At 40.5% G+C, this 288,358-nt stretch overlaps 1 long non-coding RNA gene across 2 annotated transcripts; it reads left to right on the top strand.

Annotated features, from left to right (window-relative positions):
• The first annotated feature begins 12,232 nt into the window (after window positions 1–12,232).
• On the top strand, window positions 12,233–137,880 carry LOC105713992 (uncharacterized). 2 transcript variants are annotated; one of them, XR_001106707.3, is made up of 4 exons: window positions 12,233–12,700; window positions 122,024–122,117; window positions 134,788–135,079; window positions 136,617–137,880. It is a non-coding gene; the product is annotated as an uncharacterized LOC105713992 (long non-coding RNA). The 2 variants fall into 2 exon arrangements; XR_001106706.3 differs by lacking the exon at window positions 134,788–135,079.
• The last annotated feature ends 150,478 nt before the right edge of the window (window positions 137,881–288,358 follow it).

Here is a 288,358-nt window from a genome sequence, read left to right on the forward strand (position 1 = left end):
TGCTCACCATGTGAAAGGTGCCCAAAGCTGCTTCAACCTCAGGAGACTTGTGTGGGGGCTCTTCAGCCTTTTAAGGGTCAGAGTGCATGGTATGTGGTTTAAGAGATGCCCACGGGGTGACATTAGGGATTGTGTGATTGGGAGAGAGTAGCCATGAGAATACAAACTGGACTGAGTCACAGAAGAAACATTTACTCTTCCTGCTAACATCCTCCAAGACATGCTTGGGAAAACGACTGGCCATTTTTCTGGGTTTGCCCATTTCCCCACATGAAAATGATGGGCTCACAATGATTGCCACCCACCTGGTGAGGTGGGCGCGGGGTAAATGTGAGAATTTCTGCAGGGAGCTTAGGAATCCCTGGCTTCCAGTTTAGCATCTCTATAAAGCACTAAGCGCCAGTAAAACACACTTGTAAGTGTGAGCCAGATGCTATGGGGGAAGCAGGTACATTTTGCGTGCAGTGAGCCACCAGCTCAAAATCTGCCTTCTACTCATTTGTAGAGAGGAAAACACAGTTGTTAAAAGTTACTTTGTGATGACAGAATGTGCTGAAAAGAAACTGCCAAGAAAACCCCTTTGCCCAGCCCTAGCCCTGGTATCCCGTGGCTAGCTGGGATTATCTAAAGTGGGTGTCCTTAGAGAGGGCAGGCATTCTCTTCCACCACAGACTGTTGAAACCTCCCCATTCGACTGTTTTAAAAGCTGCAGAGAATTAAAAATAGAAGCTTTTCGGAGGGAGGAGAGGGCCCTTTGGGGGCACTTTATTTGCTTTGGTTTCTATCTCCCTCCCTGGAATGCAGTAAAAACCTGGAGAAGTCAGCACGCAGAGTAGCCTTGCAGAGAAACGAAACCCCCTCATGCCAAAGTGAAGGCTGAGGGGCTCTTTCTGGGTTCTGGTTTTATAATCATTTCTGTTTATAGTAGGAAAGAAATATCCCCCTTCTTGAATTCAGCACATGGAGCCTTTTCTTCACTGCCCCTCTCCTTATACAAACATCATAGGGCCTACTCCTTCAATGGGTTATTATTGAGCAGCTAATGTTAAATACAGGCAGACACAGCCCGTTGAATAGGATGCCTGTGTCACTCAGGTGGTGAAAGTACCATTCATGCAGAGGAGGTGGTGATTGCACATGGTGGCCACCAGAGTCAAAATAGTTGGCTAAATGGGTAGGGAACAGAATGACTTCCATGCTGTTTTGAAAGTTCACTAGAGGGTGTGAGGGTAGGGGAGGAGAGAACCCAAAGGCAATCTGGAGGCCACTGGTCCCTGGAGCACTGAGTTTAGCTGAGGTCCTGAGGAAATGAGAAGGGACGATATGACTTGGGTCTGAAGCAGGCCTTTGGCTATTTCTCTCTCCTCTCTGTTGTCTCTCTTTCTCTTTCTGTCTCTTTCTCTCTCACACACACGGCCTTATGTTCTCCTAGTTGAGATTATATAAAACACCAGAACCACACCAAGAAAGGAAGAATTCCAAGTGTTACTGTATTACTTTGTGAAACAATTTATTGGGGATCCCAGCGGGCTGTCTGACCCTGGGACTTGAATCCCTTTCTTGGAAATCCCTGTGGGAAGAAGGCACAATAAAGAGGAGTAAATGAATACAGAGATGATGTATGTGCTGTCTTAGGGAGGAAGTGTTCCCAGAGCAATCCCAGACCTGGCTCACCAGGTAAGCTGGGCTTCCTCCCACCACCTTCCTCCTCAGCACCTGCCTGGCACTGATGACGTGGTGCGGTGGCATTGCAGGATGTCGTGGGGCTGTACCCTGGGGAAGGGGGCTCTCTACCTTCAGAAGTGGAGCTTTGAGCTGGATCTGCTGGTGACTAGTTAAGGCCTTTGTGGCATTTTAGACACTGAGATGGATATGCCTTAGCTACTTCCTTGTTAGGAAGCAAAATGTCTCTTCTCATGCTGCAGTGGAAAAGGGCTTATGAGAAGCATTCCACTTCTCTTTACCCAACAAGAGTGATTTGAAAATGAAAAAGTTAATGTTTTTGATGGGCGCTGTCACACTCAGGTGACAAGCACAGCAATGCTACCTTTATTATTATGGTTATTGCCATGTCCCTGTGTGTTCATTATTCCCCCTGACATCACAGGGTTTCCCTGGGAAAAGACACCAGTACAGACTACTAATGAGGACATCCACGGGGCCGCACCAGACAGCCATTTTCAGCTGCAGGCATCCTCGTTCTATGGCGCTCCACTTCATTGTACTTTGCAGATACTGCATTTTTCACAAATTGAAGATTTGTGGCAACCCTGTGTCTAGCAAGTCTGTTGATGCCATTTTTCTAACAGCATATGCTCACTAGTGTCTGTGTGTCACATTTTGGTAACTCTCACAATATTTCAAACTATTACACGATTATTATATGTTTTGGTGATCTGTGATCTTTGATGTTATTATTGTCATTGCTTTGGAGCACCATGAATCATGCCCATATAAGATGGTGAACTTCATTAATAAATTGTTTTCTGACTACCCCATTGCCAGCCATTCTGACCAGCCCTTCCTGACTCTCTCTCTCCTCAGGCCTCCTTCTGTTCCCCAAGACACAAAAATATTGAAATTAGGCTAATGAATAACCCTACATTGGCCTCTAAGTGTTCAAGCGAAAGGAAGAGTCACATGTCTCTCCATCAAAAGCTAGAAATGATTAGGCATAGTGAGGAAGGCATGCTTAAAGCTGAGACAGGCTGAAAGCTTGGGCTCTCACACCACTCAGCCAAGTTGTGAATGTGAAGGAACAGCTCTTGAAGGAAATTAAAAGTGCTACTCCAGTGAATGCATGAATGAAAGGAAAGTGAAACAGACTTATTGCTGACAGGGAGAACGTTTGAGTGGTCTGGATAGAAGATTGAACCAGCCACCACATTCTCTTAAACCAAAACCTAATCCAGAGCAAGGCTGTCACTCTTCAATTCTATGAAGGCCAAGAGAGGTAAGGAAACTACAAAAACAAAGTCTGAAGCTAGCAGAGACTGGTTCATGAGGTTTAAGATGAGAAGGTACCTGCATTACATAAAAGTACAAAATGAGCCAGCAAATGCTGATGGAGAAGCTGTAGTAAGTTGCCCAGATCTAGCTAAGATCATTGAAGAGGGTGGCTACACTAAACACATTTACAATGTAGATAAAACAGTTTTCCCTTGAAAAAAGATGCCACCCAGCACTTTTAAAGCTAGAAAGATGAAGCCAATACCTGGCTTCAAAGCTTCAAGGGACAAGCTGACTTTCTTGTTAGGGGCTAATGCAGTTGGTGACTTGAAGTTGAAACCAATACTCATTTACCATTCTGAAAGTCCCAAGGTCCTTAAGAATTATACTAAATCTAGTCTGCCTGGGCTCTATAAATAAAACAACAAAGCCTGGATGACAGTGCCTCTGTCTACAGCATTGTTTACTGAATATTTTAAGTCCACTGTTGAAAACTACTGCTCAGGAAAAAAAGATGCCTTTCAAAATATTACTGTTCATTGACAATGCACCTGGTCACCCAAGAGCTCTGATAGAGATGTACAAGATTAATGTTGTTTTCATCCCTGCTAGTACCACATCCATTCTGATCAAGTATTTTCATCTTTCAAGCCTTATCTAAGAAAAATATTTCATAAGGCTATAACTGCCATAGAAAGCGATTCCTCTGGTGGACCTGGGCAAAGCAAATTAAAAACCTTATGGAAAGAATTCACCATTCAGATGCCATTAAGAGCATTCATCAGTCATGGGAGGAGGTCAAAATATCAATATTAATGGGGGTTTGGAAGAAATTGATTCTAACTTTCATAGATGACTTTGAAGAGTTCAATACTTCAGTGGAGGAAGTCACTGGATGTGGTAGAAATAGCAAGAGAACTAGAATAGGAAGTGTACCCTGAAGATGTGACTGACTTGTTGCAAACTCGAATTGATGAGGAGTTGCTTCTTATGGACAAGCAAAGAAAGTGGTTTCTACTCCTAGTGACGATGTTGTGAATTGTTGAAATGACAACAAAGAATTTAGAATATTACATAAGCTTGGTTGAAAAATCAGTGGCAGGGTTTGAGAGGATTGACTCCAATTTTGAAAGAAGTTCTACTGTGGGCAAACTGCTATCAAACAGCATCATATGCTACAGAGAAATCGCTTGTGACAGGAAGAGTTCATTGATGTGGCAAACTTCAATGCTGTCTTATTTTAAGAAATTGTCATAGCCACTCCAGCCTTCAGCAACCACCACCCTAATCACAGTCATCAACACTGAGGCAAGACCCTCTACCAGCAAAAGATTATGCCTCACTGCAGGCTCCGGTGATCATTAGCATTTTTTTTAATCAATAAGTTGTTTTTAATGAAGGTATGTACATTCTTTTTTAGACATATTATCCATTTAATAAACTAGAGTATAGTGTATACATAACTTCTGTATGCTGTGGGAAACCAAAACGTTTTTGTGTGACACACTTTATTTTAGTAACTGGAACTGAATCTCTGAAATATGCCAGTGTATTTTCCAAGATATGCCTCTGAGATATGCCTGTATAATTTCCTCGGGCACTGATCATGCTTCATTCCAGAGGGAGGATATCTGAGAACCTGGTCATCTTGAAAATAAGATAGGGACAAACCTAAAATGTTTTAACTAATATTCCAAATCCTGCAAAGCTTAGCTAGCTCACCAATGTTTGATTTCTGTAGACTTCTGCTGTCCAGTAGCCACTGGCCACATATGGCCAGTAAAGCATATGAAATGTGGCTAGTCTAAATTAAGATGTGCTGTACGTGTAAAACATACACAGGCTTTTGAAGACACAGAATTAAAAAAAGGTAAAATATCTGATATTTTTTCTTATTGATTATATATTGAGATAATATTTTGCATTTAGTTATTTACATATTTTATTAAGCTTAATTGGAACCATTTCTATTACTATTTTTAAAATGCTGCTACTAGAAAATGTAAAATTATCTATATGGCTGCATTTGTAGCTTGCATTATATTTCTACTGGACAGCACTGGTGTTATAGCCTTTATTAATAGACAGTGGGGGTATTGCTATCTGGAATTCAGTATTTCCTCCCCAGTTTACAACATCAAGGATGTGATTGGCCTTCATAGACTCTATTGTTGTATACATTGCCAGGGAAAGTTATGAAGCACTTTGACATAGATAAAAGTGTCTTCTCTAACTAGACTGGGGTATAGTTGGGGTTACCTCCACGTTTTATTGTTCTTGAGCTTTTTCATAGTTTTGCAAGTTGTAGAAAACTGATAATGAAGAAAATAATTTTTATCAATAGAATTCAAATATATTATGCCTGGTGGAATGTAATCGATTATGGCCTACAGATAGATCCTTTTGCATCTTGTTGTAAATTATTTCTGGCATTCCTTATTGACCATATATGTGTGGTTTGTTGAATTCTTCTTTGATCTGATGGTAGCATCTTATTCACTCCTTATTAGTTAATGAGCTAAATGAAATCTTGGAAACAAGGTCATTTTATCTTTTTACGAGTTGTAACAGTTTTATCTTTTTCACATGAGATTGGGTGTGTTCAGGGTGGTATGGTTGTGGACAATATTACCATTCCAAACAACATTACAGAATGTAGGAATTTATGGTGGTCAAGATTAGCTGACCTGTTCTTCCTTCCTCCCTCCAACTGCTAGCCACTCCTGACTTGTTATTGAGCTACTTCTGGCACCCTGAGATGGAATATAGAGTGCATTTTTCTATAGAAAGTATTTTATCTGATGGTTATTTGCTGCTTAAACATTATTCATATATAAGGCAAGTTAAATTGTGGGTTTTGTTGTAAGTAAAACTTCAGTGCTGCATGGTTATGCAAATCTCCACGAGGCATAACTAAACATACATCAAAGCAACAACTTGAGGTGAGCCAGATCTAATCACATAAGATGGGAAGTAGCTAAAAGAAAGAAAAGAAAAAAAAGGAGAAAAGATAGACTAAGCTTTCCTTAGTTTTAACTTGGTAGTGTCTGATCCTGGAACAATAGCCTAGGATTCTAACGGTGATGGCACTTTCTCGACTCAGGTGTGATGTGTCCATCTCTTTGCTGCTGTACGAATGGCAGTCTTGGTGGCTAGCAGCACAAGGTAGGGTGATCTCCAGGCTGGCAGTGGTGTACCGGAAACTTCAGGGTGGCACCTGCGCTAAAAAAACCTTTAGTTCTGAGAGAAGGGAAAGTGGAAGATAAACCAAGTATATAAACTGACTTTGTTTCAAATATAGGGAGATCAGTAGCAGAATATCTTTTTGGGGAGCAGTTCAAACTTTTAACAGGGTAATAGGCCTTCCTACTTTCCCTTATAAAGGTGGGTGCCAGGGAGTACCATATTTCCATGTTATATCCAGTACCTGGGATCATTTCCCAATGACGTGCGCAGTAAAATGAGTCCTATTATCTGAATTCATAAATACTTTAGATGACCAATTGGAGGCACCTTTGTGTAATTAATCTGGATACTGTGGAATGACCTTAAGCCTGGATTCCTTCCCCCAAGGGGTAAATTTTTTATAGTTTATTAGCTTTCTTATATACTGAGCAACTGTCTGTAACCCCTTCGGCCAGGGTATAAATTCCTATGCACTCAAACTCTGAAGACTGTGTCACACATGGCTTGGGACCCCCAGTGTGTCCCTAGATACAGTTGGAAGCAGATTCCCCACATAAGGGGTTTGGATAACGTTTCTCTCGTCTGGCAATATCCATTTTCCTTCCGAATTCTCTTTAGCACCTATTTTTGTTAGTTTTTAGACCAAGGAAAGCCAAACACCATTTTATATTTGACGATGCTTCCTGTATGATTTTATACCATGTAAGCTAAGCTTCATCTTTGTATTAGTGTGCTATTAATGTTAAACTCAATTTTAAGGAAACTTCTTTGTAGATATATTTATCCAAATTTAATGTCTGACCATAAGGTAAGATTTTTATGACCCTTTGTAACCCTGCATAATTTCTGCTAAAGAGTAGGTTAGTGCCCTTTTTTAAAAAAAAAAAATACGAAAAAACTGTTGTGCTTTTACTGTCCAGTTCACACAAAAACGTTTAACATTAGCCATTACACACAGAATTTCCTTCATAATTAACATTTTAAAACTTGCTTAAACCTTCAAAAATTTTACTTTTTTAAAATGTAGGTAGAAATCTACATTCTTATACCTCCTAATAATCCTTTCACCAAAAGTATATTTTAATTTTTCCTTACACACCTTGCACATAAATGTTTCTTCAGTAGTTTCACATTCAGGAGGACTAATTACTTTTAAATTATACATTTCTTGCACAAATTTCCTTTTATATTTTTCATGACTTTCACAATCTTCAACTTTGACTTGTAAACATCCCCTTCCTTAAACAGCCAGTTATTTTATTTCAGCACAAGAATTTGCCAAAAGATTCTTGTTAAATTCTTTTTTTTAAACAAAAACTGTTCTTTTCCAAAGCAAACTTCTTTCATGTCTGTAGACTAGACTGCCTAAGGCCACAAGATTAGAAGTCAGGATAATAGGCGTTACACTGTTAAGTTTTCGCAAACTGAATAAGTGTTGTCCTGTAGTGCATTTGGGCCTTCTGCCGGTTACTAAGGTTAAGGATTTTTGATAGGAAGGCTACCACTACTCGTCAGTGGCCTCTGTGCCTTTGGGCAAGTATTTTTAAGGCTACGCCCTTGTTTACACTGACAAAAAGATGGAATGGCTGCTTAAGGAGGTAATTTTTCCACGTGCTGGATTTCTGATAATTGCCAAATAAGACGGTTTAGCCTCTCTTGCCAGAGATTTTTGTATAAGGGCTTTATTTTTAGAGCATAAGAGTCTATCCTTAGACAGAGACTCCACAAACCCCTGGGGTAACACTGTCTATTGGTATTGCTATTTTCGACCTGAGTGAGGGTCTTCTCAATCAAAGGCAAATAGGTCCTGGCTGTCTTCTGCCAAAGGACAAGCCCAGAGGCATGTTTTAAACCTATTACTGTAAACTACTGGTGATTGGAATAGTGTAAGGATTGGGAACAACAGGTTTTAAGAAGCCCATCATGGAGAAGACCTTCAATTATCAATTATAGGTTTTCAATTGACCCTGGTTTTTAAAAGAATAGGGCACATTGCTTTCTTTACTACTTCTATCTTCCTTTCTCTTCTCTCTGACTTCCTTTGTTCCCTCTGTCAGTCTTTCTCCTTTCTGACTCTCTCTCTTCAAAGTTCTTTTCAACTTTCCCTTAAGGTACTTGTTGACTTTGTCTCATGCCGTTATTTAGCCTTAGCTGGAGTTTACCACCGCTTTGGGCTGCATTCCCAAGCAACCTGACTTCGGGAAGACCTGGCCTGGTGTGCCAGGTGCTGCTACCAGCCTCATGCCATCCATGGGCTGGATCTGAACCAGAAGGACTTGAGCCCCCCACAAGTGGCACCTGGGCTCCCTGGGCCCCAGGATTTGGCCTGTGCTGCTGCTGGGAGGCTGCAACATTCAGGGGATGAGCCACCTTCCCTTCTGGGGAAGGGGTCACAGTGGAAATGCACCCAGGCTGTGGCCAGCCGGACCCCACCCCATCATGGGCCGGAGCCGGCCCACTCAGAGGAGGAGGGGTGGTGGGGGAGGGAGGATGGGTGGAGGGGTCCTCAGGAATTGGGGTTGGGAAAGATCCGCCAGGCCACCAGCACGGCCTGACATCCCTCGGGGAGGTTGAATCCTCCGGGTGGACTGCGAGGAGCCCACCCCTTTGCCTCAATGGTTTCATGCCCTTTTGAACTAACTCTCTCTTTTAGAAGGTTTTTTATAGGTTTATCTTTCTAGTTGTCTTTTTTTTTGTAATTTCTTGTTAACATTTGGCCAATTGTTAGTGACAAAATTAAGTTTCAACATTTCCTGTCCAAGAGGATCCTGAAGACCTAGACCAGCATATTTTCCTGCATGTTTTCTTGGTGGGCTGCTTATTGTCTCACCTTGGGTCTTGGGTGGGAAATTTTTGATCCGCTGTCGGTCAGTTTTGGCTGCGGGGGAGGTTGTTCATGTTCCTAGGCTCCCATAGCAGCTCTACGGATTATACCTTTTTCTTCCCCGAGAAGAGGGGAAAGAGAAGTTCTGAATATCTTTTTTACATTGCTCTAGCTCACGTTTTTCCCACTTATGGGGCAAGGCTCAACTTCCCTGACTGGAAATATCTTGCCTTTCAGAGTAAGGCTGTTTCCCTGACTGGAAATATCCCACCTTTTGGAGTGAGGCTCAAGTTCCCTGACTGGAAATATGTTGCCTTTTAAGGTAAGGTTTAATTTCTGACTGGAAATTTCTCGCCTTTTGGAGTGATGCTCAAGTTCCCTGACTGGAAATATCTCGCCTTTTGGAGTGAGGCTCAATTTCCCTGACTGGAAATATCTTGCCTTTTGGGGTGAGGCTCAATTTCCCTTACTAGAAATTTCTTGTCTTTTGAGGTGAGGCTCAGACAGAGTAATGGCGGCCGCAAACTTGGACAAGCGTGGAGAGATATTTATGCCTGATGGAGGGAAAGCGGGGGTTGTTCCTACTGCTGTGTCTTTCCCCTGTTGGCTAGGGTTAGACTACACAAACTAGGCTAATCCTGATTGGCTATTTTAAAGAGAGCAGGGATCCGAGCTGGAGTGGCAGGGTGGGTGTTCTGGCAGGAAGGACGGTTATGGGCGGGTCAGAACAGGTACTGGAGCAGGTGATAGGGATGAGTCAGGATTTCTCAGAGCTTTTTGTTTAAGGGCTTTAGAGCATAAGAATTTATCCTCAGACAGACTCCACAAACCCCTGGGGTAACACTGTCTATTGGTATTGCTATTTTTGACCTGAGTGAGGGTCTTCTCAAAGGCAAATAGGTCCTGGCTGTCTTCTGCCAAAAGACAAGCCCAGAAGGCATGCTTTAAACCTATTACTGTAAGCTACTGGTGATTGGAATAGTATAAGGATTGGGAACAACAGGTTTTAAGAAGCCCATCAAGACGACCTATAATTATCAATTATAGGTTTTCAATTGACCCTGGCTTTTAAAAGAATAGGGCACATTGCTTTCTCTTTACTACTTCTCTCTTCCTTTCTCTTCTGACTTCTTTTGTTCCCTCTGTCAGTCTTTCTCCTCTAGGCTTTCTTTTTTCTGTCTGTCTCTCTTCAAAGTTCTTTTCAGCTTTCCCTTAAGGTACTTGTTGACTTTCAGTCTCCTGTCAGTATTTAGCCTTAGATGGAGGTTTACCACCCACTTTGGGCTGCATTCCGACTTCGGGAAGACTTGGCCTGGTGTGCTGGGTGCCACTACCAGCCTCAAGCCATCCACTGGCTGGACCAGAACCAAAAGGAATTGAGCACCCCCACAAGTGGCACCTGGGCTCCCTGGGCCCCAGGATTTGGCCTGTGCTGCTGCTGGGGGGCTGCAACATTCAGGGGATGAGCCACCTTCCCCGTCATCTGGGAGGGGTCGCAGTGGAAATACACCCAGGCTGTGGCCAGCCAGACCCCACCCCCTCATGGGCCAGAGCCTGCCCACTCCGAGGAGGAGGACGGGCGGTGGCGGGAGAGGGAGGATGGGTGCAGGGGTCCTCAGGTATTGGGGTTGGGAAAGATCCGCCAGGCCACCAGCACGGCCTGACCAGCCTCGGGGAGGTTGAATCCTCTGGGTGGACTGCGAGGAGCCCACCCCTTTGCCTCAATGGTTTCATGCCCTTTTGAACAACTATCTCTCCTTTAGAAGCTTTTTTTTTATATAGGTTTATCTTTCTAGTTCTCTATTTTTTTGTAATTTCTTGTTAATATTTGGCCAATTGTTAGTAACAAAATTAAGTTTCAACATTTCCTGTCCAAGAGGATCCTGAAGACCTAGACCAGCATATTTTCCTGCATGTTTTCTTGGTGGGCTGCTTATTGTCTCACCTCGGGTCTTGGGGGTGAAATTTTTGATCTGCTGTAGGTCAGTTTTGGTTTGGGGGGAAGGTTGTTCACGTTCCTAGGCTCCCATAGCAGCTCTACGGATTATACCTTTTTTTTTCCTGAGAAGAGGGGAAAGAGAAGTTCTGAATCTTTTTTTTCCCTCATTGCTCTAGCTCACGTTTTTCCCACTTTGGGGGCAAGGCTCAATTTCCCTCACTGGAAATATCTTGCCTTTCGGAGTGAGGCTGTTTCCTGACTGGAAATAGCTTGCCTTTTGGAGGGAGGCTCAAGTTCCCTAACTGGAAATATCTCGCCTTTTGAGGTGAGGCTTAATTTCCCTGACTGGAAATATCTCGCCTTATGGAGTGACACTCAAGTTCCCTGACTGGAAATACCTTGCTTTTTGAGGTGAGGCTCACAGACAGAGCAATGGCGGCTGCAAGCTTGGACAAGCGTGGAGAGGTATTTATGCCTGACGGTGGGGTGGAAGGGGGGGTTGTTCCTACTGCTGTGTCGTTCCCCTATTGGCTAGGGTTAGACTACACAAACTAGACTAATCCTGATTGGCTATTTTAAAGAGCAGGGATCTGAGCTGTAGTGGCAGGGTGGGTGTTTTGGCAGGAAGGACAGTTATGGGCGGGTCAGAGCAGGTACTGGAGTAGGTGATAGGGATGAGTCAGGATTTCTCAGAGCTTTTTAAGGGCTTTATTTTTAGAGTTTAAGAGTCTATCCTCAGACAGAGACTCCACAAACCCCTGGGGGTAACACTGTCTATTGGTATTGCTATTTTGACCTGAGTAAGTCTCTTCTCACTCAAAAGCAAATAGGTCCTGGCTGCCTTCTGCCAAAGGACAAGCCCAGAAGGCATGTTTTAAACCTATTACTGTAAACTACTGGTGATTGGAATAGTGTAAGGATTGGGAACAACAGGTTTTAAGAAGCCCATCAAGGAGAAGACCTTCAATTATCAATTATAGGTTTTCAATTGACCCTGGCTTTTAAAAGAATAGGGCACATTGCTTTCTCTTTACTACTTCTATCTCTTCCCTCTCTGACTTCCTTTGTTTCCTCTGTCAGTCTTTCTCCTCTAGGCTTTCTTTTTTCTGTCTCTCTCTCTTCAAAGTTCTTTTCAGCTTTCCCTTAAGGTACTTGTTGACTTTCAGTCTCCTGTCGGTATTTAGCCTTAGATGGAGTTTACCATCCACTTTGGGCTGCATTCCCAAGCAACCTGACTTCGGGAAGACCTGGCCTGGTGTACCGGGTGCCGCTACCAGCCTCAAGCCGTCCACGGGCTAGACCTGAACCAGAAGGACTTGAGCCCCCTCCCCCAAGTTCCCTGACTGGAAATAGCTTGCCTTTTGGAGTGACGCTCAAGTTCCCTGACTGGAAATATTCGCCTTTTGGAGTGACGCTCAAGTTCCCTGACTGGAAATATTCGCCTTTTGGAGTGACGCTCAAGTTCCCTGACTGGAAATAGCTCGCCTTTTGGAGTGACGCTCAAGTTCCCTGACTGGAAATAGCTCGCCTTTTGGAGTGACGCTCAAGTTCCCTGACTGGAAATATTCGCCTTTTGGAGTGACGCTCAAGTTCCCTGACTGGAAATTTTCGCCTTTTGGAGTGACGCTCAAGTTCCCTGACTGGAAATATTCGCCTTTTGGAGTGACGCTCAAGTTCCCTGACTGGAAATTTCTCGCCTTTTGGAGTGAGAATCAATTTCCCTGACTGGAAATTTCTTGCCTTACGAGGTACGGCTCATAGAGAGAGCAATGGCGGTCGCGAGCTTGGACAAGCGTGGAGAGGTATTTATGCCTGACGGAGGGAAGGGGGGGGTCGTTCCTACTGCTGTGTCGTTCCCCTATTGGCTAGGGTTAGACTGTACAAGCTAGACTAATCCTGATTGGCTATTTTAAAGAGAGCAGGGCTCGGAGCTGGAGTGGCAGGGTGGGTGTTTTGGCGGGAAGGACGGTTATGGGCGGGTCAGAGCAGGTACTGGAACAGGTGATTGGGATGAGTCAGGATGGAGCCTGGGGCGAGGTAAACAGGTGTGAGCTACTGATTAGAACTGGTGGAGAAGATTGTTTGCTCGAATTACAAGGAAGTTAAGTTTTAAAATGGAGAATTAAAGAATAGGATTGCTGAACATACTGACATACTGATTCTTTGAAAAGAAACTTGGGGTTCAGTATAATATTTTGAATTTTGTTTGTCAACCAGAGAATCCTCCTATCCAGTGGAATATTTGAGTCTAAGAAAAAAATGTTCTTCGTTCCAAATAACTAAAGAGAAACTTAGCACACTACTCATTTGTAAGGCATGGCACCATGGATATTGCTCAGGCACCCACTTGCATAAAGTCCCCAGAGTTTAATGGTAACACGTGTTTAAAAGAGAGTTGTTCCTGCTTTTTGTTCTTGTGGGGTTGTTTTGTTTCATAAACTTTTTTTTGAAAAAAGTCCCATTCTTATTTTACCTTGTTGCCTTTTTCCCATAAGACCTGGTTTCCTTCAAAGCAAAGTAAGGCAAGATAAGCCAGTCACATCAGTATACATTTAACAATTCTATTCATTCCCAAATAGAATGATTTCAGCAAACATGAGCATATTAAAAATATGGAAATAGAATTTCACATACTGTACTTTTTAAAAAATTTGGAAATATTACACTTAGGATGTATATGTTTGATTTTTTTCTCATTAAAAAAATAAGTTGGCTTTTTAGCAGAAATATCATTACATTTTGTGAGTATTGGCCTCCAGCATTTAAGTTTTTACAGAGCATGAGGACGTTTACTGGTCTTTCATAAGCAGGGAAGTATGATTTTTTTATACATCTGTAATTCTGAAAATGAAACATTCACTCTACTAATGCAGAAGAGTCCACTTATAAATTATGTTTTATGGACTTTTTTTTTACATAAAGCAACCACCTTGGCAACTCCATTTAAAGTTTACTTACACAATATTCTCACCATATAATCTGCTTATATATAATTATTTTCTTTCTTGTTTCTTTGAGAAGTAACATGAAGCTTTATGGTATGAGTAAAACCCTTGACTGAGGTATTTTTAATACCATAATTTACCTGGGGATACAATCAAGAGAACCAAAATACATGCTTTTTATAGTTTTCAGTTGTTTGAAGTCAATTTTTGAAGTTTAACTTGACTATACCTGCTTTTGATATTTTTATACTAAGAAATGTTTTTTAAATTGTTAACAAAGGAGAATATGAATTTATGCAACTATTTATTTCAGAAGAAAATATCTTTTTAATAAGTCAACTTAATTAAATGAAAACCTTTGGTAAAAATTGAAAGATCTTGATGTGCTGTTGATGTATTCTTATTTTGAAAAGAATTGGTGGTTCATAATTCTCGATAAAACGAGGAAAAAAAACTGGCATATTGAGTCTTCTGCTATTATTCAAAAATAATAGAGTACTGTATTTAAAAAAGAAAACCGAGTTTTTACTTCCATAGAAAATTTATTTCTTATAAAAGCGCTTTACTCCTGGCCCATTTTCTACAAAAAGAAATTACTGTATTATTTCACTCTTTCTTTATCTAGAATTTCTTTATTTAGGATTTTCCTCTCACATTGGTTTTACTTGTTTTATCACTAAGAAAGTGTTCATTGCAGTGATGACTGATAGTTAAATTAATAGGTAGTTACAGAGATGTAGATTCTTTCTGGAAAGCAAAGAATTGGGGAAATCTTTTCCAGAAAATAGTTTTATTTTTTATTAACCTTATAGCTTTTAAAAATTAATAAAAGGATGATGTTTTGTCCTCTGCCGACCATTAAGGGCTAAAAAGATTTAGAAAAAAAGTTACTATTTATTACATATGACTATACTACTTATCAATACTTTTGACCACATAAATCATATCACATACTATTTATAACATATGGCTTCATATGTAAGGAGAGTGTTAATTGTTAACATGCCCATTATTCATGTGAAAAACAGTTAAGGGGTACATTCAGGAGGCACAGAATACTTCAGCTATTTTTAATATGGGGGTCAGGCAATTCATAAAATGCCTCAATTGGTAGGCAATGTTTTATATTTGCTTTTTGCTTGGAAGAGGAATCTTCATCAGAGTTTCAAAAGTATCCTTGCCCATGTTCCTTAGAAAAAGTTCAGAATGACTTAGTAGGATTGCTACAGCTTCCTGCTTGTCTCTTTAACATATAGATGAAATTGAACATTTTAAAGAACGTCTGAGTATTTTGTTCATATGATGGCCAGTGCAATCCAAAGACTATACCTTCCATAAAGACTTCTGGCAGTGTAGATAAACCGAAGAAGGCATAGTGCTTTTGTGTGCCGGCTCAGGCCCTCTTTTCTCAAAATCTAAGGCCCCCTTTATTTTGAGCACCATGCTGTCTTGCCTGCTGGCCTCCAGTCTTTTCACCCTCCTCCTGAGTTAGCTAAAGAAAATCCATGCCACTTCTGCCTTCTAGAGGATTGGATAATTCCAACTCCATTGATAGAAATGCAGTAATGTGATCCATTTAAGAATGCAATCCATATACATTCATATAATGAGTCTGTGTTTGGAATAAATTATTAAAGGAATATTGTGCTGTTGATAAGGGGTTTTATTAATTTACAAACTCAGAACTCCAGTATTTCTATCAGTAACATGAATAAGAAAGTGATGAATCATTTACAATCAACCCTGATAGAGACAATATTATCAAAGTCTATATTTGCTATTCAAAAAGTTTATCCACACTTGACTTTAATTTCTGTTCTTAAAAGCTTTTCCTATATCCTAAAATAAAGGCATGGCTTTATTTGCAGGTGAACAGAAATTACAGGAAATTGCAAAGCAACCTCTGAATAATGAACATCTTGGCAAGAAAATGTATCTGATCTCTAAGGAAGGGTGTTGGAAGAGATAGGAGATGGCAGTAGAATTGTCTCAAAAACAAGTTTGAGTTCTTTTGACAACAATGTCTCCCAGTTTATGAAATATAGAGAATTCTGCTCAAGAAATAAGGAAGTTTTGGAGATATAATCAGAAAGAGAGAAATGCAGACAAATGAGTTGTTCAGACTAGCTCACTTCTCATTATGCTCTTTTCAGAATTTTTCTCTACATCTCACACTAAAAACAACCCTGTACAAAAGACAAACCTTTTCCAGATGTTTTGATGAATTCAATTTTTTTCTCCATGGACAATAATAACCAGTTTTTGTTTAAGGCTTTACAATTTAAAAAGCATGTACCTTTAATATTTACAATAATAACATTTAATGTTTATAAAAATTCCTTAAAATTGCTATTATTTTCATGCTGACTTTTTCAAATAAGACAACTGAAATTCAGCCTCTTTTTAACCATCTAAGTAGTAAGTAGTGGAAGAGGCACTTTAAAATTCAAATTATTAAACTCCAAATTCTCTGCCTTTCTTCCTCCTTTTGGATGACAATAGGGTAAAATGAGACAAGCATGTTTTAATAAATAAATTTTATTTGCTTTCTGAGTAAGAACTTGGAGAAATCTAATATGTCATTTGGTGTATTCTCAAAAATCCTTTGCTTGAAGAATCTAATGACTTTTATGCCTTCGGATTTATATATTATTTGCACCATTCTGAAATATTTAGGAAAGGAGAGAATATAATTATTTGCCACGAAAATAACGCCATCAGGCCAGGAGTTGATGCCAACCAAAGCATCCTATTGCCCCATACACTGTTGCTGGCATTGATAACAGTTGAGGATTCAAAGAAGTGCAATCAGCCAGGGTCATATAGATTTCAGCTGGAATCTGTGCTGTTCCTTCAGGGTGCACCAGGGGCCTTTCTCCTCCCCTCACTTTCTTCCATTCCCCACTCAGTAGCTTCAGAGGTTGATAAGAATTCAGCACGGGCAAGCAAATGTTTGTTTGTAACATGAACACTGACCATTTCTATCTTACAATTGAGAGAGGGGAAGCAAAGAGAGGTTGCCAGACATCTACAGCAAATAAAAAGAGGATGTCGGGATTATTCGATGATGCCGAGTGCTTGCTACTGATGGTTTTTTCTCCTAAAGTAACTTTTAGCTAAATTTACAGATATTCAGAGGAAAGAACATCTGTACCAATGTTTTCCCCCAAAGATCAGGCTCCCTTTCCACCTCAGAATGGCTTCTCACTAATAGCAGTTTTCCAACAACAGATGGGTCTGTAAGTGGAAAGAGACCTTATCATTGGTCCAGTGGCATGAGGACTTCTTCAAATGCACATGTGGTTCTGACAGTCATGGAGGGACCACATGACCTTAATGCAATTCCTCTTTAATGAGCCAACTCTTCATCAACCCTAATGTTCAGGAGCCCATATTTAAGATGCAGGCCTCCAGCAAAACCAGCATTATTGCCACAGAGCTTTGTGGAGACTCGCCAACATTACAGGCCAGCATTTGGGAGAGTATAGTGATTATGTGATTTCAATTTCATACCATCTGTCCCCAGATTTCTTTCACTACCAGGCTGGCCACTGGCTTTGGAAGACAGTCAAAATCTAGGGTTCTGGAATTCACTGTTTGGAGTTCAAAGGAGCAGGCATCCCCAACTTCTTCATGGCTGGATGTTGCCATAGAGAAGTGAACCAAAATGGCTGGCTTCCAGCAAGATATGTACTTGAAAGTCCTCATGAAAGCATGTTAAGCCTTCAGAAGCTGGCTCTATGTGTGAGAGGCTGGCCAAGAGATGTTAGATCTCTCCAAGAGTGAGCGAGAACATAAGCAACCGAGGAAAAGGGAGGAAGAGACATGCTGATGTTCTTCTCAATAGGAGCATTCTTTCTTCTTGGGAGACCATCAGCTTCATTATTTGTTACCAGACTGTGACCACCCTTCATCCCCTTTCTCCAGCCGGAGCTCATCATTCCAATAAGAACCTAAGCCATAAAGCGAAAACAAGAAAAATATGGCTTTTTGTTTTTGGCTAGAGGGTCAGAGGTGTTTTTCTTTTTCTTTTTTAATGCTGGCTTATTTTATATAGGCTCTTGAATGATTATTTTCTTTGCTTCTAGGCAATCTGGATTAATTGATACAGTAAAGATCTGGAAGCCCTAAAATGTTAGGTCAATTCCCAACTCCAACACAAAGAAGCTAAATAACCTGCAAGACAATATGTAGAAAAATCAACCACAATTTTCCTATCTACAAAATAGAGTAGGGGTGCCACTGGGAAGCTGTGTGACATTTTAGGAACCTTGTGTTCTTTGCGCTAATTACTCACCAGTTGGCGTTCTAGATCATGCCTCTTCACATCAGTAGCTTGATTGCCAACACAATGATGATACTGGTTTCACTTTTAAATATGGGTTTCAAAAGTATAAGTTTTCATAGTCGTCAGAGAAACAATATTGGATGTTGGGGGGGAAAAAAAACCTCTGGCAGAAATCCAGATGTCAATCTCCCTCATTTCACAATGAGGAAGCTGAGGCCCAGAGGGGTGAGTGACCTGCCCAAGGCCACAGTCAGAGTTAGAACTGTGCCAGGTCCAGGATGTGAAGCTTTCCTTTTGATCAACATCACATTTCATAAGCCAGCTTGCCTTTTATATGCCTGCTTTCCACAGTGATTTCTGGGGAAAGGATTTCTCATGACACGGATTTTTCATGGCTCTTGATGGGTGATTTGGGGCAATGTAGAAGGGTGCCTTTTGATCTGGCTGCTTCCGCATCAAGTACAACACTGCTTCCTCAATGGCAGAATAGCTGGCCTCTCTATCAGTCGCTGAAGTCTTAGAAGACATGGAAATAAACAAAGCCTGACAACTCTGTTCCCCGTGTTATGACCTGTTCACCTCTCCTGCCACTTCCAACTTTGCTTCTCCCTGAGTAGCCCCCATGTTATTTAAGTCAGCAGGGCTTTCAGAAGTCAGGCAGTGCTGAGGCTGCCAGAAGGAACAATTGTGTGGTAGGCTCATGTAGGTCTGAGTTCTTTAAACTCTGGGTCATGACTGGCATAGCAGGGGCTCCTGCTGCTCTTCAAATTGCTCTTGGTCTCGAAACTTCCTTCCAGTGGTTCCCTCCCTTATGCTTAAATACTTCATGCCCTGGAATCACTGAGGGCCTCACTCTGATAAATATTATTTTTTGAAGCACTCAGTAGTCTACTTTATTCTGAAATGTTCCAGTAGGCAGCTTTAACAAGAAAATGGGTAACTTCTTGAAAAAAGTGTAAGCCCTGGACAGGTGCGGTGGCTCACGCCTGTAATCCCAGCACTTTGGGAGGCTGAGGCAAGTGGATCACAAGGTCAGGAGATAGAGACTATCCTGGCCAACACGATGAAACACTGTCTCTACTAAAAATACAAAAATTAGCTGGATGTGGTGATGTACACCTGTAGTCCCAGCTACTTAGGAGCCTGAGGCAGGAGAATTGCTTGAACCCAGGAGGTGGAGGCTGCAGTGAGGTGAGACCATGCCACTGCACTCCAGCCTGGGCAACAGAGCAAGACTCTGTCTCAAAAAAAAAAAAAGAAGAGTAAGCCCAACTTAAAGTTGACTGAATGACAATAGCAATCTGATCTCCAATTCATTAAAAAATACCCATGTGTACACAGAAGGTTTTTTCATAATAGCGGCAAAGTTAAAGTGACCCAAATGAATGCCTATCAGTGGATGCCTGGGTGAACAAAATATGGTATATCTATACGATGGAATATTACTTGCAATGAAAAAAAGGATTGCTACATGAACACATCTCAAAGTTATGCAATGTACAAAAGGTCAGACCACATACTGTATGATTCCATGTATATAAAATGTCCAGAAAAAGCAAATCTATAGAGACAGAAAAATTAGTGATTGCCATGGGCCAGAGGTGGGAACAGGGAGGGACTGCAAATGGGCACGAAGTTTATTTTTGGGATGATGGAATTGCTCTCTAATTAGATTGTAGTGATGGTTGCACAACTCTGAATATTTATGAAAAAAATCATTGAGTTATAGACTTCAAAATAGTGAGTTTTATGGTATGTAACTAGTACCTCCATAAAACTGTGTAAATGAACAACGATGTAGCAGACACGCCAGCTCCTAGCAAGAAGGACATCTTTGGAGTAGAGGGATGTCTGGTGTGGTTGGGCCACCAGACAAATTCAGCCATACATTTCCCCTCACCCTGACTGCTCCTCATGAAGGGTGACCTTCAAGTCTGGCAGGAGCCCTTGACATGATGCAACAATTTATTAAATAGACAGGCTGCCCTTACAAGGTGAAGTCTGACAAAGCCTCGGTTCAGGGATATCTGCATTCAAAGTGAAAAAGCAATGGCAGCCGCAATGATTTAGATCTGCAATTAAGACATTTAAAGTGTTTGGGGCTGACAAGGAGGTAAAGTAAATGTTGATTCAGTTGTAAAGTCTTCAAAGATTTAGGCTTGCAAAAGGGCCTTGCACAACTGTAGGATTTTATTTATTTATGGATTGTTACTGACTTTAAAATACTCTTTTTTCTCCCCCCAGCAGAACTTTTCCAATCAACAGTGGGACCCTTAGCAGGGGAGACTGGAAACATGTTTGAATAATGCATTCAGGATAATTTTCAAAAAAATCACGATTTAATGAGTACCATATTCCCTCCAATTGTCCCTTATACATGATTCACCATTTTGAAGATACTGATGTATAAAGAATGCAGTGAATGTGGCAAAAGTTGAAGATAGCCCCTGTGGATAAACCCTAATGGACACCATACTGAAATAATACATACAGCTCAACCCCCAGACATGTGTCTTCAATTTAAAATAATTCAGCAATCATGTTCAACCAGAACCTGATTACACAAAATGGGACTTTTTAACTCCCAGACTTGGATCAAATTTTGGAGGCTACAAAAAAGCAAGGGGCGGTGGGGGCGGGAGTGGTGGCAAAGATAATATGTGCCATGTTTATATATTCCAGATATAGTGATTAAATGATAGACACACTTGCCTGGCGCAGTGGCTCACACCTGTAATCCCAGCACTTTGGGAGTTTGAGGCAGGCAGATCACCTGAGGTAGGGAGTTCCAGACCAGCCTGACCAACATGGAGAAACCCCATCTCTACTAAAAATACAAAATTAGCCCAGCGTGGTGGTGCATGCCTGTAATCTCAGCTACTTGGAAGGCTGAGGGAGGAGAATCGCTTGATCCTGGAAGACTGAGGTTACAGTCAGCTGAGATCATGCCATTGCACTCCAGCCTGGGCAATAAAAGCAAAACTCCATCTCAAAAAAAAAAAATTCCACATACAAGTTTAACTGTTTCTTTGAGCTTATCAAGGCACCTAGTATCCTTTTTCCACCTGTTAAGTATTTACCTTCCTTTAAGAGAACTTGCATGAAAGTCCTGACTCTGATTGGGATGCAAAAGAAAAAGTCCTGAACATAAGTTGAGCCTCTGTTAGAATATTATGGCTTTCAAGCCACTGAACTCTATAGTCTTATTCTCTACTTTTTCAGAGGTTCAGGACAGAAGGGGACTGAACAGAGTTAGCTTTCTTGGGTGGCACAGAGGACCTAGTACAGGACCCAGAAAATGGTATCCACTGTAGTTCTTGGAAGTGCTTGGCTTTCCTTTCATCTTTTATTTTGTTGCTGGCTGTCTTCTCTTCTCACCTATGATAATGTGCGTCCCCTTGTGATCAGAAGTAGTTTTTGGTGAATCTCAAGCAATGGTCTCTAGGGATAAGATTCCACATAAAATACAAAACACCCAGTTCAATTTGAGTTTCAGATAAACTGCAAACATTGACTGCATCACTAGAAGAAGAATGATGAGTCAGGTCATTTTACTCAACCAATGTTATTAAAGCTTGCTTCCCAAGATGGGAGGTTCTAAAAATTAGGCACCATAAACCTGGATATACTGGAAATAAAGCTTTGTGTTTTTAAATAAATGAACATATTTAGAATGGATGGTTTTCTTTTCATGTTGATAATGTTTCTGCTTTTCTTTTTGTTCTGCTTGTTTACAGATCCTTTATGCATTGAAATAAGAAAGTAGAACCGTTTCTGGGTCCCAGCTGCAGGAAGAGCTCCTGTTGCTGTAGATTCTGACTTCTGGGTCTTGGGCAGGGGATGGCCAGTAAGCTAAGCTGTCCTGAGGGTGTGCCGGGCCAGGGGCTGAATCGGTGTTGGAGCATCCACAGACTGGTTTATCTCAAGAAGCATGTTACTAAATATGAAATACCAAATCTGCAAGTGGGTTTACTTTCCCCCCATAGATTAGAATGGATTCAATATTATCTCTTTATTAGCTTCACTTTTAATCACTTGCATAGCAAGTATGACAGAAAGGTGGCTTGAAAGTCGATAATTTGAGAAATCCAGATAAACTGACTTTGCCCACAACCATCTGTTGTTATTCATGTGAATATCAACTGTCATGTATGCTGGGGCAAAAAAGATTAAGATTCACTGTTCTCAGATACTTCCAGGAGAGGAAACCCAGGGTTGAACCTTTTTAGCCTTCTATGGTAAAATTTCCTGATCTGTGGGTGTTCCGAAGCTTTTTTCAGTTTCCTAAACTCCCGTATTCGAGAAGCCATTTTCTCTTCTTTCTTGTCCTTCCTTGACAAAGTAAAATGTATTCTCATTGTCTACTCTGTGTCATCCAGGCTTGGTTCCTGTCCTCACAGAGCCTATAGTTCAAATAAAGGAGAGGGAGCATTTTATGAGGGAATTAAAGGTGCAAGTTTCTGAAAGCCAATTAAAAGAGTTGGGGGTGGTCAGGAGAACAGGGGAGCACCTGAGTACTGGGTAGAAACCACCACAGTAGTAACGCCAATCAGTGGGTACAAACCAATGACAGCAGGTATATGAGGCATGGAAAACTTGGTGCATTGTAAAGTTTTCAAAATATGAGGTCCTTTCTGTCTGTTAGGGGATGGGAGTTGTCTCTGTATATCAACCATGGAAGAGCTGTTTTGAGACATTATTCTTCGGTCTACGTGGGTAGACCTGATACAGCCGTGTTTCCAAGGAAAGGAAAGGACAGGTTTTTTGTTGTTATGTTTAATAGTAGATGTAGTGCCATGGAATGATGCAGATTTCATGCAGATATTCTTAGATCTTGGTCCCAGGACTCATTCTTCCTTATATGAGCATTGATTGTTACAGGTTTTACCCTTCCTTTAACTGTAAGTCCTTTGAAGGCAAAAACTGTATCCAATTTGCCACCGTCTTCTAACAGTACTTATCAGTGTCTGATGCATCAAAGGGAGTTTGTAAATGTTTGGATGAATAAAGGGAAAACAAAGAACCCTTTCTTTTGCTTTAATAAAAATATTTTCACTAGTTTTCACTGGCATGTTGTAGACATATTCTAAGAAACAGTCTCCTCAAATTATGGCTTCAATAACGATGAAAAATCAATTTCCTAATGAATTATTTTCTAGAAAGCACCACACACACACACACACACACACACACACACACACAACATCAATAAAAAAGTAATTTGTGAGTTTAAGAACTATAGGATAATAATACGTGATCCATATGAAGTTATGACAGCTTGTAAGGCCAGGGAGGGCATGAGGAAACAAAACACACAGATCATCTTCAAACCACAGAAGCTCAGACTTCTCTTGGTCTAAAAGTTGATGATCAGTGAAAAGCCTGCTGATAGTTGAGTTTTACCTCCTCTTATTCTGTATAATCCCTTTTCTGGTGAAAGCAGAGATGTCATGGACAATGTAGTATTTCATCAAATCTGAGAGGCCATTGATTGTAAGACAGCATTGTTTTAGGTACCATTAAGAAAGAAAGAAAAAAAAAACCTTGCCAAGTAAACTCATATTCAGAGACATTCAAATGTTGAAAAATAAATGTTTCAGAATCTGTGAAATGCAGACAATTCTCCCTAATGCTTGGCCCAGGGCTCCGCATACCACAGGAGGTTGATAAGCATTTGTTGAATGAGTGAGTGAATAATGTTGCCAAGCAGAAATGTCTGGTTTATAACGCCTAGAGCCCATTTCTGAGAACAGCGGGCTGGATCCCTTCTCGATGTTTTAAGTAATCACTGACAGACTAGGTGAGCGATTGCTCTTCTGATTGCTGAGAACAAAACAAAACACAAAACTAACAAAAAACAGAGTTGCAGAACTGCATCCTGTTGACATAGCCCTGGAGGAGTCAGGCTTAGCGTACTGTTCAGTAAGAAATAGTGATTTTTGCATCCCACTGTTCTAGTTACACAGGGACTTTTCTCTGAATAATCAATGAAGGGATTATTTTGTCTAAGAATGGACAAATGAGTGTGTGAATGTGTGTAGGCTAAGGAAGGCAGGTAGATAGAAATACATAAAAGAGTAAAAAATTCCTTAAATAAAGCTTGCTGGGTTTAACACATGCATCATTCATACATCAGAAAACAGTATACACTTGTGACTCTGTACCCACAGACCTCTGAATTGCAGCTTGCAGCTCCATGTCTCCTCACAGTGATAAATATGAGCAATATTAATGTCATCGTCTAAGCCCCCAAAAATATAGCTGACTCTGTTCAACAGAGCTGGTCAGACTGCTGCAGATAAATCATATTCAGATCAGAACTCCATGTACACATGATCTTTGGGGCATCTGCAAAGTCTAGGGGCACGCAGTGACAGATCTGGATTATTGATATCACTTCATAGCCTGTTCTACTTAAGTTTTTTTTTTCTCTTCTACCAGTAATAAGGATAGAATCTCTGATATTAACCTTATAAATTGGCTTCTAGTTTATCTTTTCAGAGGTGCCACCAGAGAACCAAGAAGCAATTTCAATTAAGAGTAGAATTATAATTTTGGAACATACCTTTTGAAATGTCATTTTTTATTTTTTACTTATTTTCAAAATAGTTGTACAAGACTCTCTTAAGACCATTTCAGTTTTCAGGAGGTGACTGCAAGAGTCTCACTAAGCTTATCTGACTGCATCAAACAAGGTCAGGGCTTAAGAATTCATCCACTGCCAGGCTCTTTAACAGGAGGATCTGTACCTAATTCCAGTGGGTATTTCCCTAGGACCTGGCACAGGTTTTTGAGACTAGTATCTGCTCAACTGAAATTTATCAAGTAAATGAATGATGAATAAATGATGCTAAGAAGCACAATCCTTTTGGTACCAATGCAGCAATTAAAGACTTTTAGAGTATATAAATTTTTCTTCCTAAAATGCATTCTGAGGAGAGTAGATAGGTACTAATGCAAGAAAACAAACTCGAGTCCAAAAAAATTGTTGAGCATCAGTGGATTCAGCAAGGATTCTTAATCTCTTTTTCTTAGATTCCCTTGAAAGAATTTTGCAACTAGGGACTCTGTTACACTTTTAAGTTAGCATTGAAATTTTTAAATCACAAGTTTTAACAGTTACAAAGGACGCAATTTCTGGCATGTTTGACAGTTACAAAGGTCACAATTTCTGGTGCATTTCTACTGTTACATTACTTTTTTATTTTTTGAGATGGAGTCTTGCTCTGTCACCCAGGCTGGAGTGCAGGGGCGTGATCTCGGCTTACTGCAACCTCTGCCTCCCGGGTTCAAGCAATTCTCCTGCTTCAGCCTCCTGAGTATCTGGGATTACGGGCGTGCACAACCATGCCCAGCTAAATCTCTTGTATTTTTAGCAGAGACGGTTTCACTATGTTGGCCAGGCTGGTCTCAAACTCCTGGCCATAATGATCCTCTGCCCACCTCGGCCTCCCAAAGTGCTGGGATTACAGGCATGAGCCACCGTGCCTGGCCTATATTACTCTTTTAAATGTATCCACAGAATCTAAGTATCATAACAATTTGATGCCTATCTCATTATTTTTAAAAAAGTATAGAAACAAGCTCTTGAAACTTTACATTTCTTTATCTCTGTAAATGCATTCTTTATATGCTACTTCTCCCTTATGATTTTATCTTACTGAAATGTATTTTCATGCTTAAAAGACTTTTCTTGAGCACTTTGCTTTACTTCTCTGCAACAAAAATATGTATCTAATTTGAAATTAATATTTTTATTCATTGTGCTCATGTTTTATATTTTAAAAATTCTACCACTGATATTTGACAAATGACAATATATTATAAACTTTGATAAAACTATTAAACTTGAAAAGTAAAAGTACTGAATATTTACCTCTTAATGAGACGGAAGAGGCTGTTTGTTAAAATCAGAATTCAAACAAGGTTCATACATGGCAATTGGTTGGCATGTTTCTTAAGTCTCCTAGCCTTTCTCAGCCTTTAAATATCTTTCCTACACTTTTCTTCTCAATTTATTAAAAATATAAGCTCCCTTTTCCCTGTATTTCCCAGTAAATTATTAGTTAAACCTAGAAGCATGATCAGACTCAGGTTCAACTTCCTGGTAAAATTCTTTTAGGCAATAATGCTTTCTTTGCATACCTTTCTCAACCTTTCAAATTTAAGTTTGTATCTGCCTTTCAATCCAAGCTCCATCCTCCCTTGACTAATAATCTCTGGCAATGGAAAACTGAGGCAACACAGTAAGGCCAAGGCTATCAATCACTCAGATTGTCCCAGATTGAACGTTTGTTCATCCCATCAGATGAGAGCCTACCAGGCTGAGTTACTGGCAGTGGGTAGAGACAACATAGAAAGGGTGGGGAGAAGGCAGCTGTGATGACCAGGTTGGGCTTCCTGACCAATTACAGAAGTAATCAGTAATTACTTCTGTAATTACAGGATCCTAGGCTCTACTTCTCTTTGTGTATTTCCCCAAGTCTGAGAAGTACATATGCAGAGGGGACCTTCGGCAGTGTCAGAAGTGGTGGCCATTGCCATCTCAGATCTCATAGAAGGGCAATACTGTTTGGGGAGTGGAGGGAGGCATATAAAACATACCTAGGGTGGCCATGGGCTTGTCTACTTGAGTCTCCTCTGCAGTTGGAGTTACAGGCATGTCTGTTGCCCTGAAACACAGACACATCTCCTGAAATAAGCAATAAGTCTCTCAACAGGACTACCCAAACTCTTTAAGAAGAGCAGAGACATTTCCTGTGCTGTAGTTGGATAGATATGCCTAATCTCCATGAATTCCATGTCATGTTGCTTGGTTCTTTCCTCTATATCCCTCTCTCCAAATATTCTTCCTCCTCTTTGGGCCTTTGATGGACGTTCCCTTAGTTTTTGAGAGAAAAAACTGAAGATTACTATATGAATAAGGCTTGGTTATGTTCTTAGCTGAGAGTCCTTGATCTCATTTCCTTCTCTCAGAGAGAAGGAAAAGGGCTTGTTCTTTCTTATAAAGTTTGGAAATCCATTCTCCAAATTGCACAAGAGATTGTATCCATGTGTAGCTATCTGTACCAAATTAAATGTATGCTTCAAGTATTTGAAGAAAGTGTTTTGTGACAAGAGGAAGATAAAAAATAAATAGTGGGAAGAAAGAAAGGGTCAAAAGGGGAGTGAGAAACAAAAGGAAACAGAAGAAGTTTGTGGCACAACCAGCAGATAATTACTATTCCTTAGCTCCACTTCCCTACAGATATTGAAATGATTTCTTATTTTTGACCTCATGGGAAAGACTGTTTTCTGGGGCATCCCTAGACTGCTGCTCTGGCTTTTCCAGCAATCTCTTTAGGTTGAGGACAGACATTCAGGAGAGCCAGTTGAGGGTTCTAATTTAAAGTGCTCAACACTAGCTTTCCAGTGCTGTCTGCAATTATTCACCCTACTTGACCTCACTACTTGAAATTTCATGATAGGAAATTACCCTCTGAAGTAATAAGGGTAATATTTCATACTCATTTCATGATAAGAAATCACTCTTTGGAGTAATATGCATCCTGTTTAATAATGCAAGCACCTTGAGAAAAGTATTGAATTAAAGTATCATAGCTGTCCATGCCTTTCCTCCTAGTAGAAGGTGAGGACAGGTACCAGAGGAGTGAAGAGGTAGAGGGTATAGAGAGGGACAATTTGGAGTATGGGCCACTTCTACAGAGGCCGTGTCAGGATTGGGCTCATCGTGGGTTGTATCAGAGCATGAGAGCCCTTGCTGGAGTAATTTTATGAGCTAATGAAATAAAATCAATATGCCAGAAACCCTGCTAGCCATGGGGAATATGAAGATGTATCAGCTCCCTTAAAGAATTCATAATTTGGGAAAACGAGTATGTAAGATGAATAATGTAACACTGTCTGATAGGGGATGAGCAACTTAGCATAAAGAGAGGAGAGGGAAGATGATCAGGGAAAGCTTCATTCATTTATTCGACAATACTTGTTGGGTGCCTATTGCTATCCCAGGACCTATTCAAGGCACTGGGGATACAGCACTGAGAATAAGGCAGATTAGGTTTGTTTGTTTATTTGTTTGTTCTCTTTCACTGTAGAGAAGGGAGACAGGCAAAATACAACAAGATGCTTTACTTGCATCTTCTTATTGGCATTTCAGCTTGAGAAAAGAGGAAATTCAAAGAGGAGAGAGCTTGAGGCAGCAGGGCCAGGTGGAGAGACTAAGAACTTGGTGAAGCTTAGTAATCATTTGAGAGTTTTCATTTCAAGTACAGAACCTAAATCAAACTGGCTTAAGCAAAAAGGAAACGTCTGGCTCATGGAATTTAGTAATCTCTAGAGTAGTTGGCTTTGGGCTCAGCTTGAGCTAACAGCTAAGAGAGTTTTAAAGAGACCCTGTGTCTCTCCACCTCTCCATCTCAGCTCTAATCTGGCCCATAGTGTCCTCATTCTTGGGATGACTGTGGATAACTCCCACCTCATGTCCTTAGCTCTGGGAGCTCTGGTGAAGAAGACAGAATTTTACTTCTCTCTTGACAGTAAAAGCAAGTCTCTTTCCAGCTCATGGCTCTGAGGGGAGCACATGCCCAGCTCATACATGGAATGGGATGCTCTAATGGGCCAGTCCTGAGTCACATGGCTTCTCCTGGAGCCAAGGGTATCTCTCCAGGACAAAATCTGTGCTGTACCCAAAGAAGAGTGAATGCATGTGAATAGCCAAAAAGTCATCCCCAGAATAACAGCTTCAGTAAACAGTTCCCTGGGTGTCAGGCTGTGCGGCAGAATAGAATACAATGGGTACAGCCAAGGTGAAAAGGCAAATGAGTGCCACCTGAGGAAGAGACCAGTGCATGATTAGAGACTGCTAGCCAAGCACACATCCTCAGTTCTGTATTCGATTCTCCTACAGCAAGAGGGTAGAGAGAGTGTGCATGAGATCCAGCTGGCAGTGCATTGCCCCTAGGTCCACCTATCCACCCTGCAGCAAAAGCAGGTGATGTGGCTACATGCACCCCACTTTGTGGAGAATAGAAGGACCACTCCCTCTTCCCTATGGGGGGTCTGAATTGCAGAAAAGGGGTGGAGAGGCAGATGAGGGGGCATACCTGAGGGCCATCGATGCTTGAGCCTGAGCAGTCTGGGTGCATTCATTAAGTTTGAAATAGAGGAAGATTCCTGCGCAAGGTGACGGGCCCAGCACAGGCTGTGAGGGCCCCTACCTCTTGGTAAGGAAGAGCTCTAGGCCCAAGGCCCATTCTTATATGGGCAAGCAGGAGTTACAAGACTGCCCACACTAGACTGCCTTTCCCAATGCCAGGCTGCTTTTCTGGGAGTAGAGGTTTTATGTTGCAAAATAAGAAATTTGGGCATTATTCTATGGGGAATGGGGCAGCTCAGTGAGGTTGGAGAACAGAGTGGTTAAATCAGGGAGTGTTATACCAGGCTACCTGGGGTTGAATCCCAACTCTGCTACTTAGTGCAGTGTGACTTTAGGCAAGTTATTTTCCTTCTCTGTGTCCCAGTCTTCTCATCTATGAAATGAAGGTGATAGCAAAAAGTCCCAGTGAATGGGTATTTTAGGAGGATTAAATGAGATAATATATGTGAAGTGCTTAGAGTAGTGACTGATCCCTTTAATGTTGCTGTTTTATTGGAGAGAATTTAAGGGCCAAATAAAATGATAGACCACAGAACTAGCTGGTGGCAGTTCTGTGACCTTGGTGAACCCTCATTGCCTGTTTCTGAGCCTCAGTCTCTTCCTCGACAAAACGTGGAGATCAAATTACACATGGTCTGAGATATCCTTGCTGTGATGTTCTTCAGCTGTAGTTGCAATGTGGCAATGGGCTTGTGTCTGAACTTTAAAATGAGCCTTGGTCCCTTGCCCTGCCCTTTCAAAAGAAGGGTACTGACAGCCCAAATGGAACCAAAGCTCTTTAAGCAAAAGAGCTTACCTGACTGTCCAGGGTAATCCTGAGAACCCTCATGAAAAGCCATCTTCCAACGCTAGGAGCGAATGCCCACTTTTTTCTAAGAAACAGATGAGAGCAAAGCTGTCTGATGGTTTTTGAGTTTACATAAACCAGGTCCCCCCCACCTTCCAATTCTTCATTATCTTTTGAACATTTCAAGCCAAATGAATTCTTGATATCAGCAAAATTTTACGTATGTTATGCAAAAGCCATCACCAGAAAGAGAAAAAGACATAAAGAATGCAAATTGAGCATCTGTCTTAGCCCTGGCCAGATGAAGTGGGAGTGGGGGCTGTAATTAGCAAGTCGGGGACCAACAATGGTCATTGCTGCATAATCGATAGGAGGAATCTTGTTAGACCTGCACGTTTGCAAAGCAGAAATACTGTGTTTAATGAAAGGGAAGGACAAATAAAAATTCTGAGGGACTATGAGACAAGGTAGGAGGAGAGATAAACAGAGACGCAGAGAACGGGCCAGAAAGAGGATGCACTTACAAAAGATGGGAGACAATGGAAGTGCTGCCCTTGAAATCCTTGCCATGGCATCTTGATCAAGCTGTTGATTCTGTTTGAGCCTAAATTACAAAGGACTGTGAATTATACATGGAAAATTGTCTGGGTGCATCCCTTAGCAGATGGGAAAACTGTGGTGGCAAATGAAATTAGCAGGCTGCTTCATGGAACGAGCTCCTGCGCCTGTTCAGAGTCTGCATGGGGTACAAATGCCGGATCATCAGGAACAAAATAGCCATTAAAAAAAAAAACACCGTTTTTCTTTTCTCAAGATGTGAGAGATGGATTCTTTTTTTCCAAGAAATTGCCAGCTGGTTTTAATTCTTGGAGACTTGACGAGGAGTAGGCATGAGAGGAGGCCGGGAGACTTCTCCTCTACCTCACTGCCCACCCTGGCCACCCTGAATTTCATGATCATTTCCAGGGATTTCAGCACTGGGCACAGAAGCAACAGCAGAAAGGGACAGAAAGTCCGCTGTCGCGGGAGTGAAGCCTGCTCCTCTCCTTCAGGGGGCAATACTGGCCAAAATTCTTGGTTTCTGCTGAAATCACAGTGTGAAACTACGCTTCCTTAGAGAGATCCAGTTGGGGAACAGACAAGGAGCTCAGGGAGCTCCCAGCAGCCAGCACAGTAAAAATCTAAGGAGAATGATACTCACCAAACAGCATGGGGAGGCAGATGGGGAACTCTTAACAATTGCCGTACTCTGATCAGTAGCCTTCTGCTCTGCCAACGAGTGTTTCCACAAAGGCTAGACTTTTTTGGACACAGTTTCACTAGATGTATATCCTAAAGGGAATTAAAACCCAGCAGACAGAAACTCAATATCATCATAAGCATTAAAATAAACTAGTGTTGTGATCATCAATACGCAAACATAATGAGAGCTAATACTTTAATACTTTTTTAATGCTTACTATGTGCCCAACACTATGTTAGGTACTTTATATGTGTTTTCTTATTTAATTCTCAAGACTTTGAGGTGGATACCTTTATTAGTTCCATATGAAAAGTGATTAAACTGTGGTGCAAAGAAGAGAAACGTCTTTCAAATATCACCGTGGTAGATTGATTGCAAAGTGGTTATAATTCTTCATTATTCCTGGCATCCACACTCTACAATGTGACTTCACAGCTTTTGACTGTTCTTATGGCTTCTGTTTGGACAATAGAACCAGGCTTTGCTGACAGCGTCCTAGTTCTGAGCCTAGGTCTCAAGAGACTTCCTACTCTTCTGCTTTTTCTCTTGGAAACTGCTGGGCTGCCAGATGTACAAGCCTGGACTAGCCTGTTGGGGGATGAGAGGCCACGTGGAGCCAATAAGCCATTCTAGCAGAGATTGTCCTAGACCAGGCAGCCTTCTGAAGACATAGGAGAGAATCCAGATGAACTCAGATGAGCCTGGCCCAGATTGGAAGAATCACCAAACTGATTGCTGAACAGTGAGCAATAATAGATAGTTGTTTTAAGCTACCAAAGTTTGGGTGCTTGTTGTACAGCAATAAATAACTGCAACAATGGCCAGGTAATACTATTACTCTAAATTAGGTTTCCTTACCCCAAAGCCCTTTGCCTTTAACCTCTAGTCACTAGTGACACACTCTCATGCACTCCACCTTGTTCACCAACATCATCTGCTTTAATTCGGCCTTTCTCTTTCCAGTAGGTTCTGGTAGCATCAATTACTGATTGCCCATGACATTCATTTGCTAGCAGATCCCCATGACACTTGGAGAGAGATTCCTATTCCAACACTAAGGGCGAATCTTGATTTTAAAAGCCAGCAATGGTCGCTGCAATCCCTTCATGTGCCATTAATTAGGGGTAAACATGTGACCCCTTTCTGACTATGAGATAGACCAGCACACCAACTGGGAACATCTGGGAAAGGTTTCCTCTTTCTAAGGACAGAAACACCAGAAAAATACAGCTCTTTAGATTTTGTATACTGCCCACCATCTTGCAACAATAAGGGGCACTGACTGAGGCTGAAGTTAAGCTGAGAGGGGCAAAGTGCAGACATGGGAGAAACATGGAACCCTGTTGAGGTCACCGGGACACAGGTTGAATCAAGCCTGGGATCCGCACTACTCTTCTTTTGAATTTTCCCTTCTGTTAAGTCATTTGAATCTTTCTGTTTTTTAACTTGCAGACAAAAGCATCCTAAGGGTTAGAGTTTCCATCATCAGTTAAAAGGAACCCAGCCTCTTGCTTGTCCTTTATTTTCTACAAAAACCAAAACCAAAGTGCACACAGAAGCTTATTCCCTGGAGGCAGGCCCCAACTTCTGGGAGCCCCATGCTTGAGACACATCTTGTCACCTTTTGATTGACTTCAGCAGTAAGCAGCTGCCTTGAGCCTCAGAGCAGGATGGGAGAAAAGGGAGAGGAGTTTTGAGAAGTGCTGGGACCATAATTGAAGTGTGGTCAGAGATCCAAGGAAGCAAAACTGTTCCACCAGTATGTGTTCTCGGAGGCAGTTTCCCCTTTGGTTGGTCCCAACTTTTTCTCCCCCTTCCTGGACTCCCAGGAAGCCTGTGGTATGTGTCTTTATTCAGGGGTGACACTTTAGTATTTAACTACTGTTCTGGCGCAGATGTGGACCCATCAAAACAGAGGGCTACTGTGGTTCTGGGGAGGGATTTAGAAGATTCAGTTTTTGGGTCATGGGCAAGTGGGTGCATAGTTGGAGGAGAGTGATCTTGGAGAAAGGGTCAGGGCAGGAAGGGTAGAAGATGGATCCGGGGGCAGGTGGATGGATGGATCATGGGCAGGCAGGATGGCATTTACCAGAAAATAAGACTGGACTTATTTTCCAAAATGTAACACAAATCTTAACAACTTATTCAGCTATGTTGAGGCATACCAGTCAGGGATCTATTAGAAGATGTGCCATAATCTCTATCTGCTTGTCTGTTCTGCCAGCCTGTGTACCCAGGTTGGGGGCACTGTGATGCTGACATATTAATGCATCCCTGGTACCTAGCCCTATCTGCAGCACACAAGCCACGCTGGCACAGCTGCATGAATTGAATAGAATTGACAATATAATCATTGAGACCCATTCATGTTGTCTAGTCCAGATTCTGAAATAGAGGATTCTGACTGGTCACTCTATTTGCCTTTGAAACAATTATTTCTTTGGAGCAGGATTATGGAGAGTTAAGGTGACCTCTGAGGTCCCAATGCTTTCACCCTGAGATATTACAAGATTAAACTGTCTCGTTGGGAAAAGCAGATGGTGGAGGGAAGTGGGGGAGAGCAGCCCCCCGCCAGCCTTCATTACCCTCAGTGATCCAACGCTTCTCATTTGACTGAGAAAAGAGCACAAAACCTTGCCCCTCACAACTCTTGCCCTGGGAAACTCCTAAAAACAAGCCAGGTGGTCCCAGGATGTAGACACTGTGGAGATCTTGAAAGTACTTCTGTGTCCCATTCATCTTCCTTTCTCTGAACACCAAGTAGTGTCTGACCTGGGGCAGGGGCTCTAGGACCATCTGCTGAGAGCTCAAGTGGTTTTGGTATAGAGAACATGAAATAGACTTTGGAGTCGTATTAATTTGGGTTCAAATCCAGGTTTTGTCATTTAATGGCTATTGACTTTGGGTAAACTCTTCAACTTCTGTAAATGTGTTTCTTATATGCATGGTTATCCTTCTAGCCAGCTCAAGAGGACCCTACAATTGAAGGCGGAGACATAATAAAATCAATGTCAAGGGCTCGCAATGCCTGTAAAGTGCTTAGTATAACACCTCTGAATGCTCAATAAATCGTAACTACTTCTCTCTTCTATCTTCATTTTCTTTATTTCATCTTTTGGGTTTTAACATTATTAGTGGTAGTAGTATTAAACTCACTACTCAGAGATATTCTTTGCATGTGTTAGAAAAGCCTAGATTGAGTTTCTTCACTTAAATGATGTCCTGATAAGTCATTTTATAAATGGTGTTTTTGAACAAAGTCTTTGTTGTTCATTTATAGCCACTGAACGTGCATAAGCTAAAGGAAAAGACACACTTGAAACAAGCCTTGTAAAGAGTGTCGTGTTTAAATGCAATGGGCACCTCCCTTCACTTATCTCCTCCCTCATAATTTTTATTGGGCCCTTACAGTGTGCCAGGCCCAGTGCAAAACTCTTTATGATCCTGTGTTTTTCCTAATCTCTACGACAGCCAGGAAGGTCGATACTGAGGTGATCTTGTTTTACTAATGAGAAAACTGAGGTTTAGAGATGTTAAAAGATTGGCTAAGAGAATACAAACAGCAGAGCCCGTATCATGAATGTTATATTTGTTTCCCCAGTATCCATTTCTTCTTCCCCAGGTGCACTTCTGGTTTGGTGTGATTAGCTCCATCCTCAACTCCATCGAGTGACTGTAATTGATTTAAAACAATCATGGTAATCCTATTTCTTTTGGTTTCATTGGATAGCTCAGATAAACCAGACCTCCGCTAATCAGTGCAGGACATTCCCCTGGTCAATCCGACTGGCAGTGTGACAACTGGTGGAGAGCAGTTGTCCGTCTCTTTATCCGGCTGGCCCTTAATGAGTAAGCAGTTAGCCTTACTTGTTGCTGGAGCCCTGAGGGGAATTGGGAAATCAGTCTGAGGATGGAGTTGAAACAGCTGAGTGGACAGTAAAGCAGCCACTGGCTATTGGAACAACCAACCTGGAAGCGTGCTCCTCCTCTGCTCCAATATCAGCCACTAAGTTTTGGTGTTAAACCTGTTTCACTTGTTTTGCTGTTACTTGCAATCAAAAGCATTCTAAATGACACAGCAAGATTCAAACCCAAGTTTGACCCCAAGGGGAAGCCTCATGTCCCACTGCTTTCCAATTTCCTTGCTGATGGTCTTAAAACTCACACCTTTATCAGCAGGCAGTGGCACTGCTGTGTGTCAGCCAGTCTGCAGCATTTTGGGGGCAGTTTGTTCTCTGGCTGCAAGAATGAAGTTCCAGAAGTAACTGCTGGACATTTAAGGGCACTCTTCAAATTGGTGACTGGAGATCATTAGAATAAGCTGAAGGCTATTTCTAGATATAAAGTAATGAAAACCTCTTATTGGGATGACTCCAGCCAAGGCAGGCTGTGGAGCAGGGCAGATTTCAGTGAGGACCAGAGAAGTAAGCAGACAGCTGCGACAGCTGCTTATCAGGTCTTGATGTATTGAACATGTAAAAATGCTGAACTCCTCCGACTGCAATCTAATTTGTACAAGTGCTTAGAAAGAACACTGAATTTATCAGAGCTTGAAGTGCAAAATATTAAAAAATAAATCGCTGCTAGTAAAACTGTAGAGCTATCAGGAGATCCATTAGGAAAGACAGTTAGGAAAGTCAATTTGAAGCACATTCATCGAGCTTTAAAATCAGAGAAGGCCTCATTCACATGGCTATCCTTCTAGTCAGCTCAAGAGGACCCTACAATTGATGGTGGAGAACAGTTGAATCCTCATAATTAGGAATCGGATCATTGGGAATTTTAATAAAACTGTTTAAAGATATAAAAGAAAATGCCAGCCCAAGTAGCTGAGATCAAGAGATAATTTCTAACCCTCCCTTTTCCTGAGCCTTGCCTTACCAGGTGTGCTATGGCCAGGGCTGCTTTTGGTCTCCATCTGCAGGCGCAGTCATGCTCAAGACCAGGCTGTAAGTCAGTTTCCCAGACCTCAGGTTTAGATAACTTGTGGCAATTGAGAATCTTCTGTATTGGATTTCAAGCCACCTTGACTGCCTGTAATTAAGGGATATATGTTGACCTCACTGGGAAGCATCCAACCTTCTTGGTTACTCAGTTCAGTCCTCAAGCAGGAATGGGCATCCTAATTCTGACTGGTCAATTTCTCTGTTCAGACCTGCCCCCAGAATGATGTGTAGTATTACATTTGGGGCCAGTCTTTTCAACCCTGTCCATTTCCCCTGGGCCTCCTGAGGAAGTGGGTGCCAGGCCAAGATCTGGCCCATTCCTCTTCCTACCTGTCCCACACAATATGAGAAAAAAAGAACCTGACTCATTTGTGTGTTTGCCATTTATTTGTTTGTTTTTTTAAATAATGAGGCAATATAGCACGATGGTTTAGGAAGCAGTGCTTCTCACACTATGCATGGTGAATGACCAGTGTTTTCTGTTTTCAATCTGCCATAGAATGAAATGTGGGCTCCAGCAGCACCTTGCCCCACATATGCCTCATGATCCAGATGTGACAGCTCTGAACTCATCTATCCCCTATTTAATGATGTGTGTCCACTGATCATGCACTAACAAGCCATAAAAGTGTCAAATTATAAAACATTCCAAATGTATACTTTCAGTTTCCATGCTTACCTTGTTGCAGATCAGTAACAATTAGTTCATATCTGCACATGGCCCTTGGAGTGACATTTCTTTAGATCAATGGTTCTCAAAGTGTGGTCCCTAGACCAGCAGCATCACTTGGAAACTTGTTAGAAATGCAGACTCTCAGGTCCCAGCGAAGACCTAAGAAATCAGGAACTCAGGAGATGAGCCCCAGCCATGGTGCCTTTCACCAGTCCTCCAGGTGATAGCGAGGGTGCGCACCAGGTTGGAGAACCTCTGTTCCTGCAGCTGAGCAGGACAAAGGCCTGATGATAACAGAGATATTAGGAGATTTATTAAGTGCTAGAGCCTTAAATGCCAGTCAAAGGAAATAATCATATCTGTCTTACTGACCTACTGAATTCAGTTTTTTAATCTTTAAGTTGTATTTTCCTTAAAGCCAATGAGTACTGCATTCCACAGAAATTTACCTAAGTACTCATTTTAACAAAGCCCACAATTCCAGTGTTCAAAGTTAATATTTAAGAAATTTAAGACCAGGTGTGGTGATTCAAACCTGTAATACCAGCAATTTGGGAGGCCAGGGTGGTCAGATCACCTGAGGCCAGGAGTTCGAGGCCAGCCTGGCCAACATGGTGAAACCCTGTCTCTACTAAAAATACAAAAATTAGCTGGGCATGGTGGCTCATGCCTGTAGTTCAAGCTACTTGGGAGGCTGAGGCAGGAGAATCACTTGAACCTGAAAGAGGGAGGCTACAGAGAGCTGAGATTGTGCCACTGCACTCCAGCCTGGGTGACAGAGTGATACCTTCTCTCAAAAATAAAAAAAAAGTAAGAGTGAATGACCATGTTATAACTTCTCCTTAACTCACTCCTGTCTTTTGCATTATTTTTAAGCAATAGCACATGAACAGAGACACTCTGAAGGAAGGAATACCAAGGAAGGGAAGATGAGGCTCCTCGAAGGCAAAGATACCAGCACCCTGACATGCTTTGGGTCTGTGCCCCTGCCAAAATCTCACGTCAAATTGTAAGCCTCTGTGTTGGAGGAGGGGCCTGATGGAAGGTGATTAGATCAAGAGGGCAGATTTCCCCCTTGCTGTTCTTGTGATAGTGAGTTCCCATGAGATCTAGTTCTTTAAAACATCTGGTTCTCTTCCGGTTTTTTAAAAGATCTAGTTCACTTCTTCCTCCTGCCCTGGCCATGTAAGATGTGCCTACTTCCCCTTCGCCTTCCACCATGATTGTAAGTTTCCTGACGCTTTCCAAGCCATGCCTCCTGTACAGACTGTGGAACCATGAACCAAGTAAACCTCTTTTCTTTACAAATTACCTAGTCTCAGGCATTTCTTTATAGCAATGTGAGAACAGATTAATGCACACCTCATCTCTGTGTCCCTAATAATTGGTTGATCATGATGCTCAGTACATCTTAATAGAATGAATGAATGAATCAATGAATAAATAGAAGCCTGGAATTGGATGAGTTAGAATGCTTTGTGTAAGAACTTTCTGGTTCATTGAACTTTCTGGTTCTTTGGCAAATACTTTTTGCTCTGGTTTCTATTTTTAAAACACTTTCTTGGTAAAGTACATTTTGTTTCTTATCTAGTTTCTATTAATTGCAACCCAGTGGTCACTCAATTAAAAGATAGCCCTTGTTCAAGTATGAGGCATTCAGCCACATCTGTCCTAAAGGAGATTGTCCAAGTTTCCCAAGTGACAACACAGCATAACCGAGAATATCATTTTGAGAATTTTATTATTGAAAATGAATTTATTGGAAACCACATGCAAAGAAACACAAATAAAAAATTATAGCCTATGAAGCATGACAGGTATATGCTGTTATTATTTTAGAGCAAATGTAATTATTTTTATTGTTAATACTTAAATTAAGGCACACCGTGTTTGACATTACCATGAGAGTAATTGGTGAAATAGTTTAATATCAAGCTTAGACTTGTTCAGGTAGAATTTGCCAAAAAATACAAGGAAAATAATGTATTTTTTTTTTTAATGGGAGAAAAGTAAAAAACATCTACCAACTGGTTTGCATACTAGGGCCAAGCAGCTGGAATGAAAGATTCACAGAAGTCGACTGACTCTGGCTAAAACTTCATCGGCACAATGCCAAGACAACTCATGATTGTTCTGCTCAATCCCAAATTGATTGAATTGATTAGTCAGTTGGAGTACCTTGGAAATCTGTCTGTAACATGTTTGTCTTGAATATGAAGGCTCGTGTCTTTTAGGAATATCTTCAGCCACACAGCATCCCTGCTTAATGGGGAACAAAAGTACTGTGGCTAAGTAAATACAAAGATATCTAGGGTTACCAACAAGAAGTTCTAATATCTAGCTCAGAATCTCCTTTATGATTCAGGTCAGCTCATGCTTATAGAGCGTCTGACATTCCTGGGTTCTTAGGAAAGAGGGAGGTGGATCTTATGTGAAAGACTGAGAGAGAGAAAAGAGAGAGGAGAAACTTATGATCTTATTAAAACAAAGTTTTAAGGTGTAAACTCAGGAAGACCTGAGTTCAAATGCTAACTTACCTCTTTGGTCATAGGATCATTTTCTGTAAAACAGGGATAATAATAAATCTACTCCCTAGGCATTTTTTAAGGATTAAATAAGATTGTGCATATTAAGCACTTACTATTATGCCTAGTGTTTAATCAATATTAGCTATTTTTGTTAGTTACTTTTCATCAAGCATAAAGCTTTCCTTGAATCATCCAATAATGTCTCCTTGGTGTTAGATATTTGAGTTAATATCCAAAGATAGAGAGTGGATGCCTAGTGGCAAACTCTTCACTCCAGGGCTGAGTTTATATCACACTTTATAAGCTGGTTGTGAAGGGAATAATGATTTTCCCACCCAAAATATATCATCCTTGGAAATATTCCAGTTGATGGCCATGTAGCCAAAAAGCAATAGTAATGAGAGTGTCAGACTCTGCTAAAAAGGACAAAGTAAAGAAGATTCCAAACCCATGCCTGCCAAGTTTTCCCTTATTTGGAAGTAGCCCATTTGAAATTCTGGAACTCTGTACAGGTTATTCTCAGTCTGCCCATTGACTTTCCTGTTTTCTGTCTTCTTGTCTACCTACGTCAACCTTTCTTAATATTTAACCACTTTTCAGGAAATTCAGTTTTAAAATGGCAGCAAAACAGCTTTGAATTGGCAAAAGCTTCACATTTCAGAGGTGATACTAATCTAAAGAAACACACTATTATCTTTGTAATTTCCAATTGTTCCTGGAAGCATTTTGCTGCAGAGGCCGTTGCCAGCTATTAAGTAGAGGAGACTTGCTTTGGTTGCCAGAATTAGCTGAAATTAAGATCCTTTGACATCTTCTTACAGAAAAAAGTCAGTTTCACTACAAACAATCCAGAATTTAATACATTGTGTCAGGTTATAAAATTCTATGCATTTGAAAGAAAAGCTTTGCTGGTGGAATAATGTGTTTCTAATTTACACATAATAGGCCCATGAAGCTATGACTAGAAGGACATTAAAGTAATGAGGAAATTCCAGTTATAGACACCTTCTGTGGAGATCTTAAAGATTATGATTAGGGCAGTCATTTTCCCAAGTGCCTTATATAGCTAAAGCCAAAATGAAGGTGTCCAAACAAAGAAAGGAAGACGAGAAGGGCAGTGGGCTTCAGCTTCAAGGGCAAGGAAAGCATTTTTGAGATAGGTGCTCAAGCCAGATGTGGAGGATTTTATTAAACTTAATAAATGCTGTGTTTACTGAAGACCCACCAAGGGTCAACACTGGGTGCTTTTCCATGAATGAAGAAGGATCACCAATGCCATGAACAATAAGCAAGGCAGTATCATGTTTGTGGCTAAAACCTTTCCCCAACACAAAAGAAGAAACATTCTATTTTGCCTTCTTTGTCCCCACAATTGTTATCTTCTCCATCCTCCCCATCATTAACACAATGCACAATTGTTTCTTTCAGTGCTTTCAGCATTTAGAAAAGTCTCAGTGCTACTGTGTCATTTAAAATGTATACTAGACGGCAAAGAAAATTGAGAGTGTGTTATCTGATACGACTTTGGGTAGCATTCTCAAACCACAAATTGATATAGAGATAGGGGAAGTGGCTGGTGCAGAACAGCAGAGAACATGCTCATAATGAAAGGCATATGATTGACTGTTTTGCCAATATGTAGTTTCTTGTCCTCTTTTGAGATCAATTCCCAAGAGTTAGTTCATAAAAACAAACCTGCTTTATGACTAAAAAGTGATTGGAATATCATTCTGTTATTGCTTATATTTTGGGTACCATATTAAATATAGGTAATCAATACATCTTGGGTGCCATATTAAACATATTAGAGGTGGTCAATACATCTCCACTTAGGTGTAAGAAGATCTGCCAATTTTGTTCTTTTTGTTTTTTTTTTAAAGTTTATCCAGTAAGAGTTTCATGGCAGTCCTCTTCTTTCTCCCTCTTTGCCCTTCAAAAAATGTTTTTGAGCACGCTCTACATGCCAGGAATTTCCTAGGCACTGGAGAATGAGGTCCTTGTGTTCACATGTACCATGATTGGACTCTGATCCTCTTTGGCTTGTTGAAGTTCTCTTCTATCAAACGGCATTTTCTGAGCCTTGATCTTACCTGAGTGTGTGTATATATACACATATGTATGCATATACATATGTATATATATGTATATGTATATGTATATGCATGATGGGTTGCAAAGGACGTTGGTAGAAGTCACCTTCCAACTAGAACCCTGCCACTGGGCCAGTCTGAAAAGATGATGAGTTTACAGTCTAAAGGTCACCATATTGTTACTGAAGAGTAGAAAGGGTCCAAAGAAAACAAAAAAATGCTGTACCAGCAGCTTGGCATCCCTGAAGCCCATCTCTTTCTGACTTTCCAAGTGGCATGGGGTTTAGTTACCACATGGGATTTCCTTCCTCACCTTCCCTAATGAAGGGTGTCCTGGTGACACTTGACAGCTGGGCAATCAGTTCAATTCAGCCAGAGGAAACAAACCCAGCTAGCAACTTGTTTGCCAATATGTAGTTTCTTTTCCTTTTTTGAGATCAATTCTCAACAGTTAGTTGATAGAAATGAATAGAAAGACAATCTTTTTCTCTTTAAAATCTTTTTGCCAGTTTGTTATCTGGGGGCGTTCTGGAATCTACTTATCTACAACTGAAATTTCCTTCGAGAATAAATATGATAGGATTCTTTCTCATCCCTCTGTGGTCGTCATCCCTTAATCAATAATAAAACTTTCAGAAATAGCATCAAAGGCCATGGCAACCTCATTCATTCGGAATGCACCATGTTTTTTCATTGCACCCAGAGGAGGTTCCTACTACAATAGCATGAGAATACCCTTGTTAGATGAGGGCTGGAATCTGGGTTTGTGCTGTTCTCAGAATCCTGAGGACTTAAAAGCTTCAACTCTGCTCAAAGTGAAATCACAATCTTCTGAAAGAATTTTGGACATAAACTAGGGTAAACTTGGATAACAAGAATCAGCCCTTGTTTGTGGTTGAAACAGAGATATGCTATGGTCACTGCTTGGGCTTCTAGAAAACTAAATTCTTGATAGATTGAAATCTGGCCCCCAGCTTGGTCTGTGATTTCTTTCGGAGCAGTCTCATGCAGCAGACAATCTTGTTCATTTTCTTGCAAAACCTCCCATTTGAAATTTCAAAGTTGGAAAGAATCTTAAAGGTCATTTATTCTTATCTTTACCCCTCCCAAATCCAACACAGATCACGAGGTCAAGAGTTCAAGATCAGCCTGGCCAACATGGTGAAAGCCCGTCTCTACTAAAAATTAAAAAAAAAATTAGGGGTGTGGTGGCGGGTGCCTGTAATCCAAGCTACTCGGGAGGCTGAGGCAGGAGAATTGCTTAAACTCAGGAGGCAGAGGTAAGAGTGAGCCGAGATTGTGCCACTGCCCTCCGGCTTGGGCGACAGAGCGAGACTCCGTCTCAAAAAAAAAAAAAAAAGATATTTTGAGAGAGAGAAAGAGACCACATGTATGTAATTTTTATTATACTATATTGTTATAACTGTTCTCTTTTATTATGTTACCGTTATTATTGTGCCTAATTTATAAATTTAACTTTACCATAGGTATGTATAGGAAAAAGCATAGCAGACATAGGGTTCGGCACTACCCCAGGCATCCACTGGGGGTCTTGAAACGTATCCCCCTCGGATAAGAAGGGACTATTGTAATACGATTGATGACCTCAATAGCGAGAACACTCACCGTTTGTTACAAGCTTGCCGCTCGTCCGTCACCATGCTAACCGCCAGGGGTCGGTAGCGAGGCGGAGCTGGACTTTCTGAATGCAACAATACCAGCAGCAGCAGCAAAAGCAGAGACCTGGACGAAGGACTATACACTTGGAAGTATTTGCGTTGGGGTGGGAGGCAGGGGACGGGAACCATCAGGTGTTAAACTTCTAGGAAATAGACGAAAAGGCAGCAAGGCAATTTGGAGTCAAGTTCAGGAGCATCTTAAATGGGAAGGAAAAACTTTATACCTAGTTCCGTGAGAAAACTTGGTGATACCGTTAACACTCTGAAGCGCTCTGTGGTGTGTGCTGTTCCAGTGTCTAACACGCACTGATTCACTGTGAGATGCACCAATATAGCCACGTGAGGTTTCACCACGGGGAAATGTTCTGAGATGTGCACGTTAGGCGATTTCAACGCTCTGTGAACATCATAGAGTGTATTTGCGCACACCTAGACGACAGAGCCCACCACACCCCTGGGGGGTGCTGCATAGACTATCGCTCCTAGGCTGCAAACCTGGACAGCGTGATACTGCACTGAATACTGCTGGCAGTTATAGCACAATGGTATTTGTGTATCTAAATATAGAAAAAGCACAGTAAAATACAGTATACAAGATTCAAAACAAATCTCAGTTTAAATTGTGTGCCATTCTGAGTAGCGTGATGAACTCTCTTGCCATCCTGCTCCATCCCTTCTTCATCACATAAAGAAAAAGGGTGAGTACAGCACAGTAAGATATTTTGAGCCAGGCACGGTGGCTCACGCCTGTAATCCTAGCACTTTGGGAGACCGGGGAGGGGAGATCACTTGAGGTTAGGAGTTCAAGACCAGCCTGGCCAACGTGGTGAAACCCTGTCTCTACTAAAAATACAAAAAAATTAACCAAGCATGGTGGCGGACACCTGTAATCCAAGCTACTCTGGAGGCTGAGGCAGAAGAATTGCTTAAACCCAGGAAGCAGAGGTTGCAGTAAACCGAGATCGTGCCACTGCACTGGTAAGTGTATGGGGCACTTAGCATGAATGAAACCTGCGGGCCTGGAAGTTCTCTGGGTCAGTGAATGAGTGAGTGGTGGGTGAATGTGAAGGCCTGGGACATGATGGCACATTATTGTAGACTTTAGAAACACTGGACACTCAGGTTACACTAAGGTTATAAAATAGCTTTTTCTTTGTTCAATCATAAATTAACCTTAGCTTATGGTAACTTTTTTGCTTCATAAACTTTTTAATTTTTAACAATGTTTGGACACATTTATAACAACACTTAGCTTAAAACACAAATACATTGTATAACTATACAAAAATATTTTTTTCCTTCTATTCTTATCCTATAAGCTTTTTTCTATTTTTAACTTTGTTTGTTTATTTATTTCCTTTTTATCACTGTCTTCCACTCCCACATCTGGAAGGTCTTCAGGGGCTAGAACACCCATGGAGCTGTCATCTCTCATGATAACAGTGTCTTCCTCTAGAATGCCTCCTAGAGGACCTGCCTGAGCCTGTTTACAGGATAATACACTCTGAAATAACAGTAAAATGGATAGTCTAGTAAATGCATAAACTAATAACATAGTCCTGATTATCATCAGCACATATTATGTACTGCACATAACTGTATGCACTACACTTTTCCATGACCGGCAGTGCAGTGGGTTTGTTTACAGGAGCGTCACCACAAACATGTGAGTAATGCCTTGTGCTACAGCGGTATGACAGCTATGATGTCACAAGGTGAGAGGAATTTTTCAGCTTCGTTATAATCTTGTAAGACCGCCATTATATATGCAGTCCATCATTGACCAAAACATCGTTATTATCTTTATTATCCTCATTTTACAGATGAGGAAACTGAGACATAGAGAGTGTAGGAAGTTTCCCAATGTTACATAGTGTGGCCAAGCCCGGATTTCAACTCCAGTATTTCTGGCTCCAAAATCTACCTCTTAATCACTCATAAAGGCTACACCATTTGGAACCAGAGACCTGGATTCTCATCCTAGGCTCTGCACTCACTCACGGGGAGACTTGAAGTCCTTCTCTGAGTCTCTGGTACCCTCTGCTTCCTCCTCTATGAAAATGGGTCATACTCTGCCTGTCTTAAGGTGTCACTATGTAGAGGGAATGACACTGGGCACAGAATGAACGAATTACACTGCCTGACACAGAGCAGATGATGCCCATAAAAGCTGGCTCCCCCTCCCTCCAAAATGCCATAGGGAGTCATTTTGGGCCTTTAAGTGGGGCAGTGAGATGATTGGACTTATACTTTTGTATGTGTGTTGGAAATATTCATCTTCCCTGATTAATCTGCGGAGATTGATTGGAGCTGGGAGAGATGTGTTAGAAAGATATTAGAAGAGTCCAGAGAAGGGGCAGTGAAGGTCTTTGCAGAGACAGAGGCAGGGAGAAAGCAATAGTATTATTGAATCTAGGATTTTAGAGTGAAACAGACACTATGGGCCATATAGTACAAACTATACTCATTTTATAGAACAAAGGGGCCCCTACCCAGACTTAAATGACTTGTCCAAGGAGAGGTTGTGAGACTAGTCCAGGGCTTCTAATTTCCTGATTCACTGATTTTTTCCTCAACTCAGCCAGTGCTGATGTCTCAGCACTAGAATTTTCAACTCTTAATAAAAATAACAAAGTATCTCTGTTTTGTGTAAATCACATACTTTCTACTCTTCAGTAGTTTCCATGGACATTAATCCCATTTGATCTTGCCAATAACAACTCCCCTCCACCACCAAAGGAAAGTAGCACACTGGAGTTAGAATTATTCCCACTCTACAGATAGGTAAACTGAGGCATGGAAGATGATTTTCATTTCTGGCTCACGTTCTCTCATCTTTATTTATACATTAATTTTTTAACTTTGTTTTTTAAAATGTTACCACAACATTGTCGCAGGCATGGTATTCACAAAATTTTGTCCTGAAACAAATAAGCTTTTTAATTTTTAACAACGTTTGGACACATTTTTAATAACTCCCTAGCTTAAAACACAAGTACATTGTATAACTGTACAATAATATTTTTTACCTATATTCTTATTATTAGGGGCAGAGAGGCTTAAAAAATGTACCTTCATGTAGATCTTAAAGGTTAATGGCTGGGTTTACTTGAAACTATGTCCAAAGAAAGACTTTGATCACAGGATACTGTGATCAATGGAAAATTGTATGTTTGTAGTTGTTCTGCTTTAATTATGATGAATGAAAATACGTTTTGCTTAGAAAGTTTGCTGAGATGCTATCTCTTTCTTTCTTCCAGAGGAAAGAAATCAAATCATGTTTATAGAATTTGTTTTCCCTTCTGTGGCCGATTGCTAAATCCTACCACACGAGGGCGCAGGAAATGTTAGACGCTTTTCAGAAAATGGACACTAGGTGGCGCCGCTCTGCTAGTTTTCTTCATGTTTGCTTTTAATTTCGTTTTTTATTCCTTTGTTTAGTAGTAATTGTAATGGTTAGCTTTAGCGATGTAAAATGTATATTTTCCTATGATTTTCTTAATATGTCTGGGTCTGTCATTTTGCCTTTATAAAAGTATGCTAAGAGGTAGAACTAGTTATTCTTGTTAATATTTTCTTTACATATTAACATGAATATTAGTTATATTTTACTTTCACAGTATTTTTCAGGAAATCAAATATGAGTCTACACTGAGTTTTCCTTTTTGGTCTGTCATTGTCTCTTCTTTAGAGTTTTATTGTAAATTATATATTAGTTTGATTTTAAAAGAGGAGACATAATTCTGAGTCATATCAGAACAGCAAAATTCTAACATAACTTGAAAGTGGAAGAGAAAAATAGGCATCAATAGAGGAGCTGGGAATGGATTCTCCTATTTAAATTTGCATAAGGAGAAGTTTCTCCTGGCCTTATTAATTATTTAGCGACTTAGTTGTGTGTCTGTGAGTTATGCCCCTCTCTGGAGTTTGGATTCCTAATTATAAAAATGAGGCAGTTCTTCTAAATGTCCTCAAAGATCTCTTCACAATCTGAAAAACAGTGAGATTATCAGTATATTAACAAAATTATGCCTCCTGCCTGCTCCAAACACAATTCTCGAACATATATGCATAAACTATGACTTTTCAAAAACTCTAGATAATTGTCAGTAGCACAGAATATGCAGTTATGAGCATCAGCCAGCTTTCCAATCCATGCTACTTGACTGGTGTTCTTGTGAGCATGAAGTCTGAACACGGAGGAATAAGTTTCCTGCCCTGGCAGAATCACTCCCCTGAAGCAGAACTTGCTGGCTCTGCCCAGGGAGAGACTTCGAATCCAACTCTGGCTCCATCCCTGACCAGCTGGGAGATGCTGACCCGTCAATAAGCAACAGGCAGTGAGCTCCACAGTAGACCCCATGAGGAAGATGTGAAGAAGAAAAAGGCCAGGCCCTGTATCTCAAAATCTACGGGGGGTACAAGTTGTCCTGACTTGGGAGGTTAACAATACTGGGGAATAAGTGCCAAGTGATATCAGATCTGTGTCCCTGTCCTAACCCCTTCTCAATCCATTGTCCGCCGCTATGCTCCTGAGAAGTGATGCTAAGCCACCACTGGCGACTGGCTGGGTCTGGGTGGAAATCATTGAATTAGGGCAGAGAAGAGTGGATGAAGGCTGGAGAGAGATATTCATACATTGCTCAACATACTTTGCCAACTGATAGCAAATGTTAGACATTATGATCAAAGGTGTTATATTTTCTATCGAACTAAAGAAAGTGGCAAAGCTGTAAATATATCAGGTTCACATAGATGTTCACTAGCCTGGAAGCTAATCATATGAAGTCTGCAAGGCAGTAAAAGTCCTCAAGACCCGCTGTCCTTGATGAAGTCCGTTGGAGCTGGTAAAACCTGGAGTGTGAGCTCATCAAACCAAACGGTACATATGGAACCCTTTTAAATGCCTGTATTGGTGACACAGGGCTCTTCTAACCTCTTATAAAATAGACAGAAACAGTTGCACATTTGAGTGCCTGGTTTGTTAACTGATCACCAAGACTAAATGAGTTGCTGAAAACTGTGAAGCCTGTTAATGTTACAGAAACAGTTTACGCTTGGAATAATTTTGTCCCTAATGTCATATGGGCTGAACCTGGTGATAATGTGGTGGGCCTCTCTGAGTCCCAGTGCACTTCCCGGTGATGTGGCCAGCAGAGCCCCCGCTCTTCTGGGCTAGGGATGTGCGTGGGCCGTGGGGAAGCAGGAGATTGGAAGTGAGTGGGATAGAATCTGAGTTCAGAAGCTGAGGCACTGAAATGAGGGACAGGGTGGGGGATGCAGCAGCTGCCCCTGAGGTGCAAAAGCTCATGAACCCAATCTTTGTAAATCAAGACAGCTCATGTAGATTCAAGATGGTGGCAGCAGTGGCGGTGGACAAAGATGCGAGATTCCTTCTTCCAAACTGATCTTAAACCAGTGATTCCCAAAGGGTGTTCCTGGGCACTCTGGCACCAAGGGATGTTAACAGATGAGGAGAATGAATGTGTTTTCATCAGATTCATTTGAAAAATGCTGGATTTAAAAAAGTCAACCACATTTCTTTGCTTCCTGGAAACTTTAATGTGTTATCACATATCATAACTTTTTTAAAGGAGTATTTATTGTGTAACGTTTCCTAAACTTTCTGACTTTGGAAACCTAAACCAAAATCATTTATTATCTTGTGACAGGTGTTCTGAGAAATACCTCTTGGAAAACAATATCCTAATGCATCCTAATTTATTTTGGATTAATTCTATTTTAGCATTTTCAGTGTAAAATTTTCCAGATAAAATAATTGACAAAAAAGTTAAGGATTTATCAAACCAACTTATTTGGTGACATGCAAGCAAAGCCAGAAGGATTATTTGATTCATTTGTTTTAATCAGTTGTGAGCATAGACACACTCTTAAAAGAGGCACTGGGCCCGTGTTTAGGTTATTTTTCTCTCACTCAGCTACACTAAGGTGCCTCTACACTCCACACGACTGGGCCTGGCCTAACTGGTGCCACTGCCTTGGAACCTGGTGTCGGTTTGGCTGTCAGTCGAAGCAGATCTTCTGCTACGATGAGAATAAGAAGAATAAATACAGTTTCCGATTTCCAAGTCAAAGACAGTGCAAATTGATATTACACCGTAAAATGCAATGAGATTAAATCAATAACATCTGCAATAAGGCATAATGAAGGTAAAATTATATCTCTGGCTTCCTGAACAGCTGTGAATCTATTTTTAATGATCCTCATTTTTGGCAGTCAGCTAACAACTTCTAAAACGTCCTAGAAATTGGATTGTTAAGCAGATGAGCACGGCAGTGGCTCAGAATGTCATTAATTTCAGCCGCCTTATCCATCTGCATGGGTGAGATAGAGGCATGGAGGACTCACCCCTCACCCATCCACCAAGCACCCCACTCTCAGTCTTGGGTGGCCCCCCAACAAATGCTGAAGACAGGCAAGGCAGGGGAGCTGCGGGCAGAGGAGTTCTCCCTGGAGAACCACAGGCTGTTGAATTAAGGACAGAAAGGGAAAGTTCTCGTCTTTGTAATGCCAATTACAGTACATAATGGGCTTGCATGTCTCCATTGCACTATAGAACCTCGTAACCAATGCAGAGAACAGGATGCTCTAATGATCCCTCAGCTTATCAGCAGGGCACTGAGGGGCCTTGAGATTGCTCTGCCCTGGACTTGGTTAAGGTCACACTGCCAGCAAGTGCAGGAGCCAGGACCCAGTGCAACTCTTATTCCAAAGCCAGGACCATTTCCATGGCCCTGCAGGTCTTCTGCTTGTTTGAATAGTAGCCATGGGAAAGGCACCATGAAAAATTTGATACTGAGGAAATGTGAACACTCAGGATCGGCCATGTTCTTCTTAGCTGCCTGGCTAAGTACCTTTGTACTTGGCTGCAGCTTTTACTGCAAGCTGTGCCTGGGAAGCAGACATTGATCTCTTTGGATGATCATTTTGAGCTTGCTTTCCTTCCCTGGGTTGGCAGGGACAGGGGAGCAGGAGGTGGTGCTCTGTGCTCTGCATATTCTCTGTATCCCACAGACAAATTCTTAGCTCCCAAGTCAAGCTTATGGGCTCAGGGGCTCAGGAAGCTCCGGGCTAAATGATGTTCCAGAAGACTTCACCAAAGGGTAGAAATTCACCTTCAGATCCCCTCCCTGCCTGTGTGAAAGCTGAGAGAGAGAAATTAATTCCTTATGCTCTTCCCTGTGCTGGGAAGCAGTGGTGTTGAGAGAGATCTTTGTGCAGAAGATGGAGCTGCAGCTAAGATGACCGGCATAGTTGATGGGCTTGTTCCACCGCCTGGCTTGCTTTTGGCAGTGGAGCTGATCTTTTGCTGTCTGAAATATGCAACAATCAAGGATTTGGTGGTGCAGAGGGTGAGGCTGTGGCATGTGTTTGGACTGGGGAAGAGTCTGGTTCCAGGAGAATTACCCTATGACAACAGGACCTGAACTGTTGAGTAAAACAATATAAATGGATACATCCGTCAAAAAGAGATGCCTTCCGGTGGCCTTCCTGCTGTGATGGCAGGAATGCTGCTAAGAGAGGTGGAAACAGCAGAGGGAAGTGGGAGGTCTGTTAAAATGGAACAATATAACAAAATGCTAATGGGTAAAACAATGCCTGATGTGCTCAAAAACTAAGACTGGTATCTGAAGACGTGAGGGAAATTGGAGGAATTAAGGTCCACGTGAAGGTGAACAAATCATGCTCAGAAAGAGAAGGCAGGAAGTGTCCAGGGAGAAGAGGGAGAGCAGACTGCCAGGCCCAGGAGGACTCGGTGGGCTGACTGCAGGGGCCAGGGGGCCAGTACAGTGAATGAGAGGTGTTATCTCCCAACGGGCAGGGAACAGACACATTCCTTCTGGCTCCTCTTTCCCCAGTGGTTCCCTAGCACCAGCTATTCCTACATATATAAGCAAACGTGTTGTTGTGCTTTTAGAGAAGCTGTTGCCCAGCAGCATTTAACGTACATGCGGAAGGCCACAGGCTGGTCTTAATGAATTAGCTGGGGGTGGGGACAGCCTTTCACTGTGGGAGGAGCTAGTTGTCTGTCAGTGATGGAAAACCTTATTTCTTCACTGTTCGTTGACAAAGGCTTAATTCAGGGTTGGCAAATAGGTTTTGTTTCATGTGTTGACTTTATTGATTCACTGTGTTCAGAAGGATTCTGAGGCTAGGTCCAGGTTCATTCAGGTAGTGAGGTCCACCGTGGATGAGAGCTAGAGAAGGTAAGAAGTCACAGTGGAGCTGATCTTTTGCTGGACCCAATGAGGTGTTTGCACTTTAAGTGGAGCTGGCTGAAGCCTCAAAAACCAAGGGAACGTCACAGTCTTAAGTGGGAGAGGAGAGAGGAGGAGTGCTTCCTGCTCCAAAGTGCAAAATACATGATTATTTCAGGCTTTGGAAGCATCAGAAATCAAATTCACTGCTAATGAGGCTGTTTGGAAGAATCAAGACTTTGCAGAATGGTTAAGTAGAAGCCGGAGGGCCAAGCTAAGTTGTCCAGTAACCTGACTTACAGTTAAGTGTTGGAAAATTGGGCTACTACCCACCAGACAGGAGGAGCAAGCTGGGTCCTCTGCTCCTACCTATTTTGAATAGTGAAGCAAGAGCAAGTCCAAAGAAACAAGTGGGATGAAGTTATGTATGTATACACACATATATGTGGCACATACTTATGTGTGTGTGTGTGTGTGTGTGCATAGATATACACAGGTGCAGATCATATGTGTCTCACGTGGGTAGAGATACACGCACGTGCAGATCATATGCGTCTCACTTGAGTACAGACACACACGTGCAGATTATATGCATCTCGCTTGAGTACAGATGCACACAGGTGCAGATCATATGCGTCTCACGTGGGTACAGATACATGCACGTGCAGATCATATGAGTCTCACTTGAGTACAGACACACACGTGCAGATTATATGCATCTCGCTTGAGTGTAGACATACACGTGCAGATCATATGTGTCTCACGTGGGTACAGACACGCACGTGCAGATCATATGCATCTCGCTTGAGTATAGACACACACACGTGCAGATCATATGCGTCTCATGTGGGTACAGACACACACACGTGCAGATCATATGCATCTCGCTTGAGTACAAACGGACACACGTGCAGATCATATGCGTCTCACGTGGGTACAGATACATGCACGTGCAGATCATATGCGTCACACTTGAATATGGATATATACATATGCAAATCATATACATTACACTTGCTTCATCTATATTACATATGGAGGAGAACAACTTAACAAATGAAGAGCCAGAAGCCCTATTCCCTTGCTGGTCCACATCAGATAGTCGTCTTTTCTAACTAATTAGAAGCAAATGACAAAAGGCAGCCAACTAAAACCCAAGATTAGAGGGCAGCCACCTGTGGGCTAGATATCTGAAAACTGACCTCATGATCAGCTGCAACTCCCTGGGACTGTGGAGTATGAACCGCAGAGCTGGAGAAGCAATTTGCCCTGTGGTTCTGAACAGATCAAAACCCACGATGGTGGTGGTGTCTGGAAACCTTCACTGTGAGCTCTGATTAGTTCTGGGAGGACCTGCAGGGCTTGAGTAAATTAAAAAGCAGAGCTTAATAGTATTTTAAACAAGACAGTATCAGCATTCAGAGGTAATTCTACATGTTACTATCTCTCTCCATACTAGCTTCCTGATAAACTGCATTTTACTGGTAGCGTGTGGGATGCTAATACACAATGGGATTTTGTTTTCGAAAGGAAAAGTAACAGCAAATGTCTGCACTGGATTATTTACCTTAGATGAACATCACACGACTGATGTAGAATTTACTCACCTAGTAGAGAAGCACATACATATATTATGTCACAATTTGGTTTTATAAAAATATTTTAATAACTCCATTTTAATAAAATTGATTTTCTTTTTAATCTCATGTATGTTATTTTATACATTAAAAACATGGGTCTGAGAAGAAGCTCTCTGAGTAGAAAGAGCCCCCTTTCATATGAGGAGGCCTAGGGTATAGTACTTGCTAAAAACTTTGATCAATTCTCCTCTTAATGTATTTCTTTTGGGCAATTTAGAAAATTGTGATAAAATTCACATAAAGTAAAATTTACCATCTTAACGTGTACGGTCACTGGATTTTAGCATATAAACAAGATTTTATAACCATCACTCCTATCTAATTCCTAAACACTTCATTACCCAAAGAGAAACCCCATCCCTGTTAGCTTCTCTCCCCAGTCCCCCTGCCCTAGCCCTTGGCAATAACTAATTTTCTTCCTGTCTATATGGATTTGCCTTTTCTAGACAGTTCTTATCACTGGAACCATATAGTATATGGCCTTTTCTGTTTGGCTGCTTTATCCTAGAACGATATCTGCAGGGTCCACTTCTGTCAGAACTTCATTCCTTTTTATGGCAGAATAACATTCCATTGTATGGATGTACTACATGTGGTTTTTTGTTGACCTATTCAGGCCAAGTTCTTTTTCAGTCTTAGGTTCTACACTTGCAAGATGAAGAGATTAGGAAAGATGATGGCTAAGGATTCTTCCAGCTTTCAAACCGTGCCATGCAGCCTCCTTTTAGCCACTGCTGCCTTGCTTTGTATAAACCTCTGCTTTGACTCAGTTCTCACTGACCTGTTTTCAAAGATTAACCTATCCAATTCCTCAGCACATGTTTTTCAGTTCTATCCTTTTATATGTACCCACAAAATTAAAAAACCTGTTTGGAGATCTTACTTAATTTAGGCCTTTTGGGTAGATGTCTTTAAGAAAATATCTCCCTTCTTTAATTATCTTTACAACATTGCAGCAACCATGCAAACTATAATGAGCTGGGCCCATGCGTAGGAGGCTGAATTTTTTTCAAGTACAACCAACAGAAACCTTCTTTTTAAATATCTGTGGCATTTTGGATGCCCTCGGGAACAATTCAAGGTCTATTCCAACATTCTCATTCTGCCATTCTCAATGCTGAATTCCGAAAAAGAATTTTCATCTGTCACTTTAAAATTTCAGCAGATCCCAACAGCTTATTTCCACTAAGCCTGTAAAGGATCAGAAAGATAAAGGAGGAAAGGGCCCATGGCGATAAGGAACTAGCAATAAATCCTCCAATGGTGTGAGTACAAAGCCTTGTTCACAGAGTTCACTTGAGGATCCGCGCCCGCTTCTTAACTCATTGCCTTCACTCTTGTCTTTATTAGATTGTGGAATAGCACATAGGAACAACAGTCAGAAATAACACAAGGCTTCTTAGGCAGTACAACAAATAGATACTTAATGTGAGAAAAGAAGTTGTAAATTACGTACAACGTTATTGGATTTTATGCTCTCTCTCACCCCCCATGCATACATTTAAAAAGGAATAGCCCGTTTCATCCCCTCACCTTTCTCTGACATCAAGTAAGCCCTGTTCTGCTTTCAGCCTGTTCCTTTGTTACATAACCACACTCTCAATCCATTCTTTCATTTCCTTCCAAGTGCTTTCCATCACACAGTGGCCTCTGAACCTCATGTTCAAGACACCTCATTACATCCACCAGATCGTGGTGCTGAAGCATTTACTGTGCTCAGCCCAGGACGTTCTCTGCTTGCAAATGCTTTAGGTTCTTTGGGAGATAAACCAAGAAATCTGCAAATTCATACCTAATCTGTCATAGCCCTGTCACCCAATTCAATCCTCTCTAAACAAAATCCTTTTGGTGAAAGGAAGACAATACCCTCGTTTCATAAATAATTTTTTCCACCAACCTTAATCTGCTGTCTATGAATATTAATGAGTCTCATCGATTCATGTCTCCATTTTATGTCCTATATTAGACACCTTCCCAGAAAGCTAGCTGTCAAGGTTGCAAAGGAACCTATTTCACTTTCACATTAAATTAGCAAAATGAAAAAGGGCGACTTCTTTGGCTTATAGGTTTCAAGAGATACCCCCTCTGATCCTACACTATGGTTTTTTTTACATTGTTCTTAAATTACAGACTGATCTTTGCAGGAAAGAGACATAGGTCACTTTTTTTTGTTTGTTCCAGGCAAGAGTTGACTGGTAATTAGTGACCTGACACCATGGAAAATTTTCAGAGACATACAAAATATGTTTCTGGGTTTTTCTTTTACCACTAATTGTGACTTCTTTGCTTGTTTTTTTTTTTTCTTTTTCTTTTTTGGTGCCTTCCTTGTTGGGTTTATGTCTGAATTCCTATGAGATTCTGCTTCTTTTGGCTATTCCTGCCTTTAAATATTTTTCCAGAGGACAGCAGATTAAGTAGGATTGGTTCCAGGACTGCTGCTGGCTTATAGGGAATCTTTGTGAAAATTAGAAGAGTGGTCTTCTGACGACTAATTAGAAAATGACGTTATGACCTTTCCTCTAGAGGGACAGATTAGGAAAAGGAGCCCCTCTCTGGGTGAACATAGCTATGTTCCAGGATCCAGGTTCTGTGGGGGGCTCAGGCTGGATTTTAACACCCACTCCCTCTCCACAGGGCACCCTGGTTCATTTCTCTCATTAAATTTCTCACACGTCTCTCTTAACTTATTTCTTGGACCCAAGGTATTTGGGGGACACCAGAGGCCTACCCTTTATGCTTAGTTCTCTTCCAATTGCAATTCACTTTTTCTTTCTTTCCTCTTTTTTACAGCATTCATATTTACCTCCTTGTTTATCTGCGAGGTTTTCCTGAAGCACCTTCACCTTTACAGCAATGTGAATAGGAATTCCAAAAGCATTCTTGGATTCTTTCGTTACTTGGTTGCTTGAAAGTTTTTTAGTAGATGCTTGCATATGTTCAAAGACTTGTTTGCCCATAGTATTCTGTGTTGCTTAAATGATAAACATGGCTAGTTGCCAGAGGGCCATGGTATTTGATGGGACCCTGGAAGCCTCCTTTGTATATATCCTCCTCCCTTGCTTGCCACACATGCCTGATTTTCCATCTTAAAGTCATATTCTTTTTGATTAAGTAAATGTAATACAACACACTTAGAAATAACAAAGTACACTCTATCAGTCATTAACACTTTAGTGAGAACTAGCTTATAAAAATCCTATTCCGGGGACAGCTATGAGAAAGAACAAAGGGTTTTGGGCATATAGGGCACTCAGCCTCTGGAGGGTAGGCCTGGCTAGGCAGGCATGATACAATTTGAGCACATTGGGCATTTGGGGGATCTCTCAAGGAACCAGGAACATGGAAGGCAAACTTGCCTCTGCCAACTTTTTATCTACAGTAATCCCAGAGTAGGGCTTGGTATCAACTGTTCAACAGGATTGGTATTTTCCAAAGCGACTAAGGGTGGAACTTTTTTAACTCATTGGGGCAGCTGAGAATTGGAATTTCTGCTTTGGAACGAAGCCAATCACTCCCTGTTTTGTCCTGTCTGGTACAGACATTCAACTTTCTCAAAGGCCCAGGACTGATGTTAGCAGGACAAGATATACACATCAAGGAATTAATTTCTCACATGGACATGGACACCTGTGGAAAGATATTTGGGTCATAGATCATGAATGCAAAGAATATTGAAGAAATCAGGTCCTTAAAGATCATCATTACTCCAGTCTAAACGTGGGCTGCACACACATTTAAGAGCACAAAGCCATGCGTTACATGCAAATAAACATGAAACATCTTCCTGAAGTATCAATTTTACTAGACAATAACAAACTTAAAATGTTAGTATTAAATTAAAACAAGCATGACTATACTATGGAATAGACGGCAGCAGTCACAAGAAATTGAATAAGCACCAAGGGAAATGAATACATGATTACAGAAGACAAAGCTTAAAGTGATTTGTTTTTCTTTGAGATGGAGTCTTGCTCTCATTGCCCAGGCTGGAGTGCAATAGCATGATCTCAGCTCACTGCAACTTCTGCCTCCTTGTTCAAGCAATTCTCCTGTCTCAGCCTCCCAAGTAGCTGGGATTATAGGAGTGCGTCACCACGCCTGGCTAATTTTTGTATTTTTAGTAGAGACAGGATTTCGCCATGTTGGCCAGGCTGGTCTCAAACATCCGACCTCGTGATCCGCCAGCCTGGGCCTCCCAAAGTGCTGGGATTACAGGTGTGAGTTTAAAGAGATCTTAGAAAACATCTAGGCCTGCACATTGAGACCTGATCATGCATCAGAATCACCTGCAGAATTTCAAACAAAACTCCAAAACAATTATTAAAGCCAGGTTCCTGTCCAAATGGGTTCTGGTATGTTGATATTTCTCCAAAGATTTGCAGGTGATGTGAAGGTATAGTCAGGGCTGAGAACCACCAAATTCTTGCCCAGCTGAGGCTCAGAGAGATAAACTGGCCCCAAATCATACAACTAATTTGTATTTGGAGTTCTTATTGCTCTATCTATGATATTCTTCTTAATGGGATTGACTGTATAATTTGTGGGGCCCAGTGCAAAAGGAAGACGCAGAACCCTTGTATGTGTATCACTATGAATCTTAGGATGGCAACAGCAAAACATTAAGCTCAGAGCCTTTATATGTATGGAGCCCAGCATGAAGTGGATCTTGCCCCTCTAACAGCCTGAACAGTGTGTTCAGTGCAGCAGCCACTGTGAGACCACAGCCAGATCACGTCCCCAGGGTGGAGAGGAACCTGCCTTCCTCCCCATGTCTTCGTTTATGGGACCAGTTAACATGCTCACGTGCACACAAACACACATGAACACACGCACACACACACACCTGGACCGGTAGTTCCAAGATTCCTCTGGCAGAAGTGTTCAGCAGAATGAAATCAGTTTTTTTTAAATATGAAAGCATATTTCCTTGTGTATCTAAGTCAAGAAAGAAACTGTCATTTTTTTTAGTATAACCTATGTTCAATGGATTTAAAATTTTAATTTATACTTACAAAATTCTAGTTCATACTTTCTCCCCAAACCACAACCCAACTCCCCATCCCTGCATAATCTCCCATACTTCTAAATCCTTATCTGGAATTATAGACTCAGAAGACCGAAAAGCATTTTTGTCATATTTTGACCCAAACTGCCCTCTCTGAAATAAATATCTGTGATGTTGGGGGGTGGCCAGAACTACAGGAGTGTGTGTGTAGTACACACACACACACACACACACACACACACAGAGAGAGAACGGAAACCCAGCAGAGCCTATCAGGACTCCAGATCTGAGAATAAGCCTCACCTAAGGAGGCTCTTCTTTCCATAGAAGGAGGATGTGCACTTCTGGGCCTCGATAAAGACCTCTGTGAGGGCCGGGAGGGAAGGCACAGGGTGGGCCTGGGGTCAGTGCAGGGAGGTGGAGGATGGTGGCCAGTGTGTTGGAGGAAGGGGAGATATTCATTGTGTTCTCTTGAGATTCAGCAGAGAGCAAGATACTGAGAGCTAATGAGTCAAGGGGACATCAGGGAATTCAGAGTGAGAGAATGAAATTCTCATTACATCACCACTGGATTAACATGTAAGCCTTCCTCTCTCCCAGGATCTCTTCTTGGCTCTGGCTGCTATAAAATATTTGGGGCCAGAGATGCAGGGAAGCCCTAGAGGAAAGAAGGTGATTCCTGCTCCTGGGAATTTGCATCCAGCCCTGTAGACACAGCAGCCAGTGGCCGTTGCCTGCAGGACTGCAGACACTTTCTCAAAATCCTGGAAATCATGAGGCATCCAGTTCTGAAGATGAGGCCAGTCTGCTCAGATGCAGAGAGATCCAGTATGGCCCGTTGTATGAGGCCCGATGCTTACCTGGCCAGCCATCCTGTTGCCAGGCCCTTGTCTGTACTAGTGTTCCTTTGGCTGGCCCCTAACAATATCTAAGTCTGCCTCTCAACCCAGAGCTTCATAAAAACAACAAAGGATTCATTGAGATTCAGAAAAGGCACATGCTGGAAAACAGTATAAACAGTTTTCTAAATAAATAACTGTAGACCATGCACATGGATAGGTAGGTGATTATGCAAAGCAAATGACAGATCCTACAGGAGGCTCTTTGTACAGGGATCAAGACAGACTTTCAGGTCAGACAGACAAGAGTTCTGTTCCCACCTATGTGTGACCTTGGACAAAAAACTTAGCCTCTCTTAGACTTTTTTTTTTCACTAAAAAGAATACCTATTTCACTAAAGAATACCTTGAATACCTATTTCATAAACTTGCCTTGTGGGTTAAATGAAATGGTGTAAGTGAAGATCTTAGCATGAATGTTGTATGTTGTAGGTATTCAGTAATAATCACTATTAGCCACAAATCCTTTTCTTTTTCTTTCTTTTTTTTTTTTTTTTGAGGCAGAGTTTCATTCTTGTCACCTAGACTGGAGTGCAATGGCATAATCTCGGCTCACTGCAACCTGTGCCTCCCAGGTTCAAGTGATTCTCTTTCCTCGGCCTCCCATGTAGCTGGGATTACAGGTGCCTGCCACCATGCCCAGCTAACTTTTGTATTTTTAGTACAGATGGGGTTTCACCATGTTAGCCAGGCTAGTCTCAAACTCCTGACCTCAGGTGATCCACCCACCTCAGCCTCCTGAAGTGCTGGGATTACAGGTGTGAGCCACCGTGCCTAGCCTTCCTTTCCTTCTTTCTGCCACCACTCTGGGGATGAGTAAAAACCTTAGCCAAGAGGATGTCCCTGGCTGGGTCCTGTTCCAAACATTTAGCACTTTTTGTCCTAATTCTGTGGAATTGACTGGTCTCTGTGCCACACAGGTGCTCTTTCACAAAAAGCCTAACAGGCTGGGCATCTCTCCATAACAGGGCCTATATATTAATTGAAAGACAAACTTCTTCGCCTCTGACTCTTTCTGTTATCAAATGTCACACTTTGAACATGAGTCAAGATGAATAGTCCTAATTTGCTTCCCTATCAATTTGGGCAGTGGTGGAAGATGAGACCATTCTTTCCATTTCTTCCAATGTGTCTCTAGAGAAATGACCCCAGGATTGTGTCTCTCTCTGGGCTGCCTTCTAGCAGCCAGAAGGAGGGCTCACCCAGACCAGAACTTCTCAGGGGACCAAAACCCTTCGAGAACATGTCTTTGAGCATTCTCTTGCAAAATAAGAAAAGTAAGGACAATGAAGCGAGATTTTGTTCAATAAAGCTTTTAATGGAAAGGACTATCCTTTATCCTCTTTGCTGAGATTGTGGCTTGCTTATATTTTTGGTATAAAGTTATGCTGTTTTGGTGTAAGACAATGGAAAGAGTAGATAGGAGTGGTTATTTATTTATTTTTTTTTTTGAGACAGAGTTTCGCTCTTGTTACCCAGGCTGGAGTGCAATGGCGTGATCTCGGCTCACCGCAACCTCCGCCTCCTGGGTTCAGGCAATTCTCCTGCCTCAGCCTCCTGAGTAGCTGGGATTACAGGCACACGCCACCTTGTCCAGCTAATTTTTTGTATTTTTAGTAGAGACGGGGTTTCACCATGTTGACCAGGATGGTCTCGATCTCTTGACCTCGTGATCCACCTGCCTCGGCCTCCTGAAGTGCTGGGATTACAGGCGTGAGCCACTGCTCCCGGCCAGGAGTGGTTATTTTTAATGCCCTGGCTCGGCAAAATAAAAGGTAGGCAAAATCATGTTACTCCCCTCACCATTACCAACTACCATCTAATTACAACTTAAAAAAAAAAGAAATCTGGCCAGATGCAGTTGCTCATGCCCGTAATCCCAGCACTTTGTGAGACTGAGGCGGGTGGATAACTTGAGGTTAGGAGTTTGAGACCAGCCTGGTCAACATAGTGAAACCCCATTTCTACCTAAAAATATAATAATTAACCAGGCATGGTGATGTGTCCCTGTAATCCCAGCTACCCGGGAGGCTGAGGTGGGAGAACCACTTGAACCTGGGAGGTGGAGGTTGCAGTGAGCTGAGATCATGCCACAGTACTCCAGCCTGGGTGACAGAGTCAGATGCTGTCTCAAGAAATTTTTTTTGGTTTAACTGTCTCATGAAATAAAAATTTAAAAAGCCTGGAAACCACTGATACTGACCACCCAGTCTGTTTGAGAAAGAAAATCACTTCCAGATTAGCAGTTACCTGGAACATTTCCCCCTAGTCTGTAGACCCTGGGCTTTTGCTGCATACATTATTTCATGTCTCATATGTGGCTAACGTGGCTAATGAAGATGTGAGGAGCTTTATGAGAGTTTATAGGTTCTCTCATAATCGAAGCATGTCCTAATAAGGATGGATGCAAAATCGAATGAGCTGCCATCATTCCTGCCATGGATACAAACCCTGCCTTTGTGTAATAGGTCTGAGAACGTTTGCTGCTGCTGCTGATTCAGTGCTTCCAAAATGTTATGTTTATTTTCTTATACAAATTCTTATGTTAGAGTGTTAACTTTAACCAGTTTTTTGTGGGGGTTTGAAAAGACCACATTTTGGGGGGTAGGCGGTGAGTCTAATACTGTAAAATTACTTCTTTCATCATTATAAGTCCCAAACTTCACTAGCAATGAGTGGACGTTTCTAATCATGCATCCAGAATGACTTGCTGTTCTGTCATCCTCTTGTGTTTGCTGGGGTTGCCTCGGCAAGTGTTTCTGGAGCTCCCTGGGAAGGGCCGCTGTGGTCCTCCAAAGGTTTTCCTGATGCCGCCAACAGCCTTTGGGCTTCAGACTGCTGCTCTTTATACCATTCTATCATCTCAGGACATTTCACTGTTCCAGACACTCCCCGCTGGCCTTGGTCTCCCTCATCCTCTCTTCCTCTGCAAGACTTTGTGATTAATTTCTGCTTTCCCCTCCTGGAATGACAACTTGCTCAAGTTCTGCCCCCTCCTCCAGGGTTCAGTTCTAACCACATTTCCTCTAGGAACTCTAAGATCCCTAGGATGTAAATATCTCTCCTTCTTATTCTCCTGCTGTACGTTGTACCCCAATAAGCCAAGATGCATGTGATGAATGCCAAAATGGTTATTTACATGTTTTTCTTCCTACTACCTCCAGCAACCATGTGGATATAAGGAATAGATCAAATTAATTTTTTGAAACTTGCCCAAACACTGGCATGATATATGGTACCTAGTAAGTCTGGCAAATGTGGGTTAAAACTGAGTTGCCTTAAATTCTCACTAGACTGTAAATGACTGATAGTCATACCTCTGCACAATTTACAAGAAAAACTGTCTCTATGGTAGGAATTTTTGTTCTAATCACTCTGCAGAAAGAAAAGGCAATTCTTGAACTATCCAGGAAATCACCCAGGCTGAGAAGTCTATACAATATTCAGGTAGGTAAAGTGCCAAAGGAGTTTTTCAGTTCATGACGAGAATCCTGCGGTGTCTCCTACAATCTTTCCAAGCGACAACACTAGCAGATTTCACACAGTATTAGCCTCATTTAACCAGCCATCATTTCCCTTAAAAAATATGAGGGGAAGAATTAAGAGCAAGTAAAAAAAAATGCCATTGAATTAAAACCTTTGCTTTTCTTTGAACATCCAGATGATTAAATGAGATCCAGACGAAAGCCTGCAATTTCCAAAAAATGAAGCCCAGCCGGGGGTATCTGCATTCCCTCATGTTTCTGCTGGTAACCCCATGGTAAAGTAAAGCAATGATTGATTTGGAGAGAATTATGGCTATTATAAACTGTAATCAGTGGTGGATGAGAATAATTACACAGAGAAAGGGGGAAAAGCTGAAACATGGCTGAGCAGTGCTCTGATGGATGGGGAAGTCATTTCCTAGCTGTTAATGACTGATTTTTCAACAGTCAGCACACAAGCTTTAATCCCAGAGGGGAGAAGCAGAAAGGAACGGCCACGTTATTAAGGATGCTACTGACTTAACCTTACCCATTTTCCTCTGGACATAGCTGGGGCCTGTCTCCCGTCTGTTCCTGCTGTAAACCTGCAGGGTTGAGGTTAGGACCTGGCCTTTATCCGAGAGACACTAGAAAGAGTTACGGTTGCAGAAAACTACCATAGATCATGGTGGTGGGATACAGCATTAGGGTGTCATAGCATCGTAGGATGTGTTAGGACTAGAAGGGCCACAGAAATCACCTGATCTAATCTGCTCATTTTATAGATGAGTCCAGAGACGTGAAGTGATATGTCCACGTCACATAGCTGAGGGGCTTATACATAAGGGGAAATTGCTCCCATAGGACCCAGGAGACTGGCCTTATAAAAGAGGCATGATCAGGTCTCTGAGGGAGACAGCTTTGCTAAAGCCAATTCAAAACTGGCATCAGCTTGGTGTCTTACCCTCAGAGATAGGCTCTGGAGTTCAATATTCTCTCTGCATTAGTTGTTACTGGGTGAGGTTACACAAGGTCAGAAAGGGCATGGGTCTGTGGAATGATCAGTTTTGGTTTACAGACCAGTCATGAATCCTCTAAACTGTGACACACACACACACACACACACACACACAGAGAGAGAGAGAGAGAGAGAGAGAGAGAGAGAGAGGAGGGGACCCAATTTACCTTATCATTTGCAGCCATAAAACAGAATAACTGATAGAAGTAGATTAAAAGTCATAAAACTGTGTAAAACAGGACAGCTAAGATTTGGTTGCCATCCCCCTTCAGAGTCCTTGAAGAGCCTTTTGGACTTTTGCAAAGTGCTGGATTCCCCTCTGGCCTCCCGTGCAGAGGCCCCACAGAAAGAGGCTGCACAATGGTGCTGGGCTGTGACAGATTCCAACCACGTCTCCCCTCCCCAACCCGAGGACAAAGCCCAGCAGAAAGAAAGGCAGGATCATCTTCTAAGAAAATACCATTGCCTTTGAGGCTGAATCATGTCAAGATATAAGATCAGGAATGTCCAGATGCTGTTTATCCAATCTTAATTAAATTTGGACTTCTTAAGAGAATAAAACATGTCTCAGTTCCAGGAAAAGCTGTTTTGATCCCAAGGCTGTTTGGGCTCTTTTTATGAAAGCAAACATTTTAATCGAGATATACAATGTTCCTGGATTTTCACCGTGAAGGTGTTTTCTGGAGCAAAATCTCTTGAGCCACCTTATGTTCTTAATAATATTTGATTTGACAGTATTAAATATCTCAGCCTTTTTTCCATTTTCATTTTTAGTTTTCTGAAATTATTTTCAACAGGATCAATTACTTTTTAGGTACATTTTACAATGATTTGTTGAGAATTTATTTTTCTGTGTGGTGTTTTTCCCCCTTTCTTCAGGTAAGTATACTTACTTTTCCTTGGGAGGAACCATGCTTTCCCCATATCATGGGATCTTCCTCTAACTACAAGTCCCAGAGCAGCCCTCTTACCCCAGGTACCCTACCTGGCCTGAGATGCATAAGGGGGTATGCAATTCTAGCAGGCCAGCCCAAGTCCTTTATCCCCAAGCCAGGGTGATTGGCTTTAAGAGCCACCACTTATGTGGGGCCAATCACTGTCTTTCTCAAGATTTACTGTATGGATGCTAATAGAGGCTGTGTGTGCTCTTCAATTTGGAACAATAGCTGCAAGGATATGAATTTTTAGCTGCCTGCACTATCTTTTCAGTGTAAGGGATAAACAGAGAGAGAAGGTGTGTGTGAGTGTGTGAGAGAGTGAGAGAGAGATTATGATGTCACCTCTGATGCCAGGAAGACATGACTCTTTTGTTTATTTTATAACCCAAGACTTCCCAGTTACGGGAACAAATGGACTCCCTCCTTTGCCTTAAGAATTAGATACAAACCAAGGAGTCCTGGCTAAGAAAAAGACTTTTCATTGGGTCTGCTCTGATTTCTTTTAAATTTTGACTACTGAATGTAATACTTATTTTTGACCTTGAAACATTTATATTGGATTACTATGTCAGTAACAAAGGGCTACAATAGTAGCCCTTTGAGCAGAAGGTGAAGAAACCTTTTGATTATAACTTTCAGGCCCAGTATGCATCTCATTCTAACCAGTCTTTGGAGCCTGTTTTGAAAGAATAAATGAATTATTGGACAGACAGATGTGCTAAAGTCTCCCAGATCTCACCAAGCACCAACTGTAATCCTCTATTCTGTCAATTGGTTCTTCGAATGAATGATTCTTTTTCTTAACCATGCATGCACACACACTCACTCACATCATCCTACAAGGATCAACAAGAAGAAAACAAAATTCTCTAGAGGAAACACTTGAAGTAATTGTTTAACATGCAGTTTAAGGAAGTGTGTCATTCCCCTATAGGTAGTGCTAACAGGGGGATCAAATTATGAAAACTCCAAAGGGATGCAGGAATTCTAGAGCAGAAATTCAGCCATCTGACTCAGCCATTGCTTTCCATTTAACTTTTCTTCATCTGGGACCTAACCTTCTATACCTTTGAGGATTAAGTTATACATAACAAAGTACTTTATTTCTTGTAGGCTCTGCCCTGCTCTGCACAGAGCAGGAAGAGTGCAGGGAGAGTGCATGAGATGCCAATTGTGATAACTTTCAGATGCGGAGGGTTGAGTGCCTGAGACCCTGGAGGCAGTCCAAAAGCTCCTTCTCTTAGAAAAGTCCTCGGCGGGGGCCACAGAGTACCGGGGCACCTGTTAGAAAGAGCACTGGTTGGTGACAGCAGGAGAGGCTGGTGGAGCAGTCATGTCAGAATGGCACACAGAAAATCATGTGGCTCCAGAATTCAATGCCAGCACTGAACCCACACTGCCCCAAGACAAAGCATCCTACCCTGAGCTGTTCTATTGTGTGACATGCAGTTTCTCAACTGGGAGGAGGAAGAAGAGAGAGAAGCTGCCCCTGGGCACAGATATCAATTAAGATCATTGTCACCAAGGTGGCACACAGCTTCTGCTCCAGGCAGGACCTTTCTCATTTTATTCTGTCAAGATGGCCATCTTCACAAAGAGCAAATGGATTATTTTGTAACAGTCACTTAAACCCAGGAAATGAAGACAAATCATGTCACAGAAAATGGGTCTCTCTTTGTCTTATTTGTTGTTGACCTGCTGGGTGTGATATATTTCTGTGGGTTTACTAGTAGGTCAATTTTCTGTACTGATGAGTCTTTGAAGTTAATTATGATACGATACATATGTCTGCATGTATGATACATATGCAGTTATAGACACACATGAACATAAATATTTTCATTCATTCAGAAATACATATGTGTGGTGTACAAATGTGTGTTTATACATGCATATGAACGCACCAGTCTTATCCATAATTGTGACTCTGGAAAGAGGTGTTGAGTGCATTTTTGAACATATAGCTTAGTGACTTTTTCTGTTGATAAAGTAAGAATACTTATGGTAGAAAAATCAGAAGCAGAAATTTGTAAATACCATAAATACCATAAATACCACCTCTGATTTCACTAAACAGAGAAAACTCTGCTTTATTCATTCCCTTCCCTTTCATTAATATTTTGTGGGTAAACCTTTTCCACTGCACAGATCATGGTACGTATAGTGAAGCACACTGCTGTTTTCCACTCACCCCTCTTTCTCCTATGCCTGTGAAACAAATGTTAAGCCTCCCTTATGCATTTCTTTTTTTTTTTTTTTTGAGAAGGAGTCTGGTTCTGTCACCAGGCTGGACTGCAGTGGTGCAATCTCGGCTCACTGCAACCTCTGCCTCTTGGGTTCAAGCAATTCTCCTGCCTCAGGCTCCTCAGTAGCTGGGATTACAGACACCCACCACCATGCCCGGCTAATTTTTGAATTTTTTTTAGTAGAGACAGGGTTTCATGCTGGTCAGGATGGTCTCGATCTCCTGACCTTGTGATCTACCCACATCGGTGGTCTCCAGCAAGTATGAGTGTGTGATGGCTGCATGGCCCTGACACCAGAACTGGGAAATCCCAGTTCTGCATCCCCATAGCTCCCTCTTTTACATTGATGGGTCTACTTGAAGGAGCAGCAGGTGAGACCAGACATTGCCCGCTGGCACTACCTTATCCCCCAACCCCCAAACCCCTCTTCCCCTACACTTCTCTAACCCCTCCTCCTTGCCCTGGCACAGTGATGGAACCACAACTTGCTGAAACCCAGAGGAGGACTCTTGTTTAGCTCTGCAAGGGGCAGATGACCTTCCCTAGGATGAAGGAGGGTAGCCCTGGCTCCGAACTGTGACCAGCACTTTGCCATGCAGAGAATGCACCTGTGAGGCTGGGTTTTGGGTGGTGTCTGCAGACTTAGACTGGATCTTGAGTATGCATTTCCCTCCAGCCTCTAGAAGGTGTCTGCATCCTCAGTAGCTGAACACAGTGGGAAAAGTGCACGGCGCTATGTGTATTAGTGGTGGCTCTGTGTGTGGTGTGTGTTATTCAGAGAGGGCAGGAGAATGAGGGGCTGGGGGAAAGAGTCTTGGCCATCACTAGGCAAGTATGGACCTTAGCAAGGGGCACAGCCCTCAGCTGCCGATGGCTGGGCTGTCCCCACCCCATCACCACTCCAGCCTTGATCAGATCTGCTTCCAGTTAGTTGGGCCCAGAGGCACTGAATGCAGCAAAGAGAGGAAAAGACACAGGATAGAAAGCCAACATTGTAAAGAAGGCTGTTACAGAAAGATTTAGGCACAAAGACATTTTTCCATTTTTTTTAAAGCACCAATAAATCCTTATAAAAATGACAGGAAACCAATTTGGAATAAAGAAGAAAAACTTACAGAGAGAATCATCAAAGATCCTTGAAACCAACTGAATACAAAAGGAATGAGACTGTAACTGGAGGTGTTGAGGGAGGTAAGAGGCTTGGTTGGCCTTTGCTGCCTGGCCAGAGCTCAGGGGCTTGCGCGAAAGCTCTCCCCATGCCTGGCTCCACGTGCCCACTTCAGACTGCGCCGGGTGAAGGAAAGAGAGGGCCAAGGTGTGCTGGGTAGTCCAGCATCAACATAGCTCTGGAAGATCTGCCCCGTGAGGCGTCAACTGCGATGTACCCTTCCCCCTCCAGGTCCGAGCAGGTGCCTGCAGCCAATAGGAGGACCTTCCAGGAGCAGCAGGGCCTAGATAGGGCCTCCCTGCTTTGTTTTGTGTTCTGTGATGTGCCTCCCTGTTTGGGGATGTCCAGGACCATGCAGTCGTTAACTAGTCCCTCTGTCTGTTAGTTCACAACGAACATGATACTCCCCTTTCTAGAACAATGAGACATCAGTGTTTTTAAAAAATATGTACTTTCCACTTCCCAAATCTTACCTAAGTCTTAACTTTGGCAAAATCATTTTAAGGTAAATGTAATCTTTTTTTTTTTATTATAGAAGCAATGTATTTTTATTGTATGCATTTAGGAAAATTGAATAAAGCACACAATATTTACTCACATTATACTATTACAATAGAAACATGTATTTGGAGATTGTGTGTTCTTCCTATTTTTCTTCTTTTCTTCCTTCCTAGCTGACCTGGGATTATAAATACTACATTCTTGGAGCTTTCCTTGAATTGGGGCATTTTGAAAAGTCCCAGGAAATCTAAAAAGCACAGGACATTATGGTTAAAAATGCTGGGCAAATCCTGCCCACCCCTCTCGGAGACATTGAGAGACGTCTGCTGTAAATATCACTGTGGGACCTCGTTTACAACATCTTGTGATTCTATTTCACACAACACACATTGCCATCCTGTGGAATGACTGAATGCACAGTTTCAAAACTGCTGTTAAATCATGAGAAATCTGAGCAGCCTCTGCCTTTTCTTGTGAAATCAGCTTGTATGCTATCAACAGCAGCTGGTTGGCCTCCCCAAGCCCTTAAATGATGATGCTAATTTAGGGGCTGGCCTTTGAAATACCATTGATCGAGATTCTGGTTTGATACACTGGATACTTTTATTATTGAACCTCCCCTAACGGTTCTGTTAAAAACACTTTGGTGTCTTGTTTCATAGTGATTATCATCATCATGATCATTAGTGACATTTATTGACCATTTACTGCTTTTCAGGCACTGTGTTGAGCCCTTTACATGCATTATCCTATTTAACCTCACACCAGCTTCAGCAAGGAGACAGTATTATTCTTCTCACTTATTAGAAGAGGAAACTGAGGCTCAAATTGGTTAAGTAACATGCTGAGGGTCAGTTGGCTTTCAGGAGGATCAGCTGGGATTCAAATCCATGAGGTCTGTCTATACTCAACCAATATAAACTATTCACTTCAAATGTCTCTGCTGTGAGGTTTGCAAACATTCACAGAGATTTAATGCGCACATCTTAAGACCTTCTCTACTTTTTCCCCGCAACATATTTATAGCCTTAATCTATCTAATTACCAAGCTGGGTTTTCTCTTTCCTCTGTCTCTTTCACTTGCAAGGATTTATTAAATTTCTGCTAGATGTTAAACCCTGAGTTAAGTGTGAAAATGAAAATGAAATATTAAGGCAGGGGCCCTTCCCTTAAGGAGCTAACAGTCAATGTAAAATTCTGAGAAGTAAATCTGTGTCCAAAACGTGGTCCGAGTTCCTTTGGGAACCCAGAAGAGCAGCATCTAAAGAGAACCACCCAGAGGAGGTGGCCAGAGAACTGGCTTTTAAAGGGTAGGTGCCTGATAATGGACCAAGAAAGGGAGGGACAGACACTCCAAGAAGACAGGTGGGCATTCCTACTCAGGAGACGGCCGAGGAGTGTGGGGACCCATGCATGCTGGAGTTGGGTTGGGCAGTGCATCCTTGCAGGAGGAAGTCAGAAGGACAGAGTCGGGTCTTGTTGGATTGGGTGGGGCATGGCTGTGTGCTCAGCCAAGGAATGTTAGATGTATGCAGAATGAGATGATTCAGTTTGTGTTTTAGCAAAACCACTCCAGCAACACCAGAAGGCTGCCTGAAGTGGAGGGATTAGAAAAAGAGACAAGAATTAGAAAGCAGGCATCTAGAAGAAAAATAAGAAAGGCCTGCCCTAAGGCAATGATGGTGTGGGTGGACCAGAAGAGGCAGATACTGTAAGAAGAAAAATTTAGAGTATCTGATTGACTTTTAGTTGTGGAAGTGAGCAAGAAGTAAAAATGACAGCTGGGTGTCTGATTGTAGTGATGATGCCAGTGGGACTAGACAGTGCTGGTGAGGAGGGGACAGAATGGGAGACACAGGGGAGGGGCAAGGAGCCTGTGTGTCTGGCTTGGGTAACTCAGTGGGTAACGGTGCCATTGACACAATTTGAGCCTTCATCTCAAGAACCCTCCCCTGCCATTTGACTTGTCCTCCTAAAACTGTGAAGCACTGACTTAAAAAACCAAAACAAAAGCCAGAAAATATACTTTCATTTTCTATTCTCAAATCTTAACAAAATCTTAAAATTTGACAAAAAGTATTTTAAGATAAATGTTAGGGTTTTTTTTTTAATTACAGAAGTAACATATCTTTATTTTATATATTTTGGAAAATTAAGAAAAGTAAAAATATTCACCCACACTATTATTACCTTAGGGAGATGTATTTGGGAGTTGTGTTTCTTTTTCTCTTCCTTACTTTACTCTCCTCCATCTTCTCTTTCTTTTATATGTATTGACTTTATTTAGTTATTTATCACCCATTCATCTATTTATTCTACTGTTATTATTTGAACATCATCTAGTATACTAGGTACTGAGAATACAGCAATAAATAAAATAGTTCTTCAAGGAGTGTAAATTCTGATGGAAGGGATTTTGACAATAAGTGAACAAATAAATGTATGTTGGGTGGTAAAAATTCTATTGGTGAATATCAAATATAAATAAGCAAATAATTGTATGTAGAGTGATGGTACGTGCTATGGAGAAAAAGAAATTAAAATGAGAAAGGGAGCTCTGGAATACTGGGTGGAAACTGGGCACTTCATGTAGAGTGGTCTAGAAAGACCTCTGGTCACTTGAGGCATACATTAGAGACATGAAAGAACGAGGGAACAGCTGTGGAGCCTATCTGGGGAAAGAGCGTTCTGGGCAGAGGGAGCATCCAGTGTCAAGGCCCTGGGGTGAGAGAATGCTTAGCATGTGTGAGGAACGGATCATGGCTGGAACTGAATGAGCGAGGTGGGGAAATGGGGAGATGAAGTCGTGGAGGTAGCTGGGAGCCAGATCAGACTGAATAAAGAACACATTCTTGGAAAAAAGCATGGAGACCAGTTCGGAGGCTATGTAAGTATTCCACACAAGGGTTGATAGTGGCTCGTGCTGGTAGTGTGGTGGGGTGGGGAGGGGAATTGAGAAGCAATTGGATCGGGATGTATTTTGAAAGAAGATTAGAGGGATGTGATGTGTGAGGCAGGGGTCAAAGACAATGTCAAGGTTTTTGACCAAGGCTTTGACCTGGAAGAATGGAGCTTTTTTGTTCACAGAAATGAATATTTGTTTATTAATATACTTGCACATATTTGACAAGGTTGAAACATAACTGTACCCTGTCTGTATCTTTTCCTTTTTCCATGAATTCTTTCCCTTAAAAGCAGGAAATTAAAGGAAGCCAAATAGAAGACATACTTCTTGTTTTACTTTTTCTAGCCTTATCCCTACATTTCTCCTTTTTCTTGTTAGGGAAACAGAATGTCCATGAATTAAGCCATGCATTCTGAATTTTGCTTGTGAGGGGACTCAGCTAGAGGCTGCACTTTATTTGAACTTTGTGGCCAGTAGCCAAGGGAAATAAAGCTTAATTAATGCTAATTTTTCTAACCCCTTTCTTTGCCTTTTCAGCAAAACAAAACCACCTTTGGGAGAACTGGCAGAAAAGTTAAAACAGACACCACACTACTAAATCTCACCATTGAGATACCAAAAATATTTTCCTACATGGTTGTGTTTGGTCACAAAAGGATAAAATATTTTGTCTTGCTCCTCCTCCTCTCTGCCTCCTTTTTTTTTTTTTTTAATGTTTGAACAAGTCAGCTGATTTGTCTTTATTTCTTCAGAAGATTCAAACAGTCTGTGAGCTTGTTTGCACTGGGCTGTGTTCTGAGCACCAGGGCTTGGTTGGCAACGGTTACAGCTGCTACATTTCAGAGGGAGCAAATAGCTGGCAGGGGAAGTTGCCTGCTGGTTCACTCAGGATCCAATTTGTTGGCCTTTCTGTCCTGTGAGACTGTTAGACCAGCCACCTGGGAACAAGCTATGAGGAGGTAATCGTCACCCACTTCTGCAGGTAATGGTTGTTGTTAAACTTAGAACCAAGGCATCCCTTCTTGACCTCCTGGTGAAGACCTTTAGCTGTGTAGTTTAAGGAGATTCTTGGCTTTGGCCTATTTACTAAGCCCTTTTTAGGTTATGTTTATAAAATAGTTAACTTGTAGATTAGAAATGTAGTGATCTGTGGGAGCGACAGCATTTCCATAAGAAAATGCTATAACATGAAGTCTTAGAATGTTATGGCTCCATCATCATTTGAGATGATCTAATGTGGTCCCATCCTCTCCCCATCTCCCCATGTCTAGACCAAAAACCAAAGCAAAAACAAAACAAAAACACCACAAGCAAATAAAAATAAACAAAATCATCTACTCCTTCCTCACCACTATCACCTCCACCCTATTTTAAAAATGAGGAGGCAGAGGCCAAGGACATGAAGGGGCCTGCCCAGGGCTGCCCAGCAAGTGAGAAGCTGAGGGTGGGGCTTGGCTTATGAGGTTGCTGCAAAGAACCTGAGAGCTTCTGTGAAGAATCAAAACCATTTGCTGTTTAGTTGCTCTTTGACCATGTCATTAGATAAGGCCATGATGTAGGGCAGTGACATATCTCACCTGGACCTCTATAGTAGTCTCCAAAGTAAGATCTCTTTATTTTTGTGTATTTATTTATTTATTTTTGAGTCAGGGTCTTGCTATGTTGCCCAGGCTGGAGTGCAGTGGTCTCATTATGGTTCGCTGCAGCCTGTATCTCCCAGGCTCAAGTGGGAGCCTCAGCCTCCTGAGCAGCTGGGACTACAGATGCACACCACTACATGTGGCTATTTTTTTTTTTTTTTTGTAGAGATAGGGTCTTGCTATATTGCCCAGGGCCTCAAACTCTTGGCCTCAAGTAACCCTCCTGCCCAGCTCTCCCAAAGCACTGGAACTATAGGCAAGATCTCTTTAGATGGTCTTTTTCCTCCTCCAGTTCTTACTGGAAAAATATGGGAGTTTAAGAGTCACGGGAGGTTGAGGCAAAGGAACAGAACTCACAGCATCATGGAGATGAGAGCAGGGCAATGACCAAAGTTGTCGAGTGGGGGCGCCTCCCATTGAGAACCTTAGATACTTACAAGGCTCCATTCCTGCAGATGGCAGAGAATGCTCAGTCTTCCCAATATCAAGTTATGAACATCTCCTCTGAGTAAAATAACTTCTGCTGGGTAATTACTTTCCCTCCTCTCAAGGGCATTCCCCACCTCCTCCCTCACAAAGAAGCATCATGGACAGTTGCAAAGGAAGCCCGTGTATCCTCCAGATATTGTGATGTTCTCTTGGTCCCTGGACTGCATCTGTCACTGAGTAGCTGAGGCTGGTGTGTCCATCTGTGATCAGGTGCCCATGGACCGGTGGTTCCTCCTCATCCTTCTGATCCCCTGAGGCCTGCCTGTGGCTGCTGCTGAGAATCTGGCTGGCAGAGTCAGCTATGGAGCTGAGTCTAGAGGGTAACCATCTTCCCCAGGAGAGCGTGGAAGCCAGCGTCATCAGTCATTATCTGTATTCCCTCTGGAGCACTTGGGAATTTCCATGTCCCATAAATACTAGGCCAGGGATGTAGCAACCTTTGAGCCAGTCTCAGGTGATTATGATGTGATCAATTCTTTTGTTACAGTTGAGGCAAGTGGTGGCTTGGGGCAACTGGGAATTAGGAATTATCAGAAGCTACAAACATTGGTTTAGTATTTTGGAAATATTATTCTCACCATATATTTTGGGACGTTTTTAGATGGCCTAGGTTAGCATAGTTTATTCAAGAACATACAGTACTATAGCTTGAAATATAATAAAAATTGTCACTCACAATACCAACCAGTTTCTCTACTGAAACCTGTTGCTTGTTCCAATTTCTCTGTTCATCATGTGTCATTTGCCATAGAACCTAAGTGAAGCAACATAACTCTGCTAGTTATCTATTGCTGTGTAAGAAATTACCCCGAAATTTCGTGGCTTTATCATACAATAAACATTTATTATACACACAGTTTTCATGGGTCAGGAATTTGGTAGCAAATTTTCTGGTAGGGTTTGGATTGGAGTCTGTTATGAGACTGCAGTCAGATCTTAGCTGCAGCTACAGTCATCTGAAGGCTTGACTGGGGCTTCAGGAGGATCTGCTTCCTAGATGGTTCACAGACACAGCTGACAAGTTGGTGCTGGATATTGGTGGGGTGGGGCCTCAGTTCCCTTCCTCATGAGCCTCTCCACAGAACTGCTTGAGTGTCCATGGCAGATGGCTTCCAACTGACCAAGGAGAAAACTGCAAAGCCTTTTATTAATTAGCCTTGGAACTCACATATCCTAACTTCTGCTATATTCTGTTGGTCACAAAAGCAAACCCTAATTAATTGTGGGAGGAACCTTTACAGGTGTGAATAAAAGGAGGGAAGGATCATAGGGGAACATCTTGGAGGTTGACTTCCACAGCAATGAGCTGTGAGCACTCTAAGGTGGTAGGAACAGGTAATCCAGCAGACACTTTACACCAATCCATGCACTATCATCAAACCCACTGCTCTGTCAGAGGAAGTTGCTATCATACATACATTGTTGGGAGGTCTTAAGATCAGGAGGAGCTCAGATGTTTCTCAGATGAAGGTAGTCACAGTCTCTTCACCTTTTCTTGGTAGTGGAATTGCACAGCATTTTCTGCCATTTTGTCATGTGATATGGTTTGAATGTTTGTCCCCTCTGAAACACATTTTGAACCTTGAGCCCAAATGTAACAGTATTAAGATGTGGGGCCCTTAAGATGTGATTGGGTCACAAGGGCTCTGCTCTCATGAATAGATGAATTCATTCATGAATTAACGAACTAATAGATGAATGGGTTAGTGGATCAGTATGATATTACAGGACTGGGTTAGTTGTCATGAGCATGGATCTGTCACAAAAGCCAGTTGGCTCTATCTCGTGTGCCCCTCTCATTTTGATATCCTCCATCATGTATGACACAACACGAGGCTCTCACAGGTGCTGACCAGATGCAGCTGCTCAATTTTTGACTTCCCAGCCTCCAAATCCATACTAAATAAATCTCTTTTCTTTATAAATTACCCATTGTCAAGTATTCTGTTATAGCAACAGCAAATGGACTAAGACATCATGTCACATGTAAATATGTAGAAATCCACTCTTGGCAAGCACCTGAGAGGGAAATGTGTCTTCATCATCACTTAGCATTACTAGCTGGGCCGAAGCAGCCTCTAGATGACAACTTGTTATTTCTGTGTATTTGGTAGGTGGTTTTTTATTGTGACTTAAAGGAGGTGAAAAGAAGTATCCAGGAAGAGCCAGAATGCCCCATCCAAAGCCTTTCTTGTAGATAAAGCCAGTCTCTCTCATTTTTGTGAACAAAAACTATACAGTGTGGTACATGTTCATGGCATCTTACCATGTTAGTACTGGAACAGACCTTAGAAACCACATGTTCCAGCACCATTCTCTACTGGGGAGGTAGCTGATGCCCAATAAATGAGGGGGTTTGTCCATTATCAGGCAACTTACTATTAATAGAAGCAAGTCTAGTGGAATGCAAACTCTTGGTTTCTGGCCCATTATGTTTCTGTTATTCCAAGGTGTTTCTAAGTCTTCATTTCAGAAGTTTTCTGATGTAAAATATTCTACTTGTGTGACAAGTTTTCTGATGTAGATCATTTTCTTTTCTTAGGAAGTTTATAATGCTTTTGGACTCATGGTCCATTCTGAAAATGCAATAAAAGTTACGTGCTCACCTGCAGAAATATGCAATACTCATCTACAGATGATATTTGGTGTGCAGATTCAGGGAGTTGTGGACCACCTAAATGGCATCCTACAGGAGAGTGAAAGTCAGGTCAAAAAACTGTCTAAAAGTTTACTTATACATGTTTCTTTAAATATTAATGTCTTCTGCACTTCCAAAATTATACTGTAAAAATATTCTTGATGAGCCTTGTTACACAACATTTGAACATTATTCTGGTTTAGATTATGTTTCTGACTTCGGAAGCTGAATTATCTTTTGACATCTCAACTTGCAATGTTTTTTCCTTAAGTCCTTGGAATATTTTTTAATGCATCTTTGAACAGTTCCAGTTTCAGGTCTATCCTTGTCAGGAAGACTATCTTTGTTTTATTTCATTGAGAATATTTTGGTTTTATAGGGTATTTAATATTTGGAAGACCATGAGGTTAAATCCATCACCTATAGACTTTCCACCACTGTGCAGCAGGCATTATTTAATCACCACATGACAGTTCCAATCAGAATTCAAAACTTGCACTGACAGCTAGAGTCTGTGGGATCAACTTTAAGTTTATCACTTTACAATACTGAAATAAGCATCTTTGGATTGTTCTTCTAGGGTGTTCTTTCTGTCATTCAACTAGAGGATTATTTCATATCCTTTTCTTCCTCCTTGAATTCCAGTACCTCTTTTCCTGTTCTCATCACTGCTGAATACTTTATTTTCTACTTCACTAATAAAACTAAAGAAACTGGAAGAGAATTTTTATAGGCTCCTTTCACTATATCCTCCCAGCTTCCTGCACCTATACTATGGGTACTTCATGCCCCCTGGTTAGGATGAGTGAAATCCAAGGTCAATACCTCACTTGTGCACTAGACTTTACCCTTTCTCTCCTACTCAAAGACAATTGTTCAACAATTGCCTCCTTTTTTAACTCAAAAATCAGTATTTTCTCTCTTCTGGATCATTCCCTTTAGCATACAAACCTATAATCCTTCCTATTGTAAAACAAAACGGAACCCTCTCTTGATCTCACATCACTTTGTGGCTATGGTCAGGTTTATCTGCCCCAATTACAGCAAAACTCCTTTAAAAAGTTGTCTCTACTCTCAATCTCCATTTCAGCTCTTCTTGTTCTCTTTTGAATCCACTCCAACCAGGGTTTGATCCCTCCTACTCTGTGGAAACTGCTCTGGTCAAGGTCACCAGTAAATACCATATTCTTTACAACTAGTTGCCCAGCCTCAGATGTGCTGTCTACTGTCCCACTCATATCTGTTCCTTAACTGCACATCTGAAAGACACTCAAGCTATCACAAGGAGAAAGAAAGAATGTTTACTCAACTGATTCCCAAATTTGATAAACCTGCATGTCCAGCCCTATTTTATACAATATAATTTTATGAGAAAATTAAGCCCATACAATTAAAAATGGAAACTCTTCTAGGTCTTTACATACGAAATGGGGCATCAGCAATTATTCAATAAATTTGGGCCATTTAGACAAAGAGGTAGAATAATGGAGATGCCTGCTCCTCGCCCCAGCCACCATTTCTTTTGCCACAATTGGCACTATTTTGTCTTCAAGGATGTGAGCACTTGTCTCTTTGCTTGTTTTCCCTTTTGGGGACGGGAGGAGAGGAGTCCATGGTATTACTGTTGAAGGTCTAGAATGTTACATATTTTACTTTAAAGGAAAATGTGCCGCATGAGAATGAAGTCTTAGGAATGAAGCAAGCTGCCCGCCGTCCTAACAGTCTGCAACCAAAATGGTCTCTCTCCATGGACCCAGGGGGAGATGACTCTGCATCAGACTCCTCAGAGGAGGTTCTGAACAGGCAAGGCAGCAGTGGTGGGCTCTAGAGGGAGGAGTTGGGAGGGAAGCCATTCCTAATAGATCTACATTAGAAAGAACTGCTTTATAAGTGACTCACGATTTATTGCAGTGGGATATGTATGTCTACCTCAGCAACCAGGAGGAGAGAAAGGGATCTCAATCCATCTTTTAAGAACTCAGACTATTTCTTCTTTGTCTCCTTATAGGGCATTCTCCATTCTATCTCCTTCCAGAGCGAAAGGTTCATTTATTTTCCTAGGTAAGGTCTGAATAAGGGCAAGATATAATTTAAATGCAGTCAGGCTTAAGATAAATCAGTCATAAGGAGGCAATTATTTTATATTAAATCTGTGTCCTTTCTAAAAGGGAATTTGTATTTATCAATTAACTCATTTCCACCATTTAATTTTTCTAAAGATTTTGAACTTAAAAGATATTCATTGTGAGGTTTTTTTTTTAATTTGCAGAAAGATTTAAATGGTTGAGGGGGCTCATATTACATTTAAAGACATTTTATTCATCAACATTTTAAAAAATATTAAAAATACTGTATATCTCATTATTTTGTTTTAAGGACTCAAAAGCTGATGTAACATTTTTGTCATACATTCCAGATTATTAGATTAGTAATAGGAATGTCTAGCCAGCAACTGAGCACAGTAAATATCAAATGTCATTTGCAATCAGACTTGCATTTGAATTTCAGACTTACCACTGCATGATCTGAAGCTTGCTACTTAATCTTGCTAAGTTTCAATTTTCCTCAATCAGAAAATGGGGATATAAATGGCATTTGATTGTAGCAAATATCTACTGGCTTTGCCTGTCCATCATGCATTTCCTCTTATGGCCCAGGACATTTCCTTTTCTCTCAGGAACCACCCCTCCCCTATTCTCAGCCCATAGTGTTCTGGTAGAGCTAATCTGCCTTCTGGTTTGGGATTGCACACATGACTCAGAGCTGCCCATCGGAGAACCTCATGTCTTTGGTGCTAAGGGCTGAATGTTTGTGTTACCCTAAAATTCATATATTGATATCTAATTCTCAAAGCAATGTTATTATGGGGTCTTTGAGAAGTAGAACAGGTTGCAAGGGCAGAACCCTCATGAATGGGAGGAGTGTCCTTTGTAAAACGGCTCAAGGGAGCTTGTTTGCCCCTTCCATCTATAAGGACACAGCTTTGAGGCAAAGAGCAAGCCCTAACCAGACACCAGATCTGTCACTGCTTTGACCTTGAACTGCCTGGCCTTCAATACTGTGAACAATATATTTCTGTTGCTTATAAATTACTCACCTAAGGAATGTTGTTGTAGCAGCTTGAATGGACTAAGACACTTGGCCACAGTGGTAGGTGATGTGTATTATCCTAAGTGAAGCCAGTGACTTCTGCTAGTACTACTGGAAAATCAGTGTATGCTCTCCATAAGGATTGCTAAACCGATAGAATGTAAGCCTGAAACTGCCAATGGCTATTTTGTTATCCCATATGGGATCCTTCTGGAGAATGATGGCAACATATGAAAAAGCAAAGCCAGAAAATATGGAGAAAGATAGTGTCCTGGGAATATTTGAGCTGTTGTCTCCAGCTATGCCCAAAGCACAATGCAATCCTGGATTTCTTAATCATATATACAAAGTAATTCCCTATATTCAAAAGCCAGAATAATTCTGAATAATGTCGACATTGATACCCAGAGACTGGGAATTGCAGGGAACAACCCTAAACTATGGAATTAGTTGTCAGGGTAGGAGATGGAGTGGAGAGGCTTCCCACTCTCCTGAGTAGAAAGTTGGTTACCTTATAATGTGGGTTACCCTTTCAAAGCTTACTGTTGTAAGCATTAGTAGCTCACCCAATATTTGCCACTCTCTGCCTTCCAGGCATATGTTAGAATTGAATTTTATGGCCCCTATCATTAGGTGGGGCCATGTCACCTACTTGTTCTGGCCAACAAATTTTGAACAAAATTAAGCACTTAATTGGTGGTGCAAGATTCTCCAGAGCACCCACGGCCTTCACTCTGTTCAAGATGCTGGCTGCTACATCAGCTTGGAGTCCTGAGTAAAGGTCATGAGCAGAGCTGCCCTGCTGACCAGCAATGGACATGATGCGTGAAGAAGAAATAAACCTTTGTAGTTTTCAGCCACTGAGATTTTGGAGATGTTGGTTACAGTAGTATAACCTAGTCTTTCATGGCTCATGTACCTTGTGTATCTTGGGATTTCGATCATATTCCTATCAAAGCTTAAGCCTTAAAAGACTTGATAGGAACTGTCAGGATTACATCCTGCAGCCTTCAGTTTGGCCCTATAAGAAAGACAATAAGCTACAAATGGACTCATCTGAAAGCATGGTGGGGTGGGGAGCGGGTGTGGGTAACTCATCTGAGAGCATAGTGGGGTGGCGGGTGACTTTCTTAGGAGAGGGCCTGTGACGAACAGTGCTAAGTGGCTGCAAGTCAGAGATTCCTGAGGTTTGAAGGCTTGGCCAAGTCAAACCCTCTTCCCCAAGTCACAGTTAATGCAAGCAAAGGCAGAAAAGCTGGAAACTCACAGGGAGATAAGATCGGGATTTGGGGAAAGACTGATCTTCAGTTAGCTGAGGGCTCCCAGCCAACAAAGCAGGTGATTATCAAATCACATTACTTAGAGCCACCCATTGAACCACCCTCTGGGAACAAGGGGCAGACTGGCTGCTCCTCCCCACCCAGCTATGGTTTAATATTGCCCAAGGGCAGAGGCCAAAATGGAAACACAAAGACATGTTGCCAAGGGACGGATGCTTTGAGGCCTCTGGTTAACCGCACAGCTCTAAAAAGCCTGGAGGCGGTTTGGCTGAGTTCAATCCAAACTTCACTAGCGTGTGGCTTTGGGCAAGCTACTTAACCTCCTTATTCCTCTATCTCTTTCCAAGAAAAGAGGAATAATAAAAGTATCTACTTAATGTTGCTATCTTGAAGATTTAGTTAAGATAATGTATGTAAAGCTCTTAGAAGAGTGCCTGCAGGTAGAAAGCACTTAATACCCATGTTAGTTACTACAACTACTACTATTATTAGCCACGATAACGGATGGATAGCTTGAAACAACTGGAACTTCCAGAGAAACCCAAAGCTTGGCATACAAATGCCTGTGATTGCCTGACCCCTGAAAGGAGCAGGCCCCAAACCTCCACTAACAGAAAGTGGGCTGCTACAGGAATGAAGGCAGCCCTGGAAGTGAACCTCTTTCCTATGACAGCTCACATTGGGCCATGATGGATGTGTGCAGGAAAGAGCCTTCCAGAAAGCAGAAATGGGGACTCCCTGGTTGGCTGATCACATAACTCACTCCACTGCCAGGGCAGCCAATAAAAGCTACCTTCTCCAGCGTGAGATCTCACCAGTTACAAGACGGTAGCCCCTATGCATTGTCTTATTATTTTCTTTTCCTAAATAACACATCTTTTTTCCAAATATCCTATTTTGCTTCCACCGTTAAACATTGGATGTGACAGGGAGTTAGAGTTACTATCTAGCTACGGAATTCTGTAAAGCTATGTGAAAGTACATCTGGATTGACCAAGGGGAATTCCTATCCATCAGAGTCTCTGGACTCAGAACTGGATGCATTAAGTAAACAAGATTTCATGTTGCCTCCTTTTGGGGCTGCACTGGGTGTATTTTTGTTGCATATGGGACAGTTGCATTGTCAGGCAAGGGCATATTCAAAGCTGTATATACGTGAAGAAGCGTGTGCCTAGATGCAGGACAGCGGGGTGAGATGAAACGAACCAGGACATTTCCATTTTGCAGAGGCAGCCTCGAGTTCTGTTTCTGCCACTTGCAACAAAGTGTTCTGACTGAAAGGATAAAATAAGAGACAGTGTGTATAAATCACTAAATACAAAGTCCAGCACGTAGTAAGGGTTTAGTATACACGAGACACTATCATTGTTTTGAAGAATATTGTAAGACCTAAGTGGAATAAGAGGTTAGGAAAATAAGGCTGAGCAGGTAGATGGCACTTGTCCAAGGTGACACAGCTACAAGTTACAGAGCCTGTATGATACTGAGGGAATAAAACCTTTTGGGTCAATGGGGAACCTTTTGAAAATCCTAGCATGGGAAAAGGTCAACATGGGTACTTCAACCATATCAGGATGCTGTGTTCAAAGTATCAGTCAGATGTTCAACTACATTCCGACACTGCTTGGAAGTTCAATAGAAACTAGGAAACAACCACTAGAAGGAGAGATTAGGTAACTCGTGGTTACAAGCTGTCTCCCCACACAGGACTAGGGGACAAACACTCAGCAACTAAGAATTACTTGGAGATATAAGCCCAGACAGCCCCGACCATCAGCAGCAACCCTCTCGGGCCCCCTTCCACCCTTCCATACTGTGGAAGCTTTTACTTTTGCTTGCTCAATAAACTGCAATGCTACTCACTCTCTCGGTCCGTGAAAGCTTGTTTGCAACTGGAACACTCACCGTTGGGGTAAGGATCTCCGCTCAATTCTTCAAGCAAGGGAAGCCAAGAACCTGAGCCCAGAGCCCAAGCTGCAAATCCAGTTACAATACCAAAGTCCCTTGATAAGGTTTCGAGCTGTGTCCTCACCGAAATCTCACATTGAAATGTAATCCTTAGTTTTGAAAGTGGGGCCTGGTGATTGGATCATGGGGGCAGCTCCTTCGTGAATGGTTTAACACCATCCCCTCAGTGTTCTTGTGATGGTGAGTGAGTTCTCAGGAGATCTGGTTGTGTAAAAGAGTGACGCCTCCCCCCTTGTTCTTTCTCAGTCCTGCTCCCACTTTGCCTTCTGCCATGAGGAAAAGTTCCCCAAGGTCTCCCCAGATGCAGATGCCACCATGCTTCCTATACAGCCTGCAGAACCATGAGCCAATGAAACCTCTATATAAATTACCCAGTCCCAAGTATTTCTTTACAGCAATGCAAGAACTGACTAATACAGCCCTATTCTTTGCATGGAGGCAACAGGTTAGCCCCTGTAGGCCCAGAGAGTACAGAGAATCCATGCAATCTCTGAGCATTAGAGCCAAAGGGACCTAAGAGATCACCACATCCAGGCTTATTATTTTACAGATGAAAAATCAGGGCTTTCAGAGGTATGAAGTTATTTTACCATGGAGAGAGAAAAAATTCAAAAAGCCCAATATTAGCATTTACCCATTATGTCACCAAAGCATGAGGTCAAGAAGACCCAGGATGTAGTCATTGCTCCATATCCTGACTGTAGGTTATGGGACCAAACATTTTCCTCTTCTAAGAAGGGAGGAAAATGAATATTGTTTATAACTACAACATTGTTTAATGAGGCTGGATCCCATTAAGGCATAAACCTTTTTGTGGATTTGGGTTTGCCAGAGCTGAATTTGGTGATTAAGAGTAGAGAGAGGCCAGGTATGGTGGCTCATGCCTGTAATCCCAGAACATTGGGAGGACATGGGAGAATCGCTTGAACCCAGGAGTTTGAGACCAGCTTGGGCAACATAGTGAGACCCCCATCTCTACAAAAAATTAAAACAAATGAACAGAGTCAGAGAGAATGAAGCTGCTGTGATTAATAGAAAGACAGAAAACCCTTGGGGGTGGAAAGGCACTAGAGGCCTATGAGATCATATGAGGCTGAAGGTGGTATATGGAATTATGAAGCCCTTAAAAAAATATCTGGGGGTGGATGGAAGACAAGGGTCAAGAGAAAGAGTGAAAGAGTGAGAAAATAGGCTGTCTAACATTTAATTGAAAATGGTTTACCATTTTGGCACCACCATGGCAGTGAAGTGAACTACATGGTCAGCCAACATGGCTGTCCCCAGTTCTGCTCTCTGCTCTTATTGCAATAAAACCCCTTCTGCTTCCTCAAGATCTTCAGTGTGTCTGCTGCCTGTGAAACCCCCATGCAAGCAGATTTTTGTGTCGACTAAGGAAGGAGTCAGTTCTACATCTGCGTCACCATGGTTGCACATGTGGAGTGGTGCAGTGATCCCTAAACTGCACCAGTTAGGTAGAGAAGCCCTCGAAGCCAAAGTAATTATTCCCCAACTCTTTAGAATTCATAAAGACTAAGAGGAAGCTCTGGGATGGCCTCAGAACATAGCATAGACTTTTCAGTCCATGTTATCTAAATATTCACAGCCAGGGAGGCTTCATATGACAATAGGGTTAACATTTTGTCAGGTGTTGAAAGCCTTGAGATGGGAATGAACATTTCCAGGACATACTCCTTTTTCAAAGTGAAAAACCATGAAATCAGAAATAAATTGCTCTTATGTTTGCATAGCACCCCCAAAACTGACAAATCTCCCTCAGCACTCTTCTGATTTCCTGGAGATGGCATTACTCCTGTCTGGTTTGGGTTAGCAACTGTAGCCTGGGATCATCTTCTTGTCTTTTCTTATTTCTAGCATTTCTATTTGTCTTCAGGTATAAAAACAATTGAAAGATCATTTCCATAGAGTTGATGAGATCTCGGGTTTAAAGGTGAATGGTCCTCTAGTTATGTGGCCTGAGCTGACAGTCCTCTCAGCATGTGTAATACAGTAGTTGTCTCAGCCCATCTGACTGCTGAACCACCATGGGCAAGATGAGGAGTATAATGTATCAAGGCAAACCAAAGCTGACACTCTGTCTCCAGTGCCGTCTGCAGGATCTCCACTGGCTGACAGAGGACATGCCGCTCCTATTTGGATTGACTTTCGCTACCCTCAGAGGGGTGTAGGAAATCCATCTCTTACCCAGTTATTGGAACCACTGGGAGATCTGGCATGCAGATTGAGAACCATTGCCAGGAGTCTTGTTCAGGAAGAAACCCAAGGCTACCTTCATCCCTCACATTTGCAGAGCTCTTTACACATTTAAAAAGCATTTTCATATACACTTGAAACTCTCTTAACCAACTTCTACTTCATCAGCTTGCCAGGCCAACTAATCCTTTCCATCCCCTCTGTAAAATGTGATGGCTGAGGACCACATCAAATAGCATACTCTTGACTCTAAAGTTACTCTCTAGTAACACTTGGCAAACTGCACATTGAGATCCATGAGTGGATCATGAAAATAATTTAGAAGATTGCACCAGAATTTTTAAAAATGTAAAATAGAAGAAAATCATCCATCACGTTGTAAGGGTAAGCTCTGTTCTCAAAAAATTATGTTTGAGTGGCGTAGGTGTGTTTTCATTTGTATGAATATGCATGCTTGTGTGTGCGTATTTGTGTGCATATATTAGGCTGCAATAAGAAATGCCTTTCTGTGAATCTGCAGTCAAATCATTTGAAAGATATTGCTCTAATATCCCTGGGTGCCTTTGTTCCCACCAGTTGTGTAGTGTACTTGTCAAGAGTCAGTTGTAGTTATTCTTTTTTTTTTTTTCTTTTTTCTTTTTGAGACGGAGTTTCGCTCTTGTTACCCAGGCTGGAGTGCAATGGCGCGATCTCGGCTCACCGCAACCTCCGCCTCCTGGGTTCAGGCAATTCTCCTGCCTCAGCCTCCTGAGTAGCTGGGATTACAGGCACGCGCCACCGTGCCCAGCTAATTTTTTTGTATTTTTAGTAGAGATGGGGTTTCACCATGTTGACCAGGATGGTCTCGATCTCTTGACCTCGTGATCCACCCACCTCGGCCTCCCAAAGTGCTGGGATTACAGGTGTGAGCCACCGTGCCCAGCCCAGTTGTAGTTATTCTTAAATTTATTTATAGCAGTTGTACTTGGTTAATTTACATTAATATTAATCCTTATAATAATTTTTTTAAGACTGATGAGCTGTGAGCATGAAGAGGCAGAGAGTTGTTTCCATAAAAATAGAGTTGAATGATTTGGGAAGATTTGATAAAGTGAGTTGCTAAAAAAAAGTGCTGCAAAAATAAATTTGGACAAGATTACGGTAACATATTGAGGGGAAATGTTAAAAATTCAAGAATCTTAATTCATATGAAGTTGTAATTTCTTTCAAAAAATGGATTTGTGCAAGAAAGACCAGGAGGAACCCCACCAGCAAATCTATTGCTTATCAACTACATGTGTAAACAATTTGGATTCAGTGGTAAATGGGACCCGCTGGAAAGACGACAAGGAACAAGACTCTCAGTCTGCCTGCATGGAGCTACAATCCAGCAGGAAAGACAGGCTTGAAGTAAATCATTACACAAGTAAATAACAATGACTATGCTACAGCCATGAAGAGGAAGGTCTGGACTGGGGAGTGTTCAGAATTCCGGGGGTTAGAAGTCACTTTCCTAACCCCATCTTTACAAAAAATGCAAAGATCAGCTGAGTGTCGTAACATGTACCTGTGGTCCCAGCTACTCAGGAGGCTGAGGTGGGAGGATCACTTGAGCCCAAGAGGTAGAGGCTGCAGTGAGCTGAGATTATGCCATGGCACTCCAGCCTGGGTGAAAAGCCTGTTCCCCACCTCAGCCTATCCCCCAAAAAGTCACCTTCCTGAGGTCATCTTTAGTTTGTTTCCTCATTCATCAAATGGAGATGGACATACTTCCCTTCCTATTGTCTCTTAAGGACTTTCATATGAAACACGAAATTGAATTAGAAGGAAAGTGCCCTCCAAATGTAGAAATATTATTAGAAATAGTTTCTGGCACATGCCATGGTCCAATAGCACTTAATAAATATGGAAGCATGGAAAGAAGTGATTGAGTGAGAAATAGTATTTTTATGGAAGATTAAATCAGTTATTGGAGGAAATATATCATATGCTTGAATAGCTAGAAGATTTAGAAACATACTTTTCCTATATTTGCTTTTGATGGGATCTAACACTGGTTAGGTATTTCCCAAATCTGCTAAGAACTGTTTTTCCCCCTCGCACCTAAGTCCTGAGCACCTAAGTCCTGAGCAGAGAAAACCTGCTTCTACACCCAGCCAGGCTTGGGTTTTATCCTTAATTTCCCAACACTACCCAGGATAATTCCAGACATCCATACTGAGAACCTGCTCCCTGCATAGCTAGTTCTAAGAGCCTGTAGGATGTGACAGAAGCCACCCTAGTCCTCTCCCCTTTCCCTCCAGCGCCAGTTCTTTCCTTCCTAAAAAAGTGTGACTGCCCTACCACATTGCTCCTGAGAACTATAAGGCCACATGGACTGCAGGTGTTCCTTTCATCTCAAAAGAGCAACTCCTGTGCCCCCTTCTATCAACCTGTCTCAGAAGTACCTTGTTTCCCCTCCAGGACTAACCCCAAAGCTAACTGCCCATTCCTTCTTGACTCCAGCCTTTGTAGCCCCAAACTCTTCCTTCCTAACATGCACAGCAGGTCTCCTCTGTCTTGTAAAAAGAACAGCTCTTGGCACCAGTGTATCCTCAGACTGCTATGTTATTTCTCTCCTGTTGTTGCCACATTTTGGTGAGTTCTCCATGCTTCCCACCTCACCATCTGCTCACTTGAAGTCTGGTTCCTGCCTCTCCTGCTCCTGCCATTGCCCTCCAGAAAGGCACCATGACTTTCTTTGTTTCTTTTTTTGAGATGGAGTCTTGCTCTGTCTCCCAGGCTGGAGTGCAGTGGCACAATCTCGGCTCACTGCAACCTCCGACTCCCAGGTTCAAGCAATTCTCCTGCCTCAGTCTCCTGGGTAGCTGGGACTACGGACGTATGCCACCAAGCCCAGCAAATTTTCTGTATTTTTAGTAGAGACGAGGTTTCACCACGTTAGCCATGATGGTCTCGATCTTCTGACCTTGTCATCTGCCTGCCTCGGCCTCCCAAAGTGCAGGGATTACAGGCTTGAGCCACTGCGCCCAGCGGTACCATGACTTTCTAACAGCAAACCCAGTGGTGTTTTCTCAGTCCCCCACCTCCATGAGAAAAGCAAAGTTACATGAAGGAGGAACCAAGGACTCAAGCCATGCAAAGGATCAAGAGGGCTGCAGAGGATTGAATCAAGAGCATGGGCTTGTTCATGGCCCCATGTTCTTTATCTTCCTCTCTTTCTCGGAATCTTCATCACTGGTCACTTCTGAGCATGATCTACGGTCTTCCTCTTCGGCCTTGACCTTTCCTTAATCCTGGGGACCATTAGAGCTCTGGTGTTAGAGATTACAATGTACTTTTCAAATAGCCTGAACAACTTGCACGTTTTCCTAATGTTCTATTACATCATCTAAACTTTGGGACTCGATTAGAACATAACCACCCGAGGCTTGTGAGGCTCCACATCCTATTAAATCCTATCACTGCTTGCCACTGGATGGACCAATTGCTGCCTCCCAAAGGTAAAGTGCTTTACTTAGGCACTGTGTGGAAAGGAATTGAACCTGACTGCATGGAGTAAGTGCTTACTGTAGAGAGCTGTGATTAGCATAAATGAGTGCTCAGATTAGTGGAGAGACTTCCCCCTGACAACTTCCTTAACCAATCTGCCGGTTTCCTCCGTTTTCCAGTAAGCAGAGAAAAAAGTAGTTAGTAGTAACTATCGTCGAGAGAATACATTAAAATAGCAGATTACTCTCTCATCTCATAGGCCAGTGATAAGAAACCCCTTGCTCTGCCTGGCTTCTATGTGGACATCATGTGATCAGTTTCTTTTTCGGGACCATCATAAAAACAATGTAAGAAGAATGACTATGTGGCCCCCACCCCACCCTCAAATCAGCCTAAATCACTGAATCAACTATTTCTTAGACCAATCATTTTATCATTATGGACATGATCTGAGCCTTAAAATGTGGGCTTTGTAAATTGTGTGAACTAAATATTTTGTATATGAAGAAACATAGAAAGATTTTTATATTCAGTTTCTATGTTTTCAGCATGCAGAAACCATTCAAACTTCATACATCTCAGTGTAGTTACAAATCTTTGTCTAGTTATAAAACGCCTTAATTTTCCTTTTGATCAATTCCAGATTCTAACTCACTTTTCAGTCAGCAAGAGAATCTTCCAAGGACTCAGTATTAGGAATAGTTGTGCTTCTAAATGACATCTTTCTTTTTATCTTCTGAAACTGTGCCATGGAGCTGTCTATATTTCCCTCTTTGTGATGGCCATGAGGAAGCTCATGTTTAGATTTGCAGCCTTGCTGGTAGCAAAATGTATGGAGTAATGTAAGACCTGCACTTTATGTCTAAGCTTACCCTTGGTATTGCTTTGTTTTTCTACCTTTATCCTAATCTTCCGTACCCACTCTTTATACTTACCTAATTTCATTTTTACCCTTTATATCATTTGTCATTATGTAAGCTACCACAAACTGTACTAAGAATAAAATCCTAACTCTTTAGTATGGCCAAAGAAGCAACCCCTCTCTCATTTGCCCTTGGTTGCCTCTTTCAATGCATATTTCATAATTCTTCTTCTTCACACCCTCCTCCTTGCTGTTCCTTGCCCTCACCAAGCACTTTTCCATCCCAGGGTCTTTGTACATGCCGTTCCCTCGCTGCAATGCTCTTCTCCAGCAAGCCTTCCTCGTTCCCTTCACTCAGGCCTCTGATTCAACGCCAGCCCTTCACAGAGGCCTTTTCCGTCCACCCTGTCTAAAGCAGTATTCTCTGTCTCTACTACCACCCCCGCTACCTCCATGCCACTGCTTCTCTTATCTTGGAATATTTCTTATGACCTGATTAGAAAAACAAATCAGCTTTCCTTTATACTCTCACAACATGCTTCAGACACCAGATGTGTGGGGAATTCTCCCCACCAGCAAGCAAGCAATTAATTATGCAGAGTCTACAGTGAACACTAGCTGGGTATCCTTCAATCCAATTCAATTCTGACACCATCTACCTGGAGATAATGTCAGATAACACAATTTGGGGCTCAGTCCCATAAGATTGCCCCCAGCTTCAGATGCCAATCGCAAGCCTCAGGTTTTGTTTTGCCTGTGCTTCTGCCAGACTGGCTATAAATCAGGAATCAGATGACCCCCTGCTCAGGTTTGATTAACTTGCTCTAGCAGCTCACAGAACTCAGGGAAACATGTTTACTGATTTATTATGAAGGATATTACAAAGGACACAGATGAAGAGATGCGTAAGGTGAGGTATGGAGGAGTAGTCACAGAGCTTTCAGGTGCTTTCTGGGATCCCCACTCTCCAGGAACCTCTAGATGTTCAGCTACCTGGAAGCTCATCTGAACTCTTGTCCTCTTGTGCTTTTATGGATGACTTCATGTAGGAAGTCATGGTTGATTAACTCATTGGCCATTGATGATGGGGGCTGAAAGTTCCAACCTTCTAGTCATGCCTTGGTCTTTCTGGTGACCAGCCCCCATCCTGAGAGTACTTAGGGGCTGCTGGCCACCAGTCAACTCGTTAGCATAAACACGAAAAGGACACGTTTGAAGATTTAAGGATGCCAGTAAACTGGACAAAGATGAATATATCTTTTGCAATATCATGCCTCATTTAAAAACAGTTTATCTCAGGCAGACTGGGGAGTGGTTATGAGCACAGACTCAGAAATCAGAATGGGTTCATCTTCCTGCTTTACCGCTTACGGAGTGTGTGACCTTGGGCAAATTATTTTACCTCTCTGTTTTTCAGTTTCTTCATCTGTAAGTGAAAGACATAGAAAAGGATGCCTGTCACATAGTGAACACTATCTAAGTATTTCATTTTTTAAGGAATAAATAATTAATGTTTATTTTCTGACTCCTTACTTGGCCCGTCTTACACATCACTGTCTCCTTAGCTCTGTGAACAGCCCCTGACGTATTAGGTAGGCCTTTAAGTACCTGTTGAATAAATTCCTTTGGAATAAGTAAAGGCATTAAAAAACAAACATTTTTAAAACCTGAAGTTAAAGAGTAAAGACACTGGACTAAGTCTTGGAAGACTGAAGTTTTGGTTCTTGCTCTGCCACCTAGGAGCCAGTTGATTTTAGGTAAATCAGGTAAAATGAGCCCAAGTCAAAATTGAAATGATGCTTTGCTCCAGAGATGAAGGGAAAGTAAAGTGAGGATTTTACAAACCTGCCCTTACTCCACAAAGAAAAGTTATAGTGTTCCCCGAGGAGAACATGGACCCATGTTGATTAAGCACTTCTATGTGCCCAGCTCTGCCTTAAGCCCTGGAAATGTGGAGACTAAAGACTTGGCTCTTGCCCTAAAGGAACTGACTAAAAGCACAAGGAAGACAGAAAGTAAACAAATGCAGTGGAGGGATGAGTGCATTGGTGGAGGTAAGTTTGGAAGCAGAGTGGGGAGCCACCTATAGGGGCAACCATCAACCTGAACTGGGAAGGGAGTTGTCTGGGTGGGGAGAGGCATTCTCAGCACAAGGAGTGAGTGTGAAAAGATGTGGAGCCCTTTTCACCATATATTTCAGGAAATGAGGGTACCTCAGTATGCCAGGGAGTGAGTGTGTGTGAGGGGAAATGGCAAATGATGGCACAGGGTAGGTAAGCAGGGCCCTGATCTTACAGGGTGATGCTAAGATTCTCCTCTGTGCCCTCCTACTCTTCTGGCAAAGTGGCCTCAGTACCTGCTAGAGGCTGAGACATTCCTGCTTGCCTTAGGAGTCCTCCTGATTTGCTGGTCTCAAAGCTGCCTACTCAGATGTGTGCACAATGCCTCAGAGAAGCCAACAGCTCTCCTCAGAGAGAAGCAGGAGGCTCTCCAGTCATCAGATCAGATCAATTTTTTTTTTGCTAGACAAATAGTATTAAACCTTCCTACGTTTGAGGAAGAGAGGGCTGAAGAGCCTGTTCCTCCTTCCCCCCAAATTATTTCTCCCACTGCTTTCTCCCCTAATGGCCAATGCATTATGATGCTCCCAATTCTCCGCCCATCTCTGTATTCCTGCCCTTTGCCATGGGACTTTGTGATATCCAGGGGTGGAGTCTGTTTCCTCATCTTTTGAATCTGGCTTGACCAATAGTATGTGGGGGAGGTGCTGTCATGTGGGTTTCAGCCTAGCCCTAGGCTCCACTCTCCCCCTAAAATCCTGCCTCTGCCAAGAGGACAAGTTTGTGCTAGCCTGCCAGAAGATGAGATGCCAAGGGGAGGTTGCTGAGTCATCCCAGGTGAGACCATGCTAGATAGTGAGGCCCCCAACCAGCTCCGCAGATGACTGCAGAAGCATGAGCAGGCCCAGCTGAGATCTGCCAAGCCAGTACCACCAACAGAACCACTTGCCCCACCCTTAGGCTTGGGAGAGAGAACAAATGGCCATTGAGTAAACTGACAACATTTTAGAAGGTTTGTTACACAGAATAGCTAACTAATATATTTCTCAATGATTTTTATTTTCCCTTTTGTCCCTCCTTCCCCAAAAAGAGTTAAGGAGGCAAGATCTTGGTGACTGAATTAGGGAGAGGGCGTGAGTTGCCATTTCGGGGCCTATTTAGTCTTTCATCCTATAATGTAAGCTCTCTATTTAGATGAGTACTAACTGCCCCAAAGAGATACCATTTGTGCAGCGAGATGTATTTTCCATTCTGATAAACCATTTTCCCCTTACCCACAGCATGACCCTCTGAATTCCTAAGGCTGAAGGTCATGGCTAATTGACATGTCTGCTCAAATCTTCTCTGGGTATTGCCTTCTGGAAATCTTGCAAAGTGGAGGACCCAGTGGGAGAACAGCAAGATTCTGATTATGGGCTGAAGATAATTTCACTGGCTCACCACGGGCCTTGTTTGCTGGTGATAAAATAAAGGACAGGAGTTCAGCAACCAAATTGGCTCCAGAGTTGGTGTGTGGTGGAATGGCTTTGATGAGGAAGCTGGGAGTTGTAAAGCAGGCTCGTCCTTTAATGGGCACTTTGTGCTTGTTTGGCTCCTTGTCTAGAGATTGGGAAAAATCTATTAGTGAGATCCATGCCACTCACTCCTCATACCAGAGCCGTCTGGGAGAAGACTTACCATTTCTTTTCTGATCCCCTAATTGGAACTGCTGACTGACTCTTATGTACCTGAGTGGCTTAAAATGGGGATGCTGAGAGCTCTGGTACCGAAGCATTTTAAAGGGCAACGGGAGACGTCATTCACATTGTCTGCAGATCTGTTTGGATGGATGTGGACATCTGCCAGGAGCAGCCGGCTTGGAAGGGGCCCGTGCAAAGATTGCTGATTTGCAGTGACCTCCGACTGCACTTAAGCAGCTAAATTCTGCAGACTCCAGTGAGCGGAGATTGAGTGTGTTTGAAGTCAGCTGGTGAAGAGTTGAGCTTGTTTTCTGATCCTTCCTTCATCATCTTGGGGAAATACAGACAGGAAGTCTCCTGAAAGAAACCTTCTGGCTATAATTTTCAATGGCAGGAAGTGGGAGCTACCTTCAAATTTGACATGAAAAACAATTCAGACACGGTTGATTGGTTCCAATTAATCACTCTCATGGGTCTACAGATGACTGAAAAGGTTATGAACCATCTTTTTGGTTAATAGTTTGGTAACTGAAGTCTGCACTCTCAAAGCTTACTCTTTTAGTCATCTACTGGAAAGGCCAAGCCTTGCTATTTCCAAGTTACTAGGCTGCTAAGTCTCTATGGGAGACCTTATGAGTGTGAGTGGAGGTGGGGAGTTCACTTGAGAGAAAGCTAGGTTTCCTCCCACACTGCACTTTCTTTGCATTTCACAGAGCAGATCCCTTCTAAAGAAAGCGTGCAATTTAATGCATCAAGCTTTTCTTGGGCACTTACTGTGCGCCGGGAACTGTTAGGGATGGGAAAACAACAATGAATACTGAGTGGCTTCCACTCTCGTGTTGCTCAGGAGGCACCAGGCTCTTCTTTGGGATGCCCTGCTCTCCCTCTTTTCCCTGTACCAATGCTTACCTTAGAATAGAGAAAGGTCTCAATTCAATAATTAAAGTTTCTACCTCAAGAACAATACTCAAGTAGAAGCTTCAATTATTGAATTGAGAACTTTTTCTATCCTAAGATAAGCAGGACGTGCTTTTAATGTTACTTGAATGTTACTTCCTGGGTTAATGTACCTATTATTATCTTTAGAAAAATTATTTTTCATCTGTAACTATTTTATTCCATATAAACACTACCGTCTCCTGGTAATCTCTAGTCACTTTGTGTCTTTATGAATCCGACTACTCCAGGTGCCTCACATGAATGGAATCATACAATATTTGTCCTTTGCGTCTGGTTTCTTTCACTTAATGTCTTCAAGATGCATCCATGTTGTAGCATGTATCATGTTCCTTACTTTTTAAGGGTGAATAACATCCTATTGTTGTGTATAAAATTGTGTTTATTCATTCATTCATTGATGGACATTTAGGTCATTTCTACCTTTTGTGTATTGTGAATAATACTGCTATGAACGTGGATGAACAAATATATGTTTGAGTACTTGCTTTCAATTCTTTAGATTTTTACCTAGAAATGGAATTGTATGTACTTTTATAAGTTATAGTCAGTAGCTGTCCAAGCATGACTGGTCTTCACTGGATCGAAGTACAAGAAGAGGAGAGAATGAAGTGACTTCCATTTTACTCATCTCATCTAAACGGTCAACTGAATAGTTGACAATTTCAGTGTTAACTGGAGACCTCAGAAGCTACTATTAACCTAAAATAGAAGCCTAGAGGGCATAGATGTGTGCTACCCTTATGGAAAGCATGTAAAACTGATTCTAGCCCTGTTTTTGCCGTTAAGAGGCTGCATGATCTTAAACTTGTCACTACGTCACTCCAGGGCTTGGTCTAGCCCACCCCTAAGGTTCCTTAAGCTCTATTATTCATAAAATATTATGCAAAGAGCTCAGGAAAACACCATTGATGTAACCAGATAATAGCTGGAATGTGTGAGCAGAAAAGTCAGTAAGTAGATTCTTGGGTTCCTTATTCTCTCAGCATCCTGTAGAGAGGTAGGCTGGATGTACTCTGGGGCTCTGCTCCAGAAAAGGAACTTCTTCCTCTGTTTTTTTTTTTTGTTTTTTGTTTTTTTCATTTAACAGACCGAATACGAGAATGCCTTTGCTCAGAAAATTTTAGGCTCAGGTGCTAGTTTGTGGTTGGATACCAGCTGTTTAGAGGAGTGCTGGGCAATACTTGGAGGTGTTAGTTCCTCTTTTTCCTTGGACACTAAATGGGATGTGCAGCTTCTCCAGCAGGAGGGAAGGGGGCTTCCAGCTGACTGGTTACCATTGCAACCCAGAGAAATTCCTAGGGTTATTTTTAGGATAACCCTCTTGTTTCTGTTTTTGCACTTTAGAGCTTCTTGAAATTAAAGCCTTCATTCTCAGGCAAACCCAAAATAATGGGTCCATCAGGCAACAGGGTGTGTCATAGTAAAAAACATGGACCAAAGGATCTTGCACTGATCCTCATGTCATGATGCAGAAATGACTATTACAATATGCCATGGGGGGCTGCCTGTGGCCATTCCTCTCCTGGATGAGAAGCATTCCCATAATATTGATGACACAGAAGATTCCTGGGAACTTGCTCCCAGAAGAGCCTCATCACTGTGGCCTGAGGGCTTTTTTATCACTTTTAATCCCTCTCCCCATCTGTATGTAATCTTTATCCCTTCTTATCTTCCCCAGATAAAGGAATCATATGAGTAAATATACTCCCACTGGATTTGTCACATAGCTGGTTAATGTGTTGGGTCAGTCACGAATTCTTGCAGTCTTATTTACTATTGGGTGCTGAGAAAATCAATTTCTTAGTTATTAAAATTAATTTCTTAGCAACTAGATGAGGCTGCATTATCTGTAACACAACTGTGCCCAGGCATTTCAAAAAATCTACAAAGTGATGATAACGTGTCTACTCATTACAGGTTAATAAACTGATAGTATAGGACATTTATTCATTTTCATATAAATGTAGGGACTACCGTTATCATGATTTATTCCCCAAATTGTCTTGTGTGCTTAAATTGAGAAGTTACAATGTAAAAGGTTTATCTTTATAGCTGTCAATGGTGTCATATTTATATACATGCTACCTCACCAACACTTTAACAACCAAGTAGCAATATAAATTGAATAACTTTAAAGACTATCTATGTTTCTCTCTAGCACAAGTGTACATTCCTTTATATTATAACTTCCTTTCCATGAAAGATTGGCTGCAGTAGAATTGAATTCAAATGGATTCAACCTTTGCTCTCCCCCGACTTCCCTTCTTACTTGAAGCTTGTGAAATATCACTTTAGTTTCCTTTCTTATTACTGTAAAAATAACTGTAATATTAAATAGTAGGGAGTGACTGATGAAAGTATGTGCACAATTACTTGTTAGTTGGAGAGTTAACTTCTTACTTACATTTGTTGAGTTACTGTTTACATTTTAATAGTTCTCTACACTTTTTGAAGAGTAAAGCCCTGCATCCTATAATATAATTATTGCTAGTGAATGCTTCAAAAAGAAATGGACTTGGATTTGAAGGAACCGAATGGTCTCCTGACAGCCATGTAATTTTCTAAGCCTCAGTTTCTTCATCTAATAAGGGAGATATCTTGCTCATGCATAGGTTGTAAGCATAAATAAAATAGTGTATGTAAAACATTAGCATTTAGAGTACCTGACAATACGTATTTAACAAATGGCAATTAGTATTATAATTGTTTTTATTATTTTTGAAGTTGAGCAAAAAGATACTAAGTCAAACTGTTCACATTTCCCCATAAAGCCATTTTATAAAAGAAATTTAGAGTAGACTGAGCAGTTAGTTTTGATCTTTTCCTAACATTCAGATCAACTAAAATAAGGAGTTTGAAGTTCCCAGAAGTTATTTCCATGTGATAACTCCAGTCCATGTGCAAATGAAAACATTAAGGAAGTTAGAGGTGGGAAGGTCTGTAATAGCACTTTAGGTCACCATGTTTTTGCTTTGTTTTGTTTTGTTTTTTGAGACAGAGTCTTGCTCCGTCGCCAGGTGCCAGGCTGGAGTGCAATGTCGCGATCTCAGCTCACTGCAACCTCTGCCTCCCGAGTTCAAGCAATTCTCCTGCCTCAGCCTCCTGAGTAGCTGGGACTACAGGTGTGCGCCACCATGCCGAGCTAATTTTTGTATTTTTAGTAGAGAAGGGGTTTCACCATGTTGGCTGGGATGATCTCGATCTCTTGACCTCATGATCCACTCACCCCGGCCTCCCAAAGTGCTGGGATTACAGGCGTGAGCCACCATGCCCGGCCTCACCATGTTTTATATATAAGAAAATGAAAGCAAAAAACCCTTAGATTTCTTGTCCAAGATTACAGACTAAAAGGCAGAGTTGAAACGAGTTGAGGTCCCTGGACTCCCAGGTCAATATCTTTCAGTATCGATTTCCCAAAGATTATAGGATTAAGCTCTTAGTGCTCAATGAATGGGAACCCTGCTGTTTTTCTTACTTTGGGGTTTACATAAAATATTAAGATTTGTGTTCATGAATAGAAAATTTTCCTTGAAATTGCAGATTTAGTCTTGCTATGTTATACGTGTTAATACATGCTTTGTATCATTAACACTCGACAGCTGGATTTGTATACTGCATAACATATCTTTTTCAACTTCCAGTAACAATTAAAAATTTTATTTTCTTTTTCTTTAATTTTTAATTTTTATTGGTACATAGTAGGGGTATATATTTCTTGGGTACCTGAGATATTTTGATTCAGGCACGCAATGCGTAATAATCACATCAGGGTCAATGGGGTCTCTATCACCTCAAGCATTCATCCTTTTTTTGTGTTACAAATGGTCTAACAACTATACTCTTTTATTATAGTTTTAAATGTATAATAAATTATTGTTGACTCTAGTCATTCTGTTATGCTAGCAAATACTAGATCTTATTCATTCTATCTAACTATATTTTTGTATTCATTAACTATCCTCACTCAATCCACCCACCACCCTTCCCAATCTCTGGTAACCAACATTCTACTCTCTATTGCCGTAAGTTCAACTGTTTTAATTTTTAGCTCTGACAAATAAGTGAGAACATACGAGGTTTTTCTTTCTGTGTCTGGTTTATTTCATTTAACATAATGACCTCTAGTTCCATCCATGTTGTTGCAAATGACAGAATCTCATTCATTTTTGTGGCTGAGTGGTACTCCATTGTTTATATATACCACATTTTCTTTATTGATTCGTTCATTGGTGGACACTTAGGTTACTTCCAAATCTTGGCTATTGTGAATAATATGGGAGTGCAGACATCACTTTGATATACTAATTTCCTTTCTTTTGGGAATACACCTAGTAGCAGGATTCCTGGATCATATTGTAGTTTTATTGTTAGCTTTTTGAGGAACCTCCAAACTGTTGTTCATAGTGCTTGTACCAATTTACATTCCCACCAACAGTGTATGAGGGTTCCCACTTCTCCATATCCTCACCTTCATTCATTATTGCCTATCTTTTGGATAAAAGCCATTTTAACTGGGGTGAGATGACATCTCATTGTACTTTTGATTTGCATTTCTCCAATGATCAATGATGTTGAACACCTTTTCTAGATCTGTTTGCTTTTTATATGTCCTTTTTCGAGAAATGTTTATTCAGATCTTTTGCCCATTATAAACATTAGATTATTAGATTTTTTCCTATTGAGTTGTTTGAGCTCCTTATATATTCTGGTTACTAATCCCTTGTCAGATGCATAGTTGGCAAGTATTTTCCTCCCATTCTGTGGGTTGTCTCTTCACGTTGTTGATTATTTCCTTTGTAATGCATGATTATTTCCTTTTTAACTTGATGTGATCCCATTTGTCCATTTTTGCTTTTGTTGCCTATGCTTGTGGGGTATTACTCAAGAAATATTTGTCCAGACTAATGTTCTCGAGAGTTTCCCCAATGTTTTCTTTAAGTAGTTTCATAGTTTGCGGTCTTATATGTAAGCCTTTAATCCATTTTGATTTGATATTTGGATATGGTGAGTGATAGGGGTCTAGTTTCATTCTTTTGCATATGGATATCTAGATTTCCCAGCACCATTTATTGAAGAGACTCTTTTTTTCCAACATATGTTTTTGGCATCTTTGTCAAACATAAGCTTACTGTAGATGTATGGATTTATTTCTGGGTTCTCTATTCTGTTCCATTGGTCTATGTGTCTGTTTTTATGCCAGAACCATACTGTTCTGATTGCTAACACTCTATACTACAATCTGAAGTCAGGTGATGTGGTTCCTCCAGTTTTGTTCTTTTTGCTCAGATGGCTTTGGCTACTTTGAGTCTTTTGTGATTGCATATAAAATTTAGGATTACTTTTTCTATTTCTGTGAAGCATGCCACCACTGGTATTTTGATAGAGATTGAAATGAATCTATAGATTACTTTGGGTAGTACGGACATTTTAGCAACATTGATTCTTCCAATCCAAGAACATGGAGTCTCTCTCCCTTTTATGGTGTCCTCTTCAATTGCTTTTACTAACATTTTATAGTCTTCATTACAGAAATCTTTCACTTATTTGATTAAGTTAATCCCTAGGTATTTCATTTTATTTGTAGCTATTGTAAATGGGATTACTTTTTTATTTCTTTTTCAGATTACTTGGTGTTGGTATACAGAGATGCTACTGATTTTTTGTATGTTGTATATCCTGTAACTTTACTGAATTTGTTTATCAATCCTAATAGTTTTTGGTGGAGTCTTTAGGTTTTTCCAAATATAAGACCCTATCATCTCCAAACAATGATAATTTGACTTCTTCCTTTCTAATTTTGATGCCCTTTATTTCTTTCTCTTGTCTAATTGCTCTAGCTAGGACTTTTAGTACTATGTTGAATAACAGTGGTGAAAGTGAGCATCTTTGTAGTATTCCATATCTTAGAGAAGAGATTTTCAGTTTTTCCTCATTCGGTATGATACTAGATGTGAGCCTGTCATTTATATTTTTATTGTATGTTTATTATATGAGGTATGTTTCTTCTATTTCCAGTTTTTTTGAGGATTTTTCTCCTGAAGAGGTGTTGAATTTTATCACATGCTTTTTCGGCATCAATTGAAATGATCGTATGGTTTTTGTCCTTCATTTTGTTGATATGCCTGTGTTGAACCACCCTTGTATTCTTGAGATAAATCCCATCTGGTCATGAAGAATGATCTTTTTAATGTGTCACTGAATTCAGCTCACTAATATTTTGTTGAGGATTTTTTCCTTAGTGATCATCAGGGATATTGGCCTGCAGTTTTTTATTATTGAGATATCTTTGTCTAGTTTTGGTGTCAGAGTAATACTGGCCTTATAGAATGAGTTTGGAAGTATTCTGTCATCTATTTTTAGGAGTAGGTTGAGTAAGATTGGCACTAGTTCTTCTTTAAATGTTTTGTAAAATTCAGCAGTGAAGCCATTGGGTCCCTGGATTTTCTTTATTGGGATATTTTTTATTACAGCTTCAGTCTTGTTACTTGTTATTCGTCTGTGCAGGTTTTGGATTTCTTCAAAGTTCAATTTTGGTAGGTTGTAGTTATCTAGGAATTTAACCCATTTCTTATAGATTTTCCAATTTTTTGGCATATAGTTGCTCATAATAGCCATTAACGATCTTTGAATGACTGCAGTATCAGTTGTAATGTCTTCTTTTTCACCTCTGATTTTATTTATTTGGATCTTTTATCTTTTTTTCTCAGTTAGTCTGGCTAAAGATTTGTCAATTTTTTTAATCTTTTGAAAAAAACAATCTTTTGTTTCATTGATCTTTTGTATTGTTTTATTTGCTTCAATGTCATTTATTTCTGTTCTGATATTTATTATTTCTTTTCTTCTACTAATTTGGTGTCTGGTTTTCTCTTGCTTTTCTAGTTCTTTAACATGCATTTTTAGGCTGTTTATTTGAAGTTTTTCTACTTTTTTGATGTAGGCACTTATAGCTATAAACTTTCTGCTTCCTATTACTTTTGCTGTATCCCACAGGTTTTGGTATATACTTTTATTATCATTTGTTTCAAAAAAGTTTTCAATTTCCTTCTCAATTTTTTCATTGCCTCACCAGTCACTCAGGAGCATATTATTTGATTTTTATATGTTTGAATAGTTTCCAAAATTCTTCTTTTTATTGATTCTAGTTTTAATCCATTGTGGTCAGAGAAAATACTTGACAGGATTTTAAATTTTTTTGAATATTTTAAAACTTGTTTTGTGGCCTAACATATGATCTATACTTGAGAATGATCCATGTGCTGAGGAGAAGGATGTATATTCTGCAGCCATTGGATGAAATGCTCTATAAATAGCTATTAGTTCTATAGTGCAGATTAAGTCTGATGTTTTTTTGACTTTCTGTCTGGATTATCTGACCAGTGCTAAAAGTGGGTGTTGAGGTCTCCAGCTATTATTGTATTGGACTCTATCTCTCTCTTTAGCTCTAATATTTGCTTTATATATCTAAGTGCTCTCTCTGTCTCTGTCTCTGTCTCTCTCTCTCTCTGTCTCTCTCTCTCTCTCTCTCTCCTGAGCTGCATGGAGCCAGGGAAGAGGTGACACAAGCACCCCTGTGGCTACCACCACTTGGACTGTGCTAGGTCAGACCAGCACAGCACTGGGTCTCGCCCAAGGCCCGTGATAACCACTGCCTGGCTATTGTCTATATTTGCTCAAGGCTGTGGGGCTCACAGTCAGTAGGTGCCAAAGTTATCCAGGCTAGTTTCCTTCTCTTCAGGGCAGCAAGTTGCCCAGGTCCTGAGCAGGTCCAAAGATACCATCCAGGATCCAGAGCCTGGAGTTGAAAACCTTAGAAGTCTACCTGATGCTCTGTTCTACTGTGGCTGAGCACAAAGTCCTTTCCACTTTTCCCTCTTTTTTTCACAAGCAGAAGTAAGTGTCTCTCCAGATAGCAGCCACCACCCCAGGCCTGCAGTAAGTACTGCCTGACTATCCCTAATGATTATTCAAAGTCCAAGGGCTCTTCTGTCAGCTTGTGTTGAATGTTGCAAGGCCTGGGACTCTCCCTTCAATGCAGTGGGCTCCCCAGTTTGCACAGAGAAGATCCAGAAATGCCTTCCAATAGCCAAGGAATCTGGAATCCTACAAGCCTGCTTGGTGCTGTAACCCAGTGTGGCTGAGCTGGTGCCTAAGTTACAAGACAAAATCCTCTTTACTCTTCCTCTCCTCTCCTCAAGCGCACGGAAGGAATCTCTTCTAGAGCTGTGAGCCTCACTGCCTGGGGTAGGGGGGAGGGTAGGGCAAGTACTCCCTTAGCCACTCCAGCTGGTGTCTCACTAGGTTGCATGCCCCCTCAAGTCCCCTGGCTCCGAGTCCAGCACAGCACCATGACTTTCCAAGAAATTGTAGTCCTTGTGGCCTGGACTGCTTTCTGAGTTTACTTAGAATTCCAGAGCACTTTAGCTTATGGTACCAGAGCTTGTAGCAACTCAGGTTGTGACTGCTAGAAGAGACGATTCCCCTCTGCCTACATTTGGCCCAAATGCTTCCTCCATGCCTGGTGTACTGAGTTTCAATGTAAAGTCTCACAATCATTGTGCTCTCCTTCCCTCAAATGCACAGATTCTTTCTCCTAGGCATGAGCCTGCTGCTGGAGAAAGAGACAGGGGTGGTGTTGGCAATTCATGACTGTCTTTTCTACCCTCTCCAGTGCTCCTTCAGTGATATGAAGTTAAAACCAGGTACTGGCCGGGCGCGGTGGCTCAAGCCTGTAATCCCAGCACTTTGGGAGGCCGAGGCGGGTGGATCATGAGGTCAAGAGATTGAGGCCATCCTGGTCAACATAGTGAAGCCCCATCTCTACTAAAAATAAAATTAGCTGGGCATGGTGGCGCGTGCCTGTAATCCCAGCTACTCAGGAGGCTGAGGCAGGAGAATTGCCTGAACCCAGGAGGCGGAGGTTGTGGTGAGCCGAGATCGCGCCATTGCACTCTAGCCTGGGTAACAAGAGCGAAACTCCGTCTCCAAAAAATCAAACAAACAAACAAACAAAAAACAGGTACTGTGATTACTCACCTAATTTCTGGTTCTTATAAAAGTACTTTTTTGTGTGGATAGTTGTGCAATTTGGTGTTCCTGCAGGGAGAATGATTGCTGGAGTTTTCTATTCAGCCATCTTGCTCTGCCTCCTCTCAAAATATTATATTTTCTGATAATGCTAAGTGCTAAGACCCTCCTACTCTTCGTTATTGCCAAAGGAGGAACACATACACACATGAAGAAATAAAATGGGGGATGCATTCTGATTCTTCATTTTATCCAGTGGAATTCAGATAAAAGTAGTTGATGATTTCTAATAAATTAAATATTTTGTCCTTTTATTTTCAAATAGTTTTTAACTCCTCCAGTTGACACTGAATTTCTTTTTCAAGGTAATTTATTGCCATATGTGTAGCCAGGCTACTTGGGAGAACAAAAATGGAAAACTCTGTGAAGTGTACTTGAAGTACCAAGTGATGTGTGACCAGTTCACATGGAGTTAAGGATGTGTTCTTGATACCTTAGTGCTTTTCAGCATTATATACCTTCTTTGTTTCCTGCAGCTGGTAAAAGTCTGGAAAGTGTTCTTGAGACGTTATTTACATTAGACTAGCTTTCCTATTGGATAGAACAACAGGGATTTCTAAGAAAAGGCTGAGGAAAAAGAAAGGATTCTGAGGAAGAAAGACCTCCCAACCCTTGAATGTAGGTGCTACCTATATGCAGATCCAACATCGGGCCTACACAGTATGATGAAGTCTCAAGCAGCATAAACAGCACATTAAATGCACCTGGAGATTTGGACAAACCATGTCCCTTCCCTTGTCTTTAATTTCTGCATCTAGAAAATGTAACTGACAATATCTATTCTACCTCTTGCGATTGAAATCTGATAATTTATTCCAAGTAGCTGGTGCATAGAAGGAAGCAATTATTATCAGTTGTACTATTAATAATGATAGTAATATACTAAAAATCAGTATCTAAGGGAAAGCTGCCAATGCAGGGGAAGAAACGGGATTCTCAGAGACCATCCAAGATAAAGGATTGACTGTGCTCAAGATACTGTGAAGAGTGGAAGGGGAAATAGAATAAGAGGTCTGGGTGCTGTTGGCAGGTCTTTGTCAGCCCAAGCACATCATTGTCAGGCAAACTTTGCAAAGCTCTTGTTGAGAGAAACATCTGCATTCTCTCTGTAATGCTAGAATATAACAGGGAAACATGCCACATATTCTTCCAACAAAAATGGGCATTCACGTGTATCATTGGACTCCCTTTGCATTCATTCAGTAATATGGTGATTGTTATGCAATATATGGCCATTAGGTAGCTATATGGCCATTGTGCCTCAATGTCTGCCTATGCCTTGAGGGTCTCAGCCTTAAAGTGCCTTATTTCAATGCAAACTCAGAAAGCCCATCTGAAAGAGGCAGGGTTCCCTTCATTCAGCAAGGAAATGAAGACTCCCACATGAACAATTGTAAAAAAGAGAAGAAAGTTTGGTAACTCCAGAGAAGGGGAGGAGAAACTTTTCAGAATGATCTATAAGAGCTCCCTATTTTTAAAAAATAGCTTCTGTTAGACTTCTCTTATCACAACACTAATACTATAAGCAAAGATGTTATATCAACAAATCCTTAGACATAGAAGGACAACCTTAAGTAAGGTTTACACTTTTAGCTCACAGGCAAATTTTTTTTCAAGAAGCATCCTGTGTTTTGAATGCTTCCTATGCACACACACTTTTATTCAACATTTGACAAAAACATATTTATGATATGCCAGGTAACATGCATCTCCTCTTCCCTAGACCCTCAAATCTACCAGGGCCATGTCCTGGGTAGTAATATCCACAAGTGAGGAGAGGTGAGAGAAAATGCTGGTGAATGGGCACCCTGCCTGGCACAGACCAGGAAGCTCGAGCTTGGCAGACACAGGGCCCTTGAAAAGAGATCTGAGGCTATCTTGTGGATTTTATGTTATAGACTCAGACCTCCACATAGAGGAAAGTTTAGACTGTGAGACTCTCCCCATTCCCCCAACTCTGAGCAATGTCATGCAACAATATAAATGAATTCATCAGAGCCAGGATGGAAAGAGATTCCCTCAGAATTTTCCAAACAGCTTTTCAAAGATCTGTGGTTTGGCAAATCTAAAAATGTCTCTCTTTAACTCCAGATGTTTCTCTCTTCATATTTTTTAAATTGTGGTAAAATATACATAACATAAAAATTACCACTTTAACCATTTAAACTGTATGATTCAATGGCATTAAGTGCATTCACGTTGTTGTGCAACCATCATCACCATCGATCTCTAGAACATTTTCAGCATCCCACACTGAAACTCTATACCCATTAAACAAAAACCCCCCATCTCCCTTTATTTTTGAATCATTAATATTAGAAATAAATTTAATATTAGATATGACTTTGATTCCCAATTGCTCCCTTGAAAATATATTATTTTCAAAAAAATATTTGTATGTCCTTGCAAGCTGCTACACAAGATGCTGAAGAAGGTTTTTGGAAGTCTTTTATCACAGAACTGAACAGTCTTTTACCACAGAACAGCTGCATTAAAACGGAACTTCAGTGGCTAGACACAATAGTTCACATCTGTAATCCCAGTGCTTTGGGAGGCTAAGGCAGGAGGATCACTTGAAGAACAGCAGTTTAAGACTAGCCTGGGCAATTAGCAGGACCCTGTATCTACAACAACTACAACAACAACACCTAGCTAAGCATGGTGGTGCACCTGTAGTTTTAGCTACTTAGGAGGCTGAGGAGGGAGCGTTTCTTGAACCAAGGAATTTGAGCTGTAATGAGCTGTGATCATGCCACTGCATGGCAGAACCAGACCCGTTTCTAAAAAACACAAAAAGTGAACTTGAATGGGTGACAGCACTACTATTTTGTTTCCCATTCCTCCTAAACCGTTTCTAAAAAAGGTAAGAGTGAGAGAAACATTGCTAGTGACTCCTCCATGATGCATCACAACATATGACTCTCCTGGTCAGCAATGGGGTGAGGATCTCAGAGGAATGTACTGGAAATTTCTAGGGTCACTCCTACTCTGGTCAGCCTTATTTCTCCAGCCTTTATTTTTCCAAAATTCTGACATGCTGACAACCCTATTTCCCTAAGACCTGTTCCCTCACAGTTCATGCCTTATGAGATTTTCTGTTTTAACAGAGTTATTTTCACAGAGCCCAGCATTCAAAACGTCTGCCTTCTACATTCTCACAGTGCATCAAATTAACCACACCTTGATTCCCTTACAAAGCTTTAAAATAAAGATTATAACCAACTAGATGTATAATTTGGGTCAGTATAACTTTAGAAACAGTCTTATTTACAACAAGTTTTTCCATTTTAATTCACATGTAGCTTCTCATGTCTTCCCTAGTTCCCTCATTAATTCCTACAAATATTGTTTGAACATCATCGTGTGCCTCGTAGCAGTGCTAGGAACTGGGACTCAAAGATGCATGAGTCCAGTGGTAAGACACAGAAACATCCAGTCAGAACACAGCACAGCCCAGTGGAAGATGTGCTATGGGAAACACAAAATACAGTGGGAACCAGCAGAAGGAGCAATAAGCCTTCATCCCCACAGAGCAGATGGCTTTGAACCTGAATACAGAAGAAAGTTACTTGAGAGAGAAGGGAAGGTACTCCCTACAGAAGACTGGCATGCGCACAGTTGTGGAGTCTTTTTGGTGATCATGTAGTACCTGATGCATGCAGAAGAGATGCTAAATTTGGAGGAGATTATGAAGTAGAATCATCAGTATTTGGTGACTGGTTGATTAAATGTGGAGGCTGGAAGGTAGAAGAGGGGAGAAATTAAGAATGAATGAACCTGCTAGTTTGAGAGAATAGGTAGATGGTGACTGTGTTCATTATTCCTTTAGTTCAAATAACATCTTTAGTTTTAATGGTGGCTTAGTCTACCATCTTGAAAAAAATGCTGCTGGAGTTTTGAGGGAGACCTATCTTCTTGTCATTTTTATAAATCTCAATGAAAAATTGCCATGAGTGCAGGTTACAGAGATATATAACTGTAACAAGTGATATTTTCTCTTTCCAGAACCACTAATTTATGACTTCTTCTCTCTTTATTTTGAAAAATGTCAAATTTACAGAAAATTGGAAAGAACAATTAATACCTATATAATGTTTGTCTAGATTCAACAACTGTCAACATTTTGCACCCCCCATCAGTTAACTATTTGACAATGAGTGGTGCTTATTATGACACTTAAACCTCAAGCGCATATTCTTAGACAAAGGAATTTTTCCTATGTAATTATAGTATTATTATTGCTGAATTTTTCATTTTTTTGTTTGTTTCTTCATGGTCATATTTTGGTTAAACAACATTTTTGGTAGGAATTCTAAACAAGGGATGTTATAAACTTCCCCATTATATCAAAAGGCACAAAATGACAGTTTGTTTTATTATTAATGATGTCTGTTTAGATCACTTAGTTAAGTGGTATCTGGTAATTCTCTCCACTGTAATTAATAAGCAATCTGTATAATGATAACTTGAACCATGTAATGTATTCTTCAATGGTTTAGGCTTTTGCTGATGACACTTGTCTAAGTCAATGATTACATTGGTATGCCTTAAATTTAATTTAACTGTTCTTTAATAATAATTACCTTGTTCCAGCATTCCAGTTCAGAGAGAACTTTTTGCTGTTGCTTGTTGTCTAAAATGTTTAAACTAGAAGCCATCATCTAATACGCTGAAAATATTTCTCATGAAATGAAGCACGTTAGGAAAATAGCCAAAAATATATGCAACTCCATTTTAGAAATCAACATATATGTTGTAAGATAGATAACTCTTTCCTAAGATTTAATATTGTCTACGATGTTTAGCTTTTGTAGTTTGTGGGGGGAAAAAACACTGTAATATGTCATTTAACATCATAAAGGAATCTTAACGTCTGTCCACGGATAACTCACTAGCAATACACCACAGTCATTAAGAGGCAGCTCACAAAACAGAAAGGAAGAAAAAAATCCATAGGACAACCATCTGACTTTAATTAGGAAAGAGAATAGTCCTCAAATGTACAAGGATATGGTCTTTTGAAGGTCAGGACATTATAGTGCAACTAGAAAAAAGGTACTACAAGGACCTTGTATGTGAAGGTTAGCACATGCTTAAAGAATTTGGAGGCACTCTCCTGACCATTTCCTAAAGATGAATTATCCCTTGCTATAGCTACAGTCAACACTTATCAAGGCACACACACAAAATACATGCTTTCTAATTACTGAAGTCTCTCTAGACCAGGGCATAGATATCTTTGACTGAGATGGGGTAGAGAAGATTCTGTAGATGAAGAAGATCAAGATTTCAGTTTAGGGTGTGATATATTGGAGATCTCCATCAGGCATTCAGGTAGAGATACAGAATTGACAGTTAGTTGGATAAGCTGATGTTCAGAGCAGTGGCCATGGCTGGAAGCATACATTTGGTAATCGTTTGCAGATGGATGCCGTTTAAACCATGACACTGAAAGAGAATTGCCAAGGTGGTGAGTATGGAGTGAACAGAAAAGATGAAGAGATCTGTGGATTGAGTTCTGGGTCACTTCGATACTAGAAGGTTAAGGGGCAAGACTGGGAAGCAGCATCCAGTGGGGTTAAAGGAAAATGAAGTGTGTAGTGTCTTAGAAAACAAGAAATCATTTCCATGAGAAGGGAGTGATTAATTTGACAAGGTGTTACTGAGGGTCAAGTTCAATGGGACAAGAAATGGATTTAGAAAGATGGAAGTCATTGATGATATTGACAAGCAGAGGTCTGGTGAGGTGGTGGAGTCCCAGTTTTGACAGAAGTAGGTTTAAGTGAGAAGAGGAGAGGAAATGGAAGCAGTGAAATTGAGGCAGCTATCAAAGAGTTTTGCTGTAAAGTGGTGGAGGTAGAAAAGGGATAGTGTCAGAAGGAGAAGTGAACTCAATTTTGTTAGTTTCCATTTCTAAGATGAGAAAGACAGTACTGTTTTGTGCTGGTGGAAATGACCTAGTAGACAGAGGAAGCTGATGATACAGGAGAAAAAGAGGGAGCACTACTGGAGCAAAGCCTGCGAGCAAGCAAGGGGATTGGGATCTAAGGCACATGCAAAGGCTCGTCTTGGACAAGAGCGAGGTTAATTCCTTCATGGGAGCTGGGTGTGGAAGGTCCAGATCCTGGTAGGTAGGAAGATGTTGTGGGAGCTATGGAATTTATTTTCTGAATAGTCCCATTTGGTTTTCCCGTGGTGGGAAATAAGCTTCTCACCTAAAAATGAAGATGGAGGAGAGTTGTTAGTGATTTCAGGAGCCACACATTAGTGAAATAGTTATCTATGAGAGAAGAAAATCTCAATACATTCCAAAAATTAGAACAAGTACAAACAATAGTCTCTAGTCACAAGGCAATACAATTGGGACTTAATAAAAACAAAAAGTTCTTACTGCCTAGATATTAAAAGCCTGTCATTAAATAACTTTTGGGTAAAAGAGAAAAGCCAAACTGAAACTGTTAAATATGTTGAAAATAAAAATCATGGAAAAAGTACCTAAAAGTCTCTGCCACAATGAGCAAGTGGGCTTTATTGCCAAACTGCAAAGAGAATTCAATTTTAGAATATCTATTAATTTATTCACCATATGAATAGATTCCAGGAAGAAATTCATATGATCAGTCTCATAAATATTAAAAAGGCATTTGATAATATTTAATATTCATACAAATTTTATTCTTGATACATTCAATATAAGGATTTCAATTTCACTACTATTATGTAAGATTTTTCTGGAGCTGACCACATAATTACACAAGAGAAATAAACTGGACATACAAATGCTGAAAAGAAAATAAAACTATCATTATTTGTTCGTGCCTGTAAAACCTCAATGTATTTATTTAAACCCTTTACAAACAATAACAGATGACTCGGTACATAACTAGTATACAGAAACTTTAAAAATTTATTGAAACAATCAACAGGTGCTAAAAGATAAAAAGTCCCATCTACAGGAGATCCAACAAATAGAACATACTTAGAAATAAACTTTAAATGCTACTTATAATGAGAACTTTCAAATATTCCTGAGACAAAAGATTTCAACAAACAAAAAGGCAAAGGAAGACTCCACGTCATCAATATGTTAATTTTTCTCAAGTCGATTTATAAATTTAATAAATCACAATATAATATTAATAGCAATTTTTGACAACACAGGCTAATTCTAAACCTCAAGTGAAAAGCAAACAATATCTTAAAAATTCTGAAAAAAAATTTGAATAAGGATAGCAATGTATTAGAATCAGCCCTATCAGATGTTAAAGCATATTATAAAACTACAATAATTAAAAGAGCATAATGTTAACATATGAATAAATAGCAAATCAATGTAACAAAATAGGAAGCCTAACATAGGCCAAAATACATATGAATTTAGAATATAGACATAAAGAATGCAAGTATACCTAAGGATTTTAGGATATGATTGTGGTGGCATTTCACATCATTGGGGAGCAGATAGATTATACAATAAATGATGTTTGAATAACTGGGTAGTATTCTGGAAAGAGGTTAAGGTGGATTTATGCCTCACTTCTCAGACCAGAATATATACCAAATGGAAATCAGAGACTTAAATGCCAAAAAAGATTAAGCCATTAAAATCCTAAACATTTGCTTGTGTATGCATTGAAAATATCTGGAAAGATACTTAAGAAACTGATAATACTAGTTATCTCTGGATAGGGGCACTAGATGATTGGACGAGTATAGGAGGGAGTTTTGAACCACATGAATGGTGACAAATTAAAAAATAATTCAAATAATAAGCACAGATTACTATATGAATATTTTTGTATTGCTGAGATTATTGCACAGAGTAGACAGACATTCAATAAATATAAGTCCTTGAGGATGCTGAAGAACAAAAATCTTAATTCTGGCAAACCATCGTTCTCCCTTGCCTGAGCTCCTGGAAGAAGCAGGGAGTGGCAAGTGGATGAAGGGAGGATTGGGGAATGGAGGGAATGGGAGGGTGGGACTCAGATATCCTGTTATGTACCTTTTGACATTCCCCACAGTACTTAGCACAGCATCAGCATCTAATAAGAGTGCGTTCCATATTTATTGAACTAGAATAAATTAATTTTTTTCCAGACTAAAGGTGTTATTATCAAGAATCCCAGCTTCCACAGAACAGCCTCAGGAAATCTCCAAATCCAAAGCCACTGTGCAGTTTCAGCCCTAATAGAGGATGGCTATTCTCTGCACTCGGGAAACTGGAAAGGCATACATGGCCTCCCAGGCCCTGTTCTGGACACAGAATAGACATGCTTGTACTCCTTCCAATTTATTTCTGTCTTGATTTTCTCTTGTCTCTTCTATGGACTAAAGCTTTTCCTTCCCCATTAAATGCAGACTGAGCACCCACAACACGTCAGGTTCTGCGCGTAGAATCCATGCAAATGCTCGAGGGAGAGGGCTTGCAGAATGCATTCAAAGTTGATAACCCTGCATGGGAGGGACGAGGGCCCTGGGTACCCAGACCTGGCTCCTGGCTGGCTCTTGCACATATTGGCTGGATGACTTTAAGTATCTTGTATTTCTCATCTACACACAGAGGACCAGCATAAAAGGCAGGAAAACAAATTGTCCTGTGAATGTCAGTTACTGATGCATGGTGTACGGCAAAAAACATTTTTTTCTCCCTGTTTTTCTTTGTCTTTTAGTTTCTGTTTCTCTAACCTTCACGCCTTTACTTTTTCAATGGAACTTTGCTATTTCCTACTCAGACCTTCCTCTTCTTTTCTCAAATGTGGAAGGGAGCAGCTTGCTACTGTTGAATCTGGGGAGAAGATGGGTCTCAAGAGACTATTTCCTGCTAATTTGGCCACCTCTCCAGAAGCAGCTTCAGCTGGTTGGTCTTGGGCCTTTTAAGGGGTAATGGGTTGTGCAAGTCGTTCCTGGTTGCCTGGTTTGATCAGAGGCAGAAAATGCAGATTTGTGGCTCACAAAAGGAAAAAGATCCACGTATGGCAACCAAGCCCTCAGGCAGCCTTTCAGAATTTGGGAATTGGGGCCCAAATACGCCTTGAACCAGCGATGCCTCAGTCCTGGCAGATTTTTAAACGTCTTTAAGTTTCACCCTGAAAAGAAATAAACTTTGCAGCCATGGGACCCACAACAATAATTTCCAGTCTTTGGAAAATTATTCTCTAGTATTTGATAGCTGATATGGTAGAAGTGATATTATACCTACCCACAAATTTTAATACTCAGATTATAGGAGAGCAATCTATTTTATATTTATGCTTTCCTTTACGGGCCTGATTGAAATAAAATGCTGGCTGGAGTTGCATTAGAGTTCTCTGAACAGTCTCAACAGAATTGAAAAGAATATAAACTGACTGTTGCGAGCAGAGATTCGAAGTATAACCATTTGGTTTGTTCTTCCAGAGATACTTTTTTTTTGTGGTTTGTTTTTGGTTCTCTTCCAATTTGCATGTTTACCAAAATCCCAAGGAAAGAAAAAAACCATTACGATTTTTTTTCTATAATCCATTTAAGTCAAAAATGGAGAAGAGAGAGAAAAATTTGTACCTTTCAAACACCATTAGTTTGCTAATGATAGCTTTCATCCTATGACAGTTCTCAGACTGATAAGATGCTCCAAACATCCAGCACGAAGGAAGAGGGCCATTTATAGGCCCCCGCTCTGTCTCTGCGGCTTGCACATGTTTTCAAACATAATTTCATGCCTGCTTTCTGACAGCTCATTAAACAAAGGCCTCTCGGTGCCTATATTGCCCGTCTCCCTGCTGAGAGTGTAGCATATTTACGGCCTTTGCAGACTGCTGGCTGCTGGCGCCTTCTCTTGCCTGTGGCCTGCCTGCCAACTGCTTATCAGTCTCCCCCAAAGGTGACATCCTCCTCATTTGTTTAGGTAGCGATGGTCCCGGGTTTGACCCTTGGAGGCAAGCAGCAGTGTGATTAGGAGCAGCTCCTGCACTGGCCAGATAAAAGCAATCACATGGCGAAGACAGTGCGGGCTGCTCAGGGGAGCCTCGCCAGGCTGAGTGCTCCCATTCAAGATCACGTTGGCAGTTTGTTAGCTCGACAGCTGGCAACATGCAGACCTTGTGGGATTTCTGCCTCGGAGAAAGCAAACAAGGTTTCAGGAGTGTTGAGGAGCTATCTGTGGCTGTGTACAAGGGTGATCAGACCCGCTTGTTCCTAATTACCTGCCTCTTGACTGCCATTAAACCATCATTACTTATCCAGACCCATAAAAGCCCCTATGAATGCAGAACCTTATAGTTAATTTTTATCCCTTCCTCCTGCTTCTGCCAAAAATGTTTTGCTGGGGTCCTAGAAGGACAGATGAAGACATCTTGGATGCAGTGAGAAGCTGCAGGCTGCGGCCATCTGCCATTTTGGGATTTGACAAACTGGTAACAGGTTTCTGCCACTGTGTTCTTCTGGGGTGGTGTATCTTTTCTCTCTAAGAGAGAAAAGGGAAAAAAGGCAAAGAAGAAGGGCATGTCCTTTTTTTTCCTGCTGAGAAAAATGGGTCTTAGTTAATTCAGCCCTTAGTTATTGTAGGTGAATGGCCAGGCTCCAGCAGGAGGGTTTTGTTGAAGCCTGGAATAACCTTGGCCTTGGGAATACCTGTGTTATGCCCCTGGGATCTGATTGATGCCAAAGTAAGACCTAGATTGTGATGTGACCGATGACAACAACAGCCACTGCATTTCAAGTACCTCCCATGAATGAGGCAATATGTGAAGCGTTTTCTTATAGAACAGTGTCTCATTTAATGCAACACCACTTGGAGGTAGGTAACGTTAAACCCACCATACAAATGATAAAACTGAGGCTCAGAGAGACTACAAGTCTCCACTAGAGTCTCAGCTAGCCAGCAATTGAATCCAGGTCTGTTGCTTTCCAAAGTCACCACTCTCAACCTCCGCTTCTGCTGAATAACCTACTACACGAGTACAACACTTCAGAATTCACTGTTGCCGAGTCTGTTTTCCCTCTGAAAATTCTCAAACCCCAGCACTCATGACCATGAAAAGGAGAGGTGGTGAATGGCAGAGATTCCCAGACATTCTGCATTAGAAGGGACTCCCAGTCAGGGATCAACAATCTTCTATTTTTTTTTCTTCATTTTTCAGAAGCACTCTGGGTGATTCTATATGAGGGATTGGTGGGGGATGGGGGTCTTTGGATCATACTTTGAGAAACTATTTCCCAACCTGGGAGCTCCTGGGGACAGTGGCCTCCTTTATCCTAGTACCAGTCTCCTGCAGAGTGCTCTAGCACCCAGTAGGTGCTCAATCAATGTGAGGGATGGTTCTGTTTGATGGGATCCTCTCTGTGTGTCTTATTTTAAACTGTATTGGCACCTCTATACTCTCTAATCCTCTTGAAAGGAAGCAGAGAATAAATAAATAAAATTTATGTTTCTAACATGCCCTGAGCACCGGTGAAACAACGTCGTTCATAGTCACACAGCCTCTTCCTTATGTGAAGACAGCTGAGCCTCTCTGACCTCCAGCAGGTCAGCATGAAGATGGTTCTGTCAGACCTCACTGAATTGAGTATTAACAATAGAATTATCATTGCTCAGAAAATATCCCTCTGTGCACACTTTTTAGTGTACATAAGCATCATAACCTATTACATATAAAAATTATTTGATATGCTGCTTCTAAATAATTTGAACTCTAGCTAGTATTCTGGGTATGGTCTGTAGTTCTGTGTGCACTTTAATTATTTATGCATGTTATTTTTGATGAATCCTGATTTGGAAAGTAGATATCATTACTTACATTTTATGGATGAGGAAAATGAGGCTCGGAGAAACTAAGTAATCCTCCCATGATGGCATAGCTAGCAAGTGGCAGAGGCAAAATTTTAATAAGCTTTGTGTGCTCTAAACATTTGTATTTCACCATGTTGCCTAGAGAACAAATGATGATTTAAAAAACTGAACAGAAGAAAATATTGGAGAAAATAATGATAATTATTAATGATGGTTGCTTTTGAGAAATGAGATTTTGGTTCTTTATATTGTTTTGTATTTTCTAAATTGTATATGCAAAACTTTTATAATTGCAGGAAACCTTACACACACACACACGCACATACCCCCACACACAAACATACACACACTACCAGGAAGCACACTATCTGGCTAAACTTAATTATTGTTAATTCATGAAGAGATTTTTGTTTTAGCAGTTCATTTGAATATATGAGTTTTTGATAAAATGAAACCAACAGAGCAAATATTAGGGCACAGTAGGACTGTCTCATAATTAAAAATATTCTCCCTACAATGAAACTAGATTATTGCCAGTGGAATAAGTTTTTATTTGATTCTTAGCAACAGAAGCAGAACAGTAATTGTTGTTGTTTAAAAACCACCATGTTTAGAACCTTATGCTTGCCTGATGTTTTAGACTGAGCTGAGGATGGGGTGAAGACTCTTCTGTTTTTCTACCACTCTGCGAGTTCATAAGGGATTTTTCTCTCCTACCATTTCTATTAATTTTAGTAATCACTGACTCACACGCCTCGTGTACCAGGTACTGTCTGTGAACAGTGAATGATTTCCTAATTATTAATTACCAAATTTGAACTTGATTCCCAGCAGCCTTGTAAAGTAGGTTGAATATGTCCTATTATTCCCCTTTTACCAAAGAGGAGCCTGAGGAGCAGAAACTAAGTGATGTGCTCAAGCCTCTCAGTTAAAGCAGACAGTGGCATGAGCGCTCCAGTCTAAGCTGTCCACTTCTAACCCTGGTTTCTTCGAGCTGCCTGATCTCTGGTGTTTCTGTGGGTAGAAGCTGTTCTAGAGAAAGACTATAATAAAGATTAGGTTGGATCTTTTAGTATCATTTCTCAACTGTATTTCAGAACCCATTTTTCACTCTCTCACATCTACCCATGGCCTAGCTGCACGCTGCACTGTGCATCCACCCTACCAAGGATATCTCAGCATCTCAGCCCCTTCTGGTCCCCACTCCATCCCCTCCCTTGTCTCCTAGTTCAAACCTGGAGAACTCGTACCCCATTTACTCAGGGAAGAAGAACAAGTGAATTAATCTGTGATAAGACATGATGAGGATTCCTAGGTGGCAATCTTACTTTTTAAGAGACTTATGAATGCTGTGCTCAAAGCATATCCTAGCAGTGGGATGATTAGATAACGTAGGAGGCCAATGTTATGGGAGGGAGAAAAAAAACAAACAGGAAAAATGCTATAGAAATGCACTGGAAGAAAAACAAATGAGAACATCGTTTCACTTTAGAGAAATACTTTTCTTAGTGAATACCCCGATTTTTTAACTCTTGGAGAGCCATTAGCAAGGGATGACAAAAACTTTTAAAAAGCTCATAGTCTTTGGCTTAGTAAATACATTTTTGAGAATTTATCATAAGAAATAATTCTAAATACATAGAGTTCTGTGCATGAAGTTGTTCCTTAAGGAATGACTTATAATATTTTTAAATGACAAAGGGAAATTCATCATACAATAAGTGATGATACAACTAATTATAGTCATTACAAATGATGTCTGCAAAATGTTTCCAGAAAATATTAAAAATTTTCTGTAAGATAAAAATGAAAACAACAGAATATTATTTAAATAGGCGTTGTGATAATCATGCTAAAAATATCTGAAAGATGGTCTAGAGGTAATTATTGTTAGAAACTGCTACTATTTATAACGTTTTTATTCTTTCTACTCTTTTCATTTTCTAAGTTTTCTCAAATGGAAATGGCACTTTACTAATGGAAAAAAATTAGATTTATTTAGAAAAATATTATTTTATTATTTATAAATATTATTTGTATTATTAAAATACAAATTTTTACACAACTCAGAGGAGCACACAAGTAGCCATTTCCAAGAGTAATTAGAAAAAAAAACCACAATATATAACTGTGCAGAAAAGAGTTAACACAGCAGGTCTGACTATTATCCTCTGACAGGCCTGCTTACAAGGCTGGCCTTTGGCTGGTGTCTGGAATTTAGGTTTCAGGAGGGTTCCCACCAGGATTAAGTGAGTCATAAGAGTGGCTCACTATGTCTAAACTATTGATACAAACACTATGGTTTATATGGAACACCTGCTTTCTTCCTGAGGAGCTGGCATTTGAGTCTGTGCTAGGCAGAGGCTGCTTATGTGGCCATCCAGCAGTAAAAACTCTGGGTGCAAGCTTCCCTGATTGACAACATTTCATACGTGTTGTCACAAATTTTCTTTGACAGCTTCTTTTAAATGTGTCCAAATGTTAGGCTATGTCTTCCTAAGCTAGGCTGAGAGAATGAAATGTATTCTGTGTGACTCCTCTGGGTAAGGAAAGACCGCTAGTAGCTTGTGCCTGGTTCCCCAGGACCTTGCTCATGTGCCTTTTCCCCTTGCTGATTGCACTTTCTTTCTTTCTCTTTCTTTCTTTCCTTCTTTCTTTCTTGCTTTCTTTTTTTTTCTCTCTCTCTCTCTCTCTCTCTTTCTTTGTCCTGTCAGGTTGCCCAGGCTAGAGGGCAGTGACTATTCACAGGTGCAATCGTAGAGTACTACAGCCTCAAACTCATGGCCTCAAGTGATCCTCCTGCCTCAGCCTCCCATGTAGCTGGGACCACACGCATGCACCACCTCATCCAGCTCTTGGTTTCCTTTCAGTGCAATAAATCATTGCCATGCTCTGACTATATGCTGAGCTCTCTGAGTCCTTCTAGAGAATCACTGAACCTGGGAGTGGTATTGGGACCTACCAAAGAAGTAATTATGTAGCTCTAAAAAAGTCACTTTCTTTCCATCTTCATCCTTAAGTATTTAACTAAATATAAGCCATAGGATAACGTTTTTCTAAAATATAATATTAAACCCACATAACTTTAGTGCTAGGAAAGGGAACTATCCCATGCTTTTGCTTTGCAGATGAGGAGACAAAGCTAAGAGCAAGTAAAGTGATGTGGCCAAAGCAGCATCAGAACCCAGGACTCCTGATTCTCAGTTTCTCTTCTGGAATACCCCACCCCTTTCGCAGATGATGGTCTTTCTGTGAATGGGAGACCATGAAAAATACGGGGAAAAGCTAAACTAAACAACAGTAGCAACAGAACGTGGAATAAGTGAAGAGTGACTGGGGATGTTGGATGCAAACCAGCTAGTGATGGGAAAATGGGCTTTCCTTAATTATTTATAAGAGCTGTATACATGGCTGTTCCAGAACAGGAAGCTCACACAGCATGGTCTCAGGCTACAGGTTCAGCTACTCTAAGCAAGGAAATATCTGAAAAAGGTGAACCTGTAATGTAAACTGGGCTAACTTGCTCTTCATTCTTTTGACCAGTAATTATTCCAAGACATTAAAAATGCATTTTGTTAGCATTTCCCTTTGGAAATACATGTCTGAACTCAGGTTGACCAAAATAAAAGTGAATATTTAGATGCTGATTCCAAGATGAATTGAATTGGTATCTCACTAAATGAGTGAGTGTCAGGTAGGCCACACCTTCTTGACTTGCTTCCTAAGCAAGAGAAGTGGAGAGTTACAGAGAGGGAGATTCTTTAACAACTGGGAGCTTTCAGTCAAATGTCTGTGTCTTATTCACCAAATATTTTATTAATAAATTTAAAAACCTGCTAATTCATACTCATCACTTAAAACTGAATGACAGAATACTGTTTTCTTGGATCTGTGATGCACTTACCATAATTCTGTTCATTCAAGAGGTAAAATCATTGACAATGTAATTAAGAGTCATTTCGTCTTTTATTGGGAGCCTGAAGAGGCACATAACACATTTCTAGAGGACCCACACCCTTTTGTTTCTAACAGGAACCTGGTACAGAATTTGCACATGTTTAAGTACTCAGTGTATCTTCTTTTAATTGATAACTGGGTGAATTCTGGCTTAAGGCAGCATGTGAAGTTGCTTCCCAAAACTTATTCCTACCTGCTACCCAAAAATGTAAAAGAAGTAGAAGGAAAGGAAAGAAGAAGAAGTAAGAGGAGGAGGAGGGGGAGGAAGAGAAGAATAAGAAGGGGAAGGGGAAGGGGAAGAGGAGGAGGAAGAAGAAGAGGAGAGAGAGAGGAAGAAATAAGATGCAAAAACATAATGAGAAAAATGAAAGCACTTGAAAAATGCCAAAACTTTAAAAAGTGGCAGCAGATGAGAAGTGTGGAAAGGGGTAAAGTTATCCCTATACCTACTCATCAAGGTCTTTCTAGTGCACTGACAAACTCCTGGAACCTATCACCAGTGTTTCTGTATTTGTCTGCTCGAAATTCCATAACAAAATCCAATAGACTGAGGGGCTTAAACAATAGATATTTATTTTCTTTCACAATTCGGAGGCTAGAAGTTCAAAATTAAGGTGCTGGCAGAGTTGGTTTCTGTTGACACCTGTCTTCCTGGCTTACAGATGTCTGCCTTCTCAATGTCCTCACATGGCCTTTCCTCTGAGCAGTATGGAGGGAGACGGGGGGTGGGGGGGAGGTGGAGGGGGTGGAGAGAGAGAGAGAGAGAGAGAGAGAGAGAGAAGAGGTTTCTGGTGTCTTTTCCTCTTCTTACAAGAACATTAGTCCTATCAGATTAGGTCTGAACCCTTAATGACACCATTTAACCTTAATTACCTTCTTAAAGGCACCATCTCCAAATACAGCCACAATGGGATTAGGGCTTCAACAGATGAATTTGGGGGAGATGCAGTTCCATTTATAATAGTCCCCAAACTGAATGAGTGTCTGCATTCTTTTTTCTGTTTCTATACTCATGAAGCGCTTGGAGTTTTTTCCTTACCTCTTTGCCAAGCATTTTAAGTTACATCAAAGAAATCAAATGTTTACAGTCCACAATCTGGGTTCATTCATTCTCTAGATTTTCTCAAACTTTGTTTCTTCCTGTTAAATCTTTTCTTAAAAACAAACAAATGCCCCCACAAAGAAAACTGTTGTCAAATTAGTATTACAGCTTTGTTCCAATAACCCTGGGAAGCTGAATAGCAGCATTTGGGCAATCCAAACTGCCTTCTTTTTGAAGGCTTTGGCGGTTGTAGAGATACTTCGGGCACACGTAGGAAATTCTATCCAGCTGGTGCCACCAACTATGTAAATAACATTTAGTTAATTTGTTGATTTTTACGTAAGCAAATCATTTAAAGTCAGCTATCTTGGTCTAGTTCAAACTAAAGGAGGGTTTGGTCACCCCAATTAAAATCTGGGCTTCTCTTCTTAAAATAACATATTGTTCTGAAGAGGCCAAGATACCATCTTAACTATATTCACTTGCCTTAGTCCAAGCTAACAGACAAAACACACAGCACCAAGAACTTAATTTTTGCAGGTGGGAAAATATTTTTATAATGGTTTTTCAGTTAAAAAAAAAGTTTCAAACTCTTTCTGCCTCTCCCAAGACCTGTCTTTAATAATTCTAGAACTGATCTTTATATTTAATATTCTAGAGGTTCAATATGTAGCTTTACAACTTAATTGATTATAATATTTTTATCAATCTTAATGAATGAGGGTGAAATATGTGCACTATTTAAACTTTTTAATTTAAAGAAAATTTTCAATTTTTTCTCTTAACTTATATTCTTAGATCTGTTGGTGAATGTTGGTAGCAGTGATGAAGGGAATGATATAACAACAAAGGTTCTGAAAAGAAAAAAGACACCTCCCTCCCCATTCAATACCCTTAGTCCCATGGCCATAATTCTACCATTTAGAAGGCATTTGGGAAAATAAGGAACAGAATTAGCATTTAGCTATCCAGAATCACAACGAAGTGATTGCTTACTACTTTCTCTCTTTTTCCACCTTCCTATTTCTTTCCCTAGAGGGTTCAGCAGGGAAAAAGACTGGTTTCATTTCACCCCAGAGTCATGGAGCAGTTTTCCATACTGACTGCAAAGAGCATCTGATGAAAACATGATCCCTTTTGTTCTATAGGGATATACAAAAACATTATAAATCAGCGTTTTATTTGTTCATTTATATCTTACATTTCTGTGATGTTTGACAGCCATTTTGTCAATGGCAACTACCATACGTTAAAAATGAACTTCTGGAATGCAATCCTGGCTTGTGTCCATCAGAGAAGGAAGTTCTGGAACACCCCACGATTTGTACTGTCCTAACAATTCTTGATTCTTAAAATACTCTATGAATGCTCTCGTTGGAGAAAAAGTCATAACAAAATTCACTTCTTTTAAGCAGTTACAAAAAATTAGTTGTCTGAATGTACAAGGTATCTATGTTTGGGCAAAATTGAAATTATTGTGCTTGTTTAATGAGTAAGGTTTAGGGGAGTTTATTGTCCTATGTTGGGTTTCCTGAAAATAGACTCATAGCCTTTGAGGCAGAGATTTGCATGCTGGCAGTTTGGCATGCTGGGGATTGCATGCTGGAGATTTGCATGCTGGGGAATGAACTTGAGAATATTTGTAAGGAAGAGGATGCGAATGAAGCAGAGGGAGAAGCTGTACTGCAATGCAGTTGCAATGGAGGCCTCAGCCAATCTTACTGAGAGCTCTGGAACTGAGATGGCCCTTCAGAATTGTCACAAATTGAGGCAAGGGGCTGTGCCTTTGTATCCCTGTGTCAATAAATTATTAGACCCAGGCCACCTCTAGGGAGGGGCAAGGCTGCTTCCTTTGGCAGAGGGCAGTTCCCAGAAAGGATCACAATTGTGAACTTTTAGCAACCAATCCTTCCTGCCCCTGGGAGAATGAGTGCCTCAGTCATGAATTGGTTACACCACATTCATACTGTTTTATATCTTCACAAAATGTGTGCATGTTTCAAAGAGGGAATCACTGCACCATCTCTTTAGTCAGAATTGTACTGGGTTTTGACAGTCCTTAAACTCAGGTGCACAAGAAATATCATATTATGTATTATGTTACTTAAGTTCAACTCCAAGTCACCATCCTGCTGGGATACATTGGAAATGTAACTTCAGTCATTCTCAGGACTTCTTTTCTAACTCGGGGCTATTTCTAGGTTCTAGGGTCTTAAGCAGGGCCAAGGCTTGAGGGCAGGAGAAAGAAGTAGGAAACGGTTACTTATAGCATGGTCATTCTGGTTGCCCCTGGAAGACCACTGACTCCTTTTGCTTCATCCCTTCAAGGCCACACTTGGGAAACACCTATACCTATGGTCCTACTTCCTTAGTCATTTTTTCTGGACATTTGTCACCTGTCCACAACACTGCCAGGGAGAAGAGCTCCTTTCCTGACTGCCATGGACCTCTTTATTCCTACTGCCCTAGGGAATATATCTGATTCAGGAAAAGTTCCTACAACATTTATAAGCCACTTCTTTTTCCTTCAGACCCCAATCTCCTTGAATTTTCAGCAACCAAAATCAAATTCTTCTTGTCTAGAGGCAGACAGAACTGGGTCCTCAAAACTTCCTTGAAGGAAATATTTGCTGTCTACCTTTCTCGGGAATCCAATAAAGAAAGAAAAACAAAACAGGTAAGTTCCTGTATTAAAATGGCCTGAAGATTAACTTTTGCTAAATCACTTAAAGGGTTCTCACTTGCTGCATAGTCTGGTTACAAGAAATAAGTAATGTATTTTTCAATAGTCGCCATTAATTGGGTCTTACATACAAGACAATTTCAAGAACAGTTGTCCAAAATGACTCTTAAGTTGAAAGGTTGCCTCTTTAAGGTTGAGTTAGGATATAAACACACTGAAACATTTTCTTTTAAATGCATCCAAATTTTAGGTTATTTCTCTCCAAACTAGCCTGTGTATTGTAATGATTTCTGTTAGCAAGCATTTTGAACTTAAAACACTATTTTTGACACACCAGCGATGTAATAAGCTACAGGCAGCCCTAATCTTTGAATGTGTCGCTTGCCAAAAGATTGTTTGCACATCTGTTTTTATTAGACTATATGTTCTAAATGTCACACGATAAAGCATAAATTGTGTGTGTGGTGTCTTTCTGTGTGTGTAAAGACTTTGAGCTCTACACGGCAGGGATATTTCCTTTCTCCCACTCTTTCTCCCTTTTCATAGTATTTAATATTCACATAACGAAACTAATAAGTGCCCAGTGAAGAAACACTCAGGAAACAAAGGAAACAAATTTTAATCACCCATAATCTCATCACTGCTAACCTTAGGCATATATCCTAGCATGTTTTTCTAAGCTTTAGAATATATATTTCATACATTTTTCAAACTTTTAAGTTCAGGGGTATATATGCAGATTTGTTATATAGGTAAACTCATGTTACAGGGGTTTGTTGTACAGATTATTTCGTTACCCCAGTAGTAAGCCTATTACCCATCAGTTGTTTTTCTGATCCTCTCCCTTCTCCCACCCTCCACGCTGCAGTAAGCCCCAGTGTATATTGTTCCCCTCTATGTGTCCATGTGTTCTCATCATTTAGCTCTCACACATAAGTGAGAACATCTGGTATTTGGTTTTCTGCTTCTGCGTTACTTTGCTAAGGATGATGACCTCCAGCTCTGCCATGTCCCTGCAAAGGACATAATCTCATTCTTTTTTTATGTCTGCATACTAGGGAATAGATTTTTTAAAATAAAAAATATTCTATACACACTGTTTTGTAGTATTCTTTATTTCACTTGGTAATACACTGGACACGTAAAAGGTTGATGTTTTAGGAAGATGACCCAGTCCCACTTCCCATTCTGTGCCTGTGTTCCATGCCCTTGCTCTCTTCTCTCAGGTTCTAGCTCTCAATCTCCCACTCGCACTCGCCTTCCCTTTCACACCACACCTGCATGGTCTGAGGCTACCCGGCTCCCTTCTCATTCCCCTGATTGAAACATCTTCAGTACAGCTGATCTTGTTTGGAGTTGGAAAGAAATCCAAGTGATAATATTCACATCGAGGGGAAATGACAGGTAGCATCTTAACACCTGTCCCCAAGTTGTTTTTCTAAGTAACAAAGAATCCTTAACTGATGTACTTTCAAGCAAGGTAGTATTACAAACTGTCCTTAGAAACTTCATCCTCTATGTGTCTAAAAGCTAACTTCTTATCTTCAACAAGACTTGAAGCCCCAACATTGCTCTTGTCTCTGTCCCAACCTTTCTTCTCCCCTGGCCCCATCCCACCTCAATCAGGTCCCAGGCCTGTAGGATTTTACTTCCAGTTCCCTCATGCAGTCGCCCTTTCTCTCCATGCTTTCTGTCACTGTCCTAAGGAGATGCTCATTAAACTCCACCATGTTTTACAAAGCCCTGCTCTCTGGCCTTCCTGATTCCCATTTCTGCCCTCTCCCATCCATTCTACATGCTCACTACAGTGATCTTCCTGAAGCACAGCTCAAGCCAGGTCCTCCTGCCTACAGAAGCAAGCCAGCAAGCGCAGGCCCTGCGCGCCTCTTCAGCTGAATCTCCCACCCCTCACTTCATGCATACTCTGCCACAACCATCTGCTCTCTGTGCAGACCTCACATCTTCCCTGTTCCTCACCTTGGTGTTTCCCAACTTCTCCATCTGGAACACCCTTCCTCCCCCAGTCCCACTCTCAGCCCTCACCTGTGTACTTGTATCTAGTAAACACTCACACAATGCTTGGAATATGCCAGGCACTGTTCTCAGCACATCCTGTGTATTAACTCATTCAATCCCCATACCACCTCTAAATGGTAATTACTACTGCTATCCCCATTTTAACGATGGGGAAACTGAGTGGTAGAGTAACTCAAATTTCTCTGCTGCCTGTCCAAATACTATTCAAATGTAGGCCTCTGGTTAAATGCCATTTTCCACAAAGCATTCCCTATTATTCTGAAATTAAATAGCAAGAATAATAAGGTAAAGGAGGAGGAGGAGAAATTCTTTTTTAGTGATAACTTTATGCTGGACATTCTGCTTTGCAGTTAGTTTGAATCAAATATTTTCATCCTTACCACAAAGCTATAAGTTAAGTACTATTATCTCATTTTTTCTGGTGAGGAAATAGGCTCTGCCTGGCTAAGTGCCTTGTTCAGAGTCAAATAGCTAGTTTCTAAGTGGCAGAAAAGGAATGTCCCTGCACTCTGGATGTCCCTCTCTGACCACTATATGATGTAGTGTATATATGGTGTAGTAATGTATTATGCATGGGGTGTGTGTGTGTGTTTGCTGTGTATGCATGTATTTCCCTGTGCGTGCTGGTTAATTTTATGTGTCAACTTGACGGGGCTAAGGGATGCCCAGGTGGTTGGTAAACATTATTTCTGGATGTGTCTGTGAGAGCATTTCCAGAAGAGATTAACATTTCAATCAGTAGACTTGGTAAAGAAGATCTGCCCTTGCCAATGCAGGTGGGCCTCATCCAATCCATTGAGGGTTCAAATTGAAGAAAAAGGCGGAGAAATGTTGATCTCTTTACCTAGCTTCTTGAAATGGGACATCCGTTTTCTCCCACTCTTGTATGTCAGAGCTCCTAGTTCTCTGGCTTTGGGACTCTGGGACTTACACCATCAGCACCCCTGGTTCTCAGGACCTGGAACTCAAACTGAATTAGACCACTGGTGTTTCTGGTTCTCCAGCTTGTGTGTGTGACATATGGTGGGATTTCCCAATCTCTGTAATCACTTGAGTCAATTCCCATAATCAATTTTCTCAGATATATGTTTGTATGTACACGTCCCTTGTTGGTTCTGTTTCTCTGGGGAACCTTGACTGACGCACTGTGTTAGATTGCATCATTGTTCCCAACTATTTGCTGCCTTCCCTGTAAGAAGCTCATATATCACAACCTGTGGCCCAATGCCATGCTGTGCTTTTCCATGGGGAAGAACGTTCATGCTCCTTTCCCATCAGGCTTTGCCACATGAATTTCTTTGGCCAACGAGATGGGTACATACCATTTAGTTGCCATAACATGCCTGTTGTCTTTCCCTGCTTTCTTTCTTCTCCTTCTGATATGTAAAGCATGTCCCAGATAGCTGTCATTCCTTCAGCCTGAGTCCCAGAATGAGGTGAACACACCAGTCGATCTGCAGGCAATGTGAACATGACTGAGAATAAACCTTTATTGTAAGCCACTGAGATTTGAGGATTGTTTGCTACTACAGTGTATCATATGGAAAGCTTAGCTGAGCATGGTGGCTCACGCCTGTCATCCTAACACTTTGGGAGGCTGAGGCAGGGGATCACTTGAGCCCAGGAGTTTGAGACCAGCCTGGGCAACATAGTGAGACCCTGTCTCTAGTTTAAAAAAAAATCCAGGCATGGTGATGCACCCCTATAGACCCAGCTATTTGGTAGGCTGAGGCAGGAAGATCACTTGAACACAGGAGATTAAGGCTACAGTGAGCTGTGATCACACCACTGTACTCCAGCCTGGGCAATAGAGTAAGACCGTGTTTCAAAAACAAACAAACAAAAAATGGAACCTGTCTTATGAACTCCCTCTTTAGATGATAAGCATTTTGAGGACAAAATTTCTGATTCTTCTCTGTACCCTTCCTTTCCACTCCCCATCTACCCATCCATACCCATGTGAACTTTCACTTAAAAGGCTTTCAATAAATATTTGCTGAATAAATGAATGTAACTGCATGAAATAAAATAATGTGGTGACAAGAATAAAAATCCCAATGCCTATTTGAAAGGTGGCTTACAGTTCACAGAAGCATTTCACGTGCCTTTGTCATTTGATTCTGGTAACAGCACTATGAGGTCGATCCTCTCAACATGACTCTTTTTCAGGTGAGGAAATGGAGGTTCAAAGAGGCCAAAGGGCTCACTCTTGGCCACAGAGCTAGTGAGGAAAAGATTCCTGTCATTGAAGCTCCAGGATTGCTTTGTTTGTGTTTGTGGCAGGGGGGTATAAGGGTTGGGGAGGAGAAGGCGGGAGCATCACTTAGGGAGCTGTCCTGATTGCCAGAGTCAAAGGACTGGCCTCTACTAACTCAGCAGAAGTGAGAGGCTGGCATTTACTTTGAGACTTAATTTTGTTTCCCATACCTTGCATGAGAGCAAGCAAAAGTCAGCAAACTTTTTCTGTAAAAGGCTAGATAGTAAATATTCCAGGCGTTGCAGGCCAGATGATCTCTGTTGAAAGTGCTCAACATTGCTGTTACAGCACGAAAGAAGCAACACATATGCCAGTGAGCATGGCTGTGTTCCAAAAAAACTTCCTCCACAAAAAGAGGCCATGGGCTGTATTTGGCCCTTGGCTTGCAGAGACCCCTGCATCAGACCATTTTTAAGGGCATACAAAATACAAGGATGACAGAGTGAGCTGGCCAATTCTAACTGTACTGGAGCAGTTAAAGAAAGAAAATGATAGGCTGAAGGTTTAGCATTTTTATTTTATGGCACAGAGAATCAGAAAGTTTCTTTAACTCACTTAAGATAAGTCTCTTGCCTGTAGCCTCACGGCTCATGTGGTCATCAGTCAGAAGCAGAGTCTGCTGCAATAAACTGCTGAATTACAATGTGGGTTGAATTAACAATTTTGCCACTTTTCTAATGATAAAGTTGGGACACAGACTGGCAAGAAGTGAGACCTCCCCAGAACCCAGATGGGGCCTCTGTTAATGATTCTGTTCATTGTGAATACTCTGAATCCCCAAACCACCTGTTTACCTTCTGACTGACAATCTACCTGGTGAGACAGCAAAGCTGTGTTTTACTTGAGGTCTTTCAATTAGAAGAGTGTGGCCTGAAGATTATATATGTAATTCACAAAGTGCCCCATCACTTTCCCTCTGGTCACACGAAGCCATTTGCCATTCCCCATAATGCCACATTCTTTCAAGCCCGCACACCCTTGCCTGCTCTGTTTCCTCTGCCTGCACGTTCTTCCCACTCCTCTTCTCGGTCATGGGAAAGCTGCAGTCTCCTCCTGCAAGGCCTTGTCTGGAGTCATTTCTGTGCTTTTGTCCTCCACTGGAGTCTGACTTGTACTTTTGTTCCACAGTTGGCTATATTACCAATAATCTGTACAGACCACACAGAATTTGTTATAACAACAAAGAACCTGTTAGCTATTAAAACTGTGGATATTAGCCACAATCCAAAGACAGTTTGAAAATAGGGAAATACATTTTATTCATGAAAAAGTGCATAACTTTAGCATACAGCTTAGTCATTGATCAATTTTGATCAAGATTAAAAGGTTCTCTGGTATATTTGTTAGAAATAGGTGAGTTTAACACACGCACATGCATGCATACACACATACAATAGTGGCTTAAACCCAGAAGAGTTTATTCTCTCACATAAAATAAGTTCAAAAGTAGAAAGTACAGGTCTGATGTCATTAGAGGCAAAGATTACCTCTAAGATTTGTATTTTCATTATTAATATGTGACTTTTATTATTAATAAAAATATATTTTTATTTTTATTAATAATAAAAGCACTCACTGGGTGCGTCAATCATCTTTAAAGAATTTTCCCTGAAGATCTACACAACAATCTCCTTCTCATTGGTCACTCCTATAGACATACTGAGCTGCAAGGAAGCTGGGAATCATAGTCTTTAGTTGGACACATGCTGCTCCTATTCAAAATCAGGGCTCTATTAACGCATAAGAAAAGGAAAATGGTTATTGTGTTGTGTGGGGAGACGAGGCTTAATCTAACCTCACTGAGGAATGTTGAAGAATGTGACTCATCATATGTGACGTGTGCTAGGTACACTGTCAGGGATCGCCACAGGAAACACTGAGGGAAAATTATGAAGTACAAGATGTCAGAGCAAGCCTGACAAGGAATTATAAGAACACAGGATGTCAGAATAAGTGCAACGTACTACTGATGCAAAGGGAATATCTTCTGTTTACTGAAAGTAGTATGATATGTAACAATTGTAGCTTTAATTTCATATAAATAGAAAAATCTACTACACCTTTGTAGTCACTTGCTGGCTATTGGCATGCACGCAGATACATATTTGTTTTGCTTGACAAAAAAAAATCCAGTTCTATATTTATGAATTGGCATAAGCCCTTGTGTCTCAATATCTTCCTCCCTCCCTCCCTCCCTTCCTCCCTTCCTTCCTTCCTTCTTTCCTTCCCTTCTTTCTTTTTCTCTCTCATGTTCTTTCCTAATGGGAGGCAACTCATAACTTCTGCCATAAGTGATATTTAACAGATGGAGCTGGTCTCTAAACCGGTTAATATATTCAGAAAGAAAATATCTCAATTCTGACTCTAGAACTACATCATTGTCAATGGGTCATAAGATAATATCTTTTCCCAGAGCTAAGAGGGCTCAAACACTGCCCAGACGCGGGCCATGTGGCCAAACATTTGGTGTTAGTTCTGAAATTCATAGATTGATACCCAGAATTCCAGGGATAGTGTGTCTTCTGTGTGGGAATTTTTAGCATAGTCAGTACTTCCTGAGACTTTTCCACCCTCCTATTGCATAATGCAGGCAAATCTGAGGTGGTATTCCAAGAGGAATAGAAATATATTCCAGGAGGAATAGAAATTTAAATGCAGTCTCAAACCCACATAAATCTGTAACTCACTTCTGAAATTGTACTTGTTTAACAAAAGAAAAAAAAAAAAAAAAAACCAGTAATGACTAAATAACTAGTTATTTGACATTTATAGTTGAGGATATTGGGAAACAAATTCAAGTCGCAGTGGCTAAGTGTTCAATCCACACGTTTATTTGACTTAGCTCATATGAGAAAAGAAGGAATGATGGTCAGTGTTCTTTTAATTTTTCCTCACTTTCAAGTTCAAAGCATTTGGATGCTGTGCCACATTAGTAAGAACAAGTAATCTTATGACTCTGGAGGTGAAAAATAAAATGTCTCAGAACTCTTTAATTCCCAAAATTTCATTATCTGAAGGATCAATTAAATAAAATTTTGACAAATTTCCACCCCCTAGTTATGAGGATTTTTTGTAAATTGTGATACCATCTTTGTTTCCACAGCTGACAATATCCCATAAACTGTCCATGAATAACAGCCAAATGGAAGAAGATTAACAATCTAATTACATTCTCTCTCTTGATGTAGAATAATCCGGGCTTGCAAATTCACAGCACAGAATCTACTAATGAATGGAAAAATAGAAGATGGAAGATGAAATATAAACTTCATTTTCTTCTCTTTTACTAGAAATTACCCAATCTGTTGCAAGTGAACTTACTTTTTTCCACATTTAGACAAACTTCTCAGATGTCTTACAGGCTTTATAAGCACATACAAGAGTCTTGCTAAAATTTTTAGTCAACTGAGCAGTTGTTTGAATCACACACTGCAGGTTGATACCTCTGTTTGGTCAATAAGTACATTCAATAAGTATTGGCTTCTTCCCTTTGTTCTAAACAATGTTGTGACCTCTATTATTGTCAGTAAATTATCATCATTTTTATTAAGCACCAGACAGGAAGCCCTCGATCATTAAGTGTCTATTTTCTTGGAACATGTATTTCTTTAATGCCCTCTGTTTAATTTCCTTTTCCCATCTTTCATGTCCCTCTGTCCACACAAGCTGAATGAGGTTTTGGTTTATGTATTGCATCACAGCCATACCTGATGCCCAGCAAATTGAACCTTATGAGGCACAGCACTGTTCATTCAATGTGCTTAGTCGAAATCTCTATGAAACCTCTGCCACGGGAATTGCTACTTAAGTGTTTCGAGTGTATCCAGAATTAGAACAATGAGATCACTTGAAAAAGCCCCCTTTCCACTCTCTCTTTCATTCAGAACACCAGACCCCACGACCTAGGGACAGCCTTTATCTTTGCTGCAGGGACATCACAGAAGCAGAGCTACAAGAGCGAGCAGGTGCCACCTCTGTCCATGAAGACGTTGGTCATAGAAAGGGGGCTTGGCTCACTCAAGATATTAACTTGATACTTTTCATCTTCACTCAAATGCCTTTGAGGGAAAAATACTGAGCCAATCCAGAATAATAAAGTGGTAATAAAAATGAGAATCATTATTGTTAGAGTCTCTGGATTTGATTCTCTGCAAAGAAAATGCATAGGAAGTGCCTTTGAGGAAGAGCCAACATTCCAACTTCTACCTTTGTCCTCCTCCCACTCCCTCTTGTCAATTCTTTGATGTTCATAGGGAAAATCCTTTATGGGGGCCAGACCTTCTCCCATTGCATTCCCCCAAGCCCTTATAATAAGAGCAAGCCTTCCTGTTTATATGGCGTTCCTGGTTTAGAAACTGCTTCCACATCTTTGACCCCACTTCTGCAGCCTGCTCAAGAAAAAGAAGCCTTGTGTTCTTTGGGTGCATAGTCAGCTGTATACCCTGCCCAGCCATCTTGCCTGAGGTTGATCAAGTCCACAGTCCCAACCTTGTGTAAACCTGGAATTTCCTCGGCAGCCACTTGGGCAATGACTTATCCCTCACCCAGGTTTCTCTGACAGCTTCACTGGCAAGTAATAGGAGCAAGGAGAATCCTAAGGGCCAAAGGGACAAACCAGATGTACTGGGGCAGGGGCCTCTATGCCATGGCTTCTGGATTTACAAACCTGCTGGCTCAAATTTCTAAAGGCAGGTGACATCTGCTCACCCAAGGCTACCTGAGCCTGGAAGCAAAGGAGGCTGAAGTCTCTCCATTTCTATTCATAGGTTTCGACATCTGTAACCCATTAGCAACAAAGAGTAGCAGGATTTTGGCCTCATGATTCCTACAGTTCTCCCTGCTTCCCTGTGATCTGGTCCCTCATACAGTTTCTTTCTTTCTCCTTCCTTCCTTTCTTTCTCTCTCTCTTTCTTTCTTTCTCTCGCTCTGTCACCCAGGGTGGATTGCAGTGGTACAATCTCAGCTCACTGCAACGTCTGCCTCCCGGGTTCAGAGGATTCTACTTCAGCCTCCCAAGTAGCTGGGACTACAAGTGCCTGCCACCATGCCCGACTAATTTTTGTACTTTTAGTAGAGACAGGGTTTCACTATGTTGACCAGGCAGGTCTCGAACTCCTGACTTCATGATCCACCCATTTCGGCCTTCCAAAGTGCTAGGATTACAGGTGTAAGCCACTGCACCTGGTAAATAATCTTTTATTTTAAAGGAAATTCTTTCCCCCTCCACCTCCAAAAGGCTCTTATTTGGTGTCAACTAACTACTAAAACTTTACAAATTAACTTAATTTCCGAAAACGAACCAGCTCTTTTGAAGTATGTCACTGAGCCTTTGCTTAGAAAATGACTTTCTTTCTACATGTGGAGTGAGAGTGCCATGGAGAAGCATCCCTTCAGCTTCACTCAGACGTTTCCATTTTCTAGGCAGGCCCTCCAGGAACTCCTAATCTCAGAAGTCATAGGCTTCTCTCTGCTGGAAATCTCTTGGGCCGGGCAAACACCGACAAAACACTTAACTGGATACTGACAGCCAATATTTACTGAGAATTTCCATGTGCCAGGCAGTCTCCTAAAATTTCATGTACGTCAACATGTACTCTCTGACTCTACGAGTTAGTTATGTCTATTATCCATGCTTTACAGATGAAGAAAAGAAGTCTTGTTGAAGTTAAGTAACTTGCTTGAGATCAAAGCTATGATCTATAAAGTAGCAGTGTAGGGCATATTTTGACTCTATAGTGTATGCTTTTAAACACTTAGTTTACTGTATCATAGCAGCCTTCAAGTGAATCTTCATTCCCATCTACTGCATTCACCAACCTCACCAGAAAGTCCTATCACTCATCTTGAAAGGAAGGCTTTTCTTTCTCCTCCATCAAAACTGGTCCTATCTGGCTCCAGGATGCAAAATCCCTCAAGCGATCCCCTGACACCAGTCTTTAGATCTTGACAGGTGTCTCTGGATATGAATTTGCACATCTGGCATCTTTGTGCCATTTTTGTTATTTATTATTGAACTTGTGATTTGTATGAGGCTAAAAGACCTTATGGACAAGAGCTGATTTGTTTTCTCTATTATATTTCACCCTTGTGGACTGACTGGCTTGGATGCCAAACCGGTGTCAGTGAATTAGTGCCAGCCAGATGGAGGTGTGCCCTGCGATATGAAGGTTAGCCCAGTGACATGGCGAGAGGTGGGCTTCGTACCAGCCTTCTCTTGGTGCTATTGAGTGAATGTGTGCTTTGGGAATCATGATAAGATAATTCATCCTGACTTAGGAAGTGAAACATGAAGGAGAAAGGTAGGTGTCTCAATTCTGGAGTGTGGGCTGAACATGAGCTACAGATTGTGAACAAATGCTGCATTTGGTCTCATTCATATTCCTAGCATGGGCTATACTATCAGGAACCCAGACATTCCATTTTACCCAGGGACTCCTGCTCCCATACTTCAGGTATCTTTGAGATCTTCACATTTTGAGGAAATACAGCTCCCTTGGTTACCAAGGATGCTCCAGAATTGCTGTGACTGCCATGATGTGCTATCTGAATGCCTGTTTCATGGGACTCTGCTGTTTCTGCAAGCCATTGGGCAGTCACTTTTATCTTTCTTATTACTCTCCATATTTAATATTTGCCATGCTCTAGCTGGAGTGAAAGTGCAACAGAAAATGTCTCTCTGAAGAACAGACTAGGCAAGCTAAGAACTGCTTCAGCCTGGACCACATACACCCATTGACATCTGCAGACCACAAACAGCACATGGGGGTTTCACTGATTTCTGAGTGAGTGGCTTCATCAAATCAAAGGCTTTAATTGGATTAAAAGAACAGGTTTGAACAGTTGCATGTGACAGAAAAATATAGGCAGCAACCCCAAAGGACTGGGCCAGCCCCCTTCTTCTGTTTACTTCCTTGCACACATCTCCAACCTCCTTTTTTCCATTTTTCTTCTATGCTCCCAGGAAGGTAGACATTACCTCCCAACACATATTTACAAAAATTAATGAATGTCTCTGTTGGTGTGGCACTGTGAATTTGGCACCATTTTGGAGGAACACCATAACCAAAGTTACTTACCATCCTTTAAACCTTAGGGGACCAAGTACATGTGACACTAGAGACAAAAGCAGTGATGACAAATGGAGGTTCTGGGCTGCATATTTCCCGGCCCATTGTTCATTCTTTCTCTCTCTCACTCAGACACACTCCTTCACAGTTGAATTCATTGTTCATTCTTTCTCTCTCTCACTCAGACACTCTCCTTCACAGTTGAATTCATTTCTGATGTCCCTCTTAGTTTAGTAGCCCCATAAGAGAGAAGCAAATAGCTGTAGCTCTAAGTGTAGGCGATGGTTTAGGAAAAAGGGCAAATGTAGGAGAAGTGGATATGGAAATATACAAGTTTTTCTTGACACCATGATGAAGGTCAATGAGAACAGCCCAGCTCTGGTCTGTTTCCTAAGAAACCATTAGGGAGAGAATGGGACTCTTATCTCCAGGTACCTCATGGAACCAAAGAATCTTTTTCCCTTTTGCTCCTCCCCCAAGTCCTTACTCTGCATAAAACTATTGCAAGCCTAGATCTGAGTGTTCCTGCTTTCTCCTACGGATTCTTTATAGCCCTTTAACTTTTGGACTGCTAATACTTTAAGAAAAAAGTCCAGTTGCATTAATGGAATGTAGAATAAATAAAACAACTTCAACTGCACAGTATGTTTTCCTACCAGCCAACAAAAGCAAAGTTCCTGTGGTTTTCAAAACTGAGATGCTGCGTATTGGAAGTAAAGTGTCTGGTCTTTCTCCAAAAGAGGCTGCCTTGTAAACTCTTGCCTGGTCATTAAACCAGAGAGGCCTGTTTTCTCACAGTGAAGTCTTTTGCTCTTTCAATTGCATTTTCTGCCACATCCATGCTATTTTGTTCATGTATAGGGGTCTTTTGTTGAGAAAAAAGAAAGTGGGTTAATGGAAGGTCTCAAATTCATTTCTTATGTGTCCAAAGTCCCTATGGGATAGATTCCATAGTTTCTACAAGAAAAGTAGGACCTCATTTAGGTTTTCTGATTCAGTTAAAGATTTTTAATCACTTTCAAATGGAAATAAAAAGAGTTTGGAAATAAAAGGACTTTGATACACTTGATTTCTAAAAAAAAGAACTTGGGGACACGTTACATATAACACATATAAATCATCTTGCAAGTGTTGGAAGAAAGGATTTCTGATTCCTGTATTGCTTTCAGGATCCCCTAATAAAAACATTGCCCCACTTGTTACGCATGTATTCTGTGCATGTATTTAGAGGGTAGAGACTCAACTCCAGCTTTTCCCTTCAAAACTAAACATTGTCCTTATGAGACATTTTGTCGCTTATCAGGTTGAAGACAGGTTCCAAGTAGTACATCAGCTGGCTCCCCACAAAACAGGAGACAAGACTGCAAGTTGACAAAGGCTCTTGGAGATCCCCCTTCATCTTTCTTAAATGGGGAGGGAGGAGGAGAAGTTGAAGAACATGCCCCAAGGGGACGCAACAGTGACAGTCATAAAAATACACACTCAGCCATATCTTTCAGTGCTGTGGATCATGTCCCCTTTAAGAGAAAGCCATTGAGCTGATAAGGTGGAAGGGTTTGGAGTATCAAGCTCCGTCTTGGCCCCTTGGCTCTGAGGTGAGTAGAATGGCATGTCATGCCGAGTTTGGATTCATTGTCTCTGAGGACAAGAATCCTGGAGAACGTGTTTTGTTCCAGAGCAATTGTGTTATAGATTCTACCCATTTTCCATCTTACATTTCAAGTATAGCTGCAACCACTCTTTTCCCTTGGTTGTATTGACTCAGCAATGAAGAAAACAAAGAGTGATCTGGGAAAAATGTCCATTCTCTGCCTTCAGAACCCTTTTAAAGGCAAACCATGGAGAGTTCTCTTGCTGTATCCTTTTAAAGAAACAGCTGTTTTCCAAAACACTGCATGTGAGAGGTGAAGTGCCATTGCCTCTTTCCTCCTGCTCTGCTCGTCGCTCCTGATTTTCTGGCTGAGCCCCTAAACTACATCTGCAGAGAAGCCTGCTCCCCAGCGACTCTCCTGATATGGGTGTTGAGACTTTAGTTCTACTCGATTTTCTCTTGCAAGGAAGTGGCTGATTCCAGTCTTGTCTTTATTCTTTTCAAACTTCTCCTAAAAGCAGTACTTATTGTATTAGGTTGATAATGCTACTCATCATTCTCTTTTTCTAAGCAGTAATCCATCCAGTTTCCTTACTGGGATAAACCTCTCCTACTCAGACCTCAGAGTTTATCCAGTTCAGCCCAAGATAATTTTCTTATAAGAGAATTCAACTTCTACACGATGCAATTAAGGCTTACTGCCATTTTAGAGGCTTGGGCAATCACCTTCATCACAAATATTGGATCAAATCCTCTTTAAAAATATAAGCTATATCCAACATTGATTTCTAGAAAATTCCCACTGACTCATGAGCTAGACTCAGACATCGATTTCAGAAAATGGACCTACATTTTCTCAGTAACAGAGTTTTGCTTTCTTCTTGTGATGTAATGTGGCCCCCATATTCCTAATACAAATTTATGAACTTTGCACTGCTGAATTGATGCTATAAAAACAGAATCATTTTCAGACCAAAGGGCATGTATGTGTGAATTTGACAGCCCTGTGCATCATATTGCAAGCAACAATTTTTCTTAATATCAGCCACTAAAACAAAGTTATGTGTGAGTGATGTTGCTATTACATGGAGCCACTGATGGGCAAGCCAAATACAGTGTGATTTCTCTTGTGGAAATTTCTATCTCTGCCTTGTATGCATCTAGGCACTAAGAAAATCATTTTGACTCCAGCCTCAGGTAGCCCTGTCCCCAATTACATGTTCCAAAACTTCCAAGGGAAATCAAACTACTCCAGAGAGAAGTCATATATCAATTTTGGGTTACCAGATAATATAAGTGATCCAAGTGTTTACCTCTTAATTTTTTATTCTTAATTAAAACTCTTGGCAGTTAAATGATTGGCATTTTTAACCAGTTATACTGCTTGCCTGAGACAGAAATTTATAAATTTCCCACCAGCAGCAACCCAGAAATAATCAGTTGGCTTTCAGGGGTGCTTGCTTATTTTGAATATCATGTCTTGCCCTTTATTTTTTTTTAACTTTGCAGGGGGAAATTTAGCATTTGTACTTTGTGTTTAGGGCTCTACATCATTGGAACAAGCTCCAGAAAAGAAAACAAAGTCCAGAGGAATGAGGAATGATTTACAATTAAACCCACGAAGATCAAAAGGAGAGAGCAAATATGGAATTAATGACTTTACAAGAGTTCAGACTGACCTGCTCCACAGTTTTGTGGACTTCCCCAAAAAACTGAATCCACTGCAAGCTGCCCTAGAACTGACAGCAGGCTTCAGTCTGGCTGTGAGCGTGGGTCTCAAACTTTTCTTTCTATATAATTCTGAGAAGCAGAGAAAGAGAACCACTGGAAATCCCAACTTATTTTTTCCTGCCTGGCTTTTCTCATGCCTACTTTTTCTTTGTATGCAATGATTATTTTTTTTTTTACCAAGTTCTTATATATGAGGTTCAAAGGCATTTGCTCATTTTCCCCTTCATTGGTTTGCACATTCATTTGTTCATTCATTCTTCCAATGGATCGTAGTTATTTTATATACCACTATACACAAAACACCACGCTAGGGGCTTGGGGAAAAGAAAAGCACACCAAAGCGAATTGGCAATCTTTTTGCCTTCTAAGACATTAGAATTTGGAAGTATAGATGGACTTAGTTCACAAAGACCACATATACAGTGTAGAGTATATTCGGTATAATAAAAGTTTATGAACAAAATTCTTGGAAATCCCAAGAAGGTAAAACTCCCTCCTTGGCAAGAAGTTTAAAGAAATCTTTGAGCGGACTTAGCCTTGGAGTTTGTTTGGCAACATAGAATCATTTTCAAAAAGCAGGAGTGGGCTAAGGGGAACACTAAATAGGAAAGTAGGAAGAAGAGGGCAAGGTCATGGAGGGAACTGGGACTTTCAGTTTGATATGTAGCTTAGGTCTCATGATCAGGTTTAAAGAAGTGGGTTGGGGTTTGGCCATGCAGTGACATTCTGGAGTATCTGGAGTGAAGACTTACAGTGGAGACTCTCTTACAAATTTCTTTTCAGAATTGTAGACCTTATCAGCTAAAAGGGATATTAGAAACCTCAGCCAGGACATACACTTTACAGAAGGCATCCGAGGTCCAGACAGGTTAAGATACCTGTCTGAGATCATAAAGCCAATTTCAGACAGAGCCTGAACCACAACTCTCCTATGTCAACTTAGATGCAATAGAACTCAGTAAGAAGAAAACAGCCTGAGAAGATAAAATTAAAAGGCAGAAATAAAGTCACATAGCATTTTTCCACAGATTCAGGCTTGTTTTCTCAGATAGGAGAGTAGACCTATAACTAGGACATGTCAATGTGTGCACTCAACTTCCAGAGTTAAACCCGTGTGTGGAATCAGCAGTCTGCAAACACTTTCTCTGCAGAGTCCCAAAACAGGCGTTTTCAGCCCATTACCGGCATAGGGAAGAAACAGCAGTAAGCACAGGGAAATATCTGCTTCTAAATCCAAAACATGTCCTAGTTATAGGTCTACTCTCCTATCTGAGAAAACAAGCCTGAATCTGTGGAAAAATGCTATGTGGCTTTATTTCTGCCTTTTAATTTTATCTTCTCAGGCTGTTTTGGAAGGAGTTAGAGTTAAGGGAGGTGAGACGGGGGCTTCAGAAGAAAGGGTCTCACAGCACAAAGACCTTCTCCTAACCTTCTGGCCCTAACATGGTCTGCCTCCCCACACATAGCTCTCTGTGGCCTTCTTTTTGCCTTTTTCTTAAGTAGAAATTGAAATCCAAGGAATATAAACTATTGACAAAAGTCTACAGTTCATTAGAGAGTATTCAAGAAAAATCCAGAGGAAAATAAGACCCTGGAGGATATAGAGAAAAGAGTCACCACTATTTCTTAGGCCTAGAAGATGTAAGCAAACACTTAACATCTAGTAACTTATGGTTATAGACACTATAACATAATAACACACATGCAAATGTACTATCCATTTTGGCACAGCTGAGAGAAAGAATTTTGTTATCCAATGATTACATGGTGAGGGAAAAGAAAAGCCAATTAAATTGAATCTAACTAAAATAGGAACAAAAACTTCAAGGTTTGATTGTGGCCCTGTCTTGAAAATAAAACTAAACATTATAAAAAGTAAGTCTATTGTATTTATTGAAATTTACTTACAATTTTGTAACTACTAATGTGTGGAACAAAGAATCAATTGTGACCTTTTATTTATTTATTTTTATTTTTTCTGAGACAGAGGAATAATTTTTCCATATAGCTCCTTTAGTTAACTGCTGCTTTCTCAGCATAAGAAACATTTGGGAGTGTTAGTTCTCCCAAAGGTCTCTTAATCCTTTGAAATCCAGACAGTTCTCTATTGGTGTTACTATCCTTCTCTCTTCTAATTTTTTACTTAGGAAAACTCTAAAGATACTTTTTTGGTCAAGGGCTTCCAATGTTGAAATTCTCTAGCCCCACTTTATAACATTTTCTATCTTTACTCGAATGATAGCTTAGTGTTGTAATTTATTTCCGTTGTAGTTGCATGTTTGGATTAGATAGTTCAGGGGCTGGTCCCCAGACCAGTGCCACTTAGTGAATTGATTTCAAGTGTATAGAAATTCCTTCCCCCCATCCTTATCCATTCTGATTTTGGAAGAGCATAGGCAAGTTTATGATCTGAAACTACAATGCTAGTTGAAAGCCTAATCACGTTCACAAAAATATTCCCATACCCATATACTCTCTGGAGGTAAGGATTTTTATCTCTTTCATGTGAGCAAATTTGGGAGGAAATTAGTTGACACTAACACCATGCCAATTATGGAATCATGACTAGTATGACTTTGGAAAGAAAATTTTAAGATTAATGATAAAATCTATACTAGGATGCCACAACTTACATTGTGACCCTATTGGTGAGGACAACAGCCAGCTTGTCCGGAGAATGCAGCCCTGTCAAGAGTTAAGAAGTGGCTGGTAGGATTCATGTGCTCCATAAAATTATACCTTCTTTGCCACTCCAATAGATCCAGAGATATACATTCTTCAGAGGAGTGACTTCAGGTCCCTGACTCTAGAGGGAAGTAAGTGGAGGTGGATGATGCTAGAAGACTCTGTGTCCAACTCTCATGGTTAATTTTATGTCAAAACTGTGTGTCAATTTTATATGCTTAGATAGTTGGTGAAATATTACTCTAGGTGTGTTTGTGAGGGTGCTTCTGGGTGAGACTGACATTTGAATCAGTAGGCTGAGTAAAACAGATTACAGTTTATAATAAAATTATTATAAGGATATGAGTACATGAATTTTTTATAAGGAGTTGGCTTATGCAATTGGTTTATGTTATATATATATTTATATGTGTGTACATATATATGTCTGTGTGCACTCACACACACACACACACATATGTCTTTGGCAGGTTATGTACACTGGTTCTCTTTCTCTAGAGAACCCTGACTAATACATGGACTTGCAGAGAGTTGAGGTTAAACCAGCTAAGCACTCATAAAAATGTGATACTGAAAAATAGGAGGAAAAAAATAGCAGACCTTTTAAATTGCTGCCTTTCAATCCAACATTTATTAAGTATGTACCATATACCAGGAGCTGCATCTGATTTTGGCAATCCTTGAGCAGCTGTATAAACTTGACACTATGCTTATTCCCATTTATCAGTGGTAGAAGCTGAGACACAAAGAAGTTGAATAGTTTTTTCAGATGGAATAGGTCATGAAGCTACTGTTTAAATTCAGTTCAGCTGGACTTAAGAGCCTCTATGCTTAGCTCCAACATTTGTCTCCAGTTTAAAGATGTCGTTCTCAAATACTTCTCTCTACTCATGTAATAAATGGAGTTCAAATTTTACCATGATGTTTCATGGAACAACTAACACTCTCAACCTGTTTTGGATTCAAATCTCAACCTGGTTTGGATTGCAGAAAGCAGTTATCCCCACCATAAAATTTTCATTAAAAACAAACACAAAAGAGTACTTGCCATGTTTTGTGTTTCTGAGCATGGCCCATCATAAGGAAGAAGCTGTATAATGCCATCTGTCTTAGTCAGTTCAAGCTGCTATAATAAATATACCATAGACTAGGTGGATTAAACAACAAACATTTATTTCTCACAGTTCTGGAGGCTGGTGAGTCCAAGATCAAGGTGCTCATGGATTCAGTGTCTTGTGAGGCCTCGTTTCCTGGTTTGCAGATGGCCATCTTCTCCTTGTGCCCCTCCTGGCTGATAGCAGAGAGGAAGAGTAAGCAAGCTCTCTCACGTCTCTTCTTACAAGAGGACCATCCAATTCATGATGGTTCTGCCCTCATGACCTAATTACCTCCCAAAGTTCCCACCTCCAAACACCATTATGCTGGGGACTTGGCTTCTACATATGAAATTGGGGGTAACACAAGCATTCAATCCATTACAGCATATTTTGGAAAATCTAGTAACTATATTAACAATGATGATGATGCATTGCCCAAGACCATCTTTTAAACACATGTTGGAAGAAATTGCTTATACCTCCTAAAAACCATGGCATTTTATCTGTGTTTTTTTTTTCCATTCATTTGTTTGTTTTTCCTCAATGAGGGTCTTTTTCAGGGAAAGCATGTGTTTTAGCCACATTGTTCTATAGCTCCTGGAGGAGATGAAGTTCCCTGCCAGTGTCCACTGATGCACTGCAGAGTCCTTGGGATTTCAATCTGCCACCAAGTTCCTGCACATTGTGATTGCAGCTCTGAAGGCTAATTCCAATGCCAGATGTACATGTTACCGGAGTCGATGTCCTACTCTGTAGATAAGTAGTTCTCAACCAGGGGCAATCTTGTATCCCAGGAGACATCAGGCACTATCTGAAGACAATTTTGATTGTCACAAGTAGGGCGGTGTGGGAGGGAGCTGCTACTGGCATCTAGTAGGTAGAGGCCAGGGAGACTGCCAAACATCCCAAAATGCACAGGAGACTTTTCCTCTCCCCACGACCCCAAAACATTATCAACCAGCCCCAAATGCCTGTAATACCAAGATCCAGAAGTCCTGCCTTAGATTTAGAAGCCAAAATGTAGTTGAAACCAGATTTTTCACAAAGCAGCGTAGGAAATTACCATCATGTGTACTTAGTTTCTTCATTTCTGAAATAAAAGAGTTGAGTTAGATCCCAGTGCTAGTAGATTTGGAAGGGCTGCTTGGAGCACCATGTTAAGAAGATTGTAGGCGAGAGGAGTGGCATGGCCACCAAGTGATATTCAACAAGAGCATGGCAGGAACAGGAGAAATAGTGGCCTGAATGCTAAGGATTTGCCATTTGGGAATGAGGTGATTTCAAAGGTTCCTCATGCTTATGCTTACTTTTTTCTAGGAGAAATTAATTTTGTAATTTTGAACACAACCCCAAAAAGACTTGATTGCTGAGTCCTCCTGGGTTCCCCTCCTTTGGGGATAACTCTAAGATGCCATTGGGGTTGAAAGCAATGCAGCAAAAAGAGCTTGCCTTGGTGAAACTGATCATAGACCCTTCGAGATCTCAGCAATAAAGAGCCTAGAAACTGTTAGCTGTCCACCTCAGAGGAGGCACACTTTCAATATTGATGGGTTCTCCCATTTCTGAGAAGGGTCCCAAGCCAGCAAGAGTCCCACAACTGGTAACCAAACCCAGCTCATGACAACTGGAGACTGGTGCTACCTCATGGTCACTCTGGGATTATTTCTTCCTAGATATTAAATTCTTCAAGGAAGCAACATCAGGGAGTAACCTGTTCAGCAGATGTTCCTGATTCAAATTTCAGCTCTGCCACAGACTAGCTATGACTCACTTAACCTTCTGGTACCTCAGTTTCCTCACCTGTAAAATGGGGCTAACAATAAAACCTACTCATAGCACTCTTGTTAGGATTTAATAAATGAAAGTATTGAAAACAGTACATGGCATATAGTCAGTGCTCTATAAATGTTAGCTACAGACTTTGATCTCAGCAATACATATAGACAATGAATCTTGTATTTATATCCTTTGATTCAGTGTGTCCTGGTGCCCAGCTTACTTCACCAATGGGATTTTGAGATCTGACTCATGTTCTTTGCCCACTCTGACACTTCCCTTGTTTTTCCACAGCATAATATGTACATCCCTGTGTCCCAGTATTTATACTGCCACCCTGAACAACAGAATCCATCTCAGAGAATCTTAGAACTCAGAATCCTAGAAAATATTTGTCATATAATGAAAAACATGTATTTGGTCTTTATCTCTGGTTTTTGACACAGAGCTTCTAAAACCCTTGGAATTTCCTGAGTGGTAAGAATGATAGGAGAATATTCTGGTATTCTTAACCAACCCTTTGACTGCTCCTGAATTTGTGCTAATAAGGTGACGTTTGGTGACCCCTAGATAGCTTCAGGATGGGGGCTGGTTGCCACAGGAACCAACCATGTGATAGAGGGTTGGAACTTTCAGCTTCCTCCTCATCCCCAGACCTCTGGGGAAGGTAGAGGGGCTTCAGATTGAGTCAATTACCAATGGCCAATGATTTAATCAATAATACCTTGCTAAGTGACAGAACCTCCACAGAAACTCTGAACAATAGGGTTGAGAGAGCTTCCAGATTGTCGAACACATGGAGGTACTGGGAGGGTGGTGTACCCAGAAGGGCATGGAAGCTCTGCATCCCTCTCTCATACCTTGTCCTATGCATCTTTTCCATCTGGCTGTTCCTTACTTGTGCCCTTTGTAATAAGCTGATCTCGACAGTAATGTGCTTTCCTGAGTTCTGTGAGTCATTCCAGCAAATTATCTAACCTAATGAGGAGCATGTGTCAACTCTCAAATTTACAGCTGATCAGTCAGAAGCATGGGTGATAAGTGAGACTTGTAACTGACATCTGAAGTGGGACCAGTCTTGTGTGCCTGAGCCCTTAACACACAGAATCTGATGCTAACTCCAGGTAGACCATGTCAGAATTGAATTGAATTGAATTGTAGAACACTCTGTTGGTGTCCAGAGAATGGGAGAATGAGTTGACATGAGGAAAAAACCTACACATTGGATGCCAGAAGTAAAAACAACCCAATGTTAGAATATCTACTTCAAATACATTTTTAAAAATGTTCTCTTTTATTAAGATAATCAAAATTTATACATGCTTATATAGTAAAATTCAAAAATAGAGACAAGCTCATTTTCCCCAACTTTGCATGGTAGATAAGTCACTCCATTTTTTGCACTTCCACTACAATTTTTTATAGCTCTCTTTTATAACATTTGATGGTTTGTGTCACATTTTTTTCACCTGTATTCTGCCTGAAACTGAAGTACCTCTAGAATTCTGTGCATTGCTGTACACCCTGTGACTGCCACCTTCATTCAAGAATGGGTGTATATCTAAATCACTGACCAACTAAGGAGTGAATGAGTAAATATGTGAATGAAGAAATTAAATAAGACTAATGAACATCTTTCATCACAGTCTTATCCTGTGCATGCCAGATCACTTGAGACTGAAATAAAAATCCTAACTCTAGCTCCAAGCTGTATTATATGTGTACACATTTTTATGACTTACATTGAAAATTAAGCACTTGATAATGACCCATTTCATTTTTATGAATGTGTAAATTAGGATAATAAAATCCAAAATTAAATTCACAGGCCAACCTCAATTCAGCCACCTCCAGTCTTCCTTGCTAACGTCCTTTCTAGGGCACTCAGCTCAGTATTTTAGTCCATGATATTTTACATTTTCCTGGGTTTTGTCTCTTCCTGTATTAGCCTTTTCACTGAATCCAACCGCTCCTTTTAGACATGACTGAATGACCTAAGGTTACATATGGTGAGTAAAAAGTAGATTCACAAAGGAATGTCTCCAGAAGCCTCTGGTAGTAGAACTTACAATAATCCCGTTCTGTGGCTTCCTCAGGACTTTAACTATAATTATCTCAAATCTAAAGAGTTCATTAAGCACATTAAAAAGGGCATGGATCCTGGACCTGATCAAGTGTCTAGATCCATTAACAATTTGCAGGAAATACAGAGGATAGAAAAAATAGGTGGGTGCAGTCAGCACAATCAAGAGTATATAAACACCACGAAACAAAGACTAGTCTCCTCAAAAAAACAAACAGAGAGACAGAAAGTGCGAGAGAAAGCAAGAAGATAGGGGAGATGGCGGGATAAACTTCTACAGGGTAGAAGTGACTGAAGAGGTGCATCAGCCCAAGGTGTAGACTGCACTTGGATCTTGATTCAAGCAAACAAATGATTAAAATAAAAAGACATTTATGAGATAATTTAATAAGATACCATTGTTGGTTTCTAAAGGTGAGATAGTGGTATTGTGGCTATGTATTTTTAAAGTATTCTTACTTTTGGCGGTATATACTGAAGTAGTTGTGAGTAAAATAATTGTATTTCTCAGGTTCAAAATAACAAAGAGGGACTTCCACTTCCAGCAAAGTGACATAATAGGAGCCAGATTTACCTGCTGCCTGAAGCGATCTCCTTCCCAAAAAAGGCAAAATAGATGAAACAGTGGTTTTTAAGGCAGTGGGCATTAGATAACACAGGACAGTCTTTCCTGTGAGGCAGGTTAAAAAGAGTGAGTCTTATGCGTGCCACAGCTTCCTGCATTGAAAGGGTCTCTATATGGTGGCACAGAAAACTTGTGACCAAGAGAGTCCAAGGGATCCCTGTGGAGAGGAAATCAAGCCAAGACTCCACAGAGAAAACTGCATGTGGGACAGAGGACTGACGACGAGAGAGCTGCCTCTGCAAACAGTCGCCCTTGAGTATTCAGCAGAGGATCCACCTCTGTATGACTGTCAAGAAAATACCTGAGGCTGGGAAAGAACCAGACCAGAAGGTAAAAGGGCACAATGCCTGGGACTCACACAAGGTGGAAATAGTGCCTGCTCTTACCAACCAGACCAGAGAAAATCTGATGGAAAGGGCAACGGGTGGTGTTGTGGGGGATAATTAGACCTAGACTCAGCATTGCTCTGGACCTGCCTAATAAATCATAAAAGCCAAACCCAGAAGGATCAAAGAATTTCCATATAACTTAACTGCATCTCAGAACTATGCTCAAGAATATTCATAAGAATACAAAAATGTCTTCCCCTCAACAAGATAAAATTAATAATGTCTAGTATCCAGATGAAAAGCTACCAGGTATACAAAGAAGCAAGAAGACACTACCCATAACGTAGAGGATAATCAACCAACAGAAACTGACAGGAACTAGCATAGATGTTAGAAATGGCAGACGAGGACACTGAAAGTTGTAAGAACTGTATTGCAGGTATTCTAATGCAGTGGCTGGAGTGGCTATGCTAATATCAGAAAAAGTAGATTACAAGACAAAAAAATTACTGGAAACAAAGAGGGATGTTTTATGATGATAGAAGAGTCAATTCACTATGAAGATACAACAAATAATAAGTGCACATAACACATAAAAAATTAGGATCAAGGTGGAAATCAATTAAATGGAAAACAGAAAAACAACAGAGAAAAATCAATGAAATGAAAAGCTCATTTTCGGAAAACATTCAATAAACCTGGTGACCCTGTAGCCAAACTGATCATGACACAAAGAGAAAAGACACAAAGTATCAATATCAGGAATGAGAAAGGTGACAACATTACCATTCTACAGACATTAAATGAAAACAAGAAAACAATGAACAACATCACACACATAAACTTAACAACTTAACTGAAATGGAAAAATTTTTTTCAAAGACATGAACTATTAAAGCTTGCTCAAAAAGAAATAGATAGCCTAACTAAACCTATATCTATTAGGGAAGTTAAATATGTATTTTAAAACCTTTCCACAAAGAAAACTACAGGCCCAGACGGCTTTGCTTATGAAATATACCAAACATTTAAGGGATTAAATAATACTAATTGAATACGAACTTCTCCAATACATTCAACATGATAGACTATTTCTCAGCTTATTCTATGAGCTCAATAACATTATAAGAAAAAACATATCCACAGAAAACAGAGGTCCTTACAAAGTTATTATGAATTCCAATAAACAACAAATCATGAAATCCCCTCTGTTCTATCTTCTAATTATTGTCTAAGTCACTTCTTCCCATTCCCATTATCCCATCCTGTTTTATCTGGATGATTACCTAAACCTCCTTACTGCCATCCCTTTATCTAGTGTTACTTTCAGTTCTCCAAATCGTTTCATGCTGCAGATGAATTTGACTCGTCTTTCCCCCAAGTTAGTCCAACGTCTTTGATAAGGCTTATAAGATCCCCTGTGATATATCCTGTTGATCTCTCAGGCTCAGCTCTCATCTCCTCCCTTCTTTGTGCTTCTGTCCCTGAACCAGCCACGCTGACCTGCTTGCTGATCCCCAACATGGAGGTCATGTGCTCACTCTGTCCTCTGGGCTCTGGTATCTGCTCTTCCCTTTTCTTGGAATACCTTCTCTACCCTACCAACGCCCATTTCATCTTATTCTGGTTAATCACAGCCTATTATTTTAAAACAGAGAGCAATTCTTCCATGAAACCTTTCCTGAACACTCCTCACCCCTTAACCCAACTCTGGGTTGAGTGCCCTCCTAATGCTCCTATAGATTATTTATTATAATCCGTGACAATTGTCTGTTCATTTCCTCACTAGGTTATCACCTCTTTGAGGGCAAGGACTATGCATCACTGTGGTCCTCCCAGTATCTAGAACATTCTGTGAGACAGAACAGATGCTCAACAAGTGTTTGTTAAGTAGATAAATTTCATTTATTAAATGCTTACAGTGCTCTAGGTACTGTGGGAAGTACTTTACTGGCATTATCTTTTTCTTAACACATACATCCAAGAGGTACTACAGTTATCTTCATTTTATGGAAGGGGAAACTGAGGTACAGAAAATGAAACAACTCATCTGACATCACAACAGATATTTTACAGACAGAATTCAAACTCAAGCTAGTGAGTCCTTAGATTCCATGTTTCTATTCACACTAATTTACAAATCAATGAATGAATGACTTCAACAGCTACTTACTGAGTCCCTGCTGTATGTTACAGTCTGTTCTAGATGCTGGATATTCAATAGTAAATAAAATAGTCCAAAATTCATGCTCTCAAAGAGTTACATTCTAGAGGGGAAGACAATCAATAAATAAAATACACAGATAATTTGATGATAAATGATAAAAGGGAACAAATGCAAGGAATAGAGATGGCGGTTTGCCAGTTTTAGGTGGTCAAGGGAAGCATGACTGAGAAAATGGCATTTGAGCAAAGACCTGAAGAAGGTGAATAAAGAAATGAAAGCTTTTTTAAACATTGTACAATGCCTTGTAAGCAAAGAGTTTGAGATAAGTAATACGTAGTTTTGTAGCATAAGTATGTCCTGTATAAAGGATAAACTTATCATAAAAAACAATTTGTCTTGTATTTTTATTTGTGAAGTCTGGCAACCCTACACTCATGGCAAAGCTCTCTTCCAGGTCAGACTAGGAAAACTAATTGTGAATCTATAGGATCTGTGTTTCTCTGAAAAATTTGGAAGATAAGATTACAGGGAACTGAAGTATTAGCATGCAGCTTTTGTGGCATTCTCCTTGGCAGGGAACTCACTCTACATAGATATCTCCCATAAGCAGGAAATACCATTTTGTAGTTCTTGACAGATGGGCCTAGCCCATGAGGGAGGACATTTAGGATGATTCATACCAACTGGCACATCAACAGACTTTGAAAGCGAGCTATTAAATATGGAATTGTGCTAGCTCTGATTTATGCTAAGTAAAATAAGCAAAACAAGTAGCCTATTAGAAGAAAGATGTGCGACATTTGACATTTGAAGACTGAAGGCAGAAGAAGACCACATGATTTGTCCTTATTTTGCAGTTTGCAAAATTCTGCTTTTCAAGGAAGAGCTAGTAATACAATAATTTTTGTTTGAACCTAACATGTTATCTAAACATGGGCAGAGCCGGACATACATACAAGTGAGTGGGTTCCTTCACTTGGGCTCTAAATCATGTAACCACATGGAGAATTCTAAATCAAGAGCATCTGTAACAAGCATACCCTATAATAATATATCTTTCCATTGCCTTCCCTCAAATCCTGTCTTCATACATGCTTACCTGAAACTTCTCCACATGATAAGCTTAAATGTTACTTCCTCAATAAGTATTTTAGGACCTCTAGGACTTTATTAAATAATCTCCTTGCTATCTGTCCCCTTTTATAACACTTAACATACTTGCAATTAGTTGTATAGTTTCTATTTTCTGAACCAGACCATGTATTCATTTCATCTGCTACCATCTCTCCAGCATGGTTTAGGCAAATAGATGGTGCTCAATAAATATGAATTGAATTGATTACAAAGACTTCAAGAGCTTGGTGGCCTCGCCAGTCTAAGGCAATTTATAAATTCTGTTCTAACTCTGCAAACCCACAGGAGTGTCAAGAAGAATTTGTTTAATTCATTATTTAAAGAATTAAAAGGTACCACCTGGCTAATTTTTGTATTTTTAGTATACATAGGGTTTCACCATGTTGGCCAGGTTGGTCTTGAACTCCTGGCTTCAAGTGATCTGCCTCTGTGGGCCTCTCAAAGTGCTGGGATTACAGGTGTGAGCCCACGCACCTGGCCTACTATTAATTTTTTTTAAGTGTAGTTTATCTCCTAAGACCAAAGGAATAAAGGGAACTAATATGTACATGGAGTCTTCAACTGTTCTTTTTTGGAGAGACAGCTGAGAATATATGGTAGGATAATATGGACATTGTAATCAACAGTATGTACAAGTCGATCCTACACTGATCAGCATCCACTTGTTTTGGTAATATACTCACTTGTTAAAATAAGATCACAGGATTTATGAATTTCTCATATATCTACTACCATGTCTCCATGAAGGTAACCCAGAATAAAAAGGCATTATTTACATAGAGATAATAATATAGTAACAGCTAATGTAGGATTTCCCAAACTCAACACTATTAATATTTTAAACAGGATAACTCTTTTCTTCTTTTTCCTTCGCTCCCTCCCTCCTCTCACTCTCTTTTTTCTTCCTTTCTTTTCTTTCATTCTTTTTCTTTATCTCCTTTCCTTTCTTTTCCTTCCTTCCTTCCTTTCTTTTCTTCCTTCCTTCCTTTCTTTTTGGTGGAGTAGAGAGGTGGGGAGCTTCACTGTGTATCATAGGATGTTTAGTAACATACCTGCACTCTACCTACTAAAGACCAGTAACGTTCCCCACCCCAAGGTGTGGCAACTAAACATGTCTTTAGACACATCTCCTGGGAGCAAAACTGACTTCAAATGAGAATCATAGAGCTAACTTTTACCAAGGGCTTAAAACATTACACTTCCCTACTGTGTTCCCAAAAGCAACCTCATTCAATCTTTCAAGAAAACTACTATGAAATAGGAATAATTAGTATATCCATTCTATAGTGGAGAAAAACTTTAAAGATTGAGGAAGGTCACCAGCTGGTACGTACTGAAAGTCAGGCTTTCCTCACTACTCTGTTCTTCAAGTGCTTTGCAGATGGAAAAGCAAAGCAGGGGGAGCAAAGCAGGTGCTGGGCATTGCTAATACTAAGGCTGTAGGTACTGCTTTGCAGCAAAGGCCAGTGAAGGACAGCCCAGAACTCCTTACAGGACTTCACCATGGAGGTTATCCTAGGGCAATCAGAACTAGTCTATCTTCCTTTTCTGTTCGTGAGCTAGCCAGCTGTCAGCAGGCCACATGCTTAAGTAAACAAGAAAGATATAAACAGGAAGATGAAAGCCAAAATTAAATTATTGTTGTTATTATTTGTTCTCTTACATTTAGATACAGCAAACCCACACTAAATGAGTCTATTGCCTGGGTGCCAGATTTCAGCCTGGGGTGCCAGACTTAAAATCCGATGCCAAATTTTTTATCTCAAAGACCCTTTCATGTCTGGGAGGGCCAGAGAAAAAACTCAGAGAGGGCCAGACTGGGAGTGGAGGCTCTGCCTGTGGCAAAACTGTTCTGTGAGCAGTCCCCATCCTGTTTCTAGAAGAGAGGAGCTACCCCAGCGACATCAGGTACCAGAGAGTATCGATGAGACTCCTCTAGACTTGGACGATAAAAGGTACTGCAACAGTTAGTCTCTCCTAGCAGCATGATTTGGCCAAGGCCAAAGCAGATGTGGCAACAGAAATAAGCAAAAAAGGTTCCCAAGTATGTGTCCTATTCTGGGAGGAATCGAAGGAAACTGTAGGAGGAGAGCAAGTCTATGACCATACTAGGAAGATTTTGTTGTTGTTACTATTTTTGTAGTAGTTTTGTTTTGTGTCAAAACTCAGACATGAGGAAAAGCTGCCATTTTCATTAAGTATGGATGTGAATTTCTACCCTGAACAACTGAATACCATTTGATCCTTTGGGTGTGAAAATCATCTTTGAAAACTTTTGGAAACATCTTTGAAAACCATCCTCATTTACAGGAACAGTCAAAAAGCCAGTGCTCCTGACTCCCACTGTACCACTGTCCTCCTCCTGCAGGATGACAAATGTCTCGTTTGCCTGAGACTGAGGGCTTTCCCAACATGCAAGGCTTACAACACTAAAATCAGGACAATCTCAGGCAAACGGGACAGATTGGTCACTCCACCAACCCAATTCCCTCCTCTGCAACTGCGGGGCTCAGCACAGACTGGACCGCCTTGCCCTGGAAATACCGTTGAGCAGCCAGTCATTTCTCAGCAAGTATTTCTCAGGCACCTATAAATATTCTTTTTGCACCTATTAAGTCCCAGAGGCATGAAGTAAGAAAGATAATCCTGACCTCACCGCAGGACGGACTAGTTGGGCAAACGGAAGGTTAAACCTGTCTTGCAGGACTGAGTGAAAAGAGCTGTTGGAGCTAAGACGGAGTGTCCAATGTAGACTGGGGGTCCCAGGCTTCTCACAGCAGGTGACACCAGCGCTGAGTCTTACAGAGAAAGTAGGAGTCAGGCAGATGCGGAAGGGGACACAGGCAGGCAGGAGGCTGCAGGCAAGAGGAGGGGCGTGTGGGGGCACGGACGCTGCAGGAAATGACCCGTGCAGGGGACGCTGCTATAGGACCTCCCCTTCCTCGGTCACGGGTCTCAAGCAGCCTGTAGCCCTCCTCCTCGGCTTTTTCTTCAGACCCCAGGGAATCACTTGTCTGCTGCCCCCTTGGACTGCCATCAGCCATGCCATCGGTCTTTCTTTTCCCACCAAAAGACTCTTTTCCTGGGTGGGTCATTCCCGATTGGCTTAGTTTTTAAAGCACAGACTTTGGAACCAGACCGTGCCTGATCTTGGTTTGCCGGTGCAAAATACATGTGTCTGATCCTAGTCCTATCACTTGCAGTAATGTAGCCTAAACTAAGTTACTGTACATCTTTGTGCTAGCGTTCCTCAACTGGAAAATGAGGATGAATACAGTCCCCAGCCTACCAGAGCTGTGAGGATTAACCGAGATGGCACATGGTACACACAGAGCTCTTGGAACAGGATATATCCCTCCCCTGACCTGCTGGGTCCTTAGGTAGCCCCGAGACCCTTCTGAGGAGTTTATGAGGGATTTTACCTCTGGTAATTATGGGGATAATAGAGTTTCTAATTATCTGACTTGGAGACGTTACAGTATAAATAGAAAGATGGTAAAACAGGAAATGAGTTGTCAGTTTCCCCTGCCATGTCAAAGCCTGGAGATGCCCAGAAAGACTGAGAGAAGCTGAACTCAGCACCTAAAGCTATGGTTCTCAACTAGGGCCAGTTCTTACCCCTGGGAGACATTTGGATGTCTGGACATTTCTGGTTGTCACAGCTGTGGGGAGTGTTACGGTATCTAGTGGGTGGAGGTAAGGGATGCTGCTAAATGTCTTACAACACACAGGACAGCCCCCACAGCAAAGAGTTATGCAGCACAAACTGTCAATAGTGCAGATGTTGGGAAACTGTGTCATAGAGCAAAACTTAGAGAAACCTGGGAGAGACTTGAGGCTGTTGTGTCCTGGCATTTGGGAAACAGCTGCCTGGATCAGGAGAGAACTGAGGAGCATGATGACATTAGGGCTTTTCCAGAGGCAGGCTTAGAAGGGGAGTGGATGCAGACTAGCTGGACCACAGGCACCAAGAGCTGTACAATTTAATAAAAGGATGTCTGTGCTGAATGAGGGCAATCCTGGGCAAAGGAACAAAATGATACTCTGTGATGCTGGAACACCCAAAGAAAACTGAGAACACTAGAGAAACCAGAAGAAACTTCAGACTATACAGCTGGGAGGTATAACCTGCCATTGCCTAAACCTACTCTGAAGAGCACAGGTTTGCAGAACACAGAGCTGGATGGAGGAGGGCATGTCTTCCCCGCAGGTAGCTGTGCAAGTATAGCAATAGAAGAACTCAGTCAGAAATCACACGACAGCAAATGTGCTACATAAAGCACAATAAAAGAGTCAAAGAAGAAGATCCTATACACATGGAAGCAACCCTACAGTAAAATGGAACAGGAAGTAAGCCCTTGCCCTCCTTCTCTAAAAAATTTGGTCTTTCACAACTGTAATGAGTTTTATGGTCACTTTGAATGCCCAGCACAACATTTTAATTAATACTTCAATCCTGATACAAATCTTCCACCATTCCCCGGCTAGTGCTGGTTGCAGCAGGGTGGCTGCCTTCAGAGAGGTGCAGCAGAGTCCTTCTCTTTCCCCCAGAATTCCTTTTTCTCCCCAGCTTGATAGCCATACTTTCTGGTCGTGCCAGGATCAGAGCTGAGAGAAGGAAAATGGAAAGGTCTCATTTGACGCTACTAATGTTATATGGCTTTGCTGTCTCTGGGTCTAGCTGATGTTTAACCCTGACTCCTTCTCTGAAGGAGAAACTCATGGCCTCATCAAAAGCTCCCTGACTGAACCTGTTCAACTGTAATTTCTCTATTACAGACAACACAACCTATTGTGTTACCATTGACTTCACTTGGCCCTGGATTTGGGGTGAATCATTTCACTTAGGCTCTCTGCCCTTCCAGGTGGGCTTCTGGGGCAGAACGTAATGTGATTCTAAGGTTCCACAAGAAATACTAAAGCATCATTTGCTTGGACAAACTCTGAGAGTATAAGTCAATTCCAAAACAGTGGTCATTTTTCTTTACTCCTTTATTGAAGCAAGTTTCTACTCACTTCTCTTGCTTTCTAACATGAGTGTCATATATCTGTTCTCTGTTTCCCATTGAATCCAGAAATTGCATGTTAAATTCAAGAAAAATTCATATTAAAGATCTCTCACAAGTTTAAGGTAAAGCAATGACATCTCTCATCACTCTAGCCCACTCTCTACCCTCTTGACTCTTTTGTATTCTCCTTGATGAGGCAGTTTGGAGTAATGCAACTAACGCTTTGATATTGCTTTTGAAAATCTATCATGGCCTGTACTTCACTTTCAGATTTTATTCATTTATATTTTGTAAGCAAAGAACAGATGATTGAGAAAAGCCAACTAAAGATATATAGCTATAGATACACACACACACACACGCATATATGTTGAGCATTCCTAATCTGAAAATCTAAAATCTGAAATGCTTCAAAATCTGAAGTTTTTGAGCATTGACATGATGCCACAAGTGGAAAATTCCACACATAAGTACCTAACACAAACTTGGTTTTATGTACAAAATTATTTAAAATATTATATAAAATTACCTTCAGACTATACATATAAGCTGTATATGAAACTAAACAAACTTCATGTTTAGATTTGAGTTCCATCCCCAAGATATCTCATTATTTATATGCAAGTATTCAGAATTTTTTTTTAAGAAACATTATTCAAAACACCTCTGGTCCCAAGATAAGGATGCTAAGTCTCTTATCTTATCCTTATCTTTCAGATAAGGATGGTAAGTCTCTCTCTCTCTCTCTCTGTCTTTCTGTGTATTTGTGTGTGTGTGTGTGTGTGTGTGTGTGTGTGGGTGTGTATGGGGGGCGGGGGTGGGGGTGGTACTGTGAAAATTCAACATATGAGTTAAATACCAAAATCAATGAAATAAAAGATCAAATGGAAAAGGATGCCCAAATAAAAAATATAGAAAAGGAATATAGAAATAAAAAATACCGAACTTATGAGATATAGCTGTGCCTACTTCTGCCCAATAGGAGTTTCAGAGCTATGGGAGACACTATTTGAAGATATAGCAACTAAGAATGACCAGAAGTGAAGACATAACACCTTAAATGGAAAGAACTAGAGAGTACTGAGCTGGATACAAATAAGAAAAACTATACATAAGTATACTATAGCAAAATTTAGGAGCAATAAATGCAAAGAGAAAAAAAATTCAAGCTTCAAAAGAGTAAAAGCTGTTTACCTTTAAAGAACAAAATTCAGGTTAACACTAGACTTCTTGACAGTACATGTTCTAGCATATTTAAAATATTGAAAGAAAAAAAAATGAACTTAGAATTATAGCCACTTAAACTTTCACCGAATATGTGAAAAAATGTATTTTCAGTCATATAAAGTTGCCATTAATTTGTCACATTAAATGCAAGTTCTCTGAAGAACTCAAATAACTCTTTCATGAAGAAGATAAATTAATTCAAACAGAAGCAATGGGATATGGAAGCAAGAGTGCACACAAAAAATAACCTGTTAATAATATATAAATTAGAAATGACTATAGATTTTTATTTATATACAGTATATATTTTAATATATTTTACATGCATATTATAAAATATGAAATCAAAGTTTGAGAATTTAAGAAATAGAGAAGAACATGGGGTATGGTGAAAATGTGTTAGGGTTTTTGTCATTTTCAAGTGGAAGACATAACTACTGATAACCTTTAAACTTTAAAAGGGAAAATGAAGACTATGTATGGATTTGTATAACTTCAAAATATCAGTGAAAAAAATTTAAACAAATTAAATTTAAATACTTATCTTTTTAAATAAATATTAAAACGTACAAAAAGTAATTTTTAAAACATGGTAAATATAAAATAAAATGTCAGAAATAAGTCCTAATATAGAAGAAATTGCAATAATTGTAAATGAGTTAAACTCTAATCGAAAAAGAATTTAAGCTCTGATTTTAAAAATAACTCAGCAGTATATTACTTACAGAACATATTTAAAAAATAAAAGTACATTAAAATGTTGAAAATATAGGTTTCAAGAAAGTTACAATAGGCCAAAATGAACTAACAGAAAGCTAAGGTAGTAATTTTAATTTCAGATATATGGTAAATGAAAGTCCAAAAATGACAAAAAGAAATGATTCGAAAAATAGTGTATCAAGAAGTTATAACAATAATAAAATATATTAGACAAATACTGAAAAAATAGATAAATTTTTGGAATAAGTCTACAAAACAACAATTGTCATTATTAATAAATATATGTATATAAATACATTATATACACATACGCACACACACACACACGAGTTGACCACATCAATAAGAAATTTTAAGCACAAAATGCTTTGGAAACAAGTGCCTACTTTATTATAGTTAAGATATTAGAATCCAAATTATTATGAAAATATAATGTGGATTATACAGTTAAATCTGATTTTTACCAAAAAATCCTGACATTTTTATTTAAGGAATTATTAAACATAGGGAAACAACAGACTAGACAGTGTGATAATGTAGCAGTCTGGTTTGCAGAATGCCATGCTTAGCCAAAGTAGTTGTTAACTGCCAATAATAAAAAATTATTTTGACATCCAAAAAAGAAAATATAATAGGGGAGCACTAAAGTAAATGAAAGCAATGTATATCCATTTTTATCGCAATCAGGTAAAATAGTACTTAAAGAGAAAATCACAGATTTGAATGCATTTATTATAAATCAAAAAGAAATGAGAATAAACCAATTAATTTTGCAATTAAAGAACGCTGGAGAGCAACCAATTGAGTAAACATAAAGAAACAAGAAATAAGAATATAAAGATAATAGTGGAAATCAATTAGAGAACTAGAAAAATTTAAATTATTGTGAAAAAATATTGATTATTTGAAAACACTAATATGCTTACAAGAATTTATCATAAAATTGATTACAAGAAATGGAAAAGTCCCAAATAAGCAAAATATGTAGTGAAAAAGTGACAACTTCAAATAAAACAGAGATTTGTAAATCTGACAAGCATATTATTATATACGAATATACTCCGATAAATTTTATAAACTGGATGCAAATGAAAATTTCCAATGAAAATGTAAAATGCTTAAATTGACTCAAAAAAACAGAAAAGTTGAGCAAACTGATACCAATTAGAAAAACTGAAGGAGTAATTTTCTCTCCATCCCTATAATATCCCCCTCCAAAGCATTTGTATTGGTTTAAAGGTTTACCAAACTTCCCAGGAACAGATAAGATTATGTTGTAGATATTCTAGAAAATAGCAAAAGAGAAAAATATGTCCAATTAATTTTTTTGAGGTTAGCAAAACCTTGATACTAAAATAGATACTCACAGCACAAGAACAGGTGGCAAAGCATTCCTTAAGTGAGACACAAAAAGTTCATGATATAAAGATAAATTATTTATTGTTTTTTAACAAATTTTGTAGCAGTTAGTAAGTGTAAAGACACACATAGGCTCAATATAAAGGGATGGAGGAAAATTTACCAAGCAAATGGAGAAAAGCAGAGCTTGCAATCCTAGTTCCTGACAATACAGACTTTAAACCAACAAAGAAGGGCATTGCATAATGGTAAAGGGTTCAATTCAACAAGAAGAGCTAACTATCCTAAATATATATGCATTAATACAGAAGCATCTAGATTCATAAAGTACTCAGACACATACAAAGAGACTTGGACTCCCAAAAATAATAGTGACCCAGTGACAACAGTAGACAGATCATCGAAACAGAAAATCAACCAAGATATTCAGGACCCAAACTCAGCTGTAGATCAAGCAGACCTGATAGATATCTACAGAACTCTTCGCCCCAAAACAACAGAATATACATTCCTCTCATCAACACATGGCACTTACTCTAAAATTGATCACATAATTGGAAGTAAAACACTCCTCAGCAAATGTAAAATAACTAAAATCCTAACAGTCTCTCAGACCATAGTGCAATCAAATTAGAACTCAAAATTAAGAAATTCACTCAAAACCACACAACTGTACCAAAACTGAACAACCTCCTCCTGAAGCACTCTTGGGCATATAATTAAGTAAGAAATCAAGAAGTTCTTTGAAACTAATAAGAACAAAGAGACAACATACCAGAATCTCTGGGATGCAGATAAAGCAGAGGAAAATTTGTAGCACTGAATGCCCACATCAAAAAGCTAGAAATATCCCAAGTTAATAACCTAACATGTCCACTAAAAGGACTAGAGAACCAAGAGCAAACAAACTCCAAAGCTAACAGAAGACAAGAAATTACCAAGATCAGAGCTGAACTGCAAGATACAGAGGCATGAAGAGCTCTTCAAAACATCAAAAAATCTAAGAGCTGTTTTTTTTTTTGAAATAATTAATAAAGTAGCCCACTAGCTGGACTAATAAAGAATAAAGGAGAGCAGACTCAAATAAACACAATCAGAAATGATAAGGGGAATATTACCATTGACTCCTCGGAAATACAAACAACCATCAGAGAATACTATAAACACCTCTATGCACATAAACTAGAAAATATAGGAGAAATGGATAAATTCCTGGACACATACACCCTTCCAAGACTGAAACAGGAAGAAACTGAATACCTGAATAGACCAACAACAAGTTAATAAATTGAGGCAGTAATAAATAGCCTACCAAACAAAACCAAAAACAAAAAACCCAGATGGATTCACAGCTGAATTCTACCAGAGACACAAAAAAGAGCTGAACCATTTCTACTGAAACCATTGCAAAAAATTGAAAAGGAAGGACTCCTCCCTAACTCATTCTATAAGGCCAGCATCATCCTGATGCCAAAACTAGCAGAGATACAGCAAAAAAAGAAAACTTCAGGTCAATATCCTTGACAAACATCAATGCAAAAATCCTCAATAAAATACTGGCAAACCAAATCCAACAGCACATCAAAAAGTTTATCCACCCTGATCAAGTTGACTTTATCCCCGGGATCCAAGGTTGGTTCAACATATGCAAATCAATAAGTGTGATACATCACATAAACAGAACTAAAGACAAAAACCACATGATTATCCCAATAGAGGCAGAAAAGGCCTTCAATAAAATTCAACATTCCTTCATGTTAAAAAGTTGGTATTAAAAAAAAATACTTCAAAATCATAAGAGACATATATGACAAACCCACAGTCAATAGCATACTGAATAGACAAAAGCTGGAAGCATTCCCCTTGAAAACTGGTACAAGATAAAAATGGCTTCCCTCACCACTCCTGCTCAACACGGTATTGGAAGTTCTGGCCAGGGCAATCAGGAAAAAGAAAGAAATAAAGGGTATTCAAATAGAAAAAGAGGAAGTCACATTATCTTTGTTTGTGGATAACATAATCCTATATTTAGAAACTCCCATTGTCTCAGCCCAAAAGCTTCTTAAGCTGATAAGCAACTTCAGCAAAGTCTCAGAAAACAAAATCAATGTGCAAAAACTGCTAGCATTCCTATACACCAACAACAGGCAAGCAGAGAGCCAAATTATGAATGAACTCCCATTCACAATTGCTACAAGGAGAATAAAATACTTAGAAATACAACTAACAAGAGAAGTGACGGACCTCTTCAAGGAGAACTACAAACCACTATTCAAGAAGATCAGAGAGGACACAAACAAATGGAAAAGCATTCCATGCTTATGGATAGGAAAAATCAATATTATGAAAATGGCCGTACTGCCCAAAGTAATTTACAGGTTCAGTGCTATTCCCATTAAACTACCCTGACATTCATCACAGAATTAGAAAAAACTATTTTAAAATTCATATGGAACCAAAAAAGAGCCCAAATAGCCAAGACAATCTTAAGCAAAAAGAACAAAACTGGAGGAATCATGCTACCTGTCTTCAAACTATACTAGAAGCTACAGTAACCAAAACAGCATGGTACTGACACAAGAACAGACACACAGACCAGTGGAACAGAATAGAGAACTTAGAAATAAGACTGCACACCTACAACCATCTGGCCTCTGACAAATCTGACAAAAACAACCACTAAAGAAAAGATTCCCTATTCAATAAATGGTGCTGGGAGAACTAGCTAGTCATATGCAGAAAATTGAACCTGGACCCCTTCCTTATACCCTATGCAAAAACTAACTCAAGATGGTTTAAAGACTAAAATGTAAAACCCAAAACTATTTAAAAAATAAAAACCCTGGAAGAAAATCTAGGCAACACCATATAGGACATAGGCATGGGCAAAGATTTCATGATGGAAATGCCAAGAGCAATTGTAACAGAAACTAAAATTGACAAATGGGATCTAATTAAACTAAAGAGCTTCTGCATAGTAAAAGAAACTATAATCACAGTGAAGAGACAACCTACAGAATGAGAGAAAAATTTTTCCATCTATCCATCTGACAAAGGTCTGATATCCAAAGTCTACAAGGAACCTAAATAAATTTGCAAGAAAAAACTCCATTAAAAAGTGGGCAAAGGACATGAGCAGACACTTCTGAAAGGAAGACATGCATGCGGCCAAAAACATATGAAAAAAAGCTCCACATCACTGATCATTAGAGAAATGCAAATCAAAACCACAATGAGATACCATCTCACTCCAAAACAGAATGTCGATTACTAAAAAGTCAACAAACAACAGATGCTGGTGAGGTTGTGGAGAAAAAGAAGTGTTTTTGCATTGTTAATGGGAATATAAATTAGTTCAACTGTTGTGGAAGACAGTTTGGCAATTCCTCAAAGACCTAGAGGCAGAAATACCATTTAACCCAGCAATCCCATTACTAGGTATATACCCCAAGCAATATAAATCTTTCTATTATAAAAATACATGCATGTATATGTTCATTGCAGCACTATTCACAATAGCAAAGGCATAGAATTAACCTAAATACCCATCAATGGTAGACTAGATAAAGAAAATGTGGTACATACACACCATGGAATACTATGCAGCCATAAGAAGGAATGAGATTATGTCCTTTGGAGAGACTTAGATGGAGTTGGAGTCACTATCCTCAGCACACTAACACAGGAACAGAAAACCAAACACCCAATGTTCTTACTTATAAGTGGGAGCCGAATGATGAGAACACATGGACATATGGGAAGGAACAACACACACTGGGGCCTGTTGGGAATTGTGGAGAGGAAGAGCATCAAGAAGTATAGTTAATAGACACTGGGCTTAATGCCTAGGTTATGGGATGATCTGTGCAGGAAACCACCATGGCACACATTTACCTATGTGAGAAACCTGCCCAACCTACACATGTACCGCTGAACTTAAAATAAAAGTTAAAGAAAAAAAAAAAGAAGACGGAATACATGATGGGCAGTACAAAGCATCAATTTTCCACAATGTCTAGACAGGAAGGAAAGAATCAGAAGGAAGAAGAGGAAAGATGAGAGATACTTTGGAGTAAGACAAAATCTGGGCTCGAATTGAGGTCATGCCTCATTCTATCTGTATTATTGTCAACAGGTTCCTTAACCACTCTGATATATAATCCCTTCTCAGGATTATGCTGTCTTGTGCAAAATGCCAGGCAAAGCTGGTCTTTTCCTTGTCACCTTACTCAGCATCATGGCTCATGGTCCAACGTGCTCATACAAATGGGCTGGAGACCATGGAGTCACGCAGGACACACTCATGTGCATGAGCATTCACTGTTGGGAATTGTAAACATGTTGGAAAATGGCTATCACTTTACAGACCACTTATAGAGCCAATGTTCTGATTCCCTAAGCCTCTGACATGAGGTAGCTGGAGCCTCTCTAATTAATTGTGTAAAATATCTCAAGCCTTTGGAATGTTCTATCATCATCATCATCATCATCATCTCTACACTTAATGGTGTTCTCCAGTCTCCTCTTTGGCCAGCATATTTATGCTTTTTATACATCAAAAATAGATGCACTTTAAGATTTAACTTTAAGATTAAACCTAGCAGTGTGAAAATTTGTAAACGAAGCTTTTAGAAACCTGCTACCCTGTTAGTCTTGCTATGTCCTCTCTCCCCCTCTCAGTCCTGAGGCGTCTGTCTCCCTGAGACTTCCAACAACAGACAGATACAAACAATGAACTTCACTCGTGGCAGAGGTGAAGTCGGTCAGCTGGGTCCTTTTGGTAAGCAATACTCTCTAGAGTTCTGCCGCTGCTGACTTTAAATACGGGTGGCCTCCAACGTTAACAAAAAATCAGTTAGTTAATCCACCGTGACAACCAGATCCCTGATCCCCGAGTGTTATCTCAGCCTCTGTTACCTCACTCGGGCATTAGCTAAAACACCCATTTATTATGTTGTCAGGTTTTATAGATGACATCCACCCACAGAGGAGCTCAGGTGGTGGTGGAGGAGAATGGTGGGGAGACTTTCTAAGACAGTGAGACATCAAGGGTGAAAATATTCTGGAAAGATGGTACAATGTACATTAATCAGGTGATTGATACCCTAAAAGCCATGCCTTGTCCATTATACAATCTATGCATGTAACAAAACTGTACATGTGCCCCATAAAATAAATAAAACAAATAAAAAATAAAACAAGGCTAAATTAAAAAATGATGTGATTTCCCTCTAAAACTCTAATAAATAAAATAAAGTGCATATTGTGAGGGTGCAGTGAGATGTGAATGCACACAGACCCAGGAGTCTTTTCAACACAGGCTAATGCTGGCTGCAAGGTCACTAGAATCAGCAAAATGAGGCTATCCAGTACATCAACATGAACTTAAAGTAGCATTAATAAAGGAATAATGTTTTCAAAATAGAGAATGTTCTGGAAAGACATTAGGTATGGCATAGGCATAAGGAGAAACCCAGAAAGGCATGCAGATAAAGATATGAAGAATCGGTCACAAGTGAGGTGCTAAGATAAAGAAAGAGGTAAGAAAGCGGAGGACAAGAAGATTTTCTTGAGATTTTTGGTATAAATATATTTGGACAACATGTGGATTTTATAACAGTAGCTTTAATTTCTGTAAAATTTTGCAAATGTAATTCTTTCCAACCCAATTTACCAAGACATTACCTCATTGTATACTGTGGGAGAGCCTATTCATTTCTGGGATTTGTCCAGGAGATAGTTCAAACAAAATGACCCTATGAGTAGGTTAAACCATATAAAATCAATTTCAGTTTTTTGGGAACTCAAATCCTTCTTTTCTTCGTATCACTCCACTTCATTCTTTTTTGTTCATCTAACTCCTAAAATGAGAATTTTAAAAATAGTATTAATTATGGAATATGTAATTATAGAATATGTAACTGTATGGAATATGTAATTATATATGTAATTGTAACGTGTAATTACATGTGGAATATATAATTATACAGAATATGTAATTATAGAATACTATGTAGCCATGAAAAATTATGCTGTAGAAACATGTTTCTTAAAGTATGATTTGAGAAATAACCACATCATAATCAGCTAGGGATGCCTAAGAATAACCCAGACTCCTGGATGCTACCCTAAATTTATTGGTTTAAGATCTCTGTTCAGAAGAATTAAGAAGAGGCAGTTGAACATCCTTCTCAGGTGATTCTTGGGCAAAGTAAAGATTTAGGGACACTGTAGTGGAAAAAGATTTAATGTTATGAGAAAGTGTTTTTATATAATATATGTAGTATAATTCCAATTCTGTAAAACAGAAAAATACATTAAAATGCTTAGAATATAGGTTAGAAAATAAAGTGATATCCATCAAATGTTAGCAGCCGTTATTTCTGGGATATAGAATAATAACTGATTTTTATTGTTTTTCTTTCCAGTTTTTATTTTCCAATTTTTCTACAGTGGAAATGTGTTGATATTATATTTGAAAAAAAATCTTAGTTTTCCTTAAAAGACTGGAATTTGTATGGATTCTGAGGAAGGTCTTACTGACAGCAGCTTGTTGTAAAACAAGAATAAACAGAGTCCGGAAGAGGGGAACCTGAGGAGGATGGAGCAGGAACAAGAAAAATGATCCTCTTGAGTCAACAGAGGTGGGAGAGGGGGCTTTGGGGGCAGGTGAGAAGGAGACTTTGGCCCCATGAATTACACGTTAGATAAGTACGTGAAGCCACATTTTTAAAGCCTTTTATGTTTGGAAGAAACATCTCACAGGAAAAAGGTTAAACCACAAACTATAGCTTCCATTCTCTACGTTGTTTTACTTCCACTGAAAGCTACTCCTTGTCAAGATGTATTTACTGAGAAAATATTTTTCATGTCTCACAGAGGAAGAAGGGAACTTTCTCTGACTTTTGCAGAGCAATGATGAATAAATACTCACTAGCTACCTACTATGTGCCTAGCTCTGTGCTCTGGGCTGCAAGAGATAAAAGGCAGGTTGAATCAGATCTCTTATGGTTGTTTTGCCTCAAGGAGATTATAAGCTGGTTGGGGAAATGCAACCCCGCAAACTCTTAGCAATTAGCACAGTGGTGTTGAAATTTGTGGGTGAGAATAGCGGGAGAGAGGAGAGGTACCTTGTGCATGGGAGAGCTCTCTGAGGGGCTCATGCACTGAACTGAAGGAGGATTTTCAAGATGAAGCATGAGTCACAGTGTTTTCCAACAATTTCTTGGCACGTTGTGGTTTCGATGGGGAGAGTATTACCAGTTGTATCCAATTTTGGGAAAGAATTGGTTCTCTGAATCTTGTTTCTAAAGTATCAAATATACACATATTATAGTGATGAAATAAATGATAGTAGTCAATGCACCAAGCCATTTTGAAAACTTGCCTTACTTTAATATTTTATAGTTGGCTAGCATGGACTCTTTTGTGCAGCACTTACAATCAATAAATATACATTTTGCTAGGTACTGTGCTAAGTATTCGGAAATATTTATTATATCACAGTTTATTTAGATATCAAATGCTTTGTATTTATTTGGTCTCCTACTGAGAAAGCCGTAAGGGTTTAAACGTTCTTATCCCATCAATATCACCTTTCTGGTCTCTTCCAATCCCAAGATTAAACAGCTCTATCTATGACTCTGTCCCCAACGGAATACAAAAACAAGCTGCAAGTGTATGTAACACTTTGCACTTCAGCGCATCCGTGACAGAAAAAATCAATAGAACAAATAAGCATTGGGTACCACTGCTAAACCACACACAAATACCTGTCCATTATAAAGTAACATTGAGAAAATATTTAGAGAAGTGAATTTATTACTTTAAAATTTCATTAGCTATTCCATTGATTTTCCCAACATTATCTTGAAATAGAAAATGGAAATAGAAATTCATTTTCCTAGGCTGGGCATGGTGGCTCATGCCTGTAATCCCAGCACTTTAGGAAGCCGAGGTGAGTGGATCACCTGAGGTCAGGAGTTCGAGACCAGCCTTGCCATTATGGTGAAACCCTGTCTCTACTAAAAATACAAAAAATAGCCGGGTGTGGTGGCGGGTACCCGTAATCCCAGCTACTCAGGAGGCTGAAATGGGAGAATTACTTGAACTCTGGGAGGCAGAGGGCTGCAGGGAGCTGAGATCATGCCACTGCACTCCAGCCTGGGTGACAGAGCGAGACTCTGTCTCTAAAAAAAGAAAAGAGAGATAAATTCATTTTCCTGTTTTACTGATAGAATACATGAAATGTTAAATGCTGATTATCTGTGGCTGTGAAGGGCGTGGAAAAATATAATTGTGTTCAAAGCAACTGGCTGATTTAGTTGGTTTAGTGAAAGAAGTGGCCAAACCACTGTGGGGAAAGTTGCTAATTCAGTGAAGCAGTTCAGTCTCAGTAGCTGTTTCACTGGTTTGACTTATTTTTGACAGTCAATATCGAAGTCATGTGGAGATTTCAATTTGACTTTTTATTCAAAAACAGTAGGTTAGTTCAGTTAAACAACAACAACAAAATGGTCAATTCAATCAGGGAAAGATTATGAAATCACTTGTCTCATTTAAATAGGAAAACAAAAGCAATGAATTGTTTGAAGTTTCAAACAAGGGTGAGGAATTATCTATTATTGAACATATCTGATGCCTTTCTAATCATCCATTTACCAAATAAACATTTCTTGTTCAATAAATAAGTCCACATATGACACACAGGCTCTAATGGGTTCTATGTTATTCTCGAGTATAGGTCTATTTTCTAGAATTCTCCATGTTCTCTTCTCTTCATTCCTGTGCCCTCTTTCATTCTGTCCCTCTCCTGTGAGCAAGGAGGCCTGCGCTCATTTTCCACTATGGCTCCTTGTGAAAAAGTAAAGTAAGAAGAGGCTCTGACAACCTCAACCAAGGTCTCTTCCTGCTGTTTTTGGGTGTTTTGGGTATCACTTTTATGATATTGCTCTCACTGGTTCCAATCCCAACACACCTCATTTTGAAGGCCAGAGGTTGTGATCTTGAGCAAGTAACTAGGCCTTTCTGTAAAAAAAAGTGTTACAATAATACCTGCCTTGTAGCTCCCTGGGCAAAGCTGGTTATTTTCTCAGAGCTCAGTTTCCTTCTTCATATAATGAATGTGATAAGAATACTCACCCTGCTGAGTTTTAAGCCAGATATTACACCAAGGGCTTTCCAAATATTATCTCATTTAATCCTCACAACAATCTTATGAGACAATTATAATTATCATCCCGATTTTACAGATGAGAAAACAGATGCAGATGTTTAGTCAGCTACCCAAGGTTAAATGCAAGTAAGTGATAGAGGCAACAGTTAAGCCTGAGTCTATCTGATCATACTCAGCTCAACTCTGTGCTCCTAACTTAACACACAGTACTTCCTCCTCCTTACACACAAGCCAAATAGAAATACAGCTTTTATATCATATGTAGGTGGCCTGAATCAAGGGCCCAATAAGCCCCAAGGCTGCAAACACATACTTTTGGAGAACAAACAACTTTTGGAAAACCTTTTCCCATTTCAGTTGCTATCACTCATGCAGCACAGGCTTTTAGGAGGATGAATTTCAGGTACATTAGCCCCTGCCCATGAGACTGGATACTAGGAGCAAGCCAGAAGGCAGCCATCCATGGTCTGGGAATGCTCTTTCTCAAAAGAAGCTGCTGTTGCAATTGGCTGGCATCAGACCAGCCTTCTGATCCACAGCTTGTTGCATGATCTTTCTCTCAGGGAGCATCCCAGCACAGCAAAGACAGGCACTCCTAAGGAAGCTTAGCAACTCTCCCACTGCTTGGGAACTCTACCTCAGAGTTAGACAAGCAGGCCTCAGAGGGACAACTCCCTCCCCCCAACATGTTCCCAGATTTGCTTACAATAAATTGCCTTCCTCCATGGGAATTTCTCTGGGCACATCCCTTTTGCATGGCGTTGTGCAATCAGTCCTGCTGTACTGGTACAAATATCATCACATTGTAGAGAACTGCCCAAAGCTATGCAGCCTGGAAGGTAGGGACAATGCTTCTCTTTGAGCCCTCACCACCTCCCATCATCCCTTTACAACTCCTTCCCCACTTTCAGCACTGCTCACTGCTACAGATCCCCAAAAACAGCTGCCCTCCTTAGCCACGTGCCTGTAACCTTCTTAGTGACTCCTTCCAAAGCCAACATGTGTCAATCTCAGGTCCCATTCCTGGATAATCTGACAGAGAAATGTATTCTGCTGTGATGATGATTGAAAAAACTAAAAGTCTTTCATTTTTATGATGAAACTTTTTACCCTTTATGGCCCCAGAGTGCACAGCGATACGCATATGTAAAAAGAAGTCATTCTTTCAGTTTGTTCTCATGTCCCAGAACACATTTCCCTAGAACCTTGATAGAAGATTCTCAGTACTGCTTGTGGGAACAGAAATTAAGGACCTGTCTTTAGCTAGCCTGTGGGTACTTGGGAACTCGTGCCTTCTGAGTCAGTAAAAAGGGCCACTGAAGAGTGTCTCCAAATTGTTTACTGCATGTTTAACTGGAACTGATAGACAAAATATGGGCTTTTTTCTTTGCAAAAAATTTACATCCCTATGTGCTCATTTTTTCAACGTGTCTGAACTCTGCGCATTGTTTAAACAAATTTTTAATGTAGTATAAGGAAAACTTTCCAGAAAGACATGACTGGGACTAGAGGCATAATTTAACATTAGGTTATATCCACACTGGCAAGGAGAATGGTGAGCTAAAGTAATTATTCAGGTAATTTGGGTAAAATGGCCCTGTTTCTCCTACAAAGGGAATAGCATTTTCTTAGGGTCAGAATTTTCCTGGTTGGCTCTTAATCCTGTTTTCCCACTCTCTACTTTGTCTGTGAAAATTATTTTTCAACTTGAATTGATTTTGTTTTTCTCCGGCATTGGGAAGGAACAGAAACAGAGAAATGAGGAAAACAACTGAATTTCATTCATACAGCTGGGACCACATCCAGTTTAAGTCCCATACAGGTTTCACTTCTGTGTTTTAAACCATTCCAAAATCTTCACCTTGGTCTGGTAATTAGATAAACTGAGACGAATGAGCCAACTGGTCCCATGGTTCTTTAATCACAATGGCTCCAGAACAAATGCTTCCTCTCCCGATAGTACCCACATGCCAGGTCCAAAAGACATTCATCTCAACATGCTGGCTTTCTGGGCACCGACCGGCCCAGGTGATTGAATTTGTCTCCCATTTGCAGCATAAATGTGCTCTCTATCACTGGCCATTTCAAAGCAGAAACGTTGCTTTAAGTTTGGCACTGCATGGGTGAGAGCCTGCCTCATTCAGGGATGATAGCTCCTTTCACAAGCCTTATTATTGGCATAATCATTCTTTCAGATGGGTCCCTGGAGGCGTTTGCCTTCCCTAGTTGCTGTGCATTTTCTCTGATGGGTTTTAAAAATAAACAACAAAAAGTTTCCTGAAGTTAAGGAATACTTACAGTTGGCAGCATTGTCAAGAATATTCAAGTATCGTGGAAACATAAAGCAGAATGGTGGTAGCCAAGTGCTGGGGGTGAGCAAGGGGAGCTATTGTTTAATGAGTACAGAGTTTCTGTTTGGGAAGATGAAAAATTCTGGGGTTGGATGGTGGTGATTATTGCCCAACAATGTGAATGTACAGAATGCCACTGAACTGTACACTTACAAATGGTGAAAATGATAATTTTTGTGTCGTGTGTATTTCATTACAATAAATACATTGTCATGTATATTTTATTACAATAAAAACATTAAGAAAAGAGAAGAATCAAGTCCTCCTCTAGCATTGGTGAATATTTTATGAAACAGGTGCTATTGTCATGGAAATGTTCCTTGAGCCTTCCCCCCATACTGACTTTTCTGTCCCACTCAAGATCTGCTGCTGCTTTATATTTTCACTGTGCAAAAATCAGGCCGAAGATGCAGAGTGGCGGGACCTAGGCTATGTGGAATAAAACTGAAAATAAGAGTGACTCTCCAGATTGCGTGTCTACTAAAATAAGATAAAGGTTATGTCTGTGGATTTAGTCATGACTCAGGGCGCTGGAAATCTAGAGCATCTAGCTGTTTTGAAATGTGCTTGGAGAACTGGGAATTCCTCCAGGATGTGATGCAGTTTCAGCCAGACCCTTAGATCACCTTCCCCTGACCCCTGTGGATATGCCTTATCTTGGGCATTTTCTCAGGCCATCTAATTATTGGTTAGGTCTTTAATACAGTGACCTGGTTAGTAGGCCTTGTTTTGCATTTAAACAAAGTGGGAAAAAAAAGGTTCACCAAATGAAAATATTACTTTCCAGATAATTTACAGGATTTTGTTTATTTTGTAGGATTGTGATTGTTTTACTGGTTTGTTTCATTTTAATATTTGCATGTCAGCAACATTCATCCAGATGTTTTAACAGAGAGATGGAACTGACGGTAGAGGAAAATAAGGGTCTTTGCAAAGATCGTCATAAATACTTTAGAATGTTCTTTAAAACAAATTCCTTACTTGAAAAAAAATGCAATTATGTTTTTTGCAATCCCTAAGGAATTTTGCTTAAGAGCAGTGCATTGCTCCAAATGGAAAACAAAATGAGAATGGAGTTGAGACGCTAAACACCCAGCAGAATGAAGATCAGTGTTAATGCTCACTCACACCTTCTGCTCTGCCATTATTTCCGCAGTTAAGTAGTTACCCAACAGCAGTGGCTGACACTGGTACCTGTGCTCCTGCATCAAAATCTCACTTAATGAGACCTACTTGTGTGTAGCAACTGCTGTTTTGAATCATTTCTGCAGACAAGATGAAGTCATTATGTATAGGCATAGCATCTTTTTCAAATTATTAATTTGAAAAGCTAAAAATGGCCCCCAGCCAATTCGGAGCACGAACATCCAAAAAGATGCAACGTCTGTTGGAGTTTTTGCCGAACCTTCTGAAAATGACACTTAAGACCATCTCTGGAAGACTTAGGACCTATAGGAGAAATAGAAGTTTACATAATCAACTGTGCTCTCCGTAAATGGACTGTGTGCATGAAAAAGACACTTTGATAGTAAAACCGAACAATAGATACTTTAGAATTTCATACGTTAATAATTATTCAAGGCATTAACTTTTCAATTATCCCCTCATTCACTGAGCCACAATGTAAGTGTTTTTCTACCTCTGCACACCCCTTCTTACCCTTCCAGAGATATTTCTTTTCTCCTATTAACCTGCCTGGGGCTATTCCAAGCATATTTACATTTCATCATATGCATCAGTAAATATAGACAATTTACAATTTTCCCAGATTTGAACCTCAGATTTTTGGCTTTAAGTCTGTTTGTTCATATCTGAATTTGCAACATCCTTTCTCCTTCATTCATGCCCTCTACCCCCAAATAAAAATAATTCTAAGAGTTGCCAAGACCTCACAACAATGAGTGGAGGAGAATTGAGTTAATAGCATATTAACGGGAATTTTAAATGAAAGAGATCCTTTAATAACTAAGTCCATCTCTCCTATAGAAGCCAAATCTGACAGTCCTGATGAGAAAAAATGTCATCTTGTTCATGAATGGTTTAGTACCTTACCTGCATCTGAAATCTCTATGCGCTCAAAGGAAATAGATGGATTCTCTTTCATGAAAGAAATGAGATGACAATTTAGATGGTGTCATTGACTGACCTCCAGGAGAGATCAAGAATTGATTACCAAACATCATTTGATAGGTACATAATGCATTGCCTGGAAAGAGAGAAAATCAAATGAAATATCCTAATAATGTCCTGGACTGCCCAAGAATGAAGCAGGGAAAAGAGAAAGATACAGCTGACCTCACATATGGGTTTGTGTAGTCTTTTCAATTTTCATTAAACTACTGAGAGGTAAGGAATATCAAGAGCTCTTTAAAATATACATATTGTATTTCACACCTAATAAGAGCAGCTGTAATTATAAAAGGCCAGTTCAACACAATGAGGATGGCACTTCCTTTTTTTAATGAGAGAGAGAGAGGCACTTTCTTTTAAAACCTTTTTTTTTTTTATAATTCCTAAACATCACCTTACCTTCAGTCTTATTAACATCTTTTGACTGTTTCTTTTTTCTTGGCTATTTTAATATCAGATTCTCAATTCTGTCTTTAGGCTCCAAAAAGCCACTTAGGCCTTTGCCCCCTACTTTGTAGTGAGTCCTTTTTCACATCTGGAATTTCATAGAAGAGAGAATTTCAAGGGCCCATCAGGTGTAGTCAGCTGTTTGCTGAGCTATTTCAAATGGAAAATTGATCCAAAATCATCCATTCACTGCTTCACCTTTTTAAACTCCTTTCTAGAAAAAAGGAAACAGAACTAAAATGAATATGTGTTTGTGTGTGTGTGTGTGTGTGTGTGTGTGTGTGTTGAGTAAGGAATGTGAACAGTAAATTATTGTTTTCAAGTTGCAGGTAAATGTTCATCATATGTTGGTACCTGGTTCTACCACTCCCAAATTATTTCTAGAAACTACACAGTAGAAAGTCTACATAAAACATTCTGTGAGCCATTGCATGTCAGACTTGGGTTTGCTCATCCGAAGTCTTACAAGGTAAACTGGAAAAGGTTATTGTTTCTTTTAGAAAAAAAAAAGGTTAATAAGTGCTTAAGTTAGGTGTTAGCAACAGCATGAAGCACTTCATTAGCCACAAGAACCTTAAATATCCATTATTACATGTTCAGGTTACAGCTAGCCCATAACTCTGACCCAGTCCTTTCGGCCACAGTCTCAGGTTGCTAATGTGTAAATTGTTTTTCCTAACTACTGGTCTGATTTTTAACTTTCTCACACTGTTTCTGTCCTGAACAGCTATAGTTATGGTTTGAAGCTTTCTTCCCACCACTCTTTATTCTTGAAGTCCACATACCTATGGCTTCTAATCTTTAATAATTTGCACTGTTATTTGGAAATGGAAAACACTAGAATCAATTTTTTTCCTTCCCACTCTGAGTGTGACAATTCAAATTACAAACGAATAGAATGGGAGCATTATAACTGCATGTCACCAGGTCATGAAACAGATAGGGCATTTTCACACAAAGCACAGTATGAAACATCCAAAGTCCAAAAACTTAATCTAGTATGCTGCAATGACTATGCAGATGAAATCTGCATAATTGCAGCCCCTGCTAATTACATTTCTAATCCATTTTAGTTTTCTTCTTTTGTTGCCCTGAGAGTAAGAATTTGCATATATGACTAATCAAAAAATAAACTAGGACAGGATTAGAGACGATTTTTATTTTCTTTATGTTTTTCTGTGTTTTTCAAGTTTTATATAATTAATACGTATTACTTTTGAAACCAGAATAAGAATGGAAAACCAGAGAAAGATAAGAGATTAACCAATATACAAAAGTTAAAATTCATCTTACTCTGAGCATATGGTTGGATTTCGGAAGCCTAGGAAGATTTAAAAATCAAGCATTTATTTCTAAAAACGACAGCTCAGAACATAAGAACACACAATTCTACATGAAAAATATTGCATTTGATAAGTTCATTGTTTTTTGTTTTTCTGTCTTTAGGTATTTTTTACTTCTTTTTGTAAGGAGTATTCTTCTAATCTGCTTCACTTACTGGAAGGTGTTGAGTCTCACATTCTTTTGTTTCATGATTTGCTCATATGTTACCACCTGACGTGTTATCTATCTAGCTACACTTATTTACTTATCAGTTTCTTCTTCCACTGGAATGTTCCACTGAGGAGGGCAGGGACAATGCCAGTTTTGCTTTGCTCTATATCTCAGAAGCCTGAAACAGTACACAGCACAAAGAAGGTGCTCAGTAAACAAATATCTGGCAAATGATTGAGTGAATAAATATACCTGCTTAGTATTGAGAATTGAAGAAGTAAATAAACAGCAAGATCAAAAGGCAAGACCTATTGACAAGTCACTGAAATACAGACACTGTTACCTTAGATGAGTCAGTATAGCAGGACTGATCTTTAATCCTGCAGACCAAAAAATAAACACAATAAAATGAAAACAGATATTTACCAATAAATCGCATGTAGATCACATAATTGGGTTCAGATAAACATCAACTAAGTTTATGGGAGACTAAAAGATAAGCTGAAATATAAGGTTAATAATTTAAATGTGAACTCAGTGGAACTATTACACTAAGGAACAGTGGCTCATGAGCTGTAGGCATAAAGTCCTTTTATTTTTGCTTCCCTTCATCACTTTAAGTGTGCATTTCATGGGCCTGTGTCTTTCTTTGCTCCTGGATGAAAATTTAGAAAGATCAAACAACTTCTCTGGTCATTCTAAGGAATAAATAGAAGCCCAACAGTGAGTTCAAGAGGAAAACATAGCCTCAATTTATTCATTAGTATGTCCAGCAGCATAGAATAACTGATGCTCTGAAGCTTATTCCCTGCCCCAGTCTCAGTTTGATTATAGACATGAAGCCTGCACCCAAAGGCAGATTTGGTCAATTTCTATTTCCTCTTCTGAGTTGCTACTCCTACTAGTAGCAGGTTTGACCTTTCTGGGTAGGAGCAGGAAGAGAGAGGAGAGGTAAGGTGCATATTCTTCTGGGCTGGTACTGTAGCATTATTCTATAGCGTGTTGACTGTTTTTCACCAGGGGCAGCAGTAACAGCACTCCACCATCATGGGCAGTGAAGAAGGGGAGAGAAGGCGTATTTCATCTTCATTCAGTTCCCTTAACAAAAGATACATACACATGTGTCTATTCTGCCTGCTGCCAGAGATTCCTTTTAGAGTTCCTAGGCACCTGTTATGCGTTAAGTTGCATCCTCCCCACTCCCAACCAAAAAAATAAAAATATCAAATTGGAGTTGTAAACCCCAGTACCTCAGAACGTGACCTTATTTTAAATTGCAGATATAATTAGCCAAATTAAAATCCATGGACCTTTAACCCAATATAACTGGTATCCTGTTTAAAAGAGGAAATTTTGAACACAGAGACCCACAGAGATGATGACCATGTGAAAATGGAAGCAGAGATTAGAGATCTGCTGCCTGCCGCTACCAAAGCTTCAGGAGACAAAGAAAGATCCTTCCCTAGAGGCTTCGGAGGGAGCGTGACTGTGCCAACACCTTGATTATAAACTTCTAGCTTCCAGAACTGCGAGACAATATATTCCTGTTGATTTAAGCCATCCAGCTTATGGTATTTTGTTCCAGCAGCCCTAGCAAATGAATATAGTGTTCAAGAATCTACTTCTAGTTTCTTTCCCTCTACACATGGAAGCAGCCCTCTTGGACTGGATATTAGACAACCCCACTTCTGCCTGCTCTCACTAGCACAAAGGTCCACATCTGGCCTGGGAAACATTTCTGCATCCTCTGCCCTAAGATCCCTGGGAAGGCTGTCACTTTCCAAACCACAGTCTTTAATTCTGCACCACACACCTCTTCAGTCAAGCTCATATGCTTTAGATTTCTTAGATATGATTCAGAAACCGGTCCCCCAAATGGCAGAGGATACATCTCATGTTCTCTGGGCCTTCTTTTTACGGCACCTCTTTCTCCACCTGGCTCTAGAGCTTCTGAGTTTGTATACAAAGTAACTAGAAGAGATTAGTGAGAGACTTTGAATCCCAATTTGAACTTTCCATGATGGAGAATCAGACTGTCCAGTTCTGGGTCTGTTACCATCCCTGCAAACAACTGTAGTCCAAAGGGCAAGATGGTATACTACAAATATGACATTCAAGACCAACCACGGTGGGCTGGTGGGGGAAGACTCAGAGAAGGGGGCCATGGGCTGGGCAGGCACACCAGAAGGGGTCAAGGGCACACCCTTGAATGGAACAGAGTCAGGTTTTCTTGTTTTCCAGACAGTTCTGAATACTTTGAGCCTCTCTGGCTCTCCAATACCCATTTTTGTATTCCATGCAGATACCTTCCTTCTGCTGATATATATTAATACCATTAATTTGGCTATGGTCTATCTCTCTCTAGGTCCCTAGGTAGCCCTCTGTCTCTTTAAAGTCATTTTGCATATATTTGATTTCAGACATTAGTGTTGATATAATTAATCAAACTAAGTTCTGGGGGAGTATAAGCAGTGCTACTTACATTCATTAAGTTGCAAAACCTCAGTAATATTTAGTTCCTTAAAATTCAGTAGCTCTTAGCTCCATTTATAAGAAAGTTCTAACTCACTCAATAAATTGCATTAGTGAGTTCGTGATTCTGGTGTGAATAAATTAATCTTTGAATTTCATAAATAAAACACGTCATCTTATGAACAAACCAAGTACCCTTAATGCCATGTCAACCTGAGAGTCTTGATTTTCTAGCATCTCAGTCAATCTGGGCAGGGCAGGTCACCCTTCTCGTGTTGCATTCTCTCATTAAAAAAAAAAATGAGCATTCATTACCCTGGGAGTGTCTGTTAAAGATTCCGATTCCTGAGCCTGACGTCAGATCTACTGAATGAGAATTCCTGGGTTGGAGCCTGAGAACCTGTGTGAATGACAAGTTCTCTAAGGACTCCTATGCACAGAAAATTTAAGAATTAGTAGGAGACAATATGATATCTGTTGTTCAAGCATTCGATGAGTCTACGTTCCTAAATTGACAGTGCTTCCTGTTAAAAAGAACTGCATGTTTCTACTAACCCTCCAAATTTGTGCCCAATATTTTTTTCTAAAAGAAAATATAGTATTTTTTTTTCCTTAGTGCTTCAAAGTTCTAAAAGTATTATATACTGCTTTGAGTAAAAGAACTTACTGCTTCATAAGGGCACATCAGAAATTGTGCTAATATAAGGGTAGAAAACAAGGGTTTGAATTCTGGTTCTGATGCTTACTGTCTAGCTCTGCAATTTTGGCAAACAACTTAATCTCTGCTTCAGGGAGTGTTTTATCTTTGGGAAAATGGGACTAAACATTCCTACTTTGCAGGGTATTTGTAAGGCTGCAATGAGAGGTAGGTAGAAGAGTGTGGCTAAACGTGACTCGGGAAGCAGATTAGATCTAATTCTCTGCTCTGCCACTTCCCAGTGGGGAGACCTAGCATGAGTTCCTGACTCTCTCTGTAAGGCCAGTCGCCTGGCCGGGCTCTCGGACACGCCCCCTCCCCCTCCAGGAGCTCGGACACGCCCACCCCCCTCCTTGCCTAGAAACCACGTCATCATCCCACACCCACTTTCGCACTTGGCACTAGGCTCTGCACTCAGCACCTAGCCAGCCGTTGAAGAATCCCGCCAAAATTTAAAAGAAGCCCTGCCAAAACCTGCCCAATAGCATTTTGCATCTCACTTAGCTGCCAATGGCAGCTTGCCCCGCCCATGACCTGCTTCCCCACAACCAATTGAGACGCGTCCACTCCCTATAAAACCCCACGTCTGAGAGGAGTCAAGCGCGACTTCTCCGGCCCTTCCTGTCGGACCGCAGAACCTCGCCCGGGAGCTTAATAAATTCTCATTCAATCTTCTTGTGCTGGCCTCAGTTTCCTCATTTTAAACTCGGCAATAACCCTTACACTCTCTAAGACTCAGTTTCCTCATTTGTAAAAGATCAATCTGAATCACAGAGCAGACCGTAGGTGAGGGGGCATTGAGTGAGTTAACAGGTGAAGTGCTCTGAACGGGGCCTGCCACATGGCAAGCTGTAAGGGTTGGTTAAGTTAAAAGCAAGATTCTGTGCATGACAGTGTTTTGTAAAGGACTAACCAAATGTAAGGAATCTAAAACAATGTTATTAATAATCCTGTTCAAAAGCATTCAGAAAACCACGTAGCTTTAAAAGTGTCTCTGAAGTTATGATAGAGTTTTAGAATCCATTTTCCAAGTCATCAATTATCCTTTCTGCTGTCATAATTAATTCTTATTGTTATACTTAATAATAGCCAACATCATCATCCTGAGGGTTATTGTTTTAGTCTATTAAGCTATTTTATTCTATTAAGCTATACAGGCTTAGGGAATGTATGTAATTGACTTGTGAAAATTATTCCATTTGCCAAAGAAATTCATCCAACATACAAGAGAATTGGGTCAAACGAAAGCCACACTAACTAAATTATGAGACCCATCTCTTTGTTTCCCACTCTCTTAGGGAATATTTGTCAGTCAACCAACTAGACCCCCTAAAAACTGAATTTTAGTTGGAATTTTGAGTATATCTCATTTTTCAAGAAACCTTCACCTTTTTCTAAAACAGTCATTGACATCCAAGCCCTAGTGTCACACGTAGCCTGTGCAAGGCTATACGATAAAGGCCCCCTGAGCAGGAAGAGCAGCTGCGGAGCAGTTTCTACCCATACTAGCTGAAGAGTAACCTGAAAATGATGGCCCTAAACCAGAAGGGACCATGTAAGCTTTGATTGGTGTGACTGTGTCCATTTCACCCCTATCTCCTCCCCATTATCAGAAGGAATGGGGGCTCATGAGCAAGATATTTTTAGTAAAAGAGAAAAAAATAAGTTACATTTTTGGCACACATAAATTATAGTAGATAAGTGTAACAGAGTAAAAATTTTATCATATCAATAATATTACCCATCATAATATTTATGACAAAGCTGTGGAGTAAATATTATTCCCCACTTTATAGATTTTTTAAAACATTTATTACATATCTAAAAAAGGAGGCAAAGTTGGAAAAACTGTAAAATGCTTAATTTGAGCACTGGTATGCATTGACATTATTTGGACACATTGTCTTAAATAAATGCTGCTTATCCCTACAATTTTTATCTTTGAATACATATATATATTTTTTTCTGAGATAGCGTTTCACTCTGTCACCCAGGCTGGAGTGCAGTGGCATGATCTCAGCTCACTGCAACCTCTGCTTCCTGGGTTCAAGCAATTCTCCTGCCTCTGCCTCCCAAGTAGCTGGGACTACAGATGTGCGCCACAACATCCAAATAATTTTTGTATTTTTTGTAGAGACAGGGTTTCACCATGTTAGCCAGGATGGTCTCAATCTCCTGATCTTGTGATCCACCTGCCTCAGCCTCCCAATGTGCTGGGATTACAGGTGTGAGCCACCACGCCCGGCCTGAATACATATTTTAAAATTAAATTTATGTGTGTGGGTGTGTGTGTGATGACTGGTATAGTTCTTGACATATCATAGCTGTTCAACTCTTGGTTCACTTCATCTTTTGGGGGACAGTGTGGCAGAAGTGTGTCCTTTATTTCTTATCTTGACAAGTAGCCAAAGCCACCTTGGGATATGATTTTGTTGAAGCAAGATGGCTTTGTGCAGATTTTCCCAATTAATCAGTTCCTCTAAAATAATTGCTTCCTCTTCTTAGGCCCTGAAAGCCAAATTGCCCTTTTCCAGGTTACAAGTAAAGGCAGGGGCGTTGGGAGCATTGCAGAAAGGAATCTCAGAGAGCAAGAAGCCCGGGGAATCACAGAATTGAGGGTGCTCCACAGTGAAGCTTCAGTTTTCACCCAGATGTCTCAGTTCTATGAGGCACTAAGTGTTTTCCTAATCAGACATGGTTCTAACAAATCTCTTCATCAGAGATGTTTATGTTTTTTCTTCGTTTTCAGTGTCTTGTTTATGTCTTTTATGCCATCACAGGATAAACAGAACTATGAATGATGCTTTTTTGTGAACAAGGCTGATTTCTTACAGTGTGATATTACGGGCAGTTATAGTTATTTTTTTCCTTTTCTGGGACATTGAAATTCAGCAATGCTTAGCACACGTTCTTGGTGGCCTACTCAGATCCCTTCACTGGTGTGCACATCCCCCAGCTGCTGTACATATTGGCTGCTAAGAGCTGACAGCTGTACCCTTCCTTGCTCCAGGAGATTGCCCAGGGTCACCAGGTTGATGTAGCTCAGGATGCCTGGGAGGCTCTGTACCATCCCATCCTGAAGACCCTACAGCTAAAGCCTGATGGACAGGACATCCTATAAAACCCAACTCACTTTCCTCAAACCGGCACAACCACCCACACTCCGAGTTTCCCTGGGATCAGCCTGAGGCAAGACTACAGCTGAGCCCACACCTTTGCCTCTTTTCTGTCCTTCTCTGTGCTGCATCCCTGGGATCAGCCTGAGGCAAGACTACAGCTGAGCCCACACCTTCGCCTCTTTTCCGTCCTTCTCTGTGCTGCATCCCTCCCTTCCTTGCCTGTTTCTTCTGAGAGCGAGTCTCTCGAGAAACCTATTGCTGGAGAATCAGCATATCAGGTTCTACTTCTAGGGAACCTGACTTCAGACACCTTGGGGATTTAACCTTTTGAGGAAAAAGTAAAATTTTGTAAAATGAGAAGAAGGAGCTCTTTGTGATTGGTGAGAGGTTGGCTTAGGGGTAGGGGGGCATGTTCCTGTCATTCCTGGTCAGAACTTGAGACACTTTGCAGGTTTTTAAAATGTGTTTCATTTTTCAGAGGATAAACTGAAAGCTTCCTGCCCTTTCCTAGGATGGAATTCAGTCCACTGAATAAAATCCGGAGGCTTGAAGAAATAGGTACAGAGGGTCACCATAGCTCTGTGTGCAGTGAACAGAGATTCCTTCCACTCTCCCCTCCTACTGCATGGGTAGCTACAATTCAAAATGGGTAGTGTTCAGTGGTGACATAGAAGGAAGAGAGATACTTCCATTTCTTTTGAAAAAAAAGAGGAAAATCAGGCAGCACATCACTTTTCATGTGGAATCCTAAGCATCCAGTATAAGTGCTTGTGACCAGGACTTGTGGGACCCGGCTTTGATTGTTGCTCTGCTGTATGCCAGCTTTGTGACCTTGGACAAATCACCAACTTTTGGCAGTCTTAGCTTCCTCATCTATGGAATGGGTGGGTGGAGGAGGTGGTCTCTGGGAATGCAAACACAGCACTGAGGACAGTGAATAGGCAAATTTCACACCCCTCTACTAATCTCAGAGGAAAACAAAAACATTTTAACTGTCATAAATGTGAACCAACTGAAAATCATGTGAATTCAGCTCCATAAATTGTATAACATTTAGTCACAGTTCCGTTTGTTCTGTGACAGTGTAAAAATCAAAGATTTCCCAGGTTAGAGGAAAAAAACCTACTCCTACCATGTACAAGCAACCTTAGTCTCTCCACCACGCATTACATTTCATCACACTACATCACAACTAAGGGTCTCAGAATGGTGTGGCTAGAAGGCTCTTATGATCTCCCTTGGAATCCTCAGCAAATTATTGCTGTCTTTTCAGTATAACAGCACAGATTACTCAGGAAACGTAATCCCGTGTGTCTCTCCTTGGCTGAGCCCACTCTTTCGCTAGGCAAAACAATTTCATTCTGGGTGAGAAAGACGTGTGAAGACAGATTAATGGTTCCCATGTCTTACTGCATATGCCTGTGGTCAAGTGGAAGTTCCAGGCACCATGGTCTCCCTGAAGTCATGCCATGAATCATCTCTTCTGTTACCTACAAATATGTGATTCCTCAGTGTAGAGCAGGCTGGACACCAACTCATGCTTTTAAATGTTTGTCAGGACTGTCTGTATTTTTTGTACTGGAAGATGGTTTTAAAATTTATTTTTCTTCTTTTGTGTGAGCCCTGCAGCATGGTTTGTATTACTTGGTAAGAATCACTGAGGGTTGGAAAAGATTTTAGCATCTGTGTAGCACTGGCAAGACATCCTAGCATTAAAAAAAAAGCAAGGCACTGATGCCAATGAGAGAGGAAGCCTTTGGACCTGAATTCAAATCAAAGTTCTCTACTAAGCAAATTTACTAGATATATTTATGTCAGGACAGCCACAATATGGACATGAGCAATCTTTTAGAAAAAAAATCCATCTATTCACTCCTGTTGGAGTGAATTTCATAGATTTCTCAAGCAGTGAATAAGTCATTTATCTATATTTTAATCAGTAAGCCCCTATTGATCATTCTTATATGGTACTGTGTTAGGAACAAGGGGCATAGAGTTAAATAAGACATTCTCCTTTGCCCCCAGGAGCTCAGAGTCTCCCAGAGGAAACATATATATGAACAAACAAGTGCAATACAATGTCATAAGAACCATAATAGGGATATGCACAAAGGCCTGTGGGAGCAGTAATTCTGCCTGGAGAAATCAGGGAAGGCTTCACAAAGGAAGTGACACTCAAAGAGTCCTTTAAAAATGTATAGGAGTTGTCCAAATAGAGAAAGAGGAGAATGTCTTCCTGGAAAACAGGAACGAGAAGAACCAAAGTAAACGGCCTGAAAGTGCATGAACATTGGCAGGAGGGGGTGGGACAGTATGACTATTTATGGTGGGGAAGGTATAAAGAGGGGCCCTGTCTGCCAAGCCACGGACTGTGAACTTAACTCTATAGACCATCAACAGCCATCAATGTGTTGGATGGGGAACATTTTTTTCTTTCAAAGCTTAGGAAAGAAAAGATCAAATCTGAGTTTTTAACAAGAGCACTCTGGCAGCAGATAAGTTGTACAAGGAAAAGTCTGGAGACAAGAATGAGGTAGGAGTCTATTTCAGTAGCCTGAGGCGAGAGCTAATGAGAATGGGGACTAGGACCATGGTCACGGAGAGAGCCTCTTGCATGTCCCTGAGTATGAATTCTTGTTAATTTTGCTCCCAAGGCTCCTCACTTACTTCACCCTAGTCTCTACCCGGTTGCAAAATCTTGAGCTAAGCCACAAGGAAGCCTAAGTGAGAGAAATTCAGCAAGAAAGAAGGGTAACATGTGAGCCAACAGCTCACTCAGATGTGGGGACCATGTAGCTTGGAACTGAAACCTGAGATAAGGTGAACGAAGGATTTTCAACATCAGGAAGATGTAAGCTTACAATTGGCCAGTAATGCTATAAAACCAAGGTTTTTAGGACACAGGTTATGCAGATTCCAAAGTCAATATCAAACCAGTATTCATGGGATTTCTATGTCAATCCCCTGCAGCCTCTCTATGAGCTGAGCCCTCCACTTTGAATGTGCTCGTTATTTCTCCAGGAAATGGGAGGGGGAAGGGAATCCAGGTTCTTGGTAGGGTTTCTATCCTCACATCAGAGAAAGGGCAGACCTTTCCACAATGCCATGATTTTCACCTGACTTGTCATTCTTCAAGGAAGGACCAGAGTTGTCACCAAGGCTACTTTGTGTCTAAATTATAAATTCTTGCAGTGAAGATGAAAGGACACGTAATGATCTCCATCCATAGCTAAACCAGTCATCATAACAAATGTGTGGTTCTCAGTGAGGAGGTGTGTACTGATCCTAGAGGACATTCAGAAATGTTTATGTTTAGGGGAGATTTGGGGTTGGCACAAATTATTTGGGGTAGCACTGACATTTACCAGGCAGAGATGCTAAATGTCTTGCATCATGTGATATACTCCCATACAATATAGAATTGTCCCACCCAAGACATGAATTTTGCTGGTATAGATGGACTTAACCTAGAAGAAACTCTCTGTATGCAGCTTGTGCCATAATGTAGAAAAAGATCAAGCAGAGCCCAGATCTCATTTCCCATGTCTGCTTCCTCTGCATTTTGCCTTTCTGTGTCTCCTAGGAGTAGGGACTCTTGGGAGGCCAGAACTATAATTACTCCTAAGCACTATATCACAACATTTCTAAATCATGTCTAAATGTATTTATTTTTTTCATTTTGTTATTCAACAAATATTTATTGGAGGGCACCTACTATGAACCAGACACTGTCCCAGGCTTTAGGCATATAGTAGTGATGGGAAAACACCAAAACTCTGACTGATTCAACTTATTGTTTTGAGGAAAAGGATGTATAAAGAACAATAGCAAAATACTTCTTTATATCTAAATAAAGAAACCAGAAATCACAAAAAATTATAAGTTAAAGAGAAAGATCTTCACTTTCATTTTACAAATGGAGAAACTGAGGCCCAGGGAGGCTCAGAGCTCATTTGGGGTCACATGGTAGTACAATGGCAGGGTTGGGGTCCACAAATGCCAGTTAACTGTGACTGCTCTAGTATTTTATTGTTCTGTATTCCATCTCTATCCAAGAATAATAAACACTCTACCTTTGATTCATGGAGCTTGGGCTTGCTTCATGACAATCCCCAAAATTATCCTTTTCAGCTGGAAAAATCACTGGGCAAATGGGATGGTGAATAATTATATAGCAGCAGTCTTTTTTTCTTAAAGGGATCATTCCAATTTAGCAAATATTTACTGAGCATCTACCGTGTGCCAGGTACTACACTACGTGCTGTGGGGGATTTCAAAATGAATGGATTGTTCCTCCTCCCCTCAGGAAAGTTACTGTGTGGTGAAAGAGACAGACGGCCTGTATCTACCGGACAGGATGGAATGTGATGAATGCTATAATAAAATAGTAAAGACCTGTGGGAACTGAGGGAAGGAGATGAATGCCAGCTCTTCCAAAAGGTGTTTCCTAATTTCCCCAAATAGAATTTGAAATGGAACTTGAAAGATGGATGGAATGTTAATAAAAGGGGAAAGACCTGCTTCATCCAAGCTGACAAATCTCCTGGAGGTCAAGAAAAAAAATCTGAGATCTAAAGATGACAAAAGCAAAGCAAGATTGGATCACGAGGCAGGTCTAGGTCATTGAGAGGCATTTCCACAGCAGGATGAATTTCAGGGTCCTTGTAATAATAATGAGATAACCACTATGACTTCATTGATTAAGCACATAATGTACATTAGGAGCTAGATTCTATATGCATGTATTATGTCATTTAAATCTCAAAACAACCCTTTGAAACCGGTGCTACTATTATCTTCACGTTACTGGAAAAAAATTATATTGTAGACCAGACATATAACATATCCGAGATAACACAGCTAAAAAGTATGAGGGTAGGATTGAACCTCATGGTTGCTGTATTTAAAGTAACATTGTGATGTCCCGGTATATGGTGATATAATAAGTTTTTTTTCCTCAAAGTTGCAAAATTCATTATAGTCACCATTTCAAATGCAAATGAAAAGCAGCATCTCTCCAAAGGGTGTGTTCAGCCAGCTTCTGTTCAGAGACTATGCATCCGCTGTGCAACTGTGGGATCCTGGGCTGCCATTGTCACCGACCCTTTCTAAGCTTCAGTTTCCTCCCCTGTAAGATGGAAGAGAGAGTACTCTTGTGCTTATATTCATCTCATGGGAGAATGGTGAGGGTTAGAGCAAACAATGGCATCCTCATCCCCATCCCCAACAAGGCATTTGCAGCTGGGCCTGCTTATTCAGTAATCTACTAGCCATAGCAGATTAATGATAACCAGTCCCCATGACTCTCAAAACCACTACTGACAACCTGGATCAGGGAATCAAAAGGTATTTCATGAAAGACTTTGTTTAGTTCCAGCTTCTTCTTCAAGACCCCAGTCAACTCTTAACCCTCATGCAACCTCCCTATGACCACAGCTCTTTTCACAGTTCCACACTCACAGCTCCTCCTTCTGGTATCATTTATATAGCCTGTATTCACATTCTGTCTCCTGCAGAAAGAATCCCATCTCCCCATTGTCAAGTGCAGTTAATTCTGTTTCATCCCGCAAGGGAGCAAATGGTATAAAAACCAATCTTTCCAGTCCTTCCCTAAACCTTCACAATTTCCCCTCCCCAAAGGTGGGAGAAAGACGTATCTGACTGGGGAAAAGTGAGGAGGGTAAACTGTTGGCTACCTTGTATGGATCTAGGGAGAATGCAGGGATGTCACTCTTTAAATCTACCTATGCCTGGCATTTGGGCATGGTGGACTCACCTTGTACTTCCTCACAGATGCAGCACATGGACCCTGAAGCACATAGATGGAGCAGAGTGAGGCCCTGGAAGGCCAGGTCTGTTCTCTGATCTGCTCTGCTTTTTCTGCTTGTCTGAATGGGGAAGTCAGGGGTGTCTGGTCTATGGGCCAGGTTCAGGGAGGAGCAGGCCCTGCCACCTGCTCCAATCTGCTACATTATTAAGAAGCTGACAGTGGGTTTGGATCCCCATTTGGCTTTCTGCATATAATGTCAACCAACTAGTAACTTGGACTGTTTTACCTACTGTGCATTCTTATCATTTATATAAACAAATATGCCTTCCCCCACCTGATGGAAGCTCTTTGAACACAGAAACAGTGTTGAATAGTTGGGCAAGCACTGGAGTTGGCATCAGAAGACCCAGCTCTAGGTGACACTGTTTGAGAAAGTCGCTTACCCTTTCTAAGCCTCAGTTTCCTCAGCTGTAAGATGGAAGAGATAGTACTCATGTGCTTATGTTCCTCTCATGGGAGAATGTGAGGGTTAGAACAAACAATGGATGCTTGAGGAAACTGAAGGGCCTCAAATGTGTAATGGGCTAATATTATTATTATCATTGTCATTATTACTATAACCAAACATTCTTACTAATAGCAAGGGGAGCTATCATTTATTTTACACCAATCATGTGTCAGATGTTTTAAATACATTCACAAGCCTCTTGAGATTTGTAAAGCCCCGGTCCAATGGTTCCCAAACTTTGCTGCATATTGGAATCACCTTTGGCTCTTTAAAAAATACTGATACTGTCTCTGCCCTCGCCCAAAAGTCTGACTTAATTGATACAGGGTGTGACCTGGCCTTGGGACTTTCTAAAGACCCTTCAAGTGATTAGAATGTGTAGCAAAGTTTGAACACTGTGGGCACAGCCTTTTCAATATGTGAGAAAGAATAGAGATGTAGTTGGGTGAAATCAAGTCCGAGAACTTACTCCTCACCTCCTTACTGGTTGGGGTAGGGTGTCTGCTCAGTGGCGGTCAGCAGGGTCATCTGAACAGCTATGGGATTCAATATCGGGAGATGACTTGGAATAAGAACAAATGGGTCAAAGGAAAGTAGATGTGCGTTTAACAAGCCCTCTAGCCCTCTAGCTGACATTAGGGCCACTGTTTTGTTCTCCTTGAGGTCTAGCCTTTGTGAATATAATAATAAGGGAGCCCCAGCAATCAATTTAATACCAGCAAGCCCTGGTCTCCCTGATGGAAAGGGCCAGAGCATAGCCTGGGGCTAAGCTCACATTTCTCTGACTTCCCAGCCCATTTTTTTCCAGTTCAACTTAATCCTTTAAAAGTCTTCTAGTAAAAACAGTTTAGAGATTTTCTTTCCACTTAAAAACAAAACAAATACAGATCCCATTTTTTAAGATTTCTTATGCAAACTACATGTTCCAAATAATAGTAACTTCTTGTAAAATCTCTTGTTAGTTCTGCAGGTTTAAACCCACTTTCTTTTAACTTTGTTTTCTAAAGAATTTTGTAACGGAACTCTATAAATGTGGCAGTTTCTCTTTCAAACTTTGTGAATTGGCACCCATGGTTTTAATACAATCTCTTCAATTTCCCACATTTTATAGGACACCCTAAGGGGAAGCAGATGATTATTACAATGTGGTGGTTCATACAACCTAACATCCCAGTGGAGATCATTTTGAGTCCCCATTTATATGTAAGCATTAGTTTCCTAACATTACAAAAAGGGAAACTGAGGTTTGTCTTACAGTAACTAGTGCTGTGATTTAAATCTAGGTTCACCTGACTCCAAAGTTGACATGTGTGTGTGTTTGTCCAGAATATCATGCCGCAGACTTTTATATAACTTTAACCCCAAGAGATTTCTTTCTTCATTAACTTAGAGAGTGCACAGAACATTAGCTAGCCCACATTTCTTTCCCTAAGCCAGATCTTTTCTACATCGAATGACCTATTGCTTGACAGTACAATACTTACCACTTGTTTGGTGAAGTTCTGTGGATGGAAAAAGTTGGCAACTTTAGTTCCCTATGAGAAAGATTACATGTTATAGAAAATTCTAAAGTCTTTTCTCAGCAGTGTATTGACACATCAGCAGAGTTTTCCTATGAGTAAGAATTCTAGGTGAGTGGATAAGCCACACACAGACAACCAGAGAATGTTCCTCCAGGTTCTAGAAAAGGTCTATAGTCAGCATGTACACTGTTGCTCCCCATCACAGCAAGCCATTTGTCACAGCGGTTATCAGAGGTACAAGCGCTGTCTTGTCCAATAGTCACCCACTAGAAGCCTACGTGCCAGAAGAGACTAGACAGACAGAAGGGCCACCCAGAAGGCACCTTCAAGTGTGTTAGACCAACTGACCATTTTCTACAGTCCAGAAGAAAATCGGATTTATCAAGTTTTTCAAGTGTGAAGATAAAAACTCAAAGAAGAAAACAAATGCCAGAAGAAGAACTGCAATGTTCCTTGGCATTCATTCTGCCTTGACCAATAGTCTTTATTTCCTACCACTCTCTAGCCCATAATCTTGGAAATTTTCTTTTGTAGTTTAACATGGTTGGGTCTGGCCTAGCAGGAAAGAAATCTTTGGCCTGGAAATTCTTCTCTTTTCAGGAGGCAAAGCGAGGCCACCTGAGGCTTCTATAACGGGAAACAAGGGAGGGAGTGAGGCAGTGATTCGGGGATAAAAGGAAATGCTGCCAAGTGACGGCTTTAAATAAATGACGCCAGAACAGCCACGTGGGGACAGGAAAGCCGTTCAGAGCCATTTCTACAAGCTACAGCATCCTTCCCTCTGATACTTCATTGTAAAGATAAATATCCAGTACCTTCTATTACATCTCTAGGTCACTGTCAGGCTGACATTGGGATTATTCATTATTTCATCCCTGCCTGTGGATGCCAGCTTTTATCCTCAAATATGAAAGCAACAGAGATGGGAAATAAAGTAAACAGAATGCCTGCTTTATGGCAGCATGGTTAGGGATATTTTATCTGTATTATCTCATCTAATTTAACTTAGTACTCTACCATAACCCATTTTATAGATGAAAAAACTGAGCCACGCAGAGAGCTTATAGGATTGATCCAGAATCACACAGTCTGTAAGTGGCAGATCTGGGAGTCACATTCACTTGCATCAGCTCCAGAGCCTGTGGTCTTTCATTACATCCGTATCAATCAGGATTTTGGACAAACATAGCAGAATTTGTTTCACAAAATGAGAGTTGCCATTTTATGGATGAAAACACCTGCCTCAAAAGATGACATAAGGGCCCAATAAAAGAAAGTAAACTCAAAAGCACCTGAGGTGCTGAAACTAGGTACTACACAATCACTGGTTCCTCCCTTGGAAGCCTAGCCTCCTGCTCTGCAAAGCTACCCTTGCCAATCATGGTGCAGGCTACACTTTGAGCATCTTCTGAGGCAATCCCCTAAGCCTTATTACTGCACCCACATCCCCTTGTTGACCCAAACCAGGGTAACTTATTTTTTATCCCCAGTGTAACTCCCAAACTTTTGAAATGATTTATAGATGTGAAAAATAAATCCAATCACCCTTAGAAACAAGAACTTCTCACTACTGAAGCTATTCAAGATTGTGTTGCTGACTCTTAATTCTAGAGAGAGACTCTCCAAAAGTATTTCCAACAGAACAGAAGCAGCATCCCCAGGGTTGCATTTGTCTGCCAAGTAAACTACCTTGAAGAAAACTGTATCCATTTGCATGAACACTTCAATATGTTTTAAGTATCAGTCTTACTACTCAATACTTGTACCTTGAGGGGAGTTGCAAAATTTCCATGACTAATACGTTATTATTAGCGAGTTTTATTTTGTAGATAATGCATCATAGTATTTTAAGCTCATTATTTTCCTTTAATCAAGCATTTTTTTCCAGTGTTTTCTTGGTTTGGATAGTCATTTACTGACCTAAGGGTTGGAACATTAGTTGGAAAGATATTTTTTGCTTTCACATTTTTTCTGAAGGATGTATAACTGATGATAGAATATCAATATTACCTCTGTCCTTAAATTGGATATTATTTGCTTTCTAATGCCAAAAACTGGGGGTACCTTGAGCAAAAGAGCCATTTTCAAAAGCATCACCTCCCCTTAAGGGCAAGAAGAGTAAATGGGAAAAGTGCAATTTGACAAGGAAAGTCACCAATGTTTTTACGAGGGCTCACTCATTAATATCACCTTTTGCTCCCTTGCACCAATCAAACAAAATTACTGGTCTTGAGGGAACTCTCCAAGCATGAAAAGCCATAACGATATTCTGGATCAACTAAAACTGGAGATACAAGCGTCGATTAAGATTAATTTTCTAATTTAAAAATTATTTTGGTGGGATGAGAAAGGGCATTTCAGTCCTGTCACCTCAGCCCACACCCAGGCCCCATGCATGACCAATCTGATTGTAGTGGTAAGCCCCAGCCATCTGGGTTTATATCAGCTCCAGGGAGCTACTGTGGAGCAGGGCATGGGGTGCAGACTGCCCTGCCACCCTTGTCCACCCTCTGGTTACATTTTCCTCCAGAGCAAAGATGAAAATTGTCAGTGAGTACCAATCCTATCTACCCCTTCACTTCACTTCTCCTTTGAGATGACCTACTTGTCCTCTGACCAACAGAGCAGCAAGAAACATCTGTAGTTCAAAAGAAACAGATAAACAACCACACTCCCCAGACGAAAGGTCAATAGACTTCCTGATACAGGACACCCTTTTCCCCTTGCATGGCGTCTGGTTGCTTGTGCACGCTACTCTTGGAAACTCAGTGTTTCTTTGTAGCCCTTGCCATCATATTCCACCTCACTTGTGCAGAACGTTGGCGAGATGGCTAAGAATTCTCATCCAGGGGGCTCTCTATTGACCCTGGCACAGGAGGGGCCTGCCCCAGACACAGAACAGGCCCTTCCCTGGGCTTCCCTTTGTAAAGCCCAAGAGAAAGATGCAGAGGATGACAGTTGCAGAGCTGGCTCGTTCTTGACAAATGGGCCTGTCACTCCTCCTATTGATTAGCAATATTATGACATTTCCCTTCAAAAACGCAGATGTGGCATGGCTAGTGACAAGGCCGTTGCTCCAGGTAGAAAATAAGGTTTGCCATTGTTTGTGCTTCCCCCTCTGCATCTGTTCAGCTTCAAAGAGACTAAAAACCCACGTTGTGATACCATTTAAAAGATTTCACTTGAAGAAGTAAAAGTTTGGATACCCTTTAAAAATGTACATTAATAAACCATCACTGTAACCATGGAGGAGGAAGCACATGGCAAATCTGTCCAGGACACTGCAGAAGGCAAAGAGATGTTCTAGATTCCTGTATCCTTAGACTATGGGACCCTTCTTCAAGTCTCCTGACTACACATTAGGTTGGTTCAAAAGTAATTGCAATTTTGCCATGACTTTTGATTGGTGCACCAACCTTACACCAATCAAGCCATGAAGGGGCTTGTCATTTCTGTCCCACTGCAGGAAATGCATGAAGGGAACTGGCAAATTAGTGGCCTTCTCCCCTCCCAAACCATCAGTAATCTTCCCATCCTGGCCCTATGGGGCTGATGGTGTATTAAGCAGGGAATTGCACCTAATTTCATTTTCTTTCCCTTCAACAAATCACTCACAAGACAACCTGTGCAAACTGTAATTTGTGAAGCTTCTATGGGGCATTATCCCCCAACCTATTCTCAAGGTCTAGTCCCACGTCGAAGGGAAAAAAAGCATTCTGAATAGCAGCCCATTTAAGTAAAAAAGGGAAAAGTGCATCTTACAGTTCAACATATGGTACATTTTGAGGTAAATTACAGGTAATTCATGAACATTTCCAGCAGGGAGATTGCCATCGTGGGACTCTTGTATATCCATTATGTTCTATTCTCATGTTTGTGGTTAAAGGAACCTCTGAAGCCTTTGAAGCAGAAAAAGAAACACTCTCTCCGCACCATTTTGTCCAGCTGAGGAAAGTTATTACCCTGCTAACACACGGGACTGATCCGGCAACTTGATTTCAGCAAAGCTGATGGAAAGCAGGCTGCGAGGCGGGTGTGTAGCACGGGTTTTACAACATGAACAATCTGGGGACTAGCAAGCGCAACAGTTAAATAGGAAAATGAAATTTGAGCAAACTAGAAACAGTAAGCCTGACACTATTGGATGAAAGAGAAAAAAAAGAGGAGGTCACTTGGGGGATGGGGAGAAGAAACAAAAGGAAGAAAAATACTGCCTGTTAGCCCTGGGGGTCGGTGACGGAAATTGATATGAGCTAAATGGGATGTGACCAATTTGTAAGGCATTTGTTTCTCTCTGCGAGATGGGCGATCTCCATCCCAGGCAATCAGAACTCACCTTAGGCTGCCCCACGACCAGTCTCTATAACGAGGTTGACCACCTCGCTTGATACACAGAAACCCTCCTAGCTCCTATTACATCCCAAGCCTAACAGTCTTATAAATTTACACCCATGACACTAAGGTCCTCTCTCCTTAGGACAAAACCTACGTGTTGGGTCCAGGCTTGCTGGGAAAGATGAAGAGGAGGGGGAGTAGGGGAAAAGAAAGGACAAAACAAGCACACTAGGCCTATTTGGCCACTCCAGATTGTTTGGGCAGCCTTTGTGTCTGGACCGCCAACAAGAATTAGCAAGAATTACGCAACTTCCAACTTCTCGTTTACATCAAAGAGCTTCTGGAAGAGCTCTGCAAGCTCTGAAGCTGAACTGCCCTGTGCCTCCCCTACCCTCATCCTAAATCAAGCTTTTATCTGCCTTCCCATCGAAACTGATGCTAAATGACCCTGACACACACATCCTCCAAATAATTTGAACTTGATCTGAGGATTTCGGCCTTCTTGACTTAAAAAAAAAAAAAAAAAGAAATTGCCTATGATTTGCTTGGCAGCCATCCACCTCAGCATAGGCCATTGTGGGCAGTGATGTTGATGTTCATGAAGAGCAGTTGCCATGGCAACGCAGAGTTCAAAGCGAGGGCCTGAGTGGTGTCAGAACAGGGGAGAGTGACAATGTAACAAAGGTTTGTGTCTTCTCTTCTCAGGGAGGGACAGATGCTGGCCAAGTGATGGGGGGTGGGGGTGGGGGTGGCAATACGCAAAATGCAGTATGATAATTATGTCTGAACTATGTGTTTATTTGGCATTTTGAGGATCTACCAGCTTATCAGGAAGTGTGCATGATGCGGAATGTGAAGACTGCATCCTAGCCTCTGTAGTTAAGGAGTTGAGTGACTTCAACCTTGTTGTGCATTAGTTTCCTACCTATAAAATGAAGGAGGTTAATAAAATTGAACACCTTTTCAATTAATAAAAGGTTATTATTCAATTACTCTAGGACATCTGGGAACTTTCTGGATCTATCAGATAGTATTCCGACGTAGATCACATTCTGTTCATCAAGGCCTTTCATGACGGAGAAATAGTTGGTTAGCTGCTAATATTGGGACTTAGACATTCATGGAACAGTACGTGTATTGAGCACCTCGTTAGCTCTGGGCACTGTTCAAGGTGCTGAGAGGATAGAAAAGATAAAGTCACTGTTCTCAAATTAAACGCATTCTGGCAGGAGAGACAAACATTATACAAATAAATACACAATGCATCATATAATGATGACTGGAGAAAGGGCACTAAGCTGAATACAGCATGTAACTGGGGCATCCCATTCAGTGCTAGTGGTCTAGGTAGGTGGGGGGAGTGTCACGAGGGCTTCTGGAATGAGTAATACACGGTTAAGATCTGAAGGATGAGTAGGAGTTGATCAGACACAGAGAGGAAGAAGAATAACTTGCAGACAGCTGGAAGGCATGTGAGGCTTGGAAGTGGGAAGGAGCTCAGATGGGCTTTGCAGTGTGGTTGGGGAGACAGATGAGGCCAGTCTTGCTGGGGCACAAAGGCCATGTTCAGCTGTTTGGTTTTACCTAAGGACAATAAAAGGTCATTGAGGGTTTATGAACAGGGTTGGCTACTCAGATTTGCATTTTTAAAAGATCACTGTGGCTAAATTATGGAAAACAATGGTAATTTGTGGGAGGAGGTATGGGGTTGGATTTCAGAGATGAGAACATCCTCAGGATGCTTGTAAATAATTCAGGAATCAAAATTTTTTTATTACCTATTTTGATAGTTCAAGATTACCTATTTTGATAGTTCAAGGTAATTCAAAACATAATTTCACAGTCTTTTCTCCCTTGCCTTGCCTGGGTAGACACATCCTGTAATGACTTTCTTGAACCCCAATTGGCTGAAACTGCCAAGGGAATTTGTACGACCAGCGGTGAATTGTTATTGATCTATTATTCTTCCAGTGTACCTCTGCTGGCCTGTCAACATTTCCTATTTCAAGTGGGGTGGGGGCAGGGGAAAAGTTGATATGAAATATTCACTTTAAGTTCCAAAATTTTTCCTCCTGAAATTCAGAAATGTTCACATAGCTATCCATGGAGTGGTATGCAATAATAAATCTACTTTAAAATGGAATTAATCTCAGCTTTAAAAATGCAAAATCTAGGCCTATAAAAAGCTACTTTTACACCAATGCTTATTAAGGGCTTGAGGGCAGCCGATTGCCCATTGCAGGGAGAAGTTTAGAGCAGCCATGTTTTCAGAGAACAGCTCGAGTCAGCTATGACGATGATTTTGGGATGCCTGGGAGAGAGTCAGCCCAGTGGATGGATAACACAGAAGATCCTGATCACTTTTTTTTACTTAAAATGTATTGTATTTTTTGCTAATTTCTATGCCCCATGCTAAATGCTTTATGCTTCTTGTTTAATCCTCAGGACAACCTGATGAGTAGGCACTAGGATTATCCCCACTTAACAGATGATGAGAGGAAGATTCCAAGCATTCAGTTTCCCTGCCCAGCATGGTCACCATCTGGGCCTTCATGTACTCCCTCTTCGCTCTACTGTCCAACTGATGCCACGGGAGGAAAAGGAACAGGAGACGTTCAAAAAAGAGAGCCTCATGCTCTCCCTCCGATCTCACGCACACTCCTCTCTCATTCCTGCCCCCCTCTTTCCCACTCCTAGAGGGAGGCTGCAGGGAAAGATTTATGAGCAAGGAAAAGCTCTCTAACCCCCTTACAAACTTTATGAGCCATGTGGACAAGTACAAATCAGATAGAAACATGATGTCCAGGGCCAGAGTTCTGTAAATAGTGATATCACCAAGGAAAATCTCCACGAGAATTTGGTTCCCGGGAGAGAACAGAGGAGGGCTCTGAAAACAGCGTGTGAAGAATGATGAAAGCCGCTTTGAAGTGAGGCCCAGGGCCTGTGGTGTTTTCAGCAGCTTCCCCCCCGCAGCCCTTGGAATTTTAGCTGCAATAAAAAGATACCAAAAGAAAACAGCTGGTTTGTTAAAGTAGAAGCAATGTGTGGCCCTGCGGAGAGCACATGATGGAAGAAAGCAGGTGTGAGGAGGAAGAGGACAGAGGGGTGGCCTTCACTGTGAGTGTCTTAGGCCCCCAGTGTTTCACCGTGTGCATATCAAACGCTGGGTAGGTTACGAGATACATCTACTAAATTCACCATGCGCATATCAAACACTGGGTAGGTTACGAGATACATCTACCAAATTCACCGTGCGCATATCAGGTGCTGGGCAGGTTGCGAGATACATCTACTAAATTCTCTCTGTGAGTCCACACCAGCCCTGTTGGGTAACTCAGGAAGTCTGAGCATGTAATGAATGAGGAAGCTAGAGGGAAAGCCAGAGCAGGGTTGCCTTGCCCAGGCATAGCCCACTGGTGACAAGGATGACAGGAAGGACAGGATGGAGGTTCCACACCCAGTTCTACCTCTGCCTGAGAGTTTCCTCAATGGTATCCACACACAAGAAGGTTCTGTGAGAGTTGGTTGCTGAGGGCCTGATACCTGGGAAAACACTGGGGAGCATTCTTACTCATGGATTCTCCACTTTTACTGGGTTCAGAGGCACTTCAGTGAGAATCCTGCTACAATAGTGCCATTAAGGTGGAGAGTAACCAGCCTCCAAGATCTCTACTCTTTCACCTCCATACCCATTGCAGACTCTCTAACACTGTACGAGGGTTGCTCTGTTTGATCAGTAGAAGGCGGCAAAAGGGGAGGCATGTCACTTCTGGGACATCTTCATCTAGGGCTCTCTCTCTCATCACTCACTCTAAGGAGAGTGAGCTTGCATGTTGTGAGGCCAGTTGGGCAGCCTGTCAAGAGGCTGCCGTGGTGAGGAACTGAATTCTCTAGTCAACAGAGAGTAAAGAGCTAAGACTTTCCAACAGCCACATGAATGAGCTCTGGAGCAGATGCTTCCCCAGACAGACCTTCAGATGACTGCAGCCCCAGCTGACAGGACAATGCAAACTTCATGGGAGACTATGAGCCAGAACTACCTGGCCAAGCTGCTCCTGGATTTCTCACCCACAGAAACTGTGATCATAAAGGTTTGTTCTTTAACCTGCTAAATTGTGGAGTAATTTGTTACACACCGATAGATAACTAATACCTGATATATGCCACTGCTCTTCTGCTCTGAGGCATTAAAGACAAATTACAGAGGATCAAGACTGTTATGATTTTTAATACTTTATCACTCTTCATCTAAGAAGGATGCTTGACCAAAAAAACCCAACATTGTAAAGAATGCCACAAAAGAAATGTTTTTCATACATAGATGATGATATTATCAATGGGACTAAACAGGAATTCTGCTAACAGCTGGGGATACACACAGCCAAAAGTGGAAATCCCATGATGATGGCAGCCAACCTAGAGACCTGAGCTGAACCTCAAGGATGAGTCAGAAAGAGAAGGCAGGCAGGAAAGCAACAAAGGCAACAGCAGAGTGTACAAGAACAAGAAGGCTTCAACATGACTAAAGCAAAGCAGAAAAAAAACCTGACATGAAGCTGGTGTGTCAAGGGAATACCAGCTTGGGCGAAAGGACACAGGAGACAGTAGCCACTCAGCTAAATCAGTCACTGCAAGAAAAGATCAAAGATTGATTGACACAGCTGATATAGAGCTGTGCTGATTTGATACTCACCTGCCACATATAGCTATTTAAATTTAAATTAATCACAATTCAGTAGAATAAAAAATTTAGTTCTTCAGTTGCATTGACCACATTCAAGTGCTCAATAGCCACATGTGGCTGATGGCTACCATACTGGATGGTACAGGTATAGAAAATTCCCATTATCACAGAAAGTTCTGTTGGACAGATTTCATACACAGTAGTTACTAGATAATATCACAAGTATATATTGAAATTTCGAGACAAGGTTTGTAACAAATCTGCAAGCCTCAGGTAGATAATCTCCAATGTGACTTTAAGCAGGCAAATGCTGCCTGGGTGTTCATGCTTAGATTAAACTTCTGGCATGTCATTGCAATGCGATTTTTTGTATAACTTCAGTGCACTTTTAGGAATGAACATGTCTTAAAGGTAACCAGATGCATGATAATAACTACATAAATGTCCTTAGTGTTGTAGTTCTGTGTATATTGGTAAATGTTATAAAAAAATCCATCTGTGTGGTATTTTTTTTCTCCAGTGAAATTCTGTATTTTACAGAGCGGTAGTATGCTATGGAACACAATTGGAGAAACTTTTATAGGCTATGAGGAATTTAAAGAGGAGAATGTTATGACCAGCTTCACATCTTAAAACCTTTTGTAAGAAACATCAAGCATGATGTTTTGTGGCAGGGGCTGGTGAGAGGTGGGGGAAAGGAAACAATTAGGCTATGGTCACAGTTGTCCAGGAGACATCAATTGTCTCAACTGTGCAGGAGCCTGAACTAGAGAGGGGCCCTGGGTGAGGTGCTAGAGGTGCAGAAGATATCCTAGATATGGTCCCTGCCCTGAAGATGGGTCCCAGTCATGGGATGCCACAGAGAAATTGACAGACATGTCACTGTCTGACAGATACAGATCCTTGCCTCAAAAAACCATTTAAAGTACAAGATGAGGGCTGTGGAGACGAGTCTCTCCATCTCTAAACCTGTCCCATGCCTGAAAACTATGTATTTGGAAAATTTATGTATTTGGTTAATGTGTTCTATCCCTCAGATTCCTTTTGAGAAGGGATAGAAAGACAGCCTGTACAGACCCTGAAGTCAGATGATGTGGGTCCAATCTTGGCTCCACCAATTGTCTGCTGTGTAATTTAGATAAGTCACCTAATCTTTCTGTGCCTCGGCTTCTTCTTCTGTGAAACTGGATTATTAGTGGTACCCAGTTCATAGGGTTGTTGTGAGGTAGAATGAGTTTTATACTAAGGGCTCAGAACAGTGTCTGATACACAATGAGTGCTATATGATATACTCTGTTATTCTTATATGTTTTCACTCATGACGTCTAAATGAGTAATAACCATATGTGACAGTCAGTTAATTCTAGGACATGAGGCCAGTGGAGTTGGGTGAATAACAGAAAACAAAGACTGCTTTAGGAGTATGTAGAGTGTCTGCAATGGGCTTCTTAGCTTCAGATGATCAGTTTGGTGGAAACCTTAGCAGGAGATAGGTGAGCTTTAATGAAAGAGGTGAGAGCTTGGCAAAGACAAATCTCCCCTCCTTTACATATTTTGGTGACTCTGTCATGGATGATTGGGGGCTGTCGAGATCATTGGCTTTGGAGTCAGTCCTATCTCCACCTCTCACTGGCTATGTGACCACTGCGAGCCTCAGCTTCCTCATCTGTAATGAAGAGTGAATAGTACCTACACCCTGGAGTTATTGGGAGGATCAAAAAAATAATTCATGAAAAGTTATTTATAGACAGTAGACCACAATAAATGGTAGTTTTTTATGGTATTTTATCATAAGACATCATTGACTATAAGGCGCAAACCAATCTCAGAAATACTAACATGGAAAAAATGTGTCTCTAGAATCGAAGTAGAATGAAAGGAAGCTCACAGTTACTAAGTTCCTTCTATGTTTCCGGGCATGTGCCAAGAAACATGATATACATGATTAATTTAATTCTCAAAACAGCTCTACAAAGTATGTGACATTATTATCCCTGCTTTACAGCTAAGGAAATTGAGACCCAGAGAGTTTAAAGAGACTGTTTCGAGTCATGTAGCTAGTAAGTGCTAGAGCCCCGTCTGAAATTTTCTCTGTCTTCTCCCAAGGGTTCCTTTTGGCCTCCTCCTCAGGCTGGTCTGGGCATGGTGGGGGAAGGGGCTGCAGATGAATGAAAGGGCCACATGGCTGACCCTTCACAAACTCCCTGAAAGGAGGTCTGCTCTTAGCAAAGATCATGATCATTTCCCCTTCCAACCTCTTCCTGAGGACAGAAGAAAGTGGGAAATTAGAGCATGGACCCATGGTGAAGGGGCAGATCTCCCAGTGAGGGTCAGGCTGAAGCAAGCTCTTCAGCCCCAGCAGAGACTCCTCTGTGCAGGCTTCACCTGTGCCTGATGGTCTCAATGGGGGACAAGGCCACATCTTGTCCTCGTGGTGTAACCAGACTTGGCTCCACAGGGGTTCACATTTGCAAAGGGGTTGGGAAATAGGAGACTGTGATTTTTTATATGGAGGAAAAGTAATTCTCCTTGTTTATCCCAACATTTGTTATGAATCTGGGAGCTCACGAAAGGCAAATCCTGGTTTTGCAGGGAAAGCAGGTACACAGGACAATAATGGAGGATGGTGCAGGGCATGCAGGGAGAGTAGACACCTGGACATGAAGAAGAGGGAACACAGGCATTCTTACTGATACCAGGAATTTCAGGGACTATGGGGATTGTGACAACAAAAATAAACAGAAGATAGAAGAGAACCTATTTGGCCACCCCTAGGGGATGAACCAGTTATTTAAAAGAAAAAAAAACCAGTATTAAAGCCACATCATACATTAAATTATAGCTAACATATACACACCAGATATTTCACTGAGCAATTTCAATGGATTCATTCACTTAATCATTGTAAGAACACAATAAAATAGATGCCTGCATTCTCTCCATTGTACAGAGCGGGAAAAACCTCAGGCTGAAAGAGATTAAGAAACTTTCCCAAGGTTGCATAGCTAGGACAAGGCAAAGCATGGTTGAAATTAAGGTTCTGGATGGTTCAAGTGCCTGCATTCCAGTCCCTTTTCCAGAGTAGCTTCTGACACAACATTAACAGCAGCAGAAGGGATTAATTTGGGGGGGAAATTTTTTTTTTGAGATGAAATCTCACTCTGGCGTCTAGGCTGGAGTAAGTGGTGTGATCTTGGCTCACTGGAACCTCCACCTCCTGGGTTCAAGTGATTCTGCTGCTTCAGCTTGCTGAGTAGCTGGGACTACAAGCGCACACCACCACACCCTGCAAATTTTTTTGTATTTTTAGTAGAGATGGGGTTTCACCATATTGACCAGGCTGATCTTGAACTCCTGACCTAGTGATCAGCCTCCCAAAGTGCTGAGATTACAGACATGAGCCACCGTGCCGGGCCTGGGAATTTTTAAATCTAATCTACATAAGGCAATGAAATGCCAAGCAGGTGCTCTGGAATTAATGCCCCAATTGCCTCTGGGATGCAAAAATAAAATAAATAATTCTAATCGCGTATTAAGAACTGATCCATGGTCTGAACAGACATGTTACATAATCATATGGGATTTAATATAAGTTAATTTAATAACAGCTCTACAAGGTGCAGTGTTCCTGCTTACCCACAACACTTCCAGTAGATTCCTGAAACTGCAGATAGTACTGAACCCTATATCTGCTATTGTTTCCTATACAGACGTATCTATGAAAAAGATTAATTTATAAATCAGGCACAGTAAGAGATTAGCAACAATAACTAATAATAAAATAGAACAATTATAACAATATACTGAAATAAAAGTTATGTAGATGTTGTCTCTCTCTCTCTGCTTCTCTCTCAAAACATCCTAATGTTTTTGGACCACAGTTGACTATGAGTAGCGAAACTTCAGAAAGCAAAACTGCAAATAAGCAGGAGGAACTACTGTAGATATTCTAGTGTCCATTTTAGATCAATGAAACAAGAGTTCTAATCCACTCTATGTGTAGGTCAGACATAGGATTTACACCTAAGTATACCTGATTTCAATGCTCATTCTCTTTCCACTATGATGCAGCACCTGACTTGTATTACCTGTTAAATTAAATGGCTGCTTGTAGTTAGAATGGAGAGAAAAGGAAAGAATAGTTTGCATCTTTTTTTGTTCTGTTACTTGTATGTATACACTTAATGTTTATCTAAAAATAATTTGCTGCAAGTTTGTTGTTGTTTTTCCACTACCCACTTCTCACACTTGGTGCTCTAGGTAACAATCTGCTAGCAGAGCACTGCCCACTCACACCCTACATATTTTATCCCAATAATTTCCTTGAATGGATAATGCCAGCCTGAGTTATTGAAAATAATTTGGGAATGGCCAATCCCCCAGGTTAGAAAACTGGCCAACTCCATTTCCTACCCAGGGTTGTCACAGCAGACCATAGACCTGGAGGCTGCTCCTTTCAGATGCCCCTGTGACATTGCATCCTTTGCTGCTCCGGCTGCCGGCTGGTTGCAGTTTGCCTTAGGCGGTCTGCAGCAATTTTCCATGTCCCAATCTTATCCTCTATTACAAAAAAAGATGGGAAATATAATGAGTTGAAAGAATTCTGATAGCAGATGCCAGACATCAAATTACACAGGTAGTAATCACACAGATTAGGAAACATAATGAATATAATATTCAAGCTGAACACAGACAATGAATTTTTCAGTATGATACAAGCTTCTTGTTAATAAAGGGAAATAACAATTTTCTCATTAAAGCGACAGCAATCTCTCTTTCTGAAGGGACACAGGTCACCCAGACCTCTGGGCTGAAATGATCTGAAACTCAATACCCACTGGACCAAATGGACTAATAGACATTTTGGCTGACTCTTATATTTCAAATTGTGTTGCGGTGATTGTTCATTATAGAGTGGTTTGGAAGTTTCACCGAATGTTTCTGAGCCCTTTTCAGAAACAAATGTATTATTCACAGCATGTTGTACACAGAAAGGCACTGATTTGGAAATCAAGAGACCTGGGTGTTAGTTTCAACTTCCACAGATAGATTTTGTGACCTTGGTTAACCGCGAACCAATGATGTACAAAGATGAAATGGTGGGAGTAGTCTGCCTCTGGAATAAGCGGTGAGGGGGTGCATGGTCTGTAGAGAATTTTATACAGTAATAAAACCAATTAAAGTCAGTCTGCTTTTTATTATCACCACCCATCATCCCTGCTAAGCAAAAGCAATGATAAAATGCTTCTCCCCTTCAAGTCAATTAATCTAAGTTCTAAGTTCTAATTGATTTTAGAACTAATTGATCTAAGTTCTAATTGATCTAAATTCTAATTGATTTTAATACATAGCTGAATTAATAAACATATATATGTGTTTCAAATCAGCACTTTTTATTATGTATCTTTAAATAAATATTAAATTTATTTATTAAATATATGTATTAAATTAATGTGGAAATAATTCTTAAAATTCCCAGTGATACAGTGGGACTGAGACCCATGTAAACTCGATACATACTACACACATTTGTTTCTAGAATAAGTTTGCAATGGGTAAGTACCATTTGAGCTCACTATCAGTTCAATTTACACCTTCAGTTCCATGGTACTATAGATTCCTAAACACTAGATTTGGAATAAAAAATGATAGCAAGAGATTATAAAGACAAAACACAGAACCTGAGTTACTTTGATTCTGTCATTCTGTGTGACTACTTGGAGTTTTTATTTAAAATTTACAAAAGTGAAATAGTGTGAATTGTGAGGTGTACATTTTTTATTTGGTAAGTACAAATTCTAGTTCATTCATGAAATAACTAAATTTGAATTTTACTTTTAAATTGAAATTTATCCTTCTTTTAAAATGTTTGCTTTTTCAAACTAAAGAAAAATCATCAAATGGATAATGATGATTATTACATGTTTTTTACTGAAAATAGTGCTGTTCCATAGAGGAAGGAGGTGTTAATGAATGATCTGCCATGGGTGTGAGATATGCTAGGAAGACACTAGGCATGTGAAGCCACCAATTTGGGGCTCATTTCTTTTTTTTTTTTTCCAGTGTCGAACTTTTTTTTTAATTTTAAGTTCTGGGATACATGTGCAGAACGTGCAGGTTTGTTACATAGGTATACATGTGCCATGGTAGTTTGCTGCACCTAGCAAACTGTCTTTAAGACTTAGGGTTCATTTCTTAGATGAGAAGCAGCATTTCCCAAAGACAGGAATCTGTAGGTCCCCAGGTCCCTAGTTCTCTTAGCCTCTTCATGAAATTAGGGGTCTGATAAATGTGGGAAGCGCTTTCCTTCCTGCACTTGGGGATGAAAAATGTGCATCGTTATGTTCAAGGCTCTGAGAAATCTCCCATAAAACAAAACAAAATGCGTGTTAGCCTAGTTCGTCCCAGTGACCGTTGGACCTTCTTGGTATTATTTCAGAAGCAGAGTTTGATGAAGGAGCGATCAGTGGGTATTCAGGAGAGAGAGTCTCCTGTCACCATCCCATGGAACTGCAGAATGCACTCTGGGTGAGGCCAATGGTTCTCAAACACTGTTGCACGTTAGAATCCCATGGGAGCTCTTTAGATTGTAGATGCATGAGCTGCACCCCAAATCAATTACATCAGAATCTCTAGGGAAGGTCCAGCATCCACAATTTTTAAACTCCTGGGTGATTCTGGTGTACACCTAAGTTATAGAGCCCATGGGTTCAATCATCTGAAGGTTTTTTCCAGATATTAAGTCTCTCTGACTTTTTCATTTGCATCATATTGATTTCCATACATGACTGGTGCTAGGAAGCAGGGATAAAGGGGTGATATGACCTTTCAGCTTCAGCCAGAGCAGAGGTGTCAGGTGAGGGTCCAGGCCAAGATCCCCCATCCTAGCTCACCTAAGTGGTCTGAACTGGCAAAGATGTCTGGAACCTGTCAGAAAAGAGGATGCCATTAATAATAATAAAAAACAAATGGCTCCTTTTGCCAAAAAGCCCCCCAGAAGTTGAAAAATGGAATATTTATGCACAAAGATGGTGCCCAGATGACTTGAATCATAAGAAAAGCGAAGAACTACAGCTGGTTTCTTCATTTCTAGGCTGATTTGCCTATTAACCTCCTGGAATTTTGAGCAACAGTTCGTTGAGCTTGCTTCTCTCAATAGCCCACTCAGGCCCTGCCTCTGGGACACGGTGTGCAAGAATTTTCATTAAAAAGTTAACATTTATCACAGAGTTCAGAGCTCCTTCAATATCTCACTGAAAAGAGAGAGAAACAGCTCAGCTTCAATGAGGCAAATGTCGCAGTAAGATAAATGCTAACATTTTCTTAAAAGCCACTGTAATTATGTAAAGAATAACCCCCTATTCCACCCCTCACCCCCAGGTCTTTCTTTTTTGCTAAGGATCTGCTCTTACTATTTTTATTCAGCAAAATTCCCAGGGCCACTTTCAGTTTCCCCACCTCGTGGGCAGCACCACCCCCATCAGCAGGTGATCTGTGGGCTTTTTCAGCAGGCACCGTTAAGCCCAGGGTTCTCAAGAACACACTCTGATTAGTTCTGACTTTCACAAACTGTTCCCAAACTGAGCTGCTGTTTCTTGACAACCGTATTTAGGAATGAGAGACCTGAATGTGGAGGCCACAGAGTTGTCCCGAATGGCTCTGGTGTTCCTACATCACCCTATTACATGACAAGGGTCATGATACCGGAAGAGGCTGTGGCAACAGGCAGCATAAAGTCAAAAGGAGACTTGCTTCCTCCCTGAGCATGCCTGCTGAGCACAGAGGCCAGCATCCCCACCCCCATCTCCCTGCTTGTTGGGTATGCCCCTTGCCCGCCAGCAGGGAGTTCCTGTCTCTTGGACCCTGTTTTAGGCCACCAGCTGCATCCAATGGCAAAGACTCCCTCTTTGGAAAGGGCATGGCTCTTCATATCTACCTTCAGCAGGTCATATAAATTTGACCAATTAGACTTGGCCATCAGCACTTTGTACTAAACACCATCCTAATATGGTATACCATCTACCTAATATGTCCTTGCCAGTTAGCCACCATCTTGAAATTTTCTAGCCTATGAGTATTTCTCAAAGTGTTTTCTGCAGAATAGCAAGAGCAGTTAAACATAAAAGGATTTCTGTGATACACAAATTTGAGAAACACTGGGCTAAACAGAATTGTTATAGCAGGACTTCTCAGAACAACTAGCAAGTATGGTGAATACTCAAAAATGAGCTAAAATAAGAGGTTGGGATAAGCAGCTTTCTTAAATTTACTTAAGTGTAAAATTCTTTTATTGACGAATACATGTTGCAAAATAATGCCTTAGTGCAGAGTGGAAATGTAGCATCTTTATGTTTCTGTTTCCTTGTCTGAGAAATGGGAATAAAATAATATCTTGAGGAATTTTTGTGATTGAATAAATGAGACAAATACGTGTAAATCTCTTAGAATCACATTTGGCGCAAACGTTACCCAAAACCTGAGTTCAAATTTTAACTTCTTATTAGCTGTGTACTACTGAACACATTACTTAGCCAGAGTCCCAGTTTCCTTATCTGTAAAATGGGAATATTGTTAGTTTCTAGCTGAAAGTTTTTGAGAATTACATGACACAATGCATGTAAATTGATCAGTAAATTTTTGGCATAAACTAAATGCTCAAAAGCTGTTAGCTAAGAAAAGCAATGCTGTGTTTGGCAAAGAACAGCTTTGCCCATATTTTCAGTGAGTTTGAAACTCCGTAGACTGAAGCTCATTGACTCTGGGGAAAAGGAATACAATTTACATTCTAAAATTTGGCCAGAAGTTGGGCCCAATTTTCATCTGGCAATTCTGAAATTAACTACTATAATCTCATAAAATAAAATAAAAATGATCTTAAAAGTAAGACCTTGTTTCTGAACTACAAAAGCATGAATTTGAAGAAGATCAAAGCTGATCTAGTTCAGATTTAAATTTAAAAGGACTTCTGCAGATTTACCATATGCTATCACTCTTTTTTTTTTTTTCTATTATTTTAAGATCTGGGCATTTGGAGTAACTCAGGAAAAAGGATCAGGATTTCTGAAAGCCACAGCAAACTTAGGTGGAAAAACCACCTACAGCTACCTCATGAGTTGATTTCACTTCTGACTTCATCCTTCTCACCCATTCATGAAAAAATCAGTAATGGGAAATTCTTGATGAATGAGAAATTTTTGAGGTGTTATATTGTTTTTGCTATTATATTTCTGAGTGTCATCTCCTCTACTTAAATCAGCCCAACGCTAACTATAGCACTGCCAAAGCTGATTACAAAATGACTATTATAGGCTAAGCCATATGAAAATTTTAATATTCAGCCATTTTAAACATAAAAAAAGCAATTACATATAGACAGATTTTCTACTAAATTAACATTTAGACAATGATTTGATAATATCTTCTGAAGCTTTTAAAAAAATTGTTTTAAAGAATCAGAGGAGAGAAACCTACATCCTTTTAGAATCAAGAGTACGCAAGATAGGACTCGAGTTCTGTTTCATCTTTATTGTGAACAACTTGCCGTCTGGTAACATTTTTCTGTTCTATTTTTAATGGCTATAAAGCTTCTATCATATTCAGTAATTATCTTCAATCTCAAATGAGAAAGGAAATTCCATAATAAGAACTACATGAAACATTGAGTGTACAGGTGCCAGAAAATATTGTTTTGTTTAGTGGAGATGCGATTATAAAAATATGGCTCTTTATAAATGCATATTCTCAAGTTTATTTATGGACACCATGACACCGACTCTTAAACTCCTTATTTAATCACTAACAGAAACATTATTTTGAAAGGGAATTAAGGTGGTGAAAATATATTTTAAAGTGGCATATTCTTAGGGGAGTCTCATTTTTTTCTTACTATTATCATCAACAACGACCCAGGGAAAGAAAAGTCAGGAGGTAATTTAAGCCACAACAAACAAAAACGTTTTAAATTTCTCAGGGTCAAGCTGCACTGCATCTTAAAGGAAACTGGAAAGAATATCAAAGAGCATTTATTGTTTGATGACCACCCCTGGTTATTTAGTGAAAGCTGGGAGAGAAAAATGCAGCAACAGTTAAGACATCTGATGCAAACTTGAAGGGCGGGCAACAGAGAGAGGGATTGAGTTTTCACTAACTTTACGCTTTGGGATCATGAATGACATCAATAACAAGCAGTTATTTCATTGTTTCATTTTTAGGTAAGTCATATTAAACAATTATACTAGGTTAGTATAATTCCTGTTAAAAGAGCAAAATATTAACCTGATTGTAAATGCCATTCAATACAGTTAAGATAAAAGCATCTATCACACTTACCATTCACAGTGGAGTTATTAGTGATTACTTTTTTCTACGTACTGCTAAAATCCATCAACTAGATATTAGAAAGTAAGTATTTTTCTGTCCACTAGAAATTACTTTTCTAAAAGGAAAAGAATCTAGAATATAAAATGCTATTTTACTTCTATCCAAGTATCTATAAATATATATCTATTAGAATTTTTTCATTAATAAATGAGATCTCATTAAATGTTTGATAAATAAAGTTAGCCATGTATATTTTTTGCTCAAGTGTCAATGTTCTAAGTTTCTGTTCTCTCTGAGAAGTAGGCCTCTAAGAGTTTATTCCGGAGAAGACATTGAAATAAACGGTTTGGATGTAGAATATTAGCAGTGAAAAAGTTTCACATACTCAATAAATAAAGGGAATTTTGGGGGCTACCCAGTCACATTTAATGAAGGGGAGTCAGAGAAGGTGAGAGAGAGGGAGAGTATGCACACAGTCCTCCTGGACTGACTTCAGACCTCTCAGCTTAATTGACAAAACGAATGGGACAGGCATTTCTCTGTTCCTGCTATAGGCAATGATTTCAAAATAGCGCACCAAGGCCACCCTCATTTCCACTGAAAGTCTGGCAGCTGTGGAACTTAAAATTGGCCTGTTTTGAGATTGGAGGGCTTCTGATTTGAACAAGATCCACTGCAGAACCCCAGACTAGTGAGACACAGAGGCTGATGGCCCTGTGACATGTTAATGCATTGGGTTTTCTCCCGCTGACCCACAGCGTGGTAAATAAAGATAACCTTCACCGAGAAAGACACACTGCTTCCCTCCCAGGGCAACACTGGGGAATTCTGGCAAAGGCAGCAAGTGTCCCGCTGGCATGAGCTGCCATTATAATGAACGGGAAGAGAGAGTCAGGCAGAGCCACTGGTGAGTTCTGGAAACGGGAATACCAATAGCCGTTATCTGACTGCTCGGGCCTGGCTGTAGAAAACCCTACACAAAATCTCTGTTAGCCAATTCAGATGAGTGCTTTTCTCAGCTTTGTTTCTCATTAAACATTTTGAAAAGGATTATCCTAAGTGTTGCCTATTTAGTTGTTTTTGTTTTCTGGCTTAACGTACATCACATTACTTAATAAAAATCACACCACATTAAACAGGCTGTGTTGAGTATGCTGCGGTTAGGGCGACTTTACTGGTGTTATTTTAACTGTCTGTTCTCTGAATTCCCTTGGAATTTATGCTGTTAACTCCCATGAATAAGAACAGACCTCCCAAGCCTGTAGTTACACACGCTGTATACTTATTAGGAGGCAACTTCGCTTGTAGAAGCTGCACAGAGGGCTCTATTTTTTCCTGAACATTTGAGTTCCTGAGCACACTTGCTGGAAAAGGTCTCGTAAAATATACGGTTTAGTTGGACAGACTGAAAATTTTCTATCATCAGAGAGAATGTTTAGAAAACATGGTTTGGGGAGGGAAATAATATTTTAATGCTACTTCCAAGAGAATAAATAATGTAATTCCCCTTCTCCAGGGTCGCAGGATGCTGGCTTTAGCATTGCTAATAAAACAAAAGAGAGACAGTCCTCAGAGGGAGGGATACAAAAACATCAAATATTAACCATTTGGCCAGGAAATATGTACAGGGACCAAAATCAGCTCCTTTCACTCATACAACAAATACTAAAATAACGACTACAAAGCCTTTTCTGGGGGAAAGATAAGACTAATATCAAAGAGAAAAATCTCTTGGTGAAGTTTGTGGCTGTATACCTAAAGAGAAAGCTTTCACTTTGTCAAAAAGTGACAAGAAAAGTTTTCATCTAACTGTGAGAAATCAGAACTTATTTTAAGCTTAGGCTTACAGGGTTATTAACATCCTTCCCTCTTTCATTTTATAGGATGTTTGAGTATTGTTTTTTAAGGTTCCAACATTATAATCTTATTCTACATGGGATTTCATTCAATATAAAAGAAAATTCATTCCCAGTTGTGATAGGTTTTTAATTTATAATCATTTATTCACAGCAGTTGTGAACAATGAACCAAATATCATTGAAAAACAGGAGTTTAATTTTTGTAAGTTCTTGATTTATTCTGATTTATGTTGTTTAATGGAATCTAGTACTGTAAAACCATGGATCCTGAAAAAATTATAGATTAGAAAACATATGCCTCTTAAGATTTCTTGAACTTTCATTTCTTCGAAACCTGTAGACAAACACTAGAAAATGGTGTGGAATCACTGATGAAGCAGTGACACCATCTGGAAAATTTCAGAATGGCAGACATAAGTTTCCTCTTACAAAGATGAACTCTTTTTCAACTGCACATTTACTTCGGCGGGGGCGGGGCGGGGGAACAAAAAACTTGTTCCATTTACCCAACTGGCCTAAGTATTGCTTGAGCCCAGAGGTTGGAGGCTGCAGTAAGTTGTGATTGTGCCATTGAACTCTGGCCTGGGTGACAAAGCAAAACCCCGACTCCAAGAAACAAACAACAAGTGGCCTTCTAGGTATTCTGATGCATGCTCAGGTTTAAGAACCACTGCCTTAAAGGGTTCTTTGTTCTCTAATTCCATTAAGTATTTTAAACATGATTCACTTTGAACAAATAGATTTAACTATTCATTTGGTTCATGTAACACTTAGCCCATTCCCTGTGGTATTGCCTCATCAGGGAAAGGAAAGATTGATTCCACATTGGTCTACATTGGAGATTATGCTTTCCCAGGCATCTGAAGAATGAATGAATCACCATTTATACAGAAGGATGTAGCATGAAAGGAAGCCGAATTCTGATACTTTAAACTTGCAGCTTAGACACATATGTGCTTAGTGCATGCGTGTTTGTGTCCAAGGACATTAAAATTTCTCATCTGTAAAATGAAGACAATAATAGTATCTACTTTACAAGGTACCTGGAGGGTAAAATGAAATAGTGCCTGTAAGGTGCTTAGCACGGTGCCTGGCACATAGCAGCGATCAATAATGGGAGAGATGATTAAAACTGGTATTTCTTTAATCTCTTTTTCAAACGTCTGAATTAATATTCATAGGGCTGGCAAGGGCTCAGGAGGTTTTCAGGTCTGGCTCCTGTCCTGGAAAGAAAGCTTCCACACTTCTCTTTAAAGTCCCGAGAAGAGGAGGCTTCCCATCCCCTTAGTGAAGTAACCTCCTCACCTGGCTCTCCACCCACTAGAGTCTGGCCTCATCTCTCCTCTAAGCTCATGCCCTCACCTAAACCTTCCATCCACATTAACTCCAAATTAGAATCCTGCTCTACTACACACTAGCTGTGTGACCCCAGGTTAGTGGTTTTAACTTCTCAGTCACATTCCTCTTCTGTAAAATGATCGTACAAACACCTGCCCCCTCCCATGAGAAGTACATTATTTACCTGGTGCCTTAGTACACACACACTAAGGGCCAAACAAGAGTGCTAGAACAGAACACGAGTATTTGAGAGCTCCTACCAGTGCCACTTTGTCGGTCATCTCAGGATTCCCTACCATTCTTTTTTTTTTTTTTTTTTTAATCCAGAGGTTTGAGACTTCATCCTAGATCAACCAGCAGAGGTCACTCAAGGACAGACTGAATTCTTACAAACCTCAGGCCTGACTTTTAAACTGAAGATTATATCATTGTAGTAAGAATAACATATTTTGTGGTAACTCCTCACTTTTAATATTATTATTCTATATTGTCCATTAAGAGCTACAGTGCAGTAGTTTGATTAATGTTCTGCTCATGGAGTTTTCCTTACTAAAATTATGTATGGAGAGAGACCCAGCTAAACACCCTCAGGCTAGAAAAGTGGGAAAGATAGAGAATATAGAAGAGGGACAAGATAACGGCATAAGACTTTTACTGACATTAAAGGAGTCTAAAATGGTGATCCTTGGAGGTGCAGGGGACCTGGGCCTGCATCCTCATCAGCAGTGAAGACGTGTCTCATGGGAGGGAAGGGACTGTTCCAGAGAGACTTTGAGGAAAGAGAGAGCAGTCAGAGTGTTTTGGCCACTCTGGTGATATCTGCAGAGCAAACATGGGAACCTCAACCCCTAAAATGTCTGACATGTTTGCAGTATACAAAGTAAATAGGCACCGATATACTAAGACCACTTAAAATGAATCATAAAAATGTCACAGATGCCACACTTTCTGATTTAGATTTCCTACTGATGATTAAGAGATGTATCTTACATTTATATAGTGCTTCAGTTTAAAAAATACTTTCATATGCATTATGTTTTCTCACCTTTAAAATTATTCGAGGAGTGCACAAGATCACAAACCTGTGGACTTCTTCACCACCCGGTATTGTGAATCTGCCCTGGGTCATTGAACATAATAGGCACTCAGCAAATATTTGTTGAGTGAATGATCAAAACAGATAAAACCACAACAATGGTCTATTTATATATAATTTTATTATGTGCATAATAAGCTTATGACACAGATTTATCAGCACATTTGCTGATATTCTAAGTTGCAACAACGTCTGAAGGAGCTTTAGTTTTAGGTTGGTAGAATCCAGTGAGGGGTCTGGTGTTAAGGAAACTCTCTCTGTGAAGGAAAAGAGAAGGTTTGCAATAGCCTCGATGGCCAGGTGGCTGAAGGTTCTGTATCAGCAGATGTCAGGTTTCCTGGAGAATTTACCCCAGGACACATCTCTTGGGTGACCCTCTCCATTAAGGGGTAGGGGTGGCCAGGAGGTGCCCTATCCACCACAGAGCTCAACAGAATAAAGAGAACCAACCAGTAAAATCAACGATGGGGCAACTAAGTACACTCAATGCCAGCCTGCATATTGGAGGTGACTCAGAAAATGGAGCAAGCAAACATCGCTGGGGTTAAATCAAGGTTTTAGAAAGGAGAACCCAAAAACCACATTCAAAAGGTGCAAAGGTATTCTTGGTGAAGGGTACAGGAGTGGGCGAAGGCAGAATGATTAATTATCTGCAGAGTGCCCCAGAAATTTGCTTGAGGAGTAAAAACAAAGATTGCTTGTTAGACATGTGGTAATTTAAATATAACTATTGGGAGGTTTAGATTTAACCTGTGAAAATCATAGGATTACGAATCATAGACTATCAAGATTTTTTTCTTCTTTATATATGTTAGTGTCCAATCCATATTCTTTTGAATTAAATTAGACAACCACATAGTTCTAATTGTTTGAAATGTCTTCCTTTCAATTTTTCAAATCTCAAAAGTCCTTCACCTATCAAAGATTACTCAGAGCAATTCTAATCTTCCCTCAAAGCAGCAGTCCTTCAAATGCTTAAAAACTTTGGTCATCCCCTTACTACTGTGTCCTCCAGAATAAACACCCTCTGGTTCTTTGGTGTTTTTACCTGCCATGCTGCCATCTGGCTCTTGTCATTTGGCCCACAACCCACTTTAAATAGACAAGAACATCCAAAACTGTGTGGCCTTAATGAAGCCAAACTTTATTTCACGAGCTGGTCATAACCACCACCAAGTTTGTCACTTCTCTGCAGCATCATTTACCTGTCTCTCTGGTCAACCTGTGATGATATCTAAATTTGTAGTCCATTTCCTTTATGGAGTTCCAAATGCATCAACCACATAGTCCATTTCCACCACAGTCTCTCACAAGGAAGTGATTGATGCCACCATTTTTCAGGGGCAAGTGGGGATGAGATAGAGTAAAAATTGGAGAAAAATTGAAACACGAAGGTAGAAAATAATTTACCTGGCTGACATTCCTATCTGAAGGACAGGGAACTAATAACATTCAGTCCTCCCAACTCTGACCCAGCAGGACTTATTTTTCTTTAAATGAGACCACAGTGCCTGTAGTGATTGAGTCCGGCAATCAGAGATCAGAGGGAGAGAGGCCACAGGTTTCCTAAACCCTGAGAGAGGACTTGGCCTTCCTCTTTGTACCGGGATTTCACCACCCACCCAGCAACAATCTCATGTCTGCCTCCCATCTGCATTACAGAGAGAACAACCTGGCAAAGGAGATCTGGCCACCAAAGATCAGGTCTTTGTTTTATTTTCTAGTTGTAATCAAAGTGTGAGCTACGTCCTTGACAGGCATCGATGGATACGGTGCATGCTAACATTCATTAGGAAAGAAGGGGGCAGTTTGTGCCCTGGAAAGTGTGGGGCTTTGACCAATGAGTGAGGGGCAAGGGCGGGGGGACTGAAGCTCAGACCAGAGAGAGGCCAAGCATCTGCCAGGGTTAGTCCATTGTAAATCACTTGATTCCTGTAAAATCTGTGTATTTTACATTAAATTTAGAAGGTTGGGTTAAGAATCCCAAAAACACAGATAACAGTATTGTTTTGTCCCTCTGTCTCTCTCACACACATGCAAACATGAAGCACACGAACCCTTCCCTATAGGAGAAAAATTGTAGTTTTCAATCTTATGCCAGCCTCCCACCACAGAGAACTGGCACTACCAGGGGAGGGCAGATTTCTGTGGCCACCATGGTGCCTGGGCGATGGGCCACTGTCCTTCCAGCTCCTAACCAGGTGACTAGCCTGAGCCTTGTGTCTGTTAGCTGTCTCTCTTGGGTAATAGAGCATGTATGACTGCAAAGTGGTGATTTTCTAACAGAGGAACTGAGAAAGTGAAGCCAGGCCTTCAGCTGTAACTAATCCCATGGCCAACCTCCCCCAGCCCCCATTCACTCCCCCTGTCCCAGTCGCTCTCCACTCTCTCAGGACGGTCTGCATTTTAGCTGAATGTAATGAAAGAAAGTTGGCCCCAAAGGTGTCTCCAAGTGTCTCTGCCCAGAACTACAGAGAATTTTTTGGCAGAACTTCCAAGGTAACGAGCAAACTCCTAACGGGGTTTTGGCACATCACAAACAATTAGGGGACTGCACTCTATAATCAGCCTAGGGGGACAGGGAGGCCATGTGCCTGCCAGATTTCTGGTAAAATGTTGCTTTGATTGGAACTAGGGTTCTTTCCTTCTATGTTCCCAGAACTCGAGTGGGGCCGGAGGAAACGCGAGGCCTTCTTCTTTGGGGCAAATCCGACATGTCAGTGTTTACAGAGGAGCTTCAAGCTGGCAACCACAGCAAGCCTAGGAGGTCTCTAAATCCACTGGAATTGCCCATAGGGAGAGAGCTACATTCGTGCTTATAGGAAATGGCCTTCTTTCCTTGTTCCAAATGTGTGGAAGTTGTGAGAGCTGGTGTTTGATCAGTTGTCTCACCGTGAGGAGAAGTAAGCATGAGGCTCCAAGTCACTGAGAATAGAGTGACATTTGGCTCGAGGTGACCAGGATTATCCACAGCTTCCAGGTGGGCACCTTCTTGGCAGAAGGTAGGCATCTGCCATCTGTGAAGTACTTGGTGTACGTCAGCTGGTCGTCTCCAAGGGCCAGCCCTGCAGAGGGCCGCAGGGACAAGAGCACTGAGGCCCACCTGAATACTTTGGCCCAGGGCCTGTGCTTGGCGTCCAGGCTGTGTGCTCAGTCCAGGTCTGCTACACACGTGTGAAATCAACTGGATTTGGCAGGGCTAGACTTGCCCAGCCAGACCCACCTCCTTTCCGCTCTCCAGATACTGGGAAAGCCGGGACTCTGATAGTTCTTCATCCCCTCTCCCTGCAGGTAGGAACAGCAGGCGACTGTCCCCTGGTGGAACTCAAGCACTGAAAAGATGGCAGCCGAGAGTCGGCTAATGGGAAAATGCTTCCAAAATGAGCTACAAGTCAGTTTACAAAAATGGAGAAGGGGGAAAAAATCTATTAGGCTGCAATCTCTTGTTGGGAAATGTGTTTCTAAAGGGAGTTTACATGCCATGGAAACAAATCCCTGAAGCCCAGTTTCAGCTTATTAGTGCTAAATTGGCCACAGCAAATGAGCGCTGCAATTGTCAGTGACCTGAGGTTTTATAAGCACACTGGGACCGTTTGCAGAGATTTTACACGCGCCCCATGGTGCAGGCAAGGGGAGACAACTCAACTCGCTACTCCCACTTTCAGAGCCCAAAATAGCAATGAATTCACCCCGTCATGCATCCTTCAGGAAGGGATCCCCAGGGGCTGGAAAATTCCTTGAGATTATTGCCCTACCACTTGACTTCATTAAAATAGAGAAGAACAGAAAATCAAAGGCACAGTTCAAAAGTTCTACTTGGGGAAGGAGCCTTCATTTTGAAGCATTTAAAATGGATGGGGGATAGCCCTATCTTGGCAGAGAAGTGGAAAGAGTGGCCTATAGAAGTCAGTGACAAGGAAAAAGAGAGTCCAGTCCCAGCCCTTCAGGGGAGCAGGGGAGCAGGTGAGCATGGCTAGTAAAGTGAGCAGAAAAATACCCTGTTGCTGACAAGTATGTGGCTTTGGCTTCTAGTCGGGATCCAGATCCACATCTGCCTTATATTATTATCTTTTATCTGATCCTCTCGCTAGGTCTCATCCTGCATAGAGTTTGCATGCTAGGGGCAGACAAATGAAAGAATAAAATACTTGCATGCATGACTAATATAGTTAAAATCTTATCAGTTCTGTGAAGGAAATAAGCAGAATGCTGAAAAGGAGAGTCGTGTGGGAAGAGTGGTGGGGAGGAGGCATTTCAGGGAGGCCTCAGAAAATGGAAATTAGGTCTGAGAAGCAGGAGCAGAGGGGTGCTCTAGGCAGGGGGACGACAGTGGGTACCAGGTGTGTGAAGCAGGAGACAGCTCGGAAGAGAGGTAGGCAGGGATTCAAACATGCAGAGCCCAGATACAGGGCTGATATTTTTAAAATGTTCCTTCTTGAAACTCTTTTTCTTCACATCTATAACATGCCAATATCCTAGTTCTTCTCCTAGCACTCTGAGCAGACCATGGCTTCCTTTGCTAGCTCACCTTCTTCTACACACACACACACACACACACACACACACACACACACAATTGAAGTTTTTCTGTGACTAGATTCCAGAGAGCTGTTTATTCTCTCTTTCCCTCTCCTCTCTTCTAGGAATTCAGGAACGAACTTCCACACTAGTGACTTTCAAGTCTTCTTCTTCTATATGCCAGTATTTAATTAATTAATTCAGCAAACATTTATGGAGCATCTACTATGTACCAAGTACTTTTTAGATGCTGGGAATGTTTTAAAAAATTAAAGGCCTTGTTGCCTTAGACCTCCATTTGGGGATTAGATAATAAAGATGTCTGCAGAAGTGAAAAAGGAATACATCACCCATCATAGGGGTTTAATTAGATGACATTTGGGCTGGGTCCAAAAGAAAGATAGAAGATTTCCATGGAGAAGAAGAGGCTATTGAGTGAAATGCCAAGACAACCAAACAGCACGCACAAGGCATAGAAGAGGAAATGGCCTTCAAGGGACCAGGAGTAGCTCTCTGCACACTTCTTGCTGAGCCCACCATCTCCACTCTATAGTGCACCTCTCTGTGAAGAAGAGAATCCGACAGCTAGAAAGTGGCATCCACAAATGAGAAGAATGTGGGCTTGAACCCAAGGAGCATCAAAAAGACTACAGCAATGATCCCATGTTAGCTTGTTAGGATAAAGCACAGGTGGACAAAACTGAGAAATCAGAGTCACAAATTAGATGAACATCCTGTTGTTGCTAATATTTGCACTTTCCTAGAATGTTCTTTCTGGTGCAAGAGTGAGACCGTCAATAGGAAGGGGAATGAAATATGGGGAGAGTTCACTCATGAGAGCGTGCAGCAGGGGCTAATGTACTTGGAGAAAGCACGTGTGGAGAATTACTAACAAAACTAGGACTTCATAACTTCCGGAAGACGGGGGAATAGCCACAATACATAAAAGGCTTTCTTATGAAAAAAGGTGGTTACACTTCTTTATATTTTATTTTCACTGGGGAAAGAACGGAAGGAAAATGGTTTACTTGTAACCAAAAAGGTTTTGATTGTATGTAAGAAAAAGGTTTCCAGACAAGGAAGCCTTTTAAAAAATACAGTGAGCGCTTCTATCTCTGGCCTAATTTATAGGAAGATTTGCCTGAAGCACGTTGAAACAGACCAGATGATCCCTCTCAAAACAGAGAGTTTGATTTCTTGGCAGAGCAGTTGAATTGCCTATGAACAATCCAGAATTGATCATTTCGGCCCAGGGTGAACACTCAGCTTCTGAAGCCAGAATGCTTTTTATCTAAACCTTGTTTATACCTGCTCACACTCTCTTCCTTAATGCTCAACTGGTCAGAGCAGATGGAACTGCCAAATGCGGCCTGCTGCCTTTACTTTCCCACTCAATTTCAGACCAAGTTGACTGCATGGCTGATATTTACTGTCTGCTCGTATCAACAGCTTCTTTTTCTTAGTTCCTAAGATAAGTTTGATTTCTTTGTACCTTAATCGGTAACCCTTATTGCCATGAGAGAGAATTTTTGTGCAAATTGCCTTCAGTAAACTTTTTCAACAAATAAAATTCAAACATTACCTTGCCTTTCTGATGGGGATTTGAGTAGGTCCAGAAGCTGACAAAGATGACAGAGGCCAAGAAGTGAATTATTTGCCCAAGGAGTCACTAAAAGTCTATCACAGTGTTGAAAGTAGAACTAATCTATCTCTAGAACACAGGGAACTTTGGAGCTTCAATTTGAGGCCCTGTCAGAAGCAGTCCAAACAATAATTTGTATCTAGGCTGAAGGCAATGAGGGGTTCTTTGTATGTCTTTCATTTCATACAACCATACCTCTCCCCATTTATTCTCTCCCACCTCTCATGTTTCCATAGGGGGTTGCCCTCCAACAGCTGTGTATTGGGAGAGGGTGGGCTGTTCATCTCCCTCAACCAGAGGGCAGCCTGATCATGATCATGCCACATGCTCAGTGAATCAGAATCAGGACTCTTGTCTGAGCCAGGGCTGATAGAGTGCCAAGCTCTGTGGGAAACACCAGATTCCGAGCACCATCCTGTAGGACCCACTAAATAGATTGCCACCTTCACTATCAATCAAGCTGCAAAGCTGTCTGACGCTCTGTTGCTCTTTGCAGGAAAGCTAGGGTGCCTCAGAAGCTTCCTCATCACCAGTCAGAATAAAACCACTCATTTGTAGCTAACTTATTTTTCAAAACTACTCCAAGCCCTTTAACTTCGAAGTTGAACCATGTTAACAATGGCTGGCTTGGGAAGTCCCTGCAGGATTTGTAAGAAATTAATGTTAGCCTCCTCTCAACAGAAAGCTAGCGGTTTGCAAAACACACCATATGCTTGTCACTTTGCCAATGAATCAAGATGTTTTTGCAGCCTTCTGAGTCTAAATAATTAATGGTAACGTCTAAAGATTACCCAAAGGTTCAGGGAGTAAGGATAGGGCCTTTGCAGTGTCCAACATTACTCAACCTCAGCTCAACCCAATATTTCATGTGATAAATGATCAGGCTTCATGACCACGCTCCCCTCACACACCCCACTTATCACCATTGTTCATTCCCTTTTCTTTTTCCTTACCTCTTTCTTCTGTAATTAGAGTCTCTGGCTTTCTTCAAATAAGTGTTGCCGCCTCTTCCCAGCTCTCAAATATTACAATAAACTTCTACCCAGATTTCTCCAGCTTCACTAAGTGGACAAAAGTGTATATCTACCACTTTATCTTTTAACATTAGTGTTGTTCCTACCAAGAGATTAAGTTCCGTTCCTTTCAATAAGATCTCACCAACCAATTAATCCAAACCAATGAATCAAGCTAAATAAATCAATAGCCCAGCGAATTTTCATAATTGTAGAGATTATGGGTTTTTAAAAAATGTTGAAAAGAGTAGATATTAAGTTCTTGCTCTATAAAATAAAAAAACATGTCCATGATCATTTAAAGTGTTTCCTCTTAACCAGCAAAACCTTTTTTCAATTTTATGATCCTTTGGAAAAAAATGAATCTATATAACTTGTAGATTGTACTGATTTTTGATGCATTGCTTCTATCATTTTAGCTTGCCAAAATGAAGTGCTATTTAGTCCCCTCCTGAATGAGGCACTGTAATATTTTATTTTATTCACCTGTAACATACATATATATACATACACATACAGTCTACTCTAGAATAATATTAAACCCCTTCTTGTATAAGAACCTTACCATGGTTCCAGTCATTCTTCCCCATGGTGATATTTTAATTGAATACACAGAAAGGTCTTATTTGTTGTAGAAGATTATAGGAGTTCATTATAATGTAGTACTGCCTGTATACCAGCTGCTTTACACTCATTATTTCATTTAATCCTCAAGAAAATCATTTCTAGATAAAGAAACTGGAACTTGAAAAAGTTTCAAAACTTTTGTCCTAAGTCATGCAATAGTAAGTGAAAGAGCTGGAGTTTGAACTGGAATGTTATGTAGCTGTCTTTGTCCTTTCGGGTTGCTATAACAGAAAACCATAGATGAAGTGGCTTATAAACATCAAATTTATTTCTGATAGTCCTGGAGGTTGGAAAGTCTTAGATGGAAGCACCAGCAGATTCAGTGCCTGGTTTCTGATTCACAGACACCAGTATTCACATGGTAGAAGGGGAAGGAAGTTCTTGATATCTCTTTTGTAAGGGCACTAATCCCATTCATGATGGTTCCACCCCCACAACCTAATCAGCTCCCAAAGACCTATACCTAATACCATCACACTGATAATTAGGAGGCTCAGCATACGAGTGTGGGGGATACAAATATTCAGTCTATAGCACAGCAACACCAGACTTTCCTTATATTTACTCCTTACTGAAGGCTGAACCAAACACAGCCCTTCCAGGATAGCATGCCATAGATGCTGGGAAAACCTTTAAAATTAATAATGATGGCCCTAATGCAACCTTCAGACTGTAAGTCAACAGAAGCTGCCTTCTAAAGAATTTGGTGACTTACTTCAAATAAATTAGCAAGAATTTTCATGTTTACTGACAAAGGCTTTAATTTATCAAATCCTCTAAAAGTGGGAAATGCTGTTACCCCAAATTTGGGTTATTTTAGCCACTAAACCATCAGTATCATTACTTATATATGCTTCATGGCAGTTTGTACTCCTATTTTTCTGTCTTAATTTCATGCATCTTTAGAAATGTTAACTGGAAATGATGAAAGCCAGCGTGGCAGAATAATTGACTTGACACTCTGTATTTTGAAATAATAAAAAGAATAATGTATTGCCCATGGGGAAAATCACTTTTCCAGACTTTCAGCAATCTCATTGATGGCTGTTGTGAGACCTCAGTTCTTGTCTTATTAGTTTAAAAGAACTTAAACAAAGGATACACAGCAAAGGAGATGCAGCATAGAGCAATTTATTGCAAAAGAGAATATTCTAAAAGCTAGGTGCAGAAGAGACAGTGCACCCTGAGAGAGGATTCAGGGCAGGCTGATAGTAAGGATCAGAAAGCATGGACTGGCACTGGGGACGCCCATAAAGGGAGTCTTATATGATTATTCATAAGGGTGTGGAAGGAGGTGTTACTGGCAAGCATGTTGTGGGTGGTCTTCTGGGTGCACATGTGCAGGAGCTGTACATGCTCGTTCATATGTCACGTGTCTTATTAGCATCTTAAATCTCCTCCCAGGAGTATATTTTAATATTATACTGAGCAAAGGGTCAATTTGAGGACAGGTAAAATCAAAATGTGCATGCTCTCTACAGAGGAAATTCTCTACTGAAAATAGTTTTGCTTGAATGAGCTTGACTACAGTGTGAATGCAGGGGCTTATTGTGTTGGTGGTCATCACGGTTACCATGTCCCAAGGACATGGTTACTTCCTTGACTACTTATCTTCAGATACATTCTAGTGTTAGTTTACCAAACCTATCTATCAAACCCACAATCTGTTACATGTCTTATTATATGAAGAATGGTCTTGGACAAAAGAAAGAAAGAGTCATCCTTGCTTCAAAAGGCTTGTCAGCCTAATCGAGGTATGGCCACAACCAGTGGCTGAGTGCAGTGGCCACTAGAATGGGCACAAGGAGCCTAGGATTCTGGGCCCAGTTCCATTAATCTGCTGGGTGAAGTTGATATGAAGTCAGTTGGCATCCTGAAGCCTGCATTTCTTCACCTGGAAAGTAAAAGCATTGGAGTAGGTGACCTCTGGGATCCATTGCAAGTCTAGAATTCTAGCATTTTAGTGACAGCAAAGAAAATCACATTATTGGTGTAAAAAAAATTTAGTTTTCCTGTTTTTCCAGGATAGTATATAAGCTTCTGAGCCCTATTGTGAGATAGGCAATCACTGTGTGATTCTCCCCATGCACACATTGTGTATGCATTAAATACATTGTATTCCTTTCCTCCTCTTGAAATGTAGATCTAGGGGCAGAAAATGATAATTTATAAACATGTATCTGTCAAGATTGAGCTAAAATCCATTGCTTCCCAATAACAAGAAAATACACATTTCATTGCTGACCCATTCATTTACTAAGTACAATTACCAATCCCACAAAGACTGGGAGGCACAGAATTTTTATTGAGGAAAAAAAATGCCCTTTGGTAATAGTTTAGAAGAGTTTTCTTTTGTATTTCCATGTTATTTTGAAGGAAATAAGACAATAACACACACATTCAGAATGTGGCCATTCTTCAGGACAAATGACTCTGTTTCTTGAACAAATCAGGAGCATTCAAAAGAGGAAAGAGGTTGACTTAGATTAAGAGAAACCTTAAGAAACTTATGAAGTGCCATGTATGGTCCTTGTTGAGATTCAAACTGTAAAAAGACCCTTTAGAGACAATCAGGCATTATAGTGTTATTAATACAAGTATATTTTTATATCAGCCTAAGCGAAACATCACCTATTGCATTTCAAAGATTTTCAAACGAACGTTAGATGTCTACCATTTTGTATTTTCTCACCACTGCTCCTCTCAACTTTCATAATATCTTCACTTAGGTTCCTTCATTAGAAAGGAGAGTCTGAGACAAAGACTTATGTGTGAGTATTTGATTGGTGAAATCTTGAAGAGCACAAGTGAGGAACAAGAGGGAACAAGGAAAGAATGAAGGAAGGAAGGAAGGAAAGATGAATATAAGGATACATTATTGCATTGGCCACCAATGAAAAATAATGGTGACTTGATCCTCCAGGGCCATCTGAAGAGCCATATGAATGGTATTTCACAATGATTCATTCAAGAGAAAAACAGGGAAAGAATTTCTTCTTCACTCTCCATTGGGTAGAGGTTTGCATTATTTTGCCAGCACTTCCAGGTTGCACAGTTATAGGTACAGAGCAGGTTCCCATGATGCTCCGGGGAAGGGGTGGGGGCAGGTGGAGACTGTCAAGTCACACCTGCATGAAGCCAGGTGAAGCCCACGCAGGTGAGGCTGAGAGGCTAGGAAGAACTGCCTAAGACAGTCAAGTATGCATTGATACTGAAAATTAATAAGCATATAACAGCCTGATGCTCCTTAGATGTGTCAGTGCAGAAAAGTAGGAAGTTGAGGTCTAAAAAAATTAAATAAAGAACACCTTTTGTTTACAATTCCTAAATTTGGAGCCAAAAAACTGTTGGAAGCATAAATTATCCAGTTTCCTCACTTCTCAATTTTATGTTGGTTATATAGTTTTATTAGTATATAATATTATTATATATTATCATAGTATTAGAAAAAATAGAGAAAGTCAATGCTAAGAGAATAATAAAAATGAGGAAGCAATTTATTATTATCATTTTTTTCTGGAATGAAAGGGCAAATATAATCCAGTTAAATTTCTGGAAATAATTATTCCAAAATTTGCTTTTGTTTTGAAACTATATTCTTGGTAATATATTTTTTTCTATTTTTCCCAGTATGACTCATAGCTAGAAAAAGATGTTAATCTTTAATGTTATAAAAACTTATGAAAAATACTAATTATATTCACTGTATTTAATGTGGCTGCATGATTGGGGGAAAAGTGTATAATTTTACTGAGTCAATAGTTATAGATCACCTTCTAGGTAATCATCCATCAGACACCTTGTATACTTGAATAGAAACATTGAAAAGATATTTCCTCACCTCTAAGGGGTTGATAATCTGGTTAAAGAGACAAATCCACATGCAAAGCGCTTATGATGTAGTTTAAAAATAAGTACTTTAACTGAAGTACCGAGATCCAGTGGAGAATGTGGTTTTTGGAATAGTAACAGTGGCGAGGGTGGTAACAGCTTCATAAAGAAATTCGGTCTTGGTGAATTCATACCTCTTTTGAAACCAGCCAAATAATACTCAGATGCATGCATTGAAAGCAAAAAAAATAAATAAATAAACTGTAATTTTGGCTTGATCACTTTGATCCCACTAAATTATCTCTATACTAACAGTGTTATATTGTTGAAGGTTTCTCCTAGGACTTCAAAATAGTCTTCAACAGCCACATGAGATTATTTTCTTCTTTGAAAACCTTATTTCCAAATGAGGAGAATTCCATATTAGCCTTAAAAAAAATGCCAGCTTGTTCACAGACAGCAGGTTCTGTGCTGCTAGAAGTAATGAGAAGGTAGCAGGCTCATGCGATCCCATCATAAATGGATTTTCTGCATATTGGGAGCTTGGTCCCTAGAGCAAGTTTTATCCAAGATAGAGTTCTTAGTTCAACCATCTGCATGGTAAAAATGAGGACAACTGGGATTCAACTCAGACCCACTGAATCAGACTTTCTGCAAGTAAGTCCAGGAATCTGTATGTATATTTTAAATTGTCCTAGATTATTTTTGTGCATGCAGAAAGGTTGCAAACCTTTCCTCTAGAGAAGAGTTGATCTGAAAGGTAGAGAGGCAGCTGCTTCACATTATCTAATCTGATTCTTCTGCTGATGTCATTCTCCCCAAATTTCCTTTGGTAATTGTAAAGGATACTTGGCTTCTATCAAGGAGTGGGTTTGCCAGGGGAGCCAGGAGTCTGTACAAGCTCTAAGAACTTTGGGGACCAAGGAAAGAATCTCCTGATGCATGGCTGAATTTGTATTCAGCCAACACTTTGGATTTTTCCTCTTTGTTCTGTGTCAGTAATTTAAGAGTTGGAAGAGAAAAAATGTGACTCATGACTCCAGACAGGGAAATGTGTTTATTTTTCAAATTATAGTAAAACAAACAACTCCAAATCGATGGCCTTGTTTTCCTTTTCACCCCTGTGAACTTGCAAGTAGGATATGATAATTTCTAGCGGTTCAACTAGTTAGGATCCTATACCAGGAATCCATGTGCTTAAAAATAGAAAAGAAGCTGAACCAAGGTTGCCCCATGCCCCAAATCCTGGGAACTTTTTCTTCATGAGGAGAAAAATCTGTTTTCAGCCTCCTGCCTTGTAGAGAAATTGATGGGAAAGAAAAGAAAAATGAGAATGTCACATTTATGAGAAGACACAGCTGTTGAGAAATCTAGTCTGCACAGCTTAACTGAGAACCCTCATGATCCCCTCCAAAACCCTGCATGCCCTTTCAGACCCTCAATACATCAGTTCATTGTCAGAGTTGATCATATAGCGTTTAGGGTATTTTAATTAATCCAGTGTTCTTTGGGCTTGAAAATACGCTTTGACTTTCTCAACTAAAATTTTGGTTTAGAAGGGTGGCATGTTGCCCATGTCTTTAAGTTTTTATTATTATGTTTATACTTTGAATTCTGGGATACATGTGCAGAACATGCAGGTTTGTTACAAAGGTATACATGTGCCATGGTGGTTTGCTGTACCCATCAACCCATCATCTACATCAGGTATTTCTCCCAGTGCTATCCCTTCCCTAGCCCCTCGCCACCCTACAGGCCCCGGTGTGTGATGTTCCCCTCCCTGTGTCCATGTGTTCTCATTGTTCAACTCCCACTTATGAGTGAGAACATGCAGTGTTTGGTTTTCTGTTCCTCTGTTAGTTTGCTGAGTATGATGGTTTCCAGCTTCATCCACATCCCTGCAAAGGACATGAACTCATCCTGTCAGATGGATGCAAGTCTTTGCTATTGTGAATAGTGCTGCAATAAACATACATGTGCATCTGTCTTTATAGTAGAATGATTTAGAATCCTTTGGGTATATACCCAATAACGGGATTGCTGGGTCAAATTGTATTTCTGGTTCTAGATCCTTGAGGAATCACCTCACTGTCTTCCACAATGGTCCATTTCTTTACATATGCTTAAGTGAATCAAAGCTTACTTAGACATCTTTTGGAAAAAAGTAAGGAAGCACGTTTAAAAACAGCTTAGGAATGTTTGTGAAGATGGCTATGTTCACCGTCTGCCCTTATGATCAGTCAAATAAACAAAGTCTAAATCCCTCCTCCTCCCCAATCCAGGAGCTGTCACCATTCCCAAGAACAAGGCTTGCAAGACCTGGAATACTTCCTCAAAGTCATGACCTTTTAATGTCTCATCGATAGAGAACCCAGAGAGGCTGAACTTTTAATTACTCCTGCACTAACCTGTTATCTTTCTGTATGAAATAATATTTAACTTTATTAACAGAATTGGAACAGTCAAATAAAATGTAGAATACCTTTTATTCTATTAACTATCTCAGTAGTTCTTTTTAAAACCTGGGAAAAGATTAAAAGCAAAAGTAATAAGTCAGCAATTAAAGCCTCTTGTCCAGTGGTGGTATTTGTTAATTATGTAAAGATGTGGATAAGGGACTGAGAAGGTGAGCCATGCTTTTAACAGTTTCCGGGGACTAAAGGGAGAAAAACCAGAGCTTAGGATCCACCAAGTGAGAGGGTTAGTGCTCACCATGGTTTGAACTGGAACCCCAAAAGACCATACTAAAGAAAGTTCCTCTCATGGATGGAAAACTATCTTTGAATCATCTCAATCTTTGAAATTAGACTACGATGACTCAGGCAGGCATGGTGGCTCACCGCTATAATCTCAGCATTTTAGGAGGCTGAGGTGGGAAGATCACTTAAGGCCAGGAATTCAGGACCAGACTGGGCAAAATAGTGAGGCATCTCTACAAAAAATTTAAAAATTAGCCATGTGTGGTGGCTCATGCCGGTAGTTCCAGGTACTTGGGGGGCGGAGTTGGAAGGATCACTTGAGGGCAAGAGGTTGAGGCTGCAGTGAGTTGTGATTGTACCACTGCACTCCAGCCTGGGTGGCAAAGTGAGACCTTGTCTTAAGCTTGTCAAAAAGAAAAAAAAAAAAACCAACCTTAAAAAATGTTTTAAAAATACTGGCAAAGTGAGATTTTCTCTTAAGCTTGTCAAAAAAAAAAAAGGAAAGAAAGAAAGAAAGAAGGAAAACCTTAAAAAAATACAATGTAAGCAGAAAACAAGAAAAAAAATTAGGATAGCAGAAATCAATGAAATAGAGAACAGAAACCAAAATCTAGTTTTTTGAGGAGATCAAAAAATTATTGTTAGCCAGAATAATCAGGAAAAAAAGAAGGCACAATGATTAATTTAAGGTTTGAAAGAGGTGATGTCACTGCAGATTCTATAAATATTAAAAAGATAAGAAAAAACACAAGACACTTAGAAAACCTAGATGAAACAGACAAATTGCTTGACAGACAAAAACTGCCAAGCACACTCAAGAAAAATTAGATCACCTTATAGCCTTATATGTACTAAAGAAATTGAATTGACAATAAATGACATTTCTACAAATTAATCCCAGGCCTAGGTGGTTTTACTGGTGACTCCTACCAAGCATTTTAAAAAAAAAAAAATTCATACCAGTTCTGCATAAGCTTTTCCAGAAAATTAAAGTGAAAAAATAATTCCCAAGTCATTTCTGAGACCAGTATGCTCTTGAAACCAAAACCAGAAAACGCCAATAAAATGTATAGACTGAAATCTCTCATGAACATAGATGTCAAAATTCTTAGCAATATTTTAGCAAAATGAATCCAACGATGTATTAAAAAGGATAATGCATTATGTTCAAGTAGATTTTATTCCAAGGGTTTTGTGAAGTTTGTTTAACATAATATGGCTATTCGATTGTTTCAGCATAATTTGAACTATTCTCACACATCTAAATTCAAGACTCATTATACAGCAACGATAATCAAAACACTCTGGAGTTGACATCAAATAGATAAATAATTCAGTGAAACTGGATGGAGAGTCCAAAATAACTCTACACTTACATAGGCAATTGATTTTGGACAACTTGTTAGAATGTCTAAAATTAAAAGGCTAATAATATGAAGTGCTGGTAAGGAAGCAAAAGAAGGTGAGCTGTCATACAATGCTGGTGGGAATGTAAAATGGTATGGTACAACCATTTGAGAAAATAGTTCTATATTATCCAGCCATTCCACTCTTAGGTATTTACCATAAAAAAAGAAAGCATATATCCACATAAAGACTTGTGCATGCATGTTCATAGTGCCTTATTTTTAATAGGAAAAACTAGAAACAATCCAAATGTTCATTAACAACAATTTTGGTATATTCATATCATGGAATACCACTCAACAATAAAAGGAACAAACTATTGATCTATACCACAAAAGTGTAGCAACATTAATAAATCTCAAAACATTTGTGCTGAGTGAAAGAACACAGACAAAAAAGAATATGTATGTATGTGAAGATTTCGTTTGTTTAACACTCTAGAAAATGCAAAATAATTCATAATGGCAGAGAGAAGATCAGTAGTTGCCTAAGAATCAGGAAAACAGGGAGAGAAAAGAGGTAGGGATTATCAAATAACTCTTTGATGGTGACAAATATGATCATTATCTTGATTAAGATAAGGATTTTATGAATGTAAAAATATGTCAAAACCTGTCAAATTATGTATTTGAAATATGTTGCTTATTCTTTGCCAATTATACCTCAAAAAAGTTATTTTAAAAGTGAGTGGTGTGTCCATTTTATCTTCTTGAGATCCTCACACCTGGAGCCCTCTCTCCCACTGCACCAATGCACCTGCTTAGGTTGCTCCTGTTGCTAGCTGTCCTCCTAGACATCTCCCTTTACTGTCCTCCTAATAATTATCTTTGCCTTTACTGTGTGTATCCCCTTTGTCTTGGATGCTATATCTTCCTCTTTCATGGTTTACTCCCTCAGTAAGATGGATAACATCATCCAGTTGTTTCCTCAGAAAAGGTATATATAACATAAACTTCTTGAGCTCTCCTGAGAGAAAAAAGAGAACTTGTCCAAGACTATGTTTTATAAACTGATCTCCCAGAAAGAGTTGACTCTCTTTAAGCTTCAGTTTAAACAGAGGATGCCTGATACTTCAGGCAATTCATTCTGATCATCAACAACTTTTCAATCCCAGTCTTCCAATCATTACAGGAGAGGAGTGTTATTAACCAGGAATGCTGATAATATAAGATCTGACACTATTTGCCACTTCATATAGCTGCAACCTTCAGGCTTGAATCCTAGCTCCTTGACACCCCAGAGAAGGGGATGATGCTATTTCCAACCAAAAGTAGTGTCTTGGCAGAAAAGGACTGGAGATCATTTTCTGCTGAGTACTATTGCCACTATATTCCAGCCTCTGATTACACAAATGACTTATTGATTCTTCCCTCATTATGCAGTGTAAAACTTCCAAAGCTCAAGTGTCTGCATACATCTTCCTAAGTCTGACATCTAGCTCTGTCAAACTGTGCTCTCCCTCAGAGTATCATAGGCAGTGGGAGAACTTCACAACTGTTGCTGATGTTGCTACCATGAATTTCCATAGTGAACACTGTTCTAGCAGCCAGCAGCCCTGGTGTGTACACTCTCTAGATATCTGCCATTGTTTGCAGAACATCTTGAATATATAGAAAAGTCTTTATTCTCCTGCCACACCCCCATTACTGCCCCACCTCCACCACTATCTAATTGATAGTTTGGCTGGATGTAAAATTCTGGGTTGAAAATAATTTTCCCTTTATAATAAATAAACCCATTCATCCATTGTGTACTCAATTGTAGTGTTACTTTTCAACAGTTTAATTCACTCTGACTTCCAGTCTTTTGTATGTGTCTGGATTTTGGTTTGCATTACTTTTTGGGAACTTGGACTTTTTCCTGCTGATCCAGTATTCTGAAATTTTATACATACATATCTTGGTATGAGTATTTTTTACATCTATTAAAAATAGATTCAAGAACACAGCTGTTAGGCCTTTTCTACCTGGAAATTCAGGTGCTTTTGTTTGGAAATTTTTCATTGGATTATTTCTTTAATGATGATGTCCTCTATTTAATTCTGGTCTCTCTTATATTCAAATTTTGGACCTCGTGGGCTAACTCTTATGTTTTTTCTTCCCTATTTTGCATTTCTTTGTCCCCTCTTTCAACTTTCTGTGAGATGTGCTAATTTTATCTTTGAATCTTTCTTGCTTATTTTTCATGTCTGCCATCATAATTTTAATTTCCAAAAGTTTTTTCTGTTGTCTGAATGCTCCTTTTTGTAGTTTAAAGTTCACTGTTTCCTGAAATATGCTCTTAAATTTCTGGGCATATTAATGAGTTATTTTTTGGCTGTTTTTGCTTTTTTTAATTTTTTCTTTTTTCTGCATCATTGTCTCTACCCTCTTTGTTTTTATTTCTATCTTTCAAGTTAGAAGTTATTCTCAAATGTCTGTTGATCTTTAGCAGAACAGTCATGATTAAGGGTAGGGCCCAAAAGCCCTAACTGGAAGCTTTACATGGAGAGTTGGAGCTAGTTAATTGGTTTATCATGTACAAGAGATTATGATTGAAAACAAAGGAACAAAAGAAAAACCTCTCCACAGAAAATATGCAGATACATAATAATTTTACATTCACATGTGGAACCTCACAGATTATGAACTCCTAGTTAATGAAGTAAAAATACTCATTGTTGTTTTTATACCTGGAACTAGTTAATAATGAACAAACAATTTTCTACCTTTTGCTTGAATACTTTGACTGTCAGCCAGGTCAGTTCATTTAATCCTGGAAAAGCTCTGTTATTAGAAGATACCCTTAGTTTGATCTAAAATATGTCTCTCTATATCATTTTGTCTTATATATACTTACTGCACATATATTAATATTCAAATGATTTTTTTTTACTTTGTCCTTGGAGCTTTTTAACGTAGCTGACGTTAATCTCACATCAATAATTCAGGCTTTCTGGGCTATCCCTATAAAAACAATGCCTCTAATTCCTCTACAAATACCTGTGAGAAAAATTAGAAAATGAACTGTCTCCTGCCCAGGCTTCTAAGAACATAGCTGAATTCCTGGGTGCTTAGATTTGTGTTCTGTTTCAGATGTAGGATGCCAACTGGAGTAATCAGAGAGTATAGATTAATTCACATTGGGAAGAGTCGATAACTACTAGAAAGAGGTAGCAGTTGACAACTGGAAATGTTTAGGCTGGAGTTTTTGGGACCAGCTAAAATGCAGGAGCTTTGAGAGAGCTATTCCCTAACCAGACTGGTCAGAACCCTAACTGTCACTTCTTCAGTGATACTAGGAAGCTCTTCAGCTTTTAACATTTTATAACAGCTTACTATGTGGATTTATTTCCTATCTACTCAACACTAACAGGGTTAAAAGAGATCAAACCTATTCTTTCACTTTCACCTGTTCTTTCACTCCAGTGTTCTGAACACTTTCACCTTTTCTTTCATGCCACACAAATCCTGGAGTACTGTCCTTATGCAAAAGAGTGGCCAGGTAGTTTGGTCAATCTTTCACAGGCAGCAAATCTATTCGCTTCTCCTACGTTCAGCTGAAGAGGGGCTAACAAGAAACATCCACAAATACATGGAGTATGTTGCACTAGCAGAGGTGGGAAACCCCAATGTTTAAAACCCATTCTTTAAACTGCCATCTAATTCCCTTAAAAGCTAGTCCTTCCACAGTTCACTCTCAGAATGAAATCAAGGTTCCTTTAGGCTTTCTATTTCACCCGTTTCCCCCTTAGCTTTAATATCACAAAGGGAGATGTACTTCTAGCCTCTAATCTGGTTCCATCCCAGCACCTGGCTCTCTTGCCTTTGCGTGAGGACTGGCCAAGAATGAACTCAGTAGGACAGGGTGTGCAGGGAGGGCAAGAGCCAGGGGCAGAAACAACCCTCCCTCCAGAGGCAACGGGTTCCGCAGCTGTCTCAGGCTTCAGAGTCCTGCAGTGCCAGTCAGGAGGCTGGCTCTGCCACGTCTCTCCACAGTCCTGGCAAGAGATCTTTTTGTTGTTATTCCCCCTTCTTTCCTTCTGATTCCAGACCCAGTGTTTGCTTGTCTTGCAGCCAAAGATAAGCTCCAGGCGTTCAGGAGGCCACATTTTAGACACACAAATAGAGCATTGACTAAGGGAAAGGAACAATTTGTCTTCGAAATTGCTTTCCCGTTTGCTTTCTCCTTCCTAGCTCATTTTGATTAGGCAACACTGTGTGTGTGGAATCAATGAAATCTCAGGGTGAAAATACCATAAAATGCATTGGGACTAACCTCATGTAATCCTTAAACTCCATTCACCCTATTCCAGATCTACCTTCACTCACAATTGCATGAAATTTACTGTCTACCCAGGAAATGCCCATATTTACAGCCGGTGTTATTAGAATTGTCTTCTTCCATGACATTCATTGAAAGCAAGATTATGTCTATTTGAAAAAAGTCAAATTTGTTTGTGTGTGCTGTGGAAAGGAATTGTGACTGCTTTCTGGGGCTTGCATTCAAATCAAGAAATTCTTTCCTATCGAATGGCTTGGGCAGCCTTTCTTCAACTTTTAGTATATTTAAAAAAAAATCCAAAACAACATTGAAATTTGCCTCTCCAAAGGACTAGGACTGAAAATAAAATGCTACAGGATACTGTGGTGGTTTAGAATTGTGTTCATTTTGGGGAAGTCCAGAAAAGGAAATGGGAGACAGGAGGGTTAACCATTGCCTTCTGGTCAGGTCAATTGATCTAGCAGACACCGTAGTCCCCTTCATCTCCATAAGAAGCGTTGCCTGTTTGGTGACTTTTGAAATGCAAAACATGCACACTCTTTATTGAATCATAAATAGATGCAAACAACCCCTGAAACCGACTAGGAAAAGAGGCAAAAAGGACAGTGAACACAGGAGAGACATTAAAGACAAAACATGGTGTAAAACTAGAAGGGACCGGTGACTGCCCAAACCAGAGGAAGTCAAACCACACCTACAAGAGAAGGAAAAGCATGATTCATTACCACCTGAGACTGATTCAATCTCTGCCACACAGAGGATGTAGTAGATGTAAAATAGGGATAGTCCCTGCTGCCTGTGCATCCAGCATGCCAATTAGAAAACCGGGGGCAAGGGCAGCATCAGGAGGGGGCACGGGGCTTTATGAATGATCCCCTGTCTCCTGTAAGACACCTGTGGGGCATGGTGAGGACATAATGGATAGTGACTGAGCTTCATGGCCTCCCCAGCACAGGAGGTGAAGCTCACAAAGCCAAGGGCCCTAAGCACACAGGGGATTGGAGAACAGACATTTTCCTTCTGTTCTTCAACCATTCAGTGAACAGCTGGGTACCAAGAAAATGAGCAGGTGATTTCAGGATTTACGAAGCTGCATCCTGACCCCCTAGGCAGAGCCTTCGAGAACAGAAGGTAGGAGGCTGACAGAGATAGGTAGGTGTGGGCATCTGAACCCAAAACACTAGCTCTGATTACATATGGATCCTTGAACCAGCTGTTAGAAAGGGTTGCCATGGCACCAGAAAACAGTCCCTCTCTCAGAGTGGAAAAGCCACGTAGGGATCACCATTTGCTGAAGATTTCTGTTGAATATGCTAGTTTTTGAATTTAGAATGTAATTTAAAATTTCTGCTGCCAATACATCTAGATTTAGGCTTCTATAAAATTCTAGGATTTTCCTTAGATCCTATTGCTCTTTATTGATAACAAGCTCGTTTCCACTGGTGATAGGGTCGTCAACCCATCTCCCACCATTCCCTTTCTATGGCAATGAGAACAAAGATGAGAAGAACCAAAGCCAGGAGATGTGCAAAATATTCTCATATGGAGAAAACAACATCACATGAATTTTATAATAATTCCAGTGCTTGCAAAGGTGTGTGAAATAAACTAGTTAAGTGGTATAAATATTATTGTTCAGAGATATTTGCTGCCCATCCCTGAAGGAGGATTATGTATTTTCTTACCCATTGACATTAGGCTTGGCCATATGAGTTACTTTCCAAAATGAAATGTAAGCAGAAATGACATGTATGTACCACTCCAGGCAGAAGCTTTAGGGCCAGCACATGATCTGCCACATTCTCTTTTCTCTCTGCCAAGAGGTTGTTTCAAATAGATGCTGCTCCTTTACTTTGGGTACTTGTCATGAAATCAATGTGGAGCTGACCTGTGATGGACCTGAACATAAATGAGAAATAATCTTATTACAAACCACTGAGATTTGAGGATCGTTCATTACAGTGGAATAACTTAGCCTACACTAGTTAATACAAAGTACCTTTAGAGGCCATATACATCAACGTTATTTTCAAAATATACATATATGAATTTAAAGGATTGACAAGAATTACAGCAAAATCTGGATTGTGATTATTTCCTGAGCTAGGAATTGGGATTTTTTTCTACTTTATGCTTTTTTAATATTCCTAAAATTTTTACAGCTAACAAATATTGTGTGATTATTAAGGAACACATAACTGTAACATTCTTTAAAAGACAAAGTATCAATCCATGCCTAGAGTGGAAGTTCTATTGAATCTCACCAGTCATCATTAATCATAGGAATTTGGGTGACAGGTACCACACCTATAAAAGTATTATATTTCTAAGATCTGCAGCAGGTTTCTCTCACGAGCCATGGCTGGTATCTTAAACCCATTTCTTTTGCTTCCTGTCAATGCACAGTCTGCCACATGCTCCTCTAGGGCAGTACTAGGCCCAGTGTCCTGAAGTTATCTCCAGTGTGGGTGGCCTACAGCAGCCAGGGCTCACCATAAAAGAACCTCTATCCTTCTTGGGAGCCCTGTGCACACATTCTTCTCCTGTGTCTCATTTGTAATCATCAAAGTCAAGGAATTCTTTTCCAAGGTCCATTCCTTCCCTATCAAATGCAAAAATGTCTATCCATGAATATGGGAATAGAGGAAATGCCTCCTTCCTGCAGACATATCAGGATATTGAAATTGTATCCCAGCACTAAAATATCTGGGAACCCCTACTTGAAAAGACCAAAAATTACATTATGACCTAACTGCATCTGAAGCTACACTCCCATTACCAGGGTGGGCAAAAGTCCCATGCCTACACCCTGCTTCTATCCTTTGGGAAGAACTCTGCCTGTGATCCCCATGGCCTCTGGCTCTGCCCCTGGGGACTCCTCTTGGTTTTTCACTCTCTTTGGTCACATTTGAGGAAGGTCTCATAGGAATAAACAATATCTGAAGCTGTCTTCTATGTTTAGAAGATAAAGATGCCCGAGTTAATCAAAGGCTTTGGACAAATCAAAGGGTGTTTGTTTGTTTGTTTGTTGGTTTGTTGGTTTGTTGGTTTGTTTCCGGGCTAGTGGTTTCATAGGTAATAGAACCCCCTGAAAAAATTAGTAGTCTTCTGATCTATTTGCCTCTAGTCAGTTTCAGATCGTTCTAATACATACTTCTCAAATCTGCCTTATTTCTGTTTCTTCAGCTTAGTGGTGGTGACCTTGAGCACTTCAGGCTTGAATAGGAAATCTATCCATTAAACTGATCTTTGTCTTGAATCCTTCTAGTCAACTAATGATTTTTACTGTGCCATTGTGGCTCAAGGCTTTCATAAACCCTATCTGTTGCTGTCTGGAGTATAGAAATGGTTAACTTTTCCTAATTTGCAAAGTTCTGAATTTCTGAGATTTCTTCATTTCTTTTCATTTTTGCTTGCCATCTAGCCAGTGTTTTCCTGAGCTCTTCTCTTCTTGTAATATTTATTAAGTATAGCCAATGATAATCAATACACACCATCTCCCCCAGGCTGCAGGCTGAATAAATACGTGCAGGTATACCTTCCAAGCGTTTTGTCACTACTTAACACCGGTTTTCTTCTTCCAGCTCCAGATATCAATTATTTTGCCACCTGCCTGCTTCCCTATATGCCACTTCCTTTGAAGGAAAAAATTTCTGGAACTACTAGGCTACAGTCCAGAAAATAGAATTCGTTCTTGGTATTTTGAGTCGAAAAGAGTTTCATACAGGGAATTAGAAGAGACATAGCTATTGGAAAGTCAAGACAGCATAGATCAGGAAGGTCACTTTCAGGAAATCCAGAAGTACAGGATCATTGGAAAGCTACCACCAAAGGCCTCAGCTTCTGCAGCACAAATGTAGTTCATTTTCAGAAAGACTTGCTTTGCAGTTGGAAGTCACTGCCAATGATCCCAGCTGCCTACAGCACAGAAGTCGATTATTCTCAGGAAGATGCTCTAAACCAAGCCACAGGTAACATCCTACATTAGCTGTCTGCTCATGCTTCTATGAGGAAAACAGCATCTCTCTTCCTTCCGCCTTCCCAAACCTTTGGAAACGCTCCCTTTGGAGAAATCTAACCAAGACCTCCTGGCAAGGGAATCTAAGAATGCAGTTTCTGTTTTCTCCCCCTGTAGTTCAGATAAGACTGCTTACAAGGGTGGTGATAATATTGAAAATCAAAAGCAATATCCTGCACATTGAAGTTCAAAGAAATTAGTTAAGGTCACAACTACTGTACTTTTGACCATTTTAATTTTCCTGCACCATTTTAGCCTGCTATGTGTCTTGTTTAGCATGTCCATAGCACAAAATAAATTATTTGAGGACAATAGCATAACAAAAGTAAGTTTCCTTCAAGGTCTAAAATTTTAGCCCATGAGCCTCAAATAAATCTGAACTTTGATAAACATTATTATTGAGTAGAAAAATTATGTGATAAGGAGAGAGCACAACAAGGTCCATCCCATGGTTTGCTACTAGAGTCCACCTTAAGGAAAGTGATATTCCTTCTCTAGACCTCACCATTTCTCATCTGAAATAAAGATTTTAGACTAGGTATGTGGTTTCCAGACTTTCTGATAGCCATGGAGTCATTCTTCAAATGAAATCTCACAAGGAGCTCCAATAAAGAGAGGAGCTGGTCAGGGCGCGGTGCCTCACGCCTGTAATCCCAGCACTTTGGGAGGCCGAGGTGGCTTAAACACCTGAGGTCAGGAGATCGAGACCAGCCTGGCCAATATGGTAAAACCCCATCTCTACTAAAACTACAAAAATTAGCCCGGTGTAGTGGCATTCACCTGTAATCCCAGCTACTTGGGAGGCTGAGGCACAAGAATCACTTAAGCCTCGGAGTCAGAGGTTGCAGTGAGCGGGGATTGCGCCACTGTACTCCACCCTGGGCAACAGAGTAAGACTCCATCTAGCGGGGAATGAAAGGTGGGGGGAGGGGAGGAGCTGCCTATTTGTAGTGGGATGGAAACCTGGAGCCCAGCCTTCCTGGGGCAGTTCTGGAGAGTCCCTTCCACTCCATGAGGCACAGTTTAAAAAATCCTGGATGAGACTATCTGTAACATATCCCCTTCTACTTCTAAAGTCATATGACGGTAATCATTTTCCAAGCTTTGACTCTGTTGGAGATAATGCCAAACACTCATCCTAAAACACATTTTCAGCAAGCTCTATGACTAATTTGTATTTGTAGACACACCCAGTCAAAAAAAATGCAGGGAAGAAGGGCTCTTTAAAGTGGGACGTGCTCAACATTTTGAAAGCATTATGTTTGTGACCCAAAACTCAGGTTCCAAATGCTGTACAACTAACTCAAAGATTTAATGTATCATTATTGAGGTGACACTCTGATCACTGGAATAATGCCACAGAAGAATGCCCCTAAGCACTACAAAAGAAAAATGAACAGGCGCTGCTCAGGGGACAGCAATTAGACTTAACCAAAACCTGCTGATGTTGCATGTGGAAACATAAAACCAATATTAATTTCAAAGGCAGACAGAATTCCACAGCATTCACCAGTCCTTTGCAGCTATATTAAGTGGAAGACCAGCCATGGTTAGGGTCCATTCGGAGTAATTTAGAAGACAGTTCACGCAAGAAAGCAGAAGGGACCAAAACGCATGATTACTAGAATTTTCTTGACAATATTCTGTCTTCTTGCCCATTTCCAACTAAACTTCCATGTTTTTCTTTTTCACTGTGTAATGACCTTATTTGAGCCACTACAAAGGGCAGATCATGAAATCTGCCACTGATAGCTCAAGTAGAAATAACCCATCGCAGCAACTTCAGGGAACCCAGGAAGGTCTATAATTTGGCCATGTCCTGAGGACCACGAGTTTCTGCAGGCTGTGATGTGCCTGGGATAACCCTGCACTTGGCTCTCAAGCCCTCTCACTTCTTTCTAAGATTGCCATGTGGTCCCAAATCTGCAAAGCACCAGAAGTCATGTGTGGCTTTTTGTTTAATCAGGATTCCAAGTGTGCCTCTAAATACTTTTGCTTCTAAAAAAATCAGCTCAAATCCCACATCTTGTTTGATTCCATCTCTGACAACCAAACCCATGATGCCTTCTCCTCTTGCCTATTGCCTCCGACTTAGTGAAGCATTGTTGATGGTTGCTAGTGTTAACTCTCACTAGGTTTTATCCTCTCCCCTCACCAGAAAAAAATAGAAAACTCATACACTTTGATGTCATAAGCATCAGGATTTGAATCTAGGTTCTGCCCCTTATTAGCCAATGACCCTCATGTCACCATGAACTTCAGGTTACTTATATGAAAAGGGAATAATGATTCTGGCACTTTCCAGTGTAGTTGCAAAATGCTTAGCATAAAGCTTAGCATATAGTAGCTACTCAATAAATACAGTTACCTTCCTCTCCTTCCCCTTTTCCCCCCAGATTCCATGTATTTGTATCCTGGGCATATTTTCCTCTATGGACAGTGATTAATTATTACTGTGTTTGATAATAAACCTGAAAAGAGTGTATCAGAAGCAGAGATGAGGAAGTCTTGTGGCAATAGAAGATTGACAGACTAATCCTTTTCTCCTCCTCCTCTGAGATCTTCACACCGGAATATCCCATGGGCTTCTACTTGTAGAAAGCCACTGGACAAACCTCCTGACTGGGCAAACCTAGAAGATGTTGCAGAACTCACATATTTTCCAAGCCTGACTCAGTCTGCCCTTATGGAGGATTAGTAGCCTGATAATTATCAGTGGGGACTATGATAAGCGTAGGCAAACCACAAGTGAGTGATACAGAGTTTTTCTTATTAATTATCTATATTACCTCAGTTTTCTAAATCTATACTTTTTTTCTATTATGTTGGCAAAATATAATGAGTTTTTTAAATGTGACTAAGTAACGCAACAAAGTAAGAGTTTAACTCAGAATTTCCATCACCTCAAGCTTGTTTTCCCCTGGGGAAAGAATCACTAGCCCAGGACCCAGTGTTTCATGGAAATCTAGAGGTGTCCTTCAGCAAAGTGATTAATTATCAAATATGTTTGGAAAACAGTAGTGCTTTTGCACATGGGCTTTGCAATGGTTTGAACAGCTCCTCTCCAAAATTCAGGTGTTGCCAATGTGATAGAGTTAAGAGGAGGGGTCTTTCGGAGGTGTCTAGGCCATGAGGGCTTCTTCTCATAAAAGAGAATTTGTGTAGCATTGCTCTGATTTGCCCTTCTTCCTTCTGCTATGTGAGGATGCAGCAGGAAGGCCCTTATCAGAAAAAAAAAAAAAAGATGCCTGCACCTTGATCTTGGACTTTCCAGCCTCCAGAACTGTGAGAAAAACATTTCCGTTCTTTACAAATTACTCGGTCTCTGGTATTTTGCTGTAGCAGCACAAATACACTACAACAGGCTTCCTCTGGGAGGTTGCCTGGTTGCATAGTCACAGAAGACATTGGAGAACAGAAGCCACATATTTCCTGAGACCTCTCAGACTTATGGGATGCCAGGTATTACTGGTTAATTTAGTTTGACATGATGTTTGGTTTCTTTTGGTTGTGTCAGAGGGCTATTAACACCTTGTAGACATTGGTGTCCACTGGAACAAAATTTGGGAAAAATATCTCTGGTCTAAACCCCTCATTTTAGAATTGAAGTTGCTGAGACCCAAAGATACTGTGACTAGTGACAGAAAATCCCAGTTTTTCAGATATACAATGTTCTTCCTAATCTCCCACATTCTCCTCTGTGCTAGATATGGTCTCATGAGAATCTGCTTCTTTCCTTTGTTACTTTTCCACTGTATTATTTGCTGTGTGCATGCGCATGTGGGTGTGTATGCTGCAAAACAGGGGAGCACACCCTTGAGAAATGTCAGCTTCTATCCTGAAGTGGACACTCATTCATACATTCATTCCACAGAACTAGAAGCCAACAACAGGACCACGTGAGGAGCACTGCCATGACTGCATGATCAGGAGGAATGCCTGATTCCACCCAGGGGCTGAGATGGTACAAGCTGGATTGTGATCATTCACTCATTCATTATCTGTTGATTCCACAAAGCTTTCTTGAATGCTTGCTGTGTCAAGTTGTGCTCGGTGCTGTGGATACAAAGATAAGGAAGACACAATCCCTGCCTTCAAGCAGCTTACATTCTAGCATGAGAAACAGGCCTGCAATAGATAAGTTTAATGAAGCAATGGAACTCTTCTGAGATAAGCCAATTTCTACCTGAGACAAAGTATTACTTCCAGAAAACATACTTCTCCCATTCAGAAGATGGGGGAAGTATGTTTTCTGGAAATAATACTTAGAACACCTCCTAATAGTCACACATCGACTTTGCTTCCTACAGCAGTTGGAGTTCTTTCCTCAAAAGCCCAAAGTATCTCAAGTTTCAATTGTTCAAATTAATCGGAGCAGCAGCAGAGATAATACAAAACAGGGACTAAGAGAAACGCCAATTCTCTGCTTTAGCACACATCATATGAATATCCACCCCCCACTCCCACCAGGCGCTTGCCTTCCTAAGTGCGTTTTCTTAAAGCAAATGCTAACATTGGTTTATATCCCTTGAGCACACACCAGCTGGTAGTAGGAGGAAGCCAGTTCAGCATTAAAAAGCAACTGCAGATAATTTAGAGGGCAGACAAGCCACAGAAAGATAACGGTGTGGAATATATCATTACGACCAGTGAGGATCTGTCCAGCGCACCCTGCAACCTCATCTCTTGGGTCTGCTGAGGTTGTGGTCTTCTTACAAGTTTTAACACACCCTTTGTACAAATGTATCAGTAGGAGCATAAACAAGGTCACCTGAAATTTAGAGGACATTAATGAAATCTCCATAAATTTAGACAACCCAGAATGCAGTTATTAGATCATTTTCAAGTGAATAAAACCTGAAATGTGCTTTTTATTTTGCCAACCATCTTCTCACCAGCAACTGCCCACTGTAAACACTGTCCAAGGCCCATAAAGGGATAGGTCTTTAAAGTATGTTTCAGGGAATAACTAAATCAGATTAAACTGCTGTTTACTTTTGCCATAGGCGTTCTGACAAATAACATGGAAGATGTTGCCGTTTTCATTAACAAAACAAATCCTTACTGGGGAAAAAAAGAGGAGAAACTAAAATGTCACTTGCTGACATTGTCATTCCATGCCGCTCAGTAAATAAACATAACATCTATTAGTTGTCATGGAAACGTTCCGCCTGATTCTGAGCATCAAAGCTCCACAATAAAGAAACCCTGATATTTGAAGCTGTGCACAAACAACTCTTTTGACATTTCTCATGAGCTCACCAGCACAAGAGCTAACATTTTCCCCGTTTGTTTTCTTTTCAGACATGAATGCATTTGCTTCAGCAAAAGAGACATGTATCTTAGAAACTTATCAAAAATATTTGAATACAGCTACCTCGGCAATCTGCTCTCCGGGCTCCTCCCCCCACCTTTCTTTTAACCTTTGCCTGAGAAGAATTTAAATGGCATATTTAGTGACTGCATATTGTGCTTCCTGTACCCACTGCTGCATAAAAGGGATTGATTTAAATCACTTACAGTAACCATGTGGGGGAGGAGGGCCCAGTTTTCCGCACCAAATGCTCCAGGATCCATAATAAGCAACCACAAATACAGACAACAAATGAGTGCTCTTGCATTTGTCTCTTCTCTGATAAAGAACTATTAGTAAGGATGGACTGTACACTTTCAGCATCAACAAGAAAGCAGCTCAGAGGTGCAGGCACCGATAAAGGATACTTAAGCCTCCGTACCAAGTAACCAGTCTCAGAAACGTTGGCTTAAAAAGTCAGAGAATGTACCTATTATAATATTTTTGAGATCATGAAATTTATAACACCTCCCAAAGCAGGAATGCACCAAGTTTAAAGATTACAGCTGAGTGCCACTAAAGGGTTAAAGGCAACCATCGTTAATAACAATCGGCTGAAAAGCAGGACACAGCTCATGCTTTGGAACTATACTAAGAGATTCAGCATCTCTAAAAGTGCTGAAGCCTTTGACAAGCCAGGCATAAATCAGAAGGGATTTAAATTCCTGATTTTATGGCATTTTTAAAGCTATAAATCCCATACATTTCTAAAACCACATTGTCCTATAACTGGAGCTAAGGGCTTGTGTAGGTCCCTGGAACAGCTCAAAGAGTCAAATTGGCATTAGGAGTTCCTTCTTCTCTCTAGGCCTTAAGGCAATTCTTTCTGAAGGACATTTAAAGATTTCTTTTTAAGTCTTCTGAAGCGAAACCAAGAGGGTGTTACATTTATCCCAACACCATACCAGCCCTTTCTCATCTTTGGTTTTTACCGTGTCGGGATATTTCTAGAGCTTATTAATCCATGTCTACATTCTCAAAATGATTTGGATAGTCAGAGGTCAGGAAACAATTAAAGGAGGGAAATAAAATGGTCTATAAATGAATGTGATATATTCAGGTTTTCTTAAAATGAGCTCAAAGACCATTTGCCTTCCTGGAGAGAGATGTGGATGGAAGAGGTGTCCTTCTCCAATCCATGACTTTAGCATGAGGAAAGCATTCAGGATGAATGAAAGAAAGAACAGGGCAAAAAAAGAATGCCTGCTTAAGGACAGTAAGTCAAAATAAGATGAAATGAGAACCCAAACTACAGAGCGGCAGTGAAAATGCAGAGTGAATATTCAGTGAAAAATTTGATGAAGGTAAAAATCTGAAGGTCTTGGCACCTAATTGGATTTGCATGAGGAGAACCAGAGAAGAGAGGGTCACTAGTGGCCAGGAGGAAAAAGCACAGCATTTGTAACCAAGAGACCTGGATGGAAGGTCTTTATTCGGCCATTTACTAGTTTTGTAAACTCTGGGAAGCCATTCATCTCTGAGTCTCATTTTTATAGGTTGCAAAACAAGGCTGGAAATATCTAAAAAATAAATGAGAAAATGTATTAAATGTCTGAAAGATGATGGAATGGACCATTATTTAAAAATAGTCACTTTAATACTTATGACTTTGGAGTCATTTCTCTTTCTCGTGCCTCAGTTTCTTCATTTGTAAAAGGTAGACTTTCCATCTATCTGGAGGTGATGAGTTTTGTTGGTACATAGTTGAGTGCAGACCAGAATTCATGTGAAAAGTTTCCTGATCAAGTTGGTAACACAGATCAGGACTTCTAGAGAGGTATTTTTCAAATGGCTACACTGACCCCTAGGCAGTATTGGGGAAATGCCGAGGGAACATTTTTGATTGTCAAAATCATTTGGAGGGCTCTCCTGAGGTTAGAGGATGGGAACTAGAGATATTAATCCGTTGCAGTAGGTGTAGTATAAACACAACAATAAATTGTACTATGCATGCCCCTCAAGATACTCGAGTAGGACACTGATTCTCAAAGTGGAGTCTAGGAATCCCTGGAGGTCCCTGAGTCCTTCTCAAGGATAATTCAAGGTCAAAACCATTTTTGCAGAAAGGCCATGACATCATGTGCCTTTTTCATTGAGTTGATGTCTCCAGTGACGAGACAAAAAGAAATGGTAAGTGAAAATGTTGATGCTTTAGCATTAATCAAGGCAGCAGCACTCAACTGAACTATGCCAGTGGTTATTGTATTATTCACTACTATGCACTTACAGTTAAACAAAATTGACAACAAAGCCTTCCAGTTTCAGTTAAGAATGTCCTTGATGAAGCAATAAAATTAACTTCACTGAATCTCACACTTGAGTACATACCTTCTTAATATTCTGTCTGGCAAAATGCTGCATATCAAAATATAATTTTGTTTCAATTGCAAACTGAGCTAGCCTCTTTTTTCATGAATCACCATTTTTTATTTGAAAAAAATAAGTGGCATAAGTATTATGATTATTCAGAGGCATATCTTGTAGACCACTTTCTCAGAAACAACAAATATTTTTTTCATTCTGAGAAATTATTTCCAAGAAAAGAATTAAAGTACTTGTTGCCAATGATAAAATTGAAGCATCAGAGAAAAAATTTGAATTATGGAAATTCGTACCTACCACCGTGAGCTTGGCAGCTTCTCAACATTAAAAGACCTTTCTGATGAGATGAGTGACAGTATTAACTAATGTGATTTACTGATATTGTATAATGAAATGTGTCAACATTTGGAAGATCTGTATAACTCAGTGAGCCAATACTTTACAAATAACCGACATGCGCTGTTACAAAATCATGCATGTTAAAAGAGCCACTCAAAGTACAAGATAAACCAATGGATTTTAATATAACAGAGTACAAAATGTTCACTGATACGGTTTCCAATTCAACATTGCAACTGACATTTAAGAAACTATCACTTGTTAGGTTTTTATGTTATCAAATAATATCTATCTTACCTGAAACATCTATTATGTACTCCCGCATTTTCCAACTATATCCCTGGATGAGCTTGGATTTTCTTCAAACATTTCAAGCAAAATGCCATATGACAACAGAATAAATACAGAAATGGATAACAGAATTTAGGTTTCTTTAATTAAGCCAACCATTAGAGCGATTTCCAAAAATGTAAAACAATGCCACTCTTCTGATCAAATTATCTTCTGTTTAGGAAGATACAGATAATTTTAAATAAAAACACTATGTCAACATGTAATGGAATTATTTTTAAAGATAATAAATATGTTAAAATTTCAGTTTTGATTTCCAGTACAGTAAATATCAATACAATCCGCATAAACAAACCTTTTAGAAGGCTCTCAACAATCTTTGAGTGTAAAGAGGTGCTAAGACCAAAAAGTTCAAGAACTTTGTTTTTCTGATGCGGGAAATATTTAATTATCTAAGCCAACATCCATTTTTTCAGAAACAAAAAAATATTTTTTTCATTTCCAAGAAATTATTTTCTATAGAAACACAACATACTTTCATATGTTCTAATGTACACCCACATCCAGGAATGCAACTATCATGCAAGCCAATGGTAAATCATGTGATGCTTGTTTTAAAACTTGACCAAAACTGTTGACCATTTCATAAAATCACACCACCAATGGCAACACTAATCAGACATTTGAGTTGTTGATATAGTTCACCTGTATTGCCTGCCACTGTAGTTGTCTCGGCCCTGTGATTTTTTGATAAGATGCAAACATCTCACGTTTCATTTTGTGTTCTAGTGAAGTTGTGCCCAAAGTATTTGCATACTGAAATACACACTGCATTATTTTCTTTCTTTTTTATAAAATAGTTAAAGCATTTTATTTTAAGTATGTATTTAGGTAATTTATCTTATTTATGAATTTCATGATAATGAAAAGGACATTACAAAATATGTATTTTTAAAAGGAGCTTTAGGTCTGGGAATCACTGCTCTAAGACAATGAGATAGAGGCCAGTATGAGATATTTGAGAGTTGACTACATAGAACTATAGTTGCCAATCGTGGTGGCTCACGCCTGTTATCCCAGTACTTTGGGAGGGTGAGGCGGCTGGATCACTTGAGATCAGGAATTCAAGACCAGCCTGGCCAATATTGTGAAACCCCAATTCTACTAAAAGTACAAAAAAATTAGCCAGGCATGGTGGTATGCACCTGTAGTCCCAGCTACTTAGGAGGCTGAGGCAGGAGAATTGCTTTAAATCCAGGAGGCGGAGGTTGCAGTGAGCCAAGATCATGCCACTGCACTCCAGCCTGGGTGACAGAGCAAGACTCCATCTCAAAAAAAAAAAAAAAAAGTATAGCTGAAGCTGCAGGGAGGAGTCAGCTTATGAGATGTCTGGTTTGGAGTGCCATGCTTTTAAAAATGATGGAGGACTATCCATTGATATATTAGTCCATTTTCACACTGCTATAAAGAACTACTTGAGACTGGGTAATTTATGAAGAAAGAGGTTTCATTGACTCACAGTTCCACAAGCTTAACAGGAAGCATGACTGGGAGGCCTCAGGAAACACAATTATGGGGGAAGGCTAAGGAGTAGCAAGCACATCATACCATGGCTGCAGGAAAGAGAGTGAAGGGGGAAGTGCTACACACATTTAAAACGTCAGATCTTGTGATAACTCACTCACTATCATGAGAACAGCAAGGGGCAAATCTGTCCCCATGATCCAATCACCTCCCATCAGGCCTCTCCTCCAATTCAACATGAGATTGGAGCAGGGAAACAAATCCAAACCATAACAATTGGGTAGACACACAGTCCCAGACGAATGCTGCTCATGAAAATTTGACTGAAGTTTCCCCCATACTCTCTAGTTGCAAAGTGCTACCGCCTTGTCAATCTCATACTCCTCTTTGGCTACCAACTCTGCCTTGTATGCATTTCCTCCTTGGACTTGTCTGTTTTCTTAAATCAGTGGATACTTCAGCCCATCTACAAAGTCTGTTTTACTAACCACACTTTCTTGGACACCTTACCTTATTCCACTCCTGGTTTGGGCTCTGCTACTGCTGCCTGGGACTTGGAAAACTCCAGAAAACTGTCTTGATATCTGACCACGGAAAGAAAAGAAATCAAAGATGGCAGGTTTAGGAAGAGGAAATGTGAAAAACAAACTTCTTTGAGAAAAGGTTAGGCTCTTGCCACCCTGGATCTCCCAGTCTGAGCAAAAGCTTTTGTTTCCTCCCTCCTGTGAATTCTTAAATTCATTCAACTTCACATTTTGTAAAATGACAAGATGTCTCATTCTCTTCACCCATGATTAAAATCCAGTTGTTTATTTATAGGGCCATTTGTTGCTGAAGCTTCTCCTTAAAAAAAATTATAATAATTGCTTCTTCAGATGGTTTGCTTCTATCTGCCACAAGATGTCATTCTGGGATGAGGCCATTCAAACTTGCTCAAATCTGAGCAATAACTCAACTAAAATGAGGTCAATGTAAATGACTATCCACAACGGGGAAAAACCTGTTAAATTAAATCCAGAGTAAGTAGCAACATATCATGTAGTGAGAGTTACATGTGTCAAATGAAGGAGTGTTATGAGGATTAATGAGTCCGTTATTAAAACACGCTTTGGGATTCTCGGATGAATGGCACTGTTGAAAGTAGGGGTAGGGCTGGTATTTACAGATTGCAGTTATATCAAGGCCGTGCAAGACTCTGGGGAAATATAGGGAAAGCAATGGAAGAACTTAAAACATATTTTCGTTGATTGTTGTATCTTATACCACATTTAGCAGTTCAAATACTCAATTCAGCAAAACATGTAGGCAGATGCCAATGTGTACTTTGCAAAGTTCTACAAAATGTAGTGTCGAGAATTTCAACATGGTGCTGTGGCCTATGAAAGAGGCACTGGCAAAAAGCAAGAACCAATTCAGAATAAGTTTATTCTTATTCCCCACAATGGTTTGTGTAAGATGTCAGGGAATTCTCTGTTGGGTGAAGCACAGATCTAGCCAGAGGCAATGACATGATTCCAGGCCGTTTCCCTACAATGCTTGATCTTGTCATAGATGGCGGAAAATGCAGTCAATTGCCTGAATGTTTCTAAATGCCTGCAGGTCTCAAACAGGCTTCCAAATGACTGATTTTCTTTTCCACCTGGAATTTTGCACATTGCAATATGCACAACTGAAATCATCCAATCCTTTGAGATTTTTGTAAAATTGTGATAGACAAGGCTCCTATCAACTTTCTTGAAGAATTACACAGCTTCTGTATCCCCCTGTAACTTCCCAGAGGCTGTATCTTCATGGTCCATGAGTCCTATTGCAGCCAGATCCTCATTCATAGTTCCCTGCTGCTGCTTCGCACCCACAGTCTCACCAATCTAGCCACAAAGCCTAGTCCTTTTCCTGGATTGCCCCACAGCCCACTGGCATAAAGCATTTGATGTATACCAGCACATTTTACTGAACATTCGGAGTAACAAATGGCACTTATCTCATAGGAGCAAAAGGAATTGAAAATATAGTAATAGATATTTCTGTTCTCAAGAACCATCCCTGCTCAGTCACCCTAGCCCCAGTAATTTCTCATTGGTTGCTTTTCTCTACATTACAGCCTCCTCCGAGGCCACTCAGTTCCAGGATTCCTTCATTGTCTTCTCTGTCTCCCCTCTCTTTTGCTTTTTACTTCCAAATTCCTAGTTATTTTCTCTGCAAAGCTGTTTTGCTATTTCTTCGAGATCTCTTCCCATTCCATGCTCTCAGACCATCATCTTCCATCCCTGATGCAGTTTACTAAGATATTTTTCTGACTAAAAACATTTGCTCTGGAAAAGATAATCATAATTCTTTTCCCAAATAGAAATTCTGTTGCCTTCCAGGGGAAGCCTTGATCATCTTGCAACTACATAGGGCCTTTGGAGGGAGCCCCAGGCATCAATTATGCTGAGATACCACATTGCTGCCCTCTCTGCTACTTCCTAGCATCAACCAACAAAATTTCAACAAATTGTGTTTTAGACAGTTAATTGGCTTTTATTAGCAAGTCAGGAACCAGGCAGCAACCAGTCTACAAAACAGACAGAGGTGCTCCACTGGGCATGGCTGAGAAGTCTGTTTTTAGCAAGTAGCTTGAACAGGAGCAAGGAAATAACATAGTGCAAAAACTGAATTGGTTAACAGCAGGTTACATCTGGTTACCTTCCCTGTGTGGGTTAAAGCCTAAGAGACATCCTTATCATGCCAGCTAAAGTTGATTGGGTCCCTTTTTTTGACTAGTTGTTGTGCAACTTCTAACATGGCCTGTGTAGGGATTTGGCTATCATCTTTCTCCTGATTTCTCACAAGTTGAGATCTTACAAGTAAACAGCTTAGATTTTGGTCTGATAATGTGGAGACTTAGTATGAGTGGCTCCATTTTGGGTTGATCTGTCAGGGACTAGTTTAGCAGCTCAGTCCATAACAATGATCTCTCATAATTTTATTTAACACTAGTGAGGACCTTTCTCTTCCACTGAGCCACCCATGGATGGTCCAGGAGCAGAGATACCATCTATGCTGAATTCCATCCACGCTATACTGTGTAGACCCCTCATTAACATAATAACAAACCTACAATTGTAGATGGTTCCACAGTATAAGAGCTATCTTGGCAGGGCATGACAGATTCCAGTACAAATTGCCACTATGCCTACTATGGAAGGAAGGACATAATCCCTACAGAAAATGTCAACAGGGTCATTTGTTTGCTTATTTGGTTTTTTTTTTTTAGTCATAACGTTTTACAATTAAATGTGATTTATTATTTTGAATTGGTAGTATATGAACAAGTTACAAAATTTTAAAGGTCAAAAGGCCAAAAGTGAAAAGTCATTCTTCTTCCCTCTCTCATCCTGTAAGTGTCCAGCCTCCCTTCCCAGGGGCAACCACAGGCAACAATTCTACTGGATCCTCCCAGGGATTTTCTGTGCATTTACAACCATAAATATTATGTTTTTCTTTAGACAGCTTGCATCTAATGTACTTTTCGATATTTTTTCATTTAACAATATATCTTGGACATCACTTCTTATCAGTAAATAGAGACTCATTATTTATATTGGTGCTATACATTTATATTGTATGTATAGGCCATAATTTATTCAACCACTGATACACATTTAGATGCTTTTCAGTATCTTCCTGTTACAAACAGTCCTGAAAATGAATATCATTGTGGTTATGGTATTTTATGCATGTGCAACATATGTATAAGATTAGTACTTTGAAATGAAATTCTTAGGTTAAACGGCATGTACATTTTATTAGAGATCACCCAATTGCCTCCCATAGAGATTCACTAATATAACTTCCCAACAATATGCTGAAGAGACAAGAATTTGTCTGCACTATAAGAGATGGACATGAGTTACAATGGCATATAAAGAGGTGAGAAGAATTCTAGTAAAAAGTAATGGCTTGCTCCTAGTCTGTAAGCGCCTTCAGGACAGCAACTGTGTTGTTCATCATCAGATAATGCAGCCCCTAGCACAAAACCTGGAATGTGTAAATATGCAGACATCGCTGGTCAGTGAGTGCCATGGTAACAGTGCAGAGCTAGGCACTACGCCTCAGCTGACTGGAGGACGGAGAGGAGAGCCAACTACCTGGATATTATGTTTAATGGGGGAGAAGTGGTGAAAAAAAAGGTTGAAAATGTAAGTTGCTTTTTCTCTGTCATCACCTAAAAAATAATTTGTCCTCTAGCCACTGCTAGAAGTCACAATTAATAGAGAAAATGTGGTGAAATGTACTTTGGCTATCATAGTCTTTCATGGGAAAATATGATCATGTCATCCAAGAAGGAACATTAATGTTTGCTATTTTTCCAAGCACTGGTCATTAGTTTTGTCAATATGTAGCCACTGGATCAGGATATTGTAAGACCAGACTAATGGTCTTGGCTGCCCTTAAGACCAGGGTAATTGCTGGAGCTGCCGCACTGGCCAGCAATCCATCCTGATCATCACATGGGGAGAAATAATCAGATAGGCCTTTCTGGGGCCAGTCCATTCTGTATTTATGAAGCCAACAAAGGACTATGAAAAGAATGGAAAATGTAAGTTTAGTTATTGGTTTAATAATCCAAGAAAATCAAGTCATTTTTAGAAGGTAGATAAATCAATGATTTAAAGATAGTATGAAGATCACCCACATACACACAAACACACGCACACTATACATGTACTTCATTGAATGCTACTACCTGCCAAGCACTATCCCTAGTTTATTTCTAGACATCACAATTCTAGGTGTTGGCATTATTGTCTCCACTTACAGACCAGGAAACTGAAGTCCAGATAAGTGAATTGTACCTCTCCCAATTACTCAGCTAATAAAGTGATAAGAATTCCAACCCAGGTGTATAAGACTCTAAACCTACATTTCTAATATTCTGTAAGGCTTACATTGCAAATATGAACTAATGCCATAGGTCTTTCACCATTCATCCCTTTATTACATATTTTTTCTTCAAGCTGTCTCACTAAGTCAGTGGGATAGCAGTGTTTATGACATGCAATTAAACACCAGTCTCACAAGCAGGACAACTCCTCTAAATAATGTGTTATACCCTTTCCACATAGAATGGATTAGGCTTCAGATCTAGTAATGGCACATATGTAGTACATGACTTCCTTTCCAGAACACATCTGATCACCCTGGGCACTGGGGATACTTTAGCATTTAGGCCCTACATTTATCACAGTGTGTTGCCTGAAACACCTTTTTTTTTTGGTACCTGGCTCATTAGAGAGACCATAAGACATTTTAAAACCAAATTGAGTTTAAATACATTTCCTTGACGCATCTGTTTTGTTAAATGTAGCCCACGAAGCCAACATTAAAAGCAGTGCCATTAAGAGGGCATAAGGTAAGCTCATTTAGTTGACCAAATTGTGTAACACAATGAATTAATATGGTAATATGCCTTTGGAGACCAGCAGCAGATAATAGAGGTGAACAGAGGAGCTCAAGTCTGGTTTTGGAAAAGCAAAAGCAATTCATCATTATGCTGTAACAATACAGGAGAACATTTCTCATTTCCCACTCTCCTGCCCCCAACTCTGAAAATCTTTGGTTGTACTTTTTGAACACCAACTCCGACCAACACAACTTTGCTACCTCAGACTGCTGCATTTTCATTACCCTTAGAACTCTTTTGTTTGTATTCTGAAGATTTGGTAGATAAGTGGAGATTTCAGTTGTAAGTGACAGTTGGTGAGGCATGAAGCTGCCCTTCTCTCCCTGCAGAACAACTAGCAAAACACTCCTCAAACAGACAGAAGACAAAGCCAGGAGACAGAGTAGAGCAGGTAGAACAAAAATACCATAAGAATTCCAGCTGTCCCTCCCTCTGAGTCGAGCATTAGAAATTATGTGCTATGTGAATTGACAGTCCAATTTCTTGGCCTCAATCCTTCTCTCAGTGGCTTGGGTCCTGTTTTTATCCTGCCAGAAAGAACCTAATTAAAGCTTATTGTGCCTGGTCAGCAAGAATATATCCCCTAGCCACTTTAAGGAAAAAAAAAAGCTATCTAAATAATGTTTCCCCTGACTGTAAAATTACATATGCTCATTAAAGAAAATTTTAGAAAACACAGAAAAGCATGAGGAAGAAAATGCAGTTTTAGGTAATCCCAACTCTGAGACACTATTAGTATTTTAGTGTGTTTATATCCATTTCACAAACCATTAAATACTTTTTAAAAATAAGATTTTTGTTGCTACATAAAGTGATTTAAAAATATTTCTGAGGTTGAACATTCTAGGTTTTTGGGGGGTTTTTTAGCAATGCAAAAACATAGGTAAGCCTTTCACCCCAGTTTCAGTTCCTTTTAGGAGCACATATTCTTAGATGCAGGTTTCTGGGCCATGATGTATGGATAATTTTAGGGTTTTTTTTTTTCATATCAAATATTTATTTGCCTGATAGGGCAATTTTGGCTTAATTTCTTTTTTTTTTAATTGTATTTTAGGTTTTGGGGTACATGTGCAGAACATGCAAAATTGTTGCATAGGTACACATGTGGCAGTGTGATTTGCTGCCTTCCTCCCCTTCACCTATTTCTGGCATTTCTCCCCATGCTCTCTCTCCCCACCTCCCCACCCCCTGCTGTCCCTCCCCTATTTCCCCCCAACAGACCCCAGTGTGTGATGCTCCCCTCCCTGTGTCCGTGTCCCACTGGATGCTTTTCAATCCTCTTATTTCTTGACCACTCAGCAACTTCTAACATTGCTGACAGCTACTCCTCTTTTGAAATCTTTTTTTTCTTTTCCTCTGTGACACCAACTTATCCCAATTCCCTCCTACCTACTCTGCCTCCATTTCCACAGTCCCTTCAGGGTCCCCTCCTCTGTCTGACCATCTACGTTGAATTCCTTGGGTTTCCATCCTACGCCCTTTCCCCTTTCGGATCTATGCTCCTTCTAAGTGATCTCGTCTACACTCAGGGTTTCACTTACCAGTTCTGTATCTAAACTTTTCTATTGTTTATCTCTGTTCCAGGCCCCTTTCTCAAGCTCTAGGATATACATCCCAGACACCTTCACTTCTCCCACATCCGTGTCTCACAGGTATTTCAAACCCATGATCTTACCACACCAGTCATACACTTGCTACTCCCTGTTTCAGAAAAACAAATAATAGTCACAATAGTGTGCATCATTTTCTTCTTCCAGATTTTAAAGGAAATGCTTCCTATTTATATTTAGCAGGACAAGACAGATTGGTCCAAGACAGATTGTGATTATGTAAGACTGTACCAAGGAAGGCCTTTTCCTCCTATTTAGACATCACTATTTGTCTGTAGTGTGTAAATCCTACCACATAGCCTGATCTTCTGCCTCTGTCCTACCAATGAGCTTTGCTTTGGGTGCAAAAATTTCCCAATTCATACTGAATGCTATAAAGTTGACAAAGGCTAAAACTACACAGGAAAATAGATTAAAATATTCAATAAAGAACCACACTTTGTTAAAGACATTAGAAACTAACAAATTGAAAATAAAGAGTTCATAGAAATATCAAAAACAAGGCCAATTTTCCAAGCAAGAATCATACAAAATGATCCAGCAATCTCATTTCTGGGCATATACCCAAAAGAAGTGAAATTAGGAACTTGAAGAGATATCTACATTCCCATGTTTATTGCAGCAGTATTCACAATAACCAAGATATGAAAATTACCCAAGTATCCAACAGATGAATGGATAAAAAAATTGTATATACATACAACAAAATATTATCCAGTCTTAAAAAAGAAGGCACTCTTGTCATTTGCAATAACATAGATGTGCCTGAAGGACATTGTACTAAGTGAAATAAGCCAGTCACAGAAGAACAAATGCTGCTTGATGCCACTTATATGAGATATATATGATAGTCAAACTCTTAGACTCAAAGAATAATGCAATAGTGGTTCCCAGGTGCTAGTAGTCGGGGTGGAGGAATTGGGGAGTTTGTTATTCAATGTATATAAAGTTTCAGTTATGCTAGATGAATAAATTCTAGAGGTCTACTGTACAATATAGTCCTTATAGTTAAAAATATGAAATTGTGGACTTAAGATTTGTTAGTTTAAGATCTCATGTTAAGTGTTATTGCCAAACACACACACAGAAAAAAAAAATAAGACCAAAACAAAAAGACATGAGGAAACTTTGAGAAGTGTTGGATATATCCATTATCTTGATTGCGGTGATGGTACCATATGTTTTGCATATGTCTAAGTTCAATAATACACATTAAATATGTACAATTATTTGTATATAAATTATACCTCAACAAACCTGTTAAAAATAAAAAGCCAACAAAACAAAACAACAATCAACAAGTGGTTAAAATGCACAGGGTAAAAATAGTGTGGACTTAAATTAATGGAAGAATTAAATCTCTTCAAAATTGGGATCTGCAAAATTTGACATATAAAATTAGACTTGGAAAAAATAGTGGCCATAACAGATAATTCACAAAGGCAGAAATGATTATCTGTAAGATTTGTTATGGTCCAAAGGGAGTGGAAGAGAAACAAAAACAACTAAACAATGAATCAAACTTTTGTTGAAGTCAATGAAAATAATTTCAGAAAAATTAAAATGGGAAGAAGGGAACCAGTTTAACTGTGCTATAAATAATTGATTAAGAAATTAGATCTTATCCATGGACTTTTCACAGAGCAAAGGATAAACGATTTCCAATAGGAAACGAGGAGGTTTCATATTGAGTGTGATGGCTTCTTTCCCTCTTCCTCCCCACACTCCGCCCAGAATCAGCAAACAAACTGCACTCTGCATCCTCAAGCTCGCAGCAGGCTGGGCAGCAAGGCTGCTTCCCTGTATGTACAAGATTCAATTTGGAGCCTTGGGGACCTGGGGCAGAGCCCACTTGAACATTATTCATGCCCTTTGCATGACTCTCTTACACTTTCCCTAGTATCACTCCTAAGCCTCCTATGAAGAAGAACTCAAAGTTGAAGACTTTTAAAGCATCAAACATTTTGAAACATCTGCTGCAGTGTTTTTAATCTGGGGCCATAGCATCCTCAAAACTAAATGCCCATCTAACATTATATGAAGGGTGAATAAATAATAATATTCTACTATTTATTTAAAAGCGCTACTAGATTATTTGTAGTGTTTTCTCATTTGTGTTTTTTCAATTAACAGATTCTAAAAGCCCAAGTATTTTCATGGGGGAGTGTATGACATCTTTTTAAGATTAAATGAGGTCTTTAAAGCCAAAATTGATCCAATTCAATCCCTTCATTGCAAATGAGGAGCAGCTAAGTGAAGTGAGACTCACCCAGAGTCACTTATTGAATTACCAGGCTGGATCTGAATAGTCACACCTCTGATTGCACACTGAAGGTTGCTTCTACTAGGTTACTTTCCTCTCTAAGGAATGGGAAACTCAAACATGCCTTCAAATTTGCTTCTTTTGAGGTTTTCTGTTGTTGTTGTTTTTCTGTTGTGTTCGTAGTCAGTCGTAGCTAAGTCCAACTATCCTAGAGAAGCTGGAAAAGTAGAAGACCATGCTGATCTTCAGAGAATAATTATAAGATGATCACACCTGAATTAATTGTAATTTATTATTGATATGGGAAAAACATTTTTCTTTCCTCCGAAGCCACCTCACATTGAGGACAATGACAACAAAGTCTCAATCATTGTGACCTATTCTTTTTTTCCTGGGCACACAGTCCCCCTGGTAGAGACTACATTTCCTGACCTCTTTTGTAGCCGGGTGTGTCTATAAGACTAATGAGACTAAGTACTCACCAATAGGACATGAACAAAAGTGATGTGTGCAACAGAGGCCTCACTTGCTTAGAAGAAAAATTCTTGCCTTGGATTTTTGTTTTCTGTCTTTTCTCCTTCCCATTAGCTGGGATGTGAACATTCCTGTGTCCCACCTTTGATTTAGTAGACAAATTTAATGCTCCCATGGGATGAAGGAGCAAATTAAAAGGGTTGGGGAGACGGGCACTGAAGTCTCTGAGTGGCTGCATGAATTTAGCTACTCATCAGTGCAGATCATGAAAGCTTTGGTTCACGTCACTCACTCTTAAGACACTATACTTTGGGGACCCTTTCTCACAGTCACTCTAACTTTAAAGTGAGCAAATATTTTCTTATCACTTGGGAGCATTGAGAGAGAAAGCTAAGGTAATCAGTTTGCCACTTTGACTGTTATATTTAATTTGAGATTAATCCGTGCAGTGCCTGACTGAGGGGGAAAAAATGCCAACTCTAATTTTGCAATCAAGAGGGTGGGTCTGGTTCATGTTATAAAAGTAAGCCATAGATGTCTGATGAATATTTTAGGGGTCTCTATTACCTAACAAATATTTTTTAAAATCTTCTTCTCTTTTTATAATTCCTAGTGAAAGAATTATGTGAGTTTGCAGACAAAACAACATGAGAACTTTCTTCAGCATTTCATTGAAAAAATATCCCTACCCCTGAAATCTTGATCTTGGCTATTAATTTAAATCATATATAGCATTATTAAAATATTTTCATGTTGATCTTTTTGACTATTCCTGCCATTTTCTCCTTTAAAGAAACTAAAATCACCTTCTGGCATATAAAAAGAGAAAGGGCATTCAAATTTCCTTTACCCTTTTGCCACATTTTTGCTGACTTCCCAATCTGACACTCCACTTGGACTCACCACCAGCTGAAGCTGACTTGAGAGATTCAGGCCTGTAAGTGTGGGGTGCTGGTGCCTGGTTCTCCTAGGACGTGACTTAGGGCTCCTCTTTCTAGATACACAAGCACCTGAGGCCAGCGCCATCAATGCTCCTGTCAGCCTCCAAAATGAAGCAGTTGCCTTTCATTGTGGACATGGGGAGCTCTATGGAGCCCATACCCGGATTGAAAAGGCATATTCTCCTCTCTCCTGGTCTCCCCAACCCCTACATGGGTCCTAGAAAATACAACCCCTCCCCTCTTTCTGCAAGGCAACTTCCTAGAATCACGGATTAAATGAGTTCTTCTGGTCCCTTCTGATTTAAAATCTCATACTTTCATTATTTCTAATTGGATTATTTCCTCACTACAATGGGAAAATAAAAGTATTTTTATTTCTTGTCTGCTCTGCCTACATGAATTTCTCTCTCTCTCTAATGATTTACAACTCCCGATTTCCCAGCAGGAATAAAGGTGGCTGACTACTGTCTTTAACATACAGTGCACGTTTTTGTTTTTGTATAACCACACAAGTCAGGTAATGTCCTTTTTTAAAAATTAGTTACCTGTCGATCTGAAACCTATAATCTTTGTTTTTTTCAAAAAATTTGTTATTATAAATTTAATCCCACCACACACCCAACATGAGGAAAACAGACTGAATCCAATTTGGTCCATGGCATCTATTCAAGTCCAGATAACAGTGTGTTCTCCCAAACCACATGGAAAGGATTTCTCACTCTTTCTCAGTTCCTCAACTTTGCTCCAAGGAAGACCTAAGGCTTTTCCATCAGTGCATAAGGAACTTAAAGTCTGTCACAAAAAATAACCTCACACCATTACTCCTGGCTCAGAATCCACCTGTAATCCTCATTTTGGTCTTTTGAAGATGACACAATATTGAATTTTGTTCCAAAAGGCTATATCATAATAGGTAATATATATTTAATTATGTGAAATATAGTTCTTAAAGATAGCAATACTTTCAAATAAACAGCAATTAAGAATACCATTATTTTATTGCTTTGTGATAGTGAACAAGGTTGTGAAAAAAAAATTTATTTATCAACTCTGCCTTATAAGAATTTCTCATATGGAGACAAAATCTTTGGTTGACTTTATTCGTGACAATTATCCTCTAAAAATTTAATTATTGGCTGTTACATAAGGAGCTAACACAACCTAAATCTCATATTATATTATACACTGACATGGTCTTAACTAGACAAGTAGTATTATTATAAATTTTGACAGTATATTAGATTGATTGTGTTAAAAATCACATAAATGAAGAGTTTCAGTTCATTTTTTTTTTTTTTTTTTTTTGTAGACAGAGCCTTGCTCTGTCGCCCAAACTGGAGTGCAGTGGTGCGATCTAAGCTCACTGCAACCTCTGCCTCCCAGGTTCAAGCAATTCTGTGTCAGCCTCCCGAGTAGCTGGGACTATAGGCATGCACCACCACTCCCAGCTAATTTTTGTATTTTTAGTAGAGACAGGGTTTTGCCACATTGACCAAGCTGATCTTGAACTCTGCTCGTCTCAGCTTCCCAAAGTGCTGGGATTACAGGTATGAGCCACCACACCCAGCCTAATTTATTTGTAAGATCGTCCTTTCCACGAAATCTAAACACCGACTTGGATCATAGAAATTTCCTCCCTTTTCTGTCAGAGGCAAAAGTCAACACAGCTTCTCTCCCAGCTATAACACAGAGAAGCCAATATATTTTTGAAGACCATAGTCAGTGATAGTCAAACATTGATTATAAGTAGTGCAATAATTCCAGCATTCACCTCCCCTCCATTGTTTGATCACAAAATGCGAAGTATAAATAAGTGATGTTCCTTCTAGACAAATGAGACTTCAGGAAACAAAATTCCTTTATGATCAAACTAAAATCTATTTAGTAAAAAGCCTTTAACAAATCTATGGTTTAAAATCATTCTAAAGCAATGGCATGATAAATGTTCTGCTGCAAATATAAACATTACAATCAAATAAAAAGGATAAGTCAACTCAACGCTCACAATGTTCTTAGGTTCACCATTTACATGTTTAAACTCCATGCTGTGACTCAAAGAGGATAAAAAGAAGCAACGTTGCTTTTCTTACTTCATATGGAGAGAAGATTGTCTGACTCTACCCACATGGCACACCTGTATGTGTGTGCCCCTCCGTTACACTCAGCTAAATATAAACACTTCCCAAGTGACTCTGGGAGTTTATTTGCAATGAAAGCTTTAGAAAGATGTATTAAATAATTCATTCACTCTTCAGCAGAAAACTTACAACTCTCCATTTTTAGTAGTTGAAAGACCCTTATTTCTGAAGTCAGCTGTGAACGCTTGCACTAGCTTCAGGTTAGTCTTAAAGGGAAACATTTGCTGAATCATGGTCACAGCGTAAATCAGGTTGAGATTCATCTTGACAATATGAGATCACTTAAATGAGGGTTGCCTCAAGGCTAGAGGTTGGACCAGGCAGTGCTTCCAAATTCCTAACAGCTATTAATAAAAATTCAGGCTACACAATCAAAATTCCTGAATATTCTCAGGAATTTTTCAAATCAGAAACTATTCTCAAAATACTTGTGTCTGGCAAGATGGCTCACACCTGTAATCCCAGCATTTTGGGAGGCCAAGGCAGATGGATCACTTGAGGTCAGGAGTTCGAGACCACACTGGATAACACGGTGAAACCTCATCTCTGCTAAAAACACAGAAATTAGCTGAGTGTAGTAGCAGACGCCTATAGTCCCAGCTACTTGGGAGGCTGAGGCAGGAGAATCACTTGAACCTGGGAGGTGGAGGTTGCAGTGAGTCGAGATCATGCCGCTGCACTCCAGCCTGGGAGACAGATCAAGACTCTATCTCAAAGAAAACAAAACAAAGCAAAACTTGTAACATTTCTCAAACACTTTATTCATCATCATGCATATCTAAAAATTTATTTAGCTAATGAGAAATATTAACTTTAGCAGAATTTACGAAAACTGTAACTTATAGAAAATATTCAAACGTGGGAAAACAGCAGCAAATACTATTGGGTAGTATTCAAATAACATTCAGATCTCCCAACAAACTTGGGAGTTAGCACTAAATAGAATCACAGTCTAACCTGCTAATTTAAGGTCTCAATCTGCTTCCAAAACTCATTATTTCTTGGAATACCACTCATAAGGGTTGTATAAAGTACACTGTACATACAAATTTATTAATGTTTGTTTTACTTGCAAGAATGAGTTACCATTAGCAGCAGAGAGGTTCATAAACACATATTCATAATGACCTCAGCTACAAGCAAGGCTGGTTTATTCATAAAATGGTGATATTTCTCTCCTCTGTGCTTCTAACCATGTTTCTAGATATGCCAATCCAAACCTCGCAATCCATGTGTTCATGTTTTCTGCTCTTGTTTTCAATATGCTATCAGTGAATTGCTTCTATTCAGTAGTATCTCTGTGTGGATTGTTAAGCTTTAATTTCTCAGAGAACGCCCTTTTTTCTTTTTCCTCCAATTTCTCAACACATTTTTCAGGGATTCAGAAAACACGTTTCCTAGGAAGTATAGGGAAGGAATTTCCATATGGAAACAATAGGTTTGACAGAAGAAATAGGTCAATAAACACCAGAGTTTCACAACAGCGTTTTGCTGTATTTTCAAATGATACCCAACACAAATACTAGGAACATGGAAAACGGCTCTGCAGCCATCTTTTCTTCCAAAACCTTACCACCAGCTTTCCACCCTCAGCTCAGTTAACCTCATGTAGACACCATCTCCTTTCCCTGATACCAAATCCCCCAGGAGCTTAACTTGGCCCCAGCTCAGCCCTGGCCACAAAACTGATTCTGGCAAGGCCAGGCCTAGAACAGGGTATTCAAACCGTGCTCCACGGAACTCTCTGGGCTCAGAACACCTGAGGGGTCCCGGGAGGCAAGGCTAATGAGGCTCCCCTCTGCTTTCAACGATAGTAGTTCCATGCCTGCCAGTTTAACATGTCTAGCTTTTTCCAAAAAGTATTTGTTTAAAGGATCCATTCTGCTGCTAAAAAAACAAACTGAAAAAGTTTGAAAATTGCTAACTTGGCCTTGTGAGGCCTGACAAGCAATTTTCAAAGGTTTTCATTGTCTGCTGTTGTCTGTCTCAAAAGTGTTATTGTCTGTCCCAACAGTGACAGTGATCTCTAGGGAACCAGATCAGTTTCAGGCCAGGACCTAAAAATCCAGTGTAGATGGAACCACAGGAAAGCAGTTCCTGGACTTTGGAGGCCAGACCAGAGCCCCTCCGCTCAAAGCCAGGGACATATACAGAATGAGTGAGCCTTCAGAAGCCCCACAATGGTCTGAACCAGACTTGCCCATCTTTGTGGCCAAACATACCAACCGGACCGACACCAGCAGACCGGAGACAGAGTCAGACTGGAAAGGCCTGCAAACTCTCACTCTAGACTCATTTCTAAGGCTTTTTTTTTCCCCAAAGTGAGTTTTCTGTGACACCGCAAACACCTCCACAGAGATTGAAAACTGGGACAAATCTTTTATTTTCTTATTTTCCTTCCTTCCCCATCCCTTTCCCTGTCACCCCTTTTCTCATCCCCTTTCTCATCTCCTTCTTCCTCCCTCTACTTTCTTCTTTCTGTTGCTTCTCTCCAAAAAAAAAAAAAAAAATCATTTCACTCTCTGTTACAACTTTCGGTTTCTCCCCATTTTTGATCCCCCAAGTTCGATCCCTAAGTTACAGATCAAACGTCCCAAATCGTCATCCAGGATGCCATCTACTTTGTCAGCTGATCACCTTATCCTCTCTCCCTTCCTCCTTGGTCCCCATGACCTCAAAACTCCAGGCCCACCACACCAGTCACTGAACACATTGCATTTCCCTCCCCTATGCCCCTGCTCAGGCTGAACCACATCACACCTCTGTCTGTTGAGATCAAGGCTCTGCTCACACATGCTTGAGCTGCCAGTGTTCGAAGTCATTGTCAATTTCTTTGAACATAGAATGATCTATCACAATACAAAATACTCTGCTTTACGTGTGATATATTCTCAATACACAGAAGAAAGGAATTACACTGAATCCCCTACTCCCAAAGCACACATAATGCTCTTTACGTAGCAAGCTTGGAAAATAGGATATTGACTAGCTAACCAAATAGGAGAAGATCAAGGAAGCATCTCAGGTTATTTATGTTGCATTAGGTCTTAATTTCAAGGCATGCATATTCTCATACAGAATAAACAGAAACAAAAAGACCCTGGATTTTATTTAAGTAGAAAAGGTTTCCAGAGTTTATTCATAGTTTCACATATGCTCATTTTATAAATTTTTCAACTCTTATGCTTCACATTGTCAGAATAAATCTCAGCAAAAACCCTACAGCCCCTCAGAGTAGCAAATTCATAGATGGTATAGATGGTGTTAGTAACAAGAGCACAAGGTGTGAAACACTGAGTGTGTCATCAGGTCTGTGTTCCTTCATTACATATCTTACCATCCTGCCTCAGTGACTTGGAATGCTAGATCTCCAAAATGGCAAGTGACATGAAAAATTTACCCATAGAGAATAAATTAGACTGTAGAATCATAAACACTGAATAATTCAAAATAAAAGCCATCTTCTTGAATAAGCTATAACTTAGTTTTGCTCCCACTGATAAGCGAGAACATGCAGTATTTGGTTTTTTTGTTTGTTTCTGCATTCGTTTGCTTAGGAAATGGCCTCCAGCTGCATACATGTTGCTGAAATGGACATAATTTAATTCTTTTTATTACTGCATAGTATTCCATGGTATATATGTACCGCATTGTATTAATCTAATTCACCGTTGATGAGCACCATGTTTGATTCCTTGTCTTTGCTACTATGAATAGTGCTGCATTGAACATGTAAGTGTGGGTGTCTTTTGGGTAGACCAACTTATTTTCCTTTGGGTATATACCTAGTAATGGGATTGCTGAGTTAAAAGGTAACTCAACTCTTAGTTTGTTGAGAAATCTCCAAACTGCTTTCCTCTATACCTAGACGAACTTACATTCCCACCAAGAGTGTGTAAGTGTCCCCCTTTTCCACGGCCTTGCGAACATCTGTTATTTTTTGACTTTATTAACAAAAGTCATTCTGACTGGTGTGAGAGGGCATCTCATTGTGGTTTCAATTTGCATTTCTCTGATGATTAGTGATGTTGAGCATTTTTTCATATGTTTATTGGCTGCTTGTATATCTTCTTTTGAGAAGTATCTGTTCATGTCCTTTGCCCACTTTTTAACGGGGTTATTTATTTTTTGCTTGCTGATTTAAGTTCATTATAGATTCTGGATATTAGTTAGACCTTTGCTGGATTCATAGTTTGTGAATATTTTCTCCCATTCTGTAAGTTGTCTGTTTACTTCCTGGATAATTTCTCTTGCTGTGCAGAAGCTCTTTAGTTTAATTAGGTCCCACTTATCAATTTTTGGTTTTGTTGCAATTGCTTTTGAGAATCTAGCCATAAATTCTTTGCCAAGGCCAATATCAAGAAAAGTACTTTCTAGGTTTTCTTCTGGGATTTTTATAGTTTGAGTTAATCTTTAAATCGAGGTAATCATGTCTGCAGGATACTTCATAATGAGCTTTCACCAAACTTTGCCACTGTAATTGAAGAGTATCAGGACTTTTCCTTGAACCTGCAGATAGCTGGGACATTCTGAAGAATTGTAAAACAATTTACACTTAATTCAAAGTTCTAGAGGCATATATTCCAGTTTCTTATTGCCCTATTGCCTCCTCAAGGGCTGCTCACTCTTCCTCCCAGCACCTTCTTCCTCCTGAGTTAGTAAGATGACAAGAGGATAAAGTAAGAGTCAAAGAACTTTTTCTTCTGGACAATGTTGGGTAATTTCCTCTGTTCTTTTGCCAAATATTTACTGAGGGCTTAGTAAGTGATGAGCCCTGTGAATAAAATGATCAACAAGTCCCAATTGCAGGTAAGAAGGTGACAATCCTGCTGAAGTAGAATTTGAGGGCAGCTAGGGCAGGAGTAAGTGCTGGGAAATGAGAGGCAGCTCTTTATGTTGCTCCCAAACTGGTCCTGGGGTGGGGAATGGACTTTGTAGTCAGTCTTTGGTGTTGGTGAAGGAAAACGAGTGCTCATCTGCCCCTAGATACCTCCTTCATGGGCTGACATTTGAAATATCATCATTTCATTTAAGAAAGAGCTGCAAGAAACTCTGAGGTCAGCAAACTCTGCAGTCCTGTCTCCTTTAACAGATGTGGCACTGAAGTCCACAGAGATTAAGTGACACTTACTCAACATTGTGAAACTAATTGGAGGAATATCAGAACCATTAGGGCAAGCCCAAAACTAGATACAAGGCATTCAGCTTCTATTCAGCATTAACTGAGTCTTCTCTTTCAGTGATAACAGACTCCAGAAAAGAAAGGAGTTGGAAAAATCACAGCCCTTCTTTACAGCCCTTCTAGCACACTGATTCCTGTGATTCTGCACAGTGAGCCAGTTATCAGGGAATTGATCTGTTTTCCTGCGTCTCAGTCCTGACCAGTAGCTCCTAACTGCCTGCTGATGCTGCCCTCTGACTGATCTGACCTCACTGGAAGGCTGGATTGAGAAATAGAACAGCTAATATATTTCCAGCGTATGCTCTGTGCCAAGTGCTATCCCAAGTGCTTTGACATATATTAACCCCCACAATGTTCACAGCAACCCATGAAGTAGTTAGGCACTAGTATTATTTTCATTCTTGCAACTAGGGAAACTGAGGAAACCAAGACTGCAGAGCAAGTTAGTGACAGAGCTAGGGTTCAGGCTCAAGTATGAGGCTCCAGAGTCAGGCTTCCATGCCCTGAACCATAATCTATACCAACTCCTGCCTATTATCTACTGCTTAATAAAAACCACTGCAGACAACACAAATTGCTTTTGTTCACAATTCTGCATGTGAAAATTGGAGCAGGAAATGGTAGAGATAGCTCATCTCTGTTTCACAATCTCTGTAGTTCAGCTGGGATAACTCAAATGACTTCACAGGGGCTATATGTTTGAGGCCTTGTTTCTTCTTCATGTGGCTTCTACATGAGGCTAGCCTGGGCTTCCTTACAGCACAGTGGTCTACAGTTCCAAGGGGGAGCGTGCCAAAGTGCAAGTGTGTATCAAGTTTCTGCTTGCATGAAACTTGCAAATTGGCCAAAGCAAGCCACATGGGCCAAGCCCAATGTCAATATGGGAGAGGTAAAGAATTATGGTTCACCTGGGGCTACCAATGGAATGTCTTACTATAGTTGACAAGTGGGACGTAAATGTGGGGTGAGAATAGCAGGTCTTGGCTTAGGGTTTCTGCTTCTTCATTTTCCTGTATTTCCTTTTACAAGGAATATGCTCCCTACAGGAAAAGGAGCTTAAAGCTAGTGCATATGACATTACAAATAGTGAGAAAGTGGCTGTCCAGCCTCAGAGACAGTTGTCATTTTAAGACACAAAGGGCAATGTCAATCAATTCACAAACTGAGTTAGTTTTCATCTCATTTGATTCACCTGATTTAGATAACCCACAGATTGCTAAGTAAGTTAATGAAAAGTTTTCTTGGAATAATTGATTTCCAGATTTCAACATATACTAGGTCAGTTGTAATATTTACTGTTAATAAGATAAGGTAGATAAAAATCTGTGCATTTAGCAAATTTGTCACTCAACAAAGTATGACTGGAGAACTATCATGTAAGGAGGAAATGGTAGACAACAAGAAGTGAAACGAAAAAATAAATACATAAAACAGATAAATACCAGGTTGTTAAGATACAAGTTTCTAAAATGGGAAAATTCTTATTTTCTGAGATACTAAATGAAGACCTTGACAAACTACCCAAGTATCCTTTCTTGGCTCAGGAAACAATAGAACTACTTAGAAATTCTGGTCCCATGAGTTCTAATTCTGCTTCTATTCCCATATGATCCTGATAAATCATTTATTTTTCGACTGCTTTGTTTTCTCAGTTTTAAGTAATCACTGACTGGGAAAAAAATTCCAAGTTTTAATTCTAAAAGCAGTTTGGGACCCAATTTCTTACCTAAAGCCAAAGTTAACCATGGGGCAGCAGGTAACTATATGTTTGGTTTTTCTTACACAGGTATATTTTTATCATTGTTAGAAGCATCATTTTAGCATAAGAACTAATATATATGTACATCTATCTACATTGTGTATTTATGCGCATGAACTTACATTTATTCTGTTCTAAAATATAACTGAAGTCGCATGAGGTAATGTAAAGCAAAGATGTAAACCAGGACACAGAACGATCTGTTTGTATTTAGAACTCACTTGCCCCAGTACAATCATGCAGAAACAGAAGTACACACCCTTCAAAATATGAAACAGTTGAGTTCAATTATGTTTACCCTCAGCCAGTTAATTAAAAAGAGTTCACTTGGTGATGTCATTATGTCACACTTGGGATTAAATACATCAGAGGGATCAGACAAAACGTGGCAGCCAGAAGTTCTGGGGCTGAAGGGAGATGCAATAGTATTTTGCAGAAAGCATTCCCAGATCAGTACTGAGAAACCCTCCAAGTCAGTTTTAACCACTAACTCTTGTAATGTGAGAGCCAATCACCAGCAAGTTCACAGATTATTCTTCACCAACAGAGTTCCCTTCAGAAACTGATCTGTTGTGATCTAAGACTCTTGAAATACAAAGGAAATGTGCAATTTGTGTAAGAGCCTTGGACTCTGTACATCTGGAAATGGAGATGTGTCTAAGCTTACAATGCCAGTTTTCTACAGTTCAATTAAGAGGGGCCAAAAGTACACACAGGATGAGGTGAGTCTTAGGGGTTCCCTACTGCTCTCACATGTACCTAGGCACAGCACTGTGGAAAGGTTTAAATCCACTGGAGAGAGCATTGTAATTATGTCTATTAGGAAGTGGTATAACCTTTGCGCTATTAGAGCAGTGTACACCTTACAGAGCTTCCATGTATGTGACCTCATCTGATACATAGGCCCATGCTTGAAAGTGGGCATTAGAATGTCCTCATTTTGAGTTAAAGAACACAGGATAAGAGAATTTTAAGTGACCTGTCCAAGGTCACACTTTAGTAAATGCAGTACTACAACTTGATTGCCAGTCACCATGGTAGGTGGTAGTCTTTCTGCCAAATACAGAGCCCTTTCCTACCACTTGTATCTCCTTGTGGTTCTTAAAAGTGTTCTCAAAAGGTCATCCCCGGTAGGAGCAGTGGCTCACGCATGTAATCCCAGCACTATGGGAGGCCGAGGCAGGCAGATCACTTGAAGTTGGGAGTTTGAGACCAGCCTGGCCAACATGGTGAAATCCTGTCTGTACTAAAAATACAAAAATTAGCTGGGTGTGGTGGTTCATGCCTGTAATCCCAGCTGCTCAGGAGGCTGAGACACAAGAATCCCTTGAACCCAGGAGGCAGAGGTTGCAGTGTGCCAAGATCACACCACCGCACTTCAACCTGGGAGAAAGAGTGAGATTCTGTCTCAAAAAAAAGAAAAGAAAAGAAAAAAAGACCATCCTCATTTCTGAAAACTCTTGATTCCCATATTTATTCAAATTCCCATATCCATAGAGTAGGGATAAGTATTCTTAGACGAAATATCTTAAATGATGAAATACCATTAAATGCCTTAAACTTTATAATGCGGTATGTTCTACAGGAACGTTGAGGCAAGTTGAATTAGAGGGACTGACTATTCAAGTCTCTTATAGCTCTAAGATTCAGAGTCCCTGACCTCACTGGGTCAAAGTTTTCTCATCAACACAGAAGGTTTCAACTAAAAAAATCTCGTAGGCCCATTCTGAGCCTAATATTCTATGATGACAGCTATGATATGATAGCTAGAGCCTGCTGACTCTACTCCAGCCAGAAATAACTGCTATCAAGATGCTTTCTCTCTTGGAAAAAGCTGTTTAGAATTGAGTTTCTCAAGAGGAAAGGGAAGAGAGCCCACATTTCTAACTGCCCACCTCGCTAGTTACCTTGTATATGACAGCCCACTCAATGTGATCCTCACAACCCTCCTATTATTCTTACATTAGAGATGAAGAAAAGGAGGTGCAGAGAAACTAACTACTTTGCACAGGTCAGAAAGCCATTATCAGTAGAGCTAAGATATAACCTGTTTGCCTTCAAAGCCCTCGTTCTCTTTCCATAGAGCTATTTGGCAACAGACAAGCTAAAGATCAGAAATATGAACAAAATGAAACACTTTCCCTTAATTAAAAGAAAAAGTAGCATGGAAAGGTGATGTCATTAGAATATGAGTACTCGCAGGATCGAAAGAGTATAGATTTTGTGGTGCAATATTTCCCAGTCTATCCAGGGGAAATGCTAGAAAAAGGCATTAATCTGTGAGGTCAGAGGCCAGGGTTCTGGTCCTGGCTCTTTTGATGTTCGAGGAAATTCATTTTTGGATGCTCTGATCTAAATAAGTAGTTCTGTCTACGGGCTCAAAAATCATGACCACTATAATAGCAGCTCACATTCTTGGGTGCTTACCTTGCTCCAGGCTCCATACGCAGCACTCTACTTGACATGGCCTCATCTTCATCCCATGATAACCCTAACAAGAGAGCACATGATTGTCCTCAATTTCCAGGTGAGAAAACCAAAGCATATAAAACTGATGTGGCTTCCCCCAGCCCACATGTCAATCAGCGGAGCTGGGGTGCAAACCCAGGAGTCTGATTGCAGTGCCCAAGCACTTTGCCACCATGCACATGTACTGTATACGTGGCTAGACAAACAAGCGAGTCCAAAAAGCAGGTTAGGGAAGAAAGATTCCACTAATCAAACACCAAATGCCCTCAACCAAGGGAAAGTCTTACATGGTGTCATTATTGTATTATCCAACTTTCTTCAAAAACTGGCTCTCCCACAGGTTGCACTTGAGTAACTGAACATTTCGGACAAAGTACTTGCTGTGATCACATACAGCTGCATTGAACAGAAACTCAACACCAGTAGCATAACTAAATCAGGGTCTGTTTTTCTTGCCTACCAAGCACTCCAGGGCTGCACAGCTGCCACACTGACTCGAGGACCTATGGGCTTCTCTCGCCTTTCCAGGCTGCCACCCTGAAGAGCATTGCTTTCATTCTCTTACTTGAAAGATGGATGCTGTAGTTCCTTACACTGTTCAACACGGAGCGTTTGCCACATGTAGTTATTTAAGTTTAAATTACTTCAATAATTGCTTCTCGGTCTTTTGGCTAAGATCAAGTATAAACTACTTCAATAAAATTAAATAAAAAATTCTGCTCCCCAGTCACACTAGCCACATTTAAAGTGCTCCACAGACACAGGGACTAGTGGCTGCTCTGTAGACAGTGCCAATGGAGCGCATTTCCATCATTGCAGAGAGTTCTATCAAACAGTGCTGCTCCAGACAGCACATCTGCAAAGTTAGCAGGAACATGAGGAAAGAGAGAAAGAAACTGAGTGCTGAGACTGTTCCTTTTTAACAAGAAAACAATAACTTTCCTAGCATCGTCACCCAGTAGAGTTTTACTTTCATCTCATTGGTCAGAATTATATCACTGACCACTCCTACATATAAGAGAGCTTTGTTTTCTGGGCCTATTGCTTCCCTGAACTAAAACGGGCTCTGTGGGTAAGGCAGAGAGGGGAATATATAATTAGCCACATAAGTAGCTGTCTTTGCCAGCCTCAACATCACATGTGAGTTCAGCTTTAAATGATGCTTGGGTTTACCAAAACAAAATGGACAAGCCAGGCCGTAAACATCTGTGTTTGGACAGCTACGGGGCCCAGGGCATGCAAAGGTATTGAGTACATGATTGCTGCCACCTGGCTGCTCTTTTCAAGGGTGAGTAGACATTGAGGCAGGAAAAACAAAATCAAGAAAGAAGATATTCGTGGCTAGGCTCGTACAGCCTGTGGGGCCTTCACCAGGTTCGAGTTCCAGGAAAACAGACTGTAGTGGGCAAAAGGAGTGGTCCTTACATGGGGGAAAGGCTGCCTGTGGTTTACCCCACTGAACAATGTGGGCAGGGCCACCCAGCGGTAAACTTAGCTCAAGCCACATGGGCAAGGGCCACCTTCTCTGAGGTCACCATGTGGCCTAATATTGCCATGATGAAAGACTTTCTTAAGGAGATGGGCATTTTAACTGGGCTCTGGCTATGTGTGGCATAGGAAAATTTGCCTAATTGATCCAATAGCAGGGAGAAGGCTGCAGATAGCTTCCAGGGCCCCAGTGGGCAAAGCCCTAAACCCTTATGGTAACAAATTGAAGTCTGAGTGGTGTGATGATGGGAAGTAACAAACACGTAGCAGCCACCGCAGGCACAAAGGGAAAGTGTCTTGAGATTACAGCAAACAAAAGATGGAGTCAATAGTTGGGAAAACACAAACTTTCCTTCAACAATTTGTCTCTGGCTAGTCTTACAGAAAAATATAAAATAATTATGCATAAACATATAAAGAAAAAAGACAACGAACTTACATTTTCCTTTTTATACTACTCCTCTTTGATTGACTTCAGTTTTTGAAAAATGTTTGTTTTTGCTGTTGGTAAAACAAAAGGATGACTTAGTTTAAAATGCATCAGGAGAAAAGCAGAACAATTTGTTTGCCCCCAAGTAACTTCCGTGAGGAAAAGTCATGATGTCACTTAGTTCCTTCTTCTCTAACAGATGCAATCCTATGCCCCAGAAAGACATCTGGAGGCTGGAATGCCAAACTGATAACCTTCCATCAGTGGTCATATTGGTGGCTGTTTCCAAATAAGGAGATGGCAAAGAGAAGTTTGCATTTGGACAATAAAATCTATTGCTATCTAGAACTTTTAGTAAATAAATACCCAGCCCTGAAAGAGCGACTCAGTGTGAGATGGGGAGTGGGGAGAAAAGGAAGGGTTTCTGTCAACCTCTAAAACTTGGAAAACATAAAATATTTAGCCACAATGTGAAGAGAGAGAAGCCCCAGTACTGAAGCTTAGACCCATGGCCAGGGTCATAGTTGCTGAGTAACGTAGAGATTGAGTCACTTATTCAGATGTATTAGTTTTCCAGGGCTGCGGTAACAAATATCACATACTGTGTGACTTAAGCAAAAGAACTTCATTGTCTCACAGTTCTGCAGGCCAGAAGCCAAAAATCTCAAGAAAGGTGTTGTCAGAGTTGTTTGCCTCTATGAGGCACAATAGAATCTGTTCCAAGCTTCCCTCCTAGCTTCTGGTATCTTCCTGGCAATCTGGCATTGCTTGGCTTGCGGCAGCATAGCTCCAGTCTTTACCTGGCATTCTTCCTGTTTCTGTGTCCAAATTTCCCCCATTTATTTTATTTTATTTATTTTTTTGAGACAGAGTCATGTTCTGTTGCCCAGGCTAGAGTGAGGTGGCATGATCTTGGCTTACTGCTGCTCACTGCAGCCTCTGCCTCCCAGGTTCAAGTGATTCTCCTGCCTCAGCCTCCCCAGGAGCTGGGATGACAGGTGCATGCCACCACACCTGGCTAATTTTTACATTTTTAGTAGAGATGGGGTTTCACCGTGTTGGCCAGGCTGGTCTCAAACTCCTGAACTTGGGTGATCCTCCTGCTTCGGCCTCCCAAAGTGCTGGGATTATAGGCACGAGCCACCGTGCTCAGCCCAAATTTCCCCCTTTTATAAGGACAACAATCATATTGGATTAGGGCCTACCTTAATGACCTCATCTTTCACTTGATCATCTGCAAAGACCCTATTTCCAAGTAAGATCACATTCACAGGTCCTGGGTATGAGGATTTCAGCCTCTTCTTGGGGGACACAATCGAAATCATAACAACAGGTTACCCTAGTCAAAGAGTACCTCACTTCGCTTTGTCACCATGGACTGGGCTATGTTAAAGGAAACTTGATGGTGCCACTTTCGTTCCTTGGAAATTACTGACATAGAAAACCAACCCCTCTAATTTTCTGGGTGTTTTCAAGCTTCAATCATTTTCTTTATAAAATTGAAAACATATTGTCCTAAACTTAGATTCTGTATTAGAAATTTGCAATGGCTTTCTCTACCTCCACCACTTTCTACCCATTCCAGATATCCAGGTCTTGGATTTACCATCTGCTCCTGAAGGCACACTGGTTCAAAAGTTTAGTATCTTTCTTAATCTCATTCAAAAACTGGGAAGTCTGGAAACTCCATCCAAGGCAACAAAGTTTTATTGAGAAGCCTCTCTGTACCAGATATTATTCTGGGGATTTAAATGCAAAACCCATGAATTTACCATTTTCATGCTGCTAAAAGGATGGTCCAGTATGGCTGTCATTGTTAATGCAATTGTTCTCCACTCTCAGGAGGGGATGAGCACAGAGAAAGGTAGGGAGCTCTGCTTTTAAACAAGTTGCAACATTTTAGGGAAGCAACCGTGATTTAGGGAAGTTAGGTGATTTCATTTTATGGGCCCAGAAGTTCCATATTCTCAACCCCAACTGCACATGAATGCGCTTTTCCTTTCCTGCTACTTAAACTCTGTTCCCAAGGCTTCTAGAACCTAGATGGGAACTGCCTTCCCTTTATCATACTCTCCTTATTTCCTACCCTCTCCACCCACAAAATAAATGAGGGAAAAATCTTCAATATTTTTTTTCTGTAAAAAAAGCCAAGAGACCATGGTCAAATGAGTGTTTTGGGAGATGCTCAAACACTATTATTCTCCTTTCAAAGCTAAATAATCTGTTTCTTCCACCTTTTCTTCCTCATCTTATTTCATAACCTTCTGATTATCTGTGTTACTCTCCTGGACTCCGTTTTCATTCTTTTAAATTGTAGAGTCAAAACCTGGATGCTTAATTGACAAAGCGCTGAACACATGTAAAGAATGCTGGAAAGAGCATTAATAGACGCTGTGAGATGGGGGGTGGATGTGGAATAAATGCAGCACAAGAATGTAAAATGCCTGAGAAATGAAACATCCGCCATAAGCGCCACATGGCACTGGCGCTAACTGGACAGGCGTCTTCCAGAAGCAGCGGCATGCTATCGAAGGAGCAGGAAATGTTAGCGCTGACATCTTCTCTGTTAGGAACAGCCTTGTGTCAGCGGGGTTTGGGCAGCTTACCAGAAGGATGTCGGCAGTATGACAGGTGAGCTCGGGGTCCTCTACTTACAACATAATCACGTTTGCTATGTGACAGCGATTCGGCTGCACGGTTCACAGGGAGGTTTGTCAGCCTGGTCGAGGGCTCTCCAATAAGTGACTTGGAAATGAGTGGCCGTGAGAATGTGTCAGCGCTGATGCCATCCTGCTGCAAATCCCTTTGGCTCTGAGACGCTACTGCAGGCTTAAATTGCGTTCTGCAAAGCCTTCTGTGTGCTATTACTAGAACTTCACTGCTTTCCGGGCCCTCCTTCCCTTGTGCACCCTGAGCCTTGTGGAGACCTATTTTCCTTCTCCCTGTGCCAGTGAGTCTAAGCCCACTCCCGTCCCCAGCCCTCCACTGGAGAGCTGATGGCAGAGGTCTGGGGATGAAGAACCTGCGGAAGATACCACTTACTATCTTCACTGATCCTGGTATATTTACTTCCTCGTTTATTTCCTAGGGTGTCTCTTCATCATACTAGTATTATTCTAATTTCATCCTGTCCTCAATACAAACGAGCAAAAATCATTAAAATGGCATCTTCAAAGTCTACTCTTTATTTAAACTACCCCTAATTTATTTTGTTTCTTCCTTTCTCCCGTCTCCATCTTACCCCTACACCCACACTCCCCTCCCTCTCAGCACACGTGAAAACACACACACACACACCCCTCCCTTCATGCAATCATTTCGTTCCCCAATTTTCGTCCCAAATAAACAAAATCTACCTTGTTTTAATCTCCTGTAGCAATCCATTCAAATCTTACCCCTGAGCATCCAGGGTTTGTTTTGTCATTGTAATCTATACTGGGGAATTGATTATCCAAATACATGCAAACTCTTCTTTTCAGGCATTCTAATTCATAAGGCTCAGTGATTGGGGTGGATGAGGGAGATGGAATAATCCCCAGGCGTTGCAGGGAGCAAACACTAAATATAATCAACTCAAGCAACAAACAGGATTTACTGGGAGAACAAAGGTTATGAGAGAGGCTGCACTTATTTTTCATGATACAAACAATTCTATTGACTCTTTAAGGTTTCATTCCAAGACCTTTCAATATCATTCAGTATTTGATGAAGATAAAATGTAACAGGGTCACATGTCATGTCACTTATGATAACTTAGCATTATGGTTGGTTGGGAAATAACGCCAGGAATATGAGGCTCACAAATTTGCTTGCTATAAATTCCCAGCACCTGTTTATAATGCACCTTTACTGAGAAAATAGCTCCAACAACATTATATAGCATGGTTCATGAATGCTATTAACCGTCTCTATTGCATGTTACAAATTTAAAAGGTTTTTAACTTTACAGACAATCCATAGGTTTATGAATTGAAAGCCACCAATATAAATCATCCTTGGTAATGAAAAGTGAAAAAAAGGCAAGATATAATTTCTATTTGTCAAGGTATAATGATGTCACCATCCATTTATCCTCTGCACTTAAAGGTTGAAGCTATTCAACAAATCTCTCCTCAGCCAAATACGTCTGGTACCTTAATGGAGGTGACAGCACAGGCTTCTGATTAGTTCACACATCACCCACCAATTAGAATAGAAGGTAAAACTTGTTTTTTCTTATCTTGAGCAATTCATTAGAACAATAACCTTTAATGTAGTGACTAACAGTGGGAACTTAAAAAAATAAGTGTATTATGGCTTTAAAATGGTCTTTTGAAGGGCACACTTATAAACTGCTAGAGAGAATGTAAATTAGTACAACCTCCATGGAAAACAGTATGGAGATTTCTTTAAAAATTGGGCCTACCTTTTGATCCAGCAATCCCACTAACGGGGTATCTATCCAAAGGAAACGAAGTCGTTATATCAAAAAGACACCTGCACACATATGTTTATTGCAACACAATTCGCAATTGCAAAGATGTGGAACCAACCTGATTGTCCATTGACCAATACAATTCAGCCATAAAAAAGAATCAAATAACGTCTTTTGCAGCAACTTGGATGGAGCTGGAGGCCATTATTCTAAGTGAAGTAATCCAGGAATGGAAAACCAAATACCATCTGTTCATACTTAAAAGTGAGAGCTAAACTATGGGTACACAAAATCATACAGAGTGGTATAATGGATACCGGAGACTCAGAAGGGGGAGGTAGGAGGTGGGTGAGAGATTTTTTAAAACCACATATGGGGCGCAACATTTACTACTTGTATAACAGGTGCACTAAAATCTCAGCCTTCACCACTCTACAGTTTATCCAGGTAACCAAAAACTACTTGTACCCCAAAAACTATTGAAATTTTAAAATAAATAAATATCATTATCCTTTTGAGTAGTTTACAAATAGCTTTGCTTCTGGAGGTGCTATTTTTATCTCAATCACTGCTTTTATTTATTGTTTCTTTAATCAGTAATTCAATTCATCACTAAAAAGACAAAACATGGGATAAGGAGCTCCTGGCCAAGTTTTACCTTAACGATAGCATATACTTATAGGGCTGTCATGAACAGTTGGGAAGGTTGTTCTCTGTTCAAGGAAAGGCCAAGCTGAAGGACCAATGTGAGTTGAAATACAACCATTAATCCAGTCAACAGTCCTCAGGCCCTGACATGTGTTCCATTTGCCAAGAGAATGGGGCGCACAATATCACACAGACCAGTGGTAGCCTTTGTACTTCTGGGGTTGTAGATATAGAGCAATCTTAGGGAAAGCTGTCTTGATTCTGCCTTTTGGCTGCTGACTGTCACAGAAGAATGGCTATTTGTTCTGGGGATAACGGGCAGCTCCAATTCCTCACCTAGGACTCACTGACAGTTGCTTGTGAATCAAACATGCCAAAGGGCCCAGGGAAGGACCTAGCATCCTTTAAGTTCCGTCAGCTGGTGGAGAACAGCACTCTCAGCACTCCCTTAGTAGATCCATCTGTTCTGGTTAGGAAAGTGTTTGAGAAGTGATGGGGGTAAAAGTAGAGTCCAAGAACTTGAAGCTTCAGAAAAAGGGAAATGTTACTCCAGACATTTGAAAGGAGAAATGGAAGTGGGGCTGGAAGAGGAGGAAGGAGAAGTTCTAAAAGGACAACAGTTAGAAAAGAGAAGAAGGAGCAATATGGCAAATGCTTTATATAATGCCATGCCACACACTCCTATAATATCTCCCAAACATTGTTCTAGAAAAGACTAGAAAAATCATGATACTTGGTACAATAGGGTTCTTGCAAAAAAAAAAAACAAACAAAATCAATAAAGTGATTGAATTCTGCTTCCAGGTCATACTAGACCCAGCATATGAGTCTGCAGGGGCCAGAAAAACTCCAGGGATGTGCCTTTGAATTTTCCAGCCATGAAATCTGCAGCCTTGAAGCAGTCTTAGAACAGGACAGCCCCTACCCAAACATTTGCATTACACTCTCTTCTACTAAAGACATTCACAACATAAAAATAAACCCTAAGAACTATACATGCACCATCTCATTTACTCTTCTGAGCAATATTACCAGGCAGATGGAATTATTCATCCCATTTTTTAGCTGAGGAAACGCAGGCTTATGCGCCGAAGACACCATATGTAATTTGCCCAGAGTGACACAGCTCATAAGAAGTAGAGCTGAAATTGGTATCCAGTGCTTTCTGAATCCAGAAACCCCATTTCAAAAACATTGTAGTAAAATCTACATAACATAAAAGTCACCATTTTCACCATTTTAGAATGCACAATTCATTGGCATTTAGTACATTCACACTGCTGTGTGCCCATTACCACTATCTAGATCCAGAACCTTTTCATCATCCCAAAAGGAAACTCACACCCTTTAAGCAGCTCCTGCCCATTCTCCCCTTGCCCCAGCCTCTGGCAACCATTAATCTGCTTTCTTTCCCTATGGATTTGCAGAGGTCCTAATCTTATCCATGGGCTCTCTTGTACCCAGCACCCTAATGAAATATGGAAGAGGTCTTCGATTGCTTGTAGCTGTCCTGAACTGAATCAGAGGGATTAAGAGACAGAATTGGGCAGAAAGAAAATGAAGGGCAATATGTCACAAGAGAGGCACTTCTGGTAGCTTTACTTGTAAACCTACATTTTCAATGTCTTGGTCTCCTGGCAAACTGCAGGTTAATTTAAGGACGTGAGGGAAGTAGAAAATATCCAAACCCTTAGGTTATGGAAAAGGATGATAAGATTCCCATGGATCTAGTTTGGCAAGCCATGGAGGTGAAGAAATGGAAAAATGATTAAGTGAATGTGAAAACACACAGAAAGGCTTGCGAGGGAAAGGAGATGCCCTCCGGGGTATGGAAAAGTATTCAGGAAAGTTAGAACTTTCAAGGAACACACACAAGTCTTAAAAATTTTTTTCAAACATCATTTTGTTTCCCATACTGTGGCTGTCTTAAAACCCAGAAACTACTGCCCTCCTGGCTACAGGAGGGGCACAGGCCGTGGGCTTATGGTGTGAGTAAGCAAGGGCACCAGACACTCGGTGGGCAGCCCCTAAATACAACGAGATGAGAAGGAGCTGCAGCCAGGGCTTTTGACTTTTCACAATTTGCAAAGCTACTGGAATTTTAAAAACAAAGAAATTCTCTCTCTCTCTCTCTCTGTCTCTCTGTCTCTCTGTCTCTCTCTCTGTCTCTCTGTCTCTCTGTCTCTCTCTCTCTCTGTCTCTCTCTCTCTCTCTCTGTCTCTCTGTCTCTCTGTCTCTCTCTCTCTCTCTCTTTCTCTGCCCCTACCCCCTCCACCACCACCACTCTCCAAGTTCATGGATGGTTTTGTGATGGTCATCTCCACTGGGACTGCTATTCAGGGCACTCCAAGAGTAACTCTGTGTAAGTTTGTATGAACTTGAAACATAAACAGACATCTTATTCTTGGCCCAAGTAAAAAGCTCTCCCAACGCTTACTTGATTCCCAGAAATTCTGGTCCCCTTACTTTTCCCCAGGTTCTACTCTGAGTTCAAACTAAGCTACATTCTTACGTCACAGGTTTTCAACGTCTCTAAGAGAATACAACCCTCTCATTCCACCTTCCCTGTCTGCATTGTCTTCTGCCCACCAAACACAAATCCCTGGGTCTCGCATTTCTTTGGTCCCTTCTGCTGTATGTGGCTGCCTGCACTCCAATGCTGCAAATCAGTCTAAGAACAGCTTCTGCCTAGGAGTGAAATGAGGGGAGCATCAGTTCCAGATGGGGTATAGGAAGTTGGTAGGAAGAAAAGAAAAGGCAGCTTTTGCATGTGGTTACTTAGGACTCAGTGCTTACCTCTGCACAGGCAGGAGAGTGGACTTGATGGGAGGGGAGCATGGCCACTTTGTGGCACATAAGCAGGCTCCTGCCAGGGAAGACCCGAATGCCCAGTAATGAAGCTGGCCCTCCATCTGCATTGCATGGCCGTATGTGCCCCGCGACCCTGAGCCTTGCTCACAGTGCTTGGCTCGGCTTGCCCACTTTGCTCTGCCAGCTTTCATACATGCTTTATTTCTATAGTGCTTTTACAGTCTGTACACAAGGACTCATCATGGGAAACTGTTTTCAAAGTCATTAGATTTTGATTCAAGTACTACTTCTGCCCATCACCATGTGACCTTGAGTGAATCTTGTAACCTCTCTTTTAAAAATGCAGACAGTGCCTGGGGGCTATGGCTCACGCCTGTAATTGCAGCACTTTGGGAGGCTGAGGTGGGTGGATCACAAGGTCAGGAGATCGAGACCATCCTGGCTAACACGGTGAAACCCCATCTCTACTAAAAATACAAAAAATTAGCTTGGGGTGGCACACGCCTGTGATCCAAGCTACTCAGGAAGCTGAGGCAGGACACTTAAAGCCCAGAGGCGGAGGTTGCAGTGAGCCGAGATCACCCCACTGCACTCCAGCCTGGGAAACAGAGGGAAACTGCATCTAAAAAAAAAAATGCAGACAGTAACATTTGCCCCATCCATTTACAGCACTACAAGCATCTGATGGGATCACACATATGAAAATGTATCCTAAAACATACATGAATATATGGTGTCAAGTTATCAAGAGTCCAGGTCTCTTGTCTTCCAATGAAGTGATTTCCTCACCAATAATAATTAATTAGTTAATTTTTTTTTTTTTTTAGAGATGAAGTTTCACCATGTTGGTCAGGAGGCTGGTCTCGAACACCTGAACTCATGATCCACCCACCTCAGCCTTCCAAAGTGCTATGATAACAGGTGTGAGCCATCGTGCCGTCCTAGTTAATTTTTTAAAAGTAAACAATGATATCTCCTTCTAAACTAGTTTTTAGGCCAAACTGTTTATTTACTTTTTCCTTTTGCTGTAAATATAACTTTAAATGCTAACTCGAGTATGCCAAATAATTAAATGTAGGCAATTCTTTTCAGATGTCTGTGTCTTATTAACCTTATGCTAAGAACCAAATTCTGGCTTATCTATGATACTATGTGAAAAAAACCACACCCAACATGGAATTTGTACGGTTAGACAGAAATTGGAATGAATATATCTCTTATGGGGTTAAAGCAGGCTAAAGGCTGCAAAACAACTAAGACTGAAAAGATTGCAAAAAAAAAATGTTTATACTGCTAACGAGAACAAATTTCTTGAGCCTTCTGGAAGTACCTTTTTATATACAATTTGTATGCTAATTATAAATCATTTGAATATATTAGATAAAGCAGTTTCCCTAAGGACCTAGTGTTTGGCAAAATTTGTCCTTGAAAAACACAAAGTTGGTGAAGTATTCTAAAAGCCAAAGTCTTTGCAGTGGTCTCAAGAGCTTCCACAATACTGAACATGCCCTACAGTGCTCTTCCTCATTGGGTCAGCTTCAACCACATCAGTGTCCCTAGGGCTCCTTGATCAGATTCACCCGGAGGCCTTGGCACCGGCTGTTGCCTCTGCCTGGGCTGCTCTAGCCATGGACACCTATATGTCTGAGTGCCTCCCTTCCTTCAAGTCTTTGCCCAGATACCCGCTTCTCAACCTACTCTGAACACACTTGTTGAATTTGCAGTTCTCCATCCTATGTTCCATTTGCGGGTTCAATTTCCCATAGTACTTATCACCTTCCAACACACCAAATGATATTTCCTTCTTAAGTATCCTCTCCTTGGTAGAACGTAAGCTCCACAGGGCAGAGATTTTTGTCTGTATGGTTTACTACTGTACCCCAGAACCTAGAACAGTACATAGTACACAACACTCGATAAATTGTTTTGAATAAAACAATGCTAAAAAAGATCCTTGGTGTTTGTAATATAGGACTTCAGAGAACTATCTGGAAAGAGAGGTTTCCAGGGACACTACAAAGATCTTCTAGTAAGAAAATGAAAAACAACAGAGCAGAAAAATAATGGCACAGAAAAAATAGAACAGAGAAAATGAAAAACAATTATGGAGGTAACGAAATGGAAGCAGAACTGAGGAGGAGGAGAAAACTGAATCCCCTTTCCCTCATGGAACCCAAGAAGGCTTTCTCCACATGCTCTAGCAAGACCAAGTTCAAGGTTGGTCTTTTTTTGGTTTTGCTGTCATATAGGCTGACTGGCAAGGAAGTGAGAGTAGAGCTAAAAAGATCTGAAGACTTCTGGGCTGCCCGTTGATTTCTGGAGGTCGGGAAGTGGAGTAAATTGGCCAAGAGCCCAAAAGGGACCCAGTAGTGAAAGTCAAACTGGAGAAAATTCCCTCATTATCATCAACAGGATGGCACCTTCAGCCCAAAACAGAAAAGGATGGGAGACAGAAGGGATTGGCTGACTCTTTGAAACAGTCACAATGTTCATAGTAAACACTTTTGGGTTAATTCAGCTCATTAATATGAACCCGATTCTACTGGGCTTTCAGAGAAGATGTGTGTAGGTTTGGTAAAAGGAGGAAAGGTACAGAAAGGGGGACTGGGTGGAATCTAACTGACATTTCTTTTTAAACTCATTCCTAGCAGAATTGGATATTCAAAGTCTTTATCTGGACCCATGTGGCCTTCATGAGTGGACACAGAAGTGGTGCTTTTTAAACAATCTATAATTCAGCATGCCAATGCGCAGGTGAGTCCAGTTGGTAAAATTTGAGTATACCTTGATCTAAAATGTAAGCATGACCTTGGAGAAAAATGAAGGAATTAGGTTCCCTCACTTAAATTGTATAAAGTTCCTTCTTAATCATTAAGACATATGTTAACTTCTTGTTTTTTCCTACAAGCTTAATCTATTTCCCAAAGCATCCTAATTCGTTTCCCTGGGGAGGGAAGAAAAGAGGGCAGGAAGGAGATAGGGAAAAGGGAAGGAAGGATAAAAAGGCAAGGAAAGACGGAAGGAAAGAAAGGAGAAATGTCACCTGTTTTCTTCCTCTGAAATACCATCTTCCCTTGGTCAGCTTCCTGCAGGGGTATGAAGCCACTCTGCAGCAACCTGGCTTCTGCCACAGCCTAGAACAGAGCTTCAAAAAGGAATTGAATCTGTTAGGAAGACAATATATCAGTTGTATTTCTCAAAAGAGAATTTAGCAAGATTCACAGACTCAGACTCTGCTAGTTACTTAACAGCTGCCCTCAGGTCAAAAAATAATCCCAAATAGTATGAGCGTGAGGCTGATATTTTCTTTTATCAAGCACAATAAGAGACATGCCATTTTCTTATTTCTTGGTATTCTCTGGTCTCATGCATTCCCAATAAGGTAAGCTTAATCCTGTTACACAACATGGAAGCAGGTTTTCAAAAAGGAATTGGGTTACTATTGATTGCCAGCCAATGAAATTCTCATTGCTCACTACTAGCCTCTAAGATGCTTCTTATGCCACTGCTCTGGGTGACATGGTGGACACCTATGTTCTTTCAGGAGAGGCCACACGTTGTAATATAGTGGCTGAAGTTTTTACCTTTTCCTATTAAGCAGGAGTTATTTCATTTCAACAAGCTCCCCTTGGAAAGAGAACATGACAAGTTAAACGACAGTCTGTCCTGTGCTTTTGGGAGCTCCTATCACAACGACTAGAGTTTCTTCAAGCACAGGCCTCTCTATAGATTAAAACATACATCTTAAGCGCCAATGTTAAAGTTAATGCAAAAGTTCAGAGGTGCAAAATAATTTAAATGTGTCCAAGTGGTAGCAATAACATCTCTAAAATCTCAGCAGTGAATTATGGATATGTGGAATATTAAAAATGCAAAGCTAACTCAATTTGCATTTGCAATGCCCCCTAGCTGTTACTGGGGAGGAGGAAATTGCTTTCTGCTGAATTCAAGGGCACACTACTTAGTGCTGTATTTAAGTCAAGGAGGAAAATTACTCATTTTTATTCTACCACTTAACTTGTACTTATGTAATCTGTCTGGCACCAGAGTCAGTTGTTTGATATTATTTTCAATCACAGAAAGAGAATGTATAATTCAATCATTACACCTTTATTTTCACTTGCTTGGCAATCTCGCAGAGCCTTATTACCACCAGTAAATCCTAGCCTGTCATCAATCAGTGCTCAGCTGCAGGACTGTTCCTGACAGACAGCAGCAGCCATCATTATTATTATTTTTATTATGGTGAAGGGGTCCGAGGGGAGGGCAGGGCTACATTTGCCCTATCAAAGGGGCAGATAATGCATTCCGTTACCAGGGACCTCCCCACCATTTGCCATCTCTAGGCCACCTTTCTCCAGCAGGTAAATTTTCATGTATGCAAAGTAGTAACTAATATATGGCAAAGCAGAAACCCACTCTCAACTGTGTATTTTCTTCCACCTTGTTCTTCCTCTTCTCTAACTTGTCCTTCCTCCATCTGCTCCTTTTTGTCTTCCCTGCACACTCACCTTAGTCCATCCCTGAATAAACAAATAGGCATTACCTACACTGCCCATTGGGCCATGGCATTGGCATTACCTGCCACCACTCCTTGGCAAAGAGACCCTCAAAGAGCAGCTCTTCAGCAGAAGAGGCAGCTATTAAAATTTCTTGTGATGGAAACCCAAAAAGAAAGACAATGTGAAGGGCTGGAGTCTGCTGAAGAGGTAATCAGGGGAAGGCATAGATAATGTAGGGTCCCGGGTTGCAGGGCAAAGGAGAGGCAACACAGCTGGGGGGCCAGGTTTTTAGCAAACGCTCCGTGCTGTCGGCCCATTTCTCCCTGATCTCTGTGATTGTGTGCGATGGCCGTGTGGATCACAAGTTGCGTTATTTCCCTTTCTTCATATTTCCTTGTATTGATCACTTTATCAGGAATTGGTGTTCTTTTTCACTTATCCCAAATGGATGTGATATGATCTATTGCAGTGGATCTTAAATCCCAGCATCATAAGAACTGTGTAGGCCTCACACTTAGGAATTCTGACTCATTAGGTCCACGGAGGAGCCTAAGGATCTGCATTTTTAATAAGAACTCCTACCCATGCCCAACAAGTGCTTCTATGTGTAGTTCAGCATTACTCTTTGTAAAAATGGCTTTTTTTTTTAAGACGAAGTCTCCCTCTCTCACCCAGGCTGGAGTACAGTGGTGCGATCTCAGTTCACTGCAACCTCTGCCTCCTAGGTTCAAGCAATTCTCCTGCCTCAGCCTCTTGAGTAGCTGGGACCTACAGGCATGCACTGCCACACCCAGCTAATTTTTGTATTTTTAGTAGAGATGGGGTTTCACCATGTTGCCCAGGCTAGTCTCAAACTCCTGGCCTCAAGTGATCTGCCTGCCTCAGCTTCCCTAAGTGCTAGGATTACAAGCGTGAACCACGGCACCTGGCCAAAAATGGCTTTTTGAAAGCCACAGAACAAGGAAGGTATTGTTGCATAGCCTAAATAGTCTTTCCCCTTGCATCCTTTTTCTCCTCTTTTATCTCTCTCTCTCTCTCTCACACACACACACACACACACACACGCATGCACACACACGTGCACATACTCACTTGCATTGGTCAATGTGAATAAAAGGTCAAAGTTATCTCTTGGTTGCTGCCTTAAGAAATTAAGTATCTTTTTGGCAGAGTGTCATAATAGGCTAAAAACATTACCTTTATTTCCACAACGAGGCAGAAATTACTCCCAAACATCAAAGATGAGGCACAGGGGATCCGTAGAGGGTAGCCTATAAAAAACCAAATTGTAGATCAAGACCAGCTTCATAAAAACAATTCCCTTGTTTTTCTAACAAATGAAGCATCTTTGGATTTGGTGGTTTGGGACGTGGTAGTTCCATATAGAGTTCTCAGTAAGATGAATAATTGTAATTTAGGGTTTTTTTCAAAAGCCATGAAATTTCTTTATATGTTTAGTGGTGAGACAGAATAATTAGGAGTATCTTAGACAACAGAAAGCTCATTTGGTCTTTGGAATTTCAAACGAAGTCTCTGGTCAGATAATATTTTTAAAAGCAAAAGTCAGGCTGTTGTTTTGAAAAATACATCAGATGGAAAGAGAGTAGACAAATGAGAGATTTATAATCCCCACAGTTCATAAATTGGCTGCCCTTTTATCTCTGCAGAAAAAGAAATGGGGAAATTCTGCAAACCCCAGAAGAAATAGACAGGATGTCTAAGAATGCAAGGGGAAAGAGACTCCCTATTAAAGCAAAATGCTACCCCCTTTGCCCTGCACATATCGTAACTTATCTATTTTATTCCATTCTAGCTGGGCTTCGCTAGGTGATTTAGCATTTAGACTGAATGTGGCCCTAGAAGGAGGGGCAACTAGGAAGTGGTGCCCAGCTGTGCACTTCATGAATTTTACTTTCCTCTTGAAAATATTGTCAATATTGTGTCCCAAGATACAAGCAGCTTCCATTGGAGTTATGTAAACCAATTATTGACAAAAGCATCTTGTCATTTTAGCACAATTGAAATCAAACTCTGCCCCCACCAAAAAAAATTGTATAATAAGGGGCTGCCTTAGTTCAAACCCACAGACTCCTTTGAGGAGGCCGCCTCTGTTCCTTCTGCTAGGTCCAGTATGCCTGTTCCCAGAGCTACTGGTGGTGCTTCCGCTTCTTCAGGTGAGAAATTATCCTCTGCTTATTGGAAAGTCATTGCCCTCATGAGTCTAACGATATATCTATCCTGTAGCAATACAATATCACGCCATCCATAAAACAGAAATTATTAATACATGCATAAATAGGTTGGTGGTTCCATCGCAAAGAAAAAGCAAAGGTTTGGATGCATGACATAGCTTGGGATGATTCATCAGAGAATGTTGCTAAAGATAGGGCCGTATAATATGGAAGCTGGCCCAAGGAGAAATTGTTACCACATAGGTAATACTGGGTTAAAGCTACAGAAAAATGAAAAGGAAAAATCAAGCTGTTTAAACATTAAACATTTGTTTAAATATTAAAGTAAAGTTAGCCTGACAGCAAAGTCGATATTAAATCAGGCCTGGAAACTGTTTTACGACCTCAAACACCGGCCTTCTTAACTGCCAGTGTCATAAATGATGTCACTTTGCAGCATGATCATGACTGCCAGCAGCAGGTCAGAAATGCCAGCTTTAATTTTAAAATGTTAATTTGTGATGTAATTTACAGTTTGCTCCCAGGGACAAATGTCGCTTTCTGGGCATGAGCCTTCCAAATTGCTGTTGTGAGCAAAGGCATTCTCCCTCTTGATGTCCTCCTACTTTTAACAGCATGGTTTCAGAGGGACCTGCAGACTATCCCAGGTTTGAATAACATGTGGGAGGACAGTAATAAATGGGTCAAGGTTCTTTTCCAGTCAGTGAAAACATTTTTAAGGAAATGCTTCTAGGATAAAAGAAAAAAAAAAGATATAGAAAGCTGTATCTGCTAGAACATTCCATGCAAAGGCTGGAATTTGATGCCAACAATATGGCAGAGTGGGGCTGCAGCAGAGGGAACAGCTTTGAGAGGCCCCCTGCACCATAAGACTTACTAGACCTATAGACAAAGATTTCCTCTATTCCCAGCCTTAGTCCCTCCGTTCTCCATTCTCCCACCTGAAACTGTCCCCCTCTCCCAACATACTCCCCAGCCAGCCTTGTCACAAAAGCAAAAATATCTATGTTACTGACTTCAGGTCCCTCAGTGTCTCAAACTAAAATAAGCTTTGCCAGTGTGTCCTGTAGAAGTTGCTGGCCTCCCCGAGGTGGCACTGTCTGCCATGGGGACACTGCCTTCAGTAAGAAGGGGTGCACTTGGTTTACATTGCCCATGTGTGGGTTGAGCGGATACAGCATGGGGTCCTTTGCTTGTGGTGGTCCAGTCACAGCTGGGAGCTTTGTAGTTTAACCAGGTGGCTGTCGATGAAGGCCGGGATATGAAGGACCACGGGAAAGCTAAAGTTTGGCCAGTGTGTGTTTGGAGGAGTGGTGATGACGAGGAATGGCATTTATTGTGTTTGTCTGCTAGGGCTGCCATAGCAAAGTACCACAGATGCAGTGGCCTAAACAGAACATATTGTCTTGCAGTTCTGCTGCTAGAAGCCTGAAATCAAGGTGTTGGCAGGGCCATGTTTCCTCTCAAGGCTCTAGGGAAGCTTTTGTTCCAGCCCATCTCTCCCAATTTTGAAAGGTGGGAGCCTAACCCCAGTCTCTGCATGGTGTCCTCGGTGTGTCTGTCTCCATATCCAAATGTCCCCCTTGTGTAAGAATGCCAGCTACATTGGAATAGGAGCCCACCCTACTCCAGTAGGACCTCATCTTAAATTAACTGATTGTGTTTGCAACAGCCTTATTTCCAAATGAGTTTACATTTTGAGGAAGTGTGGAGGACTAGGATGTCAACACTGAATTTGGAAGTACTGTAACTGAACTTATAACAGCGACAGGCAGGGGTAGGAGTCAGGAGGGGTTCCGATGAAGAAACCTGCAGAGATGAGCCCCGAGCAAGAAGGAACTGTTGGTTGTCCTGTAAGCAGAAGACTCAAAAGCAGGACCCAGCAGAGGAAAGAATGCTGCTGGGAACAGAATTCTACCTGCCCATCCTCTTGTGGTGGGTCCTGAGATACCAGTGAACACTCCTCAAACAATGTAGCCATTTATGTTATAATTGTATTTTCTACTGAAAATGGATTAGCATTCACCTTCCTCTTCTGAAAAAAATCAAAGAACCATGAGAAAAAAAAAAAAACACTGAAATATTTGGGAAAGAGATCAGGGGTCAATTTATATTCCCCTCCAGAGGCAGAAGAAAGCACAGACAAAAAGTGTATGTGAAACCAAGAACCACACAAGATACGGCACTGCGGTTGCAGCACCACCATCCGGGAGCACCTCTTCCAGCAAATACACCATCTTGACCCGAGGTGAGGACATGCCTAGGATGAGAACCAGGACAGTGGGAAGCCACAGACTTCCAAATACCGCAGAGAAGAAGGCAAACCAAAGAAGTCGTTAGACGCTACACTTGCAATTATGGAAGCTCAGTTGTTAAACTCTTGGAGGCAGTTCAGATTTCCACAATAGGCATGGAGTTGCTACATAATTTTTTAAATCACAAAATTCATCTCAGCCCCAAGACTTCTAGACTTGAAATTTCTTTCTAAAATTTTTATCCATTTGATTTTATACACAGCTTAGAATAGGCTCCTCCATCCCCCACTCCTCGGTAGATTTTCCTGCACCTCTGCTCCTCTATAAACTTGCGGACACCATCCTTCCTGTGAAAGAGATGTACGAGTTCCTACACATATTGATTGTAATAAATGCCTGTTTTCTGTCTGCCCCAGTTCTGTCAAATTTGTGTCCACAAAGAGAGGTAGACAAGAAAATTATCCAAGAAAGACACAATTTTTAATTAGAACAGAATAAAACAAAACACAGCCTTGTTTTGCAGGTGAAAAGCAATGTCTTCAATTCATGTTCATTCAAACAGTCCCCTGGAGAACATGCTGTTTTGATGCCCTTATCTGAAATAAGAATGACTGATGTTTTCCTTTGGTGGTAGAAGTGGGGGGAACTCTTGCAGAGGGATTACGGGAAAGGATAGCCTCTAAAGACTTTTGTTAAAAAAAAAAGCAAAGTTTGGTTTTGGGTTTTTGTTTCTTTAAGTGTATGCTTTTTGACAGCTTTGAATACAATAAGGAAAGGCTGTTCTGCAAACAAAAGGTGATTTTGTATTAAGGCTTGGAAAAGCGAAAATGCTTATAAACAGCTTTAAGAGTAAACAGTGTGGTGACCTCCTATATTACATCACACTCAAACTCTTCCAGGTGACTCTGATGAAGGATCTAGTGTCTGCTCTGTGGAAACAAATATTTATGGAAGTGTGGCTTAACCACTGCATTAGTCAGCTTTCACACTGCTATGAAGAATGCCACCTGAGACAGGGTCATTTATAAACAAAAGAGATTTAATTGACCCACGCATGGTTCCGCATAGGTTGGGAGGCCTCAGAAACTTACAATCATGGCAGAAGAGTAAGCAGGCACATATCACATCACAGTAGGTGAGAGAGAGGGTGTGTAAACAGGGAAGAGACCCTTGTAAAACCATCAGATCTCATGAGAACTCACTCACTATCACAAGAACAGCATTGGGGAACCATCCCCATGATCCAATCACCTCCCTCCCTCCACATGTGGGGATTACAATTTGAGATAAGATTGGCTGGAGACACAGAGCCAAACCATATCAAACACTTTTGTCAACACTTACTAGATCCTATTTTAATTTACATGGAGGTTAAGGCAAATAAGAACATTTATTTCATCTAGAATTCTAACATAACAGGCTTTGCTTCTGAGGCAATCCAGTGCTTTGCAAAATAAAGGTTAAAATGCAAATTAGTGCAAATGTTTCTTTCCCTGATGATGCTAACTGATTCAGTCTGTATTAGTCATCAGATGAGATACAGGGTAACTCCTGGCCTTGGAAGGAGCTACAGGTATGTAAACCAAGAGGAAGCTGCTCACTGTTCATTGAACAGGCATGTGAAATAACACCAACTTCATACAGAAGAGCATTAACAGGGCTGGGATCCAATGTGTTCCAAATGGATTGTGGTGACCTGTGCTCTGGATGAGCCCATTGAAGAGAGGAATCACCTGCTAACTATAGGCAACTGTATCCTTTCTGGTCTTATAATCCAGGTACTTGAATGGATTACCTTACCTGGGCTTTAGTGTAATAAATCAAATATCCATTTATTAACTGAGTTGACTTTACTTACAAGTCACTGAAAACCCAACCAAAATCTGCTCAAAGAGCAAAGAATGCTTGTTAACCTGGGTAACCGAAAAGTCCAGAGAGGTAGAGTGGCTGAAGCTACAGATTCCTACTAAATCAAAGCACTCCTGGTGAGCCTGAAGCAGCTTTAGGACAGAAGCATCACCCTGGAGCGTGTGATCATCTGGGCAGTCTGGGAGTGGCAGCTGTTGCCAAGATACTTTCGAAAGAATCCTCCTCTCCTTTTTAGCTGCAATAGCAGAGACGTTCACTAAAGCAGCAGCTGAGTCTAGTGAACCAACACAGAGCAATTGCAGCAAATGTCTGTGGCCTTACCAAAACCCTGGTGAATTATTGTTTTAATCAAGCACATTTCTTTTCAGCAGTCTAGGTTTCTAGTTTTCAAAACTGTCAAATATAGCATTTGACATAGTGAAGTAACACCCAACATGATAATAATAAATTTGCAAAAACTGGATTGGACTTAAGGTTGCCCTTGAACCACTCAAGAATTTCACCCAATCTCCATCAGGCAGAAGGGACCTTTAAGAAGGTTCCAGATCAGGGCTGGGCGCGGTGGCTCACGCCTGTAATCCCAGCACTTTGGGAGGCCGAGGCGGGTGGATCACGAGGTCAAGAGATCGAGACCATCCTGGTCAACATAGTGAAACCCCGTCTCTACTAAAAACACAAAAAATTAGCTGGGCGTGGTGGCGCATGCCTGTAATCCCAGCTACTCAGGAGGCTGAGGCAGGAGAATTGCCTGAACCCAGGAGGCGGAGGTGGCGGTGAGCCGAGATCGCGCCATTGCACTCCAGCCTGGGTAACAAGAGCGAAACTCCATCTCAAAAAAAAAAAAAAAAAAAGGTTCCAGATCACTGTTGTGCCCCATCTTAACTGCCCACCAGAATGAACATGGCCCTGCTGGCAACAATGAATAATTATATTCATTTTAGCTGTGCGGGGATGGCTCAGTGTCCCTCCAAGAACCCACAATGGCCTCTTCTGCTATCTCGTCCATGAGGATGCTAGTTTCCAATTTTAGATGTCAGAGGTCTCATGTGGTTGAGGCTAGAGGCTGAGAGGAGAAGGCTTCCAGGAAAGAAGATAGAACCTGCAAAGTAGAGATAGATAACTTACTTCGTAAGAACATTGAGTAAAAGGGTCAATGCCCCCACCAAGCTAGCTCTCAATCTCCTTGACCCCTAACTAAGAAGAAAAGAAGATAGGGAACAGTTTCACGTTTTGGCTGAGACATGGGGCTGAAGCTTTTTATGGACAAAAGGTATTTGTTCCCCGC

This window comes from Aotus nancymaae, unplaced genomic scaffold (genome assembly GCF_030222135.1).
Source record: "Aotus nancymaae isolate 86718 unplaced genomic scaffold, 86718_ANA_hifiasm-v0.15.2.pri h1tg000025l, whole genome shotgun sequence".
NCBI lineage: Eukaryota > Metazoa > Chordata > Mammalia > Primates > Aotidae > Aotus > Aotus nancymaae.